The sequence below is a fragment of the Dermacentor variabilis genome, chromosome 5 (genome assembly GCF_050947875.1).
Source record: "Dermacentor variabilis isolate Ectoservices chromosome 5, ASM5094787v1, whole genome shotgun sequence".
In the NCBI taxonomy this organism is placed as follows: Eukaryota; Metazoa; Arthropoda; class Arachnida; order Ixodida; family Ixodidae; genus Dermacentor; species Dermacentor variabilis.
This window is the reverse complement of record NC_134572.1, coordinates 66,474,388-66,759,245: the sequence shown is the minus strand read 5'-3', so window position 1 is coordinate 66,759,245 and position 284,858 is coordinate 66,474,388. Positions and strand designations below refer to the sequence as shown.

The 284,858-nt window shown below is 45.7% G+C and overlaps 11 protein-coding genes across 12 annotated transcripts; 9 read left to right on the top strand and 2 right to left on the bottom strand.

Moving 5' to 3' along the window:
• The first annotated feature begins 41,415 nt into the window (after positions 1-41,415).
• LOC142581884 (uncharacterized) lies at positions 41,416-60,698 on the top strand. Of its 2 annotated transcripts, XM_075691328.1 has the most exons (11): positions 41,416-41,589; positions 46,431-46,789; positions 49,027-49,291; positions 50,639-50,912; positions 52,067-52,236; positions 52,964-53,129; positions 54,289-54,538; positions 55,484-55,745; positions 57,077-57,149; positions 58,629-58,933; positions 60,474-60,698. In XM_075691328.1, the coding sequence occupies exons 1-11, from the start codon at positions 41,479-41,481 to the stop codon at positions 60,618-60,620; spliced, it is 2,382 nt and encodes a 793-aa protein (XP_075547443.1). In that variant the 5' UTR covers positions 41,416-41,478; the 3' UTR covers positions 60,621-60,698. The 2 variants fall into 2 exon arrangements, with proteins under 2 accessions (XP_075547443.1, XP_075547444.1); XM_075691329.1 differs by lacking the exon at positions 46,431-46,789 and having other exon boundaries at positions 41,466-41,589.
• Positions 60,699-64,618: 3,920 nt separating this feature from the next.
• On the top strand, positions 64,619-83,744 carry LOC142583563 (uncharacterized). The gene is made up of 11 exons (XM_075694051.1): positions 64,619-64,800; positions 66,100-66,530; positions 67,167-67,434; positions 69,360-69,633; positions 70,683-70,849; positions 71,136-71,301; positions 73,631-73,880; positions 76,157-76,391; positions 78,458-78,530; positions 80,024-80,340; positions 83,482-83,744. Exons 1-11 carry the CDS (start codon positions 64,765-64,767, stop codon positions 83,650-83,652), a joined length of 2,388 nt encoding a protein of 795 aa, XP_075550166.1. The 5' UTR covers positions 64,619-64,764; the 3' UTR covers positions 83,653-83,744.
• A 16,252-nt stretch (positions 83,745-99,996) lies between these two features.
• On the bottom strand, positions 99,997-136,156 carry LOC142582719 (proliferation-associated protein 2G4). The gene is made up of 14 exons (XM_075692685.1): positions 136,019-136,156; positions 135,113-135,241; positions 134,657-134,762; positions 133,237-133,306; positions 130,841-130,933; positions 127,089-127,152; positions 126,141-126,219; positions 119,482-119,560; positions 119,317-119,395; positions 117,094-117,145; positions 111,002-111,096; positions 103,292-103,419; positions 101,776-101,956; positions 99,997-100,187 (listed from the first exon to the last, which is right to left on the bottom strand). Exons 1-13 carry the CDS (start codon positions 136,098-136,100, stop codon positions 101,831-101,833), a joined length of 1,182 nt encoding a protein of 393 aa, XP_075548800.1. The 5' UTR covers positions 136,101-136,156; the 3' UTR covers positions 99,997-100,187; positions 101,776-101,830.
• A 256-nt stretch (positions 136,157-136,412) lies between these two features.
• On the top strand, positions 136,413-141,294 carry LOC142582718 (uncharacterized). Its single transcript, XM_075692684.1, has 4 exons — positions 136,413-136,538; positions 136,924-137,056; positions 137,196-137,283; positions 137,680-141,294. Exons 2-4 carry the CDS (start codon positions 136,934-136,936, stop codon positions 138,495-138,497), a joined length of 1,029 nt encoding a protein of 342 aa, XP_075548799.1. The 5' UTR covers positions 136,413-136,538; positions 136,924-136,933; the 3' UTR covers positions 138,498-141,294.
• Positions 141,295-147,598: 6,304 nt separating this feature from the next.
• CCT7 (chaperonin containing TCP1 subunit 7) lies at positions 147,599-149,387 on the bottom strand. The gene has a single exon (XM_075692682.1). It carries the CDS (start codon positions 149,255-149,257, stop codon positions 147,653-147,655), a length of 1,605 nt encoding a protein of 534 aa, XP_075548797.1. The 5' UTR covers positions 149,258-149,387; the 3' UTR covers positions 147,599-147,652.
• A 53-nt stretch (positions 149,388-149,440) lies between these two features.
• Positions 149,441-188,857, top strand: Ppox (protoporphyrinogen oxidase). The gene is made up of 13 exons (XM_075692683.1): positions 149,441-149,759; positions 150,058-150,160; positions 152,322-152,456; positions 152,791-152,848; positions 157,911-158,107; positions 161,291-161,431; positions 165,010-165,231; positions 168,788-168,848; positions 175,115-175,233; positions 175,788-175,901; positions 178,161-178,310; positions 180,780-180,927; positions 188,623-188,857. Exons 2-13 carry the CDS (start codon positions 150,071-150,073, stop codon positions 188,631-188,633), a joined length of 1,446 nt encoding a protein of 481 aa, XP_075548798.1. The 5' UTR covers positions 149,441-149,759; positions 150,058-150,070; the 3' UTR covers positions 188,634-188,857.
• A 4,375-nt stretch (positions 188,858-193,232) lies between these two features.
• Positions 193,233-203,458, top strand: LOC142583562 (putative ammonium transporter 3). The gene is made up of 4 exons (XM_075694050.1): positions 193,233-193,329; positions 196,691-196,911; positions 200,443-200,765; positions 203,419-203,458. Exons 1-4 carry the CDS (start codon positions 193,233-193,235, stop codon positions 203,456-203,458), a joined length of 681 nt encoding a protein of 226 aa, XP_075550165.1.
• Positions 203,459-203,662: 204 nt separating this feature from the next.
• LOC142583561 (putative ammonium transporter 3) lies at positions 203,663-214,032 on the top strand. Its single transcript, XM_075694049.1, has 6 exons — positions 203,663-203,727; positions 204,128-204,187; positions 205,087-205,163; positions 211,650-211,969; positions 213,742-213,881; positions 213,990-214,032. Exons 1-6 carry the CDS (start codon positions 203,690-203,692, stop codon positions 214,030-214,032), a joined length of 678 nt encoding a protein of 225 aa, XP_075550164.1. The 5' UTR covers positions 203,663-203,689.
• Positions 214,033-215,842: 1,810 nt separating this feature from the next.
• LOC142583560 (putative ammonium transporter 2) lies at positions 215,843-230,500 on the top strand. The gene is made up of 7 exons (XM_075694048.1): positions 215,843-215,986; positions 218,967-219,513; positions 221,693-221,764; positions 223,759-223,818; positions 224,130-224,203; positions 224,641-224,963; positions 230,073-230,500. The coding sequence occupies exons 1-7, from the start codon at positions 215,878-215,880 to the stop codon at positions 230,379-230,381; spliced, it is 1,494 nt and encodes a 497-aa protein (XP_075550163.1). The 5' UTR covers positions 215,843-215,877; the 3' UTR covers positions 230,382-230,500.
• Positions 230,501-231,298: 798 nt separating this feature from the next.
• LOC142581883 (putative ammonium transporter 3) lies at positions 231,299-251,869 on the top strand. The gene is made up of 7 exons (XM_075691327.1): positions 231,299-231,457; positions 233,595-234,147; positions 235,803-235,874; positions 236,091-236,150; positions 242,723-242,796; positions 245,647-245,963; positions 251,549-251,869. The coding sequence occupies exons 1-7, from the start codon at positions 231,328-231,330 to the stop codon at positions 251,867-251,869; spliced, it is 1,527 nt and encodes a 508-aa protein (XP_075547442.1). The 5' UTR covers positions 231,299-231,327.
• A 14,152-nt stretch (positions 251,870-266,021) lies between these two features.
• Positions 266,022-276,664, top strand: LOC142583559 (putative ammonium transporter 3). The gene is made up of 8 exons (XM_075694047.1): positions 266,022-266,169; positions 267,931-268,474; positions 269,884-269,955; positions 272,121-272,180; positions 272,287-272,360; positions 273,478-273,797; positions 274,576-274,776; positions 276,437-276,664. The coding sequence occupies exons 1-8, from the start codon at positions 266,085-266,087 to the stop codon at positions 276,662-276,664; spliced, it is 1,584 nt and encodes a 527-aa protein (XP_075550162.1). The 5' UTR covers positions 266,022-266,084.
• Positions 276,665-284,858: the final 8,194 nt, after the last annotated feature.

The window sequence follows — 284,858 nt, the reverse complement described above, 5'->3', positions numbered from 1 at the left end:
CACTGTTGTCGACGGTGTTCTTGGTTTGTCCCGTTATTTCCCGGTGTTTCGACACTAGACAAAATGTGTCTCTAATGGCGCCTGACTGGGCCTCATAGCCTAATCATACAGCAGCGTGACTGCTGAAACTGACTCAACTGAGACAAATTTAACAAGAAACCATGACACGCTAAAGGTAAGTTTGGCTGGAAATTCTTTACTGGACGATCATGCGGTAGCATTCTTGGTTGTCGCTGATCAAAAAATAAAACAAAAATGCATTCCTGCACCCCATACGGACGCCAGCTTGAGAAGGCTTGGGTATCAGTCGAAGTGATTTGACGTACATAGGACTGAGATTCCCGTCGTTTTGAATAATCGGAGATATCAGTTGTATGCAAAGAAGACAGATTTCATTCTGTTACCAGAATTTCCACGTCCTGTTTTTGACGTCGTTGTCGTGTTGCTTAATTTGCCTGTTTAGAACATTTTATTTTCCTCTATCGGACGGGCCTGTTCCATACAACTCTTGACAGTGCACATGACAGTGCACTTTGGTTTACAAAAAACCTACTTGTTATTTGCGTTCCAAACTATCACAGGGTAATTTTTTTCCGTCATTCTTTTTTACATAGTACTTCGCCTTCCTTTTCGCCTTCCTTCTACTCTTCTGCATTTGATTATTTTTACGTCAGCGGCTTCCTTACTTCCGCGCAAATGTGGCACAGCCGCCTTCAAATTTTCTCTGTTTCGCTTTCTTTTTCGAAATTTCGTTTTCCGCCGGGAACCACAAGTGTCCTTCCAGCGAGCTACTTTCTGTGCTCTAAAACCAATTTCTTCGGGCTAACAGGAGGACACTTAAGTGTCTTCAAGTATGTCTGGCGACACTTCACACCGGTTTTACCTATAGGGGCCGCAAAGAACCGTGCGAGCTCTGGAGAGGGCTCTGATTTTATGAAACTGTTCTTGTTCGCCCACATGAACTCACCATTAGCCAGCGCATCCCCAAATAAAAATATATCTACTTCAAGGATGTCTGCAGCTGCAGATGCTTTTCTTTCACATGTCGTTACACAGAACGAGCGGAATGTCCCTGAAAAAGAATTTGTGACGGCGCACATAGTGGAGCGTGCACTACAGCGGCGCCTCTTTACAAGCCGCAGTGTCTCTGCCCCTCAGGTTCAACAACGAGCATTGCAGGGAAGCAGAGGCTTGCAGCGCTCCGGCGGCATGATATCGGAATACTGATAAGGTGTGCCAATACGGAAAAAAATGAGAGCAGGAAGCGAAGTCGTGAACACTGCAAATTACCTGCGCATGTGAAGAGCTTCTCGCGGCCGCGGTTATATATGGCACGTCGTATACCGAAAGCCAAGCGCTGCTTCGTTCGGGTTTCATTCTGTCGTGAGTACACTTGGGACAGCACTAGTTTTATAGAAACTAGCCATGCAAAACCATTTTAAGTTGCACTTTTATATGCTTACTCGGAACAGCTGTTCTGTACAGTTTGTTTTTTCTTCTGTTCCTGCTACAATTCATACTAAGGTACTTACCTTCAAGCTGAAAGAAAGATTCAGAACGCGAATGCAGATCCTCTGAAAAAGAAATTATGCAGATACAACGCAGATGTTACAATCTATGTGAAGCGAGGCGTTCGTTAAGCGGGGCAAATAAATGCAGCATGCTGTCCATGTGATGCACGTCAGCACCTCTCCGGGAGCGGCCCGCTTTTCACTATGCAATCTGCGGTATCGGCACAGTACCGGCCCAGACGACTGGAACTACCTTCCCGCCTCCATCGCTCCCATCTGTGACGCCACTAAATTCAAGACGACTGCCAACGACGTCATATGCATTCATACTCATCGATGTAATGCCCTCGGACATTGTAAATATCCAAATAAATAAATAAATCTTCACTACAAAATAAATAAATAAATCGTATTTCTCTCGTAAAACACAGCCGGTCTCCGGCACAACCGTAGGGGTAGTACCAGAAGTCTATGTATAAGCCCATTCGTTATGTGGGTGCTGTCCTATGCTAGTCGGCAAGAAAGCACCAGCAGCACTGACCGCGGTCAGAAAAGTCCGGTAGTGTTCACCAAAGAAACTTTCGCTTTAAAGCACGCGAAATTGAAAGGCCACCTTGCATGGGGAAAGTGATCTCCGCGGAATGCATTCATCCCCACGTGCGCGCCACAAAGCTGCGCAGGAAAAGCGAACTCGAAAATCGAGCTTTTACGCGCGCGCCCGTGCGAGGCGAACAATGCGAAGAGCAGTCCGGCTGATTCGCTTGCCCTTGATCATCTTTCACGCTGAGGAAGCGTGGTCAGAACGCGCTATAGCGAGAGTTCCGACTTGAAGCGGTGCCACCGCGGAACAAAGGAACCAAACGCGAATGAATCTGAGCTCCGGAACGCCAAGCACGCGAGTCCGGGATGCGGACCTCGGTGCGTCATCTATACACAACGGGCGCCCGCGGAGCACTCCGGTGGAACACGAATAAGAGACAAAGAAAGAAAGAAAGAAAGAAAGAAAGAGAAGGATTCTATTGAGTAAGTGGCACGTAGGCGGGAGAAGGCGCATCGGCTTGAAAAGGTGTAAGCAACCTGCACGTTTGTAAACAAAGGGGCTATTATTATTATTATTATTATTATTATTATTATTATTATCGTATTTAATCGACTTCAACTTGAGCCTGATTCACCTTTAAACTTTTTTTTTCATTTGAGCCCGATAGATTTAGTTAACGATCGTCTGCTTTAGTGGTGATCGGCAGACTTTCTCCGCTTTCTCCGCCGATGCACAGGCACGCGCTCTTGCGCAAGCGAGTTACAGAGAGGGTTATACGCACATGCTGTCACGCGAGAGCTTTGTGGCGTCCGGAGGTTTAGGTGTTGTAGTCAGCAACGGCGTTGTGACGCGTTTCTCAGTCGTCTGGGCTGACGGTTGCCGAGTGCGTTTGTTGCCAAAATCCGCTGCTCGGCGGTTGTTGAGATGCGTTGTTTCGTCTTGCCGGCTCGCCACCGCTTCGCTTAAACCGACTGCCGCATTGCTTGAAAACGAACGGTCGGAGAAGTAAATTGATTCCGCAGAGTAAACGAGCGGAGAAGAGCGCGCAGATTCACAGGCGCTGTCATGACTATGTCGTTTCCGTTGTCATGCCATCCTGGTCCCACTGCCGTCGTTGCGTTGTCATCTACATCGTCCCCACTTCATCGTCGTCAAACCGTATATTTGTCGAAACCACCACCGACCTCGTTCTCACGATGTCATGTCGTCTACCAATACATGTCGACGATAATTTGTGTCGCCATCATCACTGTTATCGACACCGACGGTGTGCTTCAGAAGTTTTGCGTTTGTTCGCTTGATTTATGGAGTCTGCAAAGCTATTCGCTTACTGTGAGAATTATCTTCGACGATTTTTTTTTCCTTTCTTTTCTTCGTCGCGCCCTAATCTTGGGCGTACAGATGCTTTCCAGCAACTTAGGCAGCCGTTCCGACTCCTGCAGATCATGCAGGGGCACATCGTATTTGAAGCGCTAACTTCTTTGTGACTATACAATCCTTCAATCACTGGACCGTTGGTTCAAAGTGTACTTCTATAGGAGAAATGCGCTGCGGGCGGTGTAAGGGAAGTAAGGGGCTGAATTGTGGGTGTGTGTGTGTGTCAAGGAGTGAGAGGAGGAATGGGGTGAGGTGAAGGGAGGCAGAGGAAGCGAGGGAGTGGAAGAGGAATCGCATGCTCCGGCTGCGCGCTACGTAAGGGCTGTTTCACGTGCTGCGATTGGAGCGAAAGATATATGCGTGTATGCCCCGTGTGCTTTTTATGTCCGTGCCGTTCTGCCTATGCTACAACAAACTAGAAGAGGACCTATCAACAAGCCCACATAGTTATCCTTCATCGCATATGCAGCATTCGGAATTCGGCTGCAGTGAAGTCGTCATATCAGCGCAGAGAAATCCTCGCGTTAGCCGTGCTTAGCGTCAGCTTCCGAAGAAATGATATGTGTATATAGCTAGTAATTGCGCATAAGTAGCTCCCGCTCCTAGCCATAATCTTGCACCAAACTTAGCAGCAAGCACTAACCCGCTGACGTTTGCCCCTGAAGGAAGCTGCGTATTACCTGTACGTGATCACAGAACGCGCAATGGAATTTGTGTTGTGATGTGTAATTGTAATGTGTACAATACTCTTTAATCCGATGTAACACGGACAATACAATGCCTGCTTATGCACTGCGCGTCACAACTTTAATTTCATTTAAGTATACGTAGCTCGGTGAACTCATTCGAACGTCAACTCACTAAGGCTTGGACCGACCCTTGAGGCTGAGTTCGTGTGAGCCTGGCTGACAGAATTTGGTGAATATGAGTCTGAGCAAGCTCGGCTGAGTACAAATTTGGTGAATATGAGTCAGATCAAGTTTACCTGAGTAAAATTTCCATGAATATGTGTCGAACAAGCTCGGATGAGCAGAAATTTGGTGCATATCAGTTCGAGCAAGCTTGAGACTGAGCAAGCTAGGCTCAGTAGAATTCCGAGAAGCCTGCGCTCACATGCCATTAGAACACGCCATGGAATAAAACAGCAAGCAGCTGCATCTCGCAGCGTGACAAAAAGAATATTCACATACACAAATGTCATGCGGTCTTTGTACTCCTTGCAAGTTGCATAATACTTATTTTATAGAGACAGTAATGACGAGATATGGTCATATGAGTTTGGATAGTATTACATGTAATTACAAACTCATTAGCAACTTTGCCTCCGTCTTGTTGGGCACGGCCTGTGGTTCGTGATACGTCTGCTCACTTTCTTAGCTGTGGACGCGCAAGAACCATCCGCACTTGAACAGATGCTACCATTCACAGGAAGGCATGCAACCGGCTCACTTCTCTGCACAATTTTGATTTCCTTTTGTTTATTATGTTATCTACTGTTTATAAAAACAGGGTGTTTGCCTGCTTTTCACACTGTTGCATTTGTTTTACAGGAGGTAGAGAGAGAAGCAAGGAAAGGCAGGGATGTTTACGGCAAAGTAGTCTCTTCGAATATTGCAATATGTTACGACCAGCTTAAACAAAAGAAATTTGATGCATCGAAGTAAGTGAAATATGCAATTACCTTTTAAAGCCAGGGCTCATACAGGTACAAAAAGGATACAAAGCCTGCAACACATCGAAGGTTTATTGGCTTCTGTGTAGAAAAAAAAATGATACATCAGATAAAGAAAGAGATAGAACCGCTTAAATGACGCTTCTTGCGCATTAACACTTCGAAAACAAATTGATGATGCCGTCTATTCATAGCCAAAGCGTTAAATATGCTATTGTAGTAAATTAATTACGATATACAGTCTGCACGTTTATTTTCTGAGCTTGTTAAGCAGTCGCTTCTCTCGGCGAAATCAACAGAACCTTGAAATGAGATATAATTCACCGGAAAAAGTACCCTTGAAAGCCGAAGCCAACTGACTGCAACTAAATATGTTCGCGCTTATAGCGCGACGTTGAAGCGTCGGATACTATGCTGTCATGTCATATCATCTCGACACACCATTTTTTGACCGTAGTTGTACATTCCTTAAACTGCTCCGTCTGTAATAACTTACCGTTCTACGAATGCGGTGTTTTCGTATATCCCGAGTAGCTTATACGCAACAAACTAGATGATTGGAACGACATTCGAAGGCCATGTCTTCTCGCGAGGGACACTTCGTAGTATATTTCCAACTTGCAGCGCGTGTGAACAACAGAAGGGAACGCAAAAGTATGTAATATCAGCCCCCCAATAGAATGTTAAAAAGAGAAAAAAAAGCGTTGCCTGGTTAGCAACATAGCGTGTCAACAAGCGCATAAAAATCACAGAACCGAATTTGACGTACAAGTTTTTACCTTCCTTCTTCGCGTGTGGGTGCATTGATAGTACGTACCGCTTGCGCAATCCACGACTCCCCCCAATTAGCTGCACAGTTCAAGGCTTGGTGAGCCAACGTTTACAGATAAAATAGTACCTGTAAACGTTGTGTTGAGCGACCGCGACGCCATTTCCCAAAACAAACAGCGAAATAGCTCTCGCGGTTCTCGGCGCAATTTGGACAAAAAATAGCAGCGATCTCTGCAAATTGCGACCAACCGGTTGGTCGCAGCCGCAGAAGGGAGAGGGGGGGGAGGGGTTTACACCTGCGACTGCGACTTCCGTCGCAAGGGACCGAAATAGCACTTCCAATGCGATGAAAATTGCCTCATGTAAAACAGGCTTAAGACGCTGAGTCGTGCTCCCTAAAGGGTTGCCGGAAATAGCGCCTCTTCCTTTCAACAATCACTCTCTCGCCCTCACTCTCTGCGCGCGACCGCAAATTTCACAATGAATGGCTCATACAGCCATCTGTGCTATACGCCTACCGTTGTGCCAGTGGCTGGCTCTGTTCTCTACAATATTACCCTATGAGACAACAAATCGCGTCCAATTTCCTCCCTGCAATAAATGCGCGCCTTCAAGGGACTAATTCCTTTATAAAAGCCGAGCTTTCTTTCATTTCGTCCCTGTGGTTGGCCGCGTATGCTCAATCGGTTTCTCGCCAGTTAAAGTGGACCGATACTGGAGACATTGTAATTTGTGAACGCACGGTTCTCGATGTGGGGGTATCCGCGTCTTGTCGTACTCCCGGGCAGACACGCAATCGCTATGCCGCAGAGCACGGCGCAGAGCAACGAACAATTACGTGCGCGTTACGGCGAAGCCTAGTTCTGCGACGGGAGAAGAACGTGAATAGCTCCTTGAGCTCAGTTGGAAATAAAATGATATCGAGCGCATCACGTGTGCCTTTTCATTTCTCCATTCAGTACTTTACATTACTCAATTGAAAAGACAATGTTCTCTGTCCTGCTTCTGTCCGAGCACCTTTGCACATTTTGAACCTCCAGGTACGAGCGCCTGCTTTCGCAGCTGTACCCTAAAGGAGCTTTCCTGACATGTACAGTTGAATGACGCGTGCGGTATCTCAAGTTTTGCAGCCTCGGAGTGTCAAATGTTCGTCTAAGCGGCTCGCATGATGTCTGAAAACTGGTGCCAACATTCTGCAAGAATTCGCAGTACACGGTTAGAAATCTTCGATGCTATAGCAACGCCCCAATTGAAAACCTTCGTACAGTCGTAATGTATTGCAAAAAAAAGAAAAAGAAAAGGAAAGAGAGATAGCAATTATCGCGTTCCCTCAACTTATTTGCACTGGCCTCGCGAGCATATAGACTCGTGCACAACATCCGTGAGCAGAATTTCGCTCTACGAACGAATTCTCTCGCGGAACAAAAACGAGGAGCTTTCAAGCACAAGTGTACGTGCGCCGCTGGTTTCAATCTTGCCAAGACACAGAAAGCGATATTTCGTGTTTGCTGCCATGCGAACAAAGTGAATACGGCGTGCCAATCCATCACGGCCTGACCGTGTTCGCCGGCGAGCGGCTTCTGCGCAAGGCACGCATGCGTCCACTGCGCGTTTCTGCGTTCGTCGCTGCTACCATGCAACGCAAATGAAAAATAAAAAATAAAAAAAATAAAAACAACGAAAAGAAAACCTCAGTCGGGCCTTCATTTTTCGCAAGCTGTAGAAATGGCCTGACTTCCCCAAGAGTAATAATATGTTTCTCTTTGCGAGCGATCCTGCTTCCGACGGTGTGCATTTACCACTACCATAGAGAGAGAGAGAGAGAGAGAGAGAGAGAGAGAGAGAGAGAGGGCAGGGACGTTAACCAGTCCAGAGCCTGGTTGTCTACTCTACGCTAAGGGAAGGAAGAAGGGAAGAGAGAGAAGGGAGAGAGAGAGCGTATAGAGATGTGCACAGACGGTCATTGAATCAAAGCCGCTCGTACAAACCAGACGTTCTCAGAGACCACAGAAGTGCCTTCACTGCCTTTTGAGCCGGTGATCGGTGGGGACGGTGCTCTACTACTGTCTGTTTACTCAGAGGACGATCATCTAGCTTCCTCAATATGTTGGACAAAGACTGTCCTTGTGCTTGAAATTGAGGACAGTAGCACAATAAGTGGTCAATGTTCTTCTCGCATATATAGAGTTTCCTAAACAAATTATCAGAGGGAACTATGACGCTAGTGTCTACGGGAGCTGAAAGCATGGCGGCTCAGTTAGCCCAGAAGTGATAGTCAGTGCATGGATTTGTTTAAAATTCTTCCTTCTGGCTTCGAACGGCTTTGCAAAGTTTGCAGATTGGTCACATTCAGCAAAATGCCTTAGAAATGCAACAATTCACAATGATTATGCATATACGCAGATACGACGTAGTGCCTTTCCGCCTTTAGAAAGCAGTGGTTGCTTGGAAATTTAGAAAAAAAAATAGAAGTGTAATAAATAACCTCACCAGAAACGGCTAAAGACACAAGCACGAAGTTTAGACAAGCTCATGCACTTACCCATCGTTCCCACGGTAACTGTACCATCGCAGAGCCAGAGATCCCGCTAGTCATTTTTGATAATGTGCTACTGTGCTGTGTGGTGACGGTATACGGCGACAGCATTTGACTGTGATTGTATGTCTATGCTTCTTTCTTTCTTTATCTCTACTTTTCTATCACGTTACCTACCCTACCCTCTCTCCCTAGCGTAGGGTAGCAAACCGTATCTACCCATCTGGTTAACCTCCCTGTCTTACCATTTCTTCTGCCTCTCTCTCTCTCTCTCCCTCTCTCTCTCTCTCTCTCTCTCTTGTAGGAACCTTTGTGCCCAATGTCTCGTTGCAAGCCCTTTTGTTTTTCGGTGCGCACATGTGAGAGGGTGAAACGCGATGCTTGCGCGAGTGCTATGCGCAGACTTCGTGAACGACGCCGAGGCGAATGTGCAAGCTACGTATTTATTCTGCGAGTGAAGGCGAATGCCGCGTTTGCTTACGCTCTGCGCAACACTGGGCATCTCTTCTCCTTCCAACGGTTTGCGGCTCTGTTTGCGCGCCGAATCAATCGCTGAGGGAATGGGCGAGCTAGCGGAGTTGCGTGATCTTTGGACAGTCGCGTGCCCTGCGGTTATTCACCTTTGCGCAAGAATACGCGAACAATGCTTCGGGGGGTGAAAGAAAGGAGAACTTTTCTTTGTCCTATTTTACGGGGGAAAAAAAGAAAGCAGCGATCCAAGTGCGTAGTGGATTTAGACCTGACAAATCAAATAAATAAATCAGCGCACGTCAGCGATTCCTGCGGCTTAAAACTAGTCTACTGTGACAGTAATTACTCTCGCGACTAACTCCAACGCTCTCAGCTTTGTTTAAAACAACTGCGGAAATATTATGCAGACCCAGATTTGCGTATAACGACGACGACGCATTCGCCGCGGCTTAACGTAATGTAAGATTTTTTTTTTTATTTTCGAGCTCTGAAGCAGCTGTCACAGCAAAGACCTCTTTATCATCCCACGCACATTGTTTTGCTTTTCGACGGTGCCCATGTCTCCCCGGATTATCCCTGTTGTAAATTTGTCACTCACCGCTGCGTGCGCTTATTGTATCCTAAAATGCTTGAATGTGGTCGCAGATTCTCTAGCGAAAGAGTCTTGTCTAACTAGACCACTCGCGACGCGAATGTTGTTCTCAAATGTAAATGAGCACAAGTGATTATTCCAGAATGTACTGAGACGCACGTGCGAATCGCGGACGGACTTGACCCATGAGATCTCATTTCCGACGACCGGTTACTGCGCTAGCCACTAACGTTGTGCTTCGAGTGTGACTTGTCTTTCTGGGCTCAAATTCGCCCGATAGGAAGTTTGATTCGTGACTCATAGTTTCCGTACTGTCTGGTTCTGTCCCGTCACTGCAACGCGACAATAAGGTATCTGTATTCTGTATTAACTAAGCGATGCACAAATCAGGGCACGAAGTATGTCGCAAACGACGAAGAAAAGGATGGATGGAGGGAGGACACCCTGTTTCGAGTTTCTACTGCTGTCGCACTAAAACTAAAACGATCATTGCTGCGGAGATTTTGGAAGTGGCCAGGGCAAATGCGCACAAGGTGCCAGCGTCGTGCCCACGAAAAGAAAGTTAAATGTGGTACAAGAAAATTATACAGAAACCATAGACGATGACTGTCAATGTAAGAAATAGCCCGTGCAGACGGATCCGAAGGAACGAACGAACGAACGCGCGAGCAAGCCAGTCAACGAGAGAGAGAATGAGTAAAAGAAATCGAGAGCTTTTCTTGTCAAATTCGACCATCGGGCGACCAGTGACCAACCACAGCAACGGCCGAAAGAGTCAGAGAAAGCTAATCATTTTAAAAGTCGCAGTTTCACCCAAAAGCAGTGATAGTGATAGCAAAGCATTAGATAACTGCACAAAGTAAGATTCGTCGTTTTTGGAGATGCAAATTGCAGTAAACATCCACTCACGAATATAATTAACAGCGCAAACAGAGGGGCGCGAACGCTTCTGCTGACTCTCGCTTCAACGTGTCACCGAAGCTTGAGGTTACGTGACCTCCAGCGCTAGGCGTGCGAAAAGACCGCACACATGCAGCCACCAGCCATTTCGGCCAGCCCTAGCATTTGCACCGACTGGAGATTATAATTCCAAGGTGAGACGCGGGCCTTGTGCAGTCTTGCGCAGCCACGGCCGAGATAGTGGAGGAGATGCGTGCTCACCTGCACTCCCCCCCCACCCCCACTTGCCTTGCGCGGTTTTTAACACGTGAAAACCAACATAGGCCGCGGTTCACGCCGTCATCCTTCTCGGCTCACTCTCGCAAGGCCAACACAGCCTACGGCAAGCGGGGTTCGATAGTATGTTGTCGCACTTGGACTTTATACGGAACCTCATGATGACACCGACGGCAAAAATTCGCTCAGAGTGTCCATATCATTGTTATTGCAAAAAAATATAAGTGCAATCTTAATTTGTCAGGTGCCGGGAAGACTTCCTTCGTAAGCACTTCACAATGTGGAGTGGCCGCCCACATGATTTCCTAACTGCGCCAGTCAGGATCATTACAATCTGGCCGAAACTGTGACATCTCAAACTGGCATAAGAACAGCTGGTTTATACGTATAGGTAGCTTTAAGACCAAAGTGTTTCCAGTTCATCGCATTTATAGGGTGCGCCAACGGAGAGCTTGATTCATGGAGTATTATGTGGAAAGATAGACGTAATATCTTTTCGCCCGGCAGAATGCAGTGGATTCCAGGCAGCGAGTTGAAGCACAATCCACACGGCTAAGACAAAACTGAGGCGTTAATTCTCTAATGCGCATTCACATTTTCCCGATGTCTTTTAGACTGCAACCGCGGGAACCGCAGAAAGACTATGGGCACAAGCAATGCCATAGTTGACGGAATGGTCTTAGAGAGAGAGAAACCAAGGGGGAGAAAGGCACAGAGGTCAACCAGACGAGCGTCCGGTTTGCTGCCCTACACTGGGGGTAAGAAAAAGGAGAAAGAGGCAAGCGGGCGAGAGTGAACAACGTGTGGGCACGCTGCACTGCATGCAGCAAAACGCCTTAAAATCAAAATTACGTCCAAGCAAGTGCCCCGTGCTAGCTTGTCGCATATGACGCAAGGAAAAAAGGGGAGCAAACAGTACGCAGGGATTTACAGGTGACACGTCCAGAAGTCAATGACGTCAGAGATGTCGGGATACGCCTGGTCCCGTCGTTCATTAATGGGCGACGCCAACCACGCCCCCACTGATGGATTACAAGGACCCGTACTCCGTATAGTTGTTTATAATGGCGATTCATTGTACGAGCAGGTAAAGCCCCGTACACAATTCAGGGACGGTAGTTATACGAAACAAAACGGAGGCGGGCGAGCGGAAGCATGTCGACTAATAAGAACGGCATTTTCTGTATTCACTTGCTAACAGCATGTTATGGCCGACAGATATGATGCATTTGTGTTTGCTTTATGCATCGGAGTGGCTAATATGTTTGCCTTGTTCGCACTGATGTTGTTTTAACCCCTATTTTCCTTGCTTTGGCACGAACATCTCCGCTTTACCTTTTGTGTGTAGGGCTATACTCCCCTCCAAGCGTACGTGGCTGCTTTGGGGCTGCGTGATACCAATGTAGCGCCTACACTCAGTATTTCTCAAATGTCTCTCGTGCCTCCTGGCTGCACGAGGAATCTCCTGACAGAAAATCTGCCCCATGCGCGGGTGCACACCGTAGTTCAATATTGTGGCGGCATACGTCACCAAAACGGAAGGGAGCACTTGCAGTGGCTGGGAGACCTGCCCGGTGTGGTGAATGGCGGCCTCGAAGTGGATGCGCGCGAAATGAAAACGATGGTTGCAAAAGAGCGGTTCCATACGATACTATATACCGGGGTGAAGGAAGCAATTCGGTATAGATGTTGGAGGCTAAACTATCGAGGTAAGCCAGATTTCGTACTTGTTTTTGGTGAAGCGCACACGACTACATTCAAGTGAGAGGATGCTACACAGAATGCGCGACGTTCATGAATTATTGAATGCCGGCGTAAGTGCTTCTTTCACTTCTTTCAAATCAAGTTAGGCTGAAGAAGTTCAAAGCATAAGAGAAAGCAATGCAAGATAATGTTATTAGTCTTAAGAGCTTCCCGTCTACTCAAAAGTTTCATTGCAGACGCAAAATGTCTCCGAGCAACGCTCGAACGAATACCGCTTGTCCCAGCCTTTGAATATCTAATTTTCAGTTCGAATAATTCGTATTTATTCCTTGCTCTGGTTCCACTAAGGCGGCGTAGCAGTAGAATCGTGGCACCAGTATACTCGCAGTGAGGCCGCTGTCCATTAATAAATGACAAAGACTTCGACTTCAGGTTTTTATTCCCTTCCGCATTAGTTCCAAACCGCTGATCACGTGAATAACCGAACCGCCGAGTCAGATAGGCGGCGGTGAGGACGTCGTTACACGAGTGGGCTACTGAACGATTCATAGAATAATAGAGAGGATATGAAAACAATGACCTGGTACGAGGTTGTGAACGAGCAAGTTATTATTTGATCCCCGCAAGGATGATGAATCAGCGGTGTTGCCAGCAGTCGACATTGGCCCGCTGCCAATGGCAAAGCACAATGCATGGGCGCCTACGGCAGTCTGCGACTCGGCTGCCAGAAGCCGCACACTCTGCGTTGCGCGATGTCGTTGTGTGAAAGGCCCGGATGTGAGCCAGTTTGCATTGCTTGTGCTGGCACTACTGCAGCCATGGTGTCGGGAGTGCAACCGCATATTAGGGCTGAAAGCGGTGATTTATTCCAATAGGATTAGCTTCAGTTTTATTTATTTTTTTCTACCTGCATTGTGGGAGATCCGGAGGGTTATCTAAAATGGCGTCAATGAGGTGGCGTGCAATTTATCTGTGAGGCAATGCGAAGGCGTTTGTTCATAACACTTTTTAAGAAAGTAAAAGAGAAAAAGAAGTGCGCCACTACAGCGTGGTTCCGGAGTCGTATGGTTCATTGATTCCTTTGATGCGCCGCCTAAACATCGCTTCCGAAGCTATGAAGGCATTTTGCCGCGTGTCTTACTAGCAAGTACCGCCCCACTGAAATGAAGTGATCAGACATCCATCAGAAACTCACAGTATCCTTGGCTCCTCAGGAAACACCCGTTGTTGCATGTACTAGTAAAATCATTAAATGTTGGGCTTTAACGTTCCAAAACAACGATCTGCTTATGAGGCGCGCCGTAGTGGAGGGCTCCGAATTAAATTTGACCACGTGGGGTTCATTAACGTGCACCCAATGCGCGGTTTACGAGAGGCTTTGCATAGCGCTCCCATCGGAATGCGGCCACTGTGGCCGGTATCGAACTCACGACCTCGAACTCAAGCAGCGCAACGTCATAACCACTGGGTTACCGCATGCAGTGGGTAGTACTATCGAGAAAATCCCGTTATTTTCAAACTGCAAAAATAGAGTTTTTTCCTTTATCCTCCTCTCCTTAATCTTCTCCTTTTGCTATCGTCGGCAGTATTTTGTTAAACCCTTGGTCCCGAACTCTTGTATGCCAAAATTAACTATGCTGGCCTCGTGTCAGCTGAGCGTGCTTCCGTGCACGTTTTAGTCCAGAGTTCGATCTCCACTGATTAGAACAGCGATCCACGTGTTATTCATCTGAAGTTTCCGAATTGGAATGCCATATCACACGTTGCCGGCGGCCGGTCTGCGTTGTGTGACGGCACTCGTGTTTGCTTTTCCCGAATTTAATCTACAATCTGTCATTTCGATCAGGCCTTTCTAGAAGAGCTGCTCGCCAAATGTTTGCTTCAGTTGTACAATGTCAGTAGATTTTGTTTATGCACGCCTTCCTCCTCTGTTTTGAAACCGAACCAAAAATTAAATTAAGTAGCGTCTCTGTATAATAAACAATTGGAATGCTTAATGCTTATAGAGACTGGAATGGCAGCTGTGCTCCAACTTTCATTTTTAATATCTCAAAGTTGTTCATTTTTCCTCTTGTCATCTCATCCATGTGGCGGAATTCACTGCAATAGGTTATCCAGCTCCAGTCTTTCCTTTTCTTTTTATTCAACACGGTATGTTTGAAAATTACCTGCGGCAGAGAGCATATGATGCCACTTTTTCAGATAAATTTCTTGGAGAAAAGGACATTATTTGCATAATTTTGCCACGCAGCCTGAACTTTAGTCACACTTTACTCACAAGCTCCTGCTTGCACTCACCACATACCGGGTATTTCTGCGAGTACTTTACGTTATATTTAAAATAGGCGTTTTGAAATAAGAGACAGGTTCCTTTGGAGACATGCCGTCAGTGGTGGCGACCATGGAGTGACGGGTGACGCATGTTAATTAGTCACTAATTAACAAAAATAATTTACTCATACTTATTGTTTCAGTGGACTCATCGTAATTGGGAAATTAAGCAGATCTAATGTGACCAGATTTCTCGCACGAGTAGGACGTAAGTAGGACATAGAAACGAGATTCAACATTTATCACAAGTTTTGTTTGTGTGAAGGGCAACTCTTTTTCAAGCTTTTCGGTAAATCTGCACTTGCGTTTCAGTGTTATTCCGCATGCTTCCAACACCACACGAGCGACAAGCAAGACGGCGTGGTCAGTGCGCTTTGCCTTGGCTACAGCTAGTCAGGGAACGCATTGAGAAGTATAATGTAGCTGGATAAAGAGAGAGAGAGAGAGAAAGATATATATATGTATATATATATATATAAAGAGAGAGAGAGGGGGGAGGGGGAGGGGGGAGGGAGGTAAAGGCAGGGAGGTTAACCAGAGGGGAAGGTCCGATTTGCTACCCTGCGCTGGGGGAGAGCGGAGGGCGAGGTAAAGTGCTAACAAAGTAGAGACAAAGAAAGAAAGGAGCATAGACATACAATCACACTCGGTCACTGTCACCACATACTGCCACCGCACAGCACAGTAGCACTTGAAGCACTATAAACATCTGTTCAGGCTACAGCCGCTTGTCCAATTCTGTTGCCTTTAAAAACTGCAACAGTGCCCTCGTCACCCTCTGCTGCGATGGCTTGTGATAGCGGCATTTTAAAATAGGTTCCTCTGTTAGAGAAAATGCGCAAGCCGCTTCGCCTTGTCGCCTTGCCTCTCGAGTCGTTTTTTGAAGGTGGTACCACCACACCCGAAAACCTGAACCACCGATTCGGCGCCGCAGATTAGCAGGCATTTCGGGACAAATCGGAGACCGTATGGAGGTCAAAGCGGATAAGAACGCCTTCCCGCACGTAAGCCGTGGGGCAGCGGAACCACGGCGGCAAAAATCGGGAGGTGTTTCCGCTTAAGTTGAGACGTGCGGTTACCTTGTGGTAGCCCAGCGGTTGTCCTGCTGGGCTCGAGGTGGTAGTTTCCGCAGGCGGTCAACATTAATTCGCAGTCCTCCACTACTGCGCGCCTCGTATTCATACCGAGGTTTTGGCACGTAAAACTTGTAGCTTTACTTTCTTTTTATCGCTTTCTTGAGCCGGCAAGACAAATGGCACATTGGAACATTACCATGTGGCCCCTAATTAACCCTCGTACTTCAAAGTTTCCCTGCGCATCGCCCCTTTAAGTGACCCTCTAGTTCCTCTAAATATGAACTCTGTGAATCGTCCAATTCTTTCGTGGAAAAACACGCATAATAGTGTTCTCTTCTCGAGCGCTTCTAGTCGCACCGAGAGCTTCGCTGTAAAAGGCAGGCGACGCTGGTGATTGCGCGAACGACCGAAACACGCTCACCACTGACGACCGGACAACCGGCATCACCAATTAAATCCGTGGGGGGTCATCACTTTTTGCGGTGACGTACTATAGAAGACCTTCCGTATGTTAAACGCAGTAGAACTCAGAAAGGACAACTATTGAGGTGCAGGTTCACCACTGAGAAATGGGTTCACGAATCTCAATAACACAAGCATGATGTCAGAATTCATCAAAGTCAATCCTAATCTATCGTCCTCGTATTGGTGGTTGGCGTGCCAGTTAGATATCCATTGCAAAACCCCACGTGTTAGCGGTTTGAATCGCGTCACCGAACGAGTACAGAGTTCCTAAAAAAAATAATAATAAATTTGTTGGTGATTCTAGCTTCGATAGCGGTGACGGAAAGCGCGTCTTCGCGAGGAGCGCGGACATTCGACTGCGACTACGAGCCCAATATATGGAATCTCATTTAATAACAAGGCATACTGTAAAAGTGTAGACGAGGGCTAATTTAGGCGACTGACTTGCAATGTCTGTCAGCACTGAAGGCAAGCCATACGCGCGACGAGCAGACGTGGCTCCTCGAGATCGGCAGGGTCGGGCAGCGAACTCGGCAGCTGTTTGTTTCTCTTGGTTCGCGTGACGGTTTCGGCCGTCGCGCATACAGCCCATAAACTGCTGCTCTCTCCCTCGCGCTCCTCGTAAGCCCCCTGCACCACTTCTTCACACCCCGTTTCCTTCTTTGCGAAGCCGTCCGCCGTCGTTTCACTAACAGGATGCATGCGGCTCGCTCTCGCCAGCGTTCGTCTGAATATCCGACCGTCGCGAAGGGGTCTCGTAGATTGGACTGAGTTGGCGCGTATTAATTCGCGTAGGACTAAATTAGGACTCCTAAACTTGGCACTCGCGACAAGGTCGACGGCCACTTCCCACGTATGGTTATTGATGTGCTTCAGCGCGAATTAGCTTCAGTAGTATAGTAGCAAAAACGTATTTATTCAGTCGCACTCAATGCACGTCACCATATCAGAAAAAATAAAAAATAAACCAGTGATATTTATATACTGTATTCATTTTACACGTAGTTGCATATTCATGGCGCTTCATTATTTGTGTGAAACAAACGTCACAGGAATGTAAAGATATATATATATATATATATATATATATATATATGGTTTTTGATAGATCTTTCGCTACACGCAAAACGCACGTAGTGGGAGGCTGCCGATTAATGTGGACCTCCTCGGGCGGTTTAATGTAAGTCCAGATCTTAACACACACGTGTGTTTTTTTTTTTTCATTGCGCCCCGTTGTGATGCGGCAGTCTGCTTTCTGGTGCGATAAGTTCAGTACAGTGGCTTTAGAACGGGGTGTGGGAGGGGTGGGTAGGAAGGGGCGAGGTGGTAACTTATAGACTTTGTCCTGTTGGTTAACCAAAACGTAGGGAAGACGGCGGTGATAGATAGATAGATAGATAGATAGATAGATAGATAGATAGATAGATAGATAGATAGATAGATAGATAGATAGATAGATAGATAGATAGATAGATAGATAGATTATCTATCTATCTATCTATCTATCTATCTATCTATCTATCTATCTATCTATCTATCTATCTATCTATCTATCTATCTGATAGATAGATAGATAGATAGATAGATAGATAGATAGATAGATAGATAGATAGATAGATAGATAGATAGATAGATAGATAGATAGATAGATAGATAGATAGATAGATAGATAGATAGATAGATAGATAGATAGATAAAGACAGGAGTTGTGCACTATACAAGGCGAAGTGCATCTGCATGAACAGTTTAGGGAACACCAAATAATTACATTTCTGCACAACTTAATCGTCTCGCTTTTCCATATTACACATAGCAAGCGCTCGTAGCTGCACTTTAGTTACCTAAATGAAAGTTCTCTTTGGCGCACTCTTTTCTTACGTTCACAGAAGTTTCTGTAAGTAGAGTTTCCCTGTACAACTCTTTCGGCAAACAGGCTCCTTTTGGCTTCAGGAAGTTCTTCCCACTGTACGGAGCCGCGCGGCCATTCCGATTATGACTGCATGCACCACTCTTGTGACTCTCTGCGTAAAAGAAAGAGCCAGTTTGGACCGGCGCCGGACCCGAGTTGTTTAGTGCCGGCCTGCTTTTCACGCTCGGATGACACTAACAGCACGAATATTGCAAAGTCAGTCCCGTCTCTTCGCGTTTTTGCTCATAACTTCGAAGACGCAGTGCAGTGTAGCGTAAGCGCTTCAAATAAAAGCGAGAGTAAATTATGAGATCTCCCCTGCTGTGACTCGAGACAAGGTCATATTTCTCGCAAGAGCAGCACTTCCTAAACGAAGTTATTTCCCCGTTTCTAGAAGGGTAAGCAGGAGAACTGGTTGGAGTACTCGTAACATGCCAAAGAGAGCAGCGCTCAGAACGGGACACAGGCCGGAAAGCGCTGAGTGTTTGTGTCCAGCGCTTTGCGTTGTTTTTCTTCGAGAATTCTCTGCATGGTTCACTACACGTGGCCTATACGCAGAGAAGCGGAACAGAGATGGAAATCTCGCGTCATTCCGCTTTCGCCGATGACAGTGCGCGGTTGCCTCCCAAATGGTGATATACGACGAGAGCAGTCAAATTCAGTTCAGGGAGGCACGAATCGAGCACCGAGGCCGAAAATAAGGGATGGAAATAGCCAGCTAGTCGCGCAGCTAAAGGGACGTCATCACCGTAAGTGATACGAGAAAAGCGGAAAATCTTCTTAGAATTAAATTTCACTTAAAGCCAAATGTCGAATTCGTGTGTGGGTGACCTATACATAGCCTTCTTGAGGCTCAGGATCACTGATGCGAACACTGGAAACTGTGTCATCAACATACCATACACTGGAAACTGTGTCATCAATTTGCAACGAACCTATAGGTTCGTCGCACCGCCGTGCGTTTGTCTTTGCAGCCCGCTAAGCCGAGGACAACCCAAGAATGCAGCGGCAACGCACCATCGTCCAACTAGAAGAGAACTTGTGCAGAACGCCAGCCAACCACGTTAGCTCATTTCCGTGACGTCACGGCAGCGACGAACTTCTTTAAATACCGGCGTCTCTCGGGAACTACATATATGTCTTTGAAAGCGGAGGCATATGAGGGCAAAAGCAGTACGGTTTCGTGAGTGGGGCTCGCTCTGAGTTCTTATCTTGTCACCAAGTATGGTAACTATAAGGCATGTTTCAAGTACACCACTCCATTTTTCACATACTCGTATCGCGTCGCGCATCGGCGGGAGTGTCTGCGCGTGCTCATCTCATCGCTACAATGACTCTTCGCACGTGCATTTCTTCAGAGAGATTTTCCCGCTTGAGATTGCTTCTTTTAGGGTAGTTAGTTCACATTCAGTGAAAAGATTAATGAGCGTGAAATGAAGAAGAAACATGGTCAGGAACACATAAGCATGACAAACACTCCAGCTTGCTCGCGGCATTTTCCGCACGCCCCGCACGCATATAAGTGTATAACTTGCACGAATGTAGTATAGGTGAGCGCATGAGGTGTGTTTCAGCACTGTTGCCTCTTTTTGCAGCTTATCTTTTCGTGTTGCCGCGGCCTCGGAGTGCTTCTACTTAACGTTATTGTGTTTTTTGTGTGGCGCCATGTTGCACCACCACCACCCAAAGCAGCGAACAATACCGCGAGATGGCCTCTAACCAGCTATCGCTGGCAATAAGCCTGTCATTTCAGAGTGCCATATCATGCAGCCAGCGTGCGTCATGCACGCCGTATATCTCCTTCATCAGCGATAAAGCCTCATTCGTTTCAAACAACTGCGAAATCAAGAGCTTTACACCATACAAAGTTACCTCCCGATGTGAGAACATTAGCCCAGAAAGCAGTTCGAGCGCTTCTTCACTACCTGAAGGCAACGGACTTAAGTGCCCGACTATAGACATCCTACACCTAGCTTAGTGCATGTGAAAGTGCGGTATAGACTCATGTTCTCCCTCCCTCTCTCTCTCTCTCTCTCTCTCTCTCTCTCTCTCTCTCTCTCTCTCTCTATCTATCTATCTATCTATCTATCTATATCTCTCTCTCGCTCACTTCCTATTCCCCTCCCCACGTGTAGGGTAGCAAACTGGACTCGGTCTGGTTAACTTCCCTGCCTTTCCTCCTTCCCATCTCTCTCTCTCCATCTCACGATGGCGCCAGAGACGCCGACATCATGCTAGCGCGGGCGCGTTGAGCAGAAGAAGCTCGCATCGTCGAGGGAAATTGTTGAGAAAAGCCACCGTATTTACAACAGGAAGTAATTTTAACGAATACTAGACATGTTTGCTTAGCCTTACAACTAGCATGCTACTCCGTATGACGAAAGGTGATGTATTAAATGACCTATTCGTGCGTAACAAACACACCAACACGCGCGCGCGTGTGTACAGCAAGCACAACCAACGCTTAAGGGCAGCGTACACTGCTGCGAAGTACAAGCACTTGTGCAGTTCAAGCGAGCTGCATTTTCAACATTATTTTTATTATTTTTATTTCATTCAGCGTTCAGCGTTCATTTTCTCCAGCTGAACGGAAGACGCGATATCGCCATTAGCGTCTCTGTTGTAACAATTCGATTTCAAGTACCCGCTTTCGCCGTTACACGCCTCGCTGGGCCAGATATTGCAAAAAGCGAGAAAAAACAAGAAAGAAAAAAGCAAGAAGGAAGGAAGCGAGGAAAGAAAGAAAAAAGAAAGAGAAATAAAGAAAGAAAGGTCGCAATGTGGTATCACCACGATAGAAATAGGAATGTGACTCGAGATAAGGAAAGGCTCGCGAGACCGAGACGGTCATGTAGGAAAGTTTGAGCTGAAAGAGACAAATGGATTCCGCTCGGCGCGGCAGCTGAGTACTTAAATAATATTTCGGGAAATACGCTGCCGACGACGAAAGCACGCATATAAAATCCGGAACGCTAAGTGAAATATTTCGGCGCCTAAGTCCCCTTTAACGGCCCGAAAATTTCTGTTAGCAGCCAATTTCTCCGGCTTCGCACTATCGTGGCCGAATCGTTCTTAACGGTACGGAGGTCCGCGCCAGAGGATAGGATAGCAGCTCATGCCAACTATTTGACGCTTCATTAATCACGTGTTGGCATCGCTGCATCGGGAACCTGACATCGTCTTATCGCACACAGAGCAGCGAAGCTTTCTTTCTTGCTTATTTTTTCTTTGTTTGTTGCTGTCACAAATGTTTTGCTTTTCTTGGTTTCTGTTATGTACTTTGAATCTGCACACTTCTGTACGATTTAAAACACCGGAGCGCTACGCCTCGCGGATTGTGGCAGTATTGTGTAGGAGCGTCGTGATTTGCAAGTCATTTGGATTCTCATACCCGCTTATACTTGTGTGTTCCTCCCGTATCCATGGTAACCCGACGCGCGGCCCTTTGAACTTTTCGTTAGAGGATACACAGAAGTCACTACTCTCTTTCCAACCAATGAACCAAAGATACAATGAAGCCAAATAAAGCAGAGTGGAAATATTCTGCTATATTTGTTTGAAACGTAGCCTATAAAAAAATACGGAAATCCAAAACGCGTGTTGAAATCTACGTGAAGGGTGGCGCCTGTACAACTACACGTACAAGCGCCACGTACAAATCCTGTACAACTAACGACGGTGCATACAATTGTGTTTACTTTCATCCTATGCAGCGTGCAACCTCGTGCGATGCTTATATTTATTCACCACAGAGAGAGAGAGAGAGAGAAGTTTAATGATATGAAATGCTGAGAGGTCGGCCTGAGGTATATTCCTCTAGCCAGCTACTCGGCATTGGGGGAAGGGGAAGAGGGAAAGAAAGAGGGAAGAGGTGCATGATGGGTGACGATGACGAAGGTTGCAACTATATTATCACGTAATCTTTGTGTGTATGCGTTACACCACTCACCAGCAATGCCGAACTCACAACAGCAAGTCAGGTGGACGCACAGAGTTGGACATCTGCGCGGCGATGTCACAAAGACGATGTGTGACACTTGTTACGGGAAGAATGGTGTTAGCAGGTGCATTCAAGGAGAAGTGCGACAGATGTGACACATCTAGCTACATTTAGGGATTATTTACTTTTGCCACAGCGGCACATATCCATTCTGGATGATTGGCAAGAGCGGGCCAGCATACACGCAGTGGAACATACCGAAAAACTTAACGAAAATCAAGTAAATTCAGTAATCTATTGAACATAGTGCACCATTCACTTAACAGGTAGGCACGCTGCAGAGATACCTGCGAGCAGAAATTTTTTTTTTCAGGTTTTATATAGGAGTTCATTATTATTATTATCTTACTCAGAATAGGGGTGCGCTTGCTCGCACTGTAGTTTCTCGGTCATCGTACAATTCAATTCAACTCAATTTAATTTTCCTTTGAAAGGAATGTTTCTGGACTAAAAGCCACTTTTCGCAGCTTGACTCTGTCCAGAAATCTATATGCATAGCAGCACGACGTTCTCGGGACAAGTAAAAAAAAAATACACAGCAGTAAATACACAAAGAAAAGCGGTATAGCAAGAAAGTAACAGACTAAAGAATAACGTCAATTGGGATACATGTTACAATACAGAAAGAATCTCACTTGTACATTCCTAAGTATATAATATATGAGGCGCAAATAAAGAACCAGACATTGTAGAAACTTAGTAAACTGTAAAATATGCAGCGAAATCACGTCATTAAGACGCAATTAAGAAATGTAAGAACGGCAGACCCGTTAAGTTCTGAAGTTTGCAAAATACCGGAGCGGTTTCTTTTTGTGCAGTGCATCGTGTGGTTATATCGTTCAAAATAAAAGCAATGTTACGTTGTAGTGATCGATATTTGTCATCTGTTCGCAAACGAGGAATGAACCATGTTTCGTTTTTACACGTGCACTTTTCACTGCCCTGTTCTATTCGGTTCGAATTCGGAGCTAAGAACTGCACAAAATCGCATGTCGAATAATGCAAAAATAGTATAAGCGTTCTATTTCTACAGTGCTGCGCTTACAGGTAGCGTCCGCGTTAGATCCACGTAATCGAGGTTTTCAATGTAAAGAATTATTTTTTTGCTGTAAAATGATAATTTTCAGAAGGTTTGTGTTTGTGGTTGTCGCCACGCAAGGCTGCGATGAAGCGGTGTGCGTGTAGCATTGTCGAACTATAATTTGGGGCGGAAGAACGTCTATAGTCGGGTGCAACTTTATAAAAACGGGCAAGCCCCGCACAGATGACCGAAGCACGACGGCCGATTGCATCCGCGACTAAAATAGGGCCGCTCAAATAACCGTGCTTCTAAAACGTGTAATTCTCGGTATAAATAAATACTTTTGTGTTTTCACTACTGGCTTGGTAGAGCTCTCGTGATTGGAATGCTATACAGCACATGCCAGATCGCGAGAGAAAAATATTTCCGTGCCTCCTACAACGCTGCACGTCGTCTGCTTCTTAGCTTCATTGCAATGGACAAATTTAGAAAGAGCAGTTCTGCATGACTTTTGCGCTGGTTCCCATGTGCACGGCACATTTACTACTCGTTTTCCGAGCTTAAAATGAATAAGTTGCTATTTAACAAGTACTTAAAAAAATACAATGCATTCATCGAAACCATTACAAACCCGGGGCGAGAAGACGATCGAGGCAGGAAAGGCACAAAAAGTGCTTGATTCATCGTTTTAAATAAATACTCTTGGTTTTGAATAGCCTAAGATTTATATTTTTTGTGTGTGTTTTTTTTGTGTGTGTTTTCACAAGCTTATTTTTATTTTCAAGAATGTGACAGGTTTCTTTTTTCGTTCCTTCTCACGTTTTTCCTTTCTTGTTGCTTTTTTTTTTTTTTTTGTAGAGCGACGCAGTACACGAACACACCCGCCGCTGACATTAGGCACCAGCCTTGGGCAAATTTTCCTCATCGTAACTTTGGAGCCACCCGCCGTGGTTGCTCAGTGGCTATGGTGTTGGACTGCTGAGCACGAGGTCGCGGGATCGAATCCCGGCCACGGCGGCCGCATTTCGATGGGGGCGAAATGCGAAAACACCCGTGTGCTTAGATTTAGGTGCACGTTAAAGAACCCCAGGTGGTCAAAATTTCCGGAGTCCTCCACTACGGCGTGCCTCATAATCAGAAAGTGGTTTTGGCACGTAAAACCCCAAATATTATTATTATTAACTTTGGAGCCAAACAAAACACCATGGAACAAACACGCCGGACGTTTGTAGCGGTGGGTCGTCGCGGCATCCTGTTTTCAGACGAAACGTAGGGCACGGTCAGCGAAGCTCGCTGAAATCTCTCGTCGCCGGATTACGGCTCAGAATGAACGCACGTGGCACAAATGGTGCACTGTAGGCTTGCAATAATATTTCCGGCACAATAGGCCACCACATACCGTTTGGGAATTCACTCTGACAAGACGCATACGCACACGACTGACGCGACTCGGCCCAGTCGTGAACATTTCATTCCACAAGCAGGTGCTGTTAAGTATCTTAGTGTTATATACGACAGCTCTCTTTCATGGCGCGCGTACATAGATTACATTGTAGCAAAGCGCGTTCGAGTGGTGCCATTATTACGTATACTGAGCAACAGTCGATCAGAGATGCGCAGGGCCACATTGTTATCAATCTACCGTATGTATATATAGGCCCTGTCCTGGAATTCGGCTGTGTATTATATACTCTGGGGCGCGTGACTATAAACTTCGCCCCTTTGTTCTTCTGGAAAAGCAGGCATTAAGGCTGTGTTTAGGGCTGCCTAAATTTGTAGCAAACACTATTTTGTACCTAGAAGCAAGATGTCCTTCTCTTGTAACTCGGTTTCGTGTGCTCGCGGTACCAACATTTTTAAGGGCGCACTAATCACCAATAAGACGTTGCCAAACAGCGTTCATTTCTGAGCCTAGTATGTTTTTCGGTGCATATTGGCCTCGATTCTATATTCTTCAAGTTAATTTTGTACAAACTCTTCTCAATCCGTTGAACGTTAGGATCAGAGAGGTAAAGCTCATTTGTGACGGGGACAATTGTTTTAACATACAAATTCACGATATTTTTCCTACCTACGGAACACCTACCTTACGGAATGTTAAGTGTTATTTTACAGGGTTACTTAATAATATTACAAACGATTATAGTCATAGCGACTGACGCCACGCAATACCAAGAAAAATGTGGTATTGATATATTTCGCCCTATTCTCGATTACTCCTTTTCCCTGCGGCTTCCACACTTTGTGCCAATATTTCTTGCAGAATTTTAGCAGTAGTACTGGTCCTTCGTAAATTAAGCCCAACAATAGGTTATGCAGTCATTGTTAATGATTATTTGTCCTTGTGTACTTCACACACAGCACCCAATGAATCTCAGGTTCCGCGAGTGTTTAAATCCTTAGTACCTCAATACTTAACTGATATCCATTTATTCAGGGTACCTGTGCATACAGTACAAGTTTTAAATGAAACGGCTGATTCATTGGGGAAAGCGTCGGTAGGTAGCCCAACCATTCAAGTTCTTCCTACATCAATCTTGATCACAGCTGCAAGATTTCGGAGGCGAATGATGATGCGAGAATTCTCTGTACCATCTATAACAAATTTCTCAGATTTTAAACACTTATTGTACTCCTGGAAAAACACTCTTTACCAATCGAGAAAATTGAAGTAAGTATTAGTACGCTTCGCTGCCACCTACCGTCTCTAAATTTTCATTTCTACAGGGCTGGTCTGGCACCCTCACCAACTTGTCGTATGTGTAGGGAAGATAAGGCCATAAAACATTCTTTTCTTTTAAATTTCTGGACGATTTATTAGCTTGACAATCACCACTCCGACTCCTTGGATTAGATTTAACTGTTCAAAATGTGCTTTCTTTGGGTGCCTCTACACTTGGGCATAGCGAAGGGAAGGTTAGCTGAAAGATTTTCTTTTAGAATGAATGAGAGAGATAGAGAGAGAGGTTCTTGTGGGGAAGGAGGAAAGGCTAGCACTGTTTTCTGCAATGAATGAGATTTAAACTCTGAATGCAAAATATTTTTAGCCTCCTTCTCTTGCATCAAAATTGAACTTAATTTGTTTTTACTTTGAGGCCATGGTATAGAATTTACAGTTTCATAAAATCATTCAGGCTCTACAATCTCCATCTTTCGATTATAGCTTACCAACTATGAAATTTCGACTCATTTTACACTTTAATATAACCTACCCGACTGTTGGCGAATCCCCCAGAGTGAGTACGTGCCAGTAGACCACAAGGATCTACATCTACATATTTAGATTATACCGACCCAACTGGTTAAAATATGACTGCTGCTAGAACAGCTTACAAAGGCCCTCAAGCACCTGTACCGTTGAACTGCCCTTTCGTGGCAAAAAATTAATGTCTTTGTCAGGTGCTGTAAAGGAGAACCCTAATAGGGTGTTCGCACTGCGGATACCGAAGCATTAGGGGGCGAGGAACCGCTCCTTCGCGGCAGTACGTGATGGGTTTTGTGTGCGGAAGCGTAGTTCCCGCGACATAGCGCCTCGCCTGTTCACAGCCCGCGACGGGGCGATTTACCGGCGGCCATGCGCGGAGGACGCGCATCAGCCCGGCAACACATTAGCGCAGATCACGAGTTAGCAGCGGTCACTATAGCGGCGAGCCTCATAACACGTGAGCGGACAGCCAGATTCGGAATTCCAACTCGCGAACAACTCCCCAAGCCGCCAGTTGCGGCTGCCAGGCGATGCGGAACGGAACGACGGAGCCACTGCGACACGGCGAGAAGAACAGGCCTGTCGGCGTTTGTATTCAGTCGTGGTGCACTGTCGAGGGCGCAGTTTGCTTAGGGCGAAAACAATCGACGCCCAGACTAAGTGGTAATGCCTCGGTAGCATGCTGATGAGTATCGATTTTCAGGTCCCACCGGTACGTGTACTACCAGTGTCTGCCGTTGACGCCCACAGATACCGAACTGGTACGCTGTCTGCGCTAGATAAGATCGAAGACTTCGCGGAGACCTCTGCCAGCAACCCCCCTCGCGTTACCGTACGCAGATTTGCATTTTTGCGTTTTGAAAGTTGCGAACATCCACCAGCTTAGTTATGTTAACTGCTTTAGAAAGGCCTGCTTTAACTCTGTTTAGTAAAACTCCTGCTTGTACTTATGCTCCCACACCGTTTCCAATATATCGTGCGCGCTTTCGGTCGTATTCTGCATACTCGTGACAGCTACGAACGCTGGTCCACTTACTAGAAAGGCATCGGCAGGCAAGAAATGTAAGCCTGACCTGAAAGAAGCACTAGACAGGCAGCGACCATGCACAGTTTCACGGATATCTTATATGGCGCAGGAATGGACACGCCGCGGTTATACTGTAGGAGGAGGGCCGCTCTGTCATGTGCTATATATCCTTTCTTTCTGCCATGATCGTCATGTTTAATCACTCATTTCACCCTCATTCCTCGGTGCAGACTATATCGGGTTGCCATGCTGGCACCGCCACATGTCTGGAGCGACAGTATGCGGACGATATTGGGGGTGCGAACCGTGCCTATGACAGCCTCCATATCCAGCAAAACATTTTAATACCTGAGCGCTTCTCTGCGGCTGGTATGAATTTGCGCAGCGCAGCGCGCAGCTCTGGTAGCAGCCTTCACGTCACGGTGCTGACAGAGCCAACCTGTCGGTGCAGTCGTGTGTCACTCACCATCGTACTAGCAAAACACGCTTACATCATTGCCTAGCGTGTCAGCGTCGACTCTTTATTGGAGAAAAGGAGAGGGCCACCGAGCCGGCGTTCGTTTGGTCACCAAGACCGCGCAGGAGCGCGCTGTCTAAATATAGCCTTTCGCAGATGGGACAGCATTTTCTTTCCCGGTTGGAACATTCCCTACGCCTTCCTGCTCGTAAAATACGCCATCTGTGCGGTTATTAAAAGTTATACAAGTTAGTCAAAAGTGTGCAGATGTGTATTTTATATGTATTTTATTTGGAGAAAGGTCGGCGCTCGTTATTTGAGAAAGGCACGACGGGAGCACCCGCAGAAATGAACAAAGCTATTTCGTAGGCTAAGTAGCCGGTGTACATTACATTAACTTAACTTTATTTATTTATATTTTATTAATAAATTAAGTTAATTAAATCCTGGGGTTTTACGTGCTAAAACCACGGCATATGTTTATTCAGCACGCCGTAGTGGTTGACTCCGGATTAGTATTGATCTGGGCTAGGAAACAGCGCGTAAGACGAGGACTATGAAAGATCACCAACACATGCGCTATATAGATATGTATTATTTCTATGTACATATACAACGTGTTCTATATTTTGCCTCGTTGCAATAAAGACAACGTTGTTAGCCAGCGCATGTGTTATTGATCTTTCATTGTCTTCGTCCTACGCGATATTTCCAAGTCCAAATGCAACACCAACTAGCCCAATGACGTCGATCCCTTATTATTGATCCCCTGGGGTTCTTTATCGTGCACTTAACTATAAGTACACGAGCGCTATTTTTCACGCTTCCCCCCCCCCTTTCCCCCATCGAAATGTGGCCGCCGTGGCCGGGAACGAACCCGCGACATCGATTTCAGCAGCACAACGGCAGAGCCACAATTATCTAGAAAACAAGGCAAAGCTCAAGTGCGAAACGAATCCGAAAAACGCAAGTAAAGCTCTACGCAAAAACAGAATGATAAAATAAAAGAACACGATAAACTGTGTACTAACAGTAGTGGTGGCACGCTATCGCCGTAGCCGCTGGTTTTTCACGAAAAGTTATTTGCTGTCCGGATTTCTTGCATAACAAGCTGTACTACACGTGCCGGAGAATTCCAGAAGCATTACCGAAATTTCAGAAACAGTAGTATGTAGAAAGTGTACCAAGATGGCGTTTCCAGCTAGACGGTCAATGTTTAAGTTGATCTTAAATAACAACGCGGTCAACAAACGCAGTATGGTAGAGCGTGTGCTGTTCTGCTGTGTCTTCTATTTTATTTTTTTGTTTCAGCTTTCTACAACCCGGTTTCTATCACTGCGCATCAAGAAACCTTACTGAGTATAACGGGCGTCCAAGCAAGGCAAGTTGCGCCAACTTGCCCTCACTGCACTAAGCCTCTTAAGCAAGCGTTTAAGAAAAAAATTAATGTAATAAACACACAAACATACATGGTAGGTCTAACTGTCAAAAATGAAACAAATGACCGTCCACTGAAAGCTGTTCTTGTTTCAGCGGCAACGGAGTAAAAGTACAAGTATAGAAACGCAAGTTGCACGGGACGCTTGCGCCTGACAGGAAGAAAAACTCGCAAAGCGTGGGTGAACACCACCTGGCACGCGCCCACGACCCATTTGTGTCACTGAACGCACTGTGCGAAATCAAGTATAAAGCGAGAATGAAATGCCAAAGCACTACGCCGCCGCTGAGTTGCCCGTTTCCTGGCGTCAACGGCTGCGCCGCCTGTCAGGCACCACTGATGGCCGCGCGTGCTCCCGCTGGGGCGGCTCGCCACCCCCCCTCGTCCCTTCCCCTTCTCCGCGTCCATAAAACAACGCTTAGCAGCCGCCTTTGCGCCTTTGGGCGACGCGTACATAACCCAGATGCTCTTGCTCAACTCACGGAAGAGAGAGGAAACCGCAAGAGGGCAGGAACCTGGGCGTAGAAGCGGCGGAATGGCGAAGAGTGCTATAAAGAGGCTCTAGATGCAGACATCGCGAACGGGTGAGGAAAAGGCTTTCCGACTCGGTGAAGTCGGTGCGACTTGAAAGTCTTTCTGGGTAGTTGGTGGAGCTGGTTGTAGACCATGCTTGCTACAACGACAGGCATTGTTTCAAAAGCGAAATCTTCTTCCGAAGTGTAAATTTTATCTATATTATATTTTGCAGCGCCCTCAACCGTGCTTCGTGCGAAAGAACCATGCGCGCGGACGGTGGCGAGATGAGCGGCCGCATCTCTAGACATCGGCTTCAGAGTGCGTCAGCATCTTTGGCGGTGGCACTCGGAAAGGAAGGGCCGTCGCCCCTGATAAGCGATAGGCTCTACGCACGGTTGAGATCGAGTGCTGCAATATGATATCGCACGAGCGCAGTCGCGTGCTTTTACTTCATATTTCGCGGCCTTTCTCTAAACGCCGAAACAATTGCCACGCAGCATGTAGTACGTTGCCACAAAAAATTGGATCGGTCGTTTTTGAACCTCCTCTACGACGCCACAAAACGCACTTGGCTCTAAAGTGAATACTAAAGAATTTGCATAATTCATCGTAGTTAATGAGCTAATTAAGCTAAATATAAAGATACTGTCAGAAGCGCCACATGACGGCAAAGCATATGCGGTTGGTTTCATAGAGCTGCATGCGGTTAACCCCCTTTTTTAAATCCTTAGTTCAAGTTACGTGAAGCATCCTGTATACATATTTCCCAGACAGCAATTCTCCTGAGCATGCGCTGACCACATGGGCAATAAGCCACCGACACCTTAGCTTTCGCCCTACGGTGATCACGGCCGTAACGGTGGGCGACAGAGCAACACTAGGGTCGCCTTGGTTTGGATATGAGGCGAGTTTTCAGTTTCCATCGACGGGTTTTACTTGTAGTTAGGCGGTTTAATCAAAAGTACTGCAGGCGATGATTCGTCCCCATGCATAGGAAAGCGTGCTCAGAATAAACGGAACCACTCTTGTATTTTACAGAAAACTGTCCGGCCACGGCCGCGTTGAAATGCGACCCGTTCGAAAGCCGCCGTGTTCTGGCAGATGACACAAGCGAATGCACTGCGATTGTTTGGTCGGAGTGGTACCTGCGCTTCAGATAGAGTGCAGTACGTTCTAAAGCACAAATGACGGAGGCTTGCGTGCTCACATTATAAAGGGATTTACCCGGCGGGCGACGACTGCTTACCGATTTTTGTTGACGACTCTGGCTGTGGCAGTGGTAAGGCTACACTTTAATTAGTGGAATGTTTTGATTCCATTGCGGTCTTGCTGTCCCGGGATGCTCGCACCTTCATTACAAATGCCTGAGCGCTGAGTGGCCTCAGTCGAGGCTGGCCAGAAAAGTGTAAGTAAGCGCTGACGAAAACACACTTCAAGCACTTCTGAGTAGTCTTATCTGCCTAAGAAAACGCAATCGATCTTTCGCAGCGCATTTGACAAGGACACGCACAGATAAGGGCACACAGAGCGCTCTGTGCGTCCTTTTATGTCGTCCTTTTGTAATTTGCTGGGAAACATCGATTACGGAGCAGTAACTAGCCCAATATCGAATTCGCATGTGGCGGCCGCATTTTTGTAGAATTCTTTTGTTAAAACGGTACGCCCCCTCCCTTTTGTCACTTAACGTCCATCGCAGTCACCGACAGCCTGTTCAATCGATCGCTGTGCGCGAAGCACAGCGATCGTCAAGTGGTATTTTTTTTCGCACACTTTAAAGAAAAGCTGAAAAAATTAAGAAATAGTACTTATTTTAGCATAGATGAAGTAATATGATGTTTCCGAACAAGCGCCAGAACTTTTGCATTGAAGATTTTTCGCTAGAGTAAGCATTTAAAAGTTAATTAAATAATCTTCATTAATTATGCAGCTTGGCGGATTAGAAAAAAAGATCATGATGTGCTTCATATGGTTCATAACAATACTGCGCTAATTCGACAAGCATAGGGCCTGTATTTTTTTTATATATTTGGCCCAAGTTAGCTGAAACACCCTTCAGATATAGGTCCCAGCTATCATGCCTGGTGTTCTTAAAAAGTAAGAGCCCTTCTGCTCGAAGATAACCAAGTGCATATTGTTCACAGTCGAGCAGAGTAGCCACCAGCATATTTTTCTGTGTGTTGGTGCCACTCAATTTAATTATTAACTGCAATTAGCTATCTTTTAATTATTGTTCTGAATGCCGTGTTGTGAGTAAATAATTTGTAGGAAACTTAAAGAAACATAATGCCGGCATGCTTTTAGTCAGGTACTTTTCGCGCGTTTATTTTTTTTTCGGCCGATAAAGTAAGCCCGCACCGCTTGACTAACCGTCCACTCGGGTCAAAAAGTAGCGCCCCAAACCAAGCGAACACCAACAGGTAATGAGTGGTCAGGCCTTACACGGGTCTGTTTACGGATGACGTCAGCCTTGAAGCTCGTGCTGCGCTGCAAGCCACGCCAGCCTCTAATTAATCAACTCACGCGTTAGCTGACTAAGCGTCCTGGCAGTTTTCGGAAATCTTCTAAGAGAGCACTGTTCTCGCTTGGAGCTGTGGGAGAAACCACTCTTCCGACTTTGACGTGTGTGCTCGTCGGCCGCACGAGACGGCTTCTACACGCGCGAATGATAAATGCGTCGAGCGTGACGCTGTAGGGTACGACGCCTATCTTGGCACGTGTACTGTGCTCACGTGCAGACGGATTAATTAACTCCGGAACGAAATGTGCTTCGAGAATATGCTCACTGGAGACAAAGGCCTACATCCGTAGTGAGAAGATTTAGACAATTGAACTTGCATAAACCAATTCTTCGGGCCGCAAACATGGTAACGCCAAACAACACCTTTAACCAATTTGTAGTGCTGTTCTAGCAGATAGCATACCCGGTCTGAGAAGGGGGGAAGGGGGGGAGGATACTGGTCCTTGACGTTAGCCTCTACAAACTACAAGAGCATGCCGGAAAATCGTTTGCAGATTTGCTGCAACAATGTGTTCTTTCACCTCGTAACGCTCTCATTTTACAGTCATTCAACTATAGAAATTAACAAGCGCGCCGTCTCTCCGAAGAATTATTTCACATTTTACATCGGTGGCGCGATCCTATAGACGCAGCCCAACGGATCTTTATTTTTTTCACAGGAACGGAGAGCTGTTTAAAAGATCAAAGTGAATGAATGCTTGCGAAACGCATTTTTATACTCACTGAGCGTCCGAGTCAAGAGAAAGAGATACGCAAGCTAAGCTTAAAAATAATAATCATAAATAAAGGGACGCAATTACAGAACGTCGCGTATGGCTCTTCTTACCTAAAAATGTCACACGTAACTACAAGAGGCTAATTTTTGAAACAGTTATTTTCACCATTTAGGTGTTGAATATTGCACTCAATTGCACTAACTAACGGATGTTTGTGTATTTTGCTTTTTATAAACACTAGGCAAGTGCAACCTGACAGAGAATAAATTTACTCGCTATTGCATTTGGGCCCCGAACCATCAGAATCCATGCAAATCAATTGTCTCTGCGCCTATCGAACTTGTCAGCACTCTCAGTGCCCTAAATATTTGGCTAGTGCAGAGGCCTTAAGCTGAAGCAATAACAAAGTCGATATATTTCGTCGGAAATGAATCTTCAGGCAATATATTCTCCAAGAACAGAAAAACACCGAGCTTATCATTCTTTCGGTGATTGCTATAGCCCAGTTCTCTTTTATTCTCTCTCTCTCTCTCTCTCTCTCTCTCTCTCCCTACATCGTGTTTTCCACCGCGCCATCCTCACGGTTGTTTCTATATTTTGCGCTATGATATCTCCGGCTCCGCTCAGCTCAGCACTTCTAATCAAAGAGAGTGGGGTCGAGCGTTTTTCAAGTCGGTAACTCACGACGGATGAGGCTGGGTGCCATAAAATATTCACAGCGTATACACAAAGGCACTTACACCATTGCGCCGACTTCGGCTCAACGCACACGAATCTTTACAACAATTTCTCGAATGATCGTGCGGAAGGGGGGAGCTTAAAGACAAGCCATCAAACCGCTGCTTGGGTACGGTCTTCTAAGCACCACTCGGACGTTCTTTTTCCTTGCCGTCGGGAGCAGCCGAAACCCTCAGCCGTTGGACGTTGCCTTTCTCTGTCGGACCGTTTGCAAACGTTGTAAATATACGACGGGGTGTTAAACTTAATTTTCAATATCATCGAATATGTTGCAACTAGTGCGGTAAAAGGAAAAAGAAAGGAATCCAGTAGGCCAGGCGTATATAGAGCGGTAGCTGGCATTATAGGGATCAGCGCTGGCAAGGAGGCCGGCACTACGACAGTTAGTGTGTGTAATTGAAATATGCCAACAGTGCCCGGTATATGGAGCCCACGACAATGGCATGCCTCTGGCCACAAGCTGGACACGTGTGCCTAAATATGAGCGGTGAACTTGCCAACACGGAAATTGCAGCAAGTGCTACTGAAAACTGTTTCCTCCTCTAGCCAGACCGTGTGTTCGGCGCTGTTGGCGCGTGAAGTTTCAGCGCTGGTTGCCCATAACAGCAACGACCAGAAGATTACTAGACTGAGGACGAAGATATAACGACGACGAAGGTACAGCGATAATGGCGGCTACAGTGCGACGATTACCATGCGGCGAAGATGACGATGACGGTGGCACGACGGTGATGACTGACAAAGGTGACTGTATGACGACAGACTAAGACGAAACTACGAAAATGACTATGAAAACAGTGGGCAACGTCGGAAACGGGCGCCATTACGACAACGAAGACGATATTTCGATGATACGATGACGGCATGACGAAAACGATGGCCTAGCTTACCATGCTTATATACATCTAAATGAAGAAAGAAATTGACGACAACCGTCCGACGATAAAAACTGTGCGGCTCGGCAAATACAGTTCGCAAAGACACATCTGTAGTTCTCTATTCTGGCGACTACTTCTGCAAAGATATAAGAAGCGTGGCGACAAACATGATGCTGATTGTTGCGGCAGACCCCACAAAATTTGGCTAAGGTACCCTAACTGATTTGATTGAAGTACCAGCGAGCTGTATTTGTAAAATGGGCGAACTCTCTTTGTTCAGGAAAAGCTCGCGTCGCGGTATGGAAGCCTTCTCTCGATATCATATTAAACTAATGTGCTACAAGGGCGTGGGAAAGGCAGCGAGCACATACTTTGCGTATAGTCCAGTATACTGCAACGTGTCTGATAGACGAGCACAAAGCGCACATGTGACAAGCTGCGCTGAGGTGACGGAGCACAGGCCGCATCTTCCTCTCCAACCAACGCAGTCAGCAATTACCGTAAACCAGACAAAGTGCGTGTCAGAAATCAATTATCGTTTAACGCTGGAAAATCCATTAAACGTTTCACTCGCTTGGCGATGTCTCTCGCACCGGTGGGGATACATGCATTTTGATATGCTGTAGACGAGGCCTCGCAACAGGACGCCTCGAAAGGGGACATCAGGAACTTGCTGCTGCTAAAATAATGCGTATGCGGTATCCCTACTTGTGAGGCAGCACCTTGTTTCAGCAGCAGCAAGGGGGTCAGCATTGCGAATCTACGCATAAATGGACAAAGGCAGCGTGGTTAGAAAATTTACTCTCTTAGAATAATATATTATTGGATTTCCTTGCCAGAACAAAGTGAATGTCTTCTCTGCCTTAAAGTCTTCAAACCACCCGTCGGATGTTCTTTTTCCTTGTCGTTGGGAGCAGCCGAAGTCCTTAGTCGTCAGACGTTCCGTTCCTCTGTCGGACCAGAGGTTCTAATGACTTAAAGTAGCACTGCGTGCTTGCCCAAGTGTCACAGCTTGACAGGTTTGACTACTTCCTTGGCATGCGTCTGTCGCCGGAAGGAATGGTGATGATCTAGGTGCTAGGCGCGCTACTTTCTTCCTCACAGTTAATACAAATCTGTACACCGCCACTACCCCAGATCGAAAAGTCATCCTTCCTTGCCAGTACCTGCCGAGGACGGAGGACAATCGGTGACATCGAACGTCAAATTATTGACTCGGCCTGTCGAGTGAATTTACGTTGATGCATTGTATCTTATAATGCGTATTACAAAGCAGCTATCTTTCGGTGTGGAAGAAGAAGGGGAAGAAGAAGGAGATCAAGGCAAAAAGTCAATATCGTACTCTGGAAGACCACCTTGCACACATGGATACAAACACCATTATAACAGCTGATGCTTCCGTCTGTGAATAAAAGGCAGGTGTGGGCATTGTATCACCACATCTAAATTGGTCTTTTTAGATTCAGCTACCTGACTTCACGCCTATCTTTCAGGCGGAATTATTGGCAATTGCATTAGCTTTACGCAAATTACCACCATATCTGTCATCAGCCATAATCTGAACTGATTGCCTGTCTGTCTGTTCTTCACTAACCACACCCAAATTAATTTGTCAGATTCATTACAAACTTCCTGTTCTCTTCTCCCAAGACCCTTACGTCTCGTTCGTTTAGTGTGGGTGCCAGGCCACAAAGGTCTAGCCTTAAACGAATACGCAGATACAGTCGCAGTAGCATCCCACGATGGTCCTATAATCCCCATTTTACCTTCGTCAGCTTTCATCGCTGCGGCGCGATTCAGAAAATATACTACTACAAATAAGTTCAGGCAATTATCATTGGCAACATCTGATTTCCCGCATCTAAGTTTTCCTTGGAACAACAAATGGTGCTCCTCTAGAAAAATTGAAGTAACGATTACAAGACTACGGTGCCGAGTCCGCCCACTGAACCTTTACCTTCACAGGTCTGGTCTGGCTATATAGCCCTTGTGCCCTATTGCTATAAGAGTGAATCTCTGGAACCCTTCTTTTTGACATGCCACCCTTTTATTATTCAATAGAAAAGATTTTTAGAAGAACCCTTCCAAAAGCTTGGCTTGAATTTGACTCTTCTTGTAACTCTTTTCTTCGGGGCTACCGTACTGGGTTACAGCCACAGGAACGTTTGTGAAGCCCTCTTGTCTTTTCTGCTTGAGGCAAAACTAATTTCATGTTAGAGTTCTTCTAAATACAGATAATGTTCACAAAGTTCAAGAAATATCTAGATAATTGATTATTCATACCTGTAACGGTAGCCACTTTAAATCTCATTTGTAAGAAACTCATTTCATTTCGCCCTAATGTATAAAAAAAATGCTAAAAGTTCCTTCACCGTCCGATTCATAGCAGGTCCCCCAGATTGGATTGCGCCATTTCACTAGTGAACAAGAACAAATCCATTTTGAAGGAACAACAACAACCCAGATCATGGGTTCTCACATATAGGCTATCTACATTTACATCATGACTATAGCGATGCGAGAAGAGCACAAACGAACAAAATAACGTGTTGGCATGTTAAGCAGCATTCTACCAAGCCCAAAAACAAAGCCCGAACACAGCTGCGGTAGGTTGGAGCATCTAGTTCAGCGTCTCTCCACAACAACAAGACCACACGTGTTTTCTGGTACGCAGCTCGTGATCGTGAATCTCACTGCCGCGTTGCTCTTCCTCGTCGTACTGTGCGGCGTACTGTGTACGATCGTAGCCGAACCTTCTCAGCTGGAAGACCTGTGGCAGAGTATCAGGAACAAGTCCTCTTTATTCATCTTCTCCATGCACTTCGGCATACTCACCTTGATGCTCATCATCGTGTGAGCGTGCGGCCTGGTTGGGGCGATACGGGAAGCCACAGCCTTACTCTCCGCCTACTAGATTCTGTTGGACGCTCTGATCCTCGTCAGCGGCGTGGTCATCTTTATGAGCATTCTGGCACTGTCTGCGGTACTTAGGCACGTCAAGAGCAGCTCGTACGTCGAGTTCATGATGGACTACCGGTAAATGGGACCCTCCTAACGCTTTAGTGACTCCCTACAGAAGTCCATGCACTGCTGTGGCTTCTTGCAGAAGAGCTTCCACGATTGGAACGACAACGGGTACTTCCGTTGTGCCCAGGACAACCCGAGTGCCGAGCGGTGCGGCGTCCCGTTTTCCTGCTGTCGAAGCCATGTCGGTGGTAGTACGAACGATTCCGCACCAACGTCGTCGTCGAGATTCTGCAGCAAGGGTGTCCTGGCCTTGAGCGACGCCGAGGACTGGGAGTGTGTGTACACGCGCAGCTGCACCGACGCCGCTCTGCCGTACATCCATGAGAACACGGCATCAATGGCATTCGGCGCGTTGCTGCGCAACGAGTTTCTTTTTCTATGGATCTAATCACGGACATGCTTCGGGATTAGATCGACACTGTGACAGCCATCTACGAGGCGTACTATGACGCCGTAGCCGAAGGCCGAGAGGCCACGATGAGGTCTGACCTTCTAAACGTGCCTGAGAAGCCGCCGGAGAAGCCTCTCGTTTAACCACCCGGCTCCTCCGGCTTTGACCAGGTGGTATGTAGACGCGTTCAAGAACGTTGTAGAGCAGGCAATACGAACACGGACCCGACAGTGTCAGTGTCACTTCAACCAATCGAAACCAACGGTATTGTCCTCGGTGGTTCATTAGCTGAAGTTTGCATTCTGTTGCTGTACTTCCTTTAACGATGATAAGAAGTTGCTCCAATTGGACCATGGTGTTATGCATGTCTTATTTTGTTTAGACAATTCTCATTCGATTTGACCTTGCATGGTAGCAGCTATGAGGTTATTTGCACCCATGGAAGGTGTTCACACCATGGGGACTAATATGTAAACAGCCGAAATTTCTGTACACCATGTATTTGTAAACTTTGAAACCTTGAATGTGTTTTAGAGTTGACTGCATAGCAGCGTGATTTTTTGTTGTCCTTTCAAAACGAGCGTGGGAATTGTAGATATTACGCATTTAGTATCGGCCTTCATTGTAAACCTATCTTAAAGTGTTCATGTTTCGCACACTCACCAATAATAAGCAAGTAAAATCGTCAAAAGCCCGTATCGTGATGCGAACATCAGTGGATTGCAAACACGATTACCATTGATTGTTAGGAATTTAACATTAGGCGAAGTTCTCGTAAATAAAAAAAAAATGCAGCATACTATTCTTGTGAGCATCATCATGGTCCTGAAAGTACTGTTATTATTCCTTAAATTGTATTTGCAAGCACTACAGGACCGCTACAGGAGCACTACAGAACCCAGACAGAATAGTCTTGCAGATTTCATTCACCAGGATGAGATTTGACGATTCAAATACCAGATAAGAGGCGCTCTTCATGAGGCAACGTGAAATCACGATTGCCAACCACCCCGCGGTGCGTCAGTCGGTGCCTCAGTTTGGTACTCTAAGCGTCCCCGTAATACGGAGGTAGCAAGTAGTAGCCAAGAAAGTATCCTCAAAAATGTACGCGCTTCTGGCTGCTGCTCATCACCGGATGTAGTCATTACCATTACTCAGTATACCAATGGCTAGCTGTCCCAATGTCAAAGTTTCTTTGTTTACCTGCCTGTAATCTAAAGAACTGCAACGCGTCTCATTGGCCCATAACACTATTGTTTTTCTTCGGAATACATGTCTCGAAGCTAGGGACCACTGAAGCCACCTTTCCATTAGCCTTTCCATTGGCTATCTTCTCACGTTACTGGAAACAGAAACTAACAAAAACCAAGTTTGTTTGTTTGATTGTTTGTTTGTTTGTTTGTTTGTTTGTTTGTTTGTTTGTTTGTTTGCTATAAAGCGGAGCGAAAAAGTTAGCGACGTGCGTAGCTCTTGTGTGAACTCGAAACAGCTACAGCTTCTAGCAATATTTTTATGAGCACAGCAAAGCTTATCTTCAGGCAATGAAATAATAGCAAGGCCCAAAACTTTATCGAAATATATTCGCAGAAATTCACAGAATTATAACCACAATGGCCAAAAGAAATTAAGAGCCTTTGGATGTCAATTTAGCGATCAACATACACAGGGCTACATGTATAACGCAAGTCTTTCGGCCCGCCGCCTGCGCCGCCAAGAGAGGTCAAATCGCCACAACACTATTGTAACATGAGGGCTGGAAAAAAAGAAAACTACCACTTCCGAGTCTGGAGGCAAGTGTGGCCATAGTACCCTTCTTGTTACACCATGAAAGCGTCTATTTCCTGCTTCTGTGCTCATAATCAATGCCGGTGTTCAGACTTAATCAGGCATATTCAGCATGAGATACTTTATCGTCTCTTTGTGTTTTAGTTTAGAGGAGGCGTGTACGAACCAGCAACAGCAACTGTGAGTTCAAATGGAAACGAAACGAAAGTCAATGTAAATAAAGGGGCAGTCGACAAGATTCAAGGGAAGTTCATCAAACGTCAACGCGAAAACAGACGTTTGCCTAATGGTGAAGACAAACGAAGTTGTGCTCGAAGACAAACGGGCTTGCGGTTATTTTCTTTATTCTCATTAAAGTTATTTCTTTCTACGTCTCCTCCATTCCTCACTGGGGATCGAACCGGTGCCATTGCGGCAAGATGTCGCTGAAAGCTATCCAGGCCGTGCTTCGCATACGGAAATATGGCCTTTAAAATGTAAGGATATAAGCATTACATTATTTCGGCATAGTTGTAAGCCCCATGAAATGCCTCGTTCCTTATTTCTTCAAAACGCGGTCAGCATTCGTTTTATATTGCGCGCTCCCTACTTGACGCGATGAGTGCAATGCTCGTGCGCGTAAACATATCACAGCAACACTGAACACGCAGGAAAAAATCCACGTACACCACAGCAGGCCTTGTACGAGGCGACATACGCATAGCTTAGCACCTAGTCTCAGTTGGTGCGGGGAGCTGGAGGTGCCGCAAGCAGAACTGATACTGAAGGATGTGTCCACCGAAATAATATGCCCCCTTCAAGTTGTTGAATTAAATTGAATTCTGGGGTTTTACGTGCCAAAACCACGATTTGATTACGAGGCACGCCGTAGTGGGGTACTCCAGATTAACTTTGATCATCAGGGGATCTTTAACGTGCCGCAATGCACGGGACACTGGCATTTTTTTTTTTCATTTCGCCCTCATCGAAATGCGGCCGCCGCGGCCAGAATTTGATCCCGCGTCATCGTGCTTAGCAGCGCAACACCACAGCCGCTAGATGTAGATGTAGAGCCTAGACGTTAGTAGCACATGCCCACTCTGGGGATTGCCCAAGAACAAGGTATTTCCATATAGTAATAAGAAAAAAAGAATTATAATATAACTGTAAACAAAATTGGTGAATAGGTATATGGGAAGTAATACATTCTAGCTTGATTTAATAGAGTGCAGGTATAACTGAAAAGCCACCGCGGCTCGTCGTCGTCGTTATTGTTGTTTTGTTGATTATTATTATTATTATTATTATTATTATTATTATTATTATTATTATTATTATTATTATTATTATTATTATTATTATTATTATTATTATTATTATTATTATTATTATTATTATTATTATTATTATTATTATTATTATTATTATTATTATTATTATTATTATTATTATTATTATTATTATTATTATTGCTGTTGTTACCGTTTGTCAGCAACAACAACTTTAAGTCTGTGTACGGTGCAAGAAGACGAAAAAGAAGAACACGAAGCTCGTGGCTGCTCGTTCGACGCTGCTGCCTCACGCGGCTGGCGAACGCCGGTGTGCATGTGAATGTCGATCGTGTTCGTTTAATCTCACCGGTATTCAACCATGCAGCAGTTGCTTTCCACGTACCGCAGCGCAGTGAGCCCGCGCACCGAGACACCACCAGACACGGCTGCAGTTACCGACTATGACGACAACGCAAATGAACATTACTGGGTAAGATACCAAAACACGATCCGTGTAATTGGATGAATGCGCTTGTGTTTTTCTCCCGGTGTTTCAAGGTTCTAATGAAGCAATCTGTTCATTTGCAACTTCCAACGAGTTACAACTTCCAAAAAAGAAAAGAAAATAAGCTGATCCAACTAAATGTTGGATAACACGGAGTTTTGAGTTAGCGAGGTAGCTGCGGTAGCAGTTGTGCGTGCGCATGGCTTCGCTGCCTCTGGCAGTCTCTATAACCAGGATGAAATATCAACATTATTTGCCTTGTCGAGGGAAGAATGTTGAGAATTGTCATACGCAGAGACGCAATACACATATTCGAAAATATATGTCTTCTATGCGAATGGTGTCCATGAGAAGTTCACGCGAGGGCTGTTGTGAACTAGAGCTGTCGCGGCAAGCAAGGGGCCGGTGCCAACTACTCTTCTCAGTACATTCTATAGAGTCATCAGATCGAGTAACGTCGTTCACTTATAAAAGAGGGGACTGCATTCAACTATTTTTTATTTTCGTCTGTAGATTATTCGTCAGTCATCCTTAGGTGCGGCTAAACGTAGCGGGCAAATCTAGAACGCACATGCGCAGATTTTTCTCGAAAAATCTGAAAACTTGCACATGCTGTCATCCGTATCGATCTTTGCGTTACCACATATAGCAGCAGCCGCACAAAATAATAACCGCACGGAACGTGCTTCCAATGGGTTTTACCGCGGAATCATCGGGCGTCGGAGCTTAAAGTTACGATTTGAAGTGACTGCAACGTAATTACGGCCTGAATGCATTGTTTGTTTACCGACTGAAGCTTGTATAAGCTTCAGTCGCGTGCATATATATACTGTGTGCCCGGTGCGCGGGATTTTAAGGACACAATGACGACTTCAGGAATAGCACCGTTAAATCGTCACACCGTGTTGGTGAAGCAGCGCACTGACAAGGACATAGAAAAGACACACAAGAGTACTTGACACTCACTGCACTCACAACTACTTTATTTCAGAACAAACACTTCATATTTCTATACCTGCGCATCCTCAGACGTCAAAGATAAGCAAGGCAAGATTAAAATCGCTTTCAAATTCACTTGCCAGCGCGTACTCGGGCGTCAAAGATAGGCAACATATCTATCATGGTGTGCAATCCTATCTTATTTGTTGCACCCCTAACACATTTTTTCTAGTGTCCTTCCAGAAAGGCGACCTCGTGATGGCTCAGAAGAACAGATGGTTGATTGATTCAACCCTTTCCTTTCTTGTAGATGTGAAAAGCTTCCACTATTTCCCTGGTCAGCTGAACCTTATGGTGGGATAGAACTATAGTGTCATTGTAAAGCGACCAGAACCCAAGTTGTGAGCAATGCCCTTTAATGTGGGAGTGAGTGTTGCCCCCCCCTCCCCCAGTGACATTTCGTGCTCCAAAAGTCTTGTGTTTACACACAGACCCGTTTGGCCGATGTATACATTTCCACAAGATATGGGTAAACAGCACGTATACAATGGACGACCTGCACTTGGCAAATTCTTTCCGTGTATCTCACCATAAGGATCAGCTGACCAGGGAAATAGTGGAAGCTTCTCACATTTACAAGAGAGGAGAGGGTTGTATCAGTCAACTATCTGTCTTTCTGAGACATCGCGAGATCGCGTTTTTGGAAGGACACTAAAGAAAAGTATAATAAAAAATTTGTTGGGGCGCAACAAATAGGACAGGATTGCACACCATGATAGATATGTTGCCTATCTTTTACACCCGAGTACGCGCGGGCCAGTGAATTTGAAATTGCCTTTAATCTTGTCTTGCTTATCTTTGACGTCTGAGGGTGCGCAGGTATATAAATATGAAGTGTTCTGAAATTAAGTACTTGCGAATATAGCGAGTGCCGAGTATTCTCGTGTGTCTTCGCCTTGTCCTTGACAGTGCGCTGCTTCGCCAACACGATATCATGATTAATCACCAACTCGCCAAACTTTCTACATCACTTAATAATAATAATAATAATAATAATACTTTATTGATGACTTGAGAATCATTACAGTGGAAGAAATCGGGCCTGCCAAAGCCACAGTGGGCTTGAACGGCAGTGCCTGGCAGACAGCGACAGAGCCATCAGAAACACATTAGACAACAGTGAGAAAAAAAAACACAAATGACAGGCTTCCCATCACGCATTAAAGTGTCGAAGAGCCTTTCTAAGACCATATTTCGTTTTCACATCTTGTATGCTTTGAGGGAGTAAATTAAACATTGCTGGGACATAATAGTTACGGAGTCTTCGACCATATCTCGTTTTACAGCGGGGTGTAACGTAAGGATTCTTTGGTCTCAGGGAACGAACAGGCACATAAGGAATTTTATACTGACTTATCCAAAAATGCTTTAAGACAACAGTTTCTAGCAGCAAAGAATTGAAATCAGGTAAGGACAAAGTTTTGAACACATCAGATTTGGGGGAGACATCATAAGCAACATGCTTCAGAATGCCACGAAGGACGGAGTTGACCCGGTTTACCAAATGTTGAGCGCCATGACCATATGTAGATATCCCGTACCGGATCACACTGTAGCATAAGGCATGTGCTACAAGCTTTCGGACAGACAATGGCATGTAAAATTTTATATTATACAAAACACAAGACACTGCGCGAAGTTTTTGACAAATATATGCGAAATGAGAGTTCCAGGATAAATCACTGTCAAAAAACACGCCAAGGTATTTAATTGAACAAGCGTATTGCACTGGGGCACACGAACAGTGATTGCAATGTGATGTGTGCAAATATAATGGGGACGATAGGGTAACTTGCTTGACAGGGTTGTGGAAACAGATAAGTTGAGTTTTGGACGCATTGATATGGACTACATTATTCTGAAACCAGTCCATCACTTTTGTTGTTGCCATTTGTAAAGAAGAGATGGCGTCAGTGTAACTTCGAGCGTGTGAAACAAGGACAGTGTCATCAGCATACTGATATAATTTGACGTTCACAACATTAGACAAATCGTTAAAATATAAATTAAATAATAACGGACTTAAAATTGAACCTTGGGGGACGCCAGCTTTAATTTTGGTCAGGTTGCTACGAAATTTTCCCATAGACACAAGTTGGTGCCTATGAGATAAGAAGTTTTTCAGAAGCCGCAAAAACGCACCCCGAAAGCCTAGCAAAGAAAGTTTGGTTAGCAGTATACTATGGCAGACGCTGTCAAACGCTTTGCGGACGTCTAGAAACAATGCACAAGCAATCTGATTGTGTTCAAACGCAGAGTTTAGTGTATCGGAAAAATCTTCAAGCAGCAACTGCGTACCCCGATTCGGCACAAAACCATACTGGCTAGGAGATAACACGCCATGATTGCTTAAAAAGCTGCTCATTGTCGTGAGCAGATGTTTTTCCAATATCTGCCCAATGCATGAAAGGATTGAAATAGGCCGGTAGTTTTCGATATTGTTACGTGCGCCACTTTTAAAAAGAGGAATGACCAGCGCATTTTTCAGATTATCTGGAATGATACCAGTGGTAATAATATTGTTTAAAATGAGTAGTAGCACATCTTTTATTGCTTCGAAAGTTCTGCGCAGCTCTAATATTGAAATGCCATCAATTCCTGGAGACTTATTTGGTTTTAGACTGAAAAGGATTGATTTGAGGTCATGTTCCGAAAACATGGGAAGAAGGGCGGATTCTGAAATACTAGTCTGCAATGTGCAAATATCTGGATGAGGTCTCGCTACACCAGACACCTTTGAAAAAAATGAGTTAAAATCATTAGCGGTGGCGGTAGCACCGATATTTCAGACAAGATTCGGTATGCTCCTTCCAAATATTTTTTTAGTATTCCTTTTGTTGCTTTTCTACGAGATTATTAATCAAAACCATCTTCACCCTCAATTAGTGACTGAATTTGGCTTCGATTATGTCTATACACTCGGATCAGATAGTGCGTGTTGGTGTTAGGCAGTTCTTCCACAATAGCAGGCTTTAGCAGGTTTTTATCGTTGTGTGGCTGTTTGTCAGTCTTTCTTTCAGTGACGCCCGCCATTCATAGCGACGTACTCTGGTTTAGATATTCGGAACTAGGACGCCACATTGAAGGTGACATGGTCGCTGAAAGTCGCACCCCGACGTTCTTGGATGGCGCAGGCAATGTGGGCGCAAGTAAATCTTTAACAGGAGTGGCGTCTAATAAAATCGTATACAGGAAGCTTGGTTTTCTTATTCTGCCCCCTGAAGTTGATAGTCAGTGACCATAATAGGCTTTGCAGGGTTTTCGCTCATCATGATCTCCCCATGCTGGAGAAGTGCAACAATCTGAATGACATCTGACCATTGGCAGCGCTTAATTGTCTGTCACAGACGATAGTTGGTCACGTACTCTTGTCTCGCTTCTTAAAAAGAACGCGAGATTCAAGAAGGTGGTGATCACCAAGTCACTGTGGTTGGCGTGCAAGGCGACTAGAGGAATATGCTACTTCATCTCCAGTGTCAGAGTGAAAGCAAATTATTGGAAAATAATTAGGTAATGTTTGTTAATTAGTACATTATGCATTTCAATTTATCCTGCAAGTCATGTCGCTCTTTTCAAGTGGACCAGCTCAAGGACTAGAAATGTGCTATCTGTCGCAGTGAAGTTTTAAAGATTGCTTAATGTCTTCGCAGAAATACCAGGGATACTGCTATGGCCGCTCAATGAAAACGCACAAGGTGTGCTTTGATCAAGCGGCTGCGATACTGCGCACGCATCCACTATAGGTTTCGCTGTCCGTACTTGTGTGCAGTAGAAAACAAAGGTTTCTTTGCGTTGAAAAGATGACTATCTTCGCGATACGCGCGCAGAACACCGGCGGTGTTCGCACTGGCGGCGGCGAGGCCGAGCGCGGCCGCCCGGCCTCGTGTCTCGCGGTGGTCGGTACCCTGGTCGTCTTGCTCGCCCTGTTGCTGGCCAGCGCGCTCGCGCTGACGAGGTTGAGCAGCGAGTGGGAGAGCGCTCGCCGCTCCCCCGAGACCACGGACAGCACGGAGCCGCCGCACTACGTCACGCCGAAGGCCCGTCGCCACGGCGAGCGCCCCGCCGCTTGCCGTACCGAGGCGTGCGCTGCGGCCGCCAGTAACGTTAGCCTGGACACGACGGTCCACCCGTGCGGCGATCTGTACGGCCACGTCTGCAACAACTGGATCAGAGGGGGCGCCGGCCGGTATACACCGCTATCAATGCGTTAGCGTTAGGAGCGTGGAGGAAGGAAACAGATAGGAGGGAGCATACCGCAACGCGATTGAAACCAAACCTGTCGGCCCAACGCGCGATCGCACGTCAAAGTGCGCGGTTGGTTTGAGTGCTCCCGCTCTTCAGGCAGAGCCACGGTAGGGATGCTGAACAAGCGCGCACCGAATAAAAACTACTGGCGTATAGTTACTGGGAACCAAACGTCTCAGCAAATATCGATTCTTGTTCCGTGGTCTCGACGTAAGAGGTCACGTGTTGGGCCACCACTGTGGCTTCACGGAGCGTTCGCTTAACAAGGCTGCTCTGTGACGCAATGGTCCCTCCTATATTTTTCCTTCCTCCACGGCTAGGAGTGTCAAAGTAGAAAAAATTGTATGAGTGAGCGAGGGAAGCAGGTCACATGGTAGAGGATATATATATATATATATATATATATATATATATATATATATATATATATATATATATATATATATATAGGTCAATTAATATACAAGTCAATTACTCACAGGGGACCCTGGTCATGAGACGGAAATTTACGGAATAAAAATGGGTTGGAATGCATGCGGCAGGCATTACCCAATGATTTTGACTGGGAGCTTATCACTGTCGTTGAAAAGATAAGAGTACGATCATCGCATTCTACCAGTGCTAACATATAGGGCAGAAACTTGGAGTCTAACACAGAAACTCGAGAATAAGTTAGGGACCACGCATTCAGCAATGTAACGAAAAATGTTAGGCGTAACGCCAAGAGACAAGAAAAGAGCGGTGTGGATCAGAGAGCAAACGGGGATAGCCAGTATTGAAGTTGACATTAAGAAAAAAAAATGGAACTGCGCAGGCGTGTGTAATGCGTAAGGTAGATAACCGGCGGACCATTATAGCTACAGAATGGGTACCAAGGGAAGTGAGGAGCAGTCGAGGGCGGCAGAAAACTAGGCGGGGTGATGAAATTAAGAAATATATATATATATATATATATATATATATATATATATATATATATATATATATATATATATATATATATAAGCAATACTTCGCAATGGAGTGAACGCGGTTCAGATCATGAATACGGAACCTCAAAGAAGTCATGCGACATAATGCTCACCCATTTCTCTCGCATTTATCGCTACAACGTCGCTCAATATTTCTATAAACGGTTTTGTGAGCGCAGTAGAAATAAAGTGAGTCTGCGCCAAAGAAACTTCCGATCACGTTTCCTCTATCACTGTACTATATCTCAGAAAAAGAAACGTGTGTTGATTTAATGTGCCAGATGTCCATTTCTGTGTTTTCAAATAAGAGACGCGTGTACCGTGCCTCTAGCAGAGACAGTTATAATTTTCCGTTTATTATGCGGCGAAACTGATAGGTATATTTGTGATTTGTTGGCGGAGGAATACTGCTTAAAATCTGCAGCCAACTGCTGTTTCGCATTACTGCGGCTCGTCATTGTCTTTCTTGCCCGCTCTATTTCTGTTGAGAAAAGTGGAAGCTCAACAGAGTCTCTGTTCGTAAACAGAAAAATGGTCTGCATGGCACGTATTTCAGGTGTATACCTTCGGAGCTACGTCGCCGCCACTTAGCGGTGCAAGATACCAACGCCAAAAAGATAGAGCTGGATTTCATGTAATTACTGCTTTGAGTGATGGACGTCACGTGGTATGCATTTTGGGCTTGAGCACACTGCCGGGTTTGCGTGCCGTGTAATCGACGCGTTGAAGTCGCTCATGGAGACTCGCCAGCAGTTGGCCGCATAAGTATACTATAGTTGTCTCTCTTGAGGAGCTGGACTACCATTGCCTTAGGTTCACAATAAGATAGATAGATAGATAGATAGATAGATAGATAGATAGATAGATAGATAGATAGATAGATAGACAGACAGACAGACAGACAGACAGACAGACAGACAGACAGACAGACAGACAGACAGACAGACAGACAGACAGACAGACAGACAGACAGACAGACAGACAGACAGACAGACAGACAGACAGACAGACAGACAGACAGACAGACAGACAGACAGACAGACAGACAGATAGATAGATAGATAGATAGATAGATAGATAGATAGATAGATAGATAGATAGATAGATAGATAGATAGATAGATAGATAGATTGATTGATTGATTGATTGATTGATTGATTGATTGATTGATTGATTGATTGATTGATTGATTGACTGACGCAAGCAGGGCGGAGGCTTTGGACGCACGTAGCTACCGACGCACAGTAGATCACGCACACCAGGCCGCGCTGTCTCGCGCCCTGCACAAGATCCTGGCGCGCAGAACAGGCAGCCGATCGCTGCCGTATGCACTGCAGCATCTCTACCGCAAGTGTCTCAAGCCAAGACCCGAAGACGGGGTCCAGTTTCGCTCCAAGCTGCTCGACAGCGCTGGCGTCGCACCGTGGCCGCAGCCCCGTCGGGACACGGCGAACGCCGAGGACGTGTCCAAGGTGCCGACGCAGTTGCGCGTTTAAATGCTTATCCGAAAACCTGCAGATAACGACGCAACACGAGCAAAGCGTTTTTTTCTTTTTTGTGGCAGTTCTTCAAGCTCGCGCATTTTATATATTCATAGCGGGATCCAAGGACACGAAAAACAGAGAGGCAGGACGAGCGACGAGGCCTACTTTGCGTTTCATGCCGTTGGGTTGCAATGAATATTTTGTTGCGAGCTCCCTCTTTCGTGACGTTAGCCCCCATCATGGCGCCACTTGAAGCCGTGAAGCAGCGGTGGGCGCTCAACTGCAGCCGTGGCCTTGTGATCGAACGCTCACCTCAGGAGGTCGTGGTTTCGATTCCCACGCTTCCGGAAACCCACTGGCTCATTCAAAATGGGCACGAGCATGCCACGGCCTGGCGCTCAGCTTTCTTCAGGAGTTATACGCTTGAGAAAGGAGCCTGCGCCCTTAAAATCTAGTCGAAATCCTCATGAGCACTCACTTACCATGCGCACATCAGCGGTCTCGCGGAACACTTGAACCATACTGTCACATATATGTTGTCTGCATATGCGTTCTAGCAAACTACCGTGATTGTTACCTTCCCTACAAAACTGCTCCTGTTACTGAAGGAAGGCGTGCAAATACGGACACAAGAAGGAATGAACAGGACAACACAAACGCCACCACTGTTGTACTATTCGTTCCTTCTTGAGTCATTGTTTGCACTCATATTCCAGCTAACTTGTTCAACTTTCATACGTTCTACGAGCCTTCTAGTCGTAATACTCCTGAATATTCACCCTCCTACCTATTTAGCAGAGGCAAGAGCCCGCTTTATATCTGGACACCTTGCTCCCTGCATCTGTTGCCCCAGCCAGCGAGTCACTTTCTACGTAATATGTCACTGAAGTCGAATACCCAGTTACTGAAGCTTCTGAACTCGCTTCAAGCATTCAGTCTTCGGCGAGTCCTTAGAGTAAACAGCAGTTTCCACAAAAGATATTCGGTCACCGAGGTAGCAATAAGGGCGCTCCGTCACGGTTCTCCACATGGATATGTGGAAGGTAATCTTCTGCGTGCATGATAGCGATTGATGACTCTCTCTGCACTTAGCGCGGAACACTGTGGGCCAACAAGTGGAGTAATATTGGGTGACAGGCACTCTAAGCGTTAAGGCGGACACTGGAACCAATCGCAGCAAACAGGGGGCCATCAGCACTCGGTGTTCAGGAGTCGTCTTTCCTCTCGATTCGGGTATGCGACAGAAAGCGAGATGGGGGGGGGGGGGTGGGTGAACAGACGAAGGTGCTGAGACATCTGCCTGCGTGTGTCAAACGCGCCTATGAATGCACGCAGGTTCTGGGCAACGCGTACTACTTCACGAATGAGCCGGTGCTCCTGCGAATGGGAGTGGGTGCCGACGGGCTCGTGTTTCTTGCCGAGCCCCGGCTGCTCATGGACGGCCCCGCGGCGACACCAGGCGACGTGGCACAGGCGGCCGCCGCGGCTTTCGTGTCGGCGGGAGGGCAACTGCCGCCACCAGTCGACGTTAACCGAGTCGAAAAGCTATTGGACTCGGCCCGAAGGGGTGACGACACTCCGCCGTGGAACACAACGATGCACCTGCCCGGTACGAACTCCTTCGGCCCTCTAGCACACTTTCTGAACGAAGCGAACGAGGTGACTGTTTTGGGCCACCGCTGCCAAGTTAGCAGTAGAAGCAACTGCTTTCTGGGCTGTGACGCGCTTGCATGCAGCTCCCTACCTTTAGCGTCGCTATAGTGCTCTCTGGACTGCGCGCCCCGTCTAAGTTTCCTGCACGAAAGCACGGTGGACAGTGGCGGAAAGTGTCGAAGCGCAGTAGTTCAGAGAAGGGACATCGCCTAACCCGACTGACAGGTTTGTACTAATGAACCCCTTAAAACAGTGTCTAGTAAAACTATTGCCCGCCCTCTCTGCAACACACACACACAATAAATTGCAATAAACCGTGATTATAAAAAGTTGGTGGCGCGAGAGCAGCTGAAGCTCTTTTTGATTTATTCATACTATAAGTTCGCATAAATCGACTTCTAAGGTTTTGCTCCAGCGTGCCATTTTCACGTCCAGACGCCCATGTGTTCAAAGCGCTTGCTGTGGGAAAACTAAAGAAAAGGTGCCGGGGTGAAAATCTCTTTTATATATACTGGCGGATGTCATAAAATGCATGTGACTAAAATCTGAAAGCCACTATTAATTACTAAATATCAAGAAATGGCGCAGAACACTCTTCGGGTAGCGCTGGAGTGCTTCCAAATTAACCAAAATCCACGAGAAAAGGAGAAAAAAATCTCGGATTGGAGAGAGAGAGAGAGATGGAAACTTGGCACATAGATCGTTGGCCACTCTGGATACTGTTTTTATTTTTTCTTTCCATTTAAATGCCGATGGGACAAGAAGAACCATTTAAATATAGGCTTTGAGCAGAACATGCTAGAGCGATGTAAGACGCAGCCCACCGCCGCCGGCTGTCGAGGTTCACTTGTGCCCTTAGGAGAAGAGCTCTTTACAGCATCGGAAGAGTGACTGCACTCTGTCGATGAGTACGCGAACATTCGGCAATGGAGCTAAGCGTGAAACAAGCAGTTATAATCGATGTCGGCCCTCTTTTCGTTCTTGCAGTTAACTGATACTAAATGTTTGACTTGACTCTGTTGGAACATAAGCGAGGCCGGAAAAAGCTCGATTGCTTGTCATTCGTCATAACATTTCTCGGAAACAATCTGTAGCGGCTTCTCGCTGCAGAGGTGGAACCGGATGGCGGCCGGCAGCGTACCGCCAAGATACCGCAGAGCGCCTGGGCCTCTTGGAACCTGCGCACGGTCATCGAGGAGGCGTTCGAGCCTCGCGAGGCCATCAGCGAAGTCGTCGTCCGGGCACCGAACTACGTCGAGGCGTTGCCGGACTTGCTCAAGGTGCATTGCAGCGACGGGTGGTTTGCGCGCGAATCTTTTCGTGACGATGTTCACAACGCGCAAAAAAAAAGAGCGAACCTATGCTAATAAATGAATACTGGTAAGCGCAGTTTCAAGACGGGACAAAAGACATTACGTTGGCGTTGCGATTAGGACGCCGAAGTGAAGAGCGAAAATTCAAGAACAGTTTACTTTTTCAAAAGGTGGGGCATTTGATGTCTGCACCAAAAAAGCAACCCTCTTTTTTTTTTCTGTCGTGAAAGTGCGTATACACCCAAAATCCCCTTGCGCACTTTCAATTTGCGCTTTCCGCCAATAACCTACAGAGTGGCCTCAGCTTGCACTCTCAAAACAGCACACACCCCTTCTAACGCATCTTTGTCTCACAAGAATAATCGTCGTCCATCTTGCCTGCATTTCTTTTCTTTGACGCTGCGCGTTCGGTACCTCCAAGCCACGAACAGCATGCGGGTTATCAGCTTGGCATAGCATTCTTGACAGGAAAGTGTGGTGAGTGCAGAGTTCTCAAGAAAGAAAACGAAAACACGAAGGATGACGATTATCGTTTTGGGACAAAGGTACGTCCCAAATGGTGTAAATTGTTTTTAGACCTTGTGTATACCTTGTGTGATAAGGTACACTCCCTCCCGTGCGCGAGAGGAAATAGCCTGCTTAAAACATGCAATGTCGCAAATCTCTGAATTTTACTGTTTCTATACGTTTTCAGCAAGTGAAGGAGCACGAGCTACTCAACTACCTGGGCCTGCGCACATCTCTGCTGGCGTCCCGCCTGCTGCCAGCCGGCCCTGAGAAGCAGCTGCTTTGTCGGCTCACTGATGTCGATGACGTTGCGCCGGCCCGCACTGCCGACGAGCACTGCGTCCGAATGATAGGTGGGCGCCCATGGCTAACGAGCGTGACGCTACAGTAATGACTAAGATTATAACGCGTTATCCTTGCTAAACCACCACCTCCTTTGGTCTGTGATTTCACACACAGGATTTCCCACGGTAGTGTGTTCTGTGAACTCTGGCGATTGTTTACCGTGCGCGTATTTGTAGAACTATAACCTATATCAGGCCTAGGCCACAGACCAATTAGTGCCGTGTCGGCAAAGCTTTTTTTACATGTGCGACCACTTCTGATCGGCCGGCACATTGGCTATCGTGTTGACGACAGGACGCCCCCAGGCAGCGCGTAGCCATGCTGTATATATGCGGTATCGACGCAATAGCTCTGCGGAAGCCCGCAAGGTGGAGAAAAGTAACTAATATAGGGAAAATGATACATCCACCCAATCGCAGGAATTGCTACAAAGGAAGCCCATACGGGTTCCTCGAAAGAGAAGCCTCGCAGTTGAACAACAACAACAAAAAAAAAAAACTGTGAGACTTTTCTCTCGAGAAACCGATATGGGCTTCCTTTGTAGCAATTACTACGATTGGGTGGATGTCTCATATTATTTTCCCTTTGTATGCGGTATCATTCAGCATAAAAAACTGCGTTTCAATAGGGCATATAATGTTCACACTATTTGTACCTGAAGAAGGTAACGGTTGACAGGGGACTGATATCCTGTGGAAATAGCAGCATTTCAGTTACAATGGTGAAAAGGCTGTAGAAATGACATGAAGGATCATTTTTCTCTATATGCTCCTTAGAAATATTTCTGAATATATATGTCGTGTTCTACGCAGCGAAATTGATAGTTTGGCGGATTGGCGCATGCGCATATTGCGTGTTCCATTGTGTTTCACATTTTGCAGTACGTTCTGCAGAATATAATTAGCCAATAAGCTTAAGTCTTCCTTCGCTTGTTTCAGCAAGCACCTCCAAGGCGACACCATGCGTAATTTATACATAGCCTTCGTAAAACTCAACCGAATATGGCTTAAGTGTATTCGGTTCTTGCCTAATGCGTCTTTCTTTACAGCCTTTTATGTCTGCTCCTTACAACCTGTGCTTGCTAAAGCCTCTAGAAATGCGTCTTGGTTATTCGAGTCAAGTCCGGATGGCGGCCGTATACTATCGTTCCCGCCTTTGCCCTCGTAGCGAAGTACGAGCCGGCGCTGGCGCTATACGCTCTGTCTACACGGTCGTCGCTGGTGACCGGCCTGGATGCCGATACACTGCTGGTATTCCTGCACCGCCAGCTGTCCAGCCTGTTGCGCGCAGGGGCCCTGGGTGCCGACAACGATTCCCTCTCGAGCAAACTGGCAGACCGTGCGGACGCCCTGCCTTGGGTGGGGCCTGCCCCGGAATGGCTCAACAATGCCACCACGCGCCAGGCATACATCGCCAGGCGAGTGACACGCGATGGAAGCGCGCTTCGCGACCCCGGCAACCCTATACCGACAGAGACTCAATTTTTCTGGTTATCACTATGTATCTGAACTGATAAAGAATGGGCGTCCGTCGTTATTATGATTTCGCTTAATTCGTATGTGCTGCTCATTCGACTATGCTGGAAGGTCCCGGCAGGTGCCCATACTATAATATGCAGGGAAATGCATAGTATTCAGGATACATCGTGCGTACCGCGGATAATGTCAACTAGAAATGATTAAAAATGTGTACTGTATGTAAATCATCAAATATTGTTTAAACGGCGGAAACTCCAATATCTTAAGTTCAAGTTGTGCTGTTTGAGCGACCGTCACTCTTTAAAAAGCTACAACTAACCTGCATACTGCAACCTCGTTCTAGCTTTTGGGCAGTCTCTACACTATTATGGCAAATTGGAGCACACCTATTTATAAAGGTGGATGCTGCACATAGAGCGATATTGTTTTTATTAGAGGGTATTTCAAGTGAACAAATAGTTGAATTCACTACGACTTTTGAACTGATCTTCAAGGTTTGACGTAGGACAATTCGAACAGGTATCTTGGGTGTTCCGACAAACATGAATCGGTGAATTTAGGCTACAGTATGGACATATAACAGCATTAACAGACAAGCAAGCAACTCGTAAGGGAGCATTTTGAAGTAAGGAACTGCTTAGTTAGGTGAAAATGTAGAACTCATGGTTGAGTTGGAATATCGGATATTTCGAGGTAACGTTTTGCATGTTTTGAAAAGGTTAGTCGTCTGTGAAATAAACGCAAAAGGCATCCCATCTGAAAACGAGTCAGCCGCTGTGAAAGTTTGCTGTAAATGTGGTGGTAAAATAAGTAGTAGTAAAGGAAGTGAAGAAAACAATCTCGAAAGTAAATATCATAAAACAACTCCCTTTCTTCCGATGCAGGTTCTACGACACGACCGCGCCGCCTGCGTCCTCTTCAAAGGGCGCCGCGCCAGCCGTGTTCGGCTGGATGCAGGAGAAGGTGGTCAACGAACACCTGGCGCTCAACGAGCCTGACCAGTTCGTGGACGCCCACTGGACGCCCGGCCTCTTATCGACGCGCTGCAGGGTCGTGCTGCGCGAAGAGCAGTCAGTCGCCACCGGCGGGGACGAAGAAGGGAACGACGACGACCCAGTCAAGGGGCTCCCGGAGGCCACGCTTCAGGTCCGCCAACCTTTCTCTCTCGCACTTTCTCAACCTTTCGCTCTCTTTCATTCCTCACACGTGAGAAAAAAGGAAGCAAGGGTCGAATTCACAAAGCTTTCCGTTCCCAAGTTATGTTAGCCATTAGCCAGCTTTGTCCAACGTATTAGCTTTAGATGTGTAGCATTGTTGCTTCCTTATTGATATGAAAGTATCAAATGGCCCATTGAACAAGAAAGGAGGCGTCTGCAGCATCGAAACGGCACCTAAATTCCCATTGGCTGCGACGCCAAGTCACCAGAGCGCCTAAACGAAGCAGAGAGGGCGAATCGGAACGGCTGCGGCGTTTGAGCGCCAGGTGCCTCGTGAGCGGAGAGGGCATCGCCGCGATGCCACGTCACCAGCGAGCCTCGACGGAGCAGATACGACGACGCGACGCCGCGGGGCGAGGCGGCTTGTCGTCGGTGAAGCAGTCGCGTCTCGCTCTCGGAAACAGGCGCGCGGTCCGTGTCTCCCTCTCCCATCTCCAATGGGCTTAGCTGCTGCGTGCGCCTGCCGGCATTGGTGGCCTCGATCTCTCGTCGCGCAGGGCGTCGCTGGCATGCGGCGTTATCACGGCAGTCTGCTGTTGCTTGATGGCTCGGGCAGCACGTACCACTATGGTGCATCACGAGCGACGCAAAACTCGAAGGATTGTTCAGTGGCGTTGAATTCGCCATTCATGCTTTCGAATTCACAACTCGTAAGAAATGCTTACGTGTCCTCCAAATTTTTTACTGTGATGAACATGATGAACAGTGCATACGGGATAAATGTACGTGTCTGCATATATGTGTGTTTGTGCATAAAATTTGACGCGTGCATTTTGCTTTATGCTGATGAACCTGGTTAAAGAATTCAACCTCCACTAGCTTGGGAAATGGGGTCAACGGTTTTTCCGCAAGCTTCTGAAAAAAACTCTTGCATGAATAGACCAGATTGATCAACCAATATGTTCTACATCACGTTTAGGTGACGTGTGGTATTACTAATTGTTCTAGCTAACAACATTCTTGTAAATACGGCCGCACCTTTCGGCTGCATTTCCAGGGCCTGTATTCACAAAAGGCCGTTACGCTAAAATCGCTCGCAAGAGAAAATTCCAGCCAACCCTGACGCTGTACATATAATTAGCGAAAGCGGCTAGCCAGTGGCAAGGAAACGAACGAAGAAAAAGCTTTGTGAATTCGGACCCACTTCCTCGCGGCTACCGCTTCAAAGTTGAAGCAGCTGCGCTTGAAGCAGGTGTTTGAAACTATAGCTGCTCGGTACGCTGTATGGAAATCTTGTTTTGCAATGTGAGCACACTCCAGGTACCACCGGCGGCGTTCGACTTGCTGTGGGCGACCAGTCCTTCAACGGCCATGCTTCAGATGGCGCGCGTCGGTGAGCTTTCGCCCTTCCTTTTGCTGTGCTTGTTAAAGGACATCAAAAACAATTCAGCCGGATTGTTAAACTACACTTCTGGAATACCAAAAGCGTCAGCCTTTTCATGGGTGGAGTCTCGGCAAATCGGGCAAGACGCACGAACGAAAGACCGGCTGTCGGTTTCCCCGTGATGTGCCCGCACTATTAGCTCCTTGGGATGCCACGGATTCTGACGGGGTTAATTTCGACAAACGGTTCCCGAACAGATGAAGTGGACTACGGTTAAGTGATAAACAAGAGTTACGTAGCGTTCTAAAGTAACTGGAGACTCGGCCTTTAGCTAGTCTTAACACTTTCTGCACGAAAAGGGCCCAAACATGAGCAGGTACGTCAGGCGATATACCAGTGCTTGGTTTTGAGCACGACATTCAAGCCAGAACTTTTCGTTCCACTTCTCCCACTAATTATCATCTGTAACCATTTCCCGCCATATAAGTAAGTGAAATGGTGAAACTATGACCTCGAAATATCTTACCAGTTTACCTTACTTGTTCCTCTGCATGTGGTATCCCTTTGACTAATCTTTAAAAACAATGAATATGCATGACCAAGGGCAGCTGCGCACTGACTTTTCATAACATTGCAATTTGGGCCTGTGGTTTGTGACCACCCATTTCATTGTCGTTCTTCTTTTCTAATTATGCGTCGTACCGAATGGCTGACCCTTAAAACAATGGTGGGTAAATGACGAAAGGCGAAAACTTGCCAGCCAGAGTTCGACTGCACACTGAAAATATAAGTATATATAATGATAATGCTTTCACAAGGTCCCGTAGATATGTAACGATCAATTTCGCTTTCCGTTCACTTCTCATCATTTTCCTTTTCAATTGACGGATCGAAAAACTACTGAGCGAGCGAGTGTGGACCCTTTCGAGTGACCCATCCCGGCGGTAACGACGTTGCAGTGAAGAAATGTAAAAAAATGGCAGACGCACCGACACGTGAAGTCACATTCAAGGCGTTTACATGAACCGACGGAAACGGGTCAGGACCGCTTGTCGGGTTGATATTTGCCTGTTGTGATCATGCAAACGCTAGCGGGTCGTGTTGAGAGATTATCGAGTTGGGCTGGGTCAGCATGACCCTTTGAAGCGCACTTGTAAACGCGGACGGGTCAGGTCGGTGTCTCGTCGATAAGAACGATTAACTGGACGCGTTGTCTTATCTCTGGCCTCGACGTATATATAGGCTGTAGCAGCAATGTCAACTCGTCATGTAAGAGTTCATGTACACATTTTAGAGTCAGGCTGTTTAAGCTCGACTTCTAACTCGATCCGTTCCTGTTGGGTTCATGTAAACATAGCCACAGACACGTTCCAATACTTAGGCTCGACGTCGTCTTCGTAGCCGTTGGAGGCGCCTTGATGCTGGCAGGAATTGGAACGTATTGGCTTGCCTTCTACGCGGCTTTCACCTCTTATTCCTCCTGTTCAGGCGTACGGGCCTACGAGCCAGTGCTGCGGTACCTGCTGCGCTGGCTACAGCGGCAACAGCGCTCGCGGCGGAACCACTGCTCGAAGTGGACCACAGCTGCTCCCGACAACCTGGACGCTGCACTCGAGTCGCGGGCGCTGTCCCTGGCGCTTCGCGCCTTCCTCGCGTGGCCGGGCGCACCAGAGCTCGTGTTGCCGGGGCTGGAGCACCTAAGCCCCGAGCAACTTTTCTTCCTCTTCTACGCACTCAACCAGTGCGAATCCAACAGTCCCGACGTTGAGCAGATGCTCGCTACGAAGAAGAAGGTTCGCGCCACCACTTTTGCGCCGCTGTTCATGCTTTTTCAGTTCTTCGAATGTCATAGGATTGTACAGGACAGTCAATGGCCTTCGCTATAGTGCACAGTGAGATCAACCTAAAGCTCCCGGCGAGCTGATCTCGGAGCTGTGTAATCATATGCCTCAACCTGTCGATCCTGATGCCAATGTATGATATGCGCCGTTTCAAAGGTTTTAGTGCGACATATGAGCTACGAATCACAAAACAAGTGAGCGGCAATTTGGGCGTCAAACTGCAGTCGTTGTGCTGCGGTGTTACTGGTGGTCTACTGACACTGGTGGTGCGTAAAATACACTACGGCAGAGCAACATATCGTTGATGCAACACAAGTGTAGACAAAATCACTATCGTAAGTTAGTGAGGGCCAGGTAGGCAGAGAGAGAAACAACCTTGTTCTTGACATAGGCTCAAAGAGTGAGGTTCCTAGTCCAAGGCGCCAATGGCCGTGGCAATGTCGCGAGCTCGGCCAACTAGCAACTGCTCGAGGGTTTACGTCTTGTAGCATGGCATCCCAGCTATTCAACGTTGAGACGTTGTTCCGTGGTGTATCTGGCCCGGTGGTGGGCGTTGGCATTCTGTGAAATAACGTTTGGGTGGCCCCACAGCGCGAGCCGTGCGTCATAGGATCCCGGATGTAGGACATGTAGGGAGTGGAGAGTGGAACAGGAGTTGGACTGCAAGTTCCTGCCTATAATAGTCTCTCGATAACCGTTAGTATATCAAAGTCGTCAGAGGCACATAGGCTGCATCGGAATATATAAGTTCGTAATAGTTCACGGATGGTCATAAGAGGGCGACTAGGTTCATGTGGATGTTGACGGATAATCGTCAAATGATAGGACATCGTAATTCTATCATATCTTAGTACTCTGTACTAGCATGAGAACCTGTGAATTCTTCCCAGAATTATTTCACTCAGAAGCGATAAAGTTTACACTTGATTGCGTTGTGAACGCTCGGTAAACCTGTGTAATGGGCTCTTTTTCCCATTATCTCGTACGTATTTCTCGTCTGGCAGTGACACATGCCGTTGTGGCAATACATTCACATGTCTCCTTTGTGTCTGCTAGCGCTATAGGGCCGAGAGGCGAACGATGCGTGCAGTCCTTGATAAACTGTGCAATCGTTCACTATTTAAAAAAAACGTCATAGGACAGCTAATGCTTCCATAGTCAAGTATGTCTCCAATTAACTCTATTTTGGTGCTGTGATTGCCCTTTTTTATTGACCACACGGGTTTCAGATACGAATACTTTTTGAGGACTCGAGAAATTCCTATTATCGAAATTTTAACTCAGGTTAACCTCCGCGCCTTTCTATACATCATTTCTCTCTCTCTCGTCTCGGTCTCACATTTATACCTACTGCTCTTTGTTGGTGCGTGATTGCGTGCGTTCGTGTGTTACTGGTAGTCCTCAATTTCTGACTGTATGACAGATTTTTTAATTATTATTCTCAATTATTATCTGCGGGAGTAATGCATAGCTTATCGTGTCGGTAATCCAGCGCTCTCGTGGGACAGCCAGACCTGGCCTTGCTGCCTGGGTCAACAGGGTGACTTCGACGAACGAGGACTTTGCCCGCGCCTTCAAGTGTACTCAGGTGCCAAAGCAGCCCAACCCTTTTCAGGACTGCAGCAAAGCGGCGGCCTAGGTGTCGGAGGCATTTCTGCCGCCGAGTGCTGAATTATTCAGACGTCTTTTTTTCACGTACGAAAATATACATACATTTTTTTAAACACCGACTGTTGTTTTTGGGAGCTTCAGTAACACGTCGTACAAGCCTCGTTTGTTTTATTTTTTTTTAGCATGGTTATACTGTCAACTGTCTGACATGGTCCGCCACAAAAAGGTACCGCCGAAAGCGCCTGGAGACAGCTTTTAATTAATCTTTTCAGCGCGCCATCCAACTCAAGATTTCAAGAAGTGATATAAATTTTGCTTTGTCTAGCCCTATAAAACCTAAACGCGCGGTTTCACGTCCATGGAAATTAGAACAACTTGTTCTTGCTTGTTTCTGGCCAAGAAGAATGCATTTGTACAGAAGCAATGAAATGTAACATAAGTAAATATTATTATAGCAATCAACTAGTAATTGGCTTGCTGGACTATCCACAACTAAGAACTCGCTCCAAGCTCTCAAAAGCGCTACTAAAGATTATTCGTCAAGTTTCCCACGCTCAAATTAAAATTTTGAGCACGAAACTTAGCCTAGAAAAAAAAATACGACACCCGCCGTGATTGCTTAGTGGCTATGGTGTTGGGCTTCTAAGCGCGAAGTCGCGGGATCGAATCCCGGCCACGGCGGCCGCATTTCTATGGAGGCGAAATGCGAAAACACCCGTGTACTTAGATTTAGGTGCACGTTAAAAAACCCCGGGAGGTCCGAATTTCCGGAGTCCCCCACTACGGCGTGCCTCGTAATCAGATTGTGGTTTAGGCACGTAAAACCCCTTAATTTTAAAGATAGATAGGGCATTATAGGATTATAGACAAGTGTTAAAATTTAGAAATGGGACATTGCACACATTGTTATTTGGCTTATTAACAAACACTTCTTTCCAGTTTTGTGGATCAGCCCACGTGCCACTCCCGTATTGATCCCTTCGTGCAGAAAGTTTCACATCGCTGTGTGTTTCGTTGCGTGGTCTGTATGTGAAATTTGTGGAGTCCAAATTGAGACCGATATACCGTGTGTCTCACATAACTTATGCCAAAGGTTAAAAATATGGAAGTGCCACCATAGCAAGACAAAACCAAAGTTGTTTACCGTCGCTTGGAGCAAGTCAGACCATTCTTTTTAAATTTTGCCTAATTGCATGATTAGTTATTATTTATTAATCAACTTCTCAAATATTATATTCAGAACTAAACTGTCAATGAGAAAAGTGTGTAGCATCTTGAAAAATTTCCTATCTAGCTTTTTCTTATTGCTCAATACGTGTTACATAAAAGCTTGCTTCCATGCCTGAAATAAAGTCTTGGGACCAATTTAAGTCTGGGAAATAAATGTGAATTTTGCTCTGAATATATTATTTCATAAGTCCATTAATTAATTATAACTAACAGTGTAATTAGGCGAATTATAAAAAATCGTATGACTTGTTCCAAGCGAAGGCAAACAACATTACACTGGTTCTGTCCAGCTGCGCCGCACTTGCATATATTAAATTTTCGCACAGGCTACGTGGGACACACATGGTATATGCGAAGGAAAGATTTTACTTGTATAGTAATGACACACTAGAAGCGTAATTAAAGCCTTGTCTTGCGCTTATAGTTCTAATGCAGCGTAGACGCGACATCAAACCCTAAGTATGGTTTGCCTGTTTTATTTGCAGTGTAAGCGGCATTGAATTATCGACAATTTTTTTTTCAATGCAGTACTGTATAGTTGACAAGTCTTACTAAACAGTGTACTAAACCTTTCTCATAGAGCGTTACGACAAAAACTGGGCATGATGCTTCTTCCAAGTACGCTTTGAAAAATTCTCTGGTACGTTGCCGCATTCTGTGAATGAAGCCTGACAGGCGACAGCCATTCATTTCTCGCAGATCACTACCTCCCGCCATTATTCAACAACCCCTTACAAGAATTCAGTGTCGCATTAATTTCAGCCGCCTTAAACCTGCTGTCGATGAGTAAGAACTCACGACGGACACGGCAGCGGACAACTGCATCATCACAGTCACTTGCGCTGTAATGCAGTTGCACGTTGGTCCTTCGCATCCTCTACGTTGAAGGCACCACGCTACGCTCATCACCACAGCCGTCTTCATGATCATCGGCTGTACTTACAACGATAGCGCAGGCCAAGCGTCACACAAAATAAATCTCTACGTCTCCCTCTCTCTCTCTCTCTACGATACAATGCTGGTGGTAGCGAGAAGTGGCGAGGGTGAGCTTAAGACGCAGGCAAGACGGTGCGCGATTCCCCTCAGCCAGCGTATAGGTGCAACACTCCAGCTACATAATTGGACCCGTAGACGGACGCCGCGCGCAAGATTTCGCCAAGGCACGAACATATGCGCCTCGCCTTCCTCCTGCGGGGCCCCGTCCTGCGACCGGGCGTTGTCCGGCCACCGAATTAGTCCCGCTGCTCAAGATTAGTCAAGAATTAATGACCACCAACAGACGTGGTATCTTCCAGACGCACAAAAGCTGTATCCTCGACAACAATATGTGATACCTTGCAGATTTTTTGGAGTTCCTTGAATAACTAGAGCAGTATTACGCACGCGGGAAGATTCGCAGTGTTTCACGCAGTATCGTGCTGAAGCGAACATTCGCAGTACAGCTCAACAATCTGCATGTCATTGACCGTCTGAATTCGGGTTTGTTTTATTCAAGGATATATCAGAATAACAAAATGAAACAACTACGTTGAGGCACCTATATCAATGTTCAACAACTGTGTTCATCTTTTTACAGCGAAGCTGTATATAGCTACCTTCCGGCAGTGGTCGATGTCCGTCCGTCTACGCGGCGAGTTGACACGAAAAAATGTTCGTCTCCAGTTTCTCGCGAATGCTCTGTCGCTCTCAATCTAACGTAGGCACCTCGGAAAAAGCTATGCTGAAATTGGCCGCTAAGACGACTCTGTCATTATGCCGAGTTTCATTTACTTGTCATAATTAGTTAGTTCACAGTGAAGTTGTCAACGTTACAGAATTCTCATCTGGTGTCAATATATGGCGGCCTACGCAGGGAGTATGGTTACATAAAACGGCTGTAACTCTGGTTTTATCGAAACTATCCCGAAACAAATTATATGACGATTAGTCGCTAAAATGGCTCTAACATTATGCCGAGTTTCATCTACTTTTGATGATTATGTAGTTCACAGTGAAGTTCTAAATATTGTGGAATTCTGGGCTACCATGCGGCAGTATACTTGCACACATCACTATAGTCGCGTCACTACAGTCAACGATCTGAAGTGAAGGTGCTAAAAAGACGATGGACGAAGAAGGAACACTCACACACACAGGGCGCCTTGTTCGACGGCACAGGGTTCCTTCCTTGTCCATCGTATTTTTAGCGCCTTCACTTCAGATCATGCTTAACCAACACGCCCAACTATCCATCCATACAGTGAACGCACACGTCACTACAGTCAACCCGTCGCGAGGAGCCTCACATGCATGCTCGCGCGAGCGAACGCTGTTGGGGCGCAGCGAAGCATGGACAGAACACGCGGAGAGATTTTCTTGACAGAACTTCTTGCGTATAACTTCCAGAACGCCGACTACTATGTGTGGAACGGAGTATACTTCATAAAAGGATAAATCACTCCACTGTCAAAAGATATGTATTGCGTTGTCTTTGTTCTTCAACAAACACAAGAACAATACTACTACTACTACTACTACTACTACTACTACTACTACTACTACTACTACTACTACTAATAATAATAATAATAATAATAATAATAATAATAATAATAATAATACATATGTATGCACAGAAGCGTCGATTGAGGTAAAACACACCGCAGCTTCGCCGCTCGTCCGTCTTCACAGAGTGGAAGGGCTGATAATTTTTTTTTCTTAACCAAACGCCGCTATGAGAAGTTCTTGTTGAACGTTTAAAACCACGGCAGCGTGAGTACGTGCCACGCCTAAGCGAGGGGAAGAAGAAGAAAGCCTGGCGGGGTCGCGCACGCGCGTCTCGTGGCAGCCGCAGGTTCTCGCTGAGCATAAACCTCGCCCACAGCGGTTCTTCACCCCACGCGGAATAGCCGAACAGAACGAGTTAAGGATCGCTGCGCCCGCTGAATTACCGGTACGGAGCAATGCAGCCCCTACTCCCCAGGAACCAGAGCTCACTGGTACGTGAAGCGCACGGGGTAAGTCCAGCAAAGGCAGACACTGCTGATGCTTGGGCAAGTTGATGTGACATTCTTTTGTAACAGCGCAAAGGACAAGGACGAGATGAGCGCACTTACACAGCGCTGTGTATGTGCACTCGTCTCGTCTCGTCCTTTGCGCTGTTACAAAAGAATGCCGCAAAGGCAATCAAGAGTGCGGTGCAGGTGCGGTGCAGGTGCGGTAGGCGCAACAACGTAATTTCACTTTTGCACTGGGAGAAGAAAATGTAGTCTCAAGGCCTCTCGGCCTCGAAACACTACGTGTCGGATAACGTAACCAAACAATTATTTCATGTGCTTTTAGCAGTTGTTTAGCTGGAGGATGACAGATTTGCGCGCCACCTATATAGCTTAATACTGTTGCTACTGCACCGACCGCTATTCGGCTGTTTCGACAACCGGCACGTTCCATTCATGTCACGTTTGCGCTTGAGAGGTAGGCGTCATAACTTGAATGCGGACAGCATATTTTCCTTGCGTCACCTCGGAGCAACCTGCCATTATAATACGAGCAGCTCGAAGGTGTTGTAACCGGTGCGCAGTGCCAAAAAGAAGAGACAAAAGCACGACCACAGTCACCTAGCGAGCCGCAATGTCGTCGCTTAAAGGCCCGCCATAAACCGTGCCATAAGCTCATTTGGTGAAAGAGCTATGTAGATATGCCATTAAATATGCCATTTAGATATGTAGATACACCACGAAATCACACATTGACTATACTTCCGTGATCGGGAAATCGTTCAGAAATCTGACGAGAGGTTTCTGCAGGTTGCATATGTGAGCGTCCGGAAGCTCGACCTCGAAAGAATTAAAGTGCGGCAGGCGGTAATTTTTGCAGCTGCTTGCGCAAAAGTGCGAGCACATGCACTATAGTTGTGGAAAGGTACATATCGGCTCACACCAGCGCCAGTGCACGCCGATTGTCCCCCCCCCCCCCGCTTTTCTTTTTGCATCCAGACTATATGCCTATAACGGTGCCACCGGTGACATTTTATGTAAAATTTGCCAAAGTTACGTGTGCTGTCGTAGCTCCGCAAGTCTTGTCCCACCGCTTCCAATATGATGAGAACTGCAAACTTTGCCTCTCAAGAACGTCACGCCAGGCATTGCTTTCTTCTGCCCGCGATGCTATTACTAGTCCTATAACTGTCATCTTCATAGTTGACTTTTTGCGTGGTTCCTCAAAAGACAAAAGCAACGTACAGGCGCAGCCGGACAGCACCGCCGCTTTCACGCTCACTCGTAATCAAACACTCGCAGCCCGACGCCGCCCGAGCTGCCGTCGATGGAGACGACGCCGCCGGTGGACCTCCCGCTGGCGCCGACGGAGGCGTCGCCGAGGCCGAGGAAGGCGCCGTGGAGGAAGACGAGGTCGAGCGCCTGGCGAGCTGGCTCAGCCTGTTCCGCATGCTCGTCATCTTCCTGCCCCTGTTCGCGCTCTGCATGCCCAGCCTGCTCGGGGACTGGGAGCGCGCGCGTCGCAACGAGACCTCCATCGCGTCCCGGAGGTTTTTCGGCGTGGTCACGCCTCCCGGCTCGTCGTATCGTCGCCAGTCGGCCCGCACCACGTGCCGTAGCCACGCGTGCATCGTTGCCGCCTCGAGCGTCTCTCTCGACCCTTTGGCCAACCCCTGCGAAGACCTGTTCGGTCACGTCTGCAACAACTGGATCAGGGACCACCGCGTCACCCGGTACGTGGGCTTCCGCAACGGTGTTTGGCAGTTGGAGTGGGTGTACTCTTTCAATATCGCCAGCAACAGCGTGTTAAACTATCTTGCAGGATGAAGGCGCCTCCTGGCGATGTCCAGTAACCCCTATCACACGTCAACCCATATACGTGCACTTGAAGAATGTCCCAGTTTCGTCATTAAATCCTGTCCACCTCACTCTTCTTTCTTCTCTTGGCACATTTGCTTACTCCGATAGGCGACTGATTGTCTCTTTTTATACATTGCGTGCCCTGCCAAACTCCTGTTCTGCTCTTTAATCTCAAATGGAATATCAACTACATATAGCCGCATATATGATGTGACTGTCAACGTAGACAGTGTCTAAAGTCAACACGGCGCGGACTTTTCACTAAACCGTTTATCGGGGTTGCTATCACCTCGCATTAGTACGACGCATTGAAAGCACGCCAAAGTCCGTGCTCAACACCCGCCTACACCGTCAACGAACTTGACAGCCGTAAATTTGCAGTCTACTTGGATATGACTGTGGGAGGCACCGCGATATTGCGAGGTCTCTTTGCGGGTTCAGCCCTTCGGCGCCGCTCAGTAATCAAGAAGGTCGGCTTACTGAATTACCAATATTTTTTCTCGTATTAGGAAGGCGGAGGCGTGGGAGGCGAATCGTGACCGGCGCACGATGGACCACTTGCACCAGGCGGCGCTGACCGAAGAACTGCACAAGATTCTGTCCAGCAGGGCGGACGGCCGCTGGTTGCCCGTGGCGGTGCAGAGTCTCTACCGCAAGTGCCTCAGGCCGGACCTCGGGGACGCGGCCGAGCTTCGCTCTAAGCTGCTCGAGAGCGCTGGCCTCTTGCCTTGGCCGCACAACGCACGGGACACGGCCCCCGTCAAGGACATTTCCAAGGTGCACACACACTGTTGTAAAGTGGCTTGGTAACATGTAACGTTCGAACGGCAGTATAATGGGCACGCTAAATAATTGAGGAACGACTTATCGTGTAATTGAGTTATTGCGATAGTAATTAATTACTAGAACAACGCTTCTGTAAAGGCGCTTGATGTGTGGCATAAGTGTGCTTCAAGAGCGTGCCAACTAATAGTGAGAGTATAGTTAGTTCAGGCTTTCTAAAGTAGGAGCGCGTGATGTATTGTACTATCTTTGAAATAAGAGGGCAATGCATCTTTGGAGTTCATGCTGCAGAAGCTAGCTGTGCACTGAGACTACAAAATAGAAGCAGAACTGCGGTTTATTCTGGGCGGTAGCTGCTTTGGGTACAGTCATCTTCACTGGCGTAGCTTGCGTAGTTTGCATCCAGCGTAGTTTGCATAGTCTGCATTGTTGCAGTTAGGCCAAAATTTACGCTTTAGTAATATACGTTGGCGCCCTGCTGGAAGAGCACGCGTGGGAATATTTCGATTCATGAACGAGCCGTCTCTCTCGATGAATGTCGCAACTATTAACCATTCATCATCTAGATATTGCTCCGCATGATTGTCACTTGCGATTAATTGAGTGTTGATTGATTTATTCGTTAGTGCATGATGGATTGATTAATTATTATCTGACTGACACCGAGGTACGACGGCGTAGGGAACAACAAATATAAGTGGAGAGACAAGTGGCCGCCGTTGAAAGCAAAAGAAATGTAAATAAAGAAAGAAAAACTTCATGATTCCTTACTTGCGGCCTTCCGCACACTTTTTCCCACCTCGGCCTGGCGGCTCTTCTTCCTTTGCTTCCCTGTTTCTTTTTCTCATTTCTTTTCTTTCTTCTTTTCTTGTTGCTGCTTTCACTACACGGCGGATCACCACCATAGCAACCACTGTCCGACAATCGCAGAATTTCTTACTACCAATGCCAGATCGCTTCCTCATGCAGGAAACGTCGTGACCGCGTAACGTATAGACGAACAGTGCGTGGTGTCGGCGTGTCGTTGCCGTGTCAGTGTCGGCAGTGGAGCTCGGTGTGGCAAGCTCTTCACGGGCCCAAATCATGACCGAAATCTTGTCGGAAGAGTGTTTTTGCAGTTCTCAGCAGAACACCTTCGCCTCAAGCTGTGGCGATTCTTCGTTCAGCACATCCAGCGCATTCAGGGAATTTCCCTACCTCAAAGCACTCTGTACCTAATGCACGACCATGTGACGACGACTCTGACAATGAGCTGCTTGCATAATAAACTCTCTCTCTCTCTCCATATATATATATATATATATATATATATATATATATATATATATATATATATATATATATATATATATATATATATATATATATATATATATTGCATCTGGGCACCACCAGTCTGGAGGGGAATTTCAGGGAATTTTCCTACCTCAAGGCACTCTGTACCTAATGCACTACCACACTACCAGTGACGACGACTTGGGACAATCAGCTGTTTGTATAATAAATTCTAAAAGTAGCATATATATATATATATATATATATATATATATATATATATATATATATATATATATATATATATATATATATATATATATATATATATGTTGTTACGGAAGGACGAGAGAAGAGAGAGAGGAAGAAGATCGGAGACGCTGGCTGCTGCGCCTTGTTGGTCGTCAGCCATCTTAGCTGTTCTGACACACCCTGTATATATATTGTAAATATAGTTTCTGTATACTCGCAACATCCCTACAACATATTGGTGGAGGTGCGGGGTATACTGCATTTGGGCACCATATACTGCATCTGGGCACCACAAGCCTACGACCTCGTAGTCAACGGCATAGAATATCATAGCTGAGGGGCCACCGACTGCGAGCAAACGACTGTTTCGTTTGTCGTTCCAATTTGCGCAGGCGGTGGGCAACGCGTACTACTTCACGAATGAGCCGGCGCTTCTGCGCATGGGTGTAGGCGCCGACGGTCGCGCTTTCCTCGCCGAGCCTCGGCTGCTCCTGGACGCGCTGACGGTGGGTCCCCGCGAAGTGGCGCAGGCTGCCGCTGCGGTCTTCCTGTCGGCGGGAGGAAAGCGGCCGGTGCCCGAATACGTCAACAGGGTAGAGGAGCTCCTGGACAAGGCGCGCAGGGGCGACGACCCGGCACCCTGGAATACCACGCTACGCCTTCCAGGTGAAGCACTAAAAAATCGATGGGCGAGTTTCAAGAAAACATCGTCTCTCTTTTCCCCTGTGAGCTATATTCGCGGGTAACTATCTGTGGCAATGAAGAGAAAGCTGTGGATGGCCAAGCGAACAAGTGAAAGCGTTCCTGAAAATAACCCCACCGTAAGTCTCATTCGTTTTTGTTTAAGTTGAGAAACAGAAAACAAGGATCGTATTTATTAAAGCACTTAAATTAAGGTAGGACATCATATGTAACACTCGGCGTAAGAATTGCAATACTTCTCTCTTTGCTCTTCCTTGTTTTGGCGAATGCGAGAGCGCCGCAAAGCAAGCCGAGCTGATGCAGTATTTGCTCCTAGAAGGTGAAACAAAAGCACTGCCAAACTTGTGGACGAAGGGAAAAGAACGCCTTCATGGACAAACGGATTACTTAGTGCAATAACCCATGTGCAGAGTCTCCCGCTCTGCAATCTTCCCTTTACTGCCACAGAACGTTATCCGCAAGACTTATCGGTTTACGTTGAACTCGACGGCGCTAACAGAATGACAATTCCCTTTCCTTCAAATTTCACCCCTCACTTGAATGTTAGATTCGAACGACTTCAGAATTGCTTTTCTTTTACATTAGCTGACTGGGCAACACACGGAAGCTCATGCATGTTATGAACTTGCATGCGTTGCTATATATTCTCGAAACGATATTCTACGGACGTCCTCAGGTTGGTTCACTGACATCCGTGGTATATACCTTTAGAGATATATAATGACGCATTGAAGTCATCTCCAGATAATCTCCTAAATGCTCGAATTAATCTTATATAGTTTCAGAAAGTGCTCGGAACACTCTAGGAACGCAACAAATAACCGTTCTGTAGCTTATTTTAAGTATATACAGTAAAGAAAATGCGCAGTTCGCAGAAATGAGCGTCCGTGAGTGAATAAGCGACAATGACCGAGAGTTCCTCCACGATCTGCCTAAACGGATCAACTGCCTGTACACGAAGGCCTACTATATAGCATACGGGCCCCCCTTCGTTTTTTCTCTCCGCGATGCAGAGGCGAAGAACACGTCACGACCAAGAGTCGCGGGGAAATCGCACAGTGCGTGGTCCTCCTGGAACCTCCGCACCATCATCGAGGAGGCGTTCGAGGGTCGAGAGACTCCCGACGAAGTCGTGGTTCGGGCGCCCAGCTATGTCCACTCCTTGCCGGACGTGCTCAAGGTGAGTCCTTGAGAAACGTATACTAGACCCTAAATACTACACGCACGTATAGGAGCCGCAGCTTCTTTCTTGCTTCAAATATAATAAGTCTTGCTGGGTGCGCTATCAGAGACGAATGTGGCAGTTTCTTATCTGCGTGGCATGGACTTCGCGCAGAGCCAGCTGCACTGTTCAGTCTTCGCCAAGGCTCCTGGAAAGTAGCTAGATAAGACAAGGGAACTCTTCTCAAAAGGCATTAAATATTGCACCACTTCTAACGGGATGACGGAAACGTCATGTGACGCAGCAAGTGAACGAGCAGGAGCTGTTCAACTATCTGGGACTGCGCACGGCCCTGCTGGCGTCCCGCCTGCTGCCAGCCGGCCCAGAGAAGCAGCTGCTCTGCCGGCTCATCGACGTCGATGACACGGCGCCCGCCAACACCGCCGCCGAACATTGCATCCGCATGATTGGTGGGTGCGCTTCGCTCTTTTAATGATTAGCTATATGCACTTTCCTCGTTCTTCCACATAGCGCGCATATACAGTATAATCTCGTTAAACGGAAAACGCTTAAACGGAACTACCGGTTAAAAGAAACAGCTTCTATATTGATAGGGCTTGCAAAAAAGATTTCGTTAATCGGAACCAACATTTTCGAAACTTCCAGTAAACGGAATAATGAAGCTCTTTCTTTTCCTTCTTTGAAGCCAAAATCTTATATTTATTTTTCGGCATCTATCTACTACCCAGAAAACCATGCTTACAAACCAGTGACTAAGACTCAAGCAATCAAAAACTTGATAGATAGATTACATGGCATGTGCAGTGAGCAAAGCTTGGCGGCATTGCCACTTGCCCCATATAGACGGCCGAAATAAGAAAGACTGAAATTTCGGGTACATTACAGTGAGCCGTTAAGTAGTTTGGACTCCACAAGCACGACCTCGTGCTTGTGTGGTGAAAACGTGCTTGATGAATGAAAAGAAGTCGTCTAGCGCCATGTCCCTTGCTGCAGTACGACTCGCTCAGTTGTTCTTTAGCTGTACTGGGCAGGACATCAGATAGATAAGCCACTGAGTCGAGCAGAAAGAGTTTTGTTCTTGCTTTATGCATCGCCGGTGCCTCCTAGTCAAGCCAGAAATCGCCTAACGCGCTCAAACCAGAGAACAAAAGCTGTTACGTTCACTTCTTTATGCTTAACATGTCTATAACAGTGTTAGCAGGGCGTATGACATCTCTCTCAGTATACGAAGCTCCTGTAAATTGAAACATATTGGTCCGGTCTTTTGAGGTTCCTTTTAATGAGATTGTACTGCATAAGCAAGCAATTAAGGCTTCTTTTTTTTTCCTTTGAGGTTTCTAAAATATACGTAAGGGCGCACCGCCAATTTCTTGATTTCCAATCGAGAAATCTTATCTTTCCCTGATCTCTTGATTAGTGAAAACAAGTCGCCTAGCGGCATGTCCCTTGCTGCAGTAACAGACTCGCTCAGTTAGTCGTTCTGTATAGCTAGCTGTACAGGGCAGGACATCAGATAAATCACAGCGACCGTACACTAAACTTCGACAGTGGTCGAGTTGAAATCAATGCGACATGATAGTCCTATACGGTACCCTCCACAAGAGCGATTTTGTTATCTGCATGAAGGAGCGGTGTAAGCGTCAATACCATAGTTAAACATATACCATTTTCTTAAATAAGATCATTGAAATTCTTTAAAAATCGCCTGTGGCAGATATAATTATAGTCATTGAAGTACTGGAGTACATTGAACTAGAAATAGAAATACATAATCGACTAATAACAAGATTGTACCAGTTATTTTTAATTAGTTCTTTTACGGCACATGCTGCAATTTACGAATTGTAGCCGTCGAGTTCAGAGGCGTATCCACTTGAAACGAATTTTTAGGGTATCACCAGCTTCGAGGTGTTCGTTCCCCATGCTTGCGACGAAATAAATGAGATTTCCAGTTACATTTGTTATTCAATGCATAAAAGCACGATTTGTTAAAAAAAGAAATAACTGTAACAATGGTGCATTTTCACCGCACATTTCACGGCTCATATCTCGAAACCCGTGTGATATCTAGAAGTCGTTTCGAGCGGATACACCTTGCAAACTGACCGGCTACCATCCGCACATTGCAATATGTGCCGTGAATTAATTCACAAAAACGTTTTAATGAGTTAATTTTCAAATTAGTGTATTGTTCACTTCGATTCCTTGCGCAAGTAACAGCCACCGCTTCGCGTAATCAAGCTCATGGCTACAATGACGTTATCTGCCACATGCGATGCCTGAAAATTCTGATTTAAAAAATGCGCCCACTATACTATGTGTGGACATGTATAGGTTCCGCAGAGTGTTCTGTTCAAATCTTTGGACTATCTGTAGCTTCAAGGGTTGATCCCGAAACTTAGGGTGTGCACCGATAGAGGATTGGCATTAGGAAAGCCTGAACCGCAGAGGTGTCGCAAGTTCCCGTCCTTTGGACTATCTATCTATCTATCTATCTATCTATCTATCTATCTATCTATCTATCTATCTATCTATCTATCTATCTATCTATCTATCTATCTATCTATCTATCTATCTATCTATCTATCTATCTATCTATCTATCTATCTATCTGTCTCTCTCTCTCTCTCAAACACAAGTAAATAATCCCGAAGGATTAATAGATCTGTTATTCGGTAAACAGCTACTGTTTATTGATATGTGTGCCGACAGTGCAACGTGAAGAGAGCGCACATCGCGAGCGGTATATATACGCCGCCTTCTGCACATACCTCGCAGCGAAGTACGAACCGGAGTTGGCGCTCTACGCGCTGACCGCCTTGTCTCCGCTGGTGACCGGCATGGACACCGATTCTCTGCTGGGCTTCCTGCGGCGCCAGCTGTCCAACGATATGCGTGCCGGGGCGCTGGACGTAAACGACGCGGCGCTTGCGGACAAACTGGCCGAGCGTGCCTACTCCATGCCGTGGGTGGGGCCCGCTCCAAGTTGGCTGAGAAATGCCACTTTACGCGAGGCATACTTCACGAGGTATGCATTCGCGACTTTTCTCGAGGCGTATACCTCTTTCTCCGAACCCGCCTTTCTTTCTCGTCCATTTCACGAGTGCAAAGGAATGGCATAGCCGCGTCGGATAGTCGAACCTCTATAAGCAGATATCCAACCTCCCCAACCTTTAACGCACGCCTCAATGTGTTTGCACATGTGCGCTTTCTGAGTCACGATGTTTTGAACGCAGGCGATAGAAAATGATAAAGCCTATAAAACCGACAGAATACAGGAGATCGTGTCACAAGATGAAAATGAGATTTCTGGACGATTCAGCGCTGCGCCGGGCATCGTTCAGTTATTTATTTAACTACATAAGAACTCACGACACTGAGTGGGACGTTATGCATCCTGATCTTCCGGGCCTATACCTAAAAATGCAATCAGTCAATGCACTTCAAAGGAAGTATGTGAGATCTGTAAAAATTATCTGCCTGTGCGTGCTATGTGTGTTTGCTCGTCACTACATCGAGTTGCCGCCTTTCCCGATCTGTGTGTTTCTTCAGTGTTACTTGGGGGCCATCCACGCCTTCTTGCGATACGGAGTCCACCGCGCGGCGGCACTGTGGAGTTCATTCGCAAGGCTTATATGTTTGTGAAATGTGGGCTCAATGACTTTACGCAACAATGGAAGCCATTGATATACATCGATAGTCATTTTTGTGCCTGCGTCTCTTCGTCACATCTGTTCGTAAGACTATTTGGTGTCGCAATGAACGGATTTTTACTATTTGAGCATCTTCTTTTAGTACAAATGTTCCTTTAAATAAAAATCGCGGTTTCGCCAGAAAGGCGAAGCATCAATTGCGATAGCAATTATTAGACAGCTATGCGAAGTAAGTTTACTTCGTACAGCTGTCTAATAATCCTAGGATAGTAAGTAGCTTTATAGGCAATATAAACTTGTAAACATTCGCTTACTAAATAACCAAGCATGGTCTCCCGTGCGCACAGGCAAACATGAAAACATCTCACTCGCCGTCAAAACGCTGGGGTAAGAAGCGCGGCAGCAGCAGTGAGCGAATGACTTCGTGCTGCCTCTCACTTCAACCTCAACTAAGCGGCGAGAACACAGCGTACACGAAGCTATCAGCCGTCGGTGTGCCTAGACTCTGTCCCCATCTCATATCGCTTTCAAGATAGGGCCACGCGACTGTACGCGGCGGCGCTCAGCCGCGCCATACGCAGCCGCCGCCGGAGAGAACTTCCCGCGCCTTGCACGTGATGGAAGACAGTGCGCTTCCTCCCTGCCTTCCTCCCTTGCGTGCGCGTGATCAAACCACCATCTTCGTATCACCCTCTCACGCTTTCACGCGCACATACAGCATACAGCGCGCGGTCACGATGTTATCGCGCTTGGACTTTATATGGAACGTCACGGCGACGGCGGAAATGCGCCTGGAGTAACCATATATTTGCTATCACAATAAAAACTGGTTGTCAGTATGCGCCCTTGCGTTGTCTTGCCTGTCCTGTCGTTTAGCGCTCAACCAAATAAATTTTTAAAATGTGCCAGCAAGCTCAATTTTCAACCATTCTGTGTAAAGATTTTGTTTGTTTGTTTGTCTGCTTCCGCAAATCCATTTGTGTTCTGCCTCTCATAGCTTGATCACGCCTGTAAGCGATGCCTTAATTCTCTTCGACTGAGTGCTAGAATCTTGTTTTTTCACACATTCAAACGTGGAGAGACGGGTAACAAGAGAACATTACTTTTTTTTCGCTTTTTGGTAGAAGGAGCTTATTATTCTAAATTTTCACATTTGTAAGCCCTGCGCAAGCGCCGAATCCAAACTCTGTCGGTCACTTCCTTTCCCTTTTTACTTATTCAGAGCCGTTGTATAGGCGTTCAATAACATAGTGCCCGCTGTTTCTAAAACTTGCTCACGCAATTTTACAGCATAGCGTTACCACACGTTTTACCGTTACCGACAGAGCATGCAGAGAATACACATCGCGAATGCGCAGTCGGCGGCAAGCTGTACTGCTGCTACATAACGGCAATGGAACAGTAATTACACTACTAAATACTAAATACTACTAAATATAAGAACTAAATATAATCTAATGACTATAGGAGCCGTTGCCTGGATAATGCATATGCGGCGAGTCTACTGCATCCATTGGGCCAGCATTGCTGTGGCCCTTCTTGGCCTGGTGTGCCGGCTCGCGTCCGTTCACGCGGGGCGAGCAGGTCGCGCAAGCTTCACATCGCCCGTTTAGACATGACGCTCACATTTTCCTCCAACTGCGCGGCGCAGGTTCTACGAAGGGAGTAAAGCGGCGCTCGTCGGCTCCTCGCAAACGTGGCAGGCCGTGTTCGCCTGGATGCAGGAGAAGGCGGTCAGCGAGCACCTAGCCACGAACGGGGCACAGCGGACCGCAGCGGACCAGCGCTGGCTGCCCGGCCTGCTCTCGACGCGCTGCAGTCTCGCACTGCGCGAAGAGGGCGGCGCCGATGGCGATGGCGTGCTCCCGCCCGAAGGCACGCTCCAGGTTGGTCATCGCGAGAGACGCGCGTTCAGCACTGGGGAGCGTAAACTTTATTTTCAGATCAATGAGATTCGAGTCCGGCGTCTTTTCAGTGGGTCTGGGCACCCGCCGCGAACGCGGCTCCGAGACCCCGTCTCGAAGCGGCTTCCTCGGCTCGCTGGACGGCCCAGAGTTGCGCTGTTGGGTTCGAGCTGAGCAGTGCGGTCTTCCAGCGCGAGCGGAGGCTGGCGGTGGAAGTGACGGAGGGGTCTACTCGGGAGAAAGCCTTTCTGCGTTATTCTGTATACTATATACATCGCCATCTTTGCCCATCGTCACAAAGGCTCCAGGAATCTTGTTAGCCAGCCAGTAACGAGGGCTGGCGGCGTGTCCCAAAGAAGAGAGGATGCTTGTAGAAGAGCTAGTTTGTCTTCCATGTTCTCGTGCAACTGCTTTTCGAATCTCCATCCATGTTTAAATCGCGCCATGTTTCAACTGTGTAGCGCGACCTTGACTCGAGAAGACCTTACAAGAGAAGTGGGCTCATCCCTTGTGCGCTAGTAATCTTCCCGTGAAGCATCCGTTCAGCCGTCGTCACGCGGAGGGCGATAAGAGTGGAAGCCATTTTTCTGTTTCTCTCATATAATTGGTTGACACGCCGAGTAGGTTTCGCTATAGAATTACACGAGTAGGGGAGACGGAGCATAGACAACTGCGTGAATTAATGCGCATAGGGCAATCACGAGTCCGGAACATGTTTGTTTTATCTACAATTCAGATAGGGAACACGTTCAAGTGCACCAGTATATCAGGATATGGACAAATGGAGTAAATGAGGACGGAAGGCATGAGACATATAATGACGGCTCTAACATGTGGTGATCGAAACTACCCGCAGCAGAGTTATTTGTCCAGCAATAAGGAGAGACCAGCCTCGAGCTGCGGTTAGTGCCAAATTTTCAGTCTATATTAAGTAAGCCCCACATGTATACGACAGCATTAAACATACCTTGAAAAAAGGCACTAGTAGTCAGGGGTAATGTGGTGGGACGAACACGAGCAACATAAAAACGCTAAAACACTTGTATACGGTACAGATATATCGCCCTTCCAAAGCTCTAATTTGCACATATTCGGAGAAAAAATAAATATTTTGGAGCAAGCTTATATGGTGTCAGACTTCCCCTCCATAAATATTACGCTAATTTTACAATGAAGCCACAGCACCAGCGTCGTCATGTTACATTACTTTGTTGTGCTTCGGCGTATTTTGTAAAGTCCTTTCGTTACAGAAAAAAGGCCATGAAGTGTCAAACTATCAGTTCATAAATTTTGCACTAATTTTGCAATAAAGTCACGGCATCAGCCACGTCATGTTACATTATTTCGTGGTGCTTCCGTGTATTTTGTGAAGTCCTTTCGATACAATAAAAGGCCGCAAAAGGCGATGTGGCCGTTTATGCTCATTTTCGTGCACTATTCAATGTTCAACCATCAGTGAACAACTACCAATCCCCAAGTAGACGACATTAGCCTGATGACACGCATGGAGCTATAGAGCGAGAACTTGAAAGTGGTGGCGCCCATTGAGTCTTTTTTGGCAAGCACACCTTTGCCTAAGGCAAGGTCTAAGCTAGCTGCAACTCGAAAAGATTAATCTACCAACCTAGCTTAACTGTCGCTATATATCGACGATGGACAGAATGGGACGGTGCATTCTGTTATCATGGAATAGTCTCGAAACTACGGCCGCACTGCATGCGTCGTACGAAGGTTGTGGGTTCGGCTTCCACAAGCAGGTGGCAAGTTCTGGTATTCCGCTTTTATTTTATTTTCCTACCATTAAGAATATTAAAGTTATCGCAGATGCAACACTCAAAAACAAACTTAATTACTCCGTACGTGTCTTGGCTTCACTAAATGAGCCCAATCGGTTCTCCGGGTTCTCTCTCTTTTTCGTTTTTTTTTTTTTGTTATTCGTAGGTTTTACCGCAAGGCGTATTACGCCCTGCTGATATGTATGCTGTCTTTACAAATGTGAGGAACGTGCGAAATTCTGCCGCTGTATGCGCGTGCGAAACACGATGCAGGTGCCACCGGCCGCCCTGGACTTACTCTGGGGCACGCATCCATCGACAGCCATGCTACAGGTGGCACGCGTCGGTGAGCGTACCTCGCTTTGTACTATATGCGTTTACTACAAATACTAGAAATGGGTTTGTCAACGGTAGACGTTCGGCCTTCTTGTTATATGCCATTGTAACAGGTATAAAGCGCTAGCAACGACGGGACTGGCGTACTTACTTTTTGTCCCTGTCATTTCAAGCGTTAATAAATGTTACAACAAACAACAACAACAACAATAATAATAATAATAATAATAATAATAATAATAATAATAATAATAATAATAATAATAATAATAATAATAATAATAATAATAATAATAATGCAGATCCGACTAGTCGGAATCTATATACAGCGAAGTTTCGTGTGAGTGCTTGAAGAGTCGAAACGCGAATGCACGCATCCACGCACGCAGGAACGCGTCTGGGCTTCTTTCACGCTCGGCAAAACAGTTATATGTAGCATGCATTGAGCAAATATTTGAGAAGCTGATAAATTAAGACTATGTAATTAGGCAGAATGCAAAAGGTAATCTGAGTATCTCCAAGCGACGGCAAACAGCATTACCTTGGTTCTGTCCAGCTACGTGGCATTTGCATATTTTTCAATCTTGCTGCATGATAGTTGGAACACCCTGTATGTGCACTGTGTGTTATGGGCGGCGCTTTCCTTACCACTGTGCTTTGCCCGTACGCGGGAGCAGCTGCCGGTACCATATGACAGTACTTCGAGCGCCGCTTTTTTAAGGACCATTTGGAAACCTCGTGCAGCGTCTGCGACCCCCTCTGCACACTACGACCGCAGGCGCAGTGTCTCAAACGAAAACGTCCGCGTCTTCGACTAGAGTTGCAGCGTCTCAAAACGCTAGCTGTCACGAGGGAACAATAGAGAGGTTTAGCTTGTCCGGTATTCCGGTAAAACGCAGGCGGACGGGGCTTGGGGCGTTGGGGCGGAGGCGTAAACGTGAGCGGTCTGCATGGTGCAGCCACCTGGTGGCGCAGCGTTCAAACAGACAGAAACAGCTAATATTGCATTAATCGAGCGTATTCTTCTTCGCTCCTGGTGTAAATTTTTGGCAGCAACACGATTACGCCAGTGCCGAAAATTTACACCAGCAGCGAAGAAGAATACGCTCGGTTAATGTAATATTAGCTGTTTCTCTCTGTTTGAGCACTGCGACACCAGGTGGCTGCACCATGCAGACCGCTCGCGTTTACGCCTCCGCCCCAACGCTCCAACGCCCCGTTTGCCTGCGTTTTACCGGAATACCGGACAAGCTAAACCTCTCTAATGTGATCCAGAACGTTCCGGTTACCTGCCACCGCGCAGTACCAGTGGTACCCCCACGGACTTTTTTTACAGCTACGTCGGACTGCACTATCATCGCGATCGGCCCACGAAAACGGTCAGGCCGACACAAGGAATCGGCGTTATAGTTTCCAAATAATGTCAAACGCATTAGACACACCACGCGGGTGTACCCCCCGCGATGAAGAGAGTGTATTCGGGGTCCTCGCGCTCTCGCGCAGGCGTCCGCGCCTTCAAGACCGTGCTGCAGCAGCTGTTTCGCTGGCAGCAACGGCAGCACACCGACGCGACGGGGTCGTACGTCCACGACAACTGCACTCCGTGGGACGCGGCCCCGAACCAGCTGGACATGGCGCTCGAGTCGCAGGCGCTGTCCCTGGCGCTACGCGCTTACCTCGCGTGGCCGGGAGCCCCCGAGCTCGTGCTGCCGACACTGCAGCATCTGGAGCCCGAGCAGCTCTTCTACGTCTTCTACGCGCTCAACCAGTGCGAGGTCAATGGGCCGGACGTGGCGCAGACCCTGGCTTCTAGACACAAGGTGGGTTCCCTGGCACAAGCAGCGTCGTTCGTAAAGCGGCGTACGGAGTTTCGCAACCGTCTGTACCCATCCCGTTAACCCGATTGTCGAATCGAAACATTTTCCTTCTGGTTCTCATTCCGGTTGAGCGAAAACGTTTATTTCCGGTTCATGAACCGCTTAGCGAAAAAAAATTAATGGTTCAAACTACTTTTAACAGGGTTATGCCCGTCCACATTGTCTGTAAGAATAATTAAACAGTGTAGCTTCATTTTGTACATGAACTCGACGGTGCTCTTAAGCTGCGCGGGAATACTGATACGTATACAAGCCCTTCATGCCACAAGTACTCGTAGCTACATTAAAAAAAAAAAAAACGCGCTTTGTGGAAGCACCTTTCAGCAGTAGTAATTTCCATCACATACACTTCAGTTTACATACCAGTGTAATCAAAAGCAACCGCCAAGCTATAAGTGCTTCTTCATTTTAGCAATTAATCTAGATCTCCTACGACCGGAGAGCTGTTTGACAGTCAGCAATTTAAAACGCTATGGGTGTCTTATAATGCCTGCCTCCCGACGAGCCTTTGACTACCATAATAACGTTGACAACTGATTGACAACCGTAGTAACGGTGTTGTCACTCCTAAAAAGCCTGTGTGCATTTACAAATGAGGGAGCACGATTGAGCCACAAGTGTAGGCAGTGCACGGATGAAAAACTACAGAGGAGCCGGCGTCCCAGTGAAAAAAAAAACGCAGTTTCGCCTGAAATGCGAAGCATCTGCTATTGCGATAGCAAATTATTATATGTGTACTAATTTGCGATAGCAAATTAGTATACAGCTATGCGAAGTAAGGATAGCAGTTTTGTCGACCGTATACATAGGCTTGGAAACATTCGGTTAGTAACTGAATTAACAATCATGGTGTTAGCGCGCACAAGCAAACATGAACACATCACACTCAATGAGCGCGGACACTCGCTGCAAAACGCTGGACGCTGGTTTGAGCAAGCGCGGCAGCAGCAGCGAGCGAAGTGGGCTTAGTGCGGTCTATCGCTTCAAAGCAAGAGTGTAAAGAACACGGCGCGCACAGAGGTATATGAGCCGTCAGCAGATCCCTTTCAAGATACGGCGCACGCGACCGTGCAAAGTACGCACTCGTTGGCGGAGTCGAAGCCGCCGCCACCCCTCCCGCACTGCCTCCGCTTTCCTCCATGTATGGCGCGCGAGATTGAGGCGCGATCGTTAGTTGCCCTTGATCCAGGTCGCCAAATGCGCAGTTGCTACCGGAGCCACAACACCGTCCCCCTCCCTCCCTCTTTCCTATCCCCCCACGGCCTAAATTAAATTAAATTATGGGGTTTTACGTGCCAAAACCACTTTCTGATTATGAGGCACGCCGTAGTGGAGGACTCCGGAAATTTCGACCACCTGGGGTTCTTTAACATGCACCTAAATCTAAGTACACGGGTGTTTTCGCATTTCGCCCCCATCGAAATGCGGCCGGGATTCGATCCCGCGACCTCGTGCTCAGCAGCCTAACACCATAGCCACTGAGCAACCACGGCGTGTCCCCCTACGGCCTTTCATGCGACAGAAGACCGTGCGTTCGCAATCCGCTTTCTTCCTTCGCGCGCACCACATCGAGCCGCTACAGTCTGCTTCCTTCACGTGCTTTCACCCGCACATACAGCATACGACGCGCAGCGATGGTGTTAGCGCCTTTGGACTTTTAACGGCAAAAATGCGCCTGGAATGTCCCCATAATTGATATCGCAATAAAATAAATCCAGGGGCGTTTTAGTGGTAGATGCGAGAGAAACGCGTTATCATTATGTCTCACCTCTTTTAGGCCCCAGATTCATGATTTAATCCGCGTTCACTACATTCCACACTGTTCAGGAGCTCACTCCCCACACTTCCTGCCTATCTGTGGAGAGAAGCGCAACTGACGGTGGTCTGGAGCAGACCGCTGTCAGTTGCGTTATATATATATATATATATATATATATATATATATATATATATATATATATATATATATATATATATATATATATATATATATATATATATATATATATATATGTTTCTCTGAAGAAGGCCGGATCCCGGCAGACTCTCTGATAAAATATTCGATTCCATCGAATTATTTTGTAGCAATCAGTGGCATTATCTCTTATTACCAATGTAACGTAGCGTGAAGCAGTTAATTCTTGCAAGGGTAACCTATATGCAAAAGGTCCACGGGCAGGATCTAAACCCGCAGGTCCTTTCCAGAAGTTATAAGCTGTCGAGTATCACCATATTTCCTCATCCGATACAGAGAACATGGTTCTCACTAAAACTATGAGAAGAGGCAAAATCGCAGTATTTGGCAACGTTTCGATTAATACTCCGGGAATATCTGTATTGATATTTCTCGCCTTTTTGGGCTAATCTTGCCCCCGAACAACCGTCCCCTTGCGTGCCTTTCTAACGTTGAGCGCGCACTGCTTTCTTGACATGAAAGCAGTGAGTGCAGAGTTTTAAAGAAATAAAATGCAAACATGGAAAATGACGATTATTATCTGGCGACAAGATATGCCCAGATTGTGCAAAGCTCGTGGTTATTTTAGATACCCTATCTCACCTTTTTGGGCTCATCTTGCTCCCAAAGAACAACCGTCCCCTTATCTTGCGCGCCTATCTAACGTTGAGCGCCCACTGCTTTCTTGACATGAAAGCAGCACGTGCAGAGTTTTAAAGAAAGAGAAAGTAAGCATGGAAAATGACGATCATTATTTGGGAACTAGATATCCCCAGATGGTGTAACGCTCATGGTTATTTTAGGTAACCTTTTGCAAACTACACACTATGAGATTTGTGGAGTATAGGCGCTAATAGGTGGCGGAATAGCAGACAGCACCACTGGCATCGCTGACTCACGGCAAGCCGGCCGGTGCTTCGGAGCCGCGACTATCCCACAAGTTCTACAGCATGTTGTCAGATTCACCACGAATGCTTTGATTGGCTAGCGTATGGCGAATTGAATTAACAGGCCCCACCATTTTCGTGAGGTTGAAACAATTGTACTCAGTAGCATTCCTCGTGCCCTTATTGCGTCCACATAGAGAGACAGCTAGACCCAAGGCCTGCTCATGCTAACATGTTGTGCAGGTGCGCGACGACGCGGCCCGGCCCGATCGCGCTGGCTGGGTCAACCGAGTGACGTCGAGGAACGAGGACTTCGCCAGGGCTTTCAGGTGTCCACCGCCGCTGAAGCCACCGAACCCATTCCGCGACTGCGGCCTGGTTCCTCCTTCCGAGACGCACACGGTCCGCACCTAAAGGGTGCGGACGTTGCTATACTTTCAGGGCGCCCAGGTGTCGTAGGCGCCCTCGCTTTTTTTTTCATAAATATTTCACACGTTCATCAAGCAGCAATTGTCGTGTGGCGTGTTTCTTACAAAGAAAGAAGAAAAAAAACGTTTGAGCTGCTCAATCAGTACCTAATGCGCCGTTTCTGACTTGCAGCTAAATTAACAACTTCCCAGAGGCAGCGGAACAATGGGCGAGTTTTCGACGCAACAGAATCAAAAGGCCTTATCGCAATTCGATTAGGGGAAAAAGCAACATGCATGCTTTTAAAACTAGGTGCAACTTTTCTATCCTCCGACTGCCAAGAAAGTGGGGTCGTGGCTCGGGTGCTCTGCGACTTCAACGTGAGAAAACTTTCAGCGGAGATTCAGCTTTCTTCACTTAAACGCTGCCAGCGGTGTAGGAGCGCTTTTAGCGCGAGTATAGCACAAATCTGCTTTGGTCGTACGGAGATTTTACCGCAAGCCTGCGCGCTCTGTCTTCGGCAGATGCTTCTAGCGGAGGCGAAGAAAGAAAAATAGAAAAAATTTTTAAGTCAGTTTCCCCCGATAGGTGAATCATTGATTACGATAGCAAATTATTAACTACACAAAGTAATAATGGTGTATTCGCCTTGTTGGTAAAAATGATTTAACAGCGCAGTTACACTAGAGGGAACAGAAGAAAGGGGCCCAGCGCTCTGTTCTTTCTTCTGTTCCCTCTATAGTGCCCTAGCGGTTTTGATAAAACACTTAAAGCATATGCTAAGTAAGGTTAGTCGTTTCATCGGCTGCATAAACGGCTGTAAACATTCGCTAACTAAATTAACAAGCACGTTGTCTCGCGTGCACAGACAAACCCGAACACATCTCACTCGATGACCGCGGACCTTCGCTGTCAGAACGCTGGTGTGAAGAGCGGCAGGGTGTCTGTCTATCAAGTTGACGTTTCCGAATTCTCCGAGTTTTCGAGGTTTTCCCTGAGTGCCTTTGAAAAATTGCCCGAGTGACGCAGAACATTGTTTTATGTTCTTATCGCGCTGACACCATGTCGCCCGATACAGTAACTCTCTAGTAAGCATGTTAAAAAACAAAAACGACTTAATCCAGTTTGAATACTCAGGAGTAGTGTTTATTTTATAAAAGAAAACAGAAGGCAGGGGTTAGTAAAATGCACAGCGAATAACATATATTCGAAAAAATGGTAAAACCCGTTGCAAATCGAATCAAACATTTTCAAATAAGAGTAAAAAGAGTGCACACACAAGCTAATATTTTGGAATAGGAGCTGTTTCTATCAACTGATAGCAAGCTCATTGGTATGCGCTCCGAGTAAGATTCTCTCTCAGCAGCTGGAAAGTCAACCTCAACTATCCTGACATACTCTATGCCTCCGCACAACGCCTCAGTGTAGCGTTTCACTGTTTAGAGTATACTTTGGTTTGGATGAAAGACACCTGCATCTCGGCGACAGCCAACACTTTGTTTTTTGAACTCAAACTCCTTCAAAGAAACGGCGGCATACTTCCTTTCCCGTTCATTCCTCAATACCTCGGTCCTTTCTCTTGTCGTCCTCCTTCCTCCGCGCGTTCGCCCCACGGACCATATGAAGCATCCTCTTGGTCAGTTGCACAATCAACGTCCGATTTTTCGGACTACCTAAGGGCCGCGAAAACGTCCGAAAAATCGGCAGCCCGAAAAAAATGAATGCATGTCTTTCAATGCCCTTAAGGGCTCAAGTCACCACAGGCACATGCAAAAAAGCTCCGAATGCATGCCAGTACACTCATTAAGCATATCGGTACGCGCACTGTAACAGGAGACTGCGGGTGCACGCGTGTATAATTAAGGAATATATAACTGTTTCCCGTGACAATGGCCCCTTTCCACGCTTGTCGAGCTTCACCGCTATACATTGTGTATGCTTCACCGTGTAATAGGTATTTATTGAGGCGAAGCTGACTTTCAGAAACCGGCATTGTCCAACGCGTCGTGCTTTCGGAGCTTCGAAGCCATTCGCGAGGATTACAAAGGCGGAGTCGGTGCCATTGCTGACAGCGGCAAATTCTTTCATGAAAAACACAGCACCAAACAGCAAGAAACAGCGAACGTCGTAGCAACCAGACCTAGCGTTGCCGCGATGGTGGCTACGGCTGCTAGCGGATCTGTGTGCGATAGAACCGATTCGAAGCGGCGAGATAATCAACATGGCTGCGGTGGTCACTTTAATGCCGTTTTGTAGCTGCGGACACGGAAAAAATCCGGAAAATCGGACGGCGAAGGGTTATTGCGTCCGAAATTTCAGACGTTCCTATCCATTCTTTATGGGGTACGTGGTGGCGCAGCGAAGCCGTCCAAATTATCGGGCAACTTATAAAAATCAGGCGTTCGGAAAATAGGTCGTCGACTGTGGACTGGCAACTCCTCCAGTCGACGACACGGCATCACAGACGATTCGTTATGATGCCTCTCTGTTACTCGAAGCCAGCATGAGCGCGACTTCCGTTCCCTTTCAATAAAAGTGCAACTAATTTTCCCTGATAGAAGCGCAAATTCCCTGATTAATTTTCTCTGAATATTTCCAGACTATTCAAAATCCTTAAGAATTCCCGGGTTTCCCGGTTGGTAGACACCCCGAGCGGCAGCAGCAGCGAGCGAATTCCCCTTCGTGTTGCCTCTCGCTTCAACGCGAACTAGACGCTCGTGAACGCAGCGCAAACGAGGCCATCAGCTATCTCCGGTCGGCAAGCCTTCGAACCCAGCGCAAATTGTTCCCAAGAAAAGACGCGCGCGGCCGCACTCTAGATGGAGCAGAAAAGGAGATGCACACTAACCTGCCCCCTTTCTCGCCCCCCCCCCCTCCCAACTCGTAGCGCGCGCACCTCTCCCCGCTCCCTCTTTTGCAAGCGCGGACGCGCGCCGCCATGCCTTGCGCAGCTGAAGCCCGAGAAGCGCGCTAACCCCTCTCCCCTTCTAGCACTCGCATATCTCCCCGCTATTGACCCTATTCGCGGAGCGGTTTGTTCTAGAGAAACGAGATGGCGTTTTCGGCGGCGCGCCGCACGTAGCCTCAGCGACAGCGCACGAGTACGAAACCACTATCGCTTCCAACTTGCTTCTGTGCAATCATCTGTCGGAAATACAACTAAGTTTTCGCTAACCAGCTGTGATTCAACCATGCTGAATTGAATCATGTGGATTGAAGACGTGTGCAGTAGTTGGTTGCAAAAATAGTGAATGGCATATTAAGGAAAGGAATGAATCTTCGTGGCCAAGTTCGGGGACCGCTGCTGCATCTGTCCAAACGTGTTACTGGCAGTTCGAGATGTACGGCTTTCCTCGAAGATACAGAAATTTGCTCACCCACCAGAGTTGTATCGCTAACCTTCAAAACAAGTGTTTCAGCCCCGGAACATCGACAAGACTACCACTCGTTAAACAATGGCAAAGGGGTAAATCCCGCGTCCTGTCATATTAAGTTTCGCGCACAGTATCAACGCACATCTGCCATAACTGGCACGAAAACATGTGCCCACTCTATCGCCAACGTGTCAATGGGTGAATGGGCGCGCACTTGAATATACGCGCGCCATATACTCACAATAAATGACGGACTACACCGATAGTGCATCAATGGTCGAAGCTTAATGTTTCGTGACGGTCCACAAGAGTAAGCGAGTTTCTACGATAATACATCTTTGCTACAAGGTATTACAACGCACAAAACAGCTACGTTTCAAGCCTTGCACGCTGAAAGAACAAATCCATCGGAACTGAGCACACTCGCAAGTGATCGGGAAGAAAGTAATCGGGTAGTGACCGCACCGAGGAAATTCACCGAGTCAGAAATGTAACAAGCCGCTGCTTCAAAACATTGGCCAACAAAAGAACGAAGAGCAAAACGCACTAATCCTGATTCAATTCATGAACGCAAAATTTGGATAGCTTAGCATACTTAGCCCCGCTTTTAGAACAAGCACCATATGCTCTGCCCGCACCGTTTGGGCACAGCTTAATCAGTTCGGAAAGCGCTTTTGCATGTTCTCTGAAGCTGTGCCCAAATCTTCGTGTCGTCCACCCTGTCACCGTCTACGATATCGCCTGAAACAGAGGTTCGCTAAGCTGCACCGGCATCATACACACCCACACGGAGGCAGTTAAGGCAAGCAATAGACGCGTCACCACGTGATCAAACATGGCAGCGCCCTCGGGATCGCGGCAAAAAGGGTCTATAAGCGCGCGCGAAGTCTGCGCGCACCCCTCCTCGGCTCACCCTCGCACCCGCCGCATACGGCGCGCAGCCGCGATGTTACGCACTATATGGAACCTCACGGCGACGCCGACGCGGAGAATTCGCTTGGAGTGTTAATATAATTTCTATCGCAATAAAATGGGCGATCATAACTTGTCCCTCAAGCAACTTCTTATACAGCGCGCAAGCCATTTCGTTTTGTTGATCAGAAGCTTTTATTGCCGTCCAATGGCTTAGCAAGGCGGTACATAATCGACCACTGCTGTTCACTAAAGCTACAACGGCAGTACTCTGTGTCTTAGTGTGCAATAAATAAATGCAGCAGACGCGACGAGTTGGAATCCATATACAGCGAAACTTCGTGTGAGTGAATAAAGTCGAATAACGAGTACACGGACGCACGGACAAGCACGCGCACACAAGCGCGGGCGGACATAAATTATGCCGAACCTTTCATTAAGCGAAGTTGCCGACTATTAGCGAGTGCGATGGAAGCCTTGAATGCATCATGGTTTCAGAGGCAGTATTCGCATACGCACGTAGCGTAATTCAGAATCCATTCTATTCGCAAGGAGCGTTTACTTCCTCATTACCGTGCAGCCGCGGATTTTTCTTCCCCCCGCACGGCCAGCGCCGCCGCTGATGCGAGCGCCGTGTGGTGGTGCTGCAAATACCCAGTACGCGTACTCCACTGCGATTGGTTGGCCTATTTGGCAAGGGAACAGCCAGATCACAGCGTCCACAATCACGAAACCCGGTAAAGTTCACAAAGAAAAGCTTGGCTTTTAAAAGTCGCAATTTCGCCTGAAAAGCGCAGTATCGATTGCTATAGCAAATTATAAGACAGCTATAGTATATATACAAAGTAAGGATAGAAGTTTTACCTTCGGTATAAGCTTGTAAACATTCGCTTACTAACTAAATTAATAAGCATGGTGTCAAGCGGGCACAGGCAAACATGAACACATCTCACTCGATGACCGAGGACACGCGCTGTCAAAACGCTGGCAAGAGGAAGAGTGGCAGCAGCAGCAGCAAGCGAATTGACCTTCGTGCTGCCTCTCACTGCAACGTGAACAAAGCGGCGAGAACATAGCGCACACGAAGCTATCAGCCCTCGTCGCCCCTATTCTGTACCCATCGCAGATAGCTTTCAAGATCGGCTGCGCCATATGCAGCAGCGCTCCCCCCCCCCCCCCCGTCCTGTCCCGTCTTGCTCGCGATGGAAGACGACTACGCGCTTCCCTCCTTGTGCGCGAGAGATCGAAGCACTGCCAGTCAAGCCCAATGTGGCTTTGGCCGATCTGATACGTGTAGAAGAAGAAGAAACTTTATTAAAGAATAGTCCGGCAGTTCTTGCTGTGGTGGCCTCAGGTGACGGCTCGAAGTCCTTGGACTCGAGCGGCATCTTCGGCTTGCCGGACGGCCCAGAGCTGGTCTGCCAGCTCTGATAGCCGCCTCCCAGCGGCGGTGACGCCTACAGAGGTCCCCGGCGGCTCCCGCATCCGGGGCGGCGTCGGGAAGAAGCGAGCTTGAGCCTTCTACTCTGGCAACGGCCGCGATTATGGACGCGTCGCGAACGGAGCTGGTTTGATTACCGTTGTTGCCGGCACACGTGTACTTTTTTTTTTTTTGGATGCGTGGAAAAATATTCCCCGCTCGTTCTCGCACGCTTTCACTCGCACCCACAGCATACAGTGTGCGGCCACAATGTTGCACTTAGACTTTATGCACAACATAACGGCAACGTCAACAGCGGGAATGCGCATTGAGTGTGTATGAAATTGCTGTTGCGACAAAGTACTTTTATTTATTTATTTGTCGCAAAGCTTTTTGTCAAGATTACTCCAGCGCGAGCAGCATACTCAGAGGCGCCCATAGCTAGACTACTTGCCGCTACGGCCTACGCGAGCTGCAGAAAGCTGAAAGTTTGGTACACTGGCTCATGGCTGACTCATGCCCAATAGTGGTTCATTAGTTGGTTTTTATTGCGTGATATAATAATAAGTGCAAACTTTAGACGGGACAGCGAGACAGACAAGAGACAGGTGCACAAGGTTGTGGGTTCCATTTCTAGCTGCGGCGGCCGTTTTCCGCGATGTGGGCGGATAGTCAAAAACACTCGTGTACTTAGTAGTAGGTACACGATGAAAAACCGCCGAGTTGTCTAAATTATTTCACGGAGCCAACACTCAGGCGTTCATCTGCCTTTTGTGTTGCTTCGAGACGTTAAGCACGTTCAATGTTATGTTTTCGCCAGCTTCGAATTTCGGCTGTAAGCGCGTTACGACAGAGTTATAGCATAGCAGGCCAGCGTAGACGCCACTGCTTATGTGCGGTGCTCTGGGGCGGCCAGCGTTCTTGCGAAGTGAATGGCGACCATGCGCACGAACACCAGTGGCATGCATCTAGTCGGCTGTCATCAAGCGCGGTGCTGACTCGCCTGCAGGCGAAAAAGCCTCGGACGTGTTTCGGTGCTGAAGAGGACCTCTGTATCCTGCGGGAGGTTTCAGCAACGAGGCCGTTTGGCGACAACACAGAATAAAGAAATAGCGACGATTTGAAGTGGATGGCCGCGAGCCAGTGTTGCCAACTCACTGTGCCGTATTATCCCTAGATTCATACCCAAAATCCCCATATAGCGAAAAAAGCTTGCAAAATTGTAATACAGTGACGTTATGCTTTACGGGGCCGCAGAGCTCCTGATCACATCTTTATCTGTTGCATGATAAAGAAAATTGGTTTGTTTTTTACTTGGCTCACCTTGCTCGTCGGCGCCCGTTCCCCAAGTTGCCATTTACTTTGGTAATGCGTCAACTGTACACCGAGCTTTTGGAACCATGAACGTATGAGGTGCTGTGAAAGTACAAATATTGTAAACTGCCAAGCATGCGTTCTCGACCGCGCAGAAGATAAAACTGGCCAAGCTTCAGAAAAATCGCTTTTACGCCCGCTGCGCAGAGGCTGCAATACCCAGCCGGATAATTCTTCCATCGCCCTCTTTCGCAAAGAGGAGCAAACAAAGGTTTCCAAATCGAAGCCTCGGCGGCAGCGCGGACTGCTTTTGGTCAAAAAGAAACACAGTTAGTAGTGCCGCCTGAATTATGGGGCCGCTGGAGGACATGCCCCACAAGGCCGTCAAGAGAACAGCCATAACTGGTCGTGGGAGGCGCGACTCGCGGAAGTGGAATTGGGAAGCCAACTGGCGACCTTTGACCAGGCCCGGCGAGCCGCTGTAACCAGTGGGGCCCTGGAGGAGGGGTTCCACCCACCATAACCAAATAGCTTATACTACAAAATAAACGTTTACTCTCTCTCTCTCTCCACCCCCACTGGTAGTGCTGGAGAGTTTAGAAGCAGCTGGTTCCGGTAGCCTGGCTAAAGTGTGTGTGGCTACTTATGAATATGCGGAGCGGCGTAAATGGCGAGACAACTGCATGTTTAAAAATTCCTAGATATTTCAAGATGCTCAGTCCCTAAACAAACCCGAAGTCCCCTAGATATAGGGATAAATCTCTAGAGTTAGCAGCACTGGTGACGACGCTACCTAGAAATTCTTGAATCATTCCCATGTGACGTCACAGATGTTAAATTTAGGCAAGGTAAAGTTTGGAGAACACTGGAACACATTGTCAGGGATATTGGCGATTGACTACGTCCTAGGTGACTAGGATTGATAGGTCCCGATAGTCTTTGACTATGGGACCTCCTTATGTATACTACGCACATGTAATTATCTGTATTTTTACAAATAAATTATGAAACAAAAATTATGAACAAGCGCCCCTCACCAGCCCGCATAGCAAATTTTGGCTATACGCTGGAAGTTGTTAGGTATCCTCTAGGAAGCGTTCTGCCGCAAAAATGTTTAAAATGGGCTCATTAATAGCCGAGATAGAAATATATCAGCGCCGCGAACCCATGATTTCAGCAGGCGGGCTCCACTGCCAAGCAAGACGCTCTCTCCACTCGCCCCGTCTAGCCTTCGCAAGCAAAATTCCTTCACTGCGTTCTTCCATACCAGACCTCGAGGATCGCGTGACGCATACGTCACAGGACCCGCCTTCATTTTTTTTTTCTCCTCGCTTTTTTTTTTTTTTTCCTGCCCTACGCATTTTTGCTGGCCGCGCCGCGCGTGAGCTGTGTTCTCTCGTTCGCGCAGCGCACGATTTTGCGCGCTGTGCACAAGGAAACATGACCAGCGGTGTAATTCAGTGCTACACGAATACTGAGGCAGAACAAGCGGATCGCAGAGCGCGATCGATCACGCGCTGGAACACGGTAGAAAATGGCATAGTTTCGGTACCTGCACACGTGAGCGTACGACCGTGGGAACAAGCAGACGAAGCGGAAGTACATCTCTCTTGCTTCGGTGCGAAGAAAAACAAAAAAACGCGCAGATATTCCATTCGTGTTTTATTATTTCACTACACTTCAATTCGTCAATTCAAGCAACAGGTCGCACAGATGTCTTGAATAATTTGCGAAGTCGCGTCACACTGCGGACACGATTACGTCACCGTCCGGCTTGGAGCGCGGCGGCCGCGAGTGAAGAGGGAAACGGCGTTAGGATTGAAATTTCAATCTTTCCGCGGCGCGTAGCGATGTAATACTTTGAAGACACTATTCTTATCGCGCAATTAATGTATGCTCTGCGCTTGTCAGCTCAAAATGGCCAGACCTGGTGAGGGGCCCTTTAAGAATATGCATAGCAGCCTAGATGGAGAGATAACTGCATCGTTAAAAATCCCTAGATACTTCAAGAAAGACGCTAAATCCCTAAATAGACTAAAAAACGTGTTGCCATCTCAGTTGTGAAAAATTCAAGAAAAGGCACTAAAATGCATTAGAATCCGCTAGCTTTCTTTCGCAATTCGCAAGTTCTCTGCTAAAGCGCTGCCAGCAGCTGATGTTTTTTTTCGGACCCTGGCGAAAGGAAAGCACAATATGAAATTGCGAGATCAGTGCTAAACACAAATGTGATTTTAAGGTTTATTCGCAATAAAGTGCAAATAAATTAATTTCCAATGAGAAATTTCCACAGCTGCGTTGCTTGCGGGACAAGAATTTAAACAGCATGTAAAGATTTCTTGGCCAGATGACAATGATCATCTGACTATATATCACAATCTCACAGGATGCAAGGTATTGCATAGTAATTTTTAAACCGGAAACACTCATTTCTCTAGTGACCACGACGCTCTGTCTTTCGCTGCAGGCACAGATGCATAAAAGTCTCAAAATGTCTAGCTCGTCATCAGTATCTATGTCCAACAGAGCAGCTTTCCTGGGTGGGTTGCAGTGCCTATCGAAGTTGACGGCCGACTCACTTCATTGTAGGCGTCACGAGTTCCAATGAGACGGGTAACTTTCTCGGGAAGCTTGTAGTCGAAGCACCCCTTTTTGTGTCTTTTCAGTCCAGCTCCGATTACCATAATGGCATTAACTGTCAAGGGCGAGAGCTTGTTTCGGAGCTTAGTTTTCAACAAGTTCATCTGGCTGAATGATCGCTCAACTTCAGCATTGGAGTATGGTAATACAAGCATTGAAATGGCTAAGTCTGCCAGTTCTCGAAACTGGTTTTTACCAGAGGAGTCACGATAAGTGCTTACTTCACACCAGAAGTCCTGCATCGATGACATATCCACTCATGCAACAGTCACGATACTTGTCCACTGGCCTTCTATGACGTCTTGTATGTAGTATTCCCATTTCTTACAACAGTAGAGCTAGGGGGTTTCAGCACGCATGCCGCCTTTTCTACTGACAGTTGAGATACTTTCCTCGGGATTTGGATGTTATCAGGCAGCCTTTGGCGTCACCCGGTGAATGAGAACAAAAAACTTGGTGCATAGTTTCCTCAGGGTCGGCTCTTCATCAGCACCTAGGCCAGTTATCTTCATGTCACCAATGTGTTTCTCAAATGAAGAGCCGAAGTAGAGCTTGCGATCGAGATAGTCTTCCACTTTCTCCACGTATACATTACTGGAGCGGTTGGAAGCACCACTTTCTTGATTGCTGAGGACAGTAGTTGTACGAGGTCATCCAGGATCTTGGTTTGGTCTGTGTTATGTGCTGAAAAAGACTTAGTAACTCTTCGAATATCCTACAGTACTGGCCTCAAAAAAAGAGCAAGAAAGCTTTGTTGATGTCATCACAATACACAGAGTACAGCCCCTCTGCGTCGCAACACTTTTCTGCTAATCTTACAACTTACTTTGAAGTGAGCTTCTAGCTTGGTCCACTGGTTCAGTATCCGGTCAACTGCTGCTGCAATTGACAGCCATCTTGTAGAACAAGCTTGGGCGATTTTCAAGGCCTTTTCTCTATCGTTTAAGAGCAAAAAGTTTCTTGTATGCTTGCTGCCGAGGATAGGACCTTGCAAACCAAGTGTAGGTATCATCAACAATGTAATCAAGACTTCTGGGAGCCCTTCTGCCACAGCAGCCGAAGTCAGCAGCAGGGAGTAACAGGCACATCAAATCAGGATAACATGGGTCACATCAGCCTTAAGCCGCTTGTAGACTCCATTGTTCACTCCCGCCATGACGCTTGCATTGTCAGTCTCAATGTCAACCATGTTTCCGAACTTTAGGCCGTATTTAGTGTTCATTTTACACTTTCAACAATGCCATCTGCATTGCAGGCTCTTGGCAAGCAAAGAGAGTTGTCACGATTTCTGACCTTTGAGTGCTGCAATATATAACTGACACAGCCAGATACTTCGTGATGGCTTTGCCTGTGGGCTCGACAATAATACTGTATTTACTGTAACAATGTTGGCTTTGATGTCCTCTTTAAAGTGTGGGCACAATACGTTCTTTGTAATTACTGCACATTTTGCACTCTTGATTTGATAATCCATAATCCTTGCCAGTTGCGCTGTCAGGGAATGATTTCCTGACGAATTCTTTCAAATGATCAGCCGCGACAATGCTGCAATGTTTGGCGATGAACAATGCTGTGCTGCCTTCAGCTGTATGAACAAAATTGTTTTCACTTTTTTTTCGTGAAACACATTCGCATTTGCGTCGTACAAAGAACTGCCATCGCACACTGATGCTTCTTGCCAGTTTGTGCACCTTCAAATCGCTGTACTTAGAAGAAAGTTGACAGTTGGAGTCCTTACACGCGTCCGGCTTTCGCTTACAGACAATGCACAGGTCTGGGTCCTTCAGCCATTCTCTCAGAAATTCTATGTGTAGCGCACTTTCGCAGCTTTCGGCATGGCGAGGTTTAGTTGCAGACAACTAGCCAATGGCACATGCACACCATGCACTGTGGAAATAGAAACTTTCCGAACAAGACAGAAGTGCCACCACCTGCAAGTCCGATTTACTAAAGCTCGCTGAAAATCCACTATCACATGAAAATTCGCTAAGACTGTACTATCCACTAAAATTTTATTCAAATTCTGCTAACTGCTAAATTCAAATTTCCTTCGCTATAGTTCTAAAATATACTGCTAGATTTAGCATAAAATCTGCTAAGATGGCAACACTGTCAAAAACCCCTAATTTAGGGGCAAGTCCCTAGAGTTGGCATTACTGCTGCAAGCCGACGCTTTGCAACTCCCACTTTTTTTTCGACAGGTGGTGCAATAAACTGCACTGGCCCGCAACTCCGCTAAGCTACAACTCTCTATTGTCCTACTTTCATAAATAACTCCATGACAGATCATTTATGCAAGACTTTGCCCACACCAAATAGGGCCCGTACGATCTATCACACACTTAAAATAATTGTACTGTGGAGGAGGCTTGTGGACACTTATGCAAAAAATTTTGTGATACTGTTTTATTTCGTTTTTTCCTAACATCTTTTGTGAATGACAGGACCTAATTCGTCTTATTTCCCATTATTTCCATCCTTGCATTTTCCCTTCCAGTCTGCTTACTTAGAATGCAAGCCTGAGCTAGAAAGTTAAAGAAAATTGTTAACATCCCCTGAGCATCACATAGGCTCACGCTTCCCAGCTCTGCCTCGAAGATTGAAAGTAACCCAATTTTTCATATATTTAAAAAAATGACTGGGTGCTCCAGTTACCACCTCTCGTCATACTGAAAAACATCATCCAAGTACAACGCAATATTTTTTAACCGTACAGGATGCAACGAGCTCGGACACTCTACGGAGCCTCGATACACACTTTTCCATTGTGGAGAGGATTTAGCGACACAAGGTGCTGATCGTCAAGTCACTGTGGTTGCATGTAAGGAGACAAAAACAACATAAGAATTTTACATCCTGCATCACAATGGAAGCTGATATCCTGGAATGAATGTACTAGATAAGGCGACAGAGGGTTTGGTGAAGATGAAGTTAAGCACCTAGACAGAATAAGAATGTTAGTCTAGGGCAAAAGCCATGTCATCAAATACATCATGCACACAGTGGTACACTCAACAAGTGACCAGCTAGTCCATGTGAACATGCATTACCATACGCTAGCGCATTTTAATCACACAGCTATGGTCCGCATCTAAATTCTTTTTCTGGCAAACCAGAAATTCCACCTTGCATTACTTCCATGCAACCTATACTACATATGGATCAACCAGTTTAGCATAGAGCTGGACGTTCGCAGTGCTTTTTATCTCACGAAATCAGAAGAAAGAAATTACAGGACAGCTACTTTTACTAGTAGACTTTGTATATCAAGTAGAGCCTACGATTAGTCCACTTTGTATATAAAGTAAAACCATGTTAAACCAAAGTCCACCAGGCCACGAAAAATTTTGAAATTAAGCAGATTTTCCAATTACCCGAAGAGAGGAAAAATCCCAGGAAATGAGATGCAAAACTGCACGATACAAGCATGTCATGTTTACTTTCTGCGCAGCACGACTACTCGAAGTAATGATCTGATCTATCAGTGATTAATTGGTATGATACGCGAAGGGATGTCATGGAGCAGTAGTTTTTTGGGCGATGACTTTTGGAGATATTAGTAGTTTTCACGAGAATCAGAGCTGAATACTACATCAAAGTATACAGCCGACAGCGCTCTTGGCACTATATGAAGATAACGAGCTTGGCACAATGCCAGATATCTCGTGGAAGTGAAATTATCGCCTATGAGTAAACGTGCACACACAACACCCTGTGTACAAACCATAAATGGCTCTGTGCACGAAGTATTTAGTGGTGAGAACCACAGCTGAAAACAGAACGTAGCGGCCCACTGTGTGCATACTCCGTCCAGCAATGAACATGATTCAGTATAAGCTGTAGATATTTTACAATAAAACAAATTATCAGTAACAATGTGCCATTGAGCATTGGTCTGCAACCACAATCTACTTCAGCCCCCTCGCCCCGCAGTTCACGCTGAATCACTTCGCTCCCCTTGGCAGGAGCCCTTCATGTTGGACCTGGCGGTGAAGCACAGGAAAAAAAGAGTGTGTACTGCAGAAGTCAAAGGGGTAAAATGATAGAATAATGCAGCAATATTTCAAAGAAGAAAAAGAAGCTACTGTAGTTACTCGCATAATGATCGCACCTCTGAATTTTGTCATCAAATTTTTTTTTTCTCGTGTAATGATCGCACCCTGAACTGGTCGCAGCGATATGTCATGTGCCAAGTCTAGCTAATGATGGTCGCGCTTAACACCTGTCGAATGCTACACGAACGATTCTTGAAGACATACCAAGCAGTCTGCACGCACTAAACATTCTTAAAGGGACCCTGAAACGCTTTTGACGATTTTCTACAAACGTATTGAGTCGTTAGAGTAGGTCCTTCTGATCATTAATTGACACATCTAAGTGCTCCGCGTAAAGCGTGTAATTTATTATAAGGTTTTAAATATGCACATCGCTGCCGATCGCAGCGCACTGCTCGGCGGAATTTTAAGCCGCCCCTACCCATATGACCGAAATCGCCCATACGACGTCAGTGGGGCGAGCTATCCGATTGGCTGACAAGGGCGCGTGATCGATAATTTTTCCAACTTTATAGTAAACAAATGATCTTCGTAATAGTTGGAATGTTAGTTAATTTGTTTTTATGAAAAGAAAGTAACATAAAGAGAATGCACAAGAATAATTTTTCAGTACACTTAAGCACTTCCGGCACGCAGCAAGTGTCGTCTGCTTGTGTTACAACGTACTCCATTTTGAAGAGAGCTCCGCGGTCAGAGTCGGTCTCAGTCTTTTCGCGAGCACTGTGATTCGACTTTGTTGCCTTGTGGACTGCAAACGTAGCGACTGGCAATATGTCAAGCTGCGACATCGTGTCCCACTGCAAGGCAGCGTGCGAGCGAACTGGCTGCTGCGCATCGGACTGCCGCTATCCGATCCGCGCCAGGATTTGCGCGGTTGTGGCCGTCACTTTACACCGGAAGATTACTAACGCAATAGCGTTTCCCGAGTCCAGTATTAGGGAAAACGCAAGCGCAAGGGGACAGAGTCTGGCCGCTTGACTTTGCCGTAACGGGATGAGCCATGAGATGAGCAGAAGGGCAAATGCGAATGGTCTGCACGGTGCAGCCACCTGGTGGCACAGAGCTCGACCATACACAGTAGCAGCAACGAAGTGTATTCTTCTTTGCTGCTGATGTGTATTTTTCGCAGGAGTGTAATCATGAACATGTTGTTTTTATAAATGTTTAAAATGTTTTACGCTTGGTTAGAGCAATATTAGCGCTTTGTTTGGCTGGTTAAACGCTGCACCAACAAGTGTATGGACCGTGCTGACCGATCAGGCCGCTGACGTACGTCTACGCTAAAGTTCCTTCATCAGCTTGAGTTTATGCCTAGTCATTTGCCGAAATGACCAGCTTGCCTGTGGTTACCGGAATACGACAGAATGCTCGCAACGCACGCTGCTTCGATAGCTCTCGCTTGGGGTCGACGGCCAAGCGGCTAGCGGAGCGGTCTCGCGCGGGCGGGGACGGGCTCCAAAACAACCGGAAGTGGACGATGTGACGTCGCATCGTGACGCTGAACCAGTGAAGGCGGAGCTTAGCCCCACTCGCTCGGCGAACGAGTTGAGGAGGAAAAGCATGGCTAGGGAGGAGGGTAGCTTCTAATCGCTTGTAGCTCCATTAATACGTAACGCTTCACTTAAATTGTGGTGCGAATGTTCTACTTAAGCTGTACCCTACGCGTCTACAAAATTTGTCCGAACCGTTTCAGGGGCCCTTTAAGCAGATGCCCCATTTCATTCCGTTTATCACTTTCCACACTCCCATGAAAAAAAAAAAAAAAGCTACAACCAAACTTGCCTTTATTACTGTAGGCTTCATAATGGTTTTCGCCAACAACAACAACAACAAAAAGGCGCCTTTCAATTCTTCTAGTCTGCACTCGTGGGCACGCAACAAATCGCAAGCGGCAATGATAGTGGCCACATTTACACTGATACATTAGAAGTGTACCCTATTTGTATGCCGACGCTTGTAACACAGCTAAGATATTCGCCTACCCTTAGCGGAAACCTGCTGTATTAGGATAGCAGTAAAGACAAATGCCGCAGTTTCAGCAGCACGCTCGCCATGTGTTTCCATGTCATTGGCAGCTATGCGTACCCATCTCTGTTTCTGTTCCCTCAAAGTGGACGTGGCTACGTTATTGTCACAAACTTGCTGATATTAACGATATTATTCATAACTGTTCAATGCGCGTAATGTACTCACGAGAAGAACAAAAATCGCGTTTGGCTTGCTCCACCGGCCACGATTTCTGTTTTGGTGTCCCGCATTGTTACAGCGGCAGCCGCCTGCTTGTTGACCTGTTGTCATCCCGAAGCAAACACGGGATGAAAAACAATATATATATTTTCTTGCGGGAAATTTAACCCGCGTAGATCGCACCCCTGAATTTGTGTCAATATTTTTTTTACAAAAGAAAGTGTGATCATTATTTGAGTAAATACCGTATCAATACGCAACTTGAGGACGTCGCAGTGATGAGCACAATGCTCTTGTGCAGTGCCACAACACACAGAGAAAGTGGGTGTATTGGGAAGTATTTAGGAGAGAAACAAAATTACGTTGTAGTGTTGGTTTACTGCACACACGGAAGTGATGCAATGTCACTTAGGAATTACATCAGAAGTATTCCCCTCGTGAGGAGTTCAGGCAGTGTTTGCAAAACCATTTAATCCACCTCAGAGCCAGACCATGAGCCCAGGAATTCAGATTGGGGTTTGATGTTGCTGGCTGGCTCAAACAAGGCTCGGTCTTCAGTGAGCATGTGCTTGTTGGTAAAAAAAAAAAAAAAGTGAGGATGACGATGTCCAGCTGTTCACGCCCCTTTCACAAGCACACCACCTGCACAAGAGGCCAACACAGAATGGTCAACAAAACCTAACACATTACAACAAGCAATCATAAGTTACAATGGGATGAATAGATCTTCATATTGTAACATTATTACACATTATCAATGGTTTAAGAAACCAAAGTTAACCAATTTCATACACCTGGGATTTGAAAAGCAAGAGAAACTACACAAAAAAGCGACTCTCTGGATTAGTACTTGTGTGGGAGGTGCTAAAGGCCAAACCAGATGTACGCGTCCAAGCATGGCAAGAGCACGGATATCTGTTCCAGACATATCAGGCTCTGGCTGCCTCACATTCCTATGCACCTTGCTACACAGCTACGCTGCGGTACACTCAACACTCAGTGAGGCAGATTTGTCATGTCAGAGCATGTTTTCTTTACTTTTGGAGCTGATCCAACAGTTTTAAAGATAAAACAATTGCATTGATCAATGTTTCAGCATTTTGAGGCAGTGTCAATAACGAAGTACAAGCCGATGTCTGTTAAAATGTCTGAGTGATCCAAGTGGGCGCATGTCTCTTGTATGCAAACTGCCATTCCTTCCGAGGTGTGGCAAACGCGAGGCACGCAGGTGCATGTTGGCAGGCATGCATGTGCTCTGTGCTTAAGACAACTGTAACTAGGATGCCTTGCGGTTACTGCCACAATTGACGAAGAGACCTTGTAGAGGAATTAGGCATTGGGTATGGCCTTAGTGTCAGCACAGAGCTAAAGATCTTAAAAGCTGTGTATGAGGCCACCTATCCACAGTGCCAATTTTTCTAGGTGTGTAACTAATTGAGCAGTGGAAGCATGGTGGTGTCCCAATCACTATTTATACCCATAACGACGATTCAGTTCAGCTACTACATCAACAGGCCTCAAAGCCATGTACACAGATCAGTGGCTGTCTTTGTGCATAAGAAATTATTGGCAAGTTCAGATCTCTCTGAGATAAGTTTCCTCGGTTGAAAATGCCTGCCTGCTCACCTGTACATTTCAACATGAATTTTAAAAAATGCTTTGGACATGATACGAAGGGAATAGCATGCTATGTTGTTTTACGTTTGCCCTAAGCCCACACCTTTGTTGAATACATAGGCACTTTATTAATAATGATTTACCTTTAGTGCCTTGTGTCGGGGCAATGGAATAAAAGAAAGGAGGTTTGACAGCCTTTCCAGGGCCATTTTGAAGACACCACTAGACTGGAATGCACACATATAACAATTCAGCTATGGTGATCATTATACGGTGTCTTATGCTGCCACAAAGTGGCGTAGGCACCATCACAACTTCGTTTCTTCCCCCCCATTATTTTCTTGTAGTCTGTGGTGCCCCATATTTCAACAACTTCAAAACCTTTTCAAAAACAGATTTAGTTTTTGACTGAATCTTAGTAAAATACAGAAGAGCTAAGTTTAATCGGCAGGTATGCAACTATACAATGTGGTCAACAATCTGTACATTCTATGGCTACTCGGGAGGCGTGCTAGACACGGCCTTGTATCCCTTTGTTTTTTCTGCACCAGCACTCAACACTGTACTGCCATCCTATCCTAATACGCTAAGAACAAGCCCAGACATCACCAACCTAGGCCAGGCTGACAACCAAGCGTGTCTGTTTCCTGAAGCCGAAACAGATCCCATCAGTCCTCCGCAGCGTCCATGTTTTCTGCCTCCCCGGCACCATCACCAGCTGTTAGCAGTGCCTTCTCTGCTTTCTTCTTCTTTTTCTTGGCTGACCTGGCTATCACTGAGCGGTTGAGCAAAGCCTGAAATAGACAGAAAGAGCTAATGACAAAAGTATTCAACAACAAAATATTTATAGGAGTACAGCAGAGCATTTTTTTGTATGATTTCCCAGCATCAATGTTTGTGACCAAGAACACAAAAAATGACAACACAGTTATGCTTTATTATAATCAGTTAATGCTTACTGAAAAAGAAAAGAAAAGAATGCCTTTGGCACCAACGATCAGTACATCACCAAACTGTGATCACATGATATGTTTCCTGACCACTAGATCCCATGCAGGCAAAAAAAAAAAAAAAAAAAAAAAAAAAGTGCAGGACACACGACGATCGGGAGCAAAAGGCGCCTGTCATGGCAGCTTCTCCGCATCACTCGCCCGCCTGTGTCACGTGAGAATGCCAGCACACACTTAGTTTCCTCTTCTGGTACCAGCTAATCTTGTTGCAAGTTGTCTTCCTGCTGCAGGCGGTGCAAAGCCAGTATCTCGTTTTGCTCTGGCGGCATCGTATTCCGGCGTCACTAACCAGCTCAGTTTTGTTGTGGTTTCCCGTCACGGTCTTGAAAACAATACCCCATAGGAAAACTACAAAGTGAATCTCAGGCGGTAGGTAAGTGCATGTCTCCAATTCTGGCCCGGCTGCGCGCACACTATCTTGTGGCTTCGTGTACACTGTGTTCTTGTGCACCTAATGTTGGACACGTAATATCAAGTTTCGAGGACCCGCTGAAGCTAGAGGCAGCATCAAGATTTCCCTCAATGCTGCCACTGCTCTTCATCCCGCCAGCGTTCTGACACAGCGTCCCCAGTCATCGAGTGAGCTCTCTTCATGATTGCCTGCGCACGCAACACTTTGCCTTTAATTTAGTTATTAACGAATGTTTACCATAATTTATACAGCCTATACAACTGCTAACCTTACTTTCTATAGCTGTCTAATAATTTCCTATCACAATCAAATGTTCACCTTTCGAGCAAAACTACAACTTTCTTTTCCAAGGTTTCGTGTTCCTTTTTCTTTCAGTTCGGACACCTATTAGGCAAAGTTAATTGTTACAACTAATAATACTGCATAGGAACATTATAGTAAGCGGCTTATTTTAGCATAGAATACACGCAAAATTTCACGGTGCCATGGCTGCTCATTGTTATATCCAATATGTTGTTAAAACCGTTACTGGTATAGGTGAGTTTGACTGCCTTCACGCAAGTCTAACAGAATCAAATCTGTAGTTGGTGTGATAAAGTCACAGGGCAAGGGTTCAGTGAGACAGCTGGCATTCTGCACTGTTTGTGCTTGCGTTCTATAAAACAGTATAACAGAACAACAGGGTTACAAGGCAGTATAGCACTTACACTGAGCGCCTCATCTTCTACCTTGTACTCGGACTCGAACAGGTCAAGGTCCAGCTGGCCACCCGTGATGCGATGGGAGCCAGAGGGCATCAGCAGCACTGTGTATTTGAACTGGGCCACAAATTCACCTGCAAGCCAACAGTGGAGGCCAAAGTTCAGGCAGTGACTCAATGAGCCTATCTCACACCAAAATACAATAAAAACCTCGCAAAGGGCAACTCTGGCATTTTTTTAACCATATTAGAATATTGTCATTTCCAAGTGGCACTGACAGTCTTGTCACTGGTAGGGTGGTTCAATTTGCTCAGAAATTAGCCACTAATTTTAAATAACCAATAAACAAGAAACCGAAACAATATCTGTGTCGTGTGCCGTCCTGATAAGTCAATGACGTCAGGTCCTACACAACAATAACATAAACATGCAGAAAGCGTGCTAAACACGCAGTACACATGCTAAAAACGCAGTACACATGGCACTAACGCCAAACAGGCGAAGCTGGTGATGTCTCTTGATGACACAGGGAGCATTTACAGATTTTCCCAACTAGACAGTGGCGATTTCAGTGATGATGGCGATGTAGTCTCTGACGTCACAAACACAGGATGGCCAGTAAGAAGTCATGAGTTGGGAATGCAACTAATCGATAATCTGAGTGCAAAAGAGAATGTATATTCAAAATTTTATTAAGATCAATGGACATTGAAAAATCGCTGGTGTTGCCCTTTAATTCAGAAAACTGACGTGGCCCTATTCAAGGCCACGTCGGTTTGCCCTATTCAGCAGCGCGTGCCCTATTCAGCAGCATCAAATGGCAATTTGGTAGCGGTTGGCCATGGCGCTTGCCGTGCCCTGAATTTCATCTGAATTAACTTTCAGATGACTCCAGACTACGGTTTCTTTACTGTGCACTGGATGCACAGTACGCAAGGGTTTTTGCATTTTGCCCCTATCGGAATGTAGCCACCGTGGCCAGGAGTGAACTCGTGACCTCGAACTCAGCAGTCCAAATGCCATGGCCACTGAGCTACAATAAAAACTAATTATTATCTATTTAGTGGGGAAGCAGGAAAAATGTGTGCTAACCAGTAGCATGCCTTAACCGACAACTACGAATTAGATGCTACCTAACCTTCCTAAAGAGAAGAAAATGTCACAATTAGTAATTTTCTCAAGAAAATACCCAGCAACTTTATCCAATTGCAATCAAAAATGTCGGTCATTTTCAGTTGCCACCACGGTGGCCTTGTGGCGACAACAGCAGCCTTAAATTTCGAGAGCCCTCAAGCTAACTTCTCCACAAGGCCCCATTTCTTGGTGAATGCCCTCAGACAGTCATGGCCTCTGTAGCTTCCATGACAGACGAATATGGATCATCAACGTTGTTGCAACTATCACCACCGTTCTCAACCACTTCGTTAAATTAGTAGGGTGCAACAGTCGCTGTCTGAGAAGTCTGGAGATGTTGCTACACCACTGTCGATGTCTCGGTACAACTAAAATTGCACAGCATCACCTTGTCACTCCAACACCTCTGTAAGCAGGCTGTCACAGTCATCAGCATTCTCTTCAACTTGTGGACTGCTTGCACACTCGGCGAATTTTGCTTGAGCGAAGCAGTTCTCCATTGTCGTGGGATCCACTTGCTGCCACGAGTATGCTAGGAGGTGTACTGCACCTAACACGTCAGTGCAGTACTGCTTGTCACTCTTCATTGCAAGCAACATTCTATGTAGTAGGCTCTTCCTGTAGAGATGTTTACCAACAAATGATGCCCTAAACGAGGAGCTGTGCCAGCGCCATGGTGTTGGATGGTAAGAAAAAGAGCTCAGTTGCACTCAAGTTGCCTAATGCCATGTGTACCGATGCATTGTCTATCGTAAGCAGAACATTTCTTTTTCTGCCGTGCAACGCCGGTCTAACATTGATACTTTCAAACAGCTTGGCTATCATCCAAACTGTTCAGTTGCTCCTGTATACGACACCTGATGGCAGTCGGATGCCTTTGAAGCACCTCGGGCTGGCATACCCGCTGCCAATGACAAGCAGTAGCAGCTTCTGGCTTCCGTCACGCTGACCGCCAAAACAACTGATAGCCTGCTGTTGGGCAGAAGTTTGCAAAATGAAAAGCAACCTTGCTCAAGTTAAATATGTCTTCAATGGTGTAGTCGACTAAAGCTTTCTGCAGCTGCCCATTCTGTCACTCTACGGCGCATTCATGGTCCGCCTGCACTGCCTCTTTGCAGCCCACCCTCGCACTTAATTTGAGAGGCACTTTAGATCTTGCTAACCAACCATTACTGCTAGACAAATCTTGGCAGTTCAGCTTGCTTACAAACACTTCTACCTTTTAGCAGCAGAGCTGTTTAGGGGCTCGCAATGTCCATTGACCGTGGTGGTTATTGTCAGTGTGTGCGTCTGTCACACCAGGCAAAGCTACCCCGCTGGGCCGACAGATGGCGCCACCGCCACAGCGAGCGTCCGCGAGGGGGCGCACTACTCTGAGCGAGCCAATCAGCACGCGCTAGGTGGTGAGAGAGGAAAGGGGGTATATAAGAGAGAGAGCACCCACCAGACGACCTTTCGCGACACGGACGCCGAACGGTTAGGAAGTCCCAGTGTGCCCGGTGAACTCCAGCCTGTACCACTCTGGAAACCGCGGACCCCAAATGGCTAGAACGTCAGTGCACGCGTGCCCGGGGATGCTAGTGCTGCCGAAAAGCAAATAATCCCTCACTTCAAGCTAAGGGAACAGTAGCGAAACAACCAGAAGAAAGAAGCGGAGGCTCAATGCCAGCGCAAAGCTGTGGTTCTCCCGTGTTAAAGAAACATGAACTGCAGCTCCTAGCTCAACGTAACGATAGAGATTATAAATGACAAGATCGGAGTAATCAACATTAGCAATAAATTCAGTGGATAATTACACAAAACCAATAATTGCTAAATAACAGAATAGATTATCATACCAAAAGAACAGATGATTTCACGAAAAGAATATATACACAAAAGAAATTCACAAGGGAAACACAGGAGAAGCACAGCTCCGCTGTTTCCTCAGATTTCACAAGCGTGGAACTGTTTTTTTAATTTTTTGGTGAGTAAGGGGCCACAATGAACAATGAAGTGGAATCTTCAAGTTCGATACAGTACCTATCTTCCACTTTTCATAAACATTCTATAGACCGTTTTTTCGTAGGCGACGCCATATTGTGAACGCAGTGGCGCCGCCTATGAGCAGCGCCATACTGGCTTGGGTGAAAGCGGTTTTTTGCATGGCAGGTATACGCTCGGCGGTAGGTTCTGGCGTTTGTTTTGGCGGTCGTGCGGTCTGTTTAGAATGACGCGCGTTTTCTACGTGGTAAACAGTTCTGTGAGACGTGCTGAAGTGGTTTAAGGCGTCATGGCCGGAATTTCTGCTGGCGTTGAGGTGGACGGAACACGCAGCGCGACGTGCGCGCGCATATTTGAGCCTACAATCAGCCTCGGAGATCAATTGTGTATTTCTGAATGTTCGAATCACTAATGTGACCTTATTGCAGTATTATCCTCTATTCCTAAGCTGCGGTTTAGTAGTCATGAAACATACGCGACGATCGTAACAGCGTGGGTACCGTTCTGCTACGATAGGAGTTGTGCTGTTATATATACTTTGACAAGCGTTCAAACTGTTCGCTGCAGGTTACATTGCGTGACTACTTGGTTCGATGGATGAGCTTTCCGCCCCTGAATAAAATAGTTTTGGCAAGTAATAGCAGCATACCTCACAGTCTGAATTGAATTAAGCTTGTCCAGCAAAGGGACTGTTTACGAACTGCGCGAGCGTCCTAAGCAGTGGTAGGTGCTGGATTACATATATCTTTGTTCTATATACCGCATGGTCCCAGCATACGGTATCAGCGATTACATATTTATAAACGTTGCGCGGCGTGACTATGCGAGGTCCTACTGCGGCGTTAGCCCGTTTTATCTTGCTTTTTCGAGAAAGTGGATGACAACCGAATTTTCTTTTTCGGTTGTGTTCCTTCCGTTCTCTACGACGCACTCACACGTATTACGGAAATTTTGTCCTCAAAAGTAGGCATCGCATTCTTTTTATGCGATCCCTCTCATACATTATGGCTGTATGCAGGCCAAAAAGGCAATGCCGAAGCGCACAGCTTACATATGTATTGTGCTGGTCCACCAACCTGCAGTGATCGCTGTGTTGAGCAGCGCCATCGGCCTCATGCAGGAAGGCTAGCGTAGACATATGGTAATTTGAAGCCTGCTAGACTTGAAATGCGCGAGAACGATGCCGGTGCATCACAAATATTTGTTAGCGCCTGCCGCTTAGATGTTTCGTGGTTGCCTAGCTAGGTTCGCCGTGCACGAGCATGCGCTCTTACGCTTTATGTTTTACTCCCTACGCCAAGCGATCAGATAGTGAGCAAATTTACCATTTCATGTTGCTAATACAGAGACACCGGTTTTCTTTGTTGAATTAAAACCGATATGGGGGGGGGGGGGGAGCAAAATAGTTCACAACACATACACACACCGCGACTGATAAAGCGCGTCACATTTGTGCGCCCCCAAGAGATATTTCCGCCTACTGTAGTTACCGATCCACCGAAAGGCTTCCCTGACGACCTTATATGAACGGACATGGCGTAAAATTTCACAAAGTACCACGTAAGACATCTCTAAATCGTTCCGCAGCTCGCGACAGCAATACTTTCAAGCAGCGCCGCGGCGGATAGCCCAAGCCAGAGAGGAGGAAAGGCTCTCCGCGCGCCCTATCCTCCTCGCCCGATGAAACGGTCTATATGCTGCAAGCTGTTTCTAAAGGCGATCCCCACGCATTCGCAACGGCAGTCTTCGTGGTTCCACTTTCAATGCTACAATGGATGTCTAACTTCTTCACATTCAGCATACAATGCTTCTGTCTGCTTCGTTTCAGCAGTGTTCGTTTGCCCGCAAACAAACAGACAAAATACAGTCGCCGACCGTTTATTCGGACCTCACGGGGACTGCGAAAATGTCCGAATAAACAGGTGTCCGAAAAAGCAGATTAAGAAAAAAAATGAAATCCTTTATTTCCACGCACTTATTCGGGCTCGGCAGTAGGCTTGAAGAAATTGTGAATGTACCATTGTGCATTGTTCTGTTTACGTGCAATCAGATAAGCCTGAATCTTGGAGAGGGTCGTATGGTCACTATAGGCGGCTGAAAGCACAGTCACTGCTTGTACAGGCTCCGCATGCGACGCAAGTGTAGGTGCGCCATCTTTCGACCCGGAGTCATCGTCTGGCACTGCAGCAGAAACCTGACGAATGATCTCGCCGTCGTCGAGTTCTGCGCAGGTCAGTACGGCAGTGTCAGCACCTGTGAAACTGTCAAATGAGACAGTGTCCGGAATCGCAATGCAACCACTGTGCAGGTCTCGGCAGAACATTTTCGCCGCCAGTAGGGGGCAGGCTAGGCCTCCCAGCACCCGCTTGCCGGCATTCCCCAGCGCAGTCTGTACGGGCACTGTCGGCGCCATTAGACACTTCATGCAATGTTTCTGTATGCAGCGTTGGTTCACTGCAAGCTGAACAGAGCACACAAAGCAAACATCACCGCGCCATCACGCCGACACCAGTCTCACAAACGAAAAAAAGTGGCCTACTCGCAGCGTAATGCACTAAGAAAGAAACAAATCAGCTGCTGGATTGTCTTGACACGGCTTACTAAGCCGAGACCGGAACTGCTGTAGCCACGAACCAGGCAGAAACGATGAGCAGGGATTTGCAGTAGCGCCACTTCGTGGGGCAGCAAGGAGGCTCCATTCAAAACAAAAATGGCGTTCAGGAAGTCGAACCATACACCGGTCAGAGTCAGTGCATGGTGCTCTTGATCGAGTTGGCTCAAGGAATGTCCGAAAAATCAGATGAGAGGTTGCAAGGTGTCCGAACTTTCGGCACTTGTTATACATTATGGTCTATGGGGAGAATGGCAGTGCCGCGAAGCAGACTCAATAATCGAGCATGACCGAATTTGTGGAGTCCGAAAAATCAGTCGGCGACTGTATACCGTCGCCACTGCACCACAACAAACGACACCAACACCAGGAACAGGAATAATGTCCCGGGCCCCACAACACCACTTACACAACACTGCAACATGCAGGGCGACACCACATGTGTGAGGGCGACACCACATGCGCAAGGGCAACGCTTGACTAAACTGAACAAAGAAGCAAAAGCTGTGACGTAGGTCGGACTACGTGAGGGTGGTGGTTGCTGCGATAGGGCTTCTGGTTTGGCCATTCTCCACGCTTGTTGACCAACATCTCAAGGGGAAAGTCCAATCACCATCACTATTATGATGTCAATCTTAACTTTTCGAGGTTGATATGACACCGCTTGTAATGCTGTTTTTGTGTCAGTTTTATTTTTCAAGAATGAAGAAAACGCACTTGTAGCACAACACAGCATTCGCCGAACTTCAAGTTACAGTGAACGTGGTACACGCTAACTGGTATGCATTCCACGAGCCACTACTCCGAAGTGATCCGTCAATACAGGGGAAGGCATTCAATGGGGGTTGAGCCGGGGAATTGCACAAACCACATTTTAACTGCAACTACATTTTCAGCGAGTAAATATAAATAAGATTTTACTGTACCACGCTGGGTGATTACTGTTAGTGACGCATGATAAGAATGGAGGAAGAAATGGGTTACTACGAAATACGGCCCTAAAAATTTTACAGTAGCAAGCATAACTGCTACTGTATCACAATGTCAAGTGTACATACACTAAGCGTAGTATGCTTATCAAATACTATGAGCCAGTCTATTACTGAAAAGGCATAATTGGGGTTCTTTTATTGAGGGCGGCAGTGGTTTTGACACCCACCCCTCTGGCTGCCTGCCCACCTCTATGATCACCCACTTCCTCTCTGGCTTCAAGTTTGCTGTGCTCAGGGACAACTTTCTGTGCCTATGCAGTGGAAGCTATGAGCGCAAGGGGCCAGCTTCCACAAGCACGCTGTCACAGCAGCCGCACACGATCACAAGCCAGAAACACAGACAGGGAAGCGAGCTGCCTGAACAAGGACAAAGCTCTAATAAGTAGTACCCCTTCATTAGGCCACAGCGGCTAACTGCTAACCAGAGTATTGAGCACCCCAAAGACAACAATCATCTGCGCATGCTTAAATGTGTATCATTTGAGTAGCAAGATCATGCTGGGTAATCTACATCAATGGAAAAAGACTTAAAAAATATCTATTGTGATAGATATCACAATTTACAACAACAGCTGGCATTCATGAAGAGGCAAACACTACTCGCAAAAGAAATTGCCAAGTGATATTTGCTAATTAACAAAATATCATCAGCACTGTTATTGCTTAACTCCAGTACCAATGAACCTTGTGATTAATCATTTTAGAGCACATGTCCCAATTGTGGAAACAAAGCCAAGCAGTAATGAAGTAATGTACATTTAACAAAAATATTGTGCTTGGCACCAGTTTACAAGATCTGTGATGACATGTAATGGTGTTCCAGTCACAGACAGTTCTCAGCACTGTGCAAAATGGAGCAAGTCGGGAAGATATGAGGCTCTAGTACATGTACACAAATTTCTATGAATGGGTCGATCTTGAGTTCTACCTTATCAGGACACAGCCAACATGGCCAGCAACTGTAGGCGAAAATTTAAGGAAAAACATTGCACTCACCCTCCTTTTCATACAGGACCTGGAATGGGTCAAGTAGCTTGTGGTTGACACACTCAACGACTCCCATTTTCGCCTTAATCTCCTCGTCAAACGCCCTGTTTCAGGACAGAGAGCCCAGTTAGCAATGCATTTTCTAAACTAGGCTACAACACACCAACACACCACACCATGTGACAGCAGGCGTGCTACTGTACAAACTTTTGGGTTAAGTCTAACTCCAGAGAACTAATAAAAGGCGACTGATGACGCTTCCCGTAAAGTACTGTTGGCAATGCAAAACAAGTTTCTTGTGCAGAACACAGCCTCAGATACTAGACAGAAGTTCATTTAATGGACGTGAATGAGCCATTAAAATGAGTGAATGCTAAGAAGCAGCCAAGGTCAGTTCTTCAGTAGATTTTCACATTCCTATGGCACAGCAGGGCTACAAGTGCTTTGGAACTACAGTGAACTCCGGTTAAGACAAACTTGGTTAAGCCGAATTCTCGCATATAACGAACAACACGGGAACGTTTGTTTGGCTTTCCATAGACTCAATGACAAAAAAAATCTGCTTAAGATGAACAGCCTCAGACGTGCTCTTCGGTTACGACGAATATTTGGAGTGATCACCACCACTACTGATCCTGGATCCAGGCTACGGTGTCTCGATGTGCTGCACTTGGGGGCGCACGCATCAAGGCACCCTACTGAAGGCCTGCCGTGCTCATCGTCCGTGGACAGAAGTAAAAACAAACGGAAGATGGCGCGCTGCCCCTCCCCCCTTCCTCCTCTGCACATGTGAGATTGAGCCGCCATCGTCGGCTCACCGTCGCACGCTTTCACTCGAACACACAGCGTACGGCAGACAAGGACAATGTTATCACAAGATGTTATCACAAGATGAGCCCAGTATGTCCGTATCGAAAGCGAAACCTGTGGCAACTGCCAAGGAGGTCAATTCAGCGCTTCTCAGTGATGCTTTGCCTTGTTTCTGCTTTTCCAGATCACCTAGACTTTCCTCTAGGTTGCGTTGCTTTGTCACGCGCTCAGCATGCTTCTTTGCACTTTCGCTAGCTCGGAGCCTACACCTATGACCTGTGAGGCAGCAGATGTCTGTTTTACCTCCCTAGCGGACTTTTTCAGCAGCACGAAGGCATAGAAGGATTTTTAAGGTCATTAGGTGAGATGAAATCGTTTGTAGCTGCATGCCGATTTGCACAGCAGTGCCAAACATCCATCACGGACTGGACTAAACCAAGCAAGAGTACAACAAGAAAACAGTTTTCTATTAAGTTCAGCTAAATAAATGCTTTTTGTATATTTTTTCCCCTGGTTTAAATCTACTTCATTTAATGTTTTGAAGTAAGATATTTGGGTGCACCTAGTCATGTCACCAATTATTCTTCTTATAAGACGAACAAATTTTCATGGTCCCTTCAAGTTTGTCTTAGAGGGAGTCTATTGTATACAAGCAACATCACACGCCAATGTAAATCCTATTTATGCACAGTATGATCCAGTCTTGAGAGGAAGCTTTAGCTCGAAGCCAACTCCGAATTCGGTATTCAAAAAGCCTTTGTGAAATGCAAAAATGCATTTATGAATCAACCATCGGAACGATTTGAATAAAATTTGTTGCATTTGAGAGGCAATGTAAAATTGTAGTGACCATAAGAAGCAGAATTTTAATTTAGGGCCCAGAATAGCTTAAAAGCTTCTCGCAAAGTGTTAAGAAAAAAAAAAGAAAAGCACAAAGTTTCCAACTCTGTAAATCTGCCAAGAGTACCCAAGCAAACAAATTTAATATGAATTTACAGCTTAAGTAACATTCCTACGATGATTAGAGGGTTTTGCAAAAGTCCTACTCACAAATTAGCAGTATATTTCAGAGCAATGTATCATACATGATTTTTGTCCACTTTAGATGTCGTAATAGGTGCACTTTACACAATTAAGATATTTATTACCGAGTATGAGTTAAAAAATGGTACTAGTGTTTTCTAATTTTGTAATTTTCAACAATCTTTTTAAAAACTTACTGCTTAAATAAAGAATTTCCTACACAGTAACCAGGTTTTAACACATAAAAAATATTAAATGGAATTCTGGAGTCTTAGGTGCCAAAACCACAATAAGTATGATTATGAGGTCCACTGCAGTGGGGGACTCCAGATTAATTTCGACAAGCTGGCAGTGTTTAATGTGCACCCAATGCACAGTAAACAAGTGTTTCTGCATTTTGCCTTCATCAAAATGTGGCCACTGCAGCCTGGATTTGATCCCTAGCCCCTGGTCTTAACAGCACAATGCCCAAGCCACCTTGCCACCACAGCGGGTATTCTAACATTTTAAGTCATAGCCTAAAGAACAATTTCTCCATTTCCATGTATTTAGACAGCAGCTCCTGAGCTAAAGCTTCGTCCTCTTTGAAAGAAACACCTGGTGAATAATTTGCCATTGATTACAGGGGAGATATTCAATAAAAGCCCGTAAGTAAAAAAAAATTATTTTTAAATTCTTTTCGGCACATGGACGTCTGCTTAATGCACAATATGATCCATTTTTTTAATTACAGAATTGAAGAAATGTTGCAGTTACATAATGCATTTAATACCAGTTACATAAGGCGTAATCGAAGATTTTCATTCGAAACTGAATGCGTTCCATAGCTCCTACGTCACAAAGTGGGCAGCACACAGAATTTGTGAAAGCGGGAAGCAAAAAGAAGCCAATCGGAAAGCAGTGAACTCCCCAGAGACGTGGTTCGCTTTTGAAAAGACGTGTTTTGCTGAAAGTTAAAACACACACAAAAGGAAGACGCAAAGAGACAAAAGGAAGACAAAAGGTCTTCCTTTTGTGTGTATTTTAACTTGCAGTAAAAGACGTCTTTTAACACAGTCTTTTAACACCAACTAGACGTCTTTTAACACCAACTAGGTCAACAAGCAGTTCAGTTTGTCGTCTGTTTCGGTGCAATATACTACAAAACGAAATGTTTCTCACCTGCTAAAGAATAAGATATTTATATGAAAAGAAAATTCTACTCAAGGTTAAACACATTTTCACATACAGTAAAACCTCATTAAACCGTACCCACTTACACAGTAGTTTCATTTTGAAAGTAGTAAAGTTAAATCCCTGACTCAGTGGCTATGAACATGATGCGTTTTGTATCCACATAAACCGTACCAGCTTATTGCATACGTATCGGTTAACACGTAGTATTCCCACTTTTTGTCGCAAAATCACGGTGTTGCGGCAGCCCGGCGCAACAGCGAGCCTCAGAGATTGGAACGGCCTCCAAGTGCAAATGCAAAGGGTGCTTGGAAGAGAAGCCACATTAACATCAGCATTGTTTCAGTGCCTTGCAAGAGTCGGGAGCGCTGTGGCCTGTGTTGTGGTGTCATGCAAGCTAGGACAAAAACGGGGTGCTCAGCATAGAAGAAAAATTGGACTTCACTTGTGCTGTCAAATGTGGCACGAACACAAGAGGAATCTACCGCTCAATACGGTGTGTGGCATTTGGAATGCGAAGGGGAAGTTGGTCAGCAATGCTGCTGCGACCGTGAAAATATGTTGGCTACGAGGTTCGACTTTTGGCCATTGTTGTCTCTGTTATTGCCAAATTGTTGCCTGACGACAATGATGAGGATAACACGGAAAGCAACAGCACGGGCAATTCAGGCCCGACAGTGGCAGATGCTGCGCGTTACGTAGGCCTCATGCGGGTGTTTGCCGAGAAAAGGGGGCTGGCGGAAAAGCTGGCTCATAGCTTGAGCGAGCTTGAGGCTGCCATTGTCGCTGCTAGGCCGCTGTGGCATCAAACGAAAACAACATACTTTTGTCGTGCGAAGTGAATAAATACCGTATTTACTCGTATAACGATCCTACTTTTTTGTAAACAAGAAATTGATGCAAATTCAGGGGTGTGATCATTACACGGGTAAAATTTCCCGTGAAAAGAATTTTTTTTCATACCGCATTTGCTGTGGGATGACAACAGGTCAGCAAATAGGCAGCTACCGCTGTAACAGAGCAGAAACTAAAAACAAAAATGGCGGCCAGCGGAGCAAGCCGAACGTGCCGAATGCGATTTTTTTTCTTCTCGCGAGTGCATTAGATGCATTGAAACAGTTGCCCTCAGTTCAGTAATGAATAATATCGCTACTATTGGCAAGTTTGCGGCAATAACGTAGCCATGACCACTTTGACGGGACAAAAACAGAGATGGGCGCGCTCAGCTGCCAGTGAAAGAAACCACGGAGCAAGAAACATTTAGGAGTGGAAACTCCGCTGTTTACGGCGACTAAAAAAGGTCACAAGCCCGCGGAGCCACTATCATGCTGGCGGCGCCTGGCGGCCGTGTCGGTTGCCGGGGCAACCGGTCGAGCGTGTTGCTCCCGTTCGGCTGCGCGCGCCTGAGGAAGTGGCCAGAGAGCGCCCCGGAGCCGCCTGCCGGGGCGCCGCATTTTTTTTTTTCGCTGCAGCTTCTACAACACGCCGCATGGCGCCGCCACTGCATACGGACCCGTCGGCACATACAATTGTGACTTTATCTGGTCGCCCGCACCCGCTTGCGCTGGCGGGAGTTTCACCTCCTAAATGTCTTCCTTCTTGAAAGAAACCTATGGCAGGCACGCTGCAGAAACTGCAGCATTTGTTTTCACTACTATCTTAATAAGGCCCGCTTCCGCTATGGGTGGGCGAATATCTTAGCTGTGTTACAAGCGTTGGCGTATGAATAGGGTACACTTCTAACGTACCAGTGTAAACGTGACTACTATCATTACTGCATGCGATTTGTTGCGTGCCCACGAGTACAGACGAGAAGAATTAAAAAGCGCCTTTTTTGTTGTTGTTGACCACGACCATTATAAAGCCTACAAATAATAAAGCCAAGGCAAGTTTGGTTGTAGCTTTTTTTTTCATGGAAGTGCAGAAAGTGATGAGAGGAATTAAATGGGGCATCTGCTTAAGAACGTTAAGTGCATGCAGACCGCTTGGTATGACTTGAAGAGTCATTTGCGTAGCATTCGACAGATGGTAAGCGCAATCATTAGCTAGACTTGGCACACGACATATCGCTGTGGCAAGTTCGGGGTGTGATCATTACACAGGAAAGGAAAAAAATATCGAATTTTGATGACAAAGTTCAGGGGTGCGATCATTATGCAAGTAAATACGGTACTGCATGTTTTCTGTCCTTTGATCGCACTCTCTCGAAGTTCCGTTTTTGACAGATAAGTGGGCCATCTCACACTACTTCGGTTAAGCAGTACTATCGCTTAGTACGTACTTTTTCCGAGCTCCGGCCACCTACGGTTTAATAAGGTTTCACTGTATTCATTGTATTAACGTGTACGACTACTACAATTTATTAGAATAAGTTTTTCTGCATGGTCTTTAGGGGATGTCACACACTTTGAAAAAAGAAGACGAGAACAGCAGCGCACTTTTCAAGAGGCAACAGCAACATCATCATCTCGTCGCACCACAATGTCTCACTGGGCCCATGGGTCTCGGCGCATCAGAGGGAGCTGTTCAATACACTGTTCGGGTTGAGAAATGAAAGCAATGCCAGAATTCACCTTCTGCGATCTCTTCAAACGCATTTCACACCTCCAACTGCTCTGCTTTTTCCTTGAGCTATGCCAACGCAACAACTGAAGCTCCCACTGCAAGTGCCATTTTCCCAAATTACGCTATGGATTGGATGCAAACGTGCAGTCTGTAGCTGCGGCCATTGTTTGGATCCAATCCAATCCACCAGGCATGCCATACGAAGTTGGTCTCATAGCTAGTGCATGACCTCTTCAAACTGCACAACTCTCTTCACATTACGCTCCTAGCAGACGACGTGCTCAATTTCAAAATGATTGACAGGAATGTGTCGTCATTTTAATGTCATCAAAGACTTGGCCCCGGACCATGGCCGATGACGTCGGCATGGTAAGCCAATTGCGCGCCGCAAAACTGAACATGCGCTCCAAAATAATGATCTCCAATCGTGCCAACGTTCCTCTTAAGCATCGACTCCACTGTGCATTGTGTTTACCACCCTAAATTATAACACAATTAACACTTCAAGTAAGGCACAGGCTGAGGCTTACCTTAGTGTGAATGGCATAGAGGCATACTGCTTGTCTACAATGCTAAGGAAGGCTGAAAAGAAAATTGTTGCATCAATGTAGAAAACGTGTTTGCTCTAAAAGTCCAGACAAAAACGCTATGCGGCATCATTAAAAGAACACACACAAAAAAAAACACACCATTGAATAGATCCTGACGGTCAGATTACCCTTCTAGAAGCTCGCAATGTTTTTTTTCTTGTTACGATAACAGCTACAGATGAACTCGCAACAGAAAGTAGTGCAGAGGGCGACCATAAATAAGAATCCAAAGGTGCATCAGACGCCACGCTCTGATAGGGCACCATAATCCCACAATATGCATCAAACACGCAGCATAGAGAGGGCTTTCTTCTGCAAGTAAGTCCAATACCAATACAATAAAACCTCGTTAAAATGTAGCTGCTTAAACAGTAGTTTCGTTTTAAAGGTAGTAAAGTCAAATCCCCGACTCAGTGGCCATTGAACATAATGTGTTTTGTAACCGCATAAACCATACCAGCTTATCGCGTATGCAACGGTTAAGACGTAGCTTTTCCACTTTTCGTCACACAAACACGGCGGTGCGTCGTCTCCATCGGGCAGCCTGGCAGAACAACAATCCTCAGAGATTGGAACAACGGCCTCCAAGCGCCCTGTGCGTTTGCGCGTGAAGCCATGTCAACATCATTTCGACGCCGTGCCAGAGAGCGTTATGGCGTCGTGCAAGCGAGGACTCGCGTCGTTCCGAAACTCGGATAAAGAAGACGCCGGGTGCTCAGCATAGAAGAAAAATGAGACATCGTCCATGCTATCGAACGTGACACGAAGAACTCGGCACTAGCAAGTGACAGAGATCTACTGTTGACTACGGTGTGTGGCATTTGGGATGCGAAGAAGTTGTTCGGCAGCGCTGCTGCGACCGCGAAGAGATGTCGGCTATGAGGTTCGACTTTTCGCCATCATTGCCTCTGTTGTTGCCAAAGTGTTGACTAGCGACAGTGATTAGGACGACATGGAAAGAGACAGCACAGGCGATTCAGGCCCGACAGTGGCAGAAGCTGCGTGTTACGTCAGCCTCATGCATGCAATCGTCGTGGCGAGAACAGAGGCACGATAACATAACTCTATTCCAAACGAAAAGTATTCCAAACTCTGGCACACGGCAATTAAAAACGCGCCTCGGGATTTCTGCAGCACTTCTGCGTGCGTGCACGGAGAATTCGTAACAAGGAATCTGTCATGCGAGTGTTTGCCGAGAAGAGGGGGCTGACTGAGAAGCTGGCACACAGCTTCAGTAAGTTTGAGGCCGCTGTGGTCATGCTAGGCCGCGGCGGCATTAAACGAAAATAACACTTCTGTCGCGCGAAGTGAATAAATACTGCATGTTTCTTTCCCCTTTCATCGCACTCTCTCCGAGTTCCGTTTTCGACAGGTAAGTGAGCGATCTCATGCTATTTCGGTTAAACAGTACTGGCGTTTAGTACGTACTTTCTCCGAGCTCCGGCCAACTACGCTTTAATGAGGTTTCATTGTACTATCTTAACTTCATATTCTTTCACGTTAAACTGTAACAATCTTTAATCTTAAGACTTGTAGGATGCTTAAGCTTTGCCTTTAAGAGTGGAACGATATAGCAATCAAAGATCCCCGACTGCTTCTCACACTAACCGGCAACTGCAACTTATATAACTAAAACGTTTTCCTGGAAACGCTGTGCACAAAGGTGAGCTGTCTGGTTGTTGTTTCTTTCCTCTACCGCACGGCAGGCGCCGCTGCTGCCACAGATGCGCGCAGGTGAGCACTATTCAGATAGTGTTGCAAGGAACCAAGCCGGGCAAACCGCTCCTACTAAGACAGACCTCAAACGGCAGCTGGAAAAAGGGTTTGTGTTTGACTGTCCACGTAAGAGAATTATGTTTTCTTGTATATTCAAATTACAATCCAATGCTACCATGTCTGCAGGTTGTGCGTAAATCGTGCTTCACGAATTTTCTGATCCATATTACTTTGACACACCAACACCGAAATTTAGGTTCAAAATTAGAAAAAGAGAAGTTTGGCCTTCACTTTCTCCTCTAGAATTAACCCTTCGCTGAAAAATTAATGAAAAAGAATTTTGAAATATCACTTGATTAATCTAAAGCAAATTTAATGTTCCTCTTTAGCATCCATTTGGCACCAAGTGTGCCAAAGTTGGTGTAAAATGATAACATGCAAACCCACCTCGAGAAGCCTTGCTTCGCAACAAGTAAGTTTCGTCGGTGCGCTTGTACACAGTCGTTCGGGTGTCCATCTCACGACCCTGCAGAAAAACATATGAGATCCTTCAAATGCAAGGTGAGGCACAACAAAGGTGCAAGCGAGAAAAGGAAAAAGTGTCTAACGTACCTTGCCCTCTCCTGTGCTCACCAGGACGTCGATCGCATACACTTCATGCAGTTCAAACTCGCACTTCTCGTGCTCTTTCCTGCAAACAAAAAGAAATGTTACTGCCACTAAAACAACTGTAACTGCGCAACCTCATCAGAGGGCCAGTCTGGACTCCCCCCACCCCCCCGCCCCCATTTCAACAATAGTACCAAATTTCAGTGATCAATCAGCTGTCGCACTGCATCTCAACTTCAGGTCCAGCATGTGTTCTTGATAATGTGATCACACTTATGATGCACATTGAAGTGAATGAAGAACCGCTAGCTATAAACGGCTCCTAACATCACTGTTTATAATGATGAAGTGCACTTGTTCACTTACTTAGCCAAGAATATTCAAATGATTTTGTCAGTTATTGAAATTATATGCCAAGGCTCATAAGTACGGCGAACTTCTTTCAGTTGCTCTAGGATGTCAGCAGCGTATACTTTTCTCAGTCAATCACACAGGCATACATGTGAGTACCAAGTCACTGACCACAGTTGGGCTAATTGATCATTCCAGGTGCCAAAATTATGGGTAATTCCAATGGCGAACTCTGAGCACTTCTGGTAGAGGATTTTCTGCTCCTTGGGGAGCAAGTCTATTCCATTAGAAGATTGATAGAGTGTCTCCTATATCTTTGATTGCTGGATTGGGAGCAGCTCCGTCACTAGATCCACTTCACAGAGCAGCGCTCTCCGCAAAAATTGATGGAGTCAACCAGAAGTCGCTTGATGCCCCACCCATAGCCAATGTACCGCTATGGCGCGCGCGCCCATGAACGCAAATTGCGGTCTCTTCGAAGAAATGAGAGATCATTTGCATCGTCAACTTGCGCGTTTACTGCTTGCAGAGAACGACGATTCGTCTAACTCAAGTTCCGAATCAACCGGCGGGGACTCAAGCGATGAAGAAACTTCGGAAGCTTATGTTTTGAAGCAAGATTTCGACATGTTTCGGCCGACAGCCAAGAGACCAAAAGTTGCGTATTTCGTCAACGATATCGTTCGCCAGTATGGGACGAAGAGGTATAAATGGATCCTTTTTGGAAGTTTGCATTTAACAGCCTTTAGTTTTGTTGATGAAATGCAGTTCTGAAGGCACTTCAGGCTGTCTCAATCTGCTGCCACCTACAGTAGAACCCCGCTGTTACGTTCCTCACTGCTGCGTTTTCCCGGCTGCTACGTCGTTTTCATCCGGTCCCGGCATAGCTTCCATAGGATTCAATGTATAAGGAACCCCGCTGTTACGTCGTAGCTGTGAAAACGTTCCCGCATGATACGTCGCAACTTAGCACCCCGAACCCGCCTGGGCTGAAGTAGGCAATGCGCCCCAACCGCCATTTTGGCTTTTGACGAGTTTTGGCTGGGCTTGGCCGGGCTTGGCTATGGAACTGGCTGCAAAAAGCCGCACGCCAGTTCGAGAGGCCGCACTAAGTGGCCATTCGTGAAAAATGCTCTCACTATCATCACTGTGATTAGAGTCACCGCATGGTTGTTGGACGGGTCGACTCACGGAGGAAGGAAACTCGGGAGAGGCCCTCACGTCACTCTTTGTGAATCAAAAGTGAAACCGGAACTTGGCGTTGCTCCGCCTACCGGGACAGCTCTCCTCTCTTGTTTACATTTCTCCCACGCCGCGCCGCGCGCAACCGGGCTGCTCGGACGCGCGCGCTCCGCAGCAACACTAAACAGTCGTTAGCAGGTTAGCATGATTACGCCAAAGAGGGCAAAATTTCCCGCGGATATTCCTTCGTCCGTTGCCATTCCCGTGGCGCGGTGACGACGAGGAGCACGAGCCGCATGATGCCGGGCAGTGGCCAAATCCTAGCTTTGGAGAAGCCGTCGCGGCTCTAGACCTCCTCTGCAGGTACGTCGCACCTCACAGCGACGCTGACAGCAATGCGGCCTTCCAGGCTATTGAGAAACGTGTGGCGATTTATACCGAGCGAAAGAAACGGCAAGCCATCATTCTAGGCTTTTTTAAGTCCTAAGCGCACTCTGTGGAAATAAATTGTCTATAGTTGAAGCTGCCCTTTTTTTTCATTCATTTTCGGAGCTTTCCTCACTGTTGCGTTTTCCCGGCTGTTACGTTTTTTTCCCCCGGTCCGGTGAAAAACGTATGAACGGGGTTCCACTGTAAATGATAGCGGGCTTTGCTGCGTCTCTGAACACAATCACAGCGGACGAGAGAAGCAGACTTACATGCGTTGCGACTTCCATTACAACGCAGGAGGCTAGAAAGGAACACGAAACTTCTAAACCCAACGCAGATGCAAGTTCAAGCCGAAAAGGCCGAAAACAACGAAAAACATGTGGAAATGGATGTGCGCTAGTGCCCCCTGCCACTAGCTCTGGCAGGAGTGCCTGTGTTTCAATCGCAGATTTTATTTTGTTGCTCTCCAGTGCAGTGGAGTGCTCCAGCGCAGATTTCATCAGCCACTCCAAACCTTCCACTGGAATTCACTACAGTCAAACCTCGATATATTTGACAGGCGGTGAGCTTTCCAGCAACACCCTTGCTGATAGTGGTGGCGCCATGGGCGTTCCCAACTGCTGCGCACTATAGCTGCACACATCTACTGCGTCGAGTGCGTCATTTGAACGTAGCTGTGTACGGACGCAGTGACTTGGCTAGTTCAACAACTTCAATGATGCATTTCATTTACCACACTGACTCTTCCTCGGTGCCACACTCTGCACCTGCCACGCCTCGCGAGGGCCGGTGGTTTGCATACACGAAGACGCGCGACAGCGCACGCTCGCTGGGCTCACTCATAGCCGCCTCGGCAGATGCCACTTAATACTTTGTTACTGACAGTGTTTCAAAAAGCTTGAACTGATGTACGTGAAGATCGCAGCAGAAGTAACTGCCAAACGTAGACGCTGCTGAGGTTGATCCCGCAAGTGTTGATGTTGGCCCGCTCCAGACTCCAACTGGGACTGCAGCTGCTTTGGCCCTTCTACGCCACTACTGCGGTGCAATAGAGGGCACCGGCCTATCGCTTGTGGATTGTTTAGACTGAGTTGAGGATTCCATGTTTAAGCATGCATCTGCAAAGAAGCAGCAGGCTACACTGCTGCAACCATCATCATCATCAGCCTGGTTACGCCCACTGCAGGGCAAAGGCCTCTCCCATACTTCTCCAACTACCCCGGTCATGTACTAATTGTGGCCATGTTGTCCCTGCAAACTTCTTAATGTCATCCACCCACTTAACTTTCTGCCGCCCACTGCTATGCTTCCCTTTTCTTGGAACCCAGCCCGTAACCCCTAATGACCATCGGTTATCTTCCCTCCTCATTACATGTCCTGCACATGTTCCCACCATCCTTCAACAAATCTGCTGTTACCTGATCCTCCCCAGCTGCCTTCCCCCTTTGCATAGCTCCTAAGGCTTTCTTTACTTCTTCTGGCGTTACCTGTGGGATTTCGAATTCCTCTAGGCTATTCTCTCTCCCACTATCGTCGTGGGTGCCACTGGTACTGTATAAATCTCTATAGAACTCCTCAGCCACTTGAACTATCTCATCCATATTAGTAACGATATTGCCGGCTTTGTCTCCTAACGCACACATCTGATTCTTGCCTATTCCTAGTTTCTTCTTCACTGCTTTTAGGCTTCCTCCATTCCTGATAGCATGTTCAATTCTATCCATACTATAGTTGCTTATGTCAGCTGTCTTACGCTTGTTGATTAACTTAGAAAGTTCTGCCAGTTCTATTTTAGCTGTAGGGTTAGAGGCTTTCATACATTGGCGTTTCTTGATCAGATCTTTCGTCTCCTGCGATAGCTTACTGGTATCCTGTCTAACGGAGTTACCCCCGACTCCTATTGCCCACTCCTTAATGATGCCCATAAGATTGTCGTTCACTGCTTCAACACTAAGGTCCTCTTCCTGAGTTAAAGCCGAATACCTGTTCTATAGCTTGATCCGGAATTCCTCTAGTTTCTCTACTACTAATTCTCTACCGCTAACTCATTGACTGGCTTCTCATGTAGCAGTTTCTTCCGTTCCCTCCTCAAGTCTAGGCTAATTCGAGTTCTTACCATACTATGGTAACTGCAGCGCACCTTGCCGAGCACGTCCACATTTTGTATGATGCCAGGGTTAGCGCAGAGTATGAAGTCTATGTCATTTCTAGTCTCGCCATTTGGGCTCCTCCACGTCCACTTTCGGCTAACCCGCTTGTGGAAGAAAGTATTCATTATCCGCATATTATTCTGTTCTGCAAATTCTACTAATAACTCTCCCCAGCTATTCCTAGAGCCTATGCCATTCCCCCACTGACTTGTCTCCAGCCTGCTTCTTGTCTACCTTGGCATTGAAGTCGCCCATCAGTATAGTGTATTTTGTTTTGACTTGACCCATCGCCGATTCCCCGTCTTCATAAAAGTTTTCGACTTCCTGGTCATGCAGTACTTTCAGCCAAATAAATAAATACTTTGTGTGAAGCTTCAACTGAGTATTTACTGCACCACGATTGGGGTGTGATCGGGGATCGTTGTTCGGAGCGCAAGTTCGGTTGCATGTGCATGATTGACCTAGACCTCGCCGACTTCATGCGGTTGACGAAGTCGGCGCAGCCTACGCTAATTGCGTGTGGAGCAATCGACCATGCGCTCCAAACAATCCCCAAACGCACCCTTGGTTCATTGATTGATTTGCAGAAGTTTCTGATGCATTTTTTATATGATTTTATGTGTCGAATTCTGGCTATATCGAACTAGTTCGCGATCACGGTGCTGTTCAATATATTGAGGTTCGACTGTAATACCAACCTGTTGCAACCACAAAAACACACATCAAGTGTCTGTTGGCTACGCACGCCACTATCACACCATGGATGCGAAGGTTGTGGGATCGTTCCCCATATGCGGCAAGTTGTTTTTTCATCCACTTACATTTCCATTAATTTATCGTTTCTCTATTTCATTTATTAAGCACAAGTAATTTCCCTTATTTTGCCCTTGGTGTCAGCGTTTGTTGGCTTCTTATGATATGACTAATAAAAATCGGGCCCCTCGGTTAACGCCCTTCTCTCTTGTTCACGGCAGTGTACAGTCGAACTCGGCTATATCGAACTCGCAAAAGAACACCTATCAGTTCGATATAGAGCATAATTCGATATAAGCCTGCTGAATAATTGGACGCCATAAAACCACATACCATTTATAAAATCACTTTATTGATGAAACTAGCTTAGTTTCACATGAAATAGTCCTGCATTTCTTTCTGCTTGGGCAATTTCGCTGCCTGTGACGCACGCACTTCTCTACATTGTCTAAGCAGCTGAGGCCGCAACCTTCCGCATTCGCGCAGAAGCACCGGGCTAGTGTGGGTGCACCCATCACTTCGGAGGATGTAGGCAAAGGACCGTCGTTGCTTTCCTCATTGTGCCAACTTTCACTTGTGCTTGGGACGATGTCGACAGTGTAGTTTTCGGGCTCTCCCGTGGTCGCGACACCATCATTTGCACTCACAAACTCGTCCACTGTTGATTCGTCAACAGCTTCCGGAAATTCTGACAGCTTGCTCCAAGTTTCGGCAACACCGGCAATGGCTGCATCGCATTCATCAGACTTTACAGTCATCACCGAGCACGCAGAAGCCGGCATGGCTGAAGCAATTTCGGATGAACCACTTGTACATGGCCGTGCATACGCGTCGGGCGCCATGGGCACCGAGGCGAGCGTTTGGCCGCTTTAGCCCTAATTTCCCCCTTATTCTTCAAGATTGTCCTGAGAGAGTTCCTCGGAATCATTCACACTGCGAGGACACATCCGACTTCTCACCGCGTTCGACCCGCTTTATGATTTCGAGCTTCATGACGAAAGGCAAATTCTGCCGCTTCAGCACGGCAACACTGCGGGAAATGGCCCACGAGGCACACACACAATGGACCAGAAAAGCACCGAAACAACTCGCACTTTCGCCATTTTGCACGATGAGGGCACAAGAGCCCCCGATTGGCTGTCTGAGCAAGCGGTGCGGGCGGGCTAGGATCATTTTTTGCAAGGGGGTGTCGACGGCTCGTCCGAAGCAGCGCGGTCACGGTAGGGAGAGCGGTTGGATGGAGCCGCGCCGTCCGGTTTCCCCACAACCGTGAGGGAAAGCCAACTTCTGGGGGCACTTTTCTGCTGCTCGACATTCGATATATCGGGAGTCGCTGCTATTTTTGTTCGATGTAAGCGTAATTTTTGCTATATATACTCATTGTTACTATACCGTGCCCAGAAATTGTTCGATATATAGAACAATTCAACGTAAACGGGTTCGATATAGTCGGGTTCGACAGTAGTCATTTTCGCCAACAGTACAAGCCCAATTTGCTTGCAGTATGGCATGGAAAATTTACACGTAGATGTTAAGATGAAACTATACACAAGAGAAAAGCACCAGAACATGCAGTAAGCACTCTTTTTTCACTTAGACGATGATCGGTGCTGCTGTTAGTTGGGCCAAAGATGCAGTGCACCCAAGTTTACTTGCAATTTAGGAAAATGGTCTAGTATAACGGGTATGCACACATATGCTGCAATGCTTCATTATATAGCACTAAGCAACCAGCAAGGTCAGCACAATTGCAAATTTCGGCGAAAGATTAGGTAACCATACATCGTATACTCTCACCTCTGGGCTTCCGTCGGGTTCTGAATGATTGACTTCTCTCCGTCTATCCTGTACTGCTTCAACTGGTGTGACAGCATCCCTGCACATCAGTTTACACTGTCAGGCAACTACCACATGCAGTCACATAAACAAAAAAGCGATGCCATGACAAGGTTTGCATAAAAATATCCAAGTCAAAATTGAAAGGTTTTGAGGACCCTGATAGTGAGACTTAAGAACTGTAAGAGATTGTAGTTGCACTCCTTAACCTTTTAACTGCTATTCCTTCTCCACAGGGACATTTCCGTTTACAAATTTAGTCGTTCATCGTCTACCTCAGCTATTAGCTCCACTGTCCGTGCAAAAGCTATCTGCCTATTCTTAAATGCTTGGAGTGATGTACTAGATAATATTGAGCTTTGTCACTGTAGCTAACAATAAGTAAATGTGTTGTCAATGAAACAAATGAAAACAATGAAATAAGATACACACACATGGAAATAACACATGCACTGAAAGTCTGCCACAACCTAGGTTGTGTAGTATTGTCGTACATTGTGCAAGTCATATGACTGAATTTCAAGTAGAATTTTACAAACCTTTTAATTAAAAAGCCCTTGATCTGTTTTCTCCCCTTCCCCATATACAGGGTTTATTGAAGGTTTTTAAGGCAATGTACAAAAACCCGCCGTGGTTGCTCAGTGGCTATGGTGTTAGGCTGCTGAGCACGAGGTTGTGGGATCGAATCCCGGCCATGGTGGCCGCATGCGAAAACACCCGTGTACTTAGATTTAGGTGCACATTAAAGAATCCCAGATGGTCGAAATTTTCAGAGTCCTCCACTACAGCATGCCTCATAATCAGAAAGTGGTTTTGGCACGAAACCCCCCCCCCCCTTTTTAATGTACAAAACCTACATGGGCATGCCAACATGTGCAGTAAACCCCTTTTACTGTCATCATTGCTTACCTTCAACAGGCTTGCACTTGTAGGATTCTGCCACCTTCTGAATCACGTCTGTCACAGCGTTGTTCTAAAATTATAACAATGAAAAGAACGTTCAGTTGTTGAAAAATGCTGCCAAAGGCTCACAAGCTTGGCACATGTAACGAAGTTCTCACTTCTAAGAACAAACACGTGAAAAGTAGAAATGGGTTGTTTTCATTTTATAACCATTTTATTGCTACATTTCATATCTAGGCCTCAATGGAATGGTGCGGGCATGTTCCATCGAAACAAAAGAGGGCAAAGTACTTAAGAGGCCCGCTCTAGTTCTGCATCAACCGGAGATGCCTATTGTTTCCCCGGTGGCACAGAATGTAGAAAAAGATGAAGTTATATAAACGCCGCTGCCAGCCAGTGCAGAAAAAGGAAGCAGACGTTGCAACGTGTAGATGCTATGCCATGGCTCCTGCCCGAGTTCTTACCATTTGCTGTCTAAACATCAGTAACTAACCAGCACACAAAATTATTAGTGCTTGGTTAAGTGGCACCTGAGGCCTGAAAATTTCACACAGCATCACACAATGCTGTGACACCTATTTGGGCAGATACTGCAACAATTCAGTAAAAATGAAGTCACATCCCATTTTGGAAAAGGAATGAAAGCAGCAGCGGAATGTTGTAATTTGATTTGTTGTCCAATTTGCATGATTGTGTAAGCTATGTGTGTTGTTACATGCTGCATCATTATCACAGTACGGTTGACTCCCAATAATTTGAAGCCACTTAATTGGAATTTTCGGTTAATTAGAAGTGAAGTCCTGGCCCCGCCAGTTTTGCATGCAATCCTACGGAAGAATCGCTCGATAATTCAAAGGCCTCATTAAGTAATATTGTTTAATTGGAAGTTAATTTTCAGCCGGGATCCTCGAGGTGACCGTCATTCTTTGGTAGAATGTGCAATTTTTCAAGTGCTGCAACAGCTCCGCGCTGGTGTCATCGCCACCGCAGCAGTCTGCAGTGCCGCTCTTCTTGGAGCGGCGCGATTATTCATTGCTATGGCTGCCGTGGCCTCTGCGATCAGCTCCGGCGGGAGGCGAAGCGGCTGCCGCGCGTGGCCGGAGCTGATCACGGATGCCACGTGGGTGCCCTAGGTGCACGCAGCGCTGCATACTGGCAATGGCGAGATTGGGCTTGCAGCGTGCGCAGCAGAAGGCCCGGAGCAACAAACTTCCTCTCAGCGGAGACATCGTTACGATAAAAGTCCGAAAGCTTGCAGCAATGTTGGGGATCAATGACTTCGTTTCATCAGATGGATGGCTGACGCGCTTTAAAGATCGCTATGGCCTGGCTTTTAAGAGCGTGTGTGGTGAAAAAGCTTCCGTTAACCAGGAAACATGCACCACGTGGAAGGAGGGAAAGCTGCGTGAATAACCGGTCGTGAGCACAGACCGGAAGACATCTTCAATGCAGATCAGACTGCACTCTTCTACCAGAGAAGACCCTGACATTCAAGGACGACAACTGTGCTGGGGGCAAACGCAGCAAGGAGAGGGTGTCGGTGCTGATTGCAGGCAAACATGACTGGCACGGAACGATGTTGCTTACTTGTGATCGGGAAAGCCGCCAAGCGAAGATGTTTGAAAGGCGTAAAGACACTGCCTGTGGACTATGAGTCGAACAAGAAAGCGTGGATGACGGCCGAAATCTTCAAGAGTTGGATAACGAAATTGGACCGCAAGTTTGCTTCTCCGAACCGCAAGGTGTTGTTCCTTGGGGATCACTGCAGTGCTCACGTGAATGTGATAGCCTTGGTGCAATACGCCTCACATTTTTGCCTGCAAACACAACAGCTGTTTTGCAGCCAATGGACCTAGGCATCATCAAGAATGTTAAGGTCCTGCATAGGCAACACCTCCTCGAGCACATGATTTTGTGTATGGATAACTGCGCAAAATATGAGGTGAGCCTGCTCAGTGCTATTCACAAGCGCAGTACTGCAACTGTCTGAAGTGATGTCCTAAGCTGAATTTTGAAACAGATTACTCCAATACTAAAACTGTCTAGTGCATGGAAATTTTGGTAATAGTACCTGTAGTTTTTTAATTAGTGATTGCAATCACAAAAACATGCATTCTGCAATAGTGAGTCAGAAATTTTGGAATGTAGCCCAAGCCATTCTTTATTCACATATTTTTCTTTATTTATACAGACGTTTAGCTTGTCCAGTATTCAGGCAAACGCCAGCTGACTGGGCATAGGAGTGTAGACGTAAACATGAGCCGCCTGCATGGCGCAGCCACCTGGTGGCACAGAGCTCAGACGAAAACAGCCAATACTGCAGTAACCAAACGTATTCTCCTCTGCTGTGGGTGTAAATTTCTAACAGCAACACGATTACGCCACTGCCGAAAATTTACACCAGCAGCGAAGTAGAATACACTTAGTTACTGCAATATTGGCTGTTTTTTTTTTCTGAGTTTTGCACCATTAAGTGGATGCACCATGCAGGCCGCTCACGTCTATGCCTCTGCCCCTGCGCCCCAACGCCCAGCCCACCTGCGTTTACCAGAATAACGGACAAACTAAAAGTCTCTAATGTCTCGACAGTGTGAGTGAAGTGCCTGGAAATGAACATCACCAACAGATTATACGGAGAACCCAAAGTTATGAACTACTCTGGTTCATTATTGAGATAGCAAGTATTCTGTATGTGCGACTGAAAGCGTGTGAGGTGAGCAGATGATGGTGGCTCAATCTTGCGTGCACAAGGGAGGAAAGTTGGGAGGGAGCACACTGTCTTTCGTCACGTGCAATGCACCCGGAGGACGGGGGACAGAGCGGGGTGCATTTTACTCTGGTGGCTGCTGCGTATGACACGACTAGTGTGGCCGTGCTAGCCCTATCTTGAAGGTGATCTGCTGTGAAGACAGAGGCAAATACCAAGTGCTGATAGCTTTGTGTACGCTGTGTTTTCGCCACTTCGTTCGCGTTGAAGCAGGAAAATAAATTCGCTCGCTGGTGCTACCACGCTTCCCTCACTTCAGCATTTTGACAGCGAGTGCGTGCGTGACACTGCGCTTGTTAATTTAGATAGTAAGCTAATGATTACAATTTTACATGACCAATAACGTAAAATGATTATGATCTGTATTTATTACAATTCCGCCATTAGCCCTTTGTGATAGGTCAAAATGGCTCGGGCTTCACCCATGTGGGCATAAACACAGATTGGAATAGTTTTCCATTATACTGGCCCTGGGGACAGATACGCCCACTCTGCAGTGTGTGCCTCGCTAATATCTAGTTTGTTTGCAGCACCCTCAGCCTATGTTGCTTTTTTGCCTCGGTTATAGCAAGCACCGCACCGCTCAGCTCGTTCAAACGTATTCTAACACACTATAGATACAGCCACCCTGGCCATGCGCGCGCCAGCCACTTGCCGGAAGTGCCAAAAAGTTGTGTTAGAAGTGTGAAAATTACGAGCAACTGTGCAGGAGGCGGCGTCACGTGGTGCGAGGAATGTGAACAGCTGCACTCTTTTTTGGACAACGAATCTGCTCACCGTTCTTGGCCAGTGCCGAAGCCATGTCCTACCTGCCAAATTATGAACTTTAAAATTCGTAAGGTCCTGTGGACACGACACCAAGAGGGGACTAACCTAACATCCATTTATTGAATCATAATGAAGCTTATGCTTAAATAATAGAAAGACATAAGAAGAAATGGCAAAGCTATTCAGCCAAAGAGAAATGGACAGTGGTGTAGAGCCCACATACCTCACTACCAGGCTTGACAAGTCGTAGAGCAGCCTCGGCTGCATAGTAGGCAGCCTTGATGACGTCAGCCTTCCTGCCTTTCACCTTGTTATCCTGTTAAAATGAATGCACAGGTCACACAGTTGGGCAAACAAGACACAAGATTTGTAGTTTTTACCGAAACGAGAAAGTCACTGCAGCTAAAATCTTTAAATAAAAATAAACTTCAGAAGCAACAAGCAATAACAGCAAAGCAAAGAACTGCTAAAAGACTACAGAAGAATAAGGGAATCCGAGGAACTCAATTTTTTTCTAGTTGCAACTAGTTTAATCATAGTTGGCCAGAGCTCGGAAAAAGTACATGCTAAGTGGAAGTACTGTTTAACCAAAATAGCATGAGATCATCCATGTACAGTGCTCACGGAATGAAACGTGTCAATTTAGGGCTAAGTAATGCGCATACTTTCGCTTCAAGCGGCTGCAGTTCGTGTCACATCGACGTAATTCTGGCGCGTACACACACATCGGAGCCCTCGTCACCTTTGGTGACCAAATTCCTAACGACATGACATTGTGCTCTCGCGTACTTTGCACATATGTAGGGTTGTACAAAATGCTCCGTGTCCTATTTCAATCCGTGAGCACTGTACCTGTCGAAAACGGAACTCAGAGAGAGTGCGATGAAAGGGGAAACAAACATGCAGTATTTATTCATTTCGCGTGACAAAAGTGTTATTTTGGTTTGATGCCGCGGTGGCCCAGCACGACGACGAAAGCGGCCTCAAACTTACTGAAGCTGCGTGCCAGCTTTTCAAGTCAGCTCCCTCTTCTTGGCAAACACTCGCATGGCAGATTCCTCGTTGCCGTTACGTATTCTCCGTGTACGTGCGCAGTAGTGCTGCAGAAGTCCCGGGGGCGCCTTTTTCATTGCCGGGTGCCGGAGTTTGGATACTTTTCTTTTGGAATAGAGTTAGGTTATCGCGCCCCTGTTCTCGTCGCGATGATTGCATTCATGAGGCTGACGTAACGCACAGCTTATGTCACTGTCGGGCCTGAGTCGCCCATGCTGTTGTTTTCCATGTCGTCCTCATCACTGTCGCTAGTCGACACTTCGGCAACAACACAGGCAACGATGGTGAAAAGTCGAACCTCATAGCCGACATGTCTTCGCGGTCGCAGCAGCGCTGCCAAGCAACTTCTTCGCATTCCAAATGCCAATAGTCAATAGCAGATCGTTGTTGCGTGCCAGTGCCGACTTCTTCGTGTCCCGTCCGATAGCACGGACGATGTCTACTTTTTCTTCTATGCTGAGCACCCGGCGTCTTTTTTATCCGAGCTTCAGAACAACGCGAGTCCTCGTTTGCACGACGCCATAACGCTCTTTGGCACGGCGTCGAAATGATGTTGATGTTGATGTGGCTTCACGCGCAAACGCCAGGGCACTTGGAGGCCGTTGTTCCAATCTCTGAGGCTTGTTCTGCCGGGCCGCCCGATGGAGACGGCGCACCGCATGTTTACGCGACGAAAAGCTGAAACGCGTTTTGATCGATACGTACGCAATAAGCTGGTACAGTTTATGCGGATACAAAACCCATTATGTTCAATGGCCGCTGAGTTAGGGATTTGACTTTACTACTTTTAATACGAAACTACTGTTTAAGTGGGTATGGTTTAACGAGGTTTTACTGTATATGAACTGACATAAAGCAAGAGAAAGCATGGGGGAAATGAATTATGTTTCACTGAAATAATAATAAGGTAATAAAGAAATAATAAGGTAAAGGGAAAATGAAAGACAACATGTCACAGGTAGAAGCCAAGTCCTCATCTCCAGCATTAAGCGTACAGTGCTTTACCGATTAAGGTACATTAGAGGCCATCCTCCAATCCATTTTTTTGGGTGTTTGTGTAGCACATGTACGAGAGAGAGAGAGAGAGAGCAAATGATAAAGGAAAGGTAGGGAGGTTAACCAGGACTGAGCCCGGTTGGCTACCCTACACTGGGGAAAAGGAAATGGAAAGATTAAAAGAAGAAGAGAAAGTCTAGTGGGTATATCGTTCGGTCACTCAGTCCGGATCACAGACGCTGACTCAATCCAGTAGCCTTCAAATATCGCAGCAGAGCTTTTGTGGCCTTTTGTAGCTGCAATATGCGAGGCCATGGTCCCAAGATCTTCTTCAAGGTGAACGTGTTCTATCTAGCTGATTGAGACCTGTGCAGAGGTCATGTCTTTCGTTTTGAAAAGATGGGCAGTAGCACAGTAGATGTTCTATAGTTTCCTCGGCACCACAAGCATTACAGTCGGCGCTATCAGTCATTCCAATCAAAAACATATATGCATTGTATATGTACAAGAATAGCCCTGGCAGTTTTGGTCAGTGCTGCACACGGCCAAGACAGCAGATGGCATACTTACAAGGCTTGCTCCCACGATGACTGTGTGTGCCACAACCGCTATAAAACCATCGATGTGCGCTCCTAGATCCCTGTAATCACACGAAACATGCAGGACAAGCCAAAATGAAAGAAGGCACAAAATTAATGGTAACAACGCAAAAGTTGCTCGTACAACAGAGGTAATAGGAAGCATGACAACTAAGTTTAAGTAAGGTTACTTATACACAATAACAAAACATCATAGAGGCAGATGTCATGGTGTGAACCATCCTCTCTTGTGAAGGAGTGCGTGTGCAACCTGTGGTGTTGACACGGTGTGACCACTGCCTTGGAGGAAATGCAAGAGCTAGCACCTATGATAATGCTGAGGTGCAGCTATGACTGTCAGCCCTTCATGGTCAGAAGTTTAACAAAAACGTGTAATCACTGAGTCACCATTACGAGTCCCAAAGCATCCACGTTCCCTCTGTGTATGTCTGCAGTTCAGCACACAATGTTGCACGCATTGTCATAGCACTAAAAGCTAACAGATATGTGCCAGACATCGCTAGTCCGGAGCCGAGCCCTCGACTACACCAGACAAGTGCTTTGCATCCTAAAGTAGGGCAATGGGTTGGCAATTCGCTCAACACTATCTTCAGTGGTGCGAGATGAGCGTTAGTGCAATCCAGGGTTTGACGGAATCCATACGGTCAGGAAGAAGCAGGATGAATAAAGGAGAGCACTGACCAAGAGCAACAAAAATTTAGTGAGAAGTTGTGACCAATGCTCCCACGTGACAGCCGAAGCGTTAGTGAGTCATGAAAAGTGAGTGGACGTGTATATGATCGTAAATCAGGGTGGTCTGCGACTATGTAGGCAAGCGAGTGTCGGAAAGGGACAGTGGATGCAAAACTGAGAGTGAGCGGGTCCTGGTAAGCGTGAATGAAAGTGAATATGAACACGAGTAGGAATGTGAGTACAGACAAGCATGAGTGCACGAGTACGAGGGAGTACAGAGCCTGCAAAAAATATTGCTGAGCTCGTATGAGTATCTGCTTACATTGCCGACGTATAGAGTGAGCTGTACGTAGCGATGCCATAGTGGTGAGCGCTGGATGCAATTTTAAGCAAAACCTAGGCTTCCTTTTTTTGGACGTACACTAAGTGCCCAAAAGGTTGTCTTTTTTGCATTTTGTTCAAATTCACTCTCTTTAAGACACATGGCACCGCTGCGCCACTGCAGTGGGCCAGACCAACACCATTTTAGCTTGAGTCTTCAGCTAATGCTTCCACAGCAGATGTGAAGATATGCCAGCATGTTGCTTGCAGGTAAACAACATACATATTAAGTAAGCGGAAATGCAAGCACCACACAACAGGCAGAAACCGAATAAATGCACTGCAAGCATGACGAGACCTCTGTAGTGGTTTCAGAGAGAGAGAATTTTAATACTTACAGCTTGACTACATCCCCGTCTTTCAGGATGTACTCGGTGTCAGACCTGAGTGGGGAGTAGTGGCAGATGCAGTTGTTTACCGAAACGCAGGTGGGAAAAGCAATGCCTGCAGACATGGGCAAATTTCAATCAGAAGATGTAATCTCAACACTAGCACACAGTAACCTTGAAAGCTACATAACATATGGTCAGGTTTCTTGAATATGGCATGTTAATCAGTTTAACTAAAGGCTACACTAGTGCAACGAAGTCCTTACGACAAACACTGAATTTGCATTTATTTAAACAAAAGTAAAAATTCCCTAGCCTTGTCATCCCGTGAGATCTCTTATGCAAGAAGGAAGTTCCCATGCATGAATGAAAGTTTCATATTACTGCTGCATAAAAATGAGTTGTCATCGTGGCCAATGCCTCTTTGCAGCACCAGCTAGGTAAGGTTTGTAAAACAATGCATACCTTTCTTCAGCTCTTTCTCCTTCTTAAACACTTTGCTCGTTTCTTCGTTCAACTGCTTGTCACCTTCTTCGCAAATGGCGAGTACAGATGTACCAGCTGTACACATGGTCAACAGATGTTTAAGAATTTCTGAAAAAAATTAAAAATAAAAGCAATGGTGGTTCGAATTCTGGAGACAACCGCGTACTGAACCAACTAGCTTTGGCAAAAAAATTGAAGCGTCGGCACGCGAGAACTGCCATATGGCCGGCGTTCCATCGAGAAAGTGCGAAACTTTTTCAACTACACCACAATTTAGAGGAGTTGCTAAGAGAGCATGTTAAGGCATAAAAAAGGCTAATGTAAGTGTGTTAACACTTCGACTTGTATTGTGAGCGCGGGCTATTTAACAGCCATACGGCATATTTCTCGGCCTTGCCGGCTGCGATGACCCAGAAACGAGACTTCGCAGTTCCTTAACGGTTATGGCCCATGACACACAACTACGAGCACGGAAGAGATCGCAGCTTACCAGAAGTTACAATATGATTAAACAATTCTGACCACTGCTACTCCAAGATAGAGCTCTCAGAAACCGAATTCCGAGGCAGAACGTCCACGTTCCTTTTTGGGAGCGAAACGCGCCGGCCAAGCGTCGAATCCACATCCCACAAAACATACAGGTTTATTAAATATAAAGATCTTAAGATACTGAAACAGGAACGTAGGTCTGGCAGCACAAACGCTAAGCTGATTTACAGAATGAGCAAACTATACAGGCGCGGCTCGCCTGGAGCAACAAAACACGTTGCCATGTCTCCACATGTGGCCGGGAGCCGTGGGCGGCGAGAGAAGACAAAAAGTTAGTGCAAACTTTTCAATGCTCCGCCAAACAAAATGCCCAAGAAAAGAAAAAATGAAACGTACTGTTGACCATTTCTCCAGCCATTTTGTACTTGGTGACAACCAAGTCTTGAGCGATCGTCGGCTCATCCTCTTTGTCCGCCATGTTTCTTGAACACGGATGGATCCCGTCATGCGCCGCGAGTTGAGATGGCGGGAAATGTCGTGGCCAGGAAAGCTAGCGGTTTCGGTCAAAGTTAGGCTAAAATTGTGCCAATAATTATTCGGTGGTGAGCTGTAGCAAGCAAAATACCTAATACTTCTATAAGCTGAGTGAATGTTATTTAAAAATAGACCTTACTATTAAAGCAACGTTCTTATAAAACTAATAACTCAACAACCTCCGGCTGCAGCCTTGGGGCCTTGACAGCTGCACACACACAAAAACCGACCTCCCCTTTTTCCTCCACCGAGCCGAGCCGCTTCCTGTCTGTTGTGTTTTGGTTCCTGTTTTTGCTTTTTAGCGCTTGGTTGGTTTCTCCGTCTGTGGCCTACGCGAGTACCGTAATCTCTTGCGCTCCTACTTTCACCAAGTAATTGTACGGTACGTAATATAGCTCATGTTATGAACTTCACGTGTGTATAACTTTTCTTTCTGTTAGTAGATGGCTTCACACAACAGAATGCGTGACATGTCTGCAGGAAACAGTATTCAGAGTACTGCTGGACCCAGCTCCGTGTTTCTTATAGTTTCGCGCCGTCTCCAGGCATTGATGCTATTTTTCTCCTATGGTTTGGCTTCTGCACCGTATTACCTAACTACTATCACGCAGATCGTAATCAAATTACTCTTGAAATGGACTTTGACCATCCTGTGCTGAAACTCGCGCCTCCGCTCGATCAGTCAATCGTTAAAATAGTGGCGGTATCGCGCGCTGCTTGATTTTATTAGTTAGAAGGCTTGGCTAACGTGTACTGATTTCTTGCAGGCATACTACCATGACGTCTGTGGAGCTAAGTCGCCAGTCGCAAAGGCATTTGGCGTTCGTCTCGCTCTCTTTGGGATTCTTAGTCATCTGGACAGCTGTCCTGGCTGGTGTGCTGATATCCAAGACACTCAAGGTATTGAGACGTTTTGGTGCACTATTAGTTTTGCTGCAGATGCAGTGCTGCTCTTGTATATGTCGTAGTGAAGTTGCCTCTTGCACAGTTACAAGCTTATCAGAAGCTCTTTCATTCATCCACACCCTGCTCTGTACAGGACGATACCAGTTCCAAGGCAGCATTACGGACGCTGAAGATGCACGAGGATATCGCCAAAGTTACCTTTGCTTTGGGTCACGAAATGGGTAAAAGAACATTCTTTTTTGACATCTGTACATCTATGTAGCCATGTATGGAGGGCATTTAACAACGTGTTCATTTGGCTTGGTTGGTACCTCTTGTAAGCAACAGCTTTAAACAGCGTGACAAAGGACACGGCAAAGAAAACACAGGACGTTGCTCTGCCGTGTGTTTCCTTAATTTGCTGTGTCCTGTATTGCACTGTTTAAAGCTGCTGTTTACAAGGACATTTGGTTCCAGATAAGGGTAACAGGGCCCTTATCAGTCATAAAGTTATATGCATACCGCACATGTTGTCAGCATTCAATAGTATGAGTTGCCAATTACTGGTTTACAAATTCAGTCTCTCCTGCATGCAGGACTTTCGGCTTACTTAATTTTTCTGCTTCTCGTTTCTCCAGTGTCAACAGTAGACTGGCTGCTCTCAGACAGTTCTCCAGGAGAGTCCAGTGCTGACCAGCGCGCCTTGGCCTTGACTTGGCGAGTCACCGACGATGTGCTTGCATCCACATCACCAGACGTTGGCACAACAGCCCGCTTGACTGTTTTTCGCCAGACTGTCAGACGTAACTTCACTTCTCCTCTGGACACCTCTTCATTTTACCTTTCCCTGTGCAACACCCTTCTGCACCGACACTTATTTCCTAACTCACCAGATGAACCGTCTGCAACCCTGGCGCATGCGCTCTTTGTTCGAGGTATGTCCATGAGGATGGGCCAGCTAGCCTTGGGCACCATTTATGTGCGCTCAGCAGCAGATGTAAATGTCACTGAGTATGCTGGCCTGGGTGCAGTAAGCCAGGAGTTGCTTGAAACTGCCTTTCACCTTGGGCCACGTGCTCGCGCACGCTGGGCGCAACTGCAGGAAAGGAGGCCCACAACTGCCTTGGATGACCTGGCTGAGGATATGGCAGCGGGCGGAACCCGGAAGGCCAAGCTCGCGCCGGTGTTCCTAGAAGAAGTGAAGCAGCAGCTTGCACTGCTGTTGATGGCCCGCGAAGTTTTAGGAAACAGCCTGCAGGCATGGGCCCAGCGAGGGGAACAAGGTGCTCGTGCAGCTCTGGCGTTCCACAGTTCCATAGCTGGAGTGGCATTAGTGGCAGTTCTGCTGTGCCTCATTGTTGTGGGCTGCTCACTCAGAGATTTAGGCGCACGTGAATGCAAATCTGACCTGGCTCCCATCATAGTTCCACCAGAAAAGTCGCACTGTTATATGTAGTGTTGGCTAAAAGGCTCGGCATAAGCATGCACGTAGCATTTCGACCGACATTTTTTTAGTTTGAGCTGCTTGGCAGAGATGAGAAACGCTCGCTAATTGCACAGCCTATTAAGGTAAAAGTGACATTAATTTAAATGGCAGCTAGGTTGGCGTGAAATGTAGATGTGACGACTGTTCGTAATGATATACTTTCTTGTGTTCATTTTCTCATAAAAGACAGGAACTCGGTCTGAGAAGCAAACAGTGGCAGCGATACCGTCCAAACCCTTTGAAGTGTGTGCAGATTTTCGTCTTATCATTTGGTTTTATGTAGGACTTACAGATGACTATAAATGAGAAGTAATTTGGGACAGTGTCGCATGGTGTTAAAGGCAGCAAACAGTGAGTGAAAATTTCCTGTTCATTCATTCTTGTGACAAAATATTCTTGATTGGCTCAATCTGAGACACTGGTTAACTTTACAGCTAGCACCTCGTGAGCTAATGTGAGCCAGTGAAAGTACTGAAAAGCAGATGTGGGAATGCTGTCAGCCCCAATAATAGACATCTGTGCACACCTGTATGGGGAGAAGCTTGAACAGAATGTTGCACACACCTTACAATAATGCGCTTTGGGCAAATTTAATGTTATGAATAAATAAAAGCAAGCTTTATTCTTTGTGTGGGAATTAAGTTAATGTAAGTTATTTCTAATTATTCTTGGTGTGTACCATATTCTTTGCCAAAACAAACACATCAATCTGTGCATACTTCTGAATCATAGTTTAGATACCGTAATCCAATATCACAAAGTAGGGCCGACAGATGGAGTAGCACACATAGTATAAAAGTTATAGACAGGGATAAGGTGCCTCAGAAAGGCTGGCCAATGTTTCTATAGGAGGACCTATCTTCATGAAAGGTGGCAAGGTGGCCTCATCATCTTCGGCAACTCTTACACATCTCTGAAGGCTCCCTAACCTCTTGCTCCCCCAACACCCTACCGTCCCATGTCCTCTTTCTCAAATTTTTTTTTCTGCCGCCTTCCCACTGTTTCGCTCCTGTCCTCTCATCTTAGAAACCACGCCTAGAGCCATCAAACGACATCGCTCATTTTCTTTTCAGTCTCTCCCTTTACAGCCAGCCGACAACGACTGAATGTGATGTCACCACACTAGCTCGTTAAACCTAACCTGCCGAGGATGACGAGGCCACCTTTGATGAAGATAGGTCCTCCTATCGAAACATCGGCCAGCCTTTCTGAGGCACCTTATCCCTATTTATAACCTTTATACCAAGTTTAGGTAGTGTGTATTTTGTGATGAAACCCCAGATTTGTTACTTTCAAAAGAATGTCGCATACCTGTATGCAACAGACAGCATAGTCACGTCTGTATTGGAAGCTGTGGTTCTTACTACATGTATAACCCTTTTCAAAGTGCAGCAGCCAAAATATTTTGAAAAATGGCGTATCATTTCATCAGTGGCAATTAATTTGAAATATATTCTAATTTCTTTCAATGTTGGCAACAACATTGAGAAATTAGGAGAAAAAATATTAGGGTTGGTGCTGGGGGCACTATAGATTTCAGAGCGACATTAAAGGCAAATATGCCTCCGGTGAAGTTAACATTGACTCACATTTTAAGAACAACTTCCTTTATTTGGTTTTCTGGTGAATTCATGTTAACCAGATGTAAGGGAAGGGTTGCGCATATACACTTGGACTTGCTTGCCCCTTTTTGACTTCATATACTGCATGTTACCAGTGTAAGCAGCACAATATATTTATTTACATTCCATTGTATACGCACCATGTGCAGCATGAAGAGTTTCTGGACTGGTTATTGTATTTGGCAGCCTCCACAAACTTAAGGCCACGAGCTGAATGCCTCTTTATATACAAGGGCTGCAGGGATAGCCTTTTGCACAATAACCGGGGCAGGTATAATGTAAGAATTCCTTTCATTTGATCCTGCTTTCTTCTGCTCATTTACCGCTCGTGATCGACTGATGCTGGTGATTCCATAGTTGGAGTGCTGCTCGGGCAAATGACAAAGCAGGAAAAGAAAATGCATTGGAATCTAATTGTTACATCATCCCTGCCTTGGTTTCTTCATTTATGTGCTACAACCCAATGACTGTCTACAAATGCTGTGTAGTATGAGCATGAATCTCTTTACACACATCGTCAGCATGTGAGTGACTTGTGTTTTGTATTTTGTATCATATCTGTAGTGTGTGCTCTTTATTTTCTCATGTGCTATTTATTGACCTTTTTACCTGTCATGCTGTTTAGGTGAAAGGTTGCTGCACTGTACTGAACTGTGATTGCAAAGAAGCATTCGGCAGTTCCCAACCGTCATATCAGCGTTGTTATACCAGTATACCTGTTACCTGCACCAACTATTTATTGCCACATCTGAGAGTGACTTCTATAATGTTGTGCACTGCCTAAAAGGTTGCAACAGCGTTCACTGCCCGTTCAAGTGCCTAGAAGTTCACCATAACGCATACTGACTTGCAAGTCACTTATGCACGAAGCAAGCAGTCCAAAAGCATAGTGTTATAGAGTCTGTGACCGCATATGCTCTAGTGTCTTGTAAGTTATTTTGGCAAAAGATGTGATCATGAGAAGTTATACTGCTATTTTTTAATGTTACCTCACATTGCATGTTTTATAGAAGGCCTATGAGTGCTCGCTTAATAGCAGGCCCTTTCATAAGGAAAATGTTTCCATTTTCCCACTTAACCTTTAGAAGGCCACGGTATGTTGTGTGGTGGGCCGAAAGGCAAAAAATAAATGGCATTTAAATTTATCTGTCCTGTGTCTCGTATTTGCATTCATTTTAGAAAGACTGATGCACTGTACTTCCTCGAACCTACTCGCCTGCCATAGCGGCTCGGTGGCCATGGCAGTTCGGGGAGTGTGAGGAACTGATGCCATGGGTTCGACTTGTAGCTGCCATGGCTACATTTGAATGGGGTGGAATAACATTTTGAAAATCGTGTTTTAAAGCGATGCCTTCGTTACCTCTTTCTCGGGGTTAGCAGTTTGTTGTTTCCTCACCGGATATAGAGTCAGACGCCTCTACAGCGAAATGATCTGTATAAAAAGGAACTTATGCCCCAGCCGAATTCATATCTTTCATATGTATGGTGAACACCTGTACAACGAATGTGCCTGTACAGCAAAGAAATTTAGGTGCAACGATGGCTTAATTGTTGCTTTACAACGAACACCACGTAACAGTGCTGCAACTGCGCTCCGCATATGTCACCAAGGTGTGCTCTGCGCTAGTGCCAAGAGCAGTGCTAGCGACCCACTTGAGTATGCTAATGTTAATAGTGCTACTCTAGGAATCGCTCAACTCGTAAGTTCCTTTTCGTAGTGCATCAGCAGATGTGACAGATGACAAATACATTACCGTTGATGACGGTGAGATCGTGTAATAGTGTAAAGGAGCGAAACAGACAAGAGGGCCAACTCTCCGAACGCCTGTTTACTTCTGCCTCTTCTTCTTTCTATGTGCCCGCAGTCCGAGCGCCCGAACCCAAGTGCGCCTCTTTGTCTTCATGAAATATATTACACTCGGCCACGGTGCGGCTTACCATGCTGTGACTTGACACACTGCTGAAAATGGTTCTGGTCGTTGTGAGGGGGGTGAGAACCATGGTCGACATGACTAGGAAATCATCATTGTTGAGCCATCCAGTTCCTGCGCTACCAGCTTTTCTCTATCAAATATACCTACTGACGACATCTTTAAAGCCAGCTATGGCAGAAACGATGCGAATGTCAACAAAGGCAACAGTGATAAAGACTGTGTGGCCAAATCAAGGATTTCGACAGCAAGGGAGGCGATAACGGAATTTGATGATCTGCAGTTTTACCTTGTGTAGCGCTTGCATTTCATTGCGGCGCATACCGTGAGCCTCCGTGCAATAAAGTTGGCTGCAGTTGCACATTATGTTGGTCATAGAATGCATGAAAAAAAAACTAGGGACTTATTCCGCCTATTCTCTCTCAAATTAATGTTAAAGTTTTCTTTTGTTGAATGTGCTTAGCCCACACTAGTCTGAGCAGCATGATGCACAATGTTTACAACGAAAGGACATGTATAATGAAGAACTTAGAGGTCCTGAGCACTTTGTTATAGAGGCATTCAACTGTACTTGTGAATATATATATATATGTATATATAGGGTGCTTTTTTTAGCTGCACCTAATTTTTCGATATCGCCTGTGGCAGGTAGCACAATTCTAACACTTGAACTAAATTACTAGACGATACGGGCATTACTTCATCAGGCAATAACGTAGAATTGACTAATGAACAGAATTTCACTAATTAATTTACAGCACATATTGCACTCTACTAATTGTAGCCATTGACCTAGCAAGGCATAACAACTTAATTTGAATTCTGAGGATGGCACCGGTTTTATGACATGCGCGGCCAAACTTCCCGTAAAAATGCACTGTGTTGTTCCACTTACTTTTTAGGAAACATGTTTTATTCATTGAAGCACAAAAGTGACTTGGAACGCCTATGTATTTTGTCGAGAAGAAAGGGGGTTAACCGAGGGGCCTGATTTTTATTAGTCATATCATATAAGAAGCCAACAAACACTGACACGAAGGACAATATAGGGGAGATCACTTGTGCTTAATAAATGAAATAAGGAAATGATAAATTAATAGAAATGAAAGTGGATGAAAAAACAACTTGCCGCAAGTGGGGAACGGTCACAAATGCAAAGGTCACAACCTTTGCATTTCGCATGTGATGCTCTATCAATTGAGCTACTGTGGCACCATTTCCCAGTCCATTTTCTTGGGTATTTATGTTTCCTAGTTGAACACTGGCGCGCCACCACTCACAGACTTTGGCGGCGGATGTGGAACATCCTTCCTGCCGCAGGCGTCATGAGAACGTGATCTTTTCGAAAGAAGGCAACCGGTCAATAAACCCACACATGCTATCTGAAAGCATCAATGTTGCCGGATTCGAGACCCTCGGTATATAATAAACGAGAATAAAGGGGGTTAACCGAGGGGCCCAACTTTTATTAGCCGTATCATAAGAAGCCAGCAAACACTGACACCGAGGACAATATAGGGGAGATCACTTGTGCTTAATAAATGAAATAAAGAAACAATAAATTAATGGAAATGAAAGTCGATGAAAAAACAACTTGCCGCAGGTGGGGAACGATCCCACAACGCAAAGGTTGTGCAATTATGTTAAATATTTAATTGAGCATTTTGATTTCTTGTAGAAGTAGTGTCCACCTTGCCAAGCAATTTAGCTCAAGAGTTAGAATTGCGCTGTCTGCCACAGGTAAAGGCAACTGGGGCCACCAGGTACGCATACTTTGCCAAGTAGACAACTCATTCCATTGGGTGTCCGCCTGGATAGACAACTTGCTGCTGTCTGGCCTAGCAGACAAGCTGGGTCATTGAGTAGGTGTCCATTCTTGGCCAATCCATCAGAATGTATGTGTCACTGTGGTGCAACTGGCACGAAGCCTTAAATGTGTTTAGATGTATGGTGGATCTTTCTGTCCGTACACTTCTAGTCAACATTCTTCTCTCGAAAAGCATTGCACATAGCCTTCATCCTCGTGACGCAGACAGCTAACAGTTACAGGCGACCATACTATGCCCATGTCATCTGCTACAGCTGCTACCTCACTAACTCTAACAAGCTTCACATCCTAGATTCCAGCATCGCATTATATTTGCGTCTTTTCTTTCTTATTATTAATTGGCTGAAATATGCCCATGCACTAAGATGTTGTGCACATTGGAAAACTTCAGGTGGCTGCAAATAATCTAGAGCCCCCGTCGCAGCATCCTCATGGCCATGTATTGGAATGCAATGCTCTGACATTCTTTAAAATTTCAATGATATCTGTCGTTCTTATCATTATTTCACATCACTAAATATTTTCTCTCTCTTTCTCATTGAAGTCTAAGCACTCCTTTTTTTTTCATGTCCATGATGGCCAAAATGGGGGAAGTTGCTTATATACAAAGCATATAAAACATGTTATATTACTATATGGTTACTATTTTCTATTAAAGAAAGCAATGTTAAAAATCTTCAATAATCTGTATTCATTGTCTAATATTTATAATAACAGACACATATAATTTGGGGCTGTAACTATGTCCTTGCTGAAAGCCAATTTGGTTTACATATTTCTTGCTCTAAAGTTGAACTGAAACATGATACGAAAAAAAGAAAGTCCCAATCTCTTCTATGATGTTCTCACATGCATTCATTTTGCTATGTCACTGAAAGTGCAAGGGCTCCAGTCTTCTGTTTTACTTCTGCACTTCATGTAGGGTTTTCATGTAACACGATTGCTTAAGAGTGTTTAATTTAACATGTTTAATAATAAACCTCTTGAAGGCTTAATTGCAGTGTGTGACATATATGCTAAAATGCCTGATTATTCAGTAATTGATATACCTTATAGACTCATATAAAGGCTGCACTTTTTTTTTTTCTCTCAATTTTGACAAGGTGTGCCCCTTACATGGGACCAAACCTTTTGTTCGAAATGGTGCCGGTATGGTGGCGACTACTGCACGCTCTGGATCCTTGAATGTACCATTGCATCAGAGGTCAACACGCAGCTCTTGCCATCTAGTAGGGGCACACGGAATTACGCAGCGTGTGAAAATTTTCTGAAGCGCTTGCATAAGGGCACTGAAAGCCATTGCTTCTTCAATGACATTTTTTTTCTTCATATTTTTGGCTGCCAAGATGGGGGTGCGGCCCTTACGGGAGTCTACAGTATATGGTAAAACATGAACATGCCAAATAAAAGTATTAGAATAGAGATTCTGCGTTCTGAATAGGGGGGTGGGGGGACCTTATACAGGTGTTGTTCACCTTGTTGATGAAAAGCAATGCACCTTTAAACATCAGAATCTGTATATCAATATTTTTATTGAGCAAGTGCATGTTTTGTGCCAATCCTATTCTTTCCTTACCAGATGAGCTTCTGTTGAACATTTGGATCTGTGCATTAAGCGTAACTGAGTGGCTTGGCTCACAAAAGCTTATTGTACTATATATAGTTATCATAATATACCATGAAATTAATTTAGAGCTAACTAATATGCCCACTTTCGCTTCTGCTGTCTCCAGTTTGCACGAAATTGGCATAATTTTTGGTTTTGCATTTCAACTAAAATCCATGCCTCTTTTAGTTGATTACATGTGGAGGCTTGAGGATGTACTCTCTCTTAAGTACATGTAACAGGTGTTATACTTTCGAGTTTCTGTATTGTATTTCATTCGATGAGGACAGTACACAAGTGACCATAGGTATGCGGGACAAGGGTTCTATAGAAAAAAAATCATAATTTCTTGGCAACCCAGACTGACAAACCGACAGCGGCAAATGCACTCTGGTGTTTACAATGCAAAGGCGGAACTGCAGTCTTCACTTTGATATTACATGCCAGTGCATAGAGAAGACGCATTATTCTGGGAAATTCTGAGGTTTCTTAAGAAACATGACGCCATTGCATAAATGTATACCTAAAAGGCCAGAGATATACTTTGGCCAACCTCGCCACTTTTTTGTTATATTAATCCTTCTTCTGGATTGTAATGTTTATGTGTTAAATTGTTGAAAGAGTTCCCACTATGTGCAAATGTGCAAGTTTGTGTGTATATATATATATATATGTATATATATATATATATACAGTATTTTTCTATATGGAACTACCTTTTTATATCTTCCAGTGTATCTGAAAATTTTTTGTGTGCTCAAGTTAGAAGTGCAAATCCACAGCTACATTCCTGAATAAATTTTGACCCGTAAAACAGCCTAAAGTAAAAGAAACCTTGTGTAGCATGAAACTCGTAGTTTCTATAAATTCTCATGAATGAAAACACACAAGCTGAGATAACTTTATTTAAGTTTCAAAAGTGCGGTACTTCATTTCTAATTATTATAGTATGCTTCTTTTAATATACATTCATATATTTTAGGTCATTGTCTTGAATTCTACACATTTTCTGAACAATACCTTCAACCTTTGTGAATTTCACGACCAATTTTCATCTTGCAATAAATAGTACGACACGTGACAGTATCCATCAACTTGACCTGATGCTTCACAAGTCATCCTTGTGCCACCGCAAATTGCTGCGAGTTTCTCACTGCTCAGGAGTAGAGCATTTTGACGATTTCTTTTACAGGCATTGTTAACTGACACTGGCCTGTTGCTGCTCATAGCAGCCATCCAGCATCACCCATTTGAATGCGTGTTCAAGTTACTCAAATTGTAAATATTTTCTACCGAGCTCAGCAGGCATGGCTTCAATGTTTCTATTGCAGGAAACAGTGCTTCAAGTCTTATGCACACAGCTCATTAATAGGAATGCTAATGTGAGTGCTCGTAATGCTCAAGCTAGCAGCATGAAAGTATTCATACTCTGTATGCTCAAAGGGCACAAATGGTACCCCTTCAGCGCCTTTATTCCCGTACTGCGACAGTTAATAAGCATTTTATAGTGTAGTGTCCTGGCCTCATGTCGAAACTTTAGCGTGGTGTAGCCACCTTTTACTTGTCCACATGGTAATTTTCATAGCCTTCGCATGTGTATGCTCATCTTTCAGCAAGTTTGAAAGGATGTGAAGTAAACATTTTAAGGGCGTTTGACATGCAACACTATGTTCATTTGTCCCTGGACAAGCACAGGTTGCGAACTGGTCATCTCCAAAGGAAGCACCGATTAGGTAGAGAAAGTTTATTGGTTTTTTTTTTTCAAACCTAACAATATATTTTGCCGTTACCTTGAATAAAAAACACAAAGTACAAACATGTTTTTTATCGAGTCATTGCTTGCACTGTGTCCTTCCTTAAAAGATTTGGTGGAATCATGTCCAATTTATAGTCTTACAAGAATTACTGTGTATGAAAAATTCTTTTGGTTCATAAAGGGTTTTCTCTCTAACATTAAAGTTTGCTGCTACTACTACAACTACTAATACTCTGCTGACACTGCCCTTGATACTACAAATATACTATGAGTTTGCACATATCTGTTAAAGGTTTTCGTCACTAAAAAGAAGACACATAAACAGGGATACAAAGTTAACACAACTTTATTGATGGTCAGGCAAGGAAAAAGAAGGAAAAGTTCAGAAGGGCCTTCCACGACCCTCGTCATCGCCCCCAGACTTGGGTGCTTTGATCGTTTCATCCACCGAGAGGACAAGGCAAGCTGCTTCAGTGGCTGCTACCAGGGCATTTATCTTGACCACAGCTGGCTCCCATACACAGGCCTTCAAGTTATCCACGACGTCACCTTGCAGAATGTCGACACCCGCCCAAATGTCGCCAGCGGCATGTCGCTGTCGCAGCTTGTTTAGCAACGTGGTGGCATCGATGCCAGCATTGTCGCACAGCTGTCTTGGGATCACCTCGAGCGCCTTTGCCATGGCAGCTACCAGAAGTTGCTCCTTGCCGGCCACGGAACGCGAATAGTCCCGCAGATGCTTGGACAGCTCCATCTCGATGGCACCGCCGCCTGCTACAACAGCGTCGTTTTTCAGTGCACGGCGCACAATCATGATGGCGTCATGCAGAGACCTCTCTGTTTCGTCGATGAACTGCTCCGCGCCGCCACGGAGGATGATGGTAACGGTACGCGTTTGTGGGCAGCCCGTGAAGAGATTGTAACGTTCGCCGCCGATTTGGATCTCCTCAAGCAGCGCGCAGCTGCCCAGGTTGGATTCCTGCAGGTCAAACACCGTCGAAAGGATGGCGCCGCCGCATGCCTTGGCCGTACGCCGCAGGTCTTCGTCCGTCACCCGGCCCGCACAGAACATGTCCCTGTCGGCGAAGAACTGCGTGGCCACGTCGCCGATGGGCAACTTGGAGAGGACGACCCGCGCCCCGCTCTCGTGAATCTTGCGCAGCTTCTCGTACAGCACTTCCCACTCGGCGTCCACGACGTTCTGGTACTCCTGAACGCTTTGCACACGCACCTCGGCATTGTCGCGCTCAGCCTTCAGCTCCAGCTCGATATTGAGGAGCGCGATCTTTGGGTTCTCGTATTTCTTGGGCTGCATCTCGAAACCCGCGTACGAGAAGGTCTTCTTGAAGGCAACGCCCGACACGAGCATAGAGTCCTCAAGAGCACCTCCCTGCACCTTCTTGATGCCAATCATGTTGAGCGGCAGCAATTCGTCCAACTGCATGACGGCTTCCACCACCATCCGAGCAAAGAACTCTTTCTGGCCGGCGATCAGCTTGGAGCCGAGCGTTGTCATGGCACAGCGTTCGAGGAGCTCGCGCTGTTCTTTGCCCTTCTGAACGGTAACGGCGATCTCGCGAATTTTGGCCACTGCTAGCTCGACTGCTTTTCTCAAGCTGCGAATGATTACTTGAGGATGGATGCTCTCTTCGACGTAAGGCTTGCACTGCTTGAGGAACTCGCTTGCCAAAAGTACGACCGTCGTCGTACCGTCGCCCACTTCGGAGTCTTGAGACTTGGCGATATCCGTCAGCGTCCTGGCGGCCGGATGAACGATGTCGAGCTGCTTCATAATCGTAGCACCATCGTTGGAAATGGTCGTCTTTCCAGAACTATCGACAATGAGCTTGTCCATCCCACGAGGGCCAAGCGTAGTCCTAACAGCGTCAGCTATCGCTTGACATGCATTGATGTTACTGATTACCTGCGGCTTCCCTTGGGAATTCTCTGTGCCTTCTTTGAGCAGAATGATCGGTGCCTGCATCATCTTTCTACGTTTGTAAACAAGGGTTCGGAGAGCCCTTGACTGAAAATGAATGAAGTGGTAGTAGGCGCGTCAAAGAATCACGCCGCCGGGAGCAAAACGTGAAGTATGCGCATGCGCGAGCGCCGTTTGAGCCGGCGGCCGCTGCTACAGCGCAGGCTTGCTCTTCGGGCTGATTTTAACCAAATATGGGCACCACTAATGGCGCGCTAGTGCTCCCACGCACTTAGACATTAAAGTGATAGTTTTTATATATTACTCCAGCATACAATAAGTACACTTAAGTAAGTACAATAAGTACAACATAATATATATTGACAGCTAGCGCAACAGTTTTATAAAGTTCTGTCCACAAAAACAAAACAAAAAAATAGATGTACGGCGGCATGACCGAATGCACGTAGGCGCACGTGTGCCAGCATGTGTGCCAGTCTTGTGGGTGTGAATGCACTTTGAGCGCGTGCGTATCTGTTGCCCATACTGTTGCCCATGTGTTAGTCACGAGGTACGGGTTTGTTTTGTTTTACCTGTGGGCATGCGCTCGTGCAAGGCGGACTTTTTGTAACTGTATCAACGCTACGCTAGTTAAAGGGTGCATCAGAGTTGTCATTGAAGTGAATTTTTCGGGTCACTAATTCATCTGTCCCCGAACGACCTTTAAATCTCGTAAATGATTAGAGACTCGCGTTCTTAGTTATCGTCCAGTGGTTCAATATGTCTTCAGCCTGTGGCTTGACTACGGAGAAGGGGACTGTGGGAATAAACGTTCAAGTTGAATTCATATTACGCTTTATTCATTGCAGGAAAGCTCACAAAATGGCAACAGTCGTCGTTCTCGGCGGTGGAATCAGTGGCCTCACCACGGCATACTACCTTTCCACTCTTGGGAAGGAAGCCGTGAAAAAAGTGAGACACGTTCGTGCTATCTGTGAATGAATGTCTCAATCAACTTGTCAGTGCACAAGAAAATAAACGAGCGAAATGAGTTCTACTTGCATATATAACCACCGAATGAATCATATTCACGTATACATGCGCTAAAGAGGGAATATTAGCAGCAGCGTTTTATAGGTCCGTGGCCCACAAAAACGCGATAACACTAAGTATTCAGTATGTTGACTCGATCTGTGATAGTCGTAGTTTAAAAGCACAGCCTTTTAACGTAGGAACTGTGGCACTCGGTATGACCAAAACGAGCCAGCTATAGTATGAATCGACTTCAAGCAGCAAAGCGCACTCAGTTGTGTCAATTGGCAGATGTTGAATGCATACCAAGAAAGAGAACACCTCCCTGCTATGATAGTCCCATATACTGGTTTATGGTATTGTATTTTCATTCCTCCACTGACATTACTTAAGCAATCCATTCATTCTTCATTCAGCAATTAGCTCTGTCATTCATCATGGACACTATCTCTCAGTTTTGTCTAAACCTAAAGCCTGCTGCTTCTCAAAGTCCCTTGAATCAAATTCACCTTGTGCTGGTTGTATGGAATTGCCAGGATCGGTTGGTCTTAAATGGTGGATGACATCAAAGGAATTGCTACATTATACCGGCCCACCTGAATTGAAAGTTCTCATTATTGTCTGGAAAAAGTGGCAGTTGAATACCATAAGTGCACTCTCAAGATTGCGGATAAATACCTGGGAAATAGGTAAATGACTGTTGTACCAGATGAACGAGAAGAAAGGGGGTTAACCGAGGAGCCCGATTATTATTAGTCATATCATGAGAAGCCAACAAACACTGACACCAAGGACAACATAGGGGAAATTACTTCTGCTTAATAAATGTAATGAAGAAACGATAAATTAATGGAAATTAAAGTGGATGAAAAAACAACTTGCCGCAGGTGGGAACCGAACCCACAGCCTTCGCACAGCATCGCACGTGAAATGCGAAGGCTGTGGGTTCGGTTCCCACCTGCGGCAAGTTGTTTTTTCATCCACTTTAATTTCCATTAATTTATCGTTTCTTCATTACATTAAGCACAAGTAAGTGAAGTGCGAAGGCTGTGTGTTCGGTTCCCACCTGCGGCAAGTTGTTTTTTCATTCACTTTAATTTCCATTAATTTATCGTCTCTTCATTACATTTATTAAGCACAAGTAATTTCCCCTATGTTGTCCTTGGTGTAAGTGTTTGTTGGCTTCTCATGATATGTTGTACCAGATGGTGATATAAAAACTGGGACTTCCCATTCAGAAACATTAAAACTAGCCATACTAATCAATGAATGACATACTAGTGTGGTTCTACTGCATAAGGCACACATGATAAAAATCAATGGCAGCACAGTATTCTGGAGCTCATTATTGGCTTGAAATTAAATTAGCTTGTTAATGTGTAGAGAAGAATGATATCCTGCCTGCAGTGCATGTGTAAAACAATCGTTTTGAGCATACTTTTCATAGTTTTAACGTACAATTTCTTTATCATATAGCATTTTTTGTTCTAGCGATAGCTGCCCGAACATAGCATTTCCTAAACTGTGGGCTGCAGACCTCTAGAGTTTGCACTGAGGCACATTCAGTGCCACTGATGCACATTTATCTAGGTACCTGCAAGCAGCACCACATTCCTCATATTGATTGTGAGCACAAAGACTAATCCTGACACGATGGAATGTATTGGGATGCTACTAGTATTTGCCTTAGAATGACTTCTTTCTCTGCATTACTTTGTGGAACAGCTATGTAATGAAACACTGAAAGGTCCCTGAACAACTTTCAAGTGGATCTAGAGGTCCGCAATGGCTAAACGTTTAAGAAATACTGCCCTGAAACCTGTGAAGATGTCCATAACAATAAAGGAAACAGCAAATTCATTGCAACCTTGTCAGTGTTGCCTGTTTCCCGAAGTGTAAATGTTAAATTATGACTACAAATTAGTTTTCTTACTTAGACCATCACTTGTTGCTTTTATGGCCCAATATTTTGTAACTTCTAATTCATTCAACGTTCACATTCTAGTATTGTCATTCTTATTCTTTTTTTTTTTACTGCATGCTTGTATAACTTGCGCCCTGATGCACTTGATCATGCAATGACAAAGTGGGACGTTTGCAGGTATTGCTCATAGAAAGGACTGGGCACCTGGGTGGTTGGATTCGGTCCACTGCACTACCTGATGGGACAGTATATGAACATGGGCCTAGTTCATTGCGTGCTGGAGGTAACTCAGGACGAAACACCTTACAGTTGGTAGGTATGCAAGCATTATGTGCTGCCTGTAGTGTCGCTTTGTTTTGATGCCGTGTGTCATCTGTAGCTAACAAGCAATGAGAGACACTTCATAGCTACTGATGGTTGCTTCTGTCGTTTGTTTCAACTTCAAAAATGTTCATTTTCTTTCTAAACAACCACTTTAATGTCCGACAATATCCTATTTGTCGTTGTCATGCTTGTTTTAAATACATTCCGAATGTTGACGTGACATCTGCTTCATCTAAAGAGTTGTGGGGTCCTACATCTACAAATAAACTTTTGCGAAGGAACCCTATCTTGCATCCATACTTATTAAACGAAATGCTTTCAGGCTCAGGACCTGGGATTATCTGAGCATGTGCTGGCAGTGCCTATCTCCTCATCAGCAGGTTAGTTGGTATTTATCTTATTTGTTCATAAATTTGTATATGCAGTGCTATGTCAGGCAAGAGTGCGAGGAAGCATGTATGCAACGTATCATTTTAGACTTTATTAACCTGTCAAGTTACTTTAAATGTTATGATTTGCAGTTTCCAAATCCATTTGTTATTCAAACCTGTATTCCAGGGAATTTTTTATCACATAATCTTTGTGAAGTGCTTCCTAATTCCTTACAATACGATATCTTCATATTTATAATTCACTGCTGCGTTTAACTCAAACTGCCAGTTGCATCGATTAAGAAAAGGAAAAAAGGCAACAGGCAGGTAACTGTGTACAACTTAGTTCAGGTCTTTATAGAATTAGCCCTGTATTATCGCTGGCACAAAGGAAAGCCCCAGAAACATTGTTGTCCTGCGTGCTACTTTCGCCACTGCTCTTTGAAAAAATGTTAAAAATGTCAATTTGGTTTGTCGTGATTTGGAGTGCACCTGTGAGGAAATTCAATTTTCAGGCAGGGCCTTGAAGTAGCATGGAGCGTATCTTTCTGAAAATGCACCTAAATATGTGGCATCACAGTTCTTGATTTGTTTCTTCCATACTGCCGCACCATTTGCCATTCCATGTGGCCGTTTTCTCACTGAAAGCTTTTTTTTTTTTTTCAGCTTGCTGATAGTGCATTTCAGGAGAAGTCCTTGTGGTCTTTACTGTTAACTCTCCCAAAGACCACTAGGTGTCTGCATAGTACAGCTTGAGAAGCACTTGTCTGAGGTTGTTAGGAAGACCTTTGCAGCTTCTACGTTTCTAAAGGTATTTGCGACTCCAACTCAGACGCAGTGGACAATGCAAGCCAAGTGTGCGACTTGCTCTCAGAAAAGAAAATGGCAGGGGCAAAACCACGTTACTTAGCAACACAGCTTCACACGCGCAATAACAACAGCGAGTGTGTGGCCCCAAAAAGCTTTCACTCACGTGCCTTATGAATCTACTATACTGAAACACAAAGCGTGTTTTTAAGTTGTTTCAATCTGCAGAAAGTATATTCTTATGTTTTCAGATAAAAGACATGGACATTACACCTCAAGACTAATACCTAGGTACATTTTGCTTTTTATAACTTATGGCATCTTTGACTTGTAGAATTGTCATGATGTACAGTGAAAAAGGGCTGAAAATCTGCAGCCTTCTGTTTTAATGCACTCCTGCTACCCGGTATTGGCACCATTGTCTTTCTTGCTCGCTACATTTAGTGGGTTACATCAGTAGACAAAACCGGAAGCCATCCAGGGCCTACAGCAACCATCCAATTTCACTTAGCCAAAGCTCCCAGTTCTGCCGCAAAAAACGGCGGATGCGTCAATGGGACGAGCATCTATTGACACACAAGCAGGCAGTGGTTACGGTGGACCATCACCAACAGTGGTGATACTGTGTTCAGTGCTTTCAGTCTTGACAACTGCTCCAATGACAAGGCTTGGAGTGCCTGAGAGTGCTCAACACGAGAGGATAACGATCGAGAAGAACCAGCCAAACGCAAAGCGTTGGCCTTCTTTGAACCAGTCGAAGGCAACGCTGCTTGCAAGAGCGTGCTAGAGCACTCTGAAATGACCAGCCAAAGATGCCATAAGTGTTGCCCTTATCCTTGTGGATTGATATAAATATGCCTTATATTCATTTACTTTGGATCTGTTTTTGCTTGTAAATCTTCCTTGCATGGTCTCATAGTATGCCCAGTCTGCTCTTCTCTCAGCTTCATCCAGGCCTCCACTGAGATTTCATCTGAACCTGGTGCTTGTCCATTTTATTGCCGTAGCAATTATGTGGACACCCCAGGCGCATTTCCGCTGTCGGCGTCGCGTTGATATTCCGTATAAAGTCCAAGTGCAATAACATTGTTGCTGCGAGCCACATGCTGTATGTGCGAGTGAAAGCGTGCAAGGGTGAGCCAATGATAGTGGCTCAATCTCTCATTCACAAGGGAGGAAAGCGGGGAGGTAGCGGGTTATCTTCCATCACGCGCAAGGCACAAGGGGACAGGGAAGGGGAGGGGGGCATTTCATTTCGGTGGCGGCTGCATATGATGCGGCAGCACGGGCCCTTTCTTGAAAGCTATCCACGATAGGGGCAGAGTGCGCCGCGAGCCGATAGCTTCATGTGCGCTGTGTACTCACTGATGAGTTTGCATTGAAGTGAAAGGCAACACGGAGGTCAATTTGCTCGTTGCTGCTGTTGTGCTTCCTCACTCCAACATTTTGACAGCGAGTGTGTGTGGTCATGGAGTGACATGAGTTCATGTTTGTTTGTGGATGCATGACACCATGCTCATTAATTTAGTTAGAAGCAAATGTTTGCAAGTTTATACGGCTAATAAAACTTACTTACATCCTTACTTTGCATATCTGTTTACTAATTTGCCATCGCAATTGATGCTTTGCCTTTCCGACGAAACTGCAACTTCTTAGTCCTTTTCAGCGCTGTTTTGATCTTCCATTTTTATGGCTTCTTCAGTTAGTGCTTCATTCAGCAATCTATTGTGTTATCTTTGTCCATTCTGTGCTTTGACCAGTTCTGTAATATAGTTATTTTGTTCCTTTTGTTCTTTGTTAGAGTTTATGAATGCATCATCTTCATTTATCTGCTCCATTTTCCGAATATTTGCATTTATCTTTGTCAACGTTGCAGAAAATAGCTTCTCTCTGTTTCTTGTCATGGGTAGTGCTCAGAATTTGGAATAGTTTTTGACTGTGGACATGCTAGCTATTCTGTAAGCTTCCATTTGGGCATAAAGAACTTATCTTTTCTAACTGCGTAAAAAAAAAAAACAGAGACAAATAGAACCAGACTAGTTTCTTATGGGTGCACTTCATTTGAACAAAATGAGCCATAAATTTACCTGAAGACATGCTGTCAGGTTGCTTTGCTGCTCAGAACTCAGACACTACAAGTATACATTTATTGCATCATCTTGCCATAGAAAAAGCACGTGTATGTACACCAAATCCTATCATTCTTAAATATTCAGATCAAGAAAGCTTTCCCATTGGCAACACTTTTAAAGAGGCACTGACATATATTTTCAAAATTCTGGAAATTCAACCGCATGTTTCTTGCATGTGACAGCAGGTCACTTAAAAAGTATGAAAATTGGTAAATACAAAATATTGTAATTTGCAACTAAAAGCTTAGTCTCAAAATGCTGGATCTGGTGCCATCGACATTATCACGACGTCATGACACAGCAAAGTTTGCCGACGCTGAGTAGCAGCAGAGCTATAGGCATGATAACTGTGTTCGTGAGAAAAATAAACACATGTGCTATGCATGTTTCTTCTAGCTTTGCTTGCATGTGGCAACTGCAGTGATCGCAAAAATGGAGTGATCTAGTGTATTGTGAAGTCATGATGCATCCCACCTCCCAGGTACTGAAACTGAAACTAGTTTGTAAAACAAGTAATAAAGTATATTATTTAGGATACTTTGACGCTTGCATGCATTGTTTCTAAGGTTTAGAAGTTTTGGACCTCCATTTAATGCAAAAAATAAAAGAAAGAGGACAAGATGAAAATGACATATCAGTGTTTCGTTAACCCTTTGGAGGCCAACTTCAATGAAATATTGGACCATATAAAAAGCCTAGTTTAAGATCGTGTAGATATAGAGGAGCCTGCGTGTAAAATTTGCCGTTTGAAATACAAGTGGAAGCATCATGAAAAGCTCTCAAATACAGCTGTAGAAGCTTGGGCAAGTTGGTGTAACATTCTTTTTTAACAGCGCAAAGGACAAGTACGAGACGAGGGCAGCACCATGGCAGTCAGCGCTGTGTATGTGCACTCGTCTCGTCCTTGTGCTTTGCGCTGTTAAAAAACAGCTTTTAAACACAGCTGTTTTCGATACTGAAATTGAAAAAAAAAAAAAAAAAAGAAGACACCACCACTAACGCTTGCTTCAAGTGATGCATAACCCAATTCGTGGCTTCTCGGTGTGAGCTTTACAATCTCGAAGGCCACATTGCTGTGTAGTGTAGATACTGCAGCTGTCGCAGGGTGCTACGATGAGCCCTCTCCCCATGTGAGACGCTCAGATTGCTGTGGGCTCTGATTGGTCTTTGTGGATCTCCAGGTGTGGCTACATACTGCGCTGAAAAATCTCAGTCGCAGCATGCTGGGACTTGCATCATAGTGACACCACCAGATGCATGCATCATCTGCTTAGGGGCTGTTTAAAGGCTGCTAAAAAAAAAAAAAGAAACATCCAATTATCAGCTCTGCAGCTTTGTCAAGATTGGTTCAGTGGTATATACTACTAATTTGTGACCAATTTAGCCAAAGTGAAATTTCGTTGCAGTTGGCCTTAAGGTGTTGTGCCCGAGTGTATACTCCTCTTGGTGCACACCCCTGGCCATGCCTGAGTAAAGCTGTGTCACTCTTTCCGCACACTCCTTGCCTTTTCCGAGGCAATGAACATACACAACACACCGATAGACTGGTTGTGACATCTACACAAAAGTTGGTCAAACTAAAATTGTATGGCACGTTTTGATTTTATACATCAGATGGCATAACAAAGCTTATCTATCAGTGTTGCTTGCTCATGTGTCTTGTTTTCCAACATGACAGGTGGGCACAAAAAGCCATGTGTTTATTTAACAATCAACTTCTTATGAACTCTGTTTCAGAGGACCTCAGTGTTGACGCCAACATGTCTTCAAGTGATAGTGACACCAATGAAGAAATCATGTTACATAGAACAGCAATTCTCATAATTAATAGAATTAGCATGTCCCAATTTCTTCTTTGAATTTACAAACTAAAAAACATCAGTAAATGTTCAGCAACATATCAATAAATATCACTTGAATTTAAAGCCTGCTATTTTGTTACTTGGACAGAAAATGAATTGGTTTAATTTTGGAAGAACCTCCATCACACAGCAGGTAGAAACCCCCGAAATTCTCGACACTCGAAGGACTAAAATAATGGACAGACCGAGCTGTCAATTTGGAATGTGCAATTGAGCTGAGTGGTGGCTGTTAACTCTAAGGCAAGGCATCACCCCTCCCCGTTCTTGCAGGGCAAGAGCGATTGGTGCTAAACAAGGGCCGCCTGTCCCCACTGCCTAGCACCTTCAAGGAGATGCTGTGGCCTGGTCAGATGTTCCGCACGCCCCTGCTGCTGCCTCTTCTGAAGGACCTATTCTTTGCCGGCCGCCCTAGTATAGGCAGCGACCAGAGTGTTCATGATTTCATGCAGAAGCGCTTCAACAAAGAAGTAAGCACACATGCTCTATCACCTTTTGTGCCCTGGTTAGCTGCAAAGGGCACACCTCACACACTAGTATAACAACCACATAGAGCCAACAGACAACAACAGACCACAGACAACAGAGAGACACTTTGTATGGTCATGATTAACAAAATCGAGCCCCTCGGTTCCTCTTCATCTCACTTTAGTATCACATAGTTTAGATGATTAAACCTTACACTGCCACTCCCAGGGTAACTTGGGGACTGACACTTACACAACTGCTACGCTTGAGCATACTTGCATTTTCAATGCACTCCCAGCCTCTTGTGATGCAAACTTGTGCAAAAAAAGCATTGCATATCCATTGTGCCATATATGGAGAGGTCATCTACTAAATGTACAAAACTTATAAGTTAAATTTCTGACAGTAGGTTGAGCACATCTCAGGTTCTCTGCCTATCCTGGCAGGGCAGCCATGGTGAGCCAGTGAGGCAGGTCTATCCACACTTTGACAGACGAAGAAATTTGAGAACTGTTAAAATTCTGAATTGGGAGGTAGCGGTGACAAAGAGCCAGCTTCTATGCGGTATGAAATGTCCACTGAAGCAACACACGAAATAAATTTAGCACGAAGAGGGCTAACAGTGCAATCTTCATGTACATAAGTTGCTTTCACTGAGGGCTTCATTTTAATAAAGCAAATTGCTCTGCTGTATAAAGTCAACAGGCAATGATGCCAAGGAAAGCATAAGGGTAATTAGCTGTGGTAGGAATTGAAATATAGGAAATAATGAAAAAAAGAGGAATTTAAGTGGATGAAAAGATAACTTATCACCGGTGGTGACTTAACCCTCAACCTTCACGTTAAATTTAAACCACAGCTAATTACTCTTGTGCTTTCCTTGACTTCATTGCCTTTTGGCTTCACATGGTCGTGATTAACAAAAACCGCACCATTCTGTTTCCTTTCTCAATTGTTTGGCTAGTTCTTCATGTTTAGTTAATAGATGTGAAATGCGAAAACAAGACAAAGCTAGGAGGGCAGCTACGCGGTTATGTAGACCACACCAGCAGCTACACAGGTGAGCACTGCTTGTGACCTTTTTAAGTAAGTGTAAAAGATGACACAATAACACCTCTGTGTTTGGAAATCCTTCACTAGTGATGCAACTTTGTGTGAGGCATGGTAGACCCTCTATGTTAAAACTTAGCTTTGCATAAGGAGAAGGAACAAAAAAATACATGATGTATACTTTAATTTGGGAATAATGTACTGCTGTCTATGTATGTTAGGCTTAAGCAATAATTTTGTTTATTTCAATCCTTCAGTTGTTCGTAGTTTGTATATTTATAGTCACTCACTGTGTGCCAACATTTCCTGTATATGTTGGGTTCTTCGTTTTCGGGTAAAAATAGATCATTCCAGGTTTTTGCATCCTGTACAACATTTACGAAAATTGAGTTAAGTCCGATTTCTCTCTGATGTTTGCCCTTTCGTAAAGGGTAATAATAAAGGCAGGCATTACAAAACTAAGACATAAACGCTTCGCACCTTAGTGAGCAAGGGGTCAAGATATCTCATATTAGTTACGTATTAATATGTTAAGTGCCTCTTTTCTGCTTAACACACAGGAGAAAAATGGCATATGGTATAATATCTTCAGTGACTGCTGGCCTTCAATGAATCAAAGTTTTTTGCTTCTTTAGTCGCCTTGTTTACATGAATATGTGCCAATGGCACATCACATCACACGTCCCACATGTTGCATACATGTAAATGGCAGTAGTGCGCCAGGAAGAAAATGCAGCACTGACATTGCTCTGCATTGCGAATGGTAGCTGTACCTATGAGAAGATGTTTGTCCAAGTATGTTACATTCAAAGAAGGGTGGCTCATTCGACTAGTTCTTATTCTGTTAATTTTGTTACAAGAGCATGTAGTGGGAACCAGTAAAATAGGAAGTCAACAGACAAGGACAAAAGGCCTGACAGATCTAGGATAGATGCAGCAGTGCTTAGAATGCATGTGTTAGGGTACGTCAACAAGGGCTTGTAAGATAAGGAAAAACGTCACACCTCTTACAAAGCATGCATGCGTGCACTACTATTTGTAATTTTTTTCCTTTGTTAAAAAGAGTGAAAAGTACAAAGTAAAGAAGGGTTTGCCAAACACTTCTCTGTTGTTGTTTCGGTTCATGTGCTTTCTTTTAAAAGACTGAGCAATACCTGCCAACAAGGATTTGTATACATGAGTTCGTCACACGATTTGTGGCAGCTCTTTTCTTCATACATGTTCCTTTGAGTTATTTCACTTCTTTAAACATAACATTAGCACGTGAAAGATCATTGCCTGCATTATTTGATTGTGAAAGTTACGAAGAAAATGTTCAACATTGGGCTGCCAGATAGCAATATCCCCCAGTTTTTCACTTTAAAAATAAAATCTTATTTTTACCTCCCGAATTTAAAAAAAATAAAAAATAATAAAACTAATGCCAAGAACCCTATGTATATAATACAGAAAGGCGTCAATAAAGAAAGCCTTGTCTATATAAAGTGGGATGCCTTTGAGTCTTAGAGTATTTATTATTAACACTATTATTTTTTCTTGGTTTCTATGTTTTTTGGTTAACAGTAGTAAAGGAAAATGTGGTCAATGTGAAAGCCATTGCAAGGTTTCTCCTTTATTAAGTTTATAGTTCATTTTATTCATTGCATATTCAAGCTTTCCCTGAATAAGCTGCACCACCTGCAATGTTAAAGTTATTAAAGAAAGGAGGAGCTAGTATAACAAAAGTAATCTCTAGGCTAAGATACATTCTGTTTCTGAAAAACTCTTTTTTTTTCATTCATCACCATCTCCTTATTCATATCATATCTGTCTGTTCTTTAAGTGAACAGACCTTAGAACATTTGTCAGGTGAGCTTGCTTTGTCGGCCAGGCAGTCTTCATTTGCAGCACTTATAGTAACATACTCGGATGCAATGTGAGTGCATGATCAGGCTTTTGCCAAAAACACAGTCATAGGTGTTTACATTTGTTACATGCATCTAACGATGCTTATTTATTGAGGCATCTAAATGGGACCTGTTGATCTTCTTGCTTACTGTGCTCCTCGTATTTCCCTGACCACCTTACTTGAATATTGTGTTTAGGATGATATCTGTAGGAACTATTCACATCATTGATTCCGCCACATTTTACAGGTTGCCGACTACATTATGGATCCCGTGACACGCAGCCTCTGTGCTGGCTGCTCGAAGGAGATCAGCTTCAGATCGCTGCTGCCTAATGTGTTTGAGGGTGCCATAATGCATGGCTCGTTGGTCAAGGCTCAGATAAAGCAGGTGAGAATTCTCATTGTCACTGTGCAGTTAAGGGGGCCATGACGCCGAATCTTGTAGCTTGAATTATGCATTGCATGTTAAACTGCATGCATCCAACAGCAAGCTGGCATAGTTTGAGCACATTTAGTGTGGTAAAAGATGTTTATGTGAGTTTTTGTTAGATCACAGTTGAACTGCGCATCAGTTCACATTAACTGGTGATGAACCAAAATTGAGCCTCTAGCAATGGCTCTTTCAGAGTAACAGAGGGCAATCACCATGCCTTTGTGTTCTGCAAGCACTAGAAGGGATTGCAGAAGCTGGTAATATACCATGGTCACCATGCTTTGTTTCTATTTTCACATGTGTGTCTCAGTAAGCCCAAGTTAGTTTCTGCAGATGCTCTTGGGCTTGTGCCACTTGTATCACATGTGTTAAAGATTTACGGGCACAATTTTATGGTAATGCCCTGGTTGCGCCGTTTGGAGCTAGAGCTTGTAGAGCAAAATATGCAATGTTGTTTCAAACTGTTTTGGAGCAGATGACACAGCACTGTCCCTGCATTTCCTAACGCTACACAATCGACGCCAAAATGGCGGCCGCTGTTGATGGGAGCGACTAAGAGGCAGCGATTTCAAATTGAAATTTCAAGTTAAAATGTACACTAATAGCTCAGCTTTTCATGTGTATAACCATATTGGTCTCTCTGCTCTCAGTTAAAATGATAAACTAGGAATAGCTGAACAATTGTGTCCAGTGCATTTCATCTTTCTTAGTAGCACTTTGCCAGCATGGTGCAACATGGCGAGACAAGATGACATGTGACACCGGTTGCATTGGTGATTGTTAAAAAAATAAGTACACAAAGATTTTAGTATTGTTAATACTACTGATGTTGCAAAAGTTGGCCCTTTCATAATAAAAACATATCTTACAAGTCTTTCAGAAGCATGTTAATTTACTGTAACCCAGTTGAAATGCATATTGCAGTTTGCAATATGCATTTGAAATGCATATTGCAGATGCAATTGCAAATGCAGTTGAAATGCATAGGCTGAAACTGCAATGCAATCTACAGAACCAGACATGAACAGCATGTTTCTTTGTGAAGGCAAGTGTTACTGAGAATTGAAAAAGGAACTCTAACTGTGCATTGCTCACCCCCATCTGCATGTGCTGTCACTGGCAACATGATGTGTGTGGTCTGCAGCTATTGTGATGAATCCAGCTTGTTGCGTTTTGTAGCCGTAGGTGTTACCACAAATAATGAGAAGTTTAGCCTCCCATAGCTGTCCTCAGCAAGAGTGCTAAATTTTTAACATTCTGACTAAGTGTTTTCACATTAAAAAATGTGAGCCACTTTGGCACACTCACCTTGTGCCGCGTGCCCCGTGCAGCACATCTTTGTCTTGTCGCATTGCGTCGCCAACCTCGTGCACCTTCTCCTGTTTCCCATTCACCCTCTTGCCAATGTCGGAGGGGTGGAAGGGAGACTGGAGGGGCGACGAAGGCATGCCATGCAGGTTGCAAGGCACAAAGCTGGGTGTGGTGAAGTGGCTGGCGATTTTCTTCTTTGCTTAGATTTCACATCCTTTTTCTTTTCACCCTAGACAAGCAGTAGCCAGATTTAAATGCCATAGTCAGTAATGCAGCATGAGGACATTGTAGTACATTTAGGAACATTGTAGTGGTGTATTTTACCATAGAAAACACACAAAAGTTCACACTGGTAGATAACTTTCTCGCTGCTCATTGTTAAACCAAGTATTGTTGAGACCAATAATGTATAAGTAATTTCAACTCTACTTTTCTTTGTCTAATTAAAATGTTTGATTGTTTGTCCCCTCTGCTTTTTTCGTGCAACCCTGTTGTAACAGTTATCAGTTATAACAATGGGATTTCCTTGTCACTTAAATATTATTATAAGTTGGTTTGAGTGGACATACATTAGAGAGTTCTAGATTGTGCGTACACATAACTACCGTTTACAGAATGCCGGGTTGTAGGGAGGTGTAAACGTGAGCAGCTGGGTTCATGGTGCCAACATGTGACAAAAGAGTTTAACCATAGAGGACACAGAATTAATATTGCCGTGACCAATCATATTCTATTTATCAGCTGGTGTAAAGTGTCAGCAGTGGCACAATCAACAATATGCATTCCTGTTGCTTTATATTACTTCAGTAAAAACACCTGCACAATACAAAATTATTTTGGGCATTGTTGGACAAAATGTCGCTACCACAAGATGTCGCTACCAGCATTGTTACTGCCATCCACATTTACTGTAACTAGGTATTTCCGTAAAGAATTTTAGGCTGCCAGCAGGGGCAGTTGTTTGCTTTTTATTGTGAGCAGCAGTGAATAACAGTGGCGGCTGGCCAGCAGAGCAGCAGGCTCTTGTCGTGATCTGGTAGCTTGAAACATTGTCTTCTCTAGCTCATGCCGAGCCAGTCGTAATCTTTTTCATCCATCGTGAGCATCCACTAGTGGCATTGCTACATAGCTCTATCCCCAATGCGCAATGGGATAACAAAAGGGAAGTTCTAAAGAAAAACATACAAGGCATGTGGAAAAAGTTCAGCAAAGTCTGTAAATCTGTGAAACTGCATAAATAGCAGTGGAACAAGGGGAAGAGATATATGTAGCGACGCCACTAGCAGGCACTACATATTGATACGTTTACAGGCTAGCTAGAGCCCTGTGTTTGTTTAACACCTTGAAAATAACTATGCTGATCCAACACACGTGTTGGAACATGTGTGAAGCAGAGCTTTAATGAAGCAGTTAATGAAATGTTTCAAAACTAAATACAACCCAGAAGATTGCCTTTATTGTCATTCTGTACATGCAGTTTCATGCTTTGTTTGTTTATGCACTACACAAGTCACAACTTCAATATCATGCACTGTTTATGCTTATGCACGACACACTATTCACAGTCTATGCCCGAATGCAAACAGCAGTTTATGCAAATGCACACTGTGAGATGTTCACGCAGTGATGTCATGTAGACAGATGCAATGCTTGGTGTTTGTCAAGGGAAGAATGTTTAGGAAAGGTGCATGTGTTTCTTTCAACATGACATGAAATACTGTGGTAAGGTTGACTATTATTCATACTATTTGTCCATTTCATTCCTGTGTCTGTGGCCTAATGTAAACGAGCATGCGCACACATGTAAAATGTGGATGTGGGGCAAGCACCAATGGTCTCAAGGAGTTAGTTACATGGCATTGGCATGAGATTCTGGTTCACTGTCTGGAGTATTGGACTGTTGTGCTGGGAGACGTGGGTTCAACCCCTCATTGGATATGTAATTGTTTTATTTTCTTTGTTAGAGCTATTTGGTAAGACAGCAGCAGCAGCAGAGCCCTGTGGCCAAAAAAAGCTGGGAGACATTTCAAAGAAAACATTATAAAGGGCCACCAAAGGAGACACTCACCACCAGTGTTATGAATGGAAACTACTGCTACACTTGGCTTCATGTTGCCATGGCGACAAGTCACAAAAACATGTCTCTGTGAATTAACGCGAAGCAACTGCTAGATGGTTCTCGCCTGCATCTCATGCTGGAGAACTTTCGTTGCCTTCTGCAGACCAACGAGGCCCAGCATACTGTCAACATGCTGAAAATGGATGAAGGTGGTGCTGACAGCTTGGTTGCCCGCTCTATTGGATGGTCCGTGTGGAGCCTACGCCGTGGCCTGCAGCAGCTGTGTGATACTCTCGCAGAAAAGCTGGACGCAGCACCCAACGTCCATGTGTATGTCAATGAAGCCAATGTGTCATTGAAACCAAGTTCGGAGGGCCGAGTCTTGGTGAGTGTGCAGTTAGGCAAATAGAGTATAAGTGTAAGTATAAGTGTAAGTTAGGTAAATAAAGTATAAGTATAAATAGGCAAATTAAGTATCACTGTGATTGAGTGCTCTTCACTGCACTGAGTGTCAAGCTTGGCAACATGGTGTTGCACAGCAAGACAAAGGGTTAACTAGAATCAGTGGGGAGTGTGATTGACAAGGCAAAAAAGAACTGAAGATGAAGTAATGGTACTTGGAAATGGATCAGTGCTGTTTCTATGTTATATAGAAAAACAGTTTGTATGACCTTACCGATTCATCAATGTTTTGGTAGGCTACTTGCTAAACAATGGCTATTGCTCCAAGCTTAGACGTAGAAGTGGCAGCTATAATATTTGGTAAACGACGGGATATGAGCAGCACTTCACCAGATAAAGAAAAATGCTGTTGCTCTTTCTTAGCTTGACACTGCTGGTCACGGCGTATGTCTTCAGCTTTGTCTGCACTGCAACAAATGACGCTTGTGGCCATCTCATTGAGGTTACAGTAGATTTGTCCTTGGGATTGGGGTAGCATATATTAGGCATGCTAATAAGAGGGCCTAGTTACTGCACTTGTCATCATCTTTGAGACTGAAGTAGATGTTTCCCACCTTTTTTTCATGCACTGGCCTCTTGGTCCAGGCACAATCTATCAACATATCCACTGTTCACAAAATTTACGATAATGGCATGGGGAGTTGTCGAAGTATCTGTGCTGTGACTTACTGCTAGTGGATAGACGACTATCAATGAACGAAAAATGAATTTTTTGGGAGTAGTATGACTTGTGCCGATGTTCTGTGCTGCTAATCAAGGTTCTCTCATGCAGTGCATATTGCCTTAAAGAATGCAAAAAATTCTGCACAGAATTTAATATGTTATGGCATACAGTGCCCATTAAATTGGAGACTATAGTGAGAAGTCAAGCCTACTTTTAGCAAAGAAACACGTTGATTCTTTTTAGCCAGAGCTGCATGCTTAAGGTGAGCAAACATATTAGTCAAATGTACCACTGACAATAATAAGAGAGAGGATATCTCCCTATTGCACTTATTATACAATAATTTGATATTTTGTCTCCATAGCTAACAGGTTTCTGGCCTTCAGGTTTCTTTTCTTTCGCTTATAATGTCGACAAGTGCTCATGATGATGGCCTAGTGTAAAGAAATATATATATATATATATATATATATATATATATATATATATATATATATATATATATATATATATGTATATATATATATATATATATATATATATATATATATATATATATATATATATATATATATATATATATATATATATATATATATACATTGAACTCATTCTTGTTTTGCAGCATGCATTCTGTCATGCAAACATTGAGAGCAGCCACTTTGTATGCATAATGGCTAGTGTTCTGTCACAGTATCAGTCAGTCTATATGTTTTCTTTTTTTTGTCTGTGTTTTTTTTATTAACACAATAAAAGTGCAAGTTTCTGTTGGTGTGCACCATCAGTGCTTATGCTAATAGCCAATCCTTAATGAAACAGGCACAAGATTGAGCACGCATTTCTCTGCTCATTTGACAATCATGCTGAGCAGTGTGGCCTCACGGAAGCTCAGTTGCTGTCACCGTGTGATAAAACCTCACCACAAGCAGATCACTGACTGCTGGTCACAACTCGCCTTGTTTGTCTTCAAGTGCTAAGCGCTCTCATTGTGTGTCATTAGATACGCTCTGTCCTTCCTTCTAAGTAAGCTGAACAGAATTGTAGCGGCAGCAGCAAAGAGTTGTATTGATGGAGATGCAGTGCATTCACATTCCTGTGAGTTCCAGCAATCTGCTTAGATGTGCTAGCACTGGCCAATGTTCAGAAGATTAAGTCTCTCTGCTTGCAGCTGGCAACAACGTCCCTCCTTCTATTATGGTTCCATCAAGCTGCATTATTCACAGCTTTCTGCTATGCCACGGTTCTTGTGCAGCAATTGAATTATTATTATTTGTTTTGAACACATATACACATATACACAGGTAACAGAAAAGGGAAAGCGAGGAGCAGGCTGGCAACTGCCACCGGAAGGGGCACAACGCCTGCCTACTCTTCTGAAGGGAGGTGACAGCAAGACAGAAATGGAAGATAGGAAGGAGGGGAGGAAAAAGGAAAGAGGAAAGGAGAGCAACAGGACAAATCTAAAGACTAAAGTAGAACTCTGCAGCCAGAATTAAAGTGACGCCGCGTGGAACAGCCTCCACAATTATCAACCACATTCATGGCTAGTTCGCTATGCGGCTAATTGTGTTCTCCACGATGAGACGCCAACTAAAGCTGCACGTGATCACCGTTTCACCGGTAGTCGGTTCACAATATACACTACAAGGTGTTTGAACCCGCCACCTCCCATCTTCGAAGGAAGAAGCGTTAGGGTACAGTACTGATCACACACAGTAGGGCCAGTCACTGAAGGTCACGCTACTGCAGAATGTTGAATGTTCATACTACAAACGTGAACCTAAGTTAGTTAGTTCTATAAAGGTTAGTAGGGCGCGATGGGCCTGATCACGTTTAGATGCACAGCCACTGGGGTATAAACATTCCTCGAGTGTCGCACACCGCAAGCCAAGGAGATGATAGTTTCTCACTAGCGACATGCGCTGCGCACTGAAAGCGGGACACTCAAATATAAGGTACTGAAGTGTCTCGTAGCACCCACAAGACGTACATAGTGGACTTTCCGCACGCCCTTGTCTGTATAAACGTTCGTGCACGTTCACGCAACCAACCCTCAGCTTGAGCAGTTTTGCTCTAGCGCGACGAGGCAAGCCTCGACCACGAACACGGGGCGGGAACGTTCCATTTGCGACGTGCTGATCTGGATGCTGCTTGAATAGGTGGCGACGAATCAGCAGACGAGCGTCATCAAGCTTGCACAAAATTTCTGGGCAGTCACAGTTGTTATGAACGCAACTTGAAGCGAGCCGATCAGCCTCTTCATTTCCGGTGATTCCTACGTGTGAAGGTATCCATTGAGCAACGAGAGATATCCCACGTGATGTAATTTTGCTCGCAGAGTCATTAATGCTGCGCACAAGTGGACAATCAAGCTCACTGCGTTGTAACCTTCTAAGGGCAGCACGGGAGTCCGTAAAGATGACAGCCTTCGATGTAATTAACTCCTCTTGCACGTATTTCAGTGCAACATTAATTGCTAGTTCCGCAGTTGTTGACGAAGTTGGATGAGGTATTTGAAAGATACGTCGTACTTGAGTTGAAGGGCAGTAAAAACCTGCAGAGGTGCCCTGACTGTCGTGTACAGATGCATCTGTGAAAACTTGAAGATAATCTGGAAACTTTTCGAACAAGTGAGACTGAGCCAATTGGAATAATTGAAACAAAGTATGTTAATTCATTCATTAATTCTGTCAAGCTGTTTTTGACTACTATGACTCTTCTGTGGTGATGCATATGTATTCTTACGTTTTCTTCTTAGCTGCTGTGCAATGTACAATATGTGGTTAAGTGTTTATATTCTCTTTCTCTGTCTCAGGTATCATTTGCAGAGTTAGCAATGCCTGTGGATCACATCTTCAGCTGCATTCCAGCACGAAGTAAGACCCACATGTTGGTGTACTTGCATTATAGCTTTTGTATTCTGGGTTATATCCTCATAGCCTACTTGCCTTTATATTGCAATTTAGACTGATTGATGAAGCTTAGTTTTGTGTAGCATGTACATTGATTTTTTGTGCTACATATGTATGTAACATGGCAAGGTTAGAGCATGGACATGCAAAAGAGGCGGTTAGTTGCAGCAAACTAGTACAGAAAAGTAGGCTGGAATAACGAGGATAATGTTTTGAATGTTCAATAAACATTCATCCAAACCATGCCAGCATGCCTACGTAATCAATTTTGTTGTAAACAAATCACTAAATGCCAGTCAGAAAGCATGAAGCCCAAACCCTATGTGGGTGATTTTGTGCACGACAGCGATGAGCAACGGCTTCAAGCGATGCATGATCGGATTGCTTATTCTTGTGACTCGATAGCTCGGTTCTAGAAATCTAGAATTTGTCACTCGTCACCCGGAAGTGCTATGAGCAACTAGCCAATAGCACGAAGCTGGAACAGGATGTACATCAGTAACATACTACAGTCGACTCTCATTACAATGAACCCTGATGATCCAACAAAAAATGTCTGTTTCATCTGAAGTCTGTAATATCCGAAACGCCTCACTTACGAAACTTTTGTCGTAATGTCTAACAACCTTATTGGAAAGTGTGAGGGACGAATGTCTAAAGTAAAAAAACAAGCAAAAAAAGTCGCAGTTTCACCCGAGAGGCGAAGCATCGATTGCAGTAGCAAATTATTGGACAGCTATGCGAAGTAAGGATAGTAGGTTTATTGGCTGTATGAAGTTGTAAACATTCTCACTAACTATATTAACAAGCACGGTGTCACGTGCGCGCAGATAAATATGAACACATCTCACTGATGACCGCGGAAAGTTGCTGTCAGATCATTAAAACGAGGAAGCGCGGTAGCAGCAGTGAGCGAATTGACCTTCATTCTGTCTCTTGCTTCAATGCAAACTAAACTAAATGTTGAAAGCACAGCGCATACGAAGCTACTGGCACAGGGCGCACTTTGTCCACATCGCAGATCGCTTTCAAGATATGATGCCCGCGAGGCCGCACTGTAAGCAGCAGCCGCCAGAGTAGAACCCACACTCACCCTCGCCTCTCCCCCCCGTGCCTCGCACGTGAAAGAAGACGGTGCGCTTCTGCCCCGCCTTTCTCCCTCACGCGTGCGATATTTAGCTGCGATCATTGGCTGACCCTCGCGAGTCAGTTGTCAGCCCATGTTGACACGACAAAAGCACGATTTTGACAAAAATTGCTGCTAATTTCGTCTGCTGTAGCCAATAATCCGTTGTACCACGGTCCGTTAAAATCGAACTTCGTTGCGTTAAAGAAATAGGTGGAGCAAACTAAGGTTAATGTATGGTCCGTTATATCCAAAAGTCTGTTGTACGCAGGTCCACTGTAACGAGCGTAGAGTGTATTCGTTATCGCACAGAACGAGCAAACAACCAAATTTCGATGCATGCAAGGATAAAAAAACCTACTGCAAGACCTTCAGATATATGTTATGCTGCTCTGTACAGCAAAACAAATCAACTTAAATTATTAGAGCCTGCGTCGCGCCAATTTTGGTGCGTATTTTTGCCCTCATATCGGCAACACCGGGGAGACGCTGCTCGAAGTGGTTGCTCGTATGGGGTTCTACTTGTAGGAAACAAGTGGACATGTCACTCGTCCCTATCGCACACAAAATCACTTGCATGGTGCTTATATTTAGAATTTAATATCTCTTATAATCTGTTAATAACTTGAGAGCGCAATTGCACGGTGCTTCATAGCCAATCTTCTACAATACTGTAGCCATTGTACTTATCGTACAAGCCAAAATCATGCTATCATCACGTGAATGAAAAAAATGTAAATCAGATAATAAATTCTGGTTAGCTCTAATTTGTTTATGTATCATTTGTCTTTGATAGTGCATTCTATGCAAGTATAGCATGGTATCCTAATCAGGCATGGACTATTCTTGCATGTCCGTAGAATTGATTGAGCGTGCAAATATAGTTGAGCCTTGTTATAACAAATCTGCATCTAACACAAAAATACCTTCGTTATATTCAATATTCATTATAAACATGTATTCATTACATGGTTGTACGGGCGAGAAACATTTTAGATTTATTTCATTATATCTGATAATTCGTCTTGTGATTGTGAACTTGTGATTTTCTTTTGAAGTTGTCCTATTGACAGGTGTGCTAGCTTATTCTTCTCCGGTGACCGATGTTCACCAGATAACAAAGGTTAAACGTTATTGCTCAGCGCAAGACATGCCTGCATGATTTGAAAATTATGCAAATGTTATCGTTCATTCTATGTTCTCACCGAACCTTGAACAAAATGAGAACAAGGTAAAAGCAGGAGCCAACGTTTCAACAAGTGGACTCGTCTTTTTCAAGGCGACAAGTCCACTTGTCGAAACCTTGGCTTTTGCTTTTACCTTGTTCTCGTTTTGCTCATCATCTTGAATTTCCATTTGCCGCCTTCCTCATGTTTTCCTTGGATTTCTCACTGAACCTTGTATTATCAGATTGCATGCCTGTCATGAATTGTGTAGTAGTTTCTGGAAACTATGCGGGCACCAACGATTACACTAGAACTTTCGACGAGTGACGTGCTTGACCCGCTGATCACATTTAGGCAATTGCCGACCCTGTTCGCCGCTATCGTTGTGCTTTGAGTGTAGCCTGTTTTTGTGGGCACAGCTTCGCCCAATTAAAACTTAGTTTCCTCATTCACAGTTTTACTGCTGTGTTCTTCACTGTCACTACTATGTGACAAGATCATATTTTTGTGTGTATAATCCACACCAATAATTTTTAAAATTTTAAAGTGAAGTTGGAGTGCAGGTTATATGCTAATTTGTCTAAAGGTGCAAGGCAGTGTACATTGCGCTGTCATGGAGCCACACTTTAAAACAGCATACTCCACTACCTAAAGTTTTGTTATATCCTAGGGGAACTCACCCTCTTCCCACCCTCCTGTGTTAAGCTTCCTTCTGCCCTCTTTCATGGTCTCCCATTCTTGTATTTTCATGTCACTATATCACGCTTAGTAGTCAGCAAATAGGGTAGACAGTGCCGGTCAACCAAAACTCGGATTCTCAGATTATGATGAGCTGCACTCAACAGCAGTCCTTAACCACACAGCAGAAGCTGAAGATTATCAGTGTCACCAACGTGATGGAGAACAGAGCTGCTGACTGAAGGTACAGCGTGGACAAGTTGTGCATCCACAAGTGGAGACTTTTTACAAAGATTAGAACGCTGTTGTGTGAATTTATTTCCGGGTGATATGTGCATTTTTTTTTGTCTTTTCAGGCTGTTGTAGTTGAGGGTGTGTGTTATACACGATGGCAAGTTATATGTAGAAAAATACTGTATTTCACCTCTAGTTTCATTTTTTTTCCCTGTAAATTTGGCCTCGGTACCCCATTACTTGTCCATGATGCACCATAGTATACTCCTTGAAAGTGGGAAACTGGGTCTTAGACATGAAGGTACAGTAATGTTTGCCAATAATATATGATGCCACAAGGACAATAAGCATAGGTAACTCTTCAAATCAGTGGTGTACTTCTGGCCGAAAATGAGAATCATCTACTGCTGCTTGTGTACGCACATTTGTGCTCACGGGTGTTATGTGTACAAAGGAAGAGTTGTCGGGCAGCATAGAGGAAGGGGAGGAAGTGAGAAAAGGAGAGAAAAACAATTCTGCTACTATTGTAGGGATCAGTGCCTATTGGACAAGGAAGGGATTTTCTTGCATTAGCTAGTGGCTCAATCCTTCAAGGAGGTTCTGAACCACTTTTTATAGAAGAAATGCATTTGGTGTTGAGATACACTATTTCCAGAGTACATACTTTGCAGCAAAAAGTACTTCAGTGCGTTCAGCATTAGTAGAGTCATTGGCAATCAAAGATCACCTTTGATTTCCGTCACGGTGCTCCCTCTCCTTCTGCAATGCCTTGCACCGCAAAGGCTACGGGGGAGTGGGGTGGTGCCCACAACGCCCCGCCTACTAAATGTCACCGCGGCGCACAGTTCAAATTTTATTTTGGATGTTCACGTAGATGCCACTACTTCTGATTTTGGCGCCTATGACGTGCCAAACTCAGAGGCTATCCCTCAACTTATGCTTGAGTTCACAGTGTTTCATTGCTTAGCTGTGCTACTGTGTACTAAATAGCTACATGCGGCTGTGTTTTCTTGCACCAAGTGGGAAGCAGCACATTTCATTTTGAACTTATCTCTGTGGAAATCACACCAATTCCAAGAATCGAACAAAACGTCATCTTTATATTCATTCATGCGAGTACGTCGGCAGCGCACACATCAGCTAACCGATAGATGCCACACTGTGGACTTGCATTGAAAGGATTCCTAATGTAACAAACTTTGAACATGATGGCGATGCACCTCGAAGGTGTGGAACTCGGTAACCAGACAACATATTAGTGCTCGTGCCCACTAGCTGTGCCACCTAGAGTCACGTCACGTACAGATACCAATCAGGGGATGTATTCTTGGACTATCACATTCGGCGATGTTATCACCTTCGCGTGTCACAGTGCTCAACCAGCCAATCAGCTGATCTGGTTTTGCTCGACCAGCCAATAAGCACACTCTGAAAGTGAAATTGCCAAAAGCGATGGTCCAAGAATATGTCCCCAGAGCATGCAGCTGTCCTCAGTGAGCTGCAGTGGGCTTATCACTGCACCCTGTGGTGACCGTGATATCTACACTATGCTGCAGACGCAGCTACATGCAACTGTAGTGGCTAACTGCAGTGTATAGTGCAACGTTTGGTGTGTGCACGACAGGGCTGGAGTGCGTGCTTGCGCTCATGTGCTCTAGTCTGGCCATGCTATGTGGCACGCACCAGCTTTGTCCTGCACCAGCTTGACCAACTGATAGTAGCCGCATCCCATTTGCACATTTTGAAGTGCCGCCGATACTCAATACGAAGTGAAGTCAGCCAACTTCTCTAGCCAGAGAATACAGGAGTGATTGTGTGCTGGCATGCATATCTGTGACCTTAAGTTTCGCAAGGTTTGAGGCTAGTATAGTGTTTAAAACTAACCGAAATTAGCGAGACCTGACGGCTATAACACTGATAAGCATTGTGGCCAAATTTTAATTTTTTCTTAAGCAAGCACAGCCGAACAGTAGCGTATAACAGTACGGTTAATCGTAATTCCAGATGTACGTAATTCTTATCAAAATTTGAAATACAGATTTTCACTTACTTCAGCCTGTCTATTAAACTGTATCAATAAATATACACAGTAACAGTTGGAACAAGTGCAGTGATCCAAACACCCTTCTTGATTAATGTCAGCTATCAGCCGATAGCAGCCATCTATGAGAATCTTGCATATGATGACAAATGCAAGCCGCTGAAGGCTTTAAAATTGGTGAGGATAAAGCATTGTTTGGAAAGAGGGTGTTTCAGAAAAAGGTGATTTGTGTTCTGCTTGGGAGCTTCACGTGCCACACATGACTGCGAAATTGCGCTGAGATGTTCACAACAGAGTATGCTATGCGCAGACTGTGTTTTTTTCACCAAGCCCGAGGGGTAGTTCCAAACCCTGTTAAGAAACCATTAAATGCAACTATATATGTTATGGCTTGAAAGTGATAGGAATGTGGAACTCCCATACACCAGCCACGCTGGGGCTAGCAAATGTTGCACTTCATCTCCACACCATCAGTTTTGGCAAACCATGCCTCTTCTTAGCGAATGTGAGGTGCATGGTTTACCACATGCTGGAAGATGCCAGAAGCACTCCTAATCCTTATGTCAGGGCTGCCATTGCCACAGTAATGGTAAAGAATGCATCAGAATGAACAAGGTGTATTAAGAGAAGTAATGGTTCTCGTCGAAACCTACTGCAAGGAGACAACAAACATCCCTGGACAATGCAGTGCCTAGAAGTTGAAACATAGCTTTAGCTACGTGCTTATGGAGGCAACCATGGTTTAGAAGAGTGGACTTTTAGCCATGTTTATAAATATCTTCTTTTTTATGTAGCCCATCGTTTCAAAGCTACGTAAAGCTAAATCTGTTTCAGGGGCATTTTTTAAGAGAACTGTACTGTATGTGTGTCTATTGTATGAATAAGCACTTGTGTGCACTTCAAGGCATTGTGTCACTTGTTCTACTGTTTTTGTGTTGTTTTCTGTGCTGGCTTGCTACAGTTCATATTTGGTCTGAACTTGCAGAGCTGTCCCAACTACTGATCCATGATTGGCCAGAGCTTGCTCAGTCTCTTCTGTCTATACCGTCTGTCCACATAGCAACTGTCAACTTGGAGTTCAAGGGTCAGTTGCTTTCCCATAAGGCAAGTCTTCACTTCACATTACTTTGCAGTCCTTAAGAGAAGAGAATTTCTTCAACTGCAAGGTTTTTCTTTCGAGGAACCCGTATGGTTTTCCTTTGTACCATTTGCTGCGAACGGGTGGATGCCTGATTTTTCCTTTATTAATTACTTCTCTCCACCTTGCGGGTTTCCGCAGAACTATTACGTCAAACTGTTGCCTGTGCTTTGAGTTGACAAATTCGACTTCGCCCTGCCGCCTGGTTAGCTCAGATGGTAGAGCAGCTGCCCCGGAAAGACGATGGTCCCGGGTTCGAGTCCCAGACCAGGACGAATTTTTTTTCAACTGCGAGGTTTTTCTTTCGAGAAACCCGTATGGGTTTCCTTTGTAGCATTTTCTTCGAACGGGTGGATGTCTGATTTTCTATTTATTAGTGTAGTCTCTGTATGTTGTAGTGGGTCTATAAGCTGGTGAGACAGGATTTGTGAAAGCGCAGTGATCAAAACTTGTGTGCCAGTGTGGCGAGTATATTCACGTGTCATTATTAAATTGAATTCTTCTCCTTTTGTCTTTTTAGTTCTCAGGGGTCATGGTTCCTTCCTTTGAAGTTCCTCACTTGCTCAACATCAGCTTTGACTCCTGCTGTTTTCCTGAGCATGATGGCCAGTATGACACGAAGACCCGCATCACGGTGAGAAACTGTTAACTATGTGGCTTACGTACTTTCTATGTTTGCAAGTGCACTCATCCATTCCTTCTGCAAAATTTGTAGATGCTGTATCTAACCAGATACCATGAAAATGACAGGATTAAATAAATTAAGCCAAATGTAAGCTGGCAAGATTAAGCCAAATGTAAGCTGACAATGTATAAATAGAAGTAAAGTTTACTTTCTTACTTACCACTCTAGTCAAAAATAATTTATGTGATTGTGCATGACACTGCAAAAACTCATGCTCATGCCAGAAGCATACTTGCATTCATTATTTCCACATTTATGTTGCTTATGCGCATAGGACACTAAGCAAGTTAATTAGGAATGATAATTTAACATTGCAGTGTATGGAAAACCAGACATTGCTAGTGTTGTTTTACTTGCCCTTGTCTCTTACATCATGCCATCATTTGATTGCTTCTAACTTTTCCCCCAACTCAATGTGCCGTCCTAGGTTCAAGTTATTTCATTCAAATTTCATTATTTTTGAGGCAGTCGCAAGATCTGTTTCGCCGGAATGCTTTTCTATGTACCCGCTATTATACAGTTTGTCCCTTGTCTTCAGCAATGTATTATTGGTGCGACCGGTTAGAATTCTCACTTCCTCATTAAGGTGACAGGTGTACTGACGTAGCTGAGGTTCTCAAGCTGACCTTTAAAGAAAACATCAGTGCTTACAACTAGTGGAATCGTAAAACCACATCCTCACACCAATTCTTCAAATATCATTCTTGCTTGAATTTCATTCTCGAATTTATGTGACACATAAGTTTTGTCTTTAAAATCATGTAGAAAACAGTCAGCTTAGATATGAATAAATGATAAGTCCACTGTAGGGCAAAAGCCTGCTTTTACTAGAGATCACTAATGACCGCTGTCCTGCAATAACTAAACCCACTCTATCTCTGCAAATTTCCTTATACAGTCAACTTCCGTTAATTCAACCCTGATGGGACCGACGAAATTGGTCTAACTACCTGGTGGGTTAGTTTAACAAGATGCAGAAAAAACGCCAAAATGCACCGCTGATTAATTTGGCAGTATTTGCCCAATGCTAGCACACCCTGAGTCAAATGTGCAATAGCTTTCTGTGTGTCCAAAGTAGAAAACTGACATAGAAATTACATTGGAGCTCCTAAACAGAGTAGAAATTTAACACACACACTATCTTTTAGCAAGAAAAATGGGCTAGGGTCTAATATGTGGTGCACTTGTGGCCAGTTTTCTAAGTCAGCTTTGCCACAAGATTAATGTAGAAACTGCTTTGCTGCTGTACAGGCACGCTATGCAGCAAAGCACACAAAAGCTGCAAAAGATTTTGTGGAAAAAAAAAGGATGCACGTTAGAATTGGGTAAATACTGTAATTATTCATTGTGAGGTTACATTGTTGCTTTAAAATCTTCCAGAGGCAGGCCGAAAATAAGCATTTTCGATGGGAGACTACACATGTTTGAGGCATTCGTTGTACCCTAAGCACTGCAGAGATTAACACTGCCGCTATTGAATTCACCAGTGAGGTCACAATAGGAGTCGGGTGCGTGCATGATGACCAGCTAAGTTCAAATTATTTGGTGAAGGCTAACTTCAAGATAGAAATAACGAAAGTTTGGTCCCATAGAAATGTATGAGCATCGGCTGGGACTTTAGTTATAACACAGCTATAACAAGTTCAAATTAACCAAAAAATTTAGTTAACTGGAGTCAAATTAATGGAAGTCTACTGTATCATCACTCCAACTAATCCTCTGCCATCATTGACTGCATAAACTTCCTTGATACCCATTCTCTTACTCTAATAGACTGCTGGTAATCTGTATCACACATCACTTGACCGGCTCAAATTCACCTGTGCCTTTTAATCTCAACTAGGGTGTTATATAAGTCATACCCCAATATAACAAACACATATAATGAGTTAGCGGATATAAAGAAGCAAATGTAAATTGTTTATTGCCATTATAAGCATGTGACAAATAGATATGTTGTAATGAATACTGATTATAGCGAGGCTACTTTCGTGTCAGATGCGACTTTGTTTTAACAAGATTTGACTGTACTTGCATTAGGTCTCAAATTCAAGCTAATCTCTAAACCATACTATCCTGTGCCAGAGGCAAAAACAAGGATAGCTCATGACAAACCCTGCATTCATTAGGAGCCAATTATATCAAGTCTTCTTCCTTGTCAGATTGTATCACTGTTGTTCTCATTTTCTCTTGATTCTTGCCTTCCAGCTCCTCATGGGGGGCCGCTGGTTTAAGCAAGCTTTTGGAGAAGTGGACAGTGCTGACCCAGATGTCATATTGGAAGCTGCTAAGGATGCTGTCAGGAAGTATCTTCACATTGATGAGCCACCTGTCAGGCACCATGTGAATGTGCTCAAGGTGTGTATAGACAAGTTGGTCAGGAGCTGGGCCACCACAGCTGTGGACTGTTGATAAAAAGCTTTCACAACAGTCACTTGGTTGCAAAAGTGCTATGACCCGTACACATCCATGGCGGAACATCTGGAAACTACAGATTCAGAAATCGGAGAAATAGAGAAACATGGAAACTCAGTGTGTCTTCTAACTAGCCTTCAGTGGAAAACATGCTTATGTATATACACATTCACGGAACTGGTGTGATATACAAAACGACAAACACATGCAGTGGCATGTGTTGATGAAAAAGTGAGAGCTCCATGTCACCTTAGCTCTTTAAATTCCAAGTTTTTTTCTGAAAAAAGTGCATCATATTCGAAACATTGTTTTCATTTTACCAATTTTTGCTCACATATATACAGTTGAACCTCGATATAACAAACTTAAATATAACGAAATTATCAATAAAACGAAGCACTTAACTTTCCTTGCGAATGTCACAAGCAAACATGAACACACCTCAATCGATGACCGTGGACACAAACGCTGGCGTGAGAAAGGGCAGCAGCAGCGAGCAAAGTGACCTTCGTGCTGTCTATCGCTCCAATGCAAACTGAGCGGCAAGAACACAGCATGCACAGAGGTATGAATCATCTGCAGATCACTTTCAAGATAGGGTGTGCATGACCATGCAAGGCACGCAATTTCTGCCAGAGTAGAATGCCACCCTTCTCTCCCCTCTCTCCCACTCTGCCTCCCCACTTTCTTACCTTGCGCGAACGAGAGTGAGCCGCAATCATCGATTCCCCTTGTGTGTGGTTACGAAATACACAGTTGCTGCTGGAAAACCACGCCGCCACCCCTCTCCTTGCCATCCCCCAACGGCTTTTCCCGTGATGGAAGACTGCGTTTCCTCTCAGCTTTCCGCCCTTGCGCGTGCCAGATTGAGCCACAATTTTCAGCTCCCCTAGTGTGCTTTCATTCGCACATACAGCATATGGCGTGTGGCCACGCTGTTATCGCCCTTCGCCTTTATACGGAACATCACAGCAACAGTGTTGGGTAAAAATGCACCTGGAATGTCCATATAATTGCTATCGCAATAAAATAAGGGAATCCAAGGGGCTTGATTTTACGTTACTCACAACTATATGAAGTGGCAGATAACAAAGCCAGAGAAAGCTTTGAGGAAATTGATTGTTATATCTAATTGAAATGTTGAAATAATAAAGAAAATGAAATAAATTAACTGGTAAAGCACAGCATGCGTAATGTGGAAGATGTTGGTTCGGCATCCACCTGCAGCAAGTTGTCTTTTTGTCCACTTTCATTTCGCTTTTTCTTACTATTTCTACATTTTAATGAAATAGCAATTAGACCAATACGCACCTGTGACCAAATAAGTGCCACATCGATACCATGCAGTGCATGAGGTGTGTGCGTGGGAGGGAAAAGGAGGTGCGAACTATACGCGAGTAAATATTACTTTTAAATAAATATTTTGGCCCAGTGTTAAGGGTGTGACACTTACATGGGTGTGGTAGTAATAGTAATTGGTTGTTTATTAGTTGAATAAAGGAATAAGAGAAAATAAAAAGAAGGAAGTTACTGATCGTCGCACTAACTGTTTAGCCCAGGCTGCTGACACCTGTATGACGGTCAGCAGGGGAGAGTAGAGTAAAGAAACAGGGATAAAGAGAATAGCAGAGAGTATAGTGTAAAGAAGAGAACTAATTAGTAATTACATACTATACGGTTGTGGCCCTTATACAAGAATATGCGATACATGTATGTTTAGGTAAGCATATGTTACACAAAGAATTGATAATGCAGTTATAACTCAATGTTAGGAAGTTGGTAAAATCGGCAAATTGCATCATTATATCAAAATTTCACTAAATTGAAATTCAATCTTTTATGCAAAACACAGTCACTGACCAACTCTTCTTTACTAGGAAGGGTTTTGTTATACTAAGGCTAAAAATAAAAAACACACTTTTGCTACACTATGATTAAAAATGCGTGGTGTTCCATGACGGGAAGGTATAAAAGGTTATTACTTCCTTACATGGAGGATTTTGTTATATTGAAGTTCGTTATATCGATGCTTAACTGTACACATGCGAAAGAGGTCTTCCCACAACAAGAAATGAAAACTTTCTTGGAAGCTGTAGTAATCAAATACATATGGAGAAAAAATACCTAGGTTATATAGAGTAGCTGTTTGAAGCTGAATTATGTGGTCAGAAATTTGACTCTGTTATTGTCCTTTGGAAAAAGCTTTTATAAATTTGTGTGCTTATGCAAAAATGATAGTACAAATTTGTGTGCTCATACAAATTTACATGTGGGCTTACATGCAAGTTTTTCTTTTGACACAAGGCCCTGACTTTATCTTCTTTTACATGATCATTCAGTTTTGAGAAGCAAGCAAAATTTCGAACGACAAATAAAAATTGTAATTTTAACCAGTTTTGCTTCATGTCACAGGAATGTGTTCCACAATACCTGGTCGGCCATCTCGAGCGCATGTCGAAGATTTGTGACTCTATCACCAATCTCAAGCTGCCTTTGACCCTGCTTGGATCATCCTATCGGGGACCATCTGCGAACGAGTGCATCTACCATGCAAAGCAAGGTGTTCAGAAGTATCTAGAAACTCTACGTGTGTAGTTGACATTCATGTCACATTCTAGTATGTTGACTGTAACCAATGCAGCAGTGTGTTGTCTACTGCACTTTTTGGCAGGAAGCTTAAATATTAGTATCATCTATGATGTGTTTTATAGAGTACTATACAAATGCTATACGGCAGGTGTTGCAAATATTTTTCACATGGTGGAAGCTAACGATAGTATAGGTTTTTAATGCAGTGGGGAACCTTGCATTTTTCTTCCATGTCTGGCCTCTCACACCTACCTCCTTAACGTGTGCAAGAGTACAAATGCACAATGACTGGGTAATTTAATTACACTGGCTAGTCGCAGAGGTCATGGGGCTAACATAATTGTGAATAGTCACTTTGGTGAAAAGGTCAATCTCGCTGTTTGATTTTCCAGCTGTGCAACTGGAGTCGCAAATCAAGCTGCTGAACCAATTATAGTGGTGCATTGGAGCAGGACAACAAAAGGTCTCAGTGCTTTCATATACTGAGGAACTTGCTATTTCAATGAGAGGGGCACCCAGCTTGCTTACTGCTTGCAAAGGTTTCATACTTTTCACCACTGTTCAAATACAAGGCAAAAATTATTACACGATTAGCGTAATTCTTGTTTTAAAAAGAAATAGTATTTTTGCTCTGCAATTTAGAGATAGATTTTGAGGCCTCTGCTGTGGTGATTGAAATCTTGTGAACAAGATAGCGCAGTTTCATCAGCGCAAAGGCTTTATAGCTCTTGTAAAATATGTCAACACACGGGGCACACAGGTATGTAATTTCATCCGTATGCTTCGGCAACGAAAATGGGGCTAGACGGGCTGGATCAGGCATTGCGCAGATGCTTGTGCCTTTACGAGGGAGTTTTCGCTCCACCTTCACTTGTCACATAATACATCACCATAAGCTTTCGATTAGTTCACAGTGAAGTGATAGCACCAATTTCAATGACTGTGCGGCTGCGTGGCCAACTTGGAGGAATCTATTTGCAGAGCAATCGCGAAAATCATTAGGTTACTGTAGTAGTTGCAGAGTCACAGAAATGTCATTGTCATGTCGTGAAAATTGCAGCTTGTGAAATAGCCTTTAGCCTGCTTGTTTATTTTCATACTCTGATATCACTTGAAGGGTTGAGGCAAAAGAATGCAGTAGAGATGCTGCTCACTGAAAGGCCACTGGGAAGGCTGATTAAGCCGGCATTGTAGCCATGGGAGAAGGGTTTTGAAAGAGAGTGGGAGCTCAAGCTGCTTTAAGCGCCTGCTGGAATCCATTTTGGGAACCCCTGCTTTACATAGTACTCCCTTTAAGGCTAACAAGCCTAATTAACCGGCCAAATATGTTTCCAATGTCCCTTCAAGTTAGTCCTAAAGAAAATATACTCTACATTCAAACATCCAAATAATGAACGTGGATATGACGAAGTAAATCTAAAATGTTTCTCACAATTATCTCCATGCAACTATTATATGCTTACAGCGAATACTGAATATAACAACGGTATTTTTACATCGTATGCAATTTCATTATAACGAGGTTTTAGTTATTGTTATTGCTTTGGATGTGATGAACCAATGTTCAGCTGAATTTTTCTTTGGACGAAGATATTTCCTACGTATCTTCAAGCAAGTCTCAGAGCGAGCTTACTGTACCATATTGTAGTGCTTTTGAGCCAAGTATTTTTGAGACATTTATTGAGTATTTGTGGACCACCAGGGTAATGGTTTTGTGGTGGGCAAAAATGCAGTTTTCTTTCTTTAAAGAGTGCTTCAGAAAGCTGGCAATATGCTTGCCATGAAATATCAGAAAGGCTGTGGAAAAGGCAGCTTGAGTATTGACTATTTTAGTTACAAAATCCAGGGGCCATTGTGTTGGTCTGGTAATGTGGAAGGTTTCTTAGTGTACTGCACAACATGTGGTGTTTGCAGTCATTCATATAGCAGAAGAGATTTATCTACATGCACATCATCACACAAATGTGCTAAATGAACACTGTTAATTGCAAAAGATTTAAAGGTAGGCTTTGAGAGCAGATTTCTTTTTTTTTCAACATTGTGGCATTTGTGCAAAACTGAAATGTTCTGTGCCACAGAAACAACAAAATAGGCCAAGAACTTACGCCTGGTTGGTCAGTTTAGTGTGATAAATGCAGGCCATGCTTCTTTGTGAGTACACTTGGCTGATCTTAGCTATGCTGTCGACGTAATGTGAAATGAAAACACAGGGAAGGTGGGAGATGGAAATTCAAGACGATGAGCAAAACGAGAACAAGGTAAAAGCGGGAGCCAACGTTTTGACAAGTGGACTTGTCTTTTTCAAGGTGACATATGCTTATGCTTCCAGGTGACATGTGCTCAAGATGATGAAAGCATATGTCGCCTTCAAAAAGGCAAGCCCTCTGATGATTGTTGTGGTGTATGAACGACTGTGAACCAGGTGTGAACAATGATTTCTCAGGTTACATCATGTGTTATAACAGCTATGTTGTATTTCTACAGTGCATGCTCAAGAAGGTTTCTTTAGGAGCTTTTGTTTAGCTATTCTTGTTCATATTTCAGTTTGTGTTGATGCTGTTAGCCAAGATGAGAGTTGTTGTGGTAGTTTCTACGTTGCGTTTGTAAGAGCTGTTCTTAGGATATTTTTCCATGAAGCAGTTTCTCTTAAACTTACTGGAAACAGCTTTTGCTGACTTAAATGCAGTTGCAGTTGAAGCAAAAGCGAGTAAAGTGGTTGAAGTAAGAGGATTGTGAACAGTCATGCCATATTATACGTACTGGACATTTGTGTATGTGTGTGTCTTGTTTGGACAGGTCTAAGTTTTTTAGTGCATTTTCTGCCCCTCATTGAGTATGCATACTAGGGGACCTGGCGCCCATTTGTCTTCCGATGCACATAAGAGTTGAGTGTCATGTTATCTTCAGCGTGCACAATGTAGACATAGTGATGCCTTCAGCTGAGATACATAACAGTGACCTGGCTAAAATACCAATATTGATTTTGTATTGGATTTGTCTTTTATAACCTGGTCATTAAGTGCCATAATGTGTGGTATTTAGTAGTGCCTTGCCACACAGCTGTTGACAGGGAAGTTTGATTGTGTGGCCAGTAGTATAAGGCTGCATTATGCTGTGATTAATTCAAGTGCTGTGAAATCTCAGTGAAGAGCATTTACTAGTTCATTTAGAAGCCGAAATGCAACAGTAAATGTAGCTTTTAGTATACAGCCAAACCCAGTTTTATTAGAAAATGCTCCATTGTTTGTTCTGCCCATACTATGTGTATAGAATGCTGTTAACACATTCTGTAGCTTTGCAGGTGTCTGCTATTCAGTGTTCTTAATATTTCTTAATTGGCAACCACATTGACCATATCTCTAATGAATTTTTAGTGTGGCATCATGTGGCATGATACCATGATAACCATGCTCTAAACACTACCAAATGTTTTATATGCGGTTACTGATTAAAGTGGCTGCCCTGCAGTGTGCATCTTGCATGTATTAAGGACATGATGATCCTGGAGCATGATATGAATTTGATAATTCTGTTTGATGCCAGTCAAAATATCTCGTAAGTATGTTCTGTGTAGTTGCTACATGATAGTAATAGAAACACTGTATTAGACTGTAGGCTGCAAACTCACGTACTGTGAATCACATGTATCTTTATGGTTCTCGTGTGCAGATTTTATAGCCCTCTTAGGCTAGCATTCTCTCCTACCCTTCCATCTAAGTTGCCGAGGGTTTAGGCAGCTCTCTTTTGTGTGAACTCTCTCCTGCCTTGGCCCCTCTTCATATGTACTATGCTATGTGTTCTGGGAATTTAACCTCCTGACTGTACTTAAGAAACATGCAAATGCTCTCATCAAAAGACTGAAACATGTATGTTTGAAGTACAACTGACTTAATAGATGGAAAAGATAATCAGAACAGGCTGGATAAAGTTATTATAATGTGCCTGGACATGTAGCATCGATAGTACACAATAGGAAGTGCGCTTACAGAAATGCAGGGAGTGTTTCTCTTCAGTTACATTTAAGTGCCATCTTGTAGAATCTGTGTAGTACTTCTGGAAAGCTGGTTTTGAAAATTAATTGATATAGCATTCGTAACATGTTATAGTGCACTAATGGAGACAGAGTCAGTAATTTTGTTAGCACCATGCTTCAGGTTTTGCTTACTGTTACTGAACATGTCGCAAAATAAATGAGCAAGGAAAAAAAAGTGCTTGCAAAAAAGACTATTGATGCTTGGTGCAGTATTGGATGCACATCTTTACCCGTAATAATGTTTCATGCAAGCTGATTTCGTTTGTGTAATGTTGAGTGCAAAGTGGCACCTTTGTTATACTATTTTGTGCGTGCCAATTTTTTTTATGCCTTATACAGTAAGTGGTCTCGCTACATGCGCATGTGTGGCTTTGATTGTGCCGCATATACATAGGCAAAGTGCTTTCTTTGCTAGTTGTAAACAAAGCAAGAGCAAGTTGATCAGAGAATACTTATACAAAACTTAAGCTTTATGTACAAAGCTATAAACACAAAATTATACTACAGTTTAACATCGATAGAATGCACACAGATATAATGAGTTATTAGGTGTAATGAAATAAATCTAAAATATTTCTCTTCATTATTAGTGTGTGATAAATATATACATGAAACGAATATCATATGTAACAAAGGTATTTTTGTGTTGGATGACATCTTGTTATAAGGGTGTATATACGGGAAACTTGGCGCTGATGTCTGCAGGTATCCCATTAGTCAGCGCACAAATGATCAGAAATACACATTGTACAATTTGGTAGCATGACCTTCAAATGTCCTTGTTACTTATAACTTTCTTAAGCTGATTGCTCATAATAAATTGTGTAAGTGGCAAAATTAGTTTTATTCAACTGCTCATTGTTCAATTTATACTGTTTTAAGGCACCTTTAGCTCAGTAAATCAGTTGTGGTGTCAAGAATAACGTACCTTCAGTGATTATTCCCTAAGGAATTGTCACTCACCTAATGCAATTAAAGTTCTGTCATATTCAATTAGTTCACAAGATTATATATTGCCGTAAAGTATGACATGATGACAGCAAAAATTGTTATGAAACCTAGAAATAGCAGTAAAACAAGCCACAGCTGCATTGTCAGTGAAGTCACTTAACACTTGACTATTCTGGTTAACTCACTTTGTATGACCTCTTATGGTAGTTGATGCTAAGCAAACATGGTGAAACAAATTTGCACTGTCTGTGATGAACAGAGTTTACAGTGAACAAGGTTGTCCAGCTCCCTTTTTATGACATATGGTAATTTTTGTCAATAATATCACCACAGGTATCACAGTTCACGATAACAGAAACATGAAAAAAATTGAGGTCGCATGCAGTCAAGAGCAAAAGAGCAGCAAGAGACTGCTGCTTCAAGACTTCAAAAATCATTGAGTGCTTTCAACAGTTTTAATACAATAAGCAATCATGAGCTGAAAAAGAGCTTTCATTGATCCTTCTGTAGTATAGGCTGCATGGGGATCTGGTACCCTTTGAAGGGTGCAAAAGAATCACGGGGACGCCGTGAAAAGCAAAAGAATAGAATGCATGGCAAGGTTCCGACTGGAAATGTATGGATGGGTACTTTTATATGCTCAGGTTACAGTCATAACATATGTTGTGTAGCCGTTTGTTAAAAGAAAAGCAATTAGGCAATCTTATTACTGAGGGGTTTGCAACTGGTTCTGTGTTAGTTGAATTGTGACAAAAGTAGACAATTGTCCTGAGAGTGTCCCTTGAAATGTACTTTGCTGTGTTTGATTATTACATGAAATGTTTTATGGGCTTTGGTGAGCATAGGCAAAGAAAACAGTCCATCTTGATGCCGTTTAGTAAAATCTGTGGGTTGTGAAGTGGTGAGATCCAGTGCTTAATGATCATTGTCACGTGGTGGTTGTAGTGTTGTAGTGCTAGGCCATCTTGCAGCAGTATGATCTGAGCAGGCAAACCATCAGCAGTCTTTACTTTGTCATTACTGTTGTGGAAGCTCACATTTTCTTTTATGCTGATGATAATGATCATCAGTAGCAGCCTAATTTATGTCCACTGCAGGACGAAGTACTATCCCTGCAATCTCCAATTATCTCTGTCCTCTGCCAACAGATTCTAACTAGCACCTGCAAATTTTTCAATTTCATCATGCCACCTATTCTTCTGTCATTCGCGACTGCATTTCCCTTCTCTTGACACCCATTCTGTAACCCTAATTGTCCACTGGTTATCTAACCTACGCATTACATGGCCTGCCCAGCTCCAATTTTTTCTCTTTATGTCAATTAGAATATTGGCTATCCCAGTTTTTTCCTCTGATCCACACCACTCTCTTCCTGTCTCTTAACGTTACGCTTAATATTCCTTGTTCCATCACTCTTTGCGTGGTCCTTAACTTGTGTTGCCTTAACTTAACTTGTGTTGTCCTTAAGTGTTGCCCTTATTCTGTTGGAAACTTGGTGAATATTTTATACAGTATGTACTGAAAGTAGCCTAATGGGTTTATAATTTTTCAATTCTTTAACATCTCCCTTTTTGTGCATTAGTATAATGTTGGCATTCTTCCAGTTCTCTGGGATGGTTGAAGTCATGAGACATTTCGTATACAGGGCTGCAAGCTTTTCAAGCATGATGCCTCCTCTGTCTTTGATTAAATCGACTGTTAGTCCGTCTTCTGTTGCTTTTCCGCATTCCATGTCTTGCAAGGCCCTTATAACTTTATTGCTAGCTATAAGAGGAGCCTCTGTAACCTGTTCATTACTACTTCGAACAGGTTACAGAGGCTGATAGTTATATGGTAGTGCTATTATTGCTCACACTTCTAAAGGTTTGCAAGCATGCAGGTCTTCTTTTGTAGAGGTCATGTTATGTATGATATACCGTTTGTCTTTAGAAGTATCAGTATAAAGTAATGGTATTAATATCCCTGCAGACATAATTAGCGTGTATATGACTATGAGTACACCATAACTGCAAAGGGGGTAATATAGTGCTTGAGTTATAATGTAGAGTGTGATACAAATCTTATTTTTCTGCAGATTGAACCCTGCTGCATGTGAAATGGTTATGAGACCTTTTATTTTACTGTATAGAAGGGGAGAAAATGCTTGTTTATATAACCTTTTCACTTAGATTTCATGTACCGTTGACTGCAAAAGTTTCTGGAACACAAAATTTCAAGAGATATTTTAATTTTATCACATTTTCACCATTCAGAGATGACTTGTGATGGTCGCGTACGAAAATTTGCACTGAAGTTTTCGCTTTTGTGAGGATATGTTGTTAGCCATAAAATTTAGCTCCTGCACTCAGAAAACTTTTGCGATTGGGAGTACATGAAAAAAAAGTGGGAAGAAGGGCTCAAAGAAGGAAATTTTTCTGTGGTTTCTTGTCATGGAAACGTCCCGAGAAAGCACTATGTAGTCATGAAATATGTACTCACATTTATTTCATGTTGGATTTGTTTTTACTGAAACAAATGTGGTTTTGATGACTTTACATAAGGTTGAGTATTTCTGCACACTGTCAAGATGCACTGTTTGTCAACAATGCTCGTCATAATTTTTCTTTGCCATACATTGGTATAGTGCATGCCATTCTTCTGTATAATTCTTTTATAGGTTCTCTTGCCTTTTCTAATTTTCAGTATGTGCCTGAAATATTTTGCATAAGCACCAACCATCCTTGGCCATATACAAGCTGTGTGGAGGTGAATTTGTGGCCTTGCCAAAGCAAGTAAGTTAAAGTGTGCAGCTTTTTGGTTTTGTTGATGCAATTAAAGGTGTTTGGCTATCTGGGTAATGTTTGCCTACTGTAAGTCATTTCGAAATAAAGTTCATGCATTACAATGTGAATGAAAAGGCATTTGTATAGCCTTTGAATTTTCCTGATTTATTTTAGGACTATGAAGGCTTTGCTGGCAACTGATGCGGTATTCTGTGACTTCAAAGCCTTAAAGGTACACTAAAGGTTAACATTAGGTAAAGTGAAGGTGATAGATTACTCTTGAAATGTGACCAAAGCTCTGCATTTCCTGAGAATAAAGACATTGGTGAAAGAGAAAAATGATGTCAACATAAAACAATTCAGACTAATACTGCCATTGTGAAGATATTGTATCAGCTCCCATAATGTAACGACTCATTCATACATAATATACTCCTGCACCAAGTATCGTGAAACTACTACGCTTTCTCAGAGCATCCTACAGTCATAACTAAATTCAGGGTGTCGAACCAAACCCTGAACTGAAGAACCATACACGTCCTGGAATTCTAGCTGGAACAGAAACAGAACCTAGACTTATATTCTTGGAACGTGCTTGAACCCAAACCTAAACCGAAAAAGCAACGGCTACTGGTTTGACATGAAACGGTGCAAACGGGTGCACTTGCATAAGCGATCTTTCAAAATAACTACTTTTCAGTCAGTGCGCCCCAAGAGAACATTGTTACAACCAACGAGTTGCATTATGTGTGAGAATGGGGATAGATATACAATTGGTATGTGGTGGTAACTACATGGCCACCTCAGCAGACTCTTGCACTTATGAAGGTGGCTGTACTGCCTCCAAAACATTGTTTCAAGGTATTGCAGAATTGCCGTTTTTGTAGAAGCTAAAAGCCACATAGGCCATACACCGCAAACGCATATGACGGGACACAGGGAGCACAAGAAAGACGTATGGTGTCATTGAGAAGACAAAATTGGAAAACCAACTAGTTCATCAGTACGCCTTCCTGTGAGGATAACTCTGCGGTCGCTATTGAATGCCGTAGCAACCACTGCAAGTGACATGAACGTGCTTTTGTTCCGTGCCATGGTTCAACGCACGTTTGGCGCCTCCAAGCAGAATACAATGCTCTCAAATTTCTACAAATCATTGTTGGGCACAATATGCCTGATTTGTACTTTTTGTCTGCGCTTAGTCAGCGCAGCAGGACCCAGCACGGAATTGCGCGGCCAATGTTCGCGTTGTTGGCACCTCAAAGCCCAGACCTAGGCTTCAATCCTCGGGGTATATTTAAAGCGAAGCTATGAAAACACCTCTGCGCCTCTCTTTCTGACCCTGGCTGCCTGCTGCTGTTCGTGCGTTCTCGCCGAATAGCTTACACTCGGCTGCGGGTCGGCGACGCCATGTAGGAGCGATGGCTCACACTACTTCGCCCGCAGCAGTAGAAGGTAGAGGGGGGGGGGAAGCCGGCCTGCGCATGCGGGTTGGCCGCTGGTGGAAGAGGCGACGGGCCACGACACGGAGAGCCGCGACGAGACGTGAAACGGGAGAGAGGGCACCGGAGGAGACTGCCTCACGTTCCGCCGCCTGGACACCGCCTGGACCGTCGTATCGGCACACCCCCTTAGTACCTCAAACGAATGGAGCAGAAGGCCACGTTGCCACTTTCAACCTCTATAACGCTGGTTGCGTTCGAAGGTGCATTACATTCTTCGCCAACGTGAATAAAGCGTTCGATTTCACTTTGCACTCACATTGAATAAACATAAACACATGTTCAAGCACTATACTTGTGCATTTACGGAAAGCTTCACCGTATATAGATTCCAACAGGGCACGTTGGATCTGATGTATTTTTTTTTTCGGTTTGAGGCCCGAACTACGGGGGGAGGGGGGTCTACTTTGGCGGCGGCTGCGTATGCGGGCCCTATCTTGAAAGCGATCTCCGATGGGGACAGTGTCTGCCGAGTGCCGATAGCTTCGTGTGCGCTGTGTTCTCGCCGCTTAGTTCACGTTGCAGCGACAGGCAGCACGAAGACCATCAATTCGCTCACTGCTGCTGCCGCGTTTCCTCAGGCCAGCGTTTTGACAGCGAGTGTCCGCGGTCATCGAGTGAAATGTGTTCATGTTTGCTTGCGCGCTCGTGACACCATGCTTGGTAATTGAGCTAGTAAGCGAGTGTTTACAAGTTTATACGCCCAATAACACTACTATCCTTACTTCGTATAGTTGTCTAATAATTTGCTTACGCAATCGATGCTTCGCCTTTCGGGCGAAACTGCGACTTCTTTTCATCCTTGTGCGCCAAATTAGAAGGCAAGTATGTGCTGTTTTTGGGCACAGTAATAATAAGAATTCATTCACTCGGCACGACGAATCGCAATGTCCATGTAGCTATTTAAAAGATTCACTCAATGAATTCTGTAATAATTGAAAAGACATGCTCATTTGAAAAATTGAAATGGAGCAGTAGTAATGTGTCTGTTATGCATAAATCCTCTGACAAGCGTCTGTTTCTGTAATCCGGCCTTAACATTGCTACGAAATTGGCGCTTCAATTAAGAGTTTCGTTTCTCTAGCAATGCAGTACAATCATAACTGAAATGCCTATGCACTTTTGAAACGATTTAGATCTATGCCAATACTCTCACTCCCTTTAATTCTCTCTTCCACATGCAGTGCAGAGTAGCATACCAGAGCGCATCAGCTCAGGTTGACTTCTCCTTCTTTCTTGTCAATAAAATATCTCTCTCTTTGGGGACGGATATATCGAAAATGGTGCTAGTCTTACGACTTCTAAGCAAACGTCACTATATGCTCGGTGTCAAGCAATTGCAACATGTGCCCGAAGGTGAATAATTAAAAAGTTATTAAAGAATATCTTAACACACACACGTGTGTGTGTGTGTGTGTGTGTGTGTGTGTGTGTGTGTGTGTGTGTGTGTGTGTGTGTGTGTGTGTGTGTGTGTGTGTGTGTGTGTGTGTGTGTGTGTGTGTGTGTGTGTGTGTGTGTGTGTGTGTGTGTGTGTGTGTGTGTTAAAGAGAGAGGATAGTACGTGTCTCTATACATGTCTTAGTTGAAGCCCGCAGTAAAATTTTAAAGTTATTGAATTGTCGACATCGCGAATTTCGCTGTAAGCTAGAGCTGGTATGCATTCGACAATGTTTAATGAGGAGCAGTATGAAATACAGAAACATGAGAGATTTATGCGCACATGGTATCCATGGAAGGAATTGTTTTTGTTAAATGCTTCTGGGGCTGTTAGGCCTGAAGCTTCTTTGAATCACTTAAAAGATCCCTGTGAAATAAAACTGCGTACCGGCTGACTGCAGTTCGACAACCGCTGACCGTGACCATAATCCTAGTCATAGCGACCTAGAACAATTCTAGTTCATCGTAATCTAGTTATGAAGGATGCCTGCCTGTGCTGACGGCAAGCTACATTATGATACTTTAACGTTATCTAGTCGTTGTCTGAATTGTCCTTCTAGCATTATCTGTTCTGCTGTTTCTTACGAAGAAGTGTGTTATGGCCATCTAGATCAATATATGGAACATCACCGCTGCCACGGATTTGATTTTGATCATCGGGCTCTTGTTGTGTGGTAAATTCGACTTTCTGGGGTTGCTGCTTTGTCCTTGACATCTGCAATAGTGCTTCGCCACATTCCACGTACACTTAAGACATGCGCGTGGCGAAATACGCTCAACTCTCTCAACTCAGTTGCAGTACCCGGCCTTGAGATATGTAGGAGCTCGGTATGGGGGTGCGGATTATGTTATTACAACGCCCGCACTGTTAAGGTAAACTTGCACATTTCCTCCGTTTTTAGCACAGAGTCCGAGTACCACAGAGTCCGAGTTCGGGCATAATATAATTAAGCAGCGCGCACTGCGAGCCTCTCTGGTACCTGTACTTAAAAATAAAACAGCGTGGTTATCGCATCGACTTATCTTCACTGCTGTACAGATTTACCAAGAAGTGTATAGAAAATTATGTCCGAGCGTAGCCTCAACGTTTAGCTCCTTCGTTTTGCTTTTTTTTTTTCTGGAAAGAGGATAGAGGAAAGGTGGTGAGGAAAGCGCTGTAAAATTCAAACCTATGAGGTTCTTTCTCGGAAGAAGCTCCTGGAATATGTATTGTGTGCTAAAATTTGTACGCACACCACCCCGACTACCAATCTGTGCACCACTACATTGGGGACGCAGCGCTCCGCCTTTAATAATTGCGCGTCGAGATTGTTGCTAACAGCTTGAGCAAAACCATTAGCGGGTCGATGTGAAACGCGAGCCGCGTGCTTAAGCCGCCCGGCGAGCTCCACAAAGGGCGGCATTTATGCGCTCAGCCGGTCGCATTTCGGCAGGGAGAGATGCCCGATCGTTTCCTCTCTGCTCATTTGAAATCAATCTTAAAGGAGGCCACGTGACCTCGCGCCCCGCTATGTCGGCCCCGCACTGGTAAGCACAACTGTTTGCGGCTCGCGCGTCGCTACTGGAAGAAGCGGCTTTCTACAAGGGCGAAATGGCTCGAAACGAGACTACTTTTGACAACAAGGAAGACGCCAATGACGTCGTCTGGATCCTGACAAGCTCGTTCTTGATTTTTACGATGCAATCCGGTGAGTATTCGGACCCAATGCGAGAAAGAAATGTATTGAAGGGAACCCGATGACATATGGAAGTTATCGCCAGTTTTTCTGCAGCATTTGGATGGAGCTGGAAAGAAATATGGAGAGAATATTGGAAGTGAAAGAAGCTGAAGACGAATGCGGCTGTACGAACAAATGAACATGGTTTCTACATATTCGCTGCCATTTACAGAGGCAAATTGTGCATCGAAATCCCTTCATATGCCACTCACTAATGAAAGACTCAGTGTGTCAGAAGGCAGGAGTAAACGTTCATCTATGCGTAAATCCGGCGCCATTGTATGCCCTCAGCATACTAGTCAGAAGTCAGACGTTACCTTATGGTATGCGAACAAGTGGGAACTGGTTCGATTCATTGACGAAGTTACGTTCCACATGTCATAAGCCATGCTCATGATTTAGGTTAGCATCTTTTCCTGGTTAACTTTTCCTTGTGACTCGCACCGTCTGCAGTTTAGGAGACAGAACGAGTTGGTCTCTCGCGTTGACTGCATTTCCTTTATTTGTCCGCCGTCTCTTATGCGTTTCCATTGAAGCCAGCTCGCGTGAGGCACTGAGATTGACAATAGCTTGAAGGACGGTGCGGCTGAATACTCAACTCTGATCAAATGCTGCTGATTGTTTATATCGATTGCATGTATGGACTATTCTTTTTCTCTGTATTTTAGTTCTAATTCTTTTTTCTTGATTCTGTCAGAATTTTTTTCCATGTTCGCATGATCACAAAATGAAAAAAGTTACAGGGGAACTTAAGCCTCCTTACGTGCACTGAATGCGAAAGCATTATGACTCTTCCGCATGGTGCTTTTCACTTGGTCATGTGCTGGAATTGGGCAAAGTCAATTTTGAGGTTGGGCCGCCCAAATTTTAGAGGTGGGCTAATTCAATTTTTGGAGTGGGCCAGGTTGGTTTTGAACGTGGGTCAACTGAATTTTGGGGGTGGGCCACTTCAATTTTGGGGATGGGTGAAGTCAATTTTGGGAGTGAGCGAGATCCATTTTGAACGTCTGTCAACTAAAGTTTCGAATTGGGCAAAGTCAATTTTGGGGGTGGGCCACCCAAATTTCGGGGTTGGCCAAATCAATTTTGGGAGTGTGCCAGGTTGGTTGTTAAAGTGGGTAAACTCCATTTTCCATGAGGCTGTGTGGTGCAGCGCTAAGCAGTACAAGGGACATAACAAAATGAGGACAAGCGCTCGCTATTTCTGTGTCCATTCTCCTGCTTCGCCCTGCACCACACAGCCTCATGGAAAACCATCTAGCCTAAACCATCACCCTTTAATTTTCGAATTGGGCGAAGTCAATTTTTTGGGGTGTGGGCCACGGCGTCTGCCCGACGCCGTGGCTGTTCACCGTGGGATTTCGCAGTGCGAGCCGCAGCAGGTCCAGCGCCGAGAATGTGACGTCTTCACTTGGTCACGTGGCTTTTGTTACCATCGGATGTTAACCCTGGATGGACGCCGGACTTTCTGCTTCATTGGACATATAATGATTTCGCGTTACTATTTTCTTACCAGCGTTCCTTGTTCACCTTGTGCTGCCATACTTGTAATGGCTTCGCCTCACTACAAGCACTGTTGTGGCGGTGCATCCTTTACAGGAACTAGTGTCTGGAGAAGAGCGCGAAAAAACTAAGGACAACAGCGAACGCGCTCGCGAATTACTGATACGAATTAGTGAGGTGAAGATGGAAACTCTAAAACCAAAACTCGCAAGCTATTCTGTTCGGAATTCAAGGTAGTGCCTATATATAAGCATCATCTTTCACACGAGCTTCATCATCAAAAAGATTAATGTTGCACCTGGGCTGTTCAGTTTTTAGCCTTTATCTCACGCTGAAATGGTAAGGAGGAGATCCAAATTTGTAAAGAAAATTTTGCTATGGTTGGAATACCGCCCATGCTTATGCAACGCACATATATATGCGAACACACACTCCCAGAGTTGACTGTAGTAGGCATACAATAAATACCCAGTAAAGTGGGCAGGAAAACGGCGCCGCGGTAACCGAATTGGTAAGACCATCGCACGCATAAAGCGGACATTGGTTCGTACCCCACCTGCGGCCAGTTGTTTTTTGTCTTTCGTCCACTTTCATTTTCATATATATATATATATATATATATATATATATATATATATATATATATATATATATATATATATATATATATATATATATATATATATCATTTCTTCATTTCAGTTAAATACACAACTAATTTCCTCTATGTTTCCATTGTCTGTTGGCTTTGTATGGTTGTAACTTACACAAACCGAGCCCCTCGATTCTCTTTCCTCTCGTTCATATGTTCGGGGTGTTTCAGCGAACACTTTCAAAATTTCAGATAGCACAATTCTAGTTCGGGGGCTGGTCTACTCGAAGAGGCAGACTTTACTTACGCAAGAAATTGAAATTCATAATCAACTAATTATCACAAAAGTCACTTATTAAGTTTTCAGCTAGTTACCTCATTGCACATATTGCAATTTACAAATTCTAGCCGTGGAGTTCGCAAGGATGACGAATTCTCAGGATGGCACCAGTTTCAAGATATCAATTCCCATACTTTGCGGAGAAATGCATTGGCGTTCCGGTTACTTTTGTGCTTCAATGCATAAAACGACGTTTTGTTGAGAAAGCAAGTGGATCGGCAGTGCATTTTTACCGTAAGCTTGACGCTGTATATCTCGTAAATGGTCCCATCCACACAATTCTTTTCAAGTGGATATGCCTTCCAGTCTCGCCCACTAGAATTTGTAAATTGCAATATGTTTCTTAAGGTAATTAGTTAAAGTCTTAATTACTGCATTTCTGATAATTCGTCGAATATGCATTTCAAGTTCTTGTGCAAATAATGTCCGTATCTTCGAGTTGACCAGCTCATCGACTAGAATTCTGCTATCTGCCACAGGCAATCTCAAAAAAGTTTTGAAAGTGTTCGCTGAAATACACTGTATATATATGGCATGTACAGCTTTAGCCATGATGACATGGCCTGCGCTCGAAGTAAAATTTGATAACACCCATGACTGGCTACCTCGGCTCGCGTGCGCGGTGAAGGAATTTGCAAATCCAAAGGCTACACCACCTGTGGTGGCTTAGCGGCAACGACTTTGCGCCGCTCAGCACGGGATCAAATCCCGGCCACGTAGGCAGCATTTCGATGAGGGCGAAATACATAACGTCTCGTCCACCCTGCTTATTGGGTGCACGTCAATCCTGAGTGCCCCAGTACGGCGTGCCTCATATTTTGATGGTGGCTTCGGCACGTAACACACCAGATTTTTTTCACCAGAGGCTACAGCGCACTGTGGTCAATACGGTGCAGGCTACGGATTGCTCGAGTCCGGTTTCGTTTCCCGCAAGAACGAGGTGAATATCCTCGTGAAGAACGCCACTACGGTGCTGTTCGGTGGCCTGGTTTTCTGGGTTGTCGGCTACGGTATCGGCTTCGACCCGATGAAGAACCCATACTTCAGCTTCGGCAAATTCTTCACCAGTGCTGATGAAATCCACATGGGGCAGCGGTACTCACGGTACGTCTTTCAGGTACGTCGGATGGCCGGTTTACTTCTCCTTGTTTGTTTGTGCGTGTGCGTGCGTGCGTGCGCGTGCACGAGATGAGAGAGACAAAGAGTAGTGACTTCTACAGCATTCATGTCTTCGTCGGTGCATGCAATGGAAACACTGACCCGTACTAGTGGAGTCGGGTGTTGGAGCATTTAGTTACCTGGTGACCCCGTTGTTCTAAATACACCGCCTTCTCGTTCTTTACCCGTGTTCATGGAGGACATCGACCGGCGCTCACAACTTTGACGCTGTTATCTTTGCTTCACTAGTGTCATTCTCTGTTCTCCCATTCTTTTACACTTTATTTAGGTGAAGCAAAATCGAAAACCTTCTGGTACTTATCATTGCATTGCTTGATTTTATTCCGAGTCCTTTTTCTTTATAAAAAAGGTAAAAAGAAAGTAAGAGAGGAAAGGCACCTTCAGAAAACACGTGACACTCCGCCTAGTTTTGTGGGGTGCCCCAGTGCCACAAATATCAGGGAGAAGTTACGCAGCGCGTCTGAGCAACGCTTTACCCTGTTTCTGTTGAATCAATAACAAAATCTCGTAAAGAGCTCAAAGATCGGCGGTGACCGCCGCCGATCTTTACTTGCTAGTGAGCTACTGTTACCCGCAAAGTCATAGGGCCACTAGAAAATTGCTCTCATTTCCGCATTAATGTTGAAGCGGACCGCTTCACTCTAGTAAATGTGATCGGAGTCACGCAACAGATATCGTACAGGTGAACGGGGAAGTAATGTGGGTCATGCCGTTTTGGGATATTCAGTGGCGAGATGCGACAAAGCTACATGGCGGAAAGTGCAGCTATTGTGAAACGGGTATTCGAAATAACTCAGTATCTGTCGCAGCCTACGGAGAACATTTCTTTTCGTGTGCCTCGTAACGAAATCGCGTAAGCGAAAGTTGACGCAACATATGCAATATACCGAAGGCCGACATAGAAAGGTCCAGCACATGTAAAGAAAGAAGGAAAATATTTGATGCATAGTTTTTTTTAATGTGAGAGCGTTCTCGTGTTCTTTTGTTATAAGGACAGAACTATAATTTGGGCATGGAGATTATTTCGTTAAACAGGAAAATTCTTGGTGAACTGAAATATTTCCACCTACGCAACTGAGAGCACAAAGCTATAGGAAACAAGAAACACGTTTTCTGAGAAACCTGTTTAGGTTTCCTTCATAGATTTGGCCTACAGTGGGGTAGCACAAATTCCTTTCATGCACCTGCATCCACCGTGCGTGCTTCCGCAGAACTGATTTGCCACATTCTTTGCAAATTACGTGCGTGGGCGCTCGTAATACACACAAAAAAGAAATAATAATAATAATGATATTTGGGGTTTTACGTGCCAAAACCACTTTCTGATTATGAGGCACGCCGTAGTGGAGGACTCCGGAAATTTTGACCACCTGGGGTTCTTTAACGTGCACCTAAATCTAAGTACACGGGTGTTTTCGCATTTCGCCCCCATCGAAATGCGGCCGCCGTGGCCGGGATTCGATCCCGCGACCTCGTGCTCAGCAGCCCAACACCATAGCCACTGAGCACAAAAAATAAATAGGAATATGGCCGGGCCAAGTCTAACCACTCTTCACACGGGTTATTTCGTTATTTCCTAATAACTGCATTCATTGTAAAGTTGTTCCACTGTACGAAAGAAAGAAGCAAGTGGAGTGGACGTTGTGCAGTTCAAGAAGCGGCGGCTGTTGATTTGAACGTTGGAATTTTGGACGAGTCAGTTCAGTTCGAAGTTGACCAGAAACGCTTTCGGATCTCTCAGCATCATTCGCGTAGCCGCCAGCGATAATAAAACGGAATTAATACAATCTGCAAACCACCTGTAAACTTGTCTTTCTTCCGTTGTTAGCTCCTGGTGGTCAAAATTAATCCAGAGTTCCCCACTACGGCGTGCCTCAATGAAATTGTGGTTTTGGCACTTAAAAACGCCAGAATTCAATTCAGAATCCAAATTTGTCTGTTTTTTTTTCATCGTATGGGTTCATTTTTTAGTGGAAGACAAGAGAAAATTGATGGTGTCAAGGCCTTTATTAATTATGTAGAAATGCAAACAGTATTCGCTGCCCCATGCAGCTTAGCGGAGTTGAAGAAATACATCTAGATATTAAAATTATGGGGTTTTACGTGCCAAAACCACTTACTGTTATGAGGCACGCCGTAGTGGGGGACTCCGGAAATTCGTACCACCTGGGGTTCTTTAACGTGCACCTAAATTTAAGTACACGGGTCCGGAAGACATCTAGACTTTGTTTGTTTTGCTCTGGCAAATTCATCTTTCTGCAGGCAAGACGCAGTACTTTGTTCTCCTAGTGCTTTTTTCGCCGCTTCAACATCTTCTACTGCCTTATTCCCATGAACTTGGAGGAATTAGTGGAGAATGGTTAGCACCTTATCCTTTCCTTGCTTAATTTTTCTCTCCACCGTGTTTCTGCCGTCCATTAAGTAAACGGTAGACACAGGTTGTGTCACAAATGTAAGAAATGAGGCTAGTTACTTTGTGAATAGCATGGTGAACAGGGGAGGTATTCTGTAAGAGTCCACCTAGTGGACATGTCCATATCGTCTGCTTTTGAAGCTCTGATTGGCTGGGCTGGGCTCCGCGTTCACAGCAGCGAGGCGCCACAGCCAATCAGCACTCCAGAACAAGACGAAATGGACATATCCACTAGGCGGAATCTTACAGAATACCTCTGCAGGACGGACGACATGACAAGAATGAAAGACGGAATTACGCATGCACTGACCACCAGACTTTTGTTTAGAGTGGTGCGGAATGCATAAATTTGAATTATCAACACGACATACGAGAAAAAGGCGCAAAGAGGAAGTCGGTTGTGCAAGCGCTATCTTTCTCGCATTGGGGCCTGACTGTGCGCCTGCGTTTTAAGTTTACTTTGTACTTATATGCATTTATATGTTTCCAAACTCGCGCTCAGGTGCGACTCAAAACGTGACAGCAAGACTTAAGACAAGCACATAAGCCCGGAGTAGACACGCATAAGTCAGCGTTTGTGCTTAGTTGCTCTTCTACATCATCAAATTCTCTAATGGCGGCGTTTTGAGCCAACAAGAGAGGGCGCCTTGCAGCCCTCTCAACCAACCAGAGCTGAAGAGATGTCGAATTCGACAATATGGCGGAATTCAACAATTGTCAGGCAGTACTTGTTGTTTATTTTATACACCGCTTGTACTAATCTGTTCTTCGCTTTATGTCCTCGACCGAAGTCTCACAGTTACATTTTGCACACAACAGAACCAACTAGGTTAATATTTGACGTTATTCAAGTGCGACATTACGATCCACCATTTGTTCCTTTTTCATCGTTTTCGTGTTATAATCAACATATATCTTTAAAAGTAATTTTCATCACACTTAGCATCTCAGCCCATGTCGGAAGTGAAGTGGCGTAGAAAACCGCCCCACCTGATCCGCCAGCTAAAAATATCTCGTCCAGTCGGCCCGCGGGCTTCCTTTAATTCCTATGGGCAGCTAGCGTACGCCACCACGTCTACGGCACTCGTGTCGGGCTCCATGGCCGAGCGCACCAAGTTCACCTCGTACTGCCTGTTCTCGGCTCTGGCCACGGTGCTGTACTGCGTGCCGGCCGGATGGCTCTGGAATCAGGGCGGCTTCCTGGCGCGCATGGGCGCCGTCGACATCGGCGGATCGGGAGTGGTGCACCTGCTCGGCGGGTGCGTGGGTCTGGTCGCCGCTGTCGTGCTTGGGCCGCGGCTGGGACGCTACGACTCCGGCACGGCGCCGCTGCCCCTGGGAAACCCCACCAACGCGCTGTTGGGACTGTTCATGCTCTGGTACGTACACTCCTCCTCCGTAGTAATGAAATGGACACTGAAGAGAAACGCGATTTGAGCTGTGTTCCTAAATTGGCCCTTATACGAAACCAGAAAGATGTTACTGCTACCGTGAGAGGAGACGTGGAAAGGCCAGGAAAGATGAAAAAAAAAAAAGGGAAAGGGGGTGGCGACGCCGCCTTCAAGTTCCCGCATCGGCTAGCGGTGACGTCATGGAGTTCGACGCCGTCTGCCCGGGCGTAGGTAATTCTTTATCGATAGATACGGTCTGCATTGTAGTCTGAAGAAAATCCAAACACTGAACTTGGCAAGTTTCGAGACTTTTACCGAGCTACAAGGGGCCCATAACGGCCCAATAACCAAAGGAGTATATACTTTGAAATCTTTGACGTCATGCTGAAGAACGGACGTGGAGTTTACGGCGCAAAATCCGAAGACTGATGCTATAACATTCGCTTTAATTTCTAATAAGTTAATGTGTTGCCGCGACATTAAGGAAAATAGAGTTTTCAGAGAATAATTTATTATTCTAAACGGATATTTGTGTTCATCTCTAGCGTCTCTTCAAAGAGCAGGCTCAACAAATCGCGCGTTCAAAAATTCGGAATGCACACCGGGTGCTGTAGCAGCGAGATAACGCGACTCCGTCATGTTGAAAGTGAGTAGGATACTAGAAGAGTCAGCTGTCCGATGCGTGCGCCATTGTATTTATATCGCCGTCACCCAAAAAAGCTTCCTCTTATGTATCTGGGCGCATTTGCGTAATAATTTGCAGAAAAATATGAAAATTCTCTATTGATACGATCCTGTGGTGTCTCCATTTGTGTTGAAGAATCGGCTCGAAATCGACTTCTTCCATCTTGTCTGTACTAACGCTCTCTCCCCCTGGGTTATGTTATGGCGCTTCATGTCGCTTTGTAGCCGGAAACAAATGAAGAGGTTTCATGCGTCGTTGTGCTTGCCAGAGCGTGGCCTCGCAACAGTCCAGAGTTCTTTACAAATAGTGCACAGTTGCCTTGCGATGCAAAGTTGCCAGTGCACGCGATGATCAGAGTGTTCGCATAGCACTAATTGAAATTGGGCTTAATAACCAAAACTGCAAATGTGATCTTATGTACGCAAGTTCTTTCTTATTGCAATTTTCTTTTACAGCGCAGTGTTTTTGTACTGCGAACCAAGTTAAATTAGGCTCCCTTCATACATTTTCTCGCTTGTAGCATTGTTAAATCCCATCTAGAGTATCACTATCCGGACCGTCATATATTGTGACAGCCTTGTACACTTTATCAAACTTTGCTGCGAATTCGCGAATTTCAAAGTCGCCAGTTTAGCGCGTCGAAACGTGGAAAGCACGAAGTGTTGCCTCGAATGCGAATAGAAACATCACGTTAACAATGCTTTCTTTTGCGTTTACGCGCGCAGTTGACGCACCATGGAGATACAAGAACTAACTGGAAAACCTTATGCCAAGATTAGTTAGTTACAAATTCTGTTAAAAGCAGTATTCAAGGACACCAGAGACTCCGCCCTGCGTGACTTATACCGAAAAAAATTCACGCTGAAACTCCTCTGGGAGTTGTCTAAGTATCCGTAATCATTGTGCCACTTGCTAATCTCCACGCAGCCCGGTGTCATTATCAGTGTTACGGAACTTCATCCGACCATTATAAACCATTGTCAACCCTCATCGGTCGTTCGCTTATCATGTTCGATAGCAAACATAGGGCAGTTTCATTAAGATTGAGTTCATTATGCCACTCGAACCCACGACCATTGTTTTTAATTAAGTCGAATATAATAAGCTTCGGGTAATTAAGACGTAGTAAAATAAGACATTCGAATCCTCGACATTTGGCGAGAGTCAAACCCACGACATTTGATACTAATTAAGGTGAATTAGGGTTAATTTAGCTAAGTTTTTTCAAAACCACCGCTACAATTGCTGAAGGGTGTGTACAATGCTTTATTGATAATTAGGACGCTTATTTCGAGCTTGTTCTTTATTGAAACGTATGCTGTTTTGTGTGTTGTATGGGTGATTTCAATGAATGTATGCACTGTTCGCTTCACTTTGCTGAGCGCTGGAAGCCTCTAATTTACGTGGGTATGAGATCGCATTTTTTGCTTGCTTAAAGGGGGGCATGAGCCATTGCTTAAAGGCGTATGAGCCATTCACTGTCTTGGGTGACGGACAAATTTCTCGTTGGGTAGGCATATAAATGCTTACGCATAAAAAAAATGAAGGCAAGTCCCAAAAGCCTTGCATGGTACTTTTTTAAAGAGATAAGGCTCTTGCTACCCGCCGTGGTTGCTCAGTGGCTATGCTGTTGGGCTGCTGAGCACGAGGTCGCGGGATCGAATCCCGGCCACGGCGGCCGCATTTCGATGGGGGCGAAATGCGAAAACACCCGTGTGCTTAGATTTAGGTGCACGTTAAAGAACCCCAGGTGGTCAAAATTTCCGGAGTCCTCCACTACGGCGTGCCTCATAATCAGAAAGTGGTTTTGGCACGTAAAACCCCAAATATTATTATTATTAAGGCTCTTGCTAGCGTCTACGTCTCCATCGCATTCTAAATTAGCAGAGAGCATATTAATTATACGTATAGTTTTTGGTGACAGCGTTGCTATCCATTGCCATGTTTTGCAACTAGGCACCATGATGGAGGAAACGTGGCACTGGCCTTAGAGTGACGTTTTCCGAGAGTAACCTAAAATAAGCTAAAGTAACATGAAGTTATAATTACTCTATCAATCTCATATACTCCGTAACTCAGACTAAAGCCACAAATTTGCGGTTATATGTTTGGTGTTCTTTTAATGCATAAATAATAATGACTGAGCGTTCAACGAAGATTGTTATCTTTTTGTTTCTTTCTTCAACAACACAGGTGGGGATGGCTTGGATTTAGCGCTGGAAGTACTATGGGAATTGTGCGAAACAAGTGGAAATACTCCGCGAGGTAAAATCATACACTATGTGCATGACAGTAACACCACTAGTACTATATTTATGTTGTTGAGAAACATCTGTAAACGTTACTCTCATTTCGCGGTTCTTGAACAAGAGGAAAATTCAACCAGCTATATTAAATTAGAGCTTAACCTGAAAAGTTTATTCTGACATGATAGCTTCTTTAAACACACTGCCAGCTAAGATCCTAGGTTAAAAACGTGTGTGTTCTCCTTTTTCACAAGCTTGGTATGTCGTAAAGACATGACAGTAAATGTTGGTACTTCAGAGACGTAAACGTCAGTATGAGTGTGCTGCTTCCAGTGGCTCCGCCTGCAAATTAAGTATAAAAAAAATATGTGGCACTTCACCGAGAACGCCGGATATACGCTTCCCATTCTATTTTCCAGGGCTTCAGTGACGACTATCCTGGCGTCAATGACCGGTGGCTTCGTGGGAATGGCAATGAGGTTGGTTACATCGTCATCAAAATGTTTTCTTGGTCTTCTCGGTGCTATAAAATATCAAAGTGTGTCCAGTTCGCACAAAAACTCCGTTTTTTATGCACGTAAAGTGCATGACGTACAGGACGCCAAATGAGCAGGGTGTCTTGTTATAGAGGGTGATCATTTTTAAGTTTCATTGAACTTTTAATAATCGCGCCTGTGGCAGATGGCATAATTCTTGTCCTTGAGCTGGATTATTCGAAGAGGCGGACATTGCTAGCACGGGAAATCGGAACCAATATATCCAACAAATTAACAAAAAATGTACTCATTAACTTCCTGATTAATTACCTTATGGCGCATATTGCAATTTACGCATTGTAGCCGGCGAGCTTGCGAGACGTGTCCACTTGAAATTAATTCCCAGGATGACACCAGTTTTTAGATATTGCCCAAAGTGAGGAACGAAATACATGGGCGTTCGAGTTACTTTTGTGCGTCAATGCACAAAAGAGTGTTTCGATAAACAACTGTAACAATAGTGCATTTTTTACGGCAAGTTTGGTGACGCATATCTCTAAACTGGCGTCATTCTGGAAATTTATTTCAAGTTGATACGTCTTGCAGCTAGCTACATTTCGCAAAATTTCATTATGTGCCGTAAATTAGTTCAAAAGATAATCAGTGGATTTTAATAATTAGTTGAATATGTGTTTCGATTTCTCGTTCAAGTAATGTCCGCCTCTCTGAATAGTCCAGCTCAAGGACTGGAATGATCTTATCTGCAACAGGCCACTTTTAAAGATTCCATAAAACTTAAAAATGATCACCCTGCATAGCTTAGCGCTAGTATGCCTTCATGACGAGTAGTGGCCATATTATTTATTTACGTCTTCACAATTCCCGTTTTTTTTTTCTTTCAGTTTCATATTGAAGAAAGGTCAGCATGATGTCTCGTGGCTCATGAACACCGTCATGGGATCGCTTGTGGCTATCTCAGGTAGTATTTTATCTGTATCTAAGGTCTAGAGAAAAAAATCGCATGTCCTGATTTAACTTCAAATAAAAATGTAAGCAGAATAGATCAAGCGTGCTTTTATATGTTCATATGGTATAGGCTTCGGTCGTCTGTGTGCAAACTCTGAATTCAAGAAAGATGCGCTCGAACGATTTCACAGCGCCGCGCAGTGTTCCCAGTTTAAGGACTAAAGGTTTGACGATTGCGGTAAAGACGGCAGCCACTGTATGCAAACTGCAGCCGAAGTCGGTTAACACAACGTCTCCATTTGCCGGGCTAAGCATCGCGGAAGTTTGACTAAATGTCTCTCGACATTAAAGCGAACGTTAGGTCCTCGGTGCCCATCAAAGCAGCGCGAAGCTATGAACTCCTTTTCTTCATAACTTGTTCATAACTTGTCGGAAGAGGCTTGTCGTCGAAACTTACTGAAGGTTTTTCACTCAGAAAGACTCATTTCTCCACATTAGGCGCCAACATGACAATTTCTCTGCCAAAGAAAGACCCTTGCTCTACCGTCTAGAACACTTCCATTAACGAAAATGTCGCGAGCTTTCTCCCTCTCGCTCCTTTTTATTTAAAATTCTCGGGTCCGCCTTCCTTTAGGGCCATTCTATCTATTGGCCCCTTACCTCGAATAGCAGCATGTGGGCGAATACACGCCGGCAAACACCAACCGTCCTTTATAGTAAAATAACTTTCTGTCTTCTTTCTCAATCGCTCATGTGTATATTTTCATTTGACGCGCACACGGCACGGTGAACAAAAAGTTCGGCAGCATGTCACACCTGCTGCGCACTTCGTAATGCATTACGTTATACAATCGGAGGGGTCAGACTTGTTGCAAGACAACAAACGAGCCGCAGTGCGAAGTACACGTGTGGCGCTTTAGATCGACCTCCTCAGTGACACATGCGAGCACGTAATGCATTACCTAAAGGTGCAGCATGCTTGTCGCCAGTAAGTGCTACAAATGTGCAACACAAGCGGAACACAATTGCGTTGCATCCTCTCAGCAGGGGAAAGCAGCACTCGAACGCCTCGCACCCGTCCCTCCGCACGTCACACCTCGTTTCTCGCTTGGCGAGCATCCTCGGCCGTTGCGTACGTCCGAGGCCTACCGCGCGATGCGCTAGGCCCCGGGCGAGCGTTCTCCATCGCCGTCTCTCTCGCTTCGCAGCCAACTGTCGCCGCAACCGCTGCCGCCGCCGCCGCCGCCGCGTGACGTTAGCGACGCAACACCTGCTTTTTTTGTGTGTGTGTCTTTGCGCGTCGCTCGTTCCCCTCTCCACCCTCCGTTCGCTCGGAGATCACGTTTCCTTTTTCTTTTTTTTTTTGTACCGCTCGATTAGACGCTGCGTTTTTTTCAAGGCCATCACAGTCCATCGACAGTCCATCGGACCTGGAACGTAACATCATCAACGAGAGAAACCCGCTGGCCTTGGCGGTCAAGAGAATTAAGAACACAGGCACAATCATCAATGCTTTCGACGGACTCAAGGTTCCGAACTTCGTACGCTATGGCCCAGTCCTTGTGAAATGCTTTCTTTATCGCAAACAAGTTGACATCTGCTACGCGTGCGGCAAACTCGGCCATCGTGCCGACGTTTGCCCGACTCCCGAAGAGTCCACCTGCAGAGGATGTGGGGCAGTCAACCCGGACGATCAACACCAGTGCACGCCAAAGTGTGGGTTGTGCGGAGGCCCACACCCTACGGCGGACAAAACGTGCAAGGAGAGATTCCAGATCCCATACATCGTCAGAAGGAGGCGATGGGAGAGTGCGACGGTGGAAGCTTCAACAAGTGGGGCTTCGTCAACACCACATAGCAGCGACATCAAGAATCACTTCGAGCAACTTCCACCGCAAGAGCCTAAGGGGCGCTCCCGATCCAGGGGACGCTCTGGCTCCAGAGGGAGCCCACGGAGTCGCTCTCGATCCAGAGGGCGCTCTTGTTCCAGAACCAGGACCAGATCACGCTCCAGGGGTCGTTCCGGATCCTGGCGCCGAGGCAGTCAAGTCCGGTTCAGGTCCTGCTCGAGGTCCTGCTCCAGGGATCGCCGACCCGAGTGCTACCCAACCTGGGCCGACCGAGTTCGAGGAACGCCGGAAAAGGTAACGCGGGGCTCACCGCCAGAGCATAATAGAGGTAACAACAGACTAGCACAACTTGAGCGCGAAAACGAGATGATGAAGAACACCATAGCTCGATTGATGACAGAAATTGCCGAAATTAAGAAGGGTAGTCAACCCGTCATGGCTGACAAGCAGCCAGCCACTCCCCAGCCAATGGAAGTCCCCATGGTTAAGAAGAGCGATTCGGATAAGCAACCGGCAGCTCCTCAGCCAATGGAAGTCCCCATGGTTGAGATGATCGATACAGAGAGGCCCGCTAAGAAGAGGGCAATCGCTAACGAGCAAGAAAGAGCACCAGGCAGGGCCAAATCGGAGATTCGCGAGTTGCTCTCCGCTCTAAGAGACAGCATAAAGCAGATAAATGAAAAGTTCTCGCTCTTCCACAGCAACATGGCGTCCATGGAGGAGCGCACTAATCAGCGGATCATCAAAATTGAATCCTTCTTAGAAAACGTTGTAACACCTGTGCTGGTACCTAAAGCTCCTACACTCCCAGCAACAGCATCGACTAGTAACAGCTCGGGGGCGATCGGCCCTCCAAAGGTTAGCACAGCACCTCAAGAGCAATACGATGGCCACTCAAACTAGCTCATTCAGAATGTGGCAATGGAATTGCAGGGGTTTCCTTCCCAAGAGGGCTCCCCTGCAACAATATATTCGCTCACACGCAGAGAAGCCAAATGTTATCGTTTTACAAGAAACATTAACATCTAACGTCATGCTGTCTGGCTACAAGCCCGTAGCAAAACATGAAGAAGGACCGGGGATCGCCGTACTGATTAGCAACAAGCTGACCCACATCACTCACGACCTTAATATGACCGCAAGTACAGTCGAATACATGATGATAGAGATAATTCCTAGCCCAACTAACCGCGAAAGTATATTCATCCTGAATGTCTACAGCAGTCCCAAAGCTCCACGACAACGCTTCAAAGCCCTAATCACCAAGGCCACGCAACTAGCACGCGACTCCCCTTTGATCATAGCTGGTGATTTCAACGCGCCGTACCACTCCTGGGGCTACCCATATAACACTAACAAGGGGGAGGAACTCTGGCGTGAGGCCATAAACCTAAACTTGATGCTAGTCACGGACCCAGCGTTCCCCACCAGATGTGGAACATCGTCGAGCCGTGACACGACACCGGATCTCACCTTTGTCAGGAGCAATGCAGCCGTCAAGTGGACGAACCTCGGGGTAGACTTTGGTAGCGACCATTACATCTTGGCCACGCACCTCCAAGTCGAGGAGAAGAGCCAGCGTATGTTCCAGTACACAGACTGGGACAAATTTCGCAAAATTAGGGAAGAGCGAACGGAGTGTGTGGGGAAGCCTAGCCTCGAACAATGGGTTGTACAGGTTAAACAAGACATCAAAGCTACTACCAAAGAGGTTTGTACCGATCTTCCAGTGGAAAAGATGGACAGCCGTCTGGCTCACCTGTTGGAGGCGAAGCAGTCGCTCCTCGCCAGGTGGAAAGGACAACGGCTCAACCGTAGGCTAAGAAAAAAGATATCGGAAATCAATAGAACTATAGAGGAACACTGCAGAGCCCTTTCTAAGCAACAATGGGATGAGGTGTGTAACTCGATCGACGGGCAGCTGCGCAACGGGGGCACCTGGAACCTCCTAAAGCATCTCCTCGACGAGACAAACACTAAAACCAACCAACGCAACACACTGGCGCGCACCCTACACACAGCAAAGCGAAAATATTCGAACAATGAAATTTTATCCAAACTAGTGAAGAAGTACCTATCAGTCGCATCGGGCCCTACACCACCTTCCCCTGACTACGAAGGCTCCGACAACCCTGAGCTCGACGCAGAATTCGGGATTGAGGAGATCAGGCAGGCGCTCCATGCCCTCAACGGCAGATCGGCTCCGGGTCCGGACAAGATCACAAACAAAGCTCTACGGAACCTGGACGAAAAGTCCATCGAATACCTAACGGACATCATTAACCAAACATGGAGCAGCGGTAAAGTCCCGGAAATGTGGAAATCGGCCAACACCATTCTTATCCCCAAGCCAGGCAAGCCGCCCAGCCTCGATAACCTCCGCCCAATTTCGCTCACATCGTGCGTAGGGAAGGTTGCTGAGCACGCAATCCTAAACAGGCTTTCACGCTACCTGGAGGACCACGACATTTACCCGCACAACATGATCGGCTTCAGGGTCGGACTGTCGACGCAGGACGCGATGAAGCTCATCAAGCATCACATTATTGACTGTACTACGCGGGACACGAGAGCCATACTAGGTCTAGATCTGGAAAAGGCCTTCGATAACGTTCTTCACTCGTTCGTTTTGAACACAATCTCGAGTCTTAACCTGGGGAAGCACTTTCATTCCTACACGAGATCTTTCCTGTCAAACAGAGAAGCCACCCTTAAGATCGGGGACCTGACTTCAGACATGATCAAGCTGGGGTCTAAGGGGACGCCACAAGGGGCAGTCATATCCCCAACTCTCTTTAACCTCGTCATGATTGGGCTATCCAGGACACTCTCTGCTATCGACGGTATCAGTCATACCATATACGCAGACGACGTTACCATCTGGTGTACGGGAGGTAGTGACGGACAGGTAGAGACGGCCCTGCAAGAGGCGATTGATGCTACCCAGAGATACCTTGAGTCCACGGGCCTTCGGTGCTCACCGCACAAGTCGGAACTGCTACTTTATCGACCCAAGCGAAGAGGCCCGAAACCAAAGGGGTGGAAACCACTCGCCGATTGCGACATAAACCTGCGCACAAACGACGGAGGATATATTCCGAGGGTGGATGCTATCCGGATTCTCGGCATGATGGTAGAGTCGAATGGTTCAAACAACCAGACAGTGCTGCGACTCACTAAGAAGACGGACAATGCCATCAGACTAATAAGAAGAGTGGCCAACCGGCAGCAAGGCCTCGGAGAAGATAACCTCGTGAGATTGGTACATGCGTTCGTAATGTGTCATTTCACTTACGTCGCGGCTATGCACAACTGGCAAAGATCGGAGCGGGATAAGCTCAACGCATTAATCAGAAAAGGAATAAAGAGAGCGCTTGGCCTCCCCATATACACTCACACGGAACGCTTACTTCAACTTGGCATGCATAACACGCTAGAGGAAATAGCGGAAGCACAGGAGAGGGCCCAGTTCGTCAGGCTATCTACCACACAAGCTGGAAGACACATCTTACAGGAGCTGGGCGTTTCCCCCACAGTAATCAAAACAAAATTCTGTAGCATCCCTCGAGAGCAGCGGGACCGCATCATTGTCGCCCCGATCCCACGAAACGTCCATCCAGAGCACAACGTGGGAAGACGTCGGGCGCGCGCGAAGGCTCTCCTGGAAAAGGCTCGTGAACGGGCTTCGGAGAACAGTTTCGTAGACGCAGCGCGCTACGTCGACGGACAGGCCTTCGCTGTAGTTAGCGTAGATCATGAAAGGCAAATAACAAACGCAATCTCGATTCGGACGACGTCCTCTGAGATCGCAGAGCAGGCTGCAATAGCGATGGCCTTATTGGACGACAAGAGGACATCAATCTACAGTGACTCCATATCAGCTGTTAGGGCGTTTGCCAAAGGAACCATATCCGAGCTGGCCCTAAGGATACTAGGAAGCAAGGAGATCAAGCCACACACATTGATATGGTTTCCAGCCCACATGGGACAGATCGAGGGTGCCCCGCCCAACCTCAACGAGTCGGCACACGGAGCTGCGCGAGGGATCATCAACCGCGTAGCTACCGGGCAGCGTGACTCTGGGGCTACTGACAATCGGGACTCTCCTTCCTCCTGCACGGAAATTACTAAGCACTTTTATTTGGCTCGGAGGATCTACCCCCTCCCACATTGCAAACTCAATAGACCTCAAGCTTTGACACTAAGGCTTCTACAGACGGGGGCTTGCCCAAACCCCCTACTTCTTCACAAGGTGTACCCCGAAATTCAGACAACAAATGCATGTGCACTATGCAATGATTTAGCGAATTTACCTCACATGCTCTGGCGATGTCCCGCGTTACACAGCGATAAAAACAACACTTCTTCACGTTGGGATGTGGTCCTACACAGCCCCAACCTCGAAGAACAGTTATGGGCTGTCCAACGGGCCCGCGACGCGGCGGAGAGACTCGGCCTCTCTGTCCCGACATGGGAGCGGCCCGCTGCGCGCTAGTGCGCGCCCTAAAGGACCCTAATAAAGTTTTTCATCCATCCATCCATCCATCACCCAACGAGTCACCTAAACACTTAAGGCTTTCACCTTAATAAACGTTGTAGCGAAGCTCTGTCTGTCGCCTCGTACACATACACACGCGTGATCGGCGCAGGCGGCGCGCCCATCTTCCGTCCCTGGGCCGCGTTGGTGGTGGGCGCCGTGGCGGCCCTGCTGGTGCTGGCGGCCATCCCGCTGCTGGACCGGCTTCACGTGGACGACCCGACCGAGACGTTCGCCGCGCACGGGGTCTGCGGCCTCTGGGGGCTCCTCGCCATCGGCCTGTTCCCCGAACGCGACACGCTCATGGACTACACGCACGGCCGCTCCGGACTGCTGGCCGCCGGCGGGGACGCCAGCCTGCTCGCCGTGCAAGCGGTGGCCGCCGCTTGCATCATCGCCTGGGCCATCGGTGCTTCGACCGTGCTGCTGCTCGTGAGCTTCTTATTCGTCCCGAACAAAGTATCTAAAAGGCCAGTTGCGGGGTTGCGTGCTTCAATTGGGAAGCGCCATATTCCTTATGACTGTGCAGTGGAGACGATGAAGCCTCTTTCGCGGTAAAATATACGTCGGCGGACGTCACTATGATAATCACTACTCAATTTATTTATTTATTTATTTATTTATTTATTTATTCATTCATTCATTCATTCATTCATTCATTCATTTAGGAGCTGCTTCGCCTTTTCAAGCATTACAGTAACGGATGTGGCTAAATCCTGCAATGCATTATAATTGACGCCCAACTAAACGCGCTAGGCGCAATAAAAATAATCATTTGACACGTTAGCATTTGCAAGTGAAAGATGATCTTTCTTATAGTCCAAAGATAAAGCTAAATACCTAATATTGCCTTTATACTACTAAATAACTGTACACTTAGTTATTTTAAGGCACATGTTGCTATTGGTGAACTGAGACACGTCATTATTCGAGGTAAGTCGTCATTATAGTGTGGAGCCCGCCTTGGCGCTGACGCTGGCTTGCGCTCAGATGAACGAGACAAGAAAAAGAATGACGGGCATACGTCATCATCGAAGCAGCCTATGTGCCGATTGGTTCTTTTTTCTTTCTCGCGCGCTATAGTGCATGGTGGCTCGGACGCGATTCGAACACGCAACCTTCTGATCTAGTCAGATTCCCGAGACTTGCACCACTTTTGAGATACTCTCCAAGGACCTGAGAAGAAACGCAGTGACGTTCAAGTTAATATATCTCTAAATAACCTACGTTTGCGCGACAGTGGGAGACGTAAACAGGAACACCAATTTGTTTTGTCACAAAGCTTGAGGAAGATTATTTTGTAGGTGACGCTCCCCTAAGGACTCCTATATACTACGCCTCGAGCATCGACCGGTTTCGATTCCGAAATTTTTAAGGTGTGCTCTAAATAACCAGGTCAATTAATGCCAGTCCTAGTTAATTGAATAATTAATCAGTGATCATTACAGATTTACTTACAAGCGCTGCCTATACTAATGCGCGGCTGAAACGGAACACCACCACCACCACCAATAAAAAAAACACGTTATCTCCACTGCAGTTTCCATTTTATTTTTGGCTTTTGGTTTTTCCCGTTTGATGCAGGTGACAAACAATACCGTTCACCCGCTGTGATGACTGAGAGGCTGTGGCGTTGCGCGGCTGGGCATAAAGTAGTAGGCTCGATTCCCACGGGCACCGAACGCAATGACGCTTATGTTATAGTATTCGGTGCACTAAATAACCACTATGCGACGATAGCGTTCCACTGCTGAGGTCCAGGGATCCCGCACGTTTGTTCCAAATTAGCGTGGAGCTCCCATTGCCACATTTCTCGTAGTCCTTGCATAGATTTGGCGCTTAAAACCTCAACAATTCATTACAGTCGATGCTTGAGAACGTATACAGCGAATTATCGGATATAACAAAGTAAAAATGTTTGTAGCCGATATCGTGGCGTAACGAATATACGTATATAACGCATACCGGATATAATGAAGGTGTCTTCGTGTCAGGTTCGACTTCGCTATGACTACGTCCAACCACATAGCTATTGCCGTCGCACCAAAGTGGAAATTTCTGGTAGAAAAAAAAATACACATGCCGAAACGTTTGCATTCGGCACAGGAGTTTTATCGGAGGCGTAGGCCTCCGATAAAAGGCCCTCAGCAGCGCGAGAATTGAAGTGCCACTTTCATTTCTATGTTTTGTTCACGCATTCGCAGCTGATCAAGTACACGATCGGACTGCGCATGACTGCCGAGCAGGAAATCCTGGGTCCTGACCTCGTGGACCACGACATCGAGCACGACTACAACTCGCCTTTTCTTCGCGCACTGCAGGAACACTACCGAGCCGGTCGCAAGTTGAAAGCGCTGAAAATTAAAGTGGATATTCTTAGAGAATAAAAAGAAAAAGCACATTTCTGCCGGTACGTGTTAATTACGATACTTCTGGGTTTTGCAAAACCCAGCTACGAGTCATCTTCGATTCTTCAAGACAATTTAGATGTGTGACATACGCACAGCTGTCGACGTACTTTCTGCAACCTCGAGCCACGTAATAACGCAGTGCACAATGACAACCTATATTAGGTGATTTACTAATCGCCCTAATTTTTCTTAAGCGCGATAACATCGGAGCACTTGTCACGCAATTTTACAGAAGCTCGAATTGAATAAATGTGTCCGTAATTCAAGGCTCATATCATTTATTATTGGCGAGGTGAAGGTAGCTGAGAGAGTTTACTGTATAGTTGAAATGACAAAGCCATCAGCGCAGATGAGAATACGCAGTTCTGTTTAAGCGCCAGAAAAAGCAAAGCAGAGAGTGAGTGCGTGTGTGTGTGGGAGGGAATGTGCGCGCGCCTGCGTACGGGGAGGGGGGTGCTGTCTATTAGCAAATTGCGGTGCAAGGTTTTTAGCGCGTCATGCCGTTGTCATGTCGTGAGCGCTGCGGTCTGGAACGTCATTTAAGGCCGATGGCGATGGGTTTGGACTGGCGCTGCTCCGGTAGGATCTCGAATAGCCGAGTAATAAGCTTCGTTGAGAGGAGAGACGTTTTCAGAGCGAAGCAGAGGCCCAACGGCGTCGATAACTTTACCGCAGGAAAGGCGAGAAAATCCGGCGCGTAATGGAGTGTAACCGTAGTCGCTGCATTACCGACACCAACGGTCGGAAGCAACTGCAACGAATATATTAGGCAACTGTCACAACACTGAAAGACATATTCGCCGCAAATTAGACACAGACAAAAAGAAAGACACATAGACAGGGACACGGGCGGCACTTCCAACTGAGTTATTTAGGTTGCAGACCCAAAAGTAAATAGACAAATACACGCACCCGCTGGCTAATCAACAGTTGAGACAACCAGCGGCCAAACAATCTCGACTTCGATTGATATAACAAAATAAACGTATCACTTATACAACTAGAGTTTTCTTCTTATGTAGAACGCTTATGTAGTATGGGCAAATCGCGCGCCACGCCATTTTTCTCCAGAATGTTTATCTCGCGGAAGCGTCGTTCGCACATGCAGGCATTGAAGTGTGCGGGCAAATGACCGCGCACTGCATTGCCATCTTTTTTTCTTTCTGTCTTTCCTTCTCTCTGTTTTTTTTTCTTTCTTACTCCCGTGCTAAAAAACTTGGTGTTTTGCTGATATTAAGTTCGAGGACCATTCGAACGTCGGTGAAATGTTAACACGATTGGAAAGCGCCAAGCGATACTGACGTTCCTTGAGAGACGCTGCGCTGAAATTATACTAACCAGTACGAGTGGACAAACCACAGTGACACTATCCCACTTTCCCTATGGCGCTGCACGTGGTCCTTTGTGCGTGGTCACGCCAACTTTCCCATTACGTGCGAACACTTGGCATACAGTATGGATCTATCGATTACAGCACGTCAGTCAAGTCAAAAAGCTCCAACTAAAAGGCACGTGGGCGGAGCTGCTGCGTCTGACGCAACAATTAATTTATTTTAGTTTTTTTCCTTCTTCGCTGCTGAGCCCTTTCGCGGCCACAAGCGAGCTCACAATAGCCTTGTTTTTTTTTTTTTTTTTTTTGTGGACGCCAAGCTCTGTGACACATGTCACAATTTCCGTTCTGGCGCCGCGGCTAGCGCGTCGATTTTTGCAGCCCACGTAAAACCACGACAGCGCCATCTTCTGGTCGTGTCAGATCGAGGAGCTTCTACCGACCGCTTGTATGAAAATGTAGTCATTCAAAGGCGCGCAATTTGTCGCCAGCGGTGCTGCTCTACAAGTAATTTCTGTGCAAGACGTTTCCTCTGTTCCGGAGTCGCGTGACATATTGAAACACTGTAACCGTGCGCAAGAAAGCGTCAAAAAATAGATATGCGCGTGAAGAGAAACGAGGCATTGGAAGGTTGCAGCGCAACGTTCACGGCCGACGATGCCACATGGACGCTTACGGCGTCGATAGTGATATTTACCATGCAGACAGGTAAGTGACACGGTCCAACTTCTTCCGTCTCGAGAAACACCGTCTCCAACCCTTTGACACAGGTGCACCCCCCCCCCCCCCTTGTATTAGAAACGACGGTCTTTGATCGCTTCTACCATTCAATATACCAATGTTCTGCACCATTCTGCATCATATGCCATTCTCACTGAAACGGCACAGAATTGTTACGCAATGCTTACGAATTCAGTAAGAATCGTACAGGAGAGATTGGGAAGCAACGTGGAATTATGGACAGCGGACGGAAACGTTCCACTAGAGCTTTCCAGGCCTATATTTAATGGCGCAGGTGGTGCCGACAACCACATCGCCGTCGCGAGCGATTCCTATATCTCTAATGTCTCGTACCCGTAGCGGAAGCTTCTTTTCCAGCGCAGGTATACCACGAACTGTGGAAGCTTTGATTACCTCCCTTATGACTGGCACAGAGCGATATCTATAGGAAACGGTGAGCAACCACGCGGTGCGATTGGTACATCTCTCGTGGTGCCACTGTGACTTTCTTTTGTGTGAGTATTGGTTGTACGGTCAGGACAACTCGTACATGGAGCTACTTATGGCGCATTCCATTGGTAGAACAGGAGCTGAGGCAGACAGTACCAGAGCAGCGCAGCGAGAGAGTGACTGCTTGCTTCTCCATTGAAACGTTCTATGCGCTCCGATAGCGAAGGCGAACGTACACCACGTGACGAGGCTGTTTGCCTTCCCGCGGTGATTATCCCGCGAATTTCGCTCCTCAGCCTCCATTTCTGCCACGCACTGAAGCAAAACGACGGAAACACAACCAAGATAAGAGAGCACGACGCTTGTTTTGACGTGACTTCCTTCGCACTCCGCTGTTCGCGCAAGTGCAGCTTGGACTGCTCTCTTCTGCTCTCGGCGTCGCGACTGACCCCATTCTGCTTGTGGATCATCGCATTTCTGCTCCTGTTCGCCCATTAGAACGCAACTGCTTTTGAGAGAGCACTTTGGGGACGCATTTGAGTGCTCCTGTTCGCTCAAATGGAATGCGCCATTAGAGTGCTCAATATGTCAGCGCCGTGTCTTCGTATGTTGGTGTCCACGTCAAACTCTCGCAACGACATCCATTAACTTTTATACCTAGTGCGCGCTTTTCTTGCTATGTTCAGTTAATCAAACGTTACAGATAAAAAAATATCTGTGTGTTGTTGCCGCCGCAGTTGGCGCAGTTGCTGAAGGACTATTTAGTCAAACCTGAATAGATAGTCTGAGCAGCCAGGAAGGGTTCCGCAATAGAAGAATTATGCGACGTCTCTTTTGGAAATTCATTATTGAAGCAGTGGTTACGTAAACAGTTGTTAGCTGGGATTGGTAGCAATATATGCGTGCCTTATTTCTGCCTTTACCTCATTTCCAAGCTATGTGCATAAGTGTACCTACAGTTTTGTCGCTTGTCCAATTCATTTCACAATTTTGCTTACCTATAACACATCATTTATACATAGTGTTCGATTCATGCCATTACTGTTCTCCACATAACTGTCTTCGAAAGTCAAGCTTGTAGTCTAGTACTGCTTTGCGATTTGTAAAAAAAAAAGAAATAAAAAAGAACTAGATTGCATCGCATGCGCATTTTGCTGGCTGTGTACACGGTACAGAGTACATTAAATTTCATTTATGCATTTCACTTCATTTCATCATTGAAGAGTTACTGGAATAAATGCGCTGATGCCCTTATAAAGCGATATTAATTGTTCGCAGGGTAATAAATTTTTCTGAAAACACTCAAGAAGAAACCTTTACACCCTCCTTCTAGATAGAAGGAAGAAGAAAAATCATTTTTAGTAGTGAATTTTTTTTCCAACTGGTTCTCACAATTACGGAATCAATTGGATTGTTCAGTGTGTGTGCTTATCGACGACGGGAAGTCTGTAGTGATAATATAACCATGCTAGTGGCGGACAGTCAGACTTTCCGGTTTATTAGACAATGTAAAGCCTTGGTTCGGACTAGTTGGTAATCTATACTTAATTATGTTTTAGTGCAGAACTTGCAAAAACCACAAAAAGACACGAACGGGAGAGTGCCTGTCCCGTTCGTGTCCGCTGGTGGTTTTTGTAAATTCTGCGCTAAAACAATATTAAATATTATACAATGTTGGGCGTGGTGTAGCAATGTAACGGGTTGTTAAGTCTTACGATGAGTAAAATTAGTCTAACTATGAGCCTTGCGATGAGTTCCGCTATCTTACCCACAGTTTAAGGTAGCGAAACGAACCCATCGTCTGGTTGACCTCCATGCCGTTCGTCTCTTTCGTCTCTTACACTCTATCTCTCAAATTAGTATATAGGTATATGTCTGCGGTACGAACGTGTATTTTTGTATTTAGTTGATATGGTTAATTGGGAAACAGCCAAGATCACTGCGTTCTTGGTACACGTTTGCAAAATGGTTAGCGATCGGTTAACGAATAATTAACCATTAAAATAGTTACACACACACTGACTGACTCCCCCTCTCGCGAGAAGGATGCCTGCCCTCCCCTTCACGCGTCGTCCTCTTCTTTCAATTCAAGGTACGCAAACTATCAAATGCTGCACTCTGTTTAGGTTGTCGAATGGTTCTAGTCGCAATAGGAGCTTTGCTGTGATGTAGCGTCCTTTAAAACCGGATAATTTTGAAGAAGCTATTAGCTAAAAAAAAATGAACAAGGCAAAAGACTTCCAATATATTCCACTTGAGAAAGACAACATCCGTCATGATAAACTCACACGACGCACGATATTGCCGATTCACTTCGCAGACGAGCGTGACCGAGCCAAGCGGCACCGAATCGCGTCGCCAGTAGGTCGTTAGTGGCGCCCGTATACACGGAAGGATTCGGTGCAGCTGGCCCACGGCACGCTCGTTCACGGTGCGGTCATAGAGGAACAAATTACGATATGGCGCGGTAGAGTCCGTCACGCGAATCTAGCTTGAAACACCACGACACTTGGCGCAGGCTTCGGCCTGCTCGAGTCCGGCTGCGTGTCGCGCAAGAACGAGGTCAACATCCTCATGAAGAACGTGGCCGACGTGGTCGTGGGCGGCCTGGGTTACTGGAGCTTCGGCTACGGCCTGCAGTTCAGCTCGGGCGGCGGCAGTGCGCTGTTCAACGGCTTCGGCTTCTTCCTGGTGGACGCCGAGCCGCAGGACATGGGCCGCACGTTCACCTGCTTCCTGTTCCAGCTGTCGTTCGCCACCACGGCCACGACCATCGTGTCCGGGGCGATGGCCGAGCGGACCAGCTTCACGGCGTACTGCCTCTTCTCGTTCCTCGACACGATCGTCTTCTGCATCCCGCCGGGTTGGCTGTGGGCCAGCCGAGGGTTCCTGCGCCAGCTGGGGGCGCTGGACTTCGCGGGCGCTGGGTGCGTTCACCTGCTGGGCGGCATGTCAGCCCTGGTGGCCGCTGCCTACCTGGGACCCAGGACGGGACGCTACGGGAGTGGTCCGCCGCCCGAACTAGGAAACCCGACCAGCGTGCTGCAGGGTGTCTTCACGCTATGGTCGGTGTAGACGCGGGAGCCCCCGCCATGAGCTTCTCCTTTCTGTGCGAGATCTCAACATTTTGTTACACAGATAAATGACGAGCCCTTAATATAGGTGTCGCACGCCCGCTTTCAATGAATGCTGAACGTTCGCGCTTTAAACGTGCCAGTCTTGTCAATGCTTTGTTTAATGCTACCATTGCCTGTTCACCTAACAGCTAAATAATAAAAATAACAAGTCTGTATTCAGGGACTTGACTCGAAGCCCTTCTTTGATTCCACCGAGAGGAGCACAGTATCTCCCCTCAAATGAAGAAGAGACTGCTCCTTCTATAGGACTACTCAGCGATTCATACGACAAGTAGCAGCTTAAGAAACGCGCCTTTATTCTTGCGCATTAGTGTAAGCGCTCGGGACAGCTTGGTGCAATGTTTTCGCTTAGGAATCGCCTTGGAGTGCCATTGAGCCGTAGTGGGCATTTTATTCAAGACGGTGGTACCGTCAGCTTTATTTTTTATAGGTATGGCATCGATAACGTTATACTCGCACGACAGACAATATCGCTGACCCAGTCGGGGTCGAGCGTGATGTAGACCAGTGGCATCGAATCGCGTCGCGTCGCGAACAGATCCTCCGCAACGGCCTTGTAACGATAAACTGGATTCGTAATACGGCAACAAAAAAATCCACAGATCTTTACAAAGACGGCAAACAAGTAACTAGGAAAGCAAACATTTCGGATACTGGGCTCAGACGGATCTGGCCCCTTCCTTAACCAGGGTCTGGGCTCCAAGACGTGAAGACCCTGTGAAGTGGTCAAAGTGCTCTGCCTCTGCTTCTGCAGCAGATGTTCCCCATCAGCTATGGCTGCGGCCAGGGACAAAGGCCACTAGAAATAAAGTGCTTAGATGTGCCGGGATACTGAGTAAAGGCTACAGACAACAAACGTTTAATTAAAGAGGATAAGTTCCACGGACCACCTATGCAGCTTCTTCACGAAGAAGGCCCACACGCATTACGCGTCTACAACGTAGAGGGTAAGGCGTTGCTTTTTAAGGCCTGAACTAGCTACCTGTTAACAAGGACATACAGAAAAAATACTCGTAAAAGGGCGGAACCTGTGTCGGCTGGTGAAAAAAAAAAATCGGACAGGGGGCAAGCCAGAACCGAAGGAAACGTCGACCTTGCAGAAACGCCGGGTTTCAGAGTTCATGCCAGAGAGTGAGATAAAACGTCTTTACTGAAAAGTCCTTGCTGGGCTCGAAATAAGAACAGAGGGGCCAGAAGTCTAGTGTCGTAAAGCTTCCCTTTCCCTCAGACGCAGGCCAGGCCTTGAACCGTAGCGAGTTCATGCAAGCGTTAAGTAGCCAATGGTCGAGGTAAGCAAGGAGATGATTGAAGTCTGTGTAGAAAAATGTTAGGGAAGAGGTGGGGATGGTCACATCGCGGGCATATGTAACTTTACAAGATAAATTAAAGAAAAGCACAATGCTAAATTTTGATACGTATAATAGAACCTTATTAGCTCACGCAGGCTAGATGACTATTTCTCGCCACCCCAATTGAAATAGGATGCCATTAATAATAATAATAACAGTAATTTAGCCGATTTGGAATGTCGAGTGTAGGAACGCTTCAGAACGTGGGGGATGTTCCCCACCTTGAATCGGCCGGGGCTTCTGTTAAAGCTCAAACAATGTTCCAAACATTTCTCGAACATTTTCTCAAACATTTATCCATACATTCAGATATGACAGCGCATATTTCTTAAAAATTCTATATGTAAGTAAAATGGGAAAATAGGTCTAATTAGAGCCGGTTACTCTGTATAATGATAATTTAAACCAGCGCATGTGAAACTGGTAAAGTTTCACATGCGACGGCTGGTCTGTGCGAATGACTACAACGCTCCAGCGTGATTTTTCTTTTTCTTCGCGCTCCTGTGTTGCACCCGCTTCCATGGTGCTCTTTATTTCTTCCTGTACCTTTTATACTCCCTTTTTCCACCTTCTTCTGCGCAGGGTATAAAACCGAATACACCCATCATGATAACATCCCTGCATTTCCTTCTATTCATCTGTCTCTCTCGAGACGACCCGTGCACTAGAGCCCAATATTTCATAGACCTCAACACAAGCTCTAGGAACTCTTATCGTCACTTGTGCGCTAAACATTCTTGCTTTTTTATTTTTCTTAGGTGGGGTTGGTTGGTTTTCAACGCCGGCAGCACAGTCGGCGTGACGAATAACAAGTGGAAGTACGCATCAAGGTACACCAGCATGCTTAACTATCAAGAACCCACTTTCCTCCTCAGCTTCCTTGGCAATGTTGCGCCTTTCCCTTTTTCTTTTCTTTCCGCATTACACTCCCCCAGTGTAGTGTGGCAAACACTGTGCAACCTCATTAACCTGCCGGCCTTTCTTTCTTCTTTTCTCTCTCTTTCCCTTATGCGAGGTTCCTATCACGTCGGCAGAGCGAAGCTGCTGTATGTCAAGTAGTGCGGAACAATAATACAAAGAGAGAGAGAGAGAGGGAGAGAGAGAGAAAAATAAAGATTTATCGCTCACGGCCAACGCCGCCGACGCCGACACCGCTCCTTTGCGACACGAGCTCCTTAACGCTGTCGCGTTAAAATCCCAGTTATGACTGTTTCGAGGGTAAAAAAAGTTCGTCGGCATGTTACACTCCCGTTACACGCAAGGCGAAAGCCTGCTGCGCACTTGGTAATGCACTTAGTAAGTTTTACGATCGGATGAGTCAGACTCCTTGCAAGACATAACGAGCCGTAGTGGGAAGTACACGTGTGGCAAGCCGTTGTCTGCGAGCTTCGGCCTCCTCTCTACGTTGCCGTCTCGCATCGTCGACTTGTTGGTTTCGCAGTTCGGCTTCCTCGGCTCATTTTCGACGCTTAGCTGCGGCTTCGCGCGCTCGTATAGCGGTGTCAGATTCGCACCAACGACGTTTCTCTTCTACTACTTTACGTTGCATCCTCTCAGCAAGAGAAAGCAGCACTTGCGGTCGAACACTTCGCTCCAGCCGCTTCGCACGTCACACTTCGTTTCTTGCTTGATGAGCTTCCTCGACCGTAGCGTGCTTCCTAGGGGGGTATGCAATGCTTTATCGATGGTTCGGATGCTTGTTTTGAGCTTGTTTTACATTGAAACGTATGCCGTTCTGTGTGTTGTATGGGTGATTTCAATGAATATATGAGCGATTGCATTTTTTGCTTGCTTACGAGGACATACGCCATTGCTTATGATGATAATGTTTGTACCACTCGGCTAGACGCCGCCTTAAGGGGGTATAAGCCATTGCAACGAGCCACTTAAGGCTCTCGCCTTAAAATTCAACATTCTTTTTTGTTGCTATCATGAGTTAGCATAGACGTGTGATCGCAGTTATTTTTCCTTATTCACGCTTCGGGCCAGATATGTCTTACACTGGGTTTCCGAGCAAAACTGGGGGGGGGGGGGGGGGGGTATTTTGTAAGTGTCCACCATTTCGTCTGCTGCTGAAGTTCTGATTGGCTGGGCTGGGGTACGCGTCAGAAGGAGACAAGCGCTCGCAGCCAATCGGCACTTCAGCAGTAGATGAAATTGACATTTCCACTATGGGGTCGCTTATAGAATAACCCTACCCTCACCCCAACCCTCCACTCTGGTCAACTCACTCATGTCTCCGCCTGCGTGTCTGCCTAGAAGCTGATCCAATGCTGCCTCAGTCCCACTGACGCCTTTCAAAAGAGTTGAATTCAACTTTATTTTCTATAGTGCAAGCACCCGCACAACAACCCCTATACCCTATTCAGGTGCCCCCCCCCCCCCCCCCCAATAGAGCCATGCCTTCTACAAATAAAGAATTCATTCATTTTCTGTAAGGATGGGTGTTCTGTACTAAATGGCACTGTTGATCGTGTAAGAAATTTTGCAGCTGCATGTATGCGCTTTCGCTAGTATGACTCGTCGCTTTCACTGGTTCGGCATCAGATGTCGATCCGGCTAACTAATGCCAGATAGCTGTAAATTATTTCCTTTCGAAAGCGCTTTTTTACGCACGGTAACAAACAGTTTGCTCAAGCTCGTTCGTTTAGACAGCCTTTATGGAAAAAAGAGACATCGTCCCTGATGTACAAATTCCAAACAAATGGTGCGGTGAATTGCCTGCTGTATAACGCAAAGAAATAAGTATTAAACCGGATTTTGATTGGCACCATCGGTTGAAGTTTTATTTATTATTTATTTTTTGTTCTTGTTTTTATCGAAGGTCGGCGGTAAGCACCATCAACGGTTCGCTTGGAGGAGCCCTTGTTGGAATACTGTTGTCGTGAGTACATCATACTATCATTTAACGAGCACGCACTCTCAAGAATCTAACGAACAGGTCATCTTGCGTTTCCTTAATTTACCTGGCATTAAAAAAAGGTATCAGCTATATTGGAGATTGTCCTTTCCTTTGCTGTGGGAATGCTGCAAACTGACAGCTTCAATTTCACTGTCTGCGATAGTAATTTTATAACATGTCACCTATAGAGGACATTCCGTGCGAGTGTGCGCGTCACTTAAGAAAAAAAAAAGGAGGTTATGTACTGTATGCCAACGTCTACAAATAATTTACTATAACTCATGTCGTCGCAGGTACGCCATACACAGGAAATTTCTTGTCCTCAACATCGTCTCGGGTCTCCTGACCGGGCTCGTTTCAGTCACAGGTAATGGAGCTCCCATTCTAGTCTCGGGCGTGGCATGTGGACCTAGGTTCATCAAACTTTCTCCGGGTTTGGGGTCGGTGCCTCGCCGAGTGGACTTAGCGGAACGCTTCCACACAGCTGTGGCGCGGGTGAACAATTACGTAAATTGAAAATAAAACACAAGTGCGCGCATCATGTATCTCCTGCACATCATCTAAGTGAGGCGATTTGAGAAAGCTTTGCTCAACGCGTGTACGTTTCAACAAGTGCGCTGGGTTGTCCATATTTATATATATATTTTTATTTTTTTGAGTGGCTGGTGACAATTACGGGGCGCGTTCGTTGAAAAACAAAATGCGATGCCGGCTTTTTTAAACTAGTGAACCATCGATTGCGACGCGTTGCCAGGGCATTAACTCTATGCGGGCACGCGTGACGCGTTTGTCGGTGACATGCAGGCGGCTCGGCGTACCTAGGCGCCCTGGACAGCGTTCTGGTGGGGTCGCTAGGCGCCCTGCTGTCCAGCGGCGTTTCTCCACTGCTCAGGAGGTTCCGCATCGATGACCCCGTGGACGTGGTGTCCGTACACGGTTGTGGCGGGGCTTGGGGACTGCTGGCCATCGGCCTATTCATGCACGACGTCGCCGACGACGACCAAGATGGCCAGTGTAGCCGCTGCGGCCTGTTCAAGGGAGGCAGCGCCTACCTACTCGCTATACAGGCTCTCACGTGCGTCTCTATCGCGCTCTGGAGCACCGTGACCACTTACATTATGCTCGTGGTGAGTTCCGATTGATTGATTGATTGATTGATTGATTGATTGATTGATTGATTGATTGATTGATTGGTTGATTGATTGATTGATTGAGACGCCGTAGTTTGAAGGGGTCCGTAATACTGTTGTTCATCTGGGGTTCTTCTCGCGCGCAGCTTTAGAAGGCAGCCACTTTAACATCATCCTAACTTTGAGAACAAGCTAAGACTTCAAATATCATGTTAAAACAGTGCAGTGGTGGCATTTACCAGGAATCCAATGTCTCTATACGTGATATCCGTCGATGGACAGCTGATCTCGTACAGCACAGGTAACAGATTTTTGAGGGTGGTCATTGACCGAAATCTCTCCTGGACCCTTCATGTGAATTATGTGAGAAAACGCTCGACGGGAATTTGCCATATGCTTAAGTTCTTAGCAGCAAAAACCTGTGGAGTGTCAATACAATCTATGCTGCAACTGTACAGGGTCCTTGTTATTGAATTCCTGCTGTACAGCCTACCGGTCATCTCCAACACCTGCAGAACTAACCTGAATACAATTCAAGGCCTCCAAGCCCAAGACCTCGAGATATGCCTTGGACTACCGCGGAGTGAGTCAACGACTGATGTTATTGCATTCGCTCAATATTACACTATTAGAATGCACACTACCATTGAAACAATCCGTGTGCGCACAAGACACTTCGCCCGGACCGCTACCCACCACCTCGCAAATCTCCCAGAAAAAAGGCCCCACACCACATACAGTGCAACCGTCTTCGCGCATGCCTCTCTCTGGTCAGGTTACGCACCTGCGGTAAGGCCTTCGATTCCTCCATGGTATATGAGCCGTACTCAAGTAAACCTTACAATCCCAGGACTTCAGAAAAAGTCGGACTTACCGCCATCTGCACTCAAGCAACTTAGTTTACTACTCCTGTACGAGAAAAACAGCGAGTATACACACGTCTATACTGACGGCTCAACTACATCAACCAGTTCCGGTGGCGCTGTATATGTACCAACAATGGGATTAACCCAGAAGTTCAAGACTTCCCATATCACTACGTCTACAGCTGCAAAGTTCGCGGCTCTCCGCGACGCGCTTCATGTGATAAATGCTGAAAGTCCTCGAAATTGGGCAATCTTCTGCGATTCAAGGCTGGCCTTGAAATGTGTGCAGTCACCTCTGCGACATGGAACTCACGATCAACTCACGTGCGAAATCGCAGAACTTGTCCATCACGTGAGAGTTAAAAGGCCATGATACCTCTTTTAAATGGATACCAGGCTATTGCGGCATCATTGGAAATGATGACGCAGATAACGCAGCTCGTACGACAAACAAAGAAGACCTCAGCGTCTCCATTCCTCTCTCAAGGACAGACGCTGCAAGACAGCTTCGCATTCTAGCACGCACACTCTCGTTAGCTGAGTGGACTGCCACACATATAAGGTGCACCATATTGCACAAATTAACCTTTCGCTGCAACTCAGACCTCCGATCGGATTGAACCGACGCGAAGCGTCTCTTCTGTGTCGGTTGTGGATGGGTGTTGCCTTCACGAAAGCTTATTGAGCACTAATTAGAAAGGCTGACAGTCCTGCATGTGATGTTTGCGGATGCGAGGAGAACATTGACCACCTATTATGACGCTGTCCTCAATTTGAAGCTCAAAAACAATTTTTGTCCAATATATTGAGGAAAGTATGTGATCGTCCCCTGAGGGCACAGAAAGTACTAGAGCACCGCCACTACCGATCATCGGCTCAGAAGGCACTTTTGTGCTTTCTCAGAACATCTGGTTTGCACGAGCGGCTTTCACTCAAATACTGTCCCTGACCGTCTCTAACCCTCTCTCTCCCATCTCTCTCTTCCCCTTCTCCCTTCCCCCAGCTTTCCCCAGTTACCCCAGGGTAGCCAGCTGAACTCTTGACTGGTTAACATCCCTGCCTTCCTTCTCTCTCTTTCTCTCTCTCTTTGTCTCTCTCTTGGGTTCTTTAACGTGCACCTTTAACGTGACAAGAACTTGCTAACGCTCTCCAAAAACTCAACAATCGGCCGCTTTCCGTGCAGGTGCTGCTGGAACACCGCCCCCATAGCTCGTCGGCCCATAAAGTGGTGAAGGCACTTTTGTGCTTCATGCTGACGACGGGCTTGTGTGAACGTCTGTGACTATTAGTGCGATTACTATTAGACCACACGGGCCAGCGAACTCACCGCTAATTTCCTTTTTTCCTTTACTCTTCTCTCTCCCTGTCACCTTTGTTTTCCCCTTTCCCATTCCTCCGGTGTAGTGCAGCCAACTGGACGTTATTCTGGTTAACCTCCCTGCCTTCTGCTTTTCTCTTTCCTCATCCTCCTTAACGTGCACCTATATGTAATTACACGAGCATTGTTGCATTTCGCACGTATCAAAACCACTGCGGCCGGGAATCGCACGCATGACCTCGCACTCAGCAGCAGAACACCATAGCCGCTGCGCCACCGTGGCGGATGCGGCAAGTTCTAAAGGGGGGCTGATACGACGTGACCGAGATGAAGTGGCCGTCGCTGCAAGGGTCAAGTGACGGCTACGTCACCTGAAATCGATAGCGACAAAGGAAAGAAAAACATACCGGATAGTTTTTCTTCTTCTTTGAGACTGCAAAATTTGTAAAAAAAAGAATTGCCTGCCCCAGATAGCGCTATCCTAATAATTGAGCATAAGATCTCAATGTTCCACCTCTACTCCACGCTACCTGGATTGCTCGAATAGGTTGATATCACTTGACGCTATAAGTCAAACTGCATTACTAGCTCATTAATAAAATTTTAGCAATTAAGTTTTTCACATTTACGAAGTAGTCGATGAGCTCGCAAGGTATTACCTCTTGGAGGTTGTGCCTTCCTGTGGAAGTTCGTAGCTGGCGTTCCAGGAAATCTGGTGCCTAACCCGTCTAGGCCGCGCCGGTAGTAGAAAGTGATCTGGTGATTCGCGGCTTTGCTAAGCAGATCGAGTCTGGTGTTTTGTAGATCAGCCATAAATATAAGGGGCCCGACATTCCTGCGCAGCGACAACGTAAAACGTAGGACACACACGTGCATATTCCGATCGCGTTTGCGCGTATGGTGCATGCGTCTTTAAATGACGCTTCTCCACAATATGAGATTTATTAAGGAAAAGCGGACTTATGTAAATCTCGTCGCTCTCGGGAAGATAATTAAGATATCAGAAGTACGTGCATGTAACCAAAAACGTCAACATGACAACGGCAATGTTTGTTGTAAATACGAAAAACAAATGACAGACCAGCTAGAACCAAACTTTTTAGATTCTAAGACAGAAGCTCTACCGATTAAGAATTAGATGGAGTGACAAAATTATGAATCTTTACAATAGCTTTGGCACAGCATAGACGATCCACGTTTTCGTTTCTGCTTTGCTAAAGCTGTCAAGCCGTACAACTCGCTCTATCATGTCCAACAACGTGTACTGGGAGACTAAATTTGACGGTGAAGAATTGACGCCGATTCAGCAAAACAGGAGTAAATTACGATATCTGTACTGCAGCTCCTACCTCTGTACAGATTTCCACTGCACCACGGGGTAACGTTTCTGGGTCGACTGCGACTAAGAGTGTACTTAAAGCAAATCGTGTTCGTCGCTATTTGGAATGGTTGACGCTGCTGTTTTACTTTCCCAGATTTGAATTGCAGAGAATATCCCTACAGGATGCAGTAGAACGACTAGACGACATGCCAATGGCCGTTCGGAGATTAGACGAATAGAGATTTCTTCGCCTATTGACACACATGGCATTCGGTGCACTTTTGTGCTATCTAAAACCTAATGGCAAATGCGGACGCTTTTCTTGTGCGTACATTTGTTGATTACTTCAACCCTCCCTGTCTATTCCACGTTAAAGTTCTTCGACCAACATCTTTTATTGCAGGGTGACAGGCGGGATGATTCTTCTGGTTGTAATATATCTATATATATTCCCCCATTTTATATTCGCCCCTTCTAGGAGGGAATAGTCTGTATTTTATTTCCCCCTTTTTTTGTGCTGTACAGATGCTTGAGGTCTACGGGCCTATGTAGTAGACTGAGAACGCTGTCTGCGACTTCTGAATTGTGTACGCAAATTACCTTGTTTGTGTTTATCCCTCTATCCCATTACCCCCCCCCCTTCCTGCCAACCGGAACTACGTGCCAGAATACTCTCTGCCTTTCTATGCATCCTTTCTTTTTCTAACACATCTTTTCTCTCTCTCTCTCTCTCTCTCTCTCTTGCTTTTTGGTAAATAATTTTGTTATTCTCATTAGAATGATGGTGACGAAAGTACACGTAACGAAATTAGGTGGTATGCCTGCGCAAAATACCTGAGAAGGTCGTTGAATCTTGTTGTGCGCTACTCTGCTTAATGAACAAAGCTTCGTGCAAAGTAGCAGGCCAGTGACAAATCTGCTCCAGCCGAGCTCTCTGCTTTTCTCACGTTAAAGTGCTTTCTCTTTCTGTGCGGAAGCAAAAATTTTCATTGCAAGTAGCATCATTTAAGAGAGGAAGAAAGAGAAGAACAACAAGGCACGTGCAGAATGCCTAAATTAAAGTTAATGACAAACATTCTGCGACTTATACGCCAGCCCAATTTTTCATGCTAGTAAGCTGCAATGTCTTCGTAGGCAGGTAAGGCTAAATGGGGTCCAACTAGAAAGGTTGGAAGCACTATGCTTCCAATCACTCAGTATTGCTTATATCGAAAATATATATTAGTAACAAAATAAGCAAATGAAAATGAAATAAAAATAACTCTTTAGTACCTGCCACTATGACACGTACAGGAGGACAAAAGAAAAAGAAATCAAACAACAACACCGAATGCAAATCACTGGGCATAAGATTGTCCCTAATATTTTGAGCACATATCCGTACTAACAAAGAAATATTTCACAGTATCGAAAGCCGTCCTTTCTAGGCCACTAACTAGTCGTGGTCCACGCATCGTCCTAAATGAAAATGGGCAATTTTTTGCTTCGTTTTATTTACCTTTCTTTTTTTTTTTTTTGCAATACGTACGGCCTTACTTCGCGAAAAGACAAGATCTCGTGCGTTTATCGATCTTAAAGAAAAATTGTTGCCCGGGGCGCAGATCGTGAACTGGATGGTGCCCATCCGGATGAGCCTCGAACACGAGGTGCTGGGTGCCGACCTCGTCGAGCACGGCATCGTGCACCCGGACATCGACTACGCGCAGCTCCTGAGGAGCAACGGCCTGGAGCCCAGCAAGCTGCTGCCGCCCCGTACGGCAGACCGGCTCGACAGGGAGGCGTGGGATCTGCGCCTGTGCCGCAGCTACCTGGCCGAGCGGCTCGGGGGACGGGGCGTCCAGCAGCGCGAACCCAATGCCTTCTGGAGTTTCTTCAGGAGGCGCCAAGAAGTGAAGCAGACGCTGCCCTGAGCCGGCTGAGCCCTCTATAAACGAGCGCTGTGCAATTAGAACAGCGGCGTGAATCTGCTTCTCGCTTCGAAGTGTAACGCGCGAAATTGCAGCGTATGCCGTGTATATCATAAATATGTGTTTTCTGTCCAATCGAGTTCCTCATTTATGCCTGAATTTCGCATAGTTCGGACATCGTGCTTTGACTGCGGCGGCTTAGGCACCAAAATTTGTTGAAGCGAATGTCGTCGGATTCGAAAAAACAAACAAACAAACAAATAAACAAACAAACAAACAAACAAACAAACAAACAAACAAACGAATTCACTGAGTTATTGCTGTTCTGACAATGACTTGTTCTTTTTTTCCTTCTATTCTTTTTCGGTGATAAAACAGAATTAATAAACCATTATAGCATTGCTACAAGGAGCTCGAAATGTAAATGTAGCAGGCTGTTGGTAAAATATCAGCTATGCTAAGATTCTGAGTAAATCATCAAAACCACGTTAGTACAGCGTGTTTCGCTAGTCGGTTGGTGATCTACCTACGGTCGTTGCTGTTTGACCATAGCCACATCGAACTGCTGCTAAGGTTGTTGCAACGGCACCTCTGTACTTCTCTCTAAAGAATAAATCAGCTTTAGGCAGAGACATTCAGTCGATACCTGGAATTGAACATGTGGCATTCCCTCGCGCTACCATTGCAATGACGTGAAGAGCATCATTACCGATTTCAGTTCGGGTCGATTTGGACACGGCCAAGAACCCGCATCGACGTAAGCACGAAAGGAGCAGCGTTAAAAATTCACGGTTCCAGTTTTCGTCAATCAAATCCGATCCTCGAGCGCCGGAACTTACTCGATACCGCTTCAACTGGCACCGAAAGAACACGCTATACAGAGGGGAAGTTGCATTCATCTAGACACTGACGAATTTAACCTTGTGTGTTTGTCGACGGACCAGTCAACATGCCTGCCGCGCCTGACAATGAGATAGGCTCCCCCGTTCCTCCTACTGTCGAGCCTTACGAAGAGTTCACGTACGACGATGCGACCTGGGTACTGACAGCAGCCATAGTTATATTCACTATGCAAACTGGTAAGCTGCACGACACCCTCCTTGCCCCCCCCCCCCCCCACATCGACATCAGTCCGAGTGCATTTTTTACAATTGAGACCGACGCGAGGGAATCGGTCCGAATATGTTACACCACTCATTATACGTAGCAGGTGGTAGCCTTCATATTGACACAACTCGGCGCTGTCTATTCCTACTCATGTTTCATGAAAGAAAAGTCGTCGAAAGTCGACCGCTTAATTAGACCTCGTTACATTTTGATACCGCGAGACTATGCCCGTGCCAAATGGGAAAGCAATTCCGGCCTTTCGAGAGAGAGAAACGGTCTCAAGTTGGACCAGAGATAGATAAGACTTACGAAAGCAAAGCAGCGCATTAACATAATGTTTTTAACATTATGTTAATGTTATGTAACATAATTAACATAATGAGTTTGCTACCGCTTCCGCCGCTTTCACGTACAATATGCGTATGCGTGGCGTAGTATGGCACAGCTTGGCCCCGGCTGGGATGGTAACGGTAACAGCAGGGCGGCAGCACTATGCTGCTACGCTCCGACAATGTCGATCAGATTTCTGGCAAGCCAATTCTGCGGAAATCTACAAGGTGAAGGAGTGGATTGCTAGGCAAAGACTGCGCCAAGATAGAGGATCCCAACTGCGAAGAACGCGAACTGAAATGGACATCGGTATATCCTGTCTTCGGGACAGTGGGAAATGGGAGCATAGACGCAGATTCCAGGCGTCGTAGCATCCGTGCATCGGCACTTTTTCCCCCTCCGGTTTGAAACTAGCTCAAAAGCCCGCGTTACATCACGTATATAAATGCGCTAAAATCGAGCACGAGAACAGTTAAAGCAGATAATTATTATTACCACTTTAACAACTAATGCCGCCTACGCAGACTGGTAATTGTGTATGTTACGATCGTCATGATGAACACGTACTTCGCGATTAGAGGAAGCCAACACCAAGACCGAAAGTTTGCTCATTTAAGCGGTTGCTGAGTGAGGCAATGAGTGACGTTCCTTCAAATCACTTTTGGGGCCACTTTGTCGCGGCAAGCAAGCGCGTAAACAGGCAGCCATTTTCGTATTTTGCACCCCACGAGTAGAACGGGGGAAAAATAATTGTGCAGAACACAGCGGCGATGAAAAGGACAGAACGGGATGCTTTAGGAACCGATAACAGCTTTCCAATTGGAAGTCACGCCTTTTGTTTTAAAAAATGAAAACCTTGTGTCATTACTCTTCTAACGTTAGCCAGGTGAATGGTAAACAAAAATTATCCTTGTGGCTGAAGAGAACTCATGACCAAACACCGTTTGTCCATAACCGTAGATTGCGCCATGTTTATTTAGCAGCTTGATTAAAGGTAGTTGGGAACCCTGTGTAGGCGTCGAATCGGGGACTTGTACAACTGGCCACAGCGTTGATCAGACATAAGTGATAGAAAAACCTTGCACACGTGTGACCTGCGGTGTATGATCCAGGCGATTCCTAATTGTTGCTGTAAGCCTGCCCTGCAGCTACAGCTGAAACACCGATTTCTTGAAGCACCACGATGATGACCGGCCTGAGAATGTCACTGTTGGTCTGGGGTTCTTCTACTTGCGAATGCAAATGCAACGACGCATCTCAAGCCGGCAATATCACAGCTTGCAAGTGCATAATGCCCTCGTTAGCAGTTGTAACTACATTTACAGCAGAAAGACCGTCCAATAGTTTGTCAAAGGTTGGAAATATTCTGACTACATGGGGGTATTTTTTTTCCTTCCCCCAATGTTCACACATGAACATCGAACATGTCTGTACCAGATAAATAATGACTTCGAGTATGGCTCTTGAATTAAACACTACAGGCGGCATTAGCATCATAAAACTACCGTCGGCGCATGCTGCGCCTGCAAACACCTGACATTTAAACAGGAAAGCAGTGCCATGCATATCGCATGAGACAAGAAGCGTCACTAGATACATAAAAGCGGGAGGCCTGTTCGAGTCTCATTTCTTTCAGTCAGTGTTTGTAATTCGCGCCGTAAAAACGTTTCTCATAAACCTCGTAAAAACACATTTGGATGCATCGGATGCCTCTGACACATTTCATTCTCGTCGTTTTGTTGACATCGAGCTTGACAGCCAGAAAACCCCGCGGTGCAGGCTTCGGCCTTCTCGAGTCCGGCTGCGTGTCGCAGAAGAACGAGGTCAACATCCTCATGAAGAACGCCGCCGACGTCATCCTCGGCGGCCTCACCTACTGGCTGTTCGGCTTCGGCCTGCAGTACGGCACGGGCCACAGCCCAGACAACGAGTTCAGCGCCGTCGGACGGTTCATGGTCGACGCCGAGCCGGACGACATGGGTCTCGTCTTTTCGAGCTTCATCTTCCAGCTGTCCTTCTCGACCACCGCCACGACCATCGTGTCCGGCGCCATGGCCGAGCGGGCCAACTACAATGCGTACTGCGTCTTCTCGCTGCTCAACACCATCGTGTACTGCATCCCAGCCGGCTGGGTCTGGGGAGACCACGGCTTCCTGAAAAAGATGGGCGCCATAGACTTCGCCGGGTCCGGCTGCGTCCACCTGCTCGGCGGCGTGTCGGCCCTGGTGGCTGCGGCGCTGCTGGGTCCGCGGCGCGGTCGCTTCGACGACGCCAGCGAGAAGGCCCAGATGAGTCGCCCTACTAACGTGCTTCTCGGAACATTCACACTTTGGTGAGCACGCGCAGTCTGTTGTTCCCAGGCCACAAGTCATTCACCATGTGCCACACATTTGAGCCCAATTACGTATTTCTGAGGACACGAACCAGCTGAGCCACCAAAAAGTAATTTTAATTCATGACAGAATTTACGCTCTATAAAGATGGTAACTATAGTACGGGACAACTCTTATATTTAACTGCCGCTGTTTTGTAATAAATATAACATCAGCGCGAGATTGGGCGTTTCAACTTTTATTTTTGCCTAGTCTGAAGGTAAAAACGATGCTACTGAACTTTACAGGGGCAATATATGCTTCAGAGCTGGGCGGCATCAAGTTATAAACATCGTAACAAGACACCTGGCGCCGTGGTTACGCATGGCTCGCTTCAGCAAGTTTTACGCCAATAGATGTCAAGTTTGGGCTTCAAAGAATTTTTTTAAAGACATTCAGACTCATACGGCTGTAAACATAATTCAAAGCAAACAGCGCCGGCTACGTTTAAAATTCGAAAATAGACACCTTTACTAAAGTTACCATGTTTGAATTGGGCCACGTAGAATTTTTGTCTACAGTGCTTGGGCATGCACCGCGGGCTTCGGAGCGAGAAGCCCGAATTCTGAAGACAGTTTTTGGGTTGAAGTTATTTGCTTGTGCGGCTTGCCTGTCAGTGTGGCTGATCCCTGAGTAAAAAAAAATTATAGAAGAAACACTAGCAGATATGTTCACACATCGAACTCGTTTTTTAAACGACGCACAGTTCGAGAAATCTTTGGCGCAGCTTCATAGCCAGCAGACACAGCGACGCTGCGGGGCCACTGTTTGAAATTTGAAAGAGAAATCCACTCAGCTATGCAATAAACAGGAAAATAAAGAGTCACAAAACGTTTCTCGTGTAAGTGCAGTTTTCTGCTGTCCGTCGTCACAGTTATGTGGCTTTTATGGCGTTATTTCTTTTTTACTAGCCGGTTCGAGAATAGCGTGAATTGGCGCAATTGGCGTGGGGCGTGAAGCACACATGAACATAATGCATCAAAATCATAAGGGGCACATTTAAGAGGAAAAAGCATTATCAAGTAGCCTAGCTGAAAGGACACCAATAAACAGGCAATTATGCAAACGGCCAACAAATATTACCACTGCTAGCAATTACAGCGGTACCGGCGACCAATGCTGCTGGCACTGCGCTGCCGCTGTTTTGATTGTGGCAATACAGCGCGGTTCGGAACTGAAACGTGCGATGTGCCACAAAATTAGGTCTACATACTCAGCAAACGCAGCTTCCGACCTGCCCGATAACCTGGTTTCTTTCTCTTAGGGGGCTGCGTACAGCGACATTCCATAGCACCGTGGTTTGCTGAAACACTGCATAAACCCAAATTGAGTGAGACATCTAGACCAAGGAGTGGGTGAAACACTCTAGTGGGGCGAAATGAAACTTACCAAAGAAAAACTAAGAGTCGAAAACGACGGCTCTTGGGGATTTCTTCGTGCTATCTTGGCACAACTGCACGCTTTGGGCTAAGCCGTTAGTTAAATTTCGAACGGAAATTTTCACAACGAGATTTTTTTTCTTCTACTCGTAGTTTCTTTAATACGAGCACTACAGTTGTAACAACGATGTAAAACGAGCTATGTGCAATGCAATACGCGCGATGCTTGTGTGCAGGTGGGGCTGGCTTGTGTTCAACTGCGGCAGCTCGTTTGGTGTGAGGCATGACAAATGGAAGTACGCGTCCAGGTACGTGTTCATTTGCCGGCCTAAGTTATGGTTTCATCTCAATTTCTTTAAAAGAAGACAAACGATTGACGCCTGATCTTGCCCAGAGTTACGTCCACACTTTGTACACATCCACCGAAACAGGCCCCACATTGATTCTCTTATAACTAAAACCCTCGGACCTCTAGAAAGATGAACATTTAATACGTGTTTATTTTTAATTGCCTCTTATTTCAGGGCGGCAGTGACGACGATTAACGCTTCTCTGGGTGGAGGCCTTGTTGGAGTTTTTTATACGTACGTATTCTTCAGAGTTGTTTGTCTGAGCGTGGGTTCTCTTATAACAGGTGTTCCTGTACTTACATGCAATGACAGTGCAGTCCTTGCTATATTGAATAATGTTGAATTTGCAGTGTATGCGTGTTTGAATTTATAGTATCTAGAGACATTGCTTTCTTTTCGTTGCCAGTATGTCAAAAGAACCTGTGATTCTCTTCAAACCAACGCATGTGTTGTGTTTTGATTGTTTATTGTGCTTCTGCGGAATACTGTACTTTGAACATTTCAGTAACAAGACGATAAGCCGTAGCGCTAGAGGCCTTGCATCCACTATAGAATAATTTCATTTATGAACCATGCCGCCAGAAGGATAACGAGGACATCTTCTGCTCAGTCTTAGTAGCAGGAGCTTCTATGCCACAAATGTTGCTACTTAACAATGCGCGGCGTTAATTTGCCGGGACACAGTTGGCAGGCAGTTGGTGGGCAGTAAGCTCTCGACGGCTAGTTAACGAGCCACTGAACTACAGAGCTGTGAGAACCTTCAAAACTAGTACATCTTTACGGCAAGGTAGCGATTAGTTTCACTATCAACAGCACAGTATTTGCAAAAAGATCGAAGTCACTTGGCGCGTAAGAAACAGCATATGCGTTTAATACGCTCTCGGGGGTCTCCTTGTTTCTTCACGGTGCAACTTTCTAGCGCTTTCACTCACTAGCCATTTTCGCGCACAGCTATAATGTTGAAACGTGGGCTTCAGTTTCCATTAAATAGAGAGAGACAGAGAGAGAGAGAGAGAGAGACAAATATATATATATATATATATATATATATATATATATATATATATATATATATAAGAGGGTAGGAATGTTAACCGGTCAAGAGTTCGGTTGACTACCCCATACCGGGGGAAGGGAGGAGGGGGGGGGGTGGAGCGACATGCACACACAGCACTAAGGAGTCAAAGGCACTCGCACAAGTCAGACGTTCTCAGAAAGCACAAAAAGTGCTTTCACTGCCTTCTGAGCCGGTGATCGGTGGGGACGGTGTTCTAGTATTGTCTGTTTACTCAGAAGACGGTCATCTAGTTTCCTGAATGCGTTGGACATATGTTGTTTTGGCGCTTCAAATTGAGGACAGCGTCACAAGAGGTGGTCAATTTTCTCTTTGGAGCCGCAGACACCACATGAAGGACTGTCAGCCATTCTAATTAGTGTTGAATAAGCTTTCCCCAACCACAACCGACACAGAAGGGACCCTACGCGTCGGTGCAGTCCGGCTGGAGGTTCGAGTTGCAGCGAAGGGTTTAGTCTGTGCAGTCTGGTGCACTCAATATGTGTGGCATTCCACTCAGCTAACGAGAGTGTGCGTGCTAGAATGCGAAGCTGACTCGCAGCGTCCATCCTTGAGAGAGGAATGGGGATGTAGCGATCTTCTTGGTTTGACGTCCGAGCTGCCTCATCGGCGTCATCATTTCCAATTGATACAACAATGGCCTGGTATCCATTGAAAAGACATATCATGGCCTTTTTCTCTCAAGTGAGGGATAAGTTTCATGATTATTGCACGTCAGTTGATCGTGAGTTCCGTGTGCGAGAAAGGACTGTATACATTGTAAGGCCGGCCTTTAATTGCAGAAGACTGCCCATTTTCCAGAACTGTCTGCATTAATCACACGAAGCACCCCGTGGAGAGCCGTGAGCTCTGCAGCTGTAGACATAATGATATGGGAAGTCTTGAACCGTTGGATTATTCCCCTTGCTAGTATAACTACAGCGCCACCGAAATTGGTTGATGTAGTTTAGCCGTCAGCATAGACGTGCGTGCAGTCGCCGTACTTCGCGTACAAGCGGAGTAAACTAAATTGCTTGAGAACAGATGACGGCAAGTCCTACTTTTTCTGAAGTCCTGGGATTGTGAGGTTTACTTGAACACGACTCACACATCATGGAGAAATCGAAGGCCTCGCCGCTGATGCGTACCCTGACGTAAGAAAGCCACAGTAGGCGAAGAAAGTTGCACGGAATATCGTATGGGGCCTTTCTACTGGGATACTTGCGAGGTGATGGGTAAGGATGCGGGCGAAGTGTCTTATGTGCACAGGAATTGTTTCAATGGTAATGTGCGTTCTGATAGTGTAACGTTGAGCGATTGCAATAACTTCTACCTTTGACGCGCTCCACGGTAGTCCAAAGCATATCCCGAGGGCTTGGGCTTGAATACCTCGGATTCCGTTCAGGTTAGTTCTGCAGGTGTTAGAGACTACCGGCAGGCTGTACCGCGGTAATCCAATAAAGAGGAAGCTGTACAGTTGCAGCATGGATGAATGTATTGAAACTCCCCAGGCCTTTCTTGTTAAGAACCTAAGCACATGACAAAATCACGTCAGACGTTCTTTCACATAACTCACGTGCGGGGGTCCCGGTGAGATTACTGTCTATAACCACCCCGAAAAATCTGTGACGTGCTATGCGAAATCAGATGTCCGACGACGGGTATCACACATAGATACATCAGCCTACTGGTAAATGTCGCCACTGCACACTTTTCATATGATATTTGAGATTCTTATTCCCGAACGTAGGATGATGTTAAAGTGACTGCCTTCTGAAGTCACGTTACAGCCGGCGTCCACGTACAAATATCGTCGGCACATATGGAGAGCCGAACTGTACATGGAAGGAGATCGGTGAGTTGAAGGAGTGTTAGATTGTAAATCGTTGGGCTCAGTACTCCGCCCTAAGGGATCCCACGGTTACTGTAATGCTGGGAGGTTGGGCTATCCCCGGTAAGTATGAAAAAGGATCTCGTTTGTAGGTAGCCATTAATCAAGAAATAGATCTTGCCGCCAAGTACTACTGCCTCTAACGTGCTCAAGATCGCTTCGTGTGCTACGTTATCGTCTGCTCCTCTAACATCCAGAAACAAGGTAGTAGATAATCGTTCGCAGGACTTCTGGTGCTTGACGTACGTCACCAAGTCGACAACCTTGTCTACGGTAGAACGACACTGCCTGAAACCGGCCATTGCGGCTCAATATACCTCGTATTGTTCGAGGTACCCTTTTAATCGTGCTAAAACCATCCTTTCCTTTAGTTTTCTGATGCAGTTGGTAAGCGCAGTAGGTCGGTATGATGCAATGTCTACAAGTTACTTGCCAAGCTTGAGCAGTGGAATCAAGCGACTGGTCTTCCATTCCTGGGGAACTGTGACCGTCTGCCAGGAGCTGTTGAACAAGAGCAGGTGCACTATCTGAACCTCTTCGCCAAGACTACATAGGGCACGCCAGGTTACACCGTCGGGCCCTGGAACTTGCACATGGCGAATGCAGCTTCGAGTTAGTCCGTAGATAAATGACCGTCCATACGGTGTTTGCACGAAATTGCTGAGTGGTCGAGCATTGATGTTCCAGCGGAACCAGTTTCACCAGAAATTCTACAGCAGAAATCGTCAGCGATGTCAATATCTTTGCATCGTTGGTGAAGGGCCAAAGACTTTAAAGGGTGCATGGCGCTGGTGCGGGGTTCCATGGAGACTACGAACAGTTCTCCATATGCGAGACAAAAGTTTTCTTGGATCCAAAGACCCACAGAACAACATCCACATTTGCGATGCGAATTTGTACATGCGATGCTGAATTTTCTTTTGAGTTCGTCTGGCTAACTTCAAGTCATGTACGGACTTTGTAAGCCTATATATCTTCGCTCTGCGCGGCGACGAATTGTACGAAGCTTCTCCAGCTCTATGTTATTGTCGAGCGTGTAGACGAAACCAAATGCGTGGCAGCCTCTAGGGCACCTTCTTTATTGTCCTCTAGGCTAGAAGATAAGTCATCACGACAACCGTCTTCCACAATCCATTTGAACATCGGCCAGTCGATACATCGGGTGACGCCGGGTCCGTAGGCCCTGCAATCCTAAGTGGGGAGGTGGTCACTTTCCCGCGTTTCAGTCCCCGAAAACCACCTGAACTTTCCGTTGAACGAGCGTGAAATGAAGGTGACGTCCAGGCAGCTAGTGTAGACAGTTCCACGCAGAAAAGTGAGGATTTTATCATTTAACAAACAGCTCTTGTTCGGAGGCAAATGACACCAATCTTCTGACACCAATTTTAGAGCTTCCCCAGAGATAGTGGTGGGCATTAAAATCTCCAGTAATCACCCAAGTCTGCGGAGTCATGTTTGTGATTCGCCGCAACCGATCGCTGCCCGGCCGACTTGAGGGCGATATGCAGGCTCCAACTATACTGTGAAAGTGAGCTTGCCTTTTTCACTTTTAGATACACGCATTGGTTTTCATGGTGAGTTGGCACTGGTTGATGGACGTACACAAGATCACGTCGTATGAAAACGATAATCTTGCTGCATTATCTGTGTGTGGCGGACATGAAGCACTCGCACCAAGGCTGTCTGATGTGAGCGGATAGGTGCTCGCAGATTACGATGATGTGGAACTGATTCAAGAACACAAACTACCAGAAGTCCGACATGCGTGACATAAGTCCTCTGGCATTCCACTGAAATATTGAAGCGTTCCGGACCTAGTCACGAAATGACGGCTTCTGGAAAGCCATGATTTCAACCAAGGGCAGAAAGCACTGGACTAGAAGTGCCTCGCTTACACAGACGAAGTTGTAGCTTCGTTGTAGCTTCTTTGTAGCTCGCTTCACACAGACGAAGTTTTCATGTTGCTCAGTATGACGCGGATGACATTCACGAGAGACCGAAAAATGTTGACCTGGAGATCATCAGCCATCGTTGCTTCAGCAGTTGCCGCAGTCGTCGAAGTCGGTGCATTTTAAGGTAACTCAGCTGCGCGTTGTGCCCTCGGTAGCCCAGGCCATTCTTCAGGACGGGTGAGTCTTTCCTTTTGGTTTGTTTTCCTTGCATCCATCTTGGTGGTGCTTTGCGGTGATGCAGCAACCCCTCTGATGGAAGAGGGCGTTTCACTATCTTCAGCTGTGGTTTTTCGTGAACGTCCTCGTTGTCAATGTCGACGTCACCGAAGAGTGGCAGCAGCCTCTCGATGCGTTGAATTGTCCGGCACCATTCGTTTGTGGATAGCAAATTTCTTCTGCACCCGCAGGCAATCCTTTGACTACACCTTGTGAGCACTGCTGTAGTTAGGGCACTTTAGAACATCTGTCCAGCTGGCGTCTTCTGAACGGGAGTCAGAGCACCGCGAGCACATGACATTGTTCACGCTAACACTCTTTACATGGCCAATCTTGCAACACTTCAACCACTGGAGGGGCTTCAGTACGAATGTTCATACTGGTTGGCAGACATGCCCTACTTTTACGTTGGAAGGAAAGCTGTTCCCTTCAAACAAATCCTTCACACGAGCATGTGTTTCCAAGTCTGAAAATCTTCGTAATGAAAATGTCTTCTGTCGTTGGTTTCATTAGTATTGGCAAGTCGTCATTCGGTATGGCAACGTCGACGTCATAAATGACGCTCGCGGTGCTATCACCGCCTATAGGAATTATTGATCGCACCTTTATATCGTCGATCTCGATTACATAACGTAGGAATTGTAGGGCTCTAAGGTGTAACACGTCAACTATTAGGGCATTTTTCCCCAAGTTTATTCTCGCCTCTTTAATCTAATTTGGTACGATTTTCTCGAGCAACGAAAAGAGGATCTGCCTGTTTTCGAGCCGCAAATTGGTCGTCGGGTCCACGGGCCTGAATAACACAATCTAGGGCCAGTGTTGCGGTACACTCTTCACGGTAGAAACACTTGCTAACGATGACGTTTGCAGCAGTTTTCTTTTTGATTTTGTACTCATTACGAATTTAAAGCCATTGTCCGAGGAATCGTAGCTGTCCGAGCATAACTCAGTGGCTTCGCTGTGTGAATCGTTTGGCGTGCTTCCACGTTTCCTGGACGTTTCCTGAACGGCAGTGTACCAGGAAGATCCTCGGAGTTTTCCATCATTTGCCGCAAGAAATCAGCGGTAGCTCCCAGAATTGCAGCGGAACAAAGTGAAAACGTGGAGACAAAGGTACAAGCGTTCTATCAAACAATCACTTCGTCTCAACTTCCTTAAAGCCCGCAGTGTACTAGTGACATGATCGCACAGTTTGATCCGGTGATTTTGTTGCTGGCGCTGATAATCTCACCTTTGTAAATGCAGACTAAGATTGGGTGAACAGTGTATGTTGACTGCCTACTTATAACCACATATGTATTTGCAATCTAAACAATAGTCTTTGAAGTTATTTTGGCTGCAGAGGTCACCTCTACTAATTTCCTGCAGACAATCGAACATTGCGGAAAGCATCAGTCCACTCTTTTAAACTTGCAAGTTAATTTTTAGGGCATACGAGAACGAAGAACAGTGCCCTTCACACTATGCTGGGTTTTGAAAAAAAAAAAGAAGAGAGGTTGTACATAGTTACAGTTTATCGCGGTTAGGTGACGACCTCATTCGCGCAAACATTGTCTTCGAAGCTTTTCGAAAAAAGAAAGCCTGTTCACGCTCACGGCGTCAGGTACGGCTACTGAAGTGAGGAGCTAAATTAAAGCTCCACGTAGCTAAACTGGTTCTCATGGTTTATTCTGAAGCATCTTGGGTCTTTCAGGTACTTTATGACACGCAAGTTTCTCGTCGACGATATCGTGAACGCCATCTTGACTGCCCTCGTCGCCGTCACTGGTGAGAATGCATTCCGGCATGATGTGTTAGTGCCCTCAGAGATTGCACCTGCACGGCCTCAGTGTATGCTTGAACAAACAGAGAACATGCCTGATTCACAAATATTTCGAATTTAGTTTCTGTAAAATGAATGTTATCGTTTACAAGATACCATATTTTTGTGACGCTGGCTCGCAGTCATCTTCAACAGTGTCTCACTCGTGGTTGATTAGCTAAATATTATGTTGCAGATTTTTGTGTAACGGAATGATACACACATTTTCCCGCTGGTTTAGGTGTTACTTAAGGATACTGTAACTGTTTAGTTCTGCAGTGTAGCATCTAAATAATAAGGAAGCGAAAGTTTTTTTTAATTGCTGCTGTGGTATTGTGGGTGTCATTTGCAATTTGACTGTCTTAATAAACATTTTAAGAGCACACAAGGCCCAACTTCGGAGTGCAGTACGATGTGAAATTAAAGCCAGCTAAAAGTTATCAAGTTTCATGTTAACTTTCTACGCTAGCAAGGTCCTAATTTTTATACTGAACAAATAGAATTATTAAAGAGATTTCCGAAAAGTAAGGTACCACTGCACATTAGGCATGGTTCTTAGACTTTGTCACGTAGAGTAATAGGAACACTGTCTTCAGTCCACCAAAAGCACTCTGGCGAGACTTCGTGCTTGCCTTCTTCAGCGAGGCTTGTGCTAAGACCATATTCTCGGGCGATAGTGTTTTTCACGGGACCTTAACGCGAAGTGTGCGGCGTCCATGGGCGAGAGCGTTCCTTGCACTGCGATAAAATAGCGCGTTTGGCACTGTGCCAAGAAAGCTGCCGCTCACTATACTCACGGAAAAATTTCCGTGGCAGAGCGGGAAAAGCTACGGGAGTGGATCTTCTGCAGATGTGTTATCGCGCCAGGTAGTCTGGCAGCGTTAGACAGCGCTTTTGGCTGCTTGTGGCTTCTTGGGAACAGATACTGATTCAGCGTAGCTTCTCCCTGCGATGGTTTCGCATTTGGCGAAACGCGAGAGAGAAAGGCAGAAAATAAGTCAAATTTAAGACTCAGTGGCTTACTTTGTTTTATGTTCTTTGTGTAAATAAGCTGTTTGTGCTTTCTCTTTTCCTGTTTAAAATAACGTGAATGGAAATGTAGGACTCTTCTCAGGAGCGCTCTTGTACTTCCTTTGCCTGCGCAGCTTTCACTTCGTAGACACAGAAAGTTGTCTGCGAAAGTAAAGGTGTCTTAGGAGAGAGAGAAAGAGAGAGAGAAAGAGAGAGAGAGAGAGAGGTGGGAAAGGGTGGAAATTAACCGGGAGAGAAGCATGTGGTTTGCTGCCCTACACTGGGGAAACGGTAAGGAGGTAAAGTACGAAAGCATCGAACGAGAATACGGCCTCAGGTCTAAGTGGTAACGTGTTCACACACAGAAAAACGCTACAATTTTCGTAATGTGCGCTTGCAGCTGGATCGAGACAAGGAGATAACATTTATTTACATAGGCACAGAGCTTTCTTTCTTGCGCCTTATGCTTTGAAATGAAGAAATGCGATGAAGACGAAATAAGAGGTGCAAGTAAAGTAATGAAGAATGTTCGCATACAGCGGCTACATGCAACTGTAGCATATCTGAAGCTGCGTGTTTAGACCAGTAGTCTAGACTCATAATCACCAATATACAGTTTGCGTGACGCCAAGGGCCTAAAACGAAGTCTTGCAATAATCATCATCATCATCAGCCTGGTTACACCCACTGCAGGGCAAAGGCCTCTCCCATATTTCTCCAACAACCCCGGTCATGTACTAATTGTGGCCACGCCATCCCTGCAAACTTCTTAATCTCATCCGCCCACCTAACTTTCTGCCGCCCCCTGCTACGCTTCCCTTCCCTTGGGATCCAGTCCGTAACCCTTAATGACCATCGGTTATCTTCCCTCCTCATTACATGTCCTGCCCATGCCCATTTCTTTTTCTTGATTTCAACTAAGATGTCATTAACTCGCGTTTGTTCCCTCACCCAATCTGCTCTTTTCTTATCCCTTAACGTTACACCTATCATTCTTCTTTCCATAGCTCGTTGTGTCGTCCTCAATTTGAGTAGAACCCTTTTCGTAAGCCTCCAGGTTTCTGCCCCGTAGGTGAGTACTGGTAAGACACAGCTATTATATACTTTTCTCTTGAGGGATAACGGCAACCTGCTGTTCATGATTTGGGAATACCTGCCAAACGCACTCCAGCCCATTCTTATACTTCTGATTATTTCCGTCTCATGATCCGGATCCGCCGTCACTACCTGCCCTAAGTAGATGTATTCCCTTACGACTTCCAGTGCCTCGCTGCCTATTGTAAATTGCTGTTCTCTCCCGAGACTGTTAAGCATTACTTTAGTTTTCTGCATATTAATTTTTAGACCCACTCTTCTGCTTTGCCTCTCCAGGTCAGTGAGCATGCATTGCAATTGGTCCCCTGAGTTACTAAGCAAGGCAATATCATCAGCGAATCGCAAGTTACTAAGGTGTTCTCCATTAACTTTTATTCCCAATTATTCCCAATCCAGGTCTCTGAATACCTCCTGTAAACACGCTGTGAATAGCATTGGAGATATCGTATCTCCCTGCCTGACGCCTTTCTTTATTGGGATTTTGTTGCTTGCTTTATGGAGGACTACGGTCTTGCAATAGTGGTCGTCTATCGACGTGCGCGATCCAGCTTCTGCCATTCTCACGCGTATACATAAGGAACAGACGCAAGCACTTTATAATGTTTACGATTTGCATCAATGACGGTTTGCCAACTAATGACGTGTGTACAGCGCGAGGTGAAAGCGACGCCAAGGCGAATACGTTGCACCCTACTGTGCGTGATACGCAGCCGGCTCGGGCTTCTACTCGGCCTACGAGAGCATCGTGGTGGGCGTGACGGGCGCGCTGTTCGCCTGCTGGGTGCCGGCAGCCCTGGAACGAGTCCGTATCGACGACCCCGTTGGAGCAGTGGCCGTGCACGCCGTGGGCGGTGTTTGGGGCCTGCTGGCAGTCGGCCTGTTCGCGGACGCCGACTCGCTGCTACGCTTGACGTCGGGCCGCAGCGGGCTCTTCAAAGGCGGCGGCGCCTACCTGCTCGGCGTGCAGGCACTCGCGGCGCTCTGCATCGCCGCCTGGAGCCTGCTCACCTCTTACGTCTTGCTAAAGGTGCTGCCACTGTATCTATCTGCACAATGTCGAAGGAGTGCGAAGGTCACCCATGGTTTCCTAGATCGGGGAGGGTGCACGAAAATCTCAGAGGCAATGGAAGCTCTCTCTCGCCGCCTCAGAGCACCAGTACTTCTGCGTTGGTGCTGCGCTCGCCAGCGTTCCATCCATCCATCCATCCGTCCGTCCCGGTATTTACACCTGTTAAATATGTAGTGTTGCGTGATGTCTCTGAAAGTGGTCATGCGATCCCCCCACGTCCACTCCCGCATCGCTCTTGCGGAGGGCGAGTCGTCGGGATTGCCGGCGGGCGCCGCGGCTCGGCATGGAAGTCCTCGAGCCGCGGCGTGGGCCGTGTCGTTTGCCGCGAGCGGAGTGTCCGTGTGGGCGGAAGTCCATACGAGGAAACTGCCATTTTTGCGGCAAATATTGCCATGTTGAATTTGGAGAATGCGGGCCGCTTCCCGGGAGATCCCGGGATTCCCGTGAGAACGGCAAGGTTTGGGCAGGGGCGAAATGGACAAATGCTTAACTGCGAATATGGGTGCTCAAGATGAGCTTCCTGAGTATCTGTACACTGCACTTATCCGTTTGTCCTGAGCACCTGCGAACGCACAGACACATTTACACAGAGTGTAAGTCTGTCAGAGTGTTCTTACAATCACACAAGTCACTACGAGTGTCTGACACTGATGTCCGGTAAGACGAAGAGCGCGTGATGCGCCCGAGGGAGAACCGTCCGATAAATATGCAGCAGGCGTTCGTAACGGAATGAGGATACATGGCAAGAGGCAGTCGACGGTCTCGATGCAGAATTTGCTGGCGCAGTAGAACGTGCGTCTTACTCACGGCAAAATTTTGCTTCTGCCGTTCTGACGCTTTCGCTGGCAGGCAGGCCGGAGCGGCAAAGAGTCAGGTAGAAGACGGCACGAAGCCAGAGCGAAGAGGTCATGGAATCGAGGGCGAAAGTTGTCACGACGAAGCAGTAGTCAGCGAACCTGAAATGAATAAAGTGCAGCTTGTTAGAAAGACGTAATCCAGTGAAAATGAATATGTTACTCACCAGCAACGAGACCGCTGGGTGCGAGGCGTGTGCGACAAATTGTCGGAGGCGCGGCTGTAGAACGAGATGCTGGTGTAACAAGCGCGGCGAATTCGCGAAAAACAGGACACGGCGTCGCTAAGAAGGTGCGATGGCATGTCGAGCAACGGAATTGAGGAGAAGATTTAAAGAATGTAAAGATATGCCACTTACCACGGCTGCAGGAAGGTACGCTGCGCTGCAGGTCGTATGTAGTGTTCGTTCGTTGGTGTCGCTTTGCTGCCCTTACCCCATCTTCTGTGCAGAGTAGCCAACCGGGCACCTAATCTAGTTAGCCTCTCTGCCTTTCGTCTCTTGTTTTCTCTCTTTCTCCCTCCCTTGGTGTCGCTAGATGAAGCTGGCGAGAAAACACCAGGCACCGTTTAATACACCCAAGAACCACACTTCGCTCAAGAGCACTTCATCTCACGCGGGCGCTGCCTCACACAAAATTGTGGCTTAGTCGCTACGGCATTCATTCGCAACAGGTCATTATCCGTGACGCAGTTGGAAAAGGGGCGCTCATCAGCCGACTTGCCTAGTGTTAGATATTATAGTCGGCACTGCTTGTGAATCTGTCACGGGAAAAACGGGATGTGGCGACGGTTCAAGGAGTCTATAGGACTAAATTAAATGTGACAACGAACCTGTCCCAGTTTTTTCAATGCTGTTCAAAAGAACCTTAGTGGCTATAGCTACACGAAGAACTAATTCCTTGAACAGACGTCACCCTCACCGCGAGGGCGAACCACATAACTTACATGGTTTGTCGCTCGCTGTCCAAGCCGGCAGCTCGCTGAATGTATAGCACTGTCTGCTGTCTGTCGCTCATGGTTGGAGCGGCGTTTAACAAAGCCATGGCCAACTGTTTCTCGCGGATGTCGGAGAAAGCGCCAAAAGCAGCCTACAAGTCGGTACAATTTGTTCCTTTCTACAGGCGTTGCTACTAAAACAAATTTGCCGTACTAACGAGCCACTCGGCAAAAAGTGCAGTCTTACAATTGGTCCTGGCTCAGCGTTTCCCACCACGATACTCGGTTGCTGTGTGGTTTGCGCTTGTCGTAAAAGCTGGTAGTTTGCTGACAATATACATGTCTCCGTCCAGCGACGTCCAGCGCAGTCTCTCGGGGACGTGGGAGGGTGCGAGGACTTGCAAGAAAACTGGCACCACTTGCACAGGAACACTGGATAACAGCCGCACGGCACAAAAAGCGAAAATTGTGATAACGATGGATTTCATGGGCTTTAGCGCAGTGCTTCTCAAGAGCAAGGAATGACACTTCTAAAGCACGACACTCGGTAATTTGCGCATGCGCTGCCGCGGCTCAGGCGGTTCGAGAAACGTAGGCGATCTACAGCCGCACTTATCGCACTCTTTTTAGAGCATGACAGCGCACTTTGCCGTCACTACGTCTAGAGGCCGTGGGTGACGCATTCTCGCACTTCAAGTGGTGATTGCGATGCGTATGGCAGCGTCGCGCTCAGCTTGACTTGCAATTCGCATCGCGAGCCATGTCAATTAAGTTTGACGCTGGCTGCAATGATCTTTGCGCTATTTTGATTGAGTATTGTCGAGAGGCATCCGCTGTCTGCTTCTTGCGGTTTGCACCATGCCTGATGTCACATTCCTTATTTTTCAGTGCGAAAAAAAAAAACACAACTAACGCGCTTTTGGTGTGTTGGTCCGCTGCTTTGCGAACGCTCTTTGGAGGCAGATAGCGGGTGAAAATAGTTGTAATGAGCGTCACGTGAAGCAAGGTACACACTTAAAAAAGCTAACACCCTTAGGGGCGTATCTTGTCCCACAACAATAATCGCCATCTGTAATGCGCGCATTTCCTCTCTGTAACGCTGCGAGCCCGGTACTTCCCAGTCATGAACGGCATGCGCGTTTTCTGCGTGACGTAGCATTCCCGACAGGAAAGTAGCGAGCGCAGCATTTTCAAGAAAGGAAACGCAAGCAGGGCAGATGGCGATTGCTGTTGTGGGACGAATATACACCCCAAAGGGTGCAACTGTTTTAAGAGTGTTAGTGGACCTTCAAAAATTTTGTCCCAGTGCCCCGGAAACACTACCGAAGCTGTTTTCCTGGCTATTCTAAATGTCGCACACTTTTCTGGACACGCAGGTCAGGACGTTGCAAACATGGAAAAGCTAACTTCGAGTCTCTGGAAATGAACTGTACGGAAGGTTCAAGATTTACTAAAAGGAAGTCGGTCGTTGAAGCTATTGTGCGAAGCCTGCTGTCGGTAAAGGCGCCGCATCCGGGAAACGACCGGAGGCATATTCTCTCCGTAGCGCTCCCCACTCACTCAGAGCGCCGATACAAGATCAACCGCTCGTACATTTCCGTCACAGAGCGTTAAAACGCTGTTGGCTCACTTATTCTATGCAACGCCTCTGCTACTTACAGTGCTTGCGCTTCTTCATTATTATCGTGATCATAACCTGCTCATTTATAGTATGCCGCAGTGCAGAGCGCGTCTTCAACGGATGCTGCTGTCCTACTAGCGCCAATTCCGCTCAGAGAATGCAAATTTCCTAATCTCATCACTCCATCAACCCCTTGCATTTTCTTTCCCTTTGCACTATATCTATGGTTCGATAAAGCACCGGTTATCTTACATAGTGATTGCGTGATCTCATCTGTCGGCGTATTATACGTAAACCTTACGGCCTTCTTTTTATGTTTTAACGTCACGCCTGTCATTTTTTTTTTCTTTCTATCGCTCGCAGCGCGGTCCTTAGCTTGTCAAATTTCTTGGTTCTCGACTGCGCAGTTTGGCTTTCGCCTGCAGTGCTTATGCTCTAATATCTGTGTTTACATGTGCGAGGTGTTGTGCTAGCTGCACTTCCATTGCTATTCTATGTCCTTCTATTTATTTCTTATAAAAGGAGGAGCTATAACCTGCTCTTCCTTTTCTCCGTGTTGTGTTTATATGTTTCCGTGATTATTCATAATAGTCATTATCCGCCGCTTTATGGCCCCATAGGTAGTACTGGTCGAATACATTCAAAGACTGCCATGTGATTTTACTAGATTCAAATACGGCGATTAACCCTCTAATGGCCAACGTATTACAGGTATGTGCTTTGATAACTTCGATATATGCTTTGAGTTTGACACCCGAGTATTCTGATTTAAGCACGAAAAACTGAGCGCGTAGACAAATGCGCTTTTACTAGTTAGCTTCAAATGCGATGATTGGTCCTGTAATGCCCAACGTACTATAGGTATATGCTCTGATAACTTCGATGTATGATTTGAGTCTTATACCTGATAATTCTGATTTAAGCATGAGAAACTTAGCGCATAGCCAATAGTAGTGTTATTGATATGCTTTAGCCAGTTATCAAGTATGATTGGTTCAGCAAACTAATTACTGACCAGTTATTTATAAGTTACCATAGTAATTAGGTTACAACTGAAATGAACTTTAATTGTTGTTGTTTTCTTGCACAAACCTACCCTGCGGGACCAGAAATAAGGGTGAACAAGTTGTTCTGAATTTCCTTGATGTGTGACTGTGTTCAGCCATTACATCACAAAGAGAAAGAAACAATAGATCAGCAGGGAGGTTAACCAGAAAAGTCTTTTTTTTTTGTCCTGCGCGGGGAATAAAAGGAAAAAGGAACTTCAAGAAATAGGATTGGAGAAAGATGAGTACCGAAACAAAATTGGCAGTGGTTTAGCTCGGCTGTACCAGGATATACGCAACGAAAGCTAAGGCATAGCATGGTTAGCCTTGGTTAATCTTCATTGCAAGTCCAGGTTAGTCTGGTTGTCTAGCTATGTTGCGGCGTTTAGTCAGTCGTTCGGCGCACTGTTCGTCTGTTTCCTGGGCGATTCGCTTCCTCTTAATCTCGTTCCGATGTCCATTCCAGGCCTCCTCCTGCTTATCGGAATTGTCGCCGTCCATACTGCGGCCTCAGCTGTGGTTGCGGCGCACGCGAGCTCTCCTTTTCAATCTTCCGACATGTTATCAGGCATGAGACGCAGCTGGCGAAGCCAGCGGAGGCGAGCGCAATGACGAAGAACGCGGTGTGACGTCATAATAAACGGTGGCGGAGGAAAGGCGCGGCGCTGCGCAGCGGCGGAACGCCTGTGGCTCGGTGCTACCAGTGGCGCATGTGCAGTAGTGACTAGGGAGCGAGAGAGAGAGAATGAGAGAGACATATCCGCGGCTAGGCGCGCTGTGTGACGTCATGTGCCTCCTCGGAGCACCGCCACGGCGAAATCGCAAGTTCGCGATCAGTAAAGCTTTCGCTTTAAAAATTGGTGCACGAAATTGACGCGACACACGTCACTATATAACAGCCTCTATCTCATAGGCCCGCAGACAGCCGGAATAGATTTAGTGCCCCTGCTGCTTTTCGCGTGTACGTTAGCGCTTAACGTACAGCGTTAAATAGATATTTTTTTTTTATCTGAGCGCATGTTACGTATACATACTTGTGTATGTTGATATTCAAATTGTACTGTTATACGTGCGTTTCTGACCAGGGCATCGCCTACGTCATGCCCATCCGCATGACCGAGCTGGAAGAAGCGCTGGGCGCGGACCTCATTGAGCACAACATCAGCTATCCCGAATACAACTACGACGCGGTGCTGGCCCATTTCCACGGTCGTGGTGTCGACGTGAGCGGTGTGCCTTCGATCAAGCATCGCGGAGACTGGGACCGGCGCATTTTTGACGAGTATATGCTCGGCGATAGGGGCGACGGAATTCCAAGACCGAATGGGAGACTGGCGGCCTACGTCACGAACTACGTCAGAGAAATGCCGCGAAAGTTCGGCGCTCGCACGTGTGTCATTGTCTGAGAAGATTCTCGGCTCACAGGATGTCAAGAAGTCCGAATTCAAATAAACTCGATAACTATGGTTACGCGGTGTAACAAATGATACCGTCGTAACCGTGTACAAGACGCTGCTCTGCCGTTTTTTTATTTGTCTTTCGTCGGGGCTAACCACCAGGAAGGCATTGCACGCTCGCAAAAGTCATTTTCTAGTCATCTGACCCCCACCCTAAAGCACATAGGAACGTAAAGTAATGTCGCATGAATACAATAAAGACAACTCACAACAGAGGTCACAAGAACACACTAGAACGTAAAGTCAGCTCTCATGGATACACTACATAAAAAAAAACCAAGTCAGGCCACATAAATTCACATGAATTCGGCCACAGAAAGGAATGCAAACTGCAATTGATAATTACCAACAATATTACTCTCTTCTATAAATCTGCGGAGGCCCACCAGCGCTCGCCTTTGTTATATACAAGTATCTGTTATCTATATATATACTTGCCTTGATCTTTCTCAGGCTTAAATGCCTTCGATCTATTGGCATTAGAGTGTGTATATCAAATGGCGTCTTTAAGTATCATGCCGAGGACAGTCTAGGAATATACGATGTATTCCTTCATCCGCATGGTCGCAAATGCATTGCGTACTATCAGCACGACAAATTTTATGCAGAAAGTGTTTTGTTAGAACGGTACCGAGCCTCAATCAATAAATTAGTGTTTCAAAACACCTGCTAGTATTATATGTGCGTGGGATATGAAATTGAAGGCAAGAATAAACGGCAAATAATAATGAACGTTTTTACTTTTCTTGGTCAAACCACGTTTTTTTTTTTTTTATATGACCCAACTCACTTTGTGACAAAGGCAGTCCGGATTTTACATTGTCTATATGCGCTTTTCGTGTCACCTCATCAGTTTCTACATACCTTGGTATGTTGCAGTGGCCAGGTATCCACTGGAACATTAAAATATGAAGTTCTTTAGCTGCTTTTGTAAGCTCTTTTAGAGCCTCACAAAATAAATTCGAGTCATGAGAAGTGATGCCTGACATTACCAAGAGATAAGAATGCTGCCTGAGAATCGTATCGAATAACCCCGTTTTTTCCCTTCTTGTAGTGTATTTATGTACTGTAGAGCCAACAATATGGGCATGAAGTTCTGCTGTAGTTGTTGATGTTACGCGAGAAGCCCTACAGGTCTATTTAAGGTTCCATTCTGGTATGACAAATGCGGAAGTAGAAGATTTACCTTGAAAAGAGCCACTTGTATACGCTTTGACGTAGCCCCGGTATGTGAAATATACCTAGCATAATGAAAACTGTTGCGCTGCAATCATGAACGTGTCTATTTTTCGATTTATTCCTTCAACGGAAATCTCTATTTTGGGGTATGTAAGTTGCCATGAAGGATATGAAACATATACATTCCAAAATTCGTGTTTTGGTAATAGATTCTTGTTTGTCTGAATCACAAGTCTACTTAATACGAGCCCTGTCTCAGATCATTCAATGTTATAGATAGTGGATGTTTCGCCTGTTGTACAGAAACGCAAAAAAAAAATGTCCACAGGTTTCTACTCACCTCGTAACAGGAAATGAAGGGTGACGTGCTTCTGCGATTACTAAAGAACTGGAAGTTTCCCGAGGAACGCCCGAACATCGAATGCCTCCAGCCATCAACCGTTCAAGCTGTTTCTCAGACGAGTGGGAGAGCCATGGAATAACTGGCGAATAATTTAGTTTTATAAGTGCGTTATGTACCTTTCGCGTTGCTGAAACTGACTCTCTCCATGTGCATGCTTGGAGACTATCTTCATCATGGTGAATATCGTCGCCGCGTTGCAAGACATTTTTTGTCTTGATGGAGATCGTCTCTAAGAGTTTAAGAAAGCTTAACTGGCTATCCACAGGTAGTCACACAAAATTAACTGAGTGCGGGGCTCAAATGTTTCTCTTAGGTTGAGTGGCTAACAAAGAAATCATAGCCTTGCCATTTATTCACTCTCAAGAGTACGGATCCCTAAGCTCCTAATGTGGGTGAAGTGCTTGAGCGCGAATAAGGTATGCCTACAGCCGTAATATATTGTGTGATAATACGCAGTTCTATTTTGCATAAGATCTCCGACTGGTAAGGCTGACCTTAAAAAAAAAAAAACTCGTGAACGAGTCGAAGTGACTCGTATGCCTGCGTCGTCGTCGAGTAATGCCTTGAATATCAATGCGTAGCATTCAGAGTGAATAACATGAAAAATGAGAGAAAAACAGGGGCTGTATTTTCTTGTGACAAACCATATGAGGCTAAGAGACAATGTAGGCAATAAGAACAGCGGGAATTAAATTGAAATGTAGGGGGTAAAGCAAATATAAACAAAATTACATAGTAAAGCAAAGAGGAACGAAAGTGGAAGAAAACACAGCTTGACACCAGTGGCATCCGAGCTAACAACATCCACATGACGCGTGCGGTGCTCTAACTACTGAGCTACGACGGCCATTGCCCTCCCGTTCACTTTCTTGGGTGCCTGTGCACTTGTAGTCGACCTATCCACTGGGAGTGTTAACGAGCGCCACTCACGGTCATGGCGGCGGAAACGGAGCATCCTTTAAGCAGGAGGTGTCACGTAGTACGAAAACTTATGAGTCGGCAACCGGCCAATAAATTCTCGTACGTTACCCTTAATGCATCAAGCCAGCCAAAGTCGAAACCCTTGCTTTGCAATCAGCGAGAAGAACAATGGAAACTGAGGGGCTCGACTTGTTTATTGGTAACAACGATACGTAGCCCCAACAGACATTAATAATGCCATCAAACTTATAGGGGGAATCGATTTTGTTTTAAGTGTAATATAAAATTAGCAAGAAAAATGCAAATAATAAGGGAAGAAAAGACGAATTGCCGCCAATGGGAGAGGCGTGACGTATATAGTGTCCACGGCCACTGGCGAGTTGTTTCAAAACTCTATTGTGATCGAATTGAACAAACCACCAGCACTGGGTATTTTCCGTTTCTCGTGTAAGTTACGCCGTAAGTTACTCGTGTGCAGCAGAGGGAATCTCGCGCGGTCTCGTCTCACGGTCTGCGCGCACGGTCGGGCCGACCGACAATGCCTCGCGAACCAGGTTACTTGCACGCGTGTCGACAGGCCACGTGACGAAAACGCGGCAATTAGGAGAACAAGTCGACTCTGACGTCGTCGCATCGACAGGCACGGTCACGACAGTTGGCGCCGTCGGTGTCGCGGCAATTTCTATCATTTCGCCGGTTTCTCGACGTTTATGCGGGCGCGCACGCTCCAGCGCGCCTCGCGCACGGGGCGGTGCGCCTGCGTTGTCGAACGGCAGCTACGCTCTGGCTGAATGGTGCGCGTCAAACAGAAATGCAGAACACAGGAAACGAAGCCCTCCAGCGTAGGCTGCTATTGGTTTCTTTTCTTTCTTTCTTTTTTTTCCGTTTCCCTTATTTGCTTTGGAGATCTGTGCTCGATGCAGTCTTGTTCTTGTCCTTTTGAGGAGGGCTGGCAGAAAGGGAGGTGGTTACTAGACGACTTTTGTACGAATTCCTCGGTTTTGCTTCTTTGTGTGCATGCGTGTGAAAAACGGTGAAGTGACTTTGTTGCCGGGGTGCACTCTTGCTTGTAGATGCAGACGCCCGTGTAGCTAGCGCGCGCGTTCACGGTCCCTTGAACACGGCTTCTTTTGACGCTTTATAGTCCTAACTAACAATGGTCATATTAACGCTGTCTGTTTCTGTTCTTTTTCTTGGATTTCTGCGACGTCGTATACAACACACATGCTTGCTTCTTTTGGGCAATATCTTTGTTTTTTCCTTTCGCTCGAAAGCCGCGCTAGAGTCACGTGTAGTACTCACGTGACTGCGGAGGCGTTTCCTGCTAGTATATATACCCGGAGCAGAGGCTCTCATCGGCATCGTTCTCTTTCTCTCAGAGAAGCAACATCTCCAGGCGGAACTAGGCGGAAGGAAAAAGATGGTGAGTCAAATATCCCGCTGTACGGGGCTTGAGTTAAAGCCGTAGTTTACGCTAAATAGGCTGTTGCAACGCCAAGAAAACAGTTTGTCACCAGGTACCTTGTAGCTTACACATCTCCTTTTTCTTTAGTGATACAACGCCTTATTTTAGCTCTTACCCGTTTCACGTATAGAGCTACCTTAAAGCCTCAGTTTTGAAAATATTCAGTATTCTGTGTGCATAGAAGACATTCCTTTACGTGCCAGATAGATGAAGATGGTCTTGTCCTAGTGCCCTAATGCACTTAATTTGACGTGTGAGAAAAATGACGTACCAAATATGCTACCACAGTCCTCTCTGAAAGGGAAAATCACGTTACGGTTTTCTACAAGAACTAGACGCCGTACTATAGCATCGAGAGGACAGAAAGCTACTTGCTTGTGGAAGCTAGATCATCGTTGTCTTCAAGTCATAACTTTCTCGCACATATTTCTGCGGCAATCGTCTCCTGCCTTGGAAGATCTGTATTTGCTTTAGATAGCGTAATCATATTTCCCGAGAACGGGCTTAGTAGGGCCGCTCCAGCACAGCCATCAAGCCTCGTGCATATCTATTTGGGGAAGTTTGATAAACATCTTGGGGTATTTCTTTTGAAGTGCGCACGCATTCTTTTACCGAACATACAATGAAAGCATCACGCCATGTAATGCGCAGCATATATTTATAAATAAACGTTTTTCGCGCCAGACTCGTCAAGAGCGAATCAAAGCGTCCGCTGTCGTGAACTTATCAAGGCGGCTATGGGGACCCAGCGAGTACGAAAATGCCACATAGGGCAGCGATGACGACATGTGGTGGCGATGGTAATGTTGGGTGTATGGTGGTGATGACCATGGGGATGACAACGACGATGATGGTGATCTTGATAGGGGTACTAGTGAATGACTTCACCTTTGCATGCTATTTCGCTTTTTTATGTAACTTTAATGTCGCTATATATGATTTAATATCCGCTCCTTACTGTCTATATAAGTCCATATAGATCTAAACGCGCATGATTACACCTGGTGCGTTTCGAATGTCACTTACCTAAAAGAACGGCCTTTCTTTTTGTCCCCGTTTAGTGGGAGAGAGAGAGAAAGTTAACGGTACTGGTGAGGTTAGCCTGTCGGCAAGTTTGGCACGCTATACTCCACGTAAGATGGTGAGGGAGGAAAGAAATTAAGTGAGATAGAAACAAAGTATACACACACGCACACTAACACATGCACTAACACACATTAGCTTGGATAGAATTGTCTATATGCCAGCGGTATTTGATCACTACGCACAATCTTGGCAGCGTTTCATCGTTTACATCGCTGTCCTCGTGCTCACGGCTGCTGTCGCCCTTGCTGGCTACCACGGTCACGGAGGCTACGGAGGTTACGGCGGACACGGCGGTGGCTACGGTCACGGAGGCTACGGCCACGGCGGTTATGGAGGCCACGGCGGATACGGAGGCCATGGAGGGTACGGAGGTCATGGACACGGAGGATACGGCGGCTACGGAAGGCGATGATTGATGCCCAGACCACGATTCGTAGACCGGGCCTCTTGAGTGCAATGTTACAATAAATTATTACCTGCGTATCAGGTGACAAGAATGCGGGACTCGGAGCAGTGAATTATTCAAATGCGATAGACTTGAATGCGTTCATTGTGTGTATGGCTGTTACTTGCCAGAACGCTTCCAGAAGTTATGATTTCGTTCACTCGAAATTACATTGTAAGCTGCCTGTGGAATGGACTAAGAAGTAGGTTTCTAAGAAGTTGAGTGTAATAGATTATTACGTTGTGCATTCTACCTTTACAAACTAAACACAGTCGAAGCATTTTAGAATGAAGGGGTGTAGCGGCAAGCCACGCGTCTTCGCGGATATATTTACTGTAACGAAGAGGAAGCGCGCTTACGCCTGAAGGAACAGGGAATGGGGGACGACGAGGAGGAATAGTAAACACAACTCCAAGGGGGATACAACAATCTCCACAGAAGACATCAGAATATGTTTTTATTATTCAATCGGCCTCATTTCACTAAATTATCACTAAATTACGATGTTATAATCTGTGCGACATTTTTCGACTTGACAAAGAGCAGGGTTCTTGCCGAGGCTGGAGGCGCTGGGCAACAACTGACCCTGTTAAAATTGCCGTCAATCTCCACAACCTCTTTGTTCAGTGCATCGGTGTCCGTTCGCCACACTCACGCCAACGGGAAGGCTTCAACGCGACAGCGTCAAAGGTCCCGTGTCGTAGAAAATTCGGTGTTGGCGTTGTCTACGGTGGAGCTGTCCGCGAGCGGCAATTTCCGCATATATTTAAGTATATGTATATATATGCCACGCCTTGCTATATGACATGCGGTATATGGGGTTTATATTGCCGCACCATTCTATCACTAAAGTTGCTCATACCTTGTCTTATACATTCCTGACAAAGTTATTCCTCGGAATTTTGAGAATGACAGTCCACAAACAAATCTCATGAAACGGAGCACCGCCTGCGCTTGCCTTTTATGTTAAATTTTCTCAGACTGAAATATTAAAAGCGAGAAACAATAATAGGAACCTGAAAATTATGTAATTTCGGGGGCGCGGCTGTGCACTGGCTCCGTGATCGGCCCACATAACAGGCCGCGTAAAGCTCGCCTTCGTGTATAGCGTTCGCCGCCAGTGTTTCCTGATAAACATTACGGTTACATAAGCTGCAATTGCCGGGAAGCCTGAGAAGCAGTCAAGGATCTTTGAATGCTATCGCGTCACAGGTGAAGCTTAAGCGTCCTTCAAGTTTTTCTTTCGATGACCAATGACGCCGCCGGGATGATTTCGTAAGTCAAATTCTTCTCCACAAAAAGATTTTTCAGGAGCCAAGGAAGTTTTCCATTCGACACATTCATCGGGTTGCCGAATGCAAAAAAAAGAATGGACGCGTGCTACAGACGCGGCGTCTCAGAGTGCGGTTACAGCCTCACTACGCGGAAATTGCGCGCTCTGTTGTGACCTGTGCGTACGAAATTTGCAGTGGTATGTTCATACGCCTGTCGCACTGCTCTTGTCTGACCGCGACGTGAAGAGCGTTTGAGTTGAAAAGCACCGACGAAACGATCCAGCGTTTCGGTGTAGCGATTGACCTTGCTTGTGCCTAAAGCCCCTCCACACTGCTACCACCGCCGAGTGTTAGCTGGTGGAGGGGCTTTACTTGTGCCAGAGTCCTTCCATGTTTGCTTGTTCCTAAAGCAGCCGACTGCTTCAAAGCGAGTGCGTCGGCTGTGTAGGTTGCAGGTGACGGATTTCAGTGAGTTTCAGCTCGTCGTACGTTAACGTAGCATTCATGTTTACCCTGCAACGAACGTTCCACGCTCTCTGTCGGTAAAAGCAGCAGCGGTGTGCTAACTGTTGATTACCGCACATTGTGACGTGCTGAGCACCTTGATGCACTGCCGCTCCGCCTCGGAAAACGTCTTGCTGAAGCTAGCACTTTCACGCAAACGCCATGAACCGAGTTTGCGCGAAAGCGGGTACACATACGTGCACGGAAGTGTACCCGCGTAGAGGCGTATTGCATAAGCGTTGAATGTCGGAAACGTAGAATGTTTTCTTACGAGCCGCACACTTTACGTTTACGTGTGTATACTTCATGTAAGAAAATTGTGTACGCGTAATTATCCCGCATGTACGGCTCTAAATAAAAACGTTCATTCCCCAGATTTATGTCTGTGCCCTTAGGTGCGAAATGAAGGTGGCATAGCGGAGATCACACGCTATGTCGCTTAAGAATGTGTGCCTTGTGATACCTCACCCTTTCTGCTAAATGGCTCGTTCGTGGTCAAATTTCAGACAAAGAGAGAATTTCGCGGTGCACGAATTTTATTGCCAGATTTGGATGCACTTGTTCTTGTCTTGCTCAGAGCAAATTGGAATACACATCGCCTACTTCTTTGCCAAGCAGAAAGCGTAGAAATTGCGGGGACTAGGGTGCCTCGATGCGCGCGACCCTAGCGGGGACGGAACCACAGTGCCGTCTGTCGTTATAGCAGCAAAACATGGAGCATGTCTTATTTCCCCCATTGCCCGTGGTTTCACTTTCGCAGTGTCAGACTTCATAGTGACACGCTGTTCTGTTACAGCGTATTCTACATGTCCTGCTAGGCGCTGCAGTAAGCGGTCGCCTACCGGCAAGCGATACAATCGAGTGCAGTTTTATAACGTGTCTACTACGAAATATATGGGTGCGAACGAGTCAGTGGTTTAGCCATAGGAGGCATGCATACCTAGCGTTCCACCTGTATCTTGATCGAGATGTCGTACCAATGGTCGATGAAATGGCCGCCGAGCTAGTTACTGAAGAAGGGTTTCTATAGCTAGGTACAGTTGCGTGAAGTTGGGGGCTCCCGGTCCGTGTATCCTAGGTACGAAGTTGGAGCACTCTAGATAACGTTTGTTAACACGCTATTGAAAGCGTTATTTTTTCGTGATTATTTTTGTTAATAAATGTTCGTGCAAACTGCCCCGGAGCTACATCGAAAATGAAAAGACGAACGACACACCGAACAGCCGAACACTCACATGAGCAGCCGGTTTCGCTCGCTTAGGTGGCGCCACTGGCGTGTCTGGCACATGGCACATGCACCTGGCGTATCACTGGCTGGTAACTGGTATCACTGGTATCACTGGTAACTCAATAAAAATAAGCTGCAAAGCATAAGTTCATTTATGCGGAAAGCTTTTTAACTTTAGCGGGAAAGAATTAAAAAAAATCAAACATTGTCTGTTCTTCATATCCACATTCTTTGCATCACATTCTTTTTGTTTCCTCTACGCTCGCGTCACCTAACGGCTCATCTGACTACTAGGGCGACACATTTCCTGCTGCCAGTTTTCGCCGAGTGTCCGCGCTTGCTGAATTTCTTTCTCTATGGCGCTGCTGTCACAGCAAACGAGCTCGGAGCTGAAGGAATCGCATGAGTCTGCTGTTAGAGCGAATATATTTAGCTGTCTCGCCCGTTTTCGTGGCGGTCGGAACTTCACCACCGATACGACTCCGACGCAAAGGGCACGAGCTCTCGCGCGACCGAGTTGCGCACACGCGCTCTCGAGCGATAGCTTTGGGGCATCTGAATATTTAGGAGCGCTCGGGAAGGACATCCCTCCTCTTCTCCCACCACCCTCTTTCCCTGTGGCGGCTCTGGGAGAGTCCCGGCAGCGGGAGAGGAGGAGTCGCCTTCCATGCCGGCACTCGCCGCGCTGGGGACAACACACGTGTGACGAATCGGTCACCTATTGCACAGCTATAGATGTGCGAGTTAACGGCTCGGCTCTACACGGAATTACGCACTGAACAACCGAACGCCATCTAAATATTCTCGCTGCAGCAAAGACAGGCATTCAAACGTATCACTTTTTTAAAATAAAGCGAATAAAGCTTTCTAGAAGCGTTCGGCTGTTCACTTACATTTGCAATAATCGTCGACGGTTTCTGCACAGTATTTTTCCCTTGTGTAACATAGCGTATAAACGTGGATGGTGAAGGCATGTTTTAATTTCGGGCTGGCTTTGTCATTGCGCTTGTGGTGCCGTCTGCTGCGGAGAGCTTACGACACTCCGTCGGCTTCGATGCCTGGCGCAGATAATGCAGAGGACGCTTTTCAACATAGAACCATTGCTATAGAAGCAAGCTAGAGGTGTTATTGCGTTCGACATGCTTCTGCCTTAACCAGAGCGTGCGAAGGAGAATAAAAATGACCAAGCGATCGAAAGACCAAACGAGCAAATGAATGAATCGATTAATTAATTAATCATCGTGAGCTTACGTTTCTCTGTTATCAAAATATCTGTCAGCCGTTGTGGCAATGTTACTAGCAGATGCAAATGACTACTCGATATGACGCGATATTACAAATAAGCAACAAGAAAAACACATACCGGACCACGCTCTACACCGCTGATTTTTTTTGCCTTTTTTCTTCCATTTTCTTTCTCTACTAGGCACTTCGCACTGTTTACTTGTAGAGCACTGCATCTTGTTCTTGAAAAGTTCCACTAGGTATTACTTGCATGCTACCTATTGCTTACCCAAATATAGCAGTGTTGTGCAAATGGAATCTCCTTGTCCTAGAGCAACTTGTCCTCTGCAAAGTGCACTTGAACTACAGTACCGTACGTAGAGCGAACTCCTAAATATTGAGGTTATTTTGTCATCGTTTCTGTCATCTCTCCCGTGCCCTTGTCTTATGACAATCTTGGCGCCGAGGCGTTGTTTATCTCTCGATGCCTCTGTACACATACGGCCACATCGACCTGCCGGTACGTGGAGCAACCAGAAACGTCAAGAGCGATCGAGCCACGTCATTAAAACCGCTGCAGAGGCCGGTGACCTTGACGGGCGCTTCCTGACTTCCTCTGGACGAAGGGCGTCGTGATGGCGCTAAATTTCTCTCTCGCTCGAGCGTTTAATTCCTGCTCATGCTCTCTCTCTTTCAAGCTCACCCTCCTTCACTAGTGCTCTCGTTTACTACTTGAGAATGACAGCGCCGAGGACTGTGCCGACCCACGAGCTGTTCAATGTCCAGTAGATAGATACGTGAACAGTCAGAAGCAACAGTATCACCTTGAGGTAAACTCATGAATGACAAAAAGAGGAGGGGGAGATTTTAATGGAAAAAAAAGGGGGTGGAGAGGTGGACGCGGAGAGCGTGTCTCTAGCCTGCTATTCTTGAACGGGATGAAGAAAAAATTGACGTGGCAGGGAAAGAGAAAGGTAGATGGCAGGTGACTATGCTATATACACGTTGTCCAATACTCGGATGTGCACTGTAGACGTACCACGCGCAGGTCTATAATACGTCCACACAAAGCATTCTCGTGCAAACACATCTCGCACAGTATTCACATCACACAGGCTCTAGAGACGAGCGAACATGAGCCCGCTTCGCATGCAAAGTCCAGCAGCGAACTTATGCGCCATAAGTTGGTTATGGATTGGGCACGGTCTCCACGTGCCCCTAATCTCCGAAAAGTGGCGGAGATTCCACAATAAACTTGAGCTCATATAAACTCAGCCTCATGTTGAGGCCATATGCGAAGTACGTGGTATTTTATTTCTGGAGTGTGGTAGACGCCGAAATCAGGATTAAGTTCCCGTCCGATCTTTTCTTTTATTATTTTTTTTTCATTTCATTGATTATTACCCTAATGGCCGAACAGCGCTACACAGGTAAGCAGTATGTGGTATTTTATTTCTGGAGTGTGGTGGACGCCGCAATTAGGATTACGTTCCCGTCCGATCTTTTTTCTATTATTTTTTTCATTTCATTGATTATTACTCTAATGGCCGAACAGCACTACACAGGTAAGCAGTGCGTGGTATTTTATTTCTGGAGTGTGGTGGACGCCGCAATTAGGATTACGTCCCCGTCCGATCTTTTTTTATTATTATTCTTTAATTTCATTTATTATTACCCTAATGGAAGAATAGCATTACAGAGGTAAGCAGGTACGGGTAAAATGCAAAAACAAGATAGCGGAGTGCTCTTGAAAAGAACTAAACAAATATACAAAGAAGTACATAAATGGCTGAACATAGAGACATGGTCTTGTGAAGGTATCGGCGACTGTAAGCAACACCGAGCCGTTATCGATGGAGTAGTGTTTCATGGCCTGTCCGCAGCCGATTTGAAAGCCGGAAGTGCGAAGATCACAAAGAAAGTTACATTTGTTATGCTTGAAAGTTATTGAATGCGCAGGTCACCAAACTATAAGCAGTGTTTTATTTGTGTAATACTTGAGAGTGAAGTCACCGGGGGACACCGATAGTTGCTGGCTTCTCCAATGCTGTTTATTATGTTACGAGAATTCATCCGTTTTTATACCCTATACACGGAAAAAAATGGAGCAAGATGGACAAAAATACTAAAGCATTAGAAAGCAGAAAAGAAGAAGTGAGCAGTTATTGAAGAAGCTGGATAAGGTATATGGAAGGGAAGAGAAGAAAAAAAAAAAGGTTAAAAGAAATTTGCCAAGCCAATGTCGGTGTATCCAATTTCGTAGTGTAGTGCTATAGGGCTTGTCTACAGTTCATGCGTTTTATGAGACGGGAAATGTGGATGTGGGCTCCCGTGATGAAACCAAGTTTTACAGCCAAATTGACGTTAACGATGAACCTTCAAACACTGGCACGTATGCAGTTACAGGATTGGCCACATAGCAAGAAATTAAAGAAAACTGTAAACTAGTGCCAAAGTTCTTGCCAAGTGCAGGAACGCACAGTTTGCACTTCGTCTTCTTCGGAGAGGGTGACGTTTACGCCATTATATTTGCAAAGGTGTAGTGGTAAATTAGGACCAATCATCCCTAAAATATACAAATCAGGGGTCTTATTCACAAAGCTTTTTTTTCGTAAGGGCTGGTTCCCATTGCTTAGCAGGCTTTGCTACAGCGGCATATCCATCAACACGATTGGCTAGAATCAACTCTGATGAATAATTATAATGTAAATGCTTTGTGCGAATAAGGGCCACGGTGCGATTGGGACCCAGTTTGTTTGCGTTTTCTTTCTTTTTTTTTCTTTTGTGGCAATTATAGAATAACACGTGTGCATGTCTTCCCGTCTGCAGTAATGTCTTCGTGGTGCTGCACGTAATTGCTGACAAAATAAATATTCGTTTCGAGGGCCCGCTACCCACACCAACAGTATCTTTTGCATCACTAGAGAGGGCTCGCTAGCTGCATATAATGCGCCTTCTTGATACCTTTCGTGCGGACAGTCCTTTTTCATATGTCCGGCCTCTTTTTATTTAGCTCTTTTTACCCGTTCCTCCAGAGCAAGGTAGCCAACCGCACTGTCATTCTCGTTAACCTTTCTTTCTGCGCACCTTGAATCTCCTTGTCCTCGTTTCAGTGGACAAAAAAATCCTCCGCACCACGCTCAACAAGCTTGAGAACAGTCCACTTACAGGAAAGAGAATTATAGGACCCTTGTTGCAGCCGACGTCTGCCCGAGTTGCTCTAAAAGCGGTAGTGTTTCTCTTTCTCTCTTTTAAGCATCGAACATAATGAAACAATTGTAGTCTTCATTAGTTGCCTTTCTTGTGTTAGTGCGGACACATTCTCTTCATATTGCTACTGAATAGTATTTCCAATGACGAAGAGGCGAGCAGTAAGAAGACGACGACGACGATTGGAGGCTAGCGCGGGCTGTTGCCCGCTGGCCAAGTGCGGCGTATCACGTTGTAAATATGCTTGAATATAGCTTTTCATCTGCGTCTTCTTACGTAACATATCTAACAATATCATCTGTTCTTTTCTCCTCATACTTTATGCCCTTTCCCATCCCTAATGGGCAGTAGACAAGCAGACGGTTGGTCCGGTTAACCTTTCTGTCTTCCATCTCCAGTTCTTTCTCTCTCTCTCTCTCTCTCTCCCCTAGCTTTTCATCTGCGTCTTCTGACGTAACATATCTAACAATATCATCTGTTCTTTTCTCCTCATATTTTATGCCCTTTCCCATCCCTAATGGGCAGTAGCCAAGCAGACGGTTGGTCCGGTTAACCTTTCTGTCTTCCATCTACAGTTTTCTCTCTCTCTCTCTCTCCCCACCTTCTTCTGACAGCGCCCGAGCTCGCAGACAACCTTTCTCTCTGCCGCCTCCCTATTTCTCCCTTTTCCTACCCTTCTTCTCACTCGCTGCGCCCTTCCCTTTCCCCCGGCGTCCGACGCGTGCCGTCGTCCGGCCGCTCAGCCTCCTAATATCCCGTTCACTTCCTGCTTCGCCGCACTCGTCGGCCCCCGCGGCCGCCGGCAAACTCCCCAGAGGCTTCAGATCGGCCGATCCGCGGCGCACTGGCGCGGCTGCCGCCCGGCGAGCAAACATCACCACGCGGAGCCGCCGGGATTACGAGGCTCGCACGTTGCCAGCTGCAGTGTTGCGCCTCACTCGCTCCTCGAGTAAGCGAGTGCGAGGCCACGCTGCGGTGGTGGTCAAGGCTCGGGAGCTGAACATCACAAAGAAAAGCCTGTCGCTAGGCCGGCACGGAGAAGAACGGGGCAGCTTCTCTCGCGAGAAGCCAAGCGTCGAGAGTAAGGGCGCGAGTGAGCACGTATGCGAAATTTTTTTAATGAGCTGTTGTGGTACACGCTAGCCCAGGAACTCAGTCACAGGGCCTGACGCAATCCAGGCGCGTTTCGCAGTCAACCGCTTAAAAGGAAGCAGTGGCAGCAGCCATGATTGTGGACCCGAAGAGCATGAAGCCCGACGACGCGACGTGGGTACTCACGTCGTCTTTCGTTATCTTCACCATGCAAACAGGTGGGTGCATAACTGTCAGCAGCGCTGTTCGTATATACGCGATGCTTCCTTTTTTGCCTTGAGTGACTACAATGCCTTTACGTTCTTGTGTCGCTTTTATTTTTTCTTAAACACCGTGAAATTTTCATCGCGCGTTACATATTACCTCGCCGTAAAAGGGTTGCTCGTAAAAGTAAAGTTAATACTGTAATACTTTTATCTGTTGAAAACTCTCAAGGAAGCACTACTTGTTAAAGGTGTCCGAAAAATGGGGATACATGTGCATTTTTTCTGGAGGCCTAGCTGTGAAGGAATTCCTGTAACCTCTGTGAAGGAATTACTGAATAACTGTATTTACTGAATTACTAAGCCAGCCTAACTGTGAAGGAATTATTTGCACGATACTTTATTTTCCTAGTTGAACTTAATAAATCCGCTCGACAAAGTGTCGGCAGTGGCGGTGGTTACAGGATGCTTTAGCTTGATGATGGAGACCGGCAATTGATCCGCATAAGCAAGAGAGACAATGTATGGAGAGAGGAAGGGTAGCGTGGCCAACCAGAAAAAACGTCAAATTGGTTGCCTTGTACAGGGAAAGGGAAAATAGGAAGTACGATGATTATAGAAAGACTGGGTCCCTATACATACGCGCATAATAAAGATATCGTGTGGTAAAACTCGATTACACAGGTCCATAATGTCACTGAAGCACTTAAGCAGGCACAATCAGTGCCAGTCATGGAAAGAAAAAAAGAAGAAGAGGGAGGAGACATGAAACTCCCTTGCGGACTACAACCAGTCCCTCAGAATACAGCAGTTGTAAGCACGTATGCAGAAGACGTTCCTTCTGTAGGCGCCTAAGACCTGTATCAGTAGCATGTTATCATGGGTACGAGAAAAGGGCCAATGTCTCCTGTGTGGTTACATGAAAAACCCACAGGAGAAAGGGCGTTTCCCGTCATGAATAGCCACACTATATATAGGCAGACCCAGCTGTTACCTGATGTGGAAGTGAGGCTTCCTATCTGCGAAACCATTAGATGGTATTTATTAGAGGAAAGGCAGAGAAATCGGCCTGAGCTAGTATGATACGGCCTGCTACTCTAACCATAGGAAAACAGAAGGGGACAAAAGAAAAAGTGATTAAAGATGATAATGAGGACAAGAAGAAGAGATGCGTAGATCGCGCAGGCATTATGTGGCGGAATAAAATGGACCAATAGTAGGCACAGAAAAGTTGGAACACCATTTCTTTCATTAGCTTAATGACGCAGGATGTATATAAACATCGGTCATTACGAGTACAGGGCTGCAGGATCGTCTTCAAGCTTGAGGACCTACACCAACCACGCCACGTTTTGTATGTATATGTAGAATGCCCCATGAGACTCACACTTGATTAATTATGCCAAAGAACTCATGCTGTCACTCAATAGGTAGAGAAGCCAGAAGATTGAATGACATCTAATGAGCCCTCCTGTTGTACACAGGATCACAGCGTAGCAGATCAACTTCCTGCAAATAACGACCACCAAAGCATAAGCTCTCCTACAAGCTGTGACCATTATTTAAGGAAAAATGAAACATCCACCAAAACATAGCACTTAGCTACGTTTGGGTGGATGTCTCATTTTCCCTTTAATGATTACTTCTCTCTACCTTGCGGCTTTCCGCAGAATTATTACGTCAAGCTGTGACCACTGTGGCGCCGCCTATACTTGGTGAGCTCATTTTTTTTCGTGTGCTTTCACCGTGTACAACTCTCGTCGCCGTCGCTCACAGGCTTTGGTCTGCTCGAGTCCGGTTGTGTGTCCAAGAAAAATGAGGTGAACATCCTGATGAAGAACGCCGTGGACGTGGTCCTTGGTGGCTTGACCTACTGGAGCGTTGGCTACGGTCTGCAGAACGGTAGAGGCCCCGGCACCAACCCGTTCTGCGGCGTTGGCTCCTTCTTCCTGGACGCCGGCTCCGAGGTGATGGGCGAGGAGTTCGCCATGTTCATCTTCCAGCTGTCGTTCGCCACCACGGCCACCACCATCGTGTCGGGCGCCATGGCCGAGCGCACAAATTTCCACGCGTACTGCCTTTTCTCGGCCCTCAGCACGCTTATGTACTGCATACCCGCCGGCTGGGTGTGGAGCAGGCACGGGTTCCTCAACCGCATCGGCGTCATTGATTTCGCCGGCTCGGCCTGCGTACACTTGCTCGGAGGCACGTCAGGACTGATCTCGGCCTTGGTACTCGGCCCTAGGCTCAGTTGGGACCGGCACAGCAGGCAGCGCATGGGCAACCCTACGAACGCCATGATCGGTGCATTCACACTGTGGTAAGCACACTTTGCGGCCAATGAACGCTATCGGACTTTTGTTACCTTATTTTTTGTTGAAAGTAACTTTTTCACATATTACCACTCTATAATGCACACATCAACTTTGTTCCTAGGCTGACCCTACCCTGTAAATATCTCTATACATACATCAGGATGTCTGCACACAGTGTCGTCTCAGTATATTTCACGCTATCTGAAAACTTCTGTGTCGTTAGCATTGTGCGTCTCTCTCAGTTTGTGGGAATCGTATCACTTGCTTCTCGCTGCCACATATGTCATGGGTCACACATGCCACACTTGTCGTCGTCTTGTTTGGGACACTTCTGGTCAGTCGGCCGAGCGTCGTGATAAGAGTTCTCACCCCGGCACAGAGCAAGGTATTGCAGACAGGGGGCTGAGGTCAATGCTAAAGAAGCAAAACTATTAAGGCGAGTCAACTGGAACGTGAGCCCACTCGCATACATTCAACAAAAGCTGTTTATCATGTTTATGATTTTCCTATATTTCGCCAGCCGCCAGCTCGAAGTCGATAAACACATACGCAATTGCTTCTGCAAGAGCCATGTAACGTACAAAGGACACAGTTCACATCGATGAAAGAGGCTGGCGTTAACGCCGAGTCACTCTTCAGAAAACGCTATGGCCCTCGCAAAAAAAGTGGGCGAGATAGCCATTGCACCGCTTTAGAAAATTGTATTTGCCTAGTCGCAAAACGGTCGCTTGACAGCGCTATAAGCGTATTTGTTAAAGTTGCTCACACGCGTCCTGGCGAGGCTCGCTGCACACCTTAGTAGAACTTGAAGGCAGAACGTGACACTGCTGACAAGTTGCTCTTGTATATCTGGAGGTTTCAGATATCTTATAATAAATGTAACTAGTAATGGTCTCGACTTTGCAATTTAGTTGTCTACCGCCAGCCCATTAACCTAAGGCTTGCTTTTGATCTGATTACATTATGAGGTTTAACATCCAGGAGCTGTACAGTGGTTATGATGGACGTTGTAGCGGAGGGATTCGGGTTAAAGCATGGTACACAAACGGCTTTGCATTTCTCCGCCACTGTAATGTGGCCGCTACCACCGCCAGGAATGGAGTCCTCCACCTTGTGTTCAGCAGCGCTACTCTATAGCCGCGGCCACTTGGTTGATACTTGTGATTTTATGAAACTCACATGCCATACAAAGATGTAAAATGGTTAAGCTGCAGCCAGTGCTTTCTGCAGGAGATATAAAGAAATCGTGGAATATTTAAAACACCAGTGAGAAAAGACAACGTATGTAGAGAAGACTTTCAAGGTCCGTCCACGCGCGCGCGCGGTTTTTCAAAGCATACAACCATACAAACTCACCTAGCTTACATTATTCGGTATTTCGTCAATAAGACTTTCTTTTATGTCCTTCCTCAAGGTGGGGCTCACTTGTCTTCAACAGCGGCAGCACGTTTGGCATATCAGACGAAAAATGGCACTTTGCTGCCAGGTATGTCATTGTGGTCATTTTTGTTCTCTCTCTCTCTCTCTCTCTTGCTTTAAATGTTCCTGTGCATTACACACATGCTTTGAGGCAAGCGATTCTCAGTCATTAGGACTGCAGCGAGGTAGTTTAATATGACTGTTTTCACGCGCCGCTAACGCAGATAACTGATATGCTCGTATACCAGCAGCTGTCTGTTTTGGAACAATACTTAAGTAAAACATTCGTACAGAAATATTTTATTTCTTCTTTATTAGCCCATAATAACTTACCACAAATTAAGCAGATGCTGTATCTTCAGATAGGCCGCAGGTTGTGAGGACTGCATTCAACAAAACGCATGCTATGCGAGTTCTTGTTACCTTTAAGCACACATTTGCTGTAGTTGTTCGCGCCTTTTGCCAAATAAAGGTGGCGTTTAATTTTAAAGAAGAGAAAGAAGGAGATGTCTGCCCGCAGGTCGTGTCTCTAGCCTGCTACTCCTCACTGGGGTAAGGGGAAGTGGGAAATACAGGGAAAGGTAAGTGGAAGGTGATTATGTAATAGTACAATGAGCTACTATATACACGTTGTCCAATAAGCGGATTCGCGTTGTAGACACAATACACGCAACAGTAATCTGGTCCACGCAAAAAGTTATTGCGCAAACATGTTTCGCACTGTTTGCACGTCTCACAGGTTCTAGAGGCGATCGTCTAAACCAGTCTCACGTAGGAAGTTCAAGAGTGACTTTATGGCACGTTGGGCATGGCCAACTCTTCTCCACGCGCCTAAAATCGTTTCTTCCGAAAAGGGGCGGCATTCCAAGCAGTAAACACTTGACTTAAGTGTTCTTCGCTCAGCCGCATATTGAGTGCACACGCAAAGTACGCGAGCTATTGTCTCGGGAGTGTGACAGACGCTACAGTCAGGGTCCCGTGCTTGTCCAATCTTGTGAAGGTGCCGGTGAGTGCATGCCACACCGAGCTGTAATCGATGGATGAGCGTTTCCTGGCCTCTCCGCAACCGAATTGGAAGCCGGAATCGTAAACCAGCGTCAAGTCTATGGAGGCGCTCTTGCGGATGTTCGGGAATCGGGAACGTCCCATTGTTGCGCCATAGTGGTTTTTATGGAGTCATGGAGCAAGGCGTTGATGTCATACTGGGAAAAATCAAGTTTTATAATCTTCCCGTAAGTGTGCGCCTTTTTTTGCTTCCGCGTCAGCCTGTTAATTTCCAGCTATTACACAATGGCTAGGAATCCACTTCAGCACGATGGTATTGAGGCGCCTCAGCAAGCCATGATATGATATGATAGAGACATGATATCATAAACCAGGGGACTAGATGCGGTTCTGTGATTCATATAATTGCTGATGAGTTGCAGTGCTGAGTTTGAGTCACAGAACACTGTCCAATTTTTCGAGGCTTTGTTGCAGTATGCAACGGACTGCTTCTCGCAACTCCGGTAAACTCAGCTGCTGTAGACGCCGTTCTGTGTCTTATCTTGAGCCGTTGCGCGATCCCCATTCCAGGTACCGTGTAAGCTTTCGCGCAAGAGGTCTGTGTCACAGAACCATTTGCAAAAACATGTTGTGTATATCCATACATGTAATTAATGTAGGATAACGCGAAATGCTTGAGCCCAGCAGGCGGAATTTTCGACTTCTTCGTTATTCCGGGGATTGAGAGCCTCACCGTTGGCTTTGCCATCGTCCAGAGTGGAATTTCTGGTATGTCATGAGGTTCGAAGACCGAATGCAATAAGTCTTGCTGCGACAACACCGCTTCTGAGTAGGCGGTGACAGGCCGTATGCTTGTGACGTTCGTCAGTGGATGATTCCAGTCTAGTCAGTAACCTTAGATGCAATCGCAATGGCTCATTTTGCAGATAAACTCGAGCTGGGCACACACGTGCCTCTGCAATAGTGCCCCAAGTAAACGCACATCGTGGTAGTCCTAGGCAAATTCCCCGAGCCTAAGCACTTTCAAGTGTGAGTACGGCAGATGTACTAATCCGAGATAGTACAGGCGCACTGTAGCCAACAAAAATTGCCTGGTAGAGCTTCAGAAGAGATTATTTGGATGTATTTGCTATTAAGCGCACGCAAGCAGCTTTCTTTTCTTAATGCAATTTCTGCCCTCAGAGTTCATGTTTGATCGAATATTTATGCCGATTAATTTTTGCTCAGGTCAGCGGTCTCTACGATCAATTCTTCTATCGGCGGTGGCCTCGTTGGCACTATTGCAACGTAAGACTTATTTAATTTGTTTTTTTTTATAACTATGTTATGCATTAGTGATGAAGTCATCCAACAAGCCATACTTGGGCCTTGATACTCTTCCTTCTTGTTGCAGCTATCTGGTTCACAAGAATTTTGACATTGAGGACATCATCACTTCCATTCTTGGCTCACTAGTGTCGATAACAGGTTAGTAGTGAATATGTACCAAGTGCTATACGAAATTCAAGAAGAGCCTGTCTCTCCAAACAATCTACACAATTGACCAAATAGCTGTAAAAACAGCTTTAGCGAGTCTACATGTGCCCACGTTTTGGAATGCAACACTTTTCTGTAATTATCCGTCCGAGTACGTTTTTCTCAATCAATATTAGTGATATTGATAAACACCGTCAAAATTCAGCCGCTTGTGTACGCATGCCAAACTGCATCTGGCGCAGACCACATTTATGAAATATGCGCATAGGACTGTCTTGCCACCCGCCACTACGTATACCAGTTGGCACCATCTGTGCTTTCTTACATACGAGCGTAGGTACGTACACGTACAGACCTTTATACCTTTAACTTCGACATTGCAAACATTTGAAAGATATAATATAGTCATAACTCAGCGGTGCGGAATTTAATTAGGTGTTCTTGGTGATGCGTCAAGGAGAATGAAGGAATTGTAGGGTTTTGCGCTCCAAAACAAAGCACGATTTTATTACGAGGCACGCGCCGTAGTAGGGGGTTCCGGATTATTAATCTTGACCACCAAAGTATCTGTAACCTGGTGCACGGGGCACGGCCGCTTCGTTCATTACGCCCCCACCGAAATGCGGCCGCCGCGGCCGGGATTAGGTCCCGCGACCTAGTGCGTAGCAGCGCGACGCCATAGCCGCTAAGCCACCGTGGCGGGTGTGGCAAGAAGCAATCGATACATTATGATATGGTATAGGCGGTCATCGTTCAATGGCCGTTTTCGCTGATCAACGCGTGATACGAAAATGTGCGACCAGCACAAAACAAAAGACCAGTGGCGGCTTTAATTTCTGCCAAGAAGAGATAAAAAAGCATCCCGGCGTGATGCTATACTTGAGATATTGCAAATGACTCAAACAAAAAACAGGGCAGGAATGTTTTCTTTTTTGGGTGTGTACCGTCTAAGAGCGCTATACGTTTTGTCAGTTTATGGTAGCGTATGCTAGCTGAAAGCACGTAAAGTGGTGCGGTTAAGATACACTCTCTAATCGTTGGTGAAGGCGGGATGTGCAAACAGAACATTCTAAAACAGGCTAGTGGCTCTCTTGCCCCATGATTCCAGCCGGTTCGGCCTTCTATCGTTCCTGGGAAGCGTTGCTGATCGGCGCCGTGGGTGGTCTGTGCACAACTCCGGTGCCCTCTTTGATGCGTCGCTGGCTGAGCATCGACGACCCCGTAAATGCCGCGGCCATTCATGGCGTGGGCGGTCTCTGGGGCATGCTGGCCGTCGGCCTGTTTCTGGACACAACCCGGTACCAGGGGCTGCGTCACCACCGCCTCGGTCTCTTCAAGGGCGGCGGTGGGAGTCTTCTCGGCATCCAGTTGGCTGCCTGCCTCACCATCATCGCCTGGAGCGCAAGCGTCACCTTCCTCGTGCTTAAGGTGAGCACCAACGTATTTAGCGAGAGCGCTATTTCTGTAAAAAGCGGTATGAACTACAGAATAGCTGCAGAGCGTGACGTCATGAAGACGCGGCGTTGGTGTCACATTCCGTACGGTCAGGAATAATTTTCCGAGAAATTGTAATGCACGAATCTTCTCTCTGGCGAGGATAGTATACGAGGAGCAGTTTGCAACAGTTATATGGCAGCGATTATTGTTCTGTCCAGCGGACATCGAAGGAGAAAAGTGTCAATATAGCAGTCTGCTAGTTTGCTTGCACATGTGCCTGTTTCTTTAGTAACGTGCAACCTATATCTATACCTACTTGGCCGGTTTTCTTGTTACACTCTTCTTCACTGTACATCGCGATTAACCAACACCAGTTCTTATACATCTAGCCGTCCTGTCTTTCACTTTAAAGAAAAATTATGTGTCCTCTTTTTTTTTCTTTTTGTATAAGAGTAATTGTGTAGTCCTGGCGTATGTGCTAGAGTTGACGCCTGGGCTAGTTACTGTAACGTCTGGCATGACAAATCGGTACGAACAGAAGTGATAAAGTCGGCTTCTTCTGAACGTACATGCCCTACCTTTTCTCTTGCTTTTCTTTCACACACACCGTTATCGTCAGTCACCCCTTCGCGTACTTTTTCTCCCCCAGTGCCGAATAGCTGGCCAGAACATGGCGACTGAGGCCGATCTGTCATATACTTACTTATAACGAATTTATCAACGTTCTAATACAGGTCGTAATACAAGACGATCTGTTTTCATTTCCCAGTTCATCAACAAAGTGACGCCTTTACGCATGCGGCCATGTGACGAGTTGCTGGGAGCGGATTTTGTGGAACACTGCATCGATCACCGGGAGCCCGACCAGTCGTTCCCGGCGACCCATCTTTACCGAGATATGAGCGCCGAGACCGAGCCTCCAGACGCAAGCCTGCTCCATGCCGAAGACGAGGGCGAGACCGAGCAAAAGGTGCTCGGGTCGAACGATTTTACAAAAAGAATCACCATCGCCATCATTATCATCATCATCATTATTATCATCGTCTTCATAATTCTATTTTTATGTCAACAGCAGTACGAATGCCTCTCCGAGCAATCTCCAATTATCTCCGATCTCCGATCCGAGCGATCAAACAAAAAATCTTGAGCCATTGCACAGAAGAAATAATTTGGACAAAGGTACGAACACATTTATTGTCTTGATCGTTGGTCATTGTGACGAAAGGTTCGTACATTCGTTTATATATATACATTTGCGTGGACGACTATATATACATATATATATATATATATATATATATATATATATATATATATATATATATATATATATATATATATATATATATATATATATATATATATATATATATATATATATATAGAACCTCTGCATTACTGGAGGGATGAGCCATTACATATTTTGCTTGCGTACAGGGTGTGTGAGTCATTGCCACAGAGCAAAAATGCATGGAAGCCAGGTTATAAACAGTTACGCTGTAATATGTTAGACGTAATGTTAAGAGAAAGGAAGACAGCGTGTGGATTAGGGAGCAGGCACGGTATAGTCGATATTGCAGTTGACATTAAGAGGGAAAAATAGAACTGCGTTGGCCATGTAATGCGTAAGGCAGATGACCGGTAGTTTATTACAGTTGCGGAATGGGTGCCAATAGAAGGTAAGTGCAGGCGAGGACGGTAGATAATTAGGTGGTGTAAAGAAATTAGGAGATTTACAGGCACAAGATGGAATCAGCTGGCGCAAGACAAAGGTGATTGGAGATGCTGGGAGACTCCTTCGTCCTGCAGTGGACATAAAAATAGGCTAATGGTGATAAAATAGGCTGATGGTGACGTAGTTACGTAGGCTTAAAATGGGGAAAGAATAATGGGTGCACCAGAGAGGTTTGAAGCAAGGCAGTTCCGGCATTCGTGTATATATGGTTGAGAACGGGCTTGTTGTATACCACAAAGATGACGTAGCTCCAAATTAAAGATGTGAATGAATAAAGGCATTTCTTGATATTGGCTAAATCTTTGTTCTTGAAAGGTTGACTGGAAGACGTCTATATGGGAGCGGAGTATATATAGGGAAAAAGAAGACGAATAAAGGAATTGATTACAACAGGTATCATGGGAATGTCTTGGATAACAGTACCTGTGGCACTAATGTCTCCTGCCGTACATTCAGACCTTAAATGACTGATTAGCGCCCAACAACAATGGTCGAGTCCCCGTCACACTGCTGTTCACCTGGGACTTTGCATGCGAGGCGGGGATCGAATGGTGTTGTATAGTGGGAAACTAACGGTGCTGTTCTACGTCTAATCACTGAGACTCACAAGTACGCGTTCCGCTAAGCCTCCGAATTATGGATGCTTGGGGCTTGTTCGTTCAGCGTAATAATAAATCGTAGTGCGCATACACACACCGGCGGACAAAAAAGAAAATAAAGAAAGCGACAAATGAACCATTAACTACCGAGCAATTGCCATTTATTTGTCTATTATTTTTTATTGAAATTGATGGCCTCTTTTTTATCACTGAACGTCTATGGAGCGGAAATGTTTCAGTTCACGAACTGAGCCACTTCGCAATGGTGACCTCTGCTTGTGCCGTCTCCTGTACAGGAAGACATCCCCGTCGAGTGCAATGACATGGAACGCGCTTCCAGCGTGGGAGACGTGTCTCCGGTGGGTTGCGCCTCGCCTGACTTCCAGCAGGATGCACCGACCCATTTCTGGGAGGCCATGGGCGCCGAGTGCCACGATGGCATGGCCAACAAGGAGTCACTGAACCAGCAGGAGATGACCATCAGACTTGTGGCCAACTACAGGAGCAACTGCACCATCGCCTAGCACGCCGCCATTGCGGCTCACTCGGCCGTACCGTCTACCGACGTCCTGAAGGTGCAGCAAGGGCTTACGTGAAAAACTGGCGTTTCTATTTGCGTTCATTCTAAACGGAGCATACGTCTTCAATTAGGTCCTTCCACAACATTGGGATGCATAATCGGCTCACTTATGCTCCCTGCGTTTTCGTGTACACGCCAGGCCTAGCTGAGGCAGATCGCCACTCGTGATGATCTTTAATGGTCTTTACTACATGTGCTTCGCGAAGTCTCCTCATTATTGGGGACAGGACTCCGATCATTAACAGGTTGTTCCCCTGCGCTTCTTCTGTCGTTTCCTACCTCAGAATGTACGCACGGTGTCAGAATATTTACTATTTTTATCATACCTCGTTCTCCTCTCCAAGTAGTACACTGATCACTGCCGTACAAGGCGCCATATAACACTTCCGCCCTTGTGGTGTTGTTCCCCAAATGTATGTAGATGTCTAATGCAAAAGAAAACTACTGTTCATTGTGTCTTCTTCGTCGACGTGTACATCTACGCTGGTGTCCCAGCTCCTGTGGAGAATGGAGAAAACTGTAAACGTTGCCACTTGAGAAAGTTGTTGACACAGTTGTAATGACAAAATGGCAAAATGAAAAGACCAGAATTGCCTACTCTGAAAGGATTGTGTTCGACTGATGCTATTTTTTTATAAAGGCTAGCTCTAAATTTAAAAAAAATAAATGAAAAAAGCAAGTGTTTGCGAGAACGATGCTTGTTCTCAAACAGTGCATGAGTTCATGTTAACGGCATAAATTCCACACGTTTGTACCTTCGCTGACTGATCAATGTACAATCGAAAGTGATGTGAAAGGGGGAAAGCAATATTTTTTTTAAACGCCATAACCTGTGGTGAGTGGGTTTAAATCTAGGAACTTGATACGCACTAATTAGTTTTCCTGTTGAACATTTAGTGTCATGGAACACTTTTATGAAGTGCATGTGTGTTAAGCCTCCCATGGGAGCATGAAAAAAAAGTTGGTGTTCCCTCTACATTGCTGACGACTGTGCATTAACCAGGCTCCATTTAAACACCTATCAGCACCTCTTTTTAGGTATACTGTAGAACCGAGGAGTCTCCCGGTGATCTACAGTTGCTTCCGTCCTACATAAACTATATTGCGCCTTATGAGAGCAAATGTGATAAATCAATCTCATTACTCTATCTAAATCTCGCCCATCCTCGACTTCTTTTCATTTAAATTAATGAACATTCACTCAATTAGACCACTGGTAGCATGTTCTACGAATAACATGACTTGCCCAACTTTGCTTCCTCTCGGGATCAACTATGGAATATCACACACACATGTTGGAGATCTAATCCATTATTACAGTGTTTATCTGTTATAACTTTACAGCCATAAGTGTCTTCCTTCGCTTAATTCTTTTTCTAAGATCAATTTTAGGTCTTATATTTTTTTTCCTACAAACTGTGGCTCCGTAAGTTGGTACTGATAGAATTCAGTAGTTACTACAGGTTTTTTTTGTTTCACGGATACCAGTTAAGCCGCCGCTCATGGCTTGGAGTGCTTTTCAAATGCACTACTGCTCGTTTTCATATTTCTGTAGGTTTCTTTCGCATTGTGCGAATGCCTTACACTACTTAGATCAAATGAGTGCGCTTTGTCACAGTTTCGGAGATTGGCAACAATCCACAAAAAAATTTTCCCTTGTCAGGATGCTTTAGCGCATCAAGTTTCAAACATAACCTAACGTTGTCGGTTAAGGTCCTCAATCATTTGTTGCAAATCATATCCAGATTCATTTAACAGCACATAGTAATTTGTAACTACAGCCGCTTGTTAACATGATCACTGTGTGTTCTCGTCCGCAGTTCTTCTCAACATGATGCTTTCTACACCTTTTGTAGACGTCGTATAGTGACCAGTGACTGAGGAACTGTGTCTTCCTGCATGAAGCCCACGCGTCTCCATATTTAACACTTCTCTTGACAATGCGTGTCGTGTAAATGTAATCCATGTATATATTTTTTAGCATATCCACGTATACACCATGTTGGCATGGTTGCATATATCGTCACTGAATCAACCCTATTTGATTATCTTGATAACATACCGCAGACTTTTCTATAACCTCGTTAACAAAAGGAATGCGATCTATTCATTAATATATCTCCTAAGTGTCATCACGTTTTTTGGTTGAATAAATGCACGCATTTCTTCACTCGCTGTTCTATTAAAAATTGTCGTCTTAATGAATATGTTGTACGATACAAATGGCAAACGAGTGGTTTTGTAAGTCGCTCGTCTGACGTTGCCTTTCTTGTGCAGCATTGTTGTGTTAGTATTATCCCATATCTCCTGTACGTTTCAGCTTATGAGGCATTGCTGATATAAAGGCTGCGAGCTTTTCGAGCACGATGTATTCCCCCTTCTTCATCAGATTCGCCAATATTCCTGATTTCCTGTGAATTATCCGCTTACAAAGTCCTCCTACTTCAACGGCTTGGTCTTGGGCTTTCATGTGTTTGCCGCAGTTCCGTCCGAAGGATTCTGCGTTGATGGCTTATATTTCTTGTCACCACTGCAGTTCACTATGAAATTTCTCTGCACCTCATCGAAATCTCCAATGACACTGCTACGTCCTGGGCATTATTTATCATTATATATAAATCTAGAATACAAAGAGTTAGCGTTTATAACTAATCTATTTACGCGCGTTGAGCCGAAAAGTACAAAAGATGTTACATCAGTGCATTAAAAGAGCATCCTTGTCATTTCTTATGCATCAAGTACAGATCCAGAACAATGCATGGGCATGACCAGGTCTCCTAAAAGAATTCAGACAGCTTTGGCGAAGTGTCCAGCTGTCTAAATTAAAAAAAAAAGGAGCGAGCAATTTCAGCGTCTCACCACGTTGTTTGTTGCCATATGTACGCGTACTATACACGTTTATTTGTCATAAACATGTGTGTTATTTTTGTTAAATCTTCTTTTATCAATCTTGTTGCAAATAGTTTGAAACTATTCATGATTTAACTCTGTGAGTACACCGACCTCTATGTAATGCAGCTGTTCTTGTTTGGAAAACATTGAAGACCAATCATCTGCCATTCTGTATTCAAATGTATGTAGTACGAATAAAGACAGTTAACAAAACATCCAACGAATAGCGCGGTACGTGTATTAATGCGTTTACGCGTGTAAAAATTTTAAGGCGAGAGCATTCGGACAAACCAAACTCTGCAAAACCTTGAGATATGGGTCACGTATCAATGTCCGGTGGATTCATAATGCTGGATTTATTATTACTAATTGCGTAATGAAAGACTTGTGGCCCATCTTTTGACACGCGAGCACTATATTCGCAATCACGCCGAACAGCTTCGTGGCAAACGCAACTCATTCGTACATACGTCACCTTCCCTGCGGCAGGAGGAACAGCAGACATAGAAGCATGGAAGACTGAGAGGCAAGTATATAACAGTGTGCTATCTTTACCCGTATTCGAACATATTATCTAATGCTAATGCTAATGCGAACATATTATCTTAATGTCTTAAACACATTAATCCGAACAAAATCCAAGTTCACGATTGTATAGTTTCAATACTGAACGTGAATATTTAATTAAGACACGTGCTGACGCATCTGCATCAGCAGACGTTTGGTGTGTTGCGACACCACGTAACCGAGCACACGAGGGTTGGACCCGCCCGCGTGTAGTCGTGAGCGGCTTAGCCGTGTCTGGGGAAAGGGGGATCCGGGGGGTTCAGCCATTGCCGGGTGTTCGGACCTTTAAGGCCCCCCGGCGGAGGCAACACACCTTTTTGGTTTCTGCTTCACACAGACGACCGCTCCAAACTGACCCACCTGGAGGAAAGTGGCAGACGCCTTTTCCTGTCTCTGTCTCCTCAGATCTTCATCTCTCCCTCTCTCACTTTTTCACCTTCCCTATCTTCTCTTTTCCATTTACTTCCTTTCTCCTTGCGGTAAGGGTTAACCCTGTGAAGCTATCCTACCTTGGGTATACACTATATTTGGCTACAGTGGCGGCGTACGACTGGTGTTGTGTAGACTTATGCAAGCTCTGTCGTGTCCCCTCTTTGGGTTCCGTGGTGGGCGGTTGGCGCTGTTGCCTAATTTTTTATGTGTATTCATTCCAACGTCTTTTCCACCACTTCCTGATCGCCTTCAGAAATGACGACGCATAGAAAATGTCTTAAGGTTTTTGCCAATCGAACACAGAACTTTCGCCGCTTTCATGCAATCCACTCTGATAAACCTGAACAGACGGTGAAAATTGGAGGACGCTTAAGCTTCGCCTTCAAGAGTGGAACGCGACAGCGTTCCCGTCGACCCGCCATGGGGTGTCAGACAATGGGCTACGGCGCAGCGATCACTTACGAGGCGCCCCGCATCAGACGCGGTGAGCGTCGAGCAACACAGCGTTCGGCGCGGCAACGAAACGTGCGCCTGAGCCTTACAGCTCGTTTCCAAGGCAACACCGCATTCACTAGAGGCGCTTTTGTACCGCTTTGAAGCATCGAACTCGTGGCTGAGCGGTAGCGTCTCCGTCTCACACTCTGGAGACCCTGGTTCGATTCTCACCCAGCCCATCTTGCAAGTTGTTCTTTATTCATGAAGTGCCTGCCGGGATTTATCGCTCACGGCCAACGCCACCGGCTTTTCTGCGACACGAGCTCCTTAACGCTGTCGCGTTAAAATGATCTCACCCTTCGTCGTATCGAAATCTCCGACGGTCCGGTTACAAAGCATCGAACAAGCGGTGATCTACTTATAGAACTCCGCGATCAGACAGACAGACAGACAAGAAACTTTAATTGGTCCTAAGGGACTACGTTGTCGTAGTCATGGGCCGCACCCGCGCCGGCGGCGGAAGACCGTGATCTTCAGCCCTGTCGCGGGCCCTTTGGACAGACCGAAGTGAAGGTCGTCGCTCTTGACGGCTTCATCCCAGTCTTCTTGCCTGTTGAAAGGAGAGTGGCGCAACGCAGAACATTGCCACAGCATGTGATTCAATTGAGGTGGACCGTTCCTCGCCGCAGTCTGGGCAGCGGGGATCCACACCCGGAGTGTAGTGGCTCAGCCTTGAACGAGACGGAAAGGAGCCCGTCAGCAGCATTTTCAGCATCGAGGCCTGGGGTCCGCCTAGCTTTGGGTGAGGAGCCGGAAACTGCCTGCGTCCCAGCTGGTAGTGAGCAGTGATCTCGTGGAAAGTAAGCAGCGGGTCCGTGGTTCGGTCGATCCCCTGCGAAGCCGAACCCCTCGGACCGGCGCGGTTGACGAGACCTCGCGCCTGGTCGTGAGCCAGCTCATTGGGGTTGATCGAGCAGGGGGAGACGTTCCGGCCCATGTGAGCCGGGAACCATGTGATGGTGTGACAGAAACATGAAAACTGCTCAATCTTGCCTTTTTTTGGGTGTTCCGGTAACAGTGACCCCACACCGTACCATAAATACTACCCGCGGCGTTGTCTCCGATGCAGATCTGATAAAATATCTGAAGTCGAACTTCTAGAGGGTTCGACTGATTAGAACGTGATCAATGTCAAAGGAATTAAAATGAAGCGTGACAGAAAAGAAATCGATACCAAGCACCTTATACTTACATTTGGCTCAAGCAACCTGCCCGACACTATCGAGACAGGGTATTCGCAGATCCGAGTCAGACCGTACAACCCAAATCCTCTGCGATGCTTTAAGTGCTAGCGATTCGGCCACAGTTCAGAGAATTTGCCGAGGCCTTCATACTTGTGCGAAATGCAGTGCTAACGAACACTTCTCTCTGAATCATGTTAAAACTATCTCCACTGAGTGAACTGTGATGGGAAGCATGCCGCGTACTCGCGGTCCTGCTCATCATGGAAAAAAGAAAAAGAAATAGTAACAATAAAAGTAAAATAGAACATATCATTCATGGAGGCACGCAGGCGGGTTTCGCATCTGCCCAAGAACAGCTTTGCCGAACAGCTTTGAAGGGGGCGACAACACAACGGTGTCCGGTGGCTGTCCGACCCACACGCAGTGAGCCGGTGGTGACGCCATCCGCCCCCAACCCAGCCCCCAATGGCCTACAGCTATGGCTGTTCCACCACCCCAGCAGAAGGGACCATCGACCTCCGGGCCGGTGGCCATAAAGGTATCGTCCGACGTGTCGAGGCCTCCATGTCAAACGCAGCGCTCGGAAGAGCGCGTGTCGAGCGCCTCGCAAGAAACGATGGACACAGGAACCAGCCAGACGGCGCCACCAGCGCCTAAGGAGCGGCGAGACTCTCGCGAAAGCTCCAGAAGACACAAACCGCGCATTACACGCCTGGAAAGGGCCCGTGAGCTAACCCTTGTCTCTTAAACACACAGCACAAAACACATTTATCATTACGGGGACACAAATAATACACTGGAATGTTAGAGGACTTCTTCATAACCTAGACGACATTACAGAACTTCTACACAAGCATAATCCAAAGTTGCTGTGTGTTCGAGAGACACATCTGAAACCCACACACACAAACTTTCTTCGTCAGTACACCATCTGTCGCAAAGACCGCAACGAGGCGAACGCCTCGTCTGGCGGCGTAGCAATAGTTTTCGACAAGTCTGTAGCGTGTCATCATGTCGCCCTTTAGGCGCCCATCGAGGCAATGTCAGTTCGGGCAATTCTTCTTAATAAATTGATCACTCTATGTTTTCTATACATGCCTCCAAACTATCCTCTCGGAAAAAGCGACTTTTATATCTTAATTGATCAGCTTCCGGACCCCTACCTATTCGTAGGCAATTTTAATGCCCACAACACCATGTCGGCTGCTCGCGATGCGACGCGAGAGGTCGTTTCATTGAAAATTTTCTTGCAAACTCCGGTGCGTGCCTCTTTAATAAGGAGTCAACCTATTATAATCTTCATCATAATTCATAGTCATCAATAGGCCTGTCGGTTGGCTCTGCTTCAATTTTCCCTGACTTGCAATGTAATGTAACAAAAATTTTATGGAAGTGACCACTTCCCTGTAATGTTAAATTCAATACATCAACACAAATTCCCTCCACATGCCCCCCGGTGGAAACTATAGCGCCCGCCTAATGGAATCATTTCAAGGAATCAACTTACTTGTCATGACATCTTATCACTGATTTTAGTATAGATGAAGCATTAGTGTATTTTACTTGTATTATACTCGACGCAGCTGAAAATTTTATTCCGCAAACACGAGGTATCTCATGTAAAAGACAGGTCCCCTGGCGGAATGAGCAATGCAGACTAGCACGAAAGAAACAGAACAAAGCGTGGGGTTTACTACATCGCTCTCCAACTGCAGAAAATCTCACAGAATATAAACTGGTAAAATCACAAAGAAGGCGCACGCGAAGACAAGCAAGGATGGCCAGCTGGGGGAGGTTTCTCTCGGGCATAACATCCTACACTCAAGAGTCTAATGTATGGAATGGCATAAGGAAGCTAAAGTGGCAGCAAATCCACCTATTGCCCTTAGTTGACGACCCAGGGATTACCTTGGAAGACCAGGCCAGCGCTTTGGGCGAACACTTCAAGCATGTATCAAGCTCCACACATTACACAAACTCATTTCTTAAATATAAACAAGTAGCTGAACTTTAGTCGCTGGATCGTAAATGGCGTCCGAATGAACCATACAACCATCATTTTAATATTGCCGAGCTTAGAGCTGCCTTGAAGCTCTAAGTTTTAATAATAAAATTAAATAAACTTGTATTTTCTTAACTCGTCACGAATATGTAAAGTTGATCAGGAATTTTATTTTCAATGAATGAATGTAACTGCGTCTCCCTTGAATTAAAAAAAAAACGCTTTTTCTTTCCCAATGTTTGTTCCCTCCAAACATAGTCGCGCTTCAATCGCTGCTCCATAACCACCCTTGCTGATGTCGTTGACAATTTGTACTGAACCGCTTTTCGCCCGAAGCTTCGCGACCTATTTGGATCGACCTTGTACACGCTTGGTGCTTCATTACCACCACCTATTTTTTATTCCGTCCAAGTAGTCGACGTACAAATAGGCTTGAAATCCTGCAACCTTGCAGTGTGTGAGTGACAAGTACAATAGGGCTTGAACAAAGTGTCCAGGCAGACGAAAATGGATTTAAAGTGAACCCTAACAAAAGTTCTTGTGTACTTTTCACAAGAAAGACAGGA

Coding starts and splice junctions, on each gene's coding strand:
- LOC142582718 (XM_075692684.1), top strand. CDS start 136,934: ATGACGTCTGTGGAGCTAAGTCGCCAGTCGCAAAGGCATTTGGCGTTC. Junction 137,057..137,195: donor TGATATCCAAGACACTCAAG/GTATTGAGACGT, acceptor TGCTCTGTACAG/GACGATACCAGTTCCAAGGC. Junction 137,284..137,679: donor TGCTTTGGGTCACGAAATGG/GTAAAAGAACAT, acceptor TCGTTTCTCCAG/TGTCAACAGTAGACTGGCTG.
- LOC142582719 (XM_075692685.1), bottom strand. CDS start 136,100: ATGGCGGACAAAGAGGATGAGCCGACGATCGCTCAAGACTTGGTTGTC. Junction 119,561..126,140: donor AACCCGACGGAAGCCCAGAG/GTGAGAGTATAC, acceptor TTTTGTTTGCAG/GAAAGAGCACGAGAAGTGCG. Junction 117,146..119,316: donor GCGAAGCAAGGCTTCTCGAG/GTGGGTTTGCAT, acceptor TTTTCTTTTCAG/CCTTCCTTAGCATTGTAGAC.
- LOC142583560 (XM_075694048.1), top strand. CDS start 215,878: ATGCGCGTGAAGAGAAACGAGGCATTGGAAGGTTGCAGCGCAACGTTC. Junction 221,765..223,758: donor AAGTGGAAGTACGCATCAAG/GTACACCAGCAT, acceptor TTTTTATCGAAG/GTCGGCGGTAAGCACCATCA. Junction 224,204..224,640: donor CGGGCTCGTTTCAGTCACAG/GTAATGGAGCTC, acceptor GGTGACATGCAG/GCGGCTCGGCGTACCTAGGC.
- LOC142581884 (XM_075691328.1), top strand. CDS start 41,479: ATGCAGCAGTTGCTTTCCACGTACCGCAGCGCAGTGAGCCCGCGCACC. Junction 46,790..49,026: donor ATCAGAGGGGGCGCCGGCCG/GTATACACCGCT, acceptor TGACGCAAGCAG/GGCGGAGGCTTTGGACGCAC. Junction 57,150..58,628: donor GCTTCAGATGGCGCGCGTCG/GTGAGCTTTCGC, acceptor CCTCCTGTTCAG/GCGTACGGGCCTACGAGCCA.
- LOC142583563 (XM_075694051.1), top strand. CDS start 64,765: ATGCAGCCCCTACTCCCCAGGAACCAGAGCTCACTG. Junction 71,302..73,630: donor ACATTGCATCCGCATGATTG/GTGGGTGCGCTT, acceptor CATACCTCGCAG/CGAAGTACGAACCGGAGTTG. Junction 80,341..83,481: donor CCCTGGCTTCTAGACACAAG/GTGGGTTCCCTG, acceptor CATGTTGTGCAG/GTGCGCGACGACGCGGCCCG.
- LOC142581883 (XM_075691327.1), top strand. CDS start 231,328: ATGCCTGCCGCGCCTGACAATGAGATAGGCTCCCCCGTTCCTCCTACT. Junction 231,458..233,594: donor TATATTCACTATGCAAACTG/GTAAGCTGCACG, acceptor CCCGCGGTGCAG/GCTTCGGCCTTCTCGAGTCC. Junction 235,875..236,090: donor AAATGGAAGTACGCGTCCAG/GTACGTGTTCAT, acceptor CTCTTATTTCAG/GGCGGCAGTGACGACGATTA.
- CCT7 (XM_075692682.1), bottom strand. CDS start 149,257: ATGATGCAGGCACCGATCATTCTGCTCAAAGAAGGCACAGAGAATTCC.
- LOC142583559 (XM_075694047.1), top strand. CDS start 266,085: ATGATTGTGGACCCGAAGAGCATGAAGCCCGACGACGCGACGTGGGTA. Junction 268,475..269,883: donor ATCGGTGCATTCACACTGTG/GTAAGCACACTT, acceptor TCCTTCCTCAAG/GTGGGGCTCACTTGTCTTCA. Junction 272,361..273,477: donor CTCACTAGTGTCGATAACAG/GTTAGTAGTGAA, acceptor CCATGATTCCAG/CCGGTTCGGCCTTCTATCGT.
- LOC142583561 (XM_075694049.1), top strand. CDS start 203,690: ATGGGAATTGTGCGAAACAAGTGGAAATACTCCGCGAG. Junction 205,164..211,649: donor ATCGCTTGTGGCTATCTCAG/GTAGTATTTTAT, acceptor TGATCGGCGCAG/GCGGCGCGCCCATCTTCCGT. Junction 213,882..213,989: donor CACTACCGAGCCGGTCGCAA/GTTGAAAGCGCT, acceptor TGCAAAACCCAG/CTACGAGTCATCTTCGATTC.
- LOC142583562 (XM_075694050.1), top strand. CDS start 193,233: ATGGCTCGAAACGAGACTACTTTTGACAACAAGGAAGACGCCAATGAC. Junction 196,912..200,442: donor ACTCACGGTACGTCTTTCAG/GTACGTCGGATG, acceptor TCCTATGGGCAG/CTAGCGTACGCCACCACGTC. Junction 200,766..203,418: donor TTGGGACTGTTCATGCTCTG/GTACGTACACTC, acceptor TTTTGCAACTAG/GCACCATGATGGAGGAAACG.
- Ppox (XM_075692683.1), top strand. CDS start 150,071: ATGGCAACAGTCGTCGTTCTCGGCGGTGGAATCAGTGGCCTCACCACG. Junction 150,161..152,321: donor GGAAGGAAGCCGTGAAAAAA/GTGAGACACGTT, acceptor GGACGTTTGCAG/GTATTGCTCATAGAAAGGAC. Junction 178,311..180,779: donor ACCATGTGAATGTGCTCAAG/GTGTGTATAGAC, acceptor TTCATGTCACAG/GAATGTGTTCCACAATACCT.